At 45.8% G+C, this 245,000-nt stretch overlaps 1 long non-coding RNA gene across 1 annotated transcript; it reads left to right on the top strand.

Moving 5' to 3' along the window:
• The first annotated feature begins 34,372 nt into the window (after window positions 1-34,372).
• LOC138360476 (uncharacterized) lies at window positions 34,373-206,894 on the top strand. Its single transcript, XR_011226417.1, has 3 exons — window positions 34,373-34,468; window positions 186,372-186,495; window positions 206,784-206,894. It is a non-coding gene; the product is annotated as an uncharacterized lncRNA (long non-coding RNA).
• The last annotated feature ends 38,106 nt before the right edge of the window (window positions 206,895-245,000 follow it).

The following is a 245,000-nucleotide window of genomic DNA, read 5'->3' as shown; positions in this document are numbered from 1 at the left end:
ATATATATATGATTTCATGTCAAGCGCTATAATTTAAACGTCCTGCCTGGGATAGGGGCAGCTATAGTACAGCCACAACCGATAATTGCCAGATGCCACCTAGAAAAAAATCCAGGCCAACATTCTTAGGTGTTAGAGCGTCAGTATTGAGCAAGCCACCAAGGCTGGTGAACGCAGCACGAGCTCACAGCACCGCTGTTCAGCTTGTGACCACAGCATCGCCTACAAATGCCGTAATATATATGATACTGCTATTATTTAGCAGTGATAGTATTACTGAAGCCCCCTGACAGTGATAAAACTGAGCAGGATTCTGATTATAGCAGGATTGTGGTGATATTTAGCGCTGTGCTCCATGGAGGGAGGAGTAAGTCTGTGGAGGGAGGGCTGTGGCGTTGTCTTCTGACTGTGTGTGGCCACCATTTATTGACTGCACTCACCATACCAGCTTAGTGGTTCGCTATGGTGAACACAAATGTAGATACTTATAAATAACGTGTGTATAGAGTGTGATAACAGCGAGAGGAGTAGGTTGGGAGCCGCCATTTTGGTGAGGGAGATACCTCGTCTGCACGATTTGTTATGTTGTTTACTGGTGGCCACTATGGTCTTTGGTCACCATACCAGCTTATTTGTACAGGTATGAATAAAACAGGTTGATACTTATATATAATGTGTGTATATAGCGTAATAACACCACAAACAATATTGTTGGAGAAATATTAGTGCATCTGGCCTTGAGGGCGGCCGCCGACCCGCTGAGTGTGTGAGTAGCTACGTCTTTGTGCCTTTACTCACCATACAAGCTTAGATGTACAGTTATGGTGAACAAAACATGTAAATACGTATATATAACGTCTGTGTATAGTGAATAAATGCAAAAACAGTATTGTGAGAGGAGAATGAGGGCGAGTGAGGTGGTGTTGAGGGAGGGAGTTGCAGTGTGTAGCTGTCACTCCTCGTTGCTTTTTGACTCACAAAACCAACTTAGTAGTTCGTTATGGTAAACAAACATGCAGATACTTATACATAACCTGTGTATATAGTGTAACAACAGCAAAACTATTTGTTTATTGTTTTATGAACATAATAATTGAATCACTAATATGCACATCATAATTTTGAGTACAGCGATGGTTCACACATTTTATAATATAAATATACCACAATTCACTGTACGGAATAATATTACTGCAAAAAAACTAAGAAAAGTTTCAAAATTCAAAAAAAAAACTAATCAGAGACATTGAAATAATTAGGTAATAATATATTTGTGGCAACTGCCGCCTGACAGCTTGAGCGGAGTAGACCTCGTCTGGCGAAGGCTCTGTCAACACCCCTTTTTTTGCTACACTTCCCTACCCTATTGCGGCTAAAATATGCCACCTACGATTTTTTTGTTATTTTGTCCGTGATCAGGAAACAAAAATGAAGACTTCTATAAGACGAAAGAATTTTTTTGATTTTTTTTTTTTTTTTTGCGCCTGTGGGCATTAGATGCTATGGAAGATAAACAAAATGCTGATGTAATTTACACAGATTTCGCAAAAGCCTTTGATAAATGTGACCATGGTGTTATTGCACATAAAATGCGTTCAAAAGGAATTACCGGGAAAATAGGTAGATGGATCTACAATTTCCTGAATAACAGAACCCAATGTGTAATAGTCAACAAAATAAAATCCAGCCCATCAACCGTGAAGAGCTCAGTCCACCAGGGTACTGTGCTTGCTCCAGTACTTTTTCTCATCCTCATATCGGACATAGACCAGAACACAACCTATAGCACTGTATCATCCTTTGCAGATGACACTAGGATTTTCATGAGAGTTGGCAACATAGAGGACACGGCAAACCTCCAATCAGATGTAGATCAGGTCTTTCTATGGGCTACAGAAAATAATATGGTGTTTAACGAGGATAAGTTCCAGCTCATGCGCTACGGAAAAATTGAAGATATAAAAACAGAAACCACGTACAAAACTCAGGCAAATCATAACATAGAACGAAAAGGCAATGTAAAGGATCTGGGTGTACTCGTGTCGGAAGACCTTACCTTTAAAGAACACAATAAAGTAGCCGTCACAACTGCAAGAAAAATGACAGGTTGGATAACAAGAACTTTTCACACTAGAGATGCTATACCGATGATGATACTTTTCAAAACGCTTGTGCTCTCTAGAGTGGAGTACTGCTGCACAATGACAGCCCCTTTCAAAGCTGGAGAAATTGCTGACCTGGAGAGCGTGCAGAGATCCTTTACTGCTAGAATCCACTCAGTAAAACATCTAAATTACTGGGACCGACTAAAGAGCCTAAATCTGTACTCCCTTGAGCGCAGGCAGGGAGAGATACATAATAATTTACACGTGGAAAATAATTGAGGGGCTGGTCCCAAACCTGCACACAGAAATAACATCACATGAGACCAGGAGGCATGGCAGGATGTGCAGAATACCCCCGTTGAAAAGCAGAGGTGCAACAGGTACTCTGAGAGAGAACTCTATCAACATCAGAGGCCCGAGACTGTTCAATACGCTTCCACTACACATAAGGGGCATAACTGGCCGACCCCTCACAGTGTTCAAGAGAGAACTGGATAAGCACCTCCAAAGGATACCTGATCAACCAGGCTGTGACTCATACGTCAGGCTGCGAGCAGCCGCGTCTAACAGCCTGGTTGATCAGTCCAGCAACCAGGAGGCCTGGTCGACGACCGGGCCACGGGGACACTAAGCCCCGGAAGCACCTCAAGGTAACATCAAGGTAAAGTGGGTGTGAATTCCATTTGGGCCCCTAGCGGTTTGAGGGTTAAAGAACATAATAAAGTTGCAGTCACAACTGCAAGAAAAATGACAGGTTGGATAACAAGAACTTTTCACACTAGAGATGCTGTACCGATGATGATACTTTTCAAAACGCTTGTGCTCTCTAGAGTCGAGTACTGCTGCACAATGACAGCCCCTTTCAAAGCTGGAGAAATTGCTGACCTAGAGAGCGTGCAGAGATCCTTTACTGCTAGAATCCACTCAGTAAAACATCTAAACTACTGGGACCGACTAAAGAGCCTAAATCTGTTTTCCCTTGAGCGCAGGCGGGAGAGATAAATAATAATCTATACTTGGAAAATAATTGAGGGGCTGGTCTTAAACCTGCACACAGAAATAACATCACATGAGACCAGAAGGCATGGCAGGATGTGCAGAATACCTTCGTTGAAGAGCGGAAGTGAAACAGGTACTCTGAGAGAGAACTCTATCAACATCAGAGGCCCGAGACTGTTCAACACGCTGCCACTACACATAAGGGGGATAACTAAAAGACCCCTCACAGTGTTCAAGAGAGAACTTGACAAACACCTCCAAAGGATACCTGATCAACCAGGCTGTGACTCATATGTCACCTGATCAACCAGGCTGTGACTCATATGTCAGGCTGCGAGCAGCCACGTCTAACAGCCTGGTTGATCAGTCCAGCTACCAGGAGGCCTGATCGACGACCGAGCCGCTAAGCCCCGGAAGCACCTCAAGGTAACCTCAAGGAGGTTATCTTAACATCATTTCGGGGCTTAGCGTCCCCACGGCCCGGTCCTCGACCAGGCCTCCATTTTGTTACACACCCCGAGGAAGCAACCTGTACCAGCTGTCTACCTCCCAGGTACCTCTTTACTGCTAGGTAACAGGTGCATCAGGTGAAAGAAACTTTTTGCCCATTTTTCTATGCCTCCACCGGGAATCGAACCCGGAACCTCAGGACTACGAATCCGAAGCGCTGTCCAGTCAGCTGTCAGGCGCCAGGACCCTGCAGACTCTTCCGACCAGCTGCCAAGTTCTTTCACACTCTTCCAGAAAGATGCAATATACAGTACCATAGTGTGTGAAAAATCCCAACATTGAATGCAATGAAATGACTCCTCCTGGACGAGCCCCAGTGGCTCCCTCTCAGGGAGGGAGGGAGTCAGTCAGGAAGGGAGGGAGGGAGTCGGTGAGGGAGGGAGTCGGTCATGAAGGGAAGGAGGGAGTCGGTCAGGAAGGGAAGGAGGGAGTCGATCAGGAAGAGAGGGAGGGAGTCGGTCAGGAAGGGAGGGAGGGAGTCGGTCAGGAAGGGAGGGAGGGAGGGAGGGAGGGAGTCAGTCAGGAAGGGAGGGAGGGAGTCGGTCAGGAAGGGAGGGAGGGAGTCGGTCAGGAAGGGAGGGAGGGAGTCAGTCAGGAAGGGAGGGAGGGAGTCGGTCAGGAAGGGAGGGAGGGAGTCGGTCAGGAAGGGAGGGAGGGAGTCGGTCAGGAAGGGAAGGGAGGGAGGGACGGAGTCGGTCAGGAAGGGGAGGGAGGGAGGGAGGGAGTCGGTCAGGAAGGGAGGGAGGGAGTCGGTCAGGAAGGGAGGGAGGGAGTCGGTCAAGAAGGGAGGGAGGGAGGGAGGGAGGGAGTCGGTCAGGAAGGGGAGGGAGGGAGGGAGTCGGTCAGGAAGGGAGGGAGTCGGTCAAGAAGGGAGGGAGGGAGACTGTCAGGAAGGGAGGGAGGGAGGGAGGGAGTCGGTCAGGAAGGGAGGGAGGGAGGGAGTCGGTCAGGAAGGGAGAGAGGGAGGGAGGGAGTCGGTCAGGAAGGGAGGGAGGGAGGGTGTCGGTCAGGAAGGGAGGGAGGGAGGGAGTCGGTCAGGAAGGGAGGGAGGGAGGGAGGGAGTCGGTCAGGAAGGGAGGGAGGGAGTCGGTCAGGAAGGGAGGGAGGGAGTCGGTCAGGAAGGGAAGGAGGGAGGGAATCGATCAGGGAGGGAGGGAGGGAGTCGGTCAGGAAGGGAGGGAGGGTGTCAGTCAGGAAGGGAGGGAGTCGGTCAGGGAGGGAGGGAGGGAGGGAGTCGGTCAGGAAGGGAGGGAGGGAGGGAGTCGGTCAGGGAGGGAGGGAGGGAGGGAGTCGGTCAGGAAGGGAGGGAGGGAGGGAGTCGGTCAGGGAGGGAGGGAGGGAGGGAGGGAGTCGGTCAGGGAGGGAGGGAGGGAGGGAGTCGGTCAGGGAGGGAGAGAGGGAGGGAGGGAGTCGGTCAGGGAGGGAGAGAGGGAGGGAGGGAGTCGGTCAGGAAGGGAGGGAGGGAGGGAGTGAGGGAGGGAGTCGGTCAGGAAGGGAGGGAGGGAGGGAGTCGGTCAGGAAGGGAGGGAGGGAGTCGGTCAGGAAGGGAGGGAGGGAGGGAGTCGGTCAGGGAGGGAGAGAGGGAGGGAGTCGGTCAGGGAGGGAGAGAGGGAGGGAGGGAGTCGGTCAGGAAGGGAAAGAGGGAGGGAGTCGGTCAGGAAGGGAGGGAGGGAGGGAGTCGGTCAGGAATGGAAAGAGGGAGGGAGTCGGTCAGGAAGGGAGGGAGGGAGGGAGTCGGTCAGGAATGGAAAGAGGGAGGGAGTCGGTCAGGAAGGGAGGGAGGGAGGGAGTCGGTCAGGAAGGGAAAGAGGAAGGGAGTCGGTCAGGAAGGGAGGGAGGGAGGGAGTCAGTCAGGAAGGGAGGGAGGGAGGGAGTCGGTCAGGAAGGGAGGGAGGGAGGGAGTCGGTCAGGAAGGGAGGGAGGGAGTCGGTCAGGAAGGGAGGGAGGGAGTCGGTCAGGAAGGGGAGGGAGGGAGGGACGGAGTCGGTCAGGAAGGGGAGGGAGGGAGGGAGGGAGTCGGTCAGGAAGGGAGGGAGGGAGTCGGTCAAGAAGGGAGGGAGGGAGGGAGGGAGTTGGTCAGGAAGGGGAGGGAGGGAGGGAGTCGGTCAGGAAGGGAGGGAGGGAGTCGGTCAAGAAGGGAGGGAGGGAGACTGTCAGGAAGGGAGGGAGGGAGGGAGGGAGTCGGTCAGGAAGGGAGGGAGGGAGGGAGTCGGTCAGGAAGGGAGAGAGGGAGGGAGGGAGTCGGTCAGGAAGGGAGGGAGGGAGGGAGTCGGTCAGGAAGGGAGGGAGGGAGGGAGGGTGTCGGTCAGGAAGGGAGGGAAGGAGGGAGTCGGTCAGGAAGGGAGGGAGGGAGGGAGGGAGTCGGTCAGGAAGGGAGGGAGGGAGTCGGTCAGGAAGGGAAGGAGGGAGGGAATCGATCAGGAAGGGAGGGAGGGAGTCGGTCAGGAAGGGAGGGAGGGTGTCAGTCAAGGAGGGAGCCGGTCAGGAAGGGAGGGAGTGAGGGAGTCGGTCAGGAAGGGAAGGAGGGAGGGAGTGAGGGAGGGAGTCGGTCAGGAAGGGAGGGAGGGAGGGAGTCGGTCAGGAAGGGAGGGAGGGAGTCGGTCAGGAAGGGAGGGAGGGAGGGAGTCGGTCAGGGAGGGAGGGAGGGAGGGAGTCGGTCAGGGAGGGAGGGAGTCGGTCAGGGAGGGAGGGAGGAAGTCGGTCAGGAAGGGAGGGAGGGAGGGAGTCGGTCAGGAAGGGAAGGAGGGAGGGAGTGAGGGAGGGAGTCGGTCAGGAAGGGAGGGAGGGAGGGAGTCGGTCAGGAAGGGAGGGAGGGAGTCGGTCAGGAAGGGAGGGAGGGAGGGAGTGAGGGAGGGAGTCGGTCAGGAAGGGAGGGAGGGAGTCGGTCAGGAAGGGAGGGAGGGAGGGAGTCGGTCAGGGAGGGAGAAAGGGAGGGAGTCGGTCAGGAAGGGAAAGAGGGAGGGAGTCGGTCAGGAAGGGAGGGAGGGAGTCGGTCAGGAAGGGAGGGAGGGAGTCGGTCAGGAAGGGAGGGAGGGAGGGAGTCGGTCAGGGAGGGATAAAGGGAGGGAGTCTGTCAGGAAGGGAAAGAGGGAGGGAGTCGGTCAGGAAGGGAGGGAGGGAGGGAGTCGGTCAGGAAGGGAAAGAGGGAGGGAGTCGGTCAGGAAGGGAGGGAGGGAGTCGGTCAGGAAGGGAAAGAGGGAGGGAGTCGGTCAGGAAGGGAAAGAGGGAGGGAGTCGGTCAGGAAGGGAGGGAGGGAGGGAGTCGGTCAGGAAGGGAAAGAGGGAGGGAGTCGGTCAGGAAGGGAAAGAGGAAGGGAGTCGGTCAGGAAGGGAGGGAGGGAGGGAGGGAGTCAGTCAGGGAGGGAGGGAGGGAGGGAGGGAGGGAGGGAGGGAGGGTGTCGGTCAGGAAGGGAGGGAGGGAGTCGGTCAGGAATGGAAGGAGGGAGGGAGAGAGGGAGGGAGTCGGTCAGGGAGGGAGAGAGGGAGGGAGTCGGTCAGGAAGGAAGGGAGGGAGGGAGTCGGTCAGGGAGGGAGAGAGGGAGGGAGTCGGTCAGGAAGGAAGGGAGGGAGGGAGTCGGTCAGGAAGGGAAGGAGGGAGGGAGTCGGTCAGGAAGGGAAGGAGGGAGGGAGTCGGTCAGGGAGGAAGGGAAGGAATCAGGAAGGAAGGGAAAAAAGGGAGGGAGGGAGGGAGTCAGTCAGGGAGGGAAGGAGGGAGGGAGTCAGTCAGGGAGGGAGGGAGGGAGTCGGTCAGGAAGGGAGGGAGGGAGGGAGTCGGTCAGGAAGGAAGGGAGGGAGGGAGGGAGTCGGTCAGGAAGGGAGGGAGGGAGTCGGTCAGGAAGGGAGGGAGAGAGTCGGTTAGGAAGGGAAGGAGGGAGGGAGTCGGTCAGGAAGGGAGGGAGGGTGTCGGTCAGGAAGGGAGGGAGGGTGTCAGTCAGGAAGGGAGGGAGTCGGTCAGGAAGGGAGGGAGTCGGTCAGGGAGGGAGGGAGGGAGGGAGTCGGTCAGGGAGGGAGGGAGGGAGGGAGTCGGTCAGGGAGGGAGAGAGGGAGGGAGTCGGTCAGGGAGGGAGGGAGTCGGTCAGGGAGGGAGAGAGGGAGGGAGGGAGTCGGTCAGGAAGGGAGGGAGGGAGGGAGTCGGTCAGGAAGGGAAGGAGGGAGGGAGTCGGTCAGGGAGGGAGAGAGGGAGGGAGGGAGTCGGTCAGGAAGGGAGGGAGGGAGTCGGTCAGGAAGGGAAGGAGGGAGGGAGTGAGGGAGGGAGTCGGTCAGGGAGGGAGGGAGGGAGTCGGTCAGGGAGGGAGGGAGGGAGTCGGTCAGGAAGGGAGGGAGGGAGTCGGTCAGGAAGGGAGGGAGGGAGGGAGTCGGTCAGGAAGGGAGGGAGGGAGTCGGTCAGGAAGGGAGGGAGGGAGTCGGTCAGGAAGGGAGGGAGGGAGGGAGTCGGTCAGGGAGGGAGAGAGGGAGGGAGGGAGTCGGTCAGGAAGGGAAAGAGGGAGGGAGTCGGTCAGGAAGGGAGGGAGGGAGGGAGTCGGTCAGGAAGGGAAAGAGGGAGGGAGTCGGTCAGGAAGGGAAAGAGGGAGGGAGTCGGTCAGGAAGGGAGGGAGGGAGGGAGTCGGTCAGGAAGGGAAAGAGGGAGGGAGTCGGTCAGGAAGGGAGGGAGGGAGGGAGTCGGTCAGGAAGGGAAAGAGGAAGGGAGTCGGTCAGGAAGGGAGGGAGGGAGGGAGGGAGGGAGGGAGGGAGGGTGTCGGTCAGGAAGGGAGGGAGGGTGTCGGTCAGGAAGGGAGGGAGGGAGTCGGTCAGGAATGGAAGGAGGGAGGGAGAGAGGGAGGGAGTCGGTCAGGGAGGGAGAGAGGGAGGGAGTCGGTCAGGAAGGAAGGGAGGGAGGGAGTCGGTCAGGAAGGGAAGGAGGGAGGGAGTTGGTCAGGAAGGGAAGGAGGGAGGGAGTCGGTCAGGGAGGGAGGGAGGGAGGGAGGGAGTCGGTCAGGAAGGGAAGGAGGGAGGGAGTCGGTCAGGAAGGGAAGGAGGGAGTGAGTCAGTCAGGAAGGGAAGGAGGGAGTGAGTCGGTCAGGGAGGAAGGGAAGGAATCAGGAAGGAAGGGAAAAGAGGGAGGGAGGGAGTCGGTCAGGGAGAGAGGGAGTCGGTCAAAAAATGCTAAAGGAGCTAAGTAAGAACAAAGCAGTTAGTCCAGATGGAGATTCACCATGGATTCTGAGAGAATGTGCACCTGAGCTCAGCATTCCACTTCAACTGATTTTTCAGGCATCCCTGTGTACAGGAGTTGTAGCTGATGTGTGGAAAAAGGCTAACATAGTTCCAATCTACAAAAATGGCAGCAGGAAAGACCCCTTCAATTATAGACCGGTATCATTGACAAGTGTAATAGTCAAAATATTGGACAAAATAATTAAAATTAAATGGTTAGAACACCTGGAGAAAAACAATATAAAATCAGACAGACAGTATGGTTTTCGATCTAGAAGATCCTATGTAACGAATTTACTCAGTTTCTATGATTGAGACACAGAGATTTTACAGGAAAGAAATGGTTGGGTTGAGTGCATCAATCTGGACCTAAAAATGGCTTTTGACAGTTCCCCATAAGAGGTTGTTCTGGAAACTGGAACATATTGGACGGGTGACAGGTAAGCTTCTAACACGGATGGAGAATTTCCTAATAGAAAAATGTGGACCGTAATCAGAGGCAATGTATCGATTTGGAGGAATGTCTCAAGTGGAGTACCACAGGGTTCAGTTCTTTCACTGATAATGTTCATTGTCTACATAAACGATCTACCAGATTGAATACAGAATTATATGAACATGTTTGTTGATGATGCTAAGATAATGGGGAAGATAAGAAACCTAGATAATTGTCATGCCCTTCAAGAAGACCTAGATAAAATAAGTATATGGAGCCCCACTTGGCAAATGGAATTTAATGTGAATAAATGCCATGTTATGGAATGTGGAATTAGAGAACATAGACCCCAGCAACCTATAAATTATATGAGAAATCTTTAAAGAATTCTGACAAAGAAAGGGATCTAGGGGTTATCTTGAGGTTATCTTGAGATGATTTCGGGGCTTTTTAGTGTCCCCGCGGCCCGGTCCTCGACCAGGCCTCCACCCCCAGGAAGCAGCCCGTGACAGCTGACTAACTCCCAGGTACCTATTTACTGCTAGGTAACAGGGGCATTTAGGGTGAAAGAAACTTTGCCCATTTGTTTCTGCCTCGTGCGGGAATCGAACCCGCGCCACAGAATTACGAGTCCTGCGCGCTATCCACCAGGCTACGAGGCCCCTAGGGGTGGTTCTAGATAGAAAACTATCACCTGAGGACCACATTAAGAACATTGTGCGGGGAGCCTATGCTACCCTTTCTAACTTCTGAATTGCTTTTAACCCTTAAGCTGCTAAGGGGGTCCTGAGGAGATTTACACATGCGCGCAAGAAAAAACAAAATTCTAACAAAATAATTTCATCTTCTAAAAATGTTAATTTGTGTTCCCTGAGCACAGGAAAAAAAAAAAAAAATCGTAGGTGGCATATTTTGGGCGCAATAGGACGAGGAAGTCTGGCAAAAAGTGGGCGTTGACAGAGCGGTCGTCAGAGCCAGTCAGCCTCACCCGAGCTGACATGTGGGGGTTGCCACAAAGATATTATTACCTAATTATTTCAATGTCTCAAATATTTTCTTAGTTTTTTTTTTGCAGTAATATTATTCAAAAGTGTGTATTGTGATATATTTATATAATAAAAGGGGTGAATCATCGCTATACTCAAAAGTATGGTGTGCTTATTAGTGATTCAATTATTATGTTCATAAAACAATAAACAAATAGTTTTGCTGTTTTTACACTATATACACAGGTTATATATAAGTAGGTTATCTTGAAGTTATCTTGAGATGATTTCGGGGCTTTTTTAGTGTCCCCGCGGCCCGGTCCTCGACCAGGCCTCCACCCCCAGGAAGCAGCCCGTGACAGCTGACTAACACCCAGGTACCTATTTTACTGCTAGGTAACAGGGGCATAGGGTGAAAGAAACTCTGCCCATTGTTTCTCGCCGGCACCTGGGATCGAACCCAGGACCACAAGATCACAAGTCCAGCGTGCTGTCACCCCACCCTCCCTCACTCCCTCAACAATGCCTCACGCGCCCACTTTCTCCTCCCACCATCCTGTATTTTATTTTATTCACTATATACCGATGTTATATATAAGTACAGTGGAACCTCGATTAACGAGCGGCTCCATTAACGAGCATTTCCAGTAACGAGCGAGCCACTCGCAGCAAATTTGTCTCTATTGACGAGCTTCACCTCTATTAACGAGCAAAACCACATGGTGCTTCCTAGCGTCTCGCGGGTTCTCGCAAATTCTTGGACGCCTCCGACGCCAGTGTTGTTGTTGTATCGCACACGACAAGCATCCCTTTGGATTTATTTGCGCTTTTCTTTGTGTTTTTAGTGGTTTTGTGACTACAATTTGTAACACACGATGTCGCCAAAGAAGCTGCTTGCTAAAGATAGTGTTTTCAAGAGGAAGAAAGACACAATTACTGTGGATTTGAAGAAGGAAATTATAGCAAAGCATGAGTGTGGTGTCTGTGTGACTGATCTCACAAGGGAGTATGGCAGGTCCTCATCAACAATTTACACCATTAGTAAGGGAATAAGGAGGTAAGGGAGGATGTTGCCTCTTCCACTGAGATCAGGGAAGTGTTGGGAATGTTTGAAAAGGTGAATGCGTTCTTGGAAAAGCTGCTCTGATAAAGCAGTGACAACCCAGTGTGTGAAAATGTTTAATTAACTTATCACTTTGTGATAACACTTTGTGAAAGTGTTATCACTTTCGCAGGTATATGTCGCTTGAACGTGACACACTTTTTTCTCTTGAATGCACCCAAACACCACGCTCAAGTGTCATTTGAGCAAATACTTCTATAAAATCTAATTCTTATCCGATCGACTTGGGGATAGTATAAACATGTTTGCCATGAAATTTCCGTTTTCTCTAATAGCCACATAGCCTATTTGGGAGAAAGGCATTGTATTGTATCTTCGTGGTAAGACCATTGTGTTGTTGACACGAGTGCAATCGACGTAGTTTTTTATTTGGTGCTGGTCTAACGCATCCTTGTGTGACATTTGAAATGAAATTTGGGTGAAATTCCCAAGAAGAGAGAATCCGCCTGACTCAAAGGTGGATTCTCCTTCCACACCATAACCCCTCTCCTCCTTCCCACCTCCCCATTGTCTCCCTCAAGCCAGCAACTACTCTTCATAAGGTAAACATTAAAACAGTATAACAAAACATTTATAATTACATGTGCAGTATTATATTTACATAAAAAAATGTCATACAAGTATGGATGTTTTTGGGAGTGGAACGGATTAAATTTATTTCCTTTATTTTAAATGGGGAAATTTGTTTCTTAAGACGAGTTTTCCAGATAACGAACTCGGTGCCAGAACGGATTAAACTCGTTAATAGAGGTTCCATTCAGTGGTACCTCGCATAACGATCGCCCCAAAAGACGAACATTTTGGGTAACGAACGGCCCGATCGGCGTCAAATCGTCCCGCATGACGAACGCTGGTTTGAGTAACGTCAGCACCACGCGGTGGGGGCGCGCTGCTTCTTGCACATTCTTAGACGCCTCCGACGATGCACATAAATTATGTTGTTCTTGTTTAAAGATGCTAATGATGCTGGGATATAAAAGGGTGACTGCTGAGATGTTGCAAAGCATTGACGTTTTTGTAGGAAAAAAGAAATGAAATGTCTGATATACAACAAATGTCAAAAAGGTTCGTTCGGTGTTCGGCAGGTAGGCTGCTCCATGTTTCTTAAATAAAAAAAAAAAACGAAAAAATAAAAGAACTGTTGAAACAATTTGAAAAATGGACAAATGCCATAAAGGTTCGTTCAGTGTTTGTCGGGTAGGCTGCTCCATTATTGAGACGTAAGTAACAAATACAAAACAAATGGAACACATTTGAAACAAAGAAAGATTGTCATAATGGAGCAGCCTACCCAACAAACACTGAACGAACCTTTTCCTATAACGAATATGAAAGACAAGGGCTGCTGGCTGGGTTAGTACTGCGTGAGCAACCATTTGTGGCACACGCGCCTCTGGCTCTCAAACACCTGTCCCACACGGTGTTGAAAGACTGCGCTCAGTCGGTGCAATTCAGACCCTATTGTTTGAAGAACATAAGGGTCATAACATTGGTGAAGCTAGGCGCAATAAGGGCTTAACACAACGGTCGGATGCCAGTGATACAGCACCTATGAGGATGATACAGCGAGCGTATCCAGTTGTAGCTCTGAGCCCCACCCTTGCCATCTCAAATTTATATAGATGATACATAGATGAATCGTTTTCTGCGTTCAGTGATGATGCATCTGATACAAGTAGCATAGATGAAGTGTTAGCGGCTTCCATGGTGGTGTTGTTCATTGATATTTTCAAGAATACCTGAATCTCTTCCTGACTGATGGACACTCTTTGAGGCTAGCTGAATCTCTTCCTGTGTGGGACCTTACAAAGCGATCTTTTCAAGACTACCTTACAAATTGAGCTTTTCCTATAATCGTTTCAATACTACCTTATGCTTTACAAGCTTGGCTACATACCACCTACAAGTACTAAAGCCAAGGGTGCACACGAGTGTGTTATTTGCAAGCACGCAGAACGATGAAACAGGATCGAAAATCTATCTGTAGCTGGTGCAAGGAGAGCAAAGTCGTGCTGTGTACCATGGACTACTTCGTTGACTATTACTCACCTCCAAAGTACTGAGTGTGTAATACAGTGTGTTACTGTGTATATAGTATGTGAAACTATACATATTGTAATTTTAGTGAATTTTTACCACGTAATATTGTGACAATAAACATTTATTGTGGACACATTACTGACACATGTATCACAGTTCCATGGAAAATTATAAACATTCTACTGTATACATATTGTAAAGGTCACAAATATGCATCATATACGATAAAAGAAACAAATAAAACCGCATTGGAAATGCATAGAAAAAATATTTGAAAATATATTTGTGGCAACACGCGGTGCTTGAATGGCCTGCGCGACCGTGTCTGGGAGCTTTACACACGGGCCACCAGCCCCTGATGACGTCACAGCGCACCTTGTCCACGCCCTCACAGCCAAAGTAAGTGGAATTTGGTAATTATTTTTACATAGACATGTTCAGGGACGGTAATTTATCATTATGCAAAGAAAAATGATATTTTGGGGAACATTTGATGTCATGCACTCTGGGGGTATTTCACAATAAACACAGTGCATCACACTGGTTATATGGGGGACACTCGTTTTGTATGACGTCCGTTTCACATGACGAACATGGAACGGATTAAATTCGTTATGCGAGGTACCACTGTACTTATATATTTTGTTCAACAACTGTACAACTAAGCTGATATAGTTAGTTCAGGCACTAAGAGTCGTCGCTACACACAGTCAGCTACCACCTGCCTCCCTCACTCATTCAAGGTCACACATTAAATTTCTCCCCAACAATACAATTGCAGTGTTATTACACTATATACACACATTATATATAAAGTGTGTATATATAAATATCTACATGTTGTATGCACCTTAACTGTACACCTAAGCTTGTAGGATTCCCAAAGAGCATAGTGGCCACCCTCCACACAGCCAGACAAGTCATGCAGACGACGCCACCTCTGTCACCCTAATGGCTCCTCCCAACATAATCCTTTTGCTGTTATTACACTAATACACACATTATATATATAAGTATCTACATTTGTGTTCACCATAGAGAATCACTGACCTGGTATGGTGAATGCAAACAATAACAGGTGGCCACACAGTCAGTAAACGATGCCATCTCCCTCCGTCCCTCAGGATCACTCCTCCCACAGCGCTAATTATCACAACAATCCTGCTATTATCACAATCCTGGCCATTTTTATCACAGTCAGGAGTCATCTGTAATACTATCATCGTTAAATAATAGCAGTTATATATTTATTTTGACATTTTTCAGCAATGCTGTGGTCACAAGCTAAACAGCAATGTTGTTCGCTCATGCCTGGCAATCTATGGCGTATATATACACCATGCACACCGTGGGACATGTTACTCATGGCGTATATATACGCCATGCGCAGTTTAAGGGTTAAATACATGGATGGAGAAATACTGAAGAAATTGTTCATGACTTTTATTAGACCAAAGCTGGAATATGCAGTGGTTGTATGGTGCCCATATCTGAAGAAGCACATCAACAAACTGGAAAAGGTGCAAAGACATGCCACTAAGTGGCTCCCAGAACTGAAGGACAAGAGCTACAAGGAGAGGTTAGAAGCATTAAGTATGCAAAAACTAAAAGATAGAAGGAAAAGAGGCGATATAATCACTACGTACAAAATAGTAACAGGAATTGATAAAATTGATAGGGAAGAATTCCCAAGACCCAGAACTTCAAGACAAGAGGTCATAGATTTAAACTAACGAAACAAAGCTGCCGGAGAAATATAAGAAAATTCACTTTTGTAAACAGAGTGGTAGACGGTTGGAACATTTAGGTGAGTAGGTGGTGAAGGCCTAAACCAACAGTAATTTCAAAGCATTATATGACAAAGAGTGCTGGGGAGACAGGACACCTCAAGCATACCTCTCATCCTGTAACACAAAGAGTGCTGGGGAGACGGGACACCACAAGCATACCTCTCATCCTGTAACACAAAGAGTGCTGGGGAGACGGGACACCTCAAGCATACCTCTCATCCTGTAACACAAAGAGTGCTGGGGAGACGGGACACCACAAGCATACCTCTCATCCTGTAACACAAAGAGTGCTGGGGAGACGGGACACCACAAGCATACCTCTCATCCTGTAACACAAAGAGTGCTGGGGAGACGGGACACCACAAGCATACCTCTCATCCTGTAACACAAAGAGTGCTGGGGAGACGGGACACCACGAGCATACCTCTCATCCTGTAACACAGAGTGCTGGGGAGACGGGACACCTCAAGCATACCTCTCATCCTGTAACACAAAGAGTGCTGGGGAGACGGGACACCACAAGCATACCTCTCATCCTGTAACACAAAGAGTGCTGGGGAGACGGGACACCACAAGCATACCTCTCATCCTGTAACACAAAGAGTGCTGGGGAGACGGGACACCACAAGCATACCTCTCATCCTGTAACACAAAGAGTGCTGGGGAGACGGGACACCACGAGCATACCTCTCATCCTGTAACACAAAGAGTGCTGGGGAGACGGGACACCACGAGCATACCTCTAATCCTGTAACACAAAGAGTGCTGGGGAGACGGGACACCACGAGCATACCTCTCATCCTGTAACACAGAGTGCTGGGGAGACGGGACACCTCAAGCATACCTCTCATCCTGTAACACAAAGAGTGCTGGGGAGACAGGACACCTCAAGCATACCTCTCATCCTGTAACACAAAGAGTGCTGGGGGAGACAGGACACCACAAGCATACCTCTCATCCTGTAACACAAAGAGTGCTGGGGAGACAGGACACCTCAAGCATACCTCTCATCCTGTAACACAAAGAGTGCTGGGGAGACAGGACACCTCAAGCATACCTCTCATCCTGTAACACAAAGAGTGCTGGGGAGACAGGACACCTCAAGCATACCTCTCATCCTGTAACACAAAGAGTGCTGGGGAGACGGGACACCACAAGCATACCTCTCATCCTGTAACACAAAGAGTGCTGGGGAGACGGGACACCTCAAGCATACCTCTCATCCTGTAACACAAAGAGTGCTGGGGAGACAGGACACCTCAAGCATACCTCTCATCCTGTAACACAAAGAGTGCTGGGGAGACGGGACACCACAAGCATACCTCTCATCCTGTAACACAAAGAGTGCTGGGGAGACGGGACACCTCAAGCATACCTCTCATCCTGTAACACAAAGAGTGCTGGGGAGACAGGACACCTCAAGCATACCTCTCATCCTGTAACACAAAGAGTGCTGGGGAGACGGGACACCACAAGCATACCTCTCATCCTGTAACACAAAGAGTGCTGGGGAGACGGGACACCACAAACATACCTCTCATCCTGTAACACAAAGAGTGCTGGGGAGACGGGACACCACAAGCATACCTCTCATCCTGTAACTACACTTAGGTAATTACACTTCGGTAATTACACAACCCACCTGCCTGCTCACCCACTTACCCACCTGCCAACCCACCCACCCACCCACCTACCTGCACAGACCTGCCAACCCACCCACCTGCCTGCTCACCCACCCACCTGTCTGTTCACCCACCTACCCACCTGCATGCTTGCCCACCTGCCTGATAGCCCACCTACCTGTTCACCCACCTGCCTGCTCACCCACCCACTTGCCTGCTTGAACTTGTTCACCCCATCTATCTGTTCACCCACCAAGCCCATCTGCCTGACATCATCCCATCTAAAACCCTACCTGCCTGAACCCAACTATCCCTGCCTGCCTACCCACCCACCTGCCTGCTCACCCACCTGCCTGCTCACCCACCTGCCTGCTCACCCACCTGCCTGCTCACCCACCTGCCTACCCACCCACCTGCCAGCTCACCCACCTGCCTACCCACCCACCTGCCTGCTCACCCACCTGCCTACTCACCCACCTGCCTGCTCACCCACCTGCCTGCTCACCCACCTGCCTGCTCACCCACCTGCCTACCCACCCACCTGCCTACTCACCCACCTGCCTACTCACCCACCTGCCTGCTCACCCACCTGCCTGCTCACCCACCTGCCTGCTCACCCACCTGCCTGCTCACCCACCTGCCTGCTCACCCACCTGCCTGCTCACCCACCTGCCTGCTCACCCACCTGCCTACCCACCTACCTGCCTGCTCACCCACCTGCCAGGCAGCTAACCACCCACCCAGCCCAGACACTAATTAGTGTGTCAATTCAAATCATGAGTGTGGTATAAAAATTGTTGGAAATGTTTCCTTTTGGACTCCGAGGTGAAAAAAGTACAGGTATGTTAATTAATTCGGAAAACGTGATAATCCGGCTAACGTGATAATCTGGCTGGGGAGGGGGGGTCTTTCCCGTATAATCCGGATTAGCGAGCTGATACAGTAGCAGGATTGTGGTAATATTTAGCTCTGTGCTCCATGGTGGGAAGAGTAATGCTGAGAGAGGGAGGGAGGTGGCGTCGTCTTCTGACTGTGTGTGGCCACCTTTTATTGACTGGACTTAACACACCAGTTTAGTGGTTCGCTACAGTGAACACAAATATAGATACTTATATATAACATGTGTATAGAGTGTAATAACAGCAATAGGAGTATGTTGAGAGCAGCCATTTTGGTGAGGGAGGTGGCATCGTCTGCATGACCTGTCATGTTGTGTACTGGTGGTCACTATAGTCTTTGGGCACCATACAACGTATTTGTACAATTATGGTGAATAAAACATGTAGATACAGTACAGTGGTACCTCGGTTTACAAACGTCCCTGTTTATGAACTTTTCAGGTTACGAGCCTGATTTGTTCAGAAAATTTGAATCAGGTTATGAACTTTACCTCGGAATATGAGTTTGTTGATACGCGTACGCCCGACCTAGCGCGTGGTGGCACGGCGATCGAACCTCAGTTTATCAGTGCCTCGCGCCCAGTGACTATCCCGCCTGAATTCTTCACAGGGATTTACAGTTTTTTTGGATATTTGGCTATTTGAGCATAAAAGTTGTTATTATCTATCTTGCCATGGGTCCCAAGAAAGCCAGTGGTAAGGTTCAAGGCAAGAAATCACATGTGAATGACCATAGAGGAAAAACAAGAGATCATTCGTAAACATAAAAATGGTACACGTGTTGTTGAACTAGCTAGGCAGTACAACAAGTCTTCAGAGGAGGAGGAGGAGGCAGTAGAGGATGTCCCTTCCTCATAAATTAAGAAATTTTGTGCAGTATGGGAAGAACTGCAAAGTTTTGCTGAAAAGAATTGCCCAGATAAAGCTTTAGCAGGCCAATCTTGCACTGATCTTATTAATGACAATGTGGATGTCTCACTGCAGACTAGTGTTCCAAAGAAGGGAAAAACCATCTTCAAGAAAAACAATGAGAAAATCATGCAGTGAGCCAGAAGCAGGTCCTAGTGGCATGCAGGCATAACGTGCCAGAGAATATACCCAAGAGAAGTCATCACTGCCTGATGTTATAATGGAAGGGAACTCCCCTTCCAAACAGTAACACCCCTCCTCCTCTCCCCTCTCCTCACAGTCTTCAGTATGCCAACAGGAGTCATCAGTAAAGGTAAATACTGAGTTGGAGTAAGTACGGAGTCAAATGCAGTATTTGGAGCTTTCACAGAAACCCATGCAGGGAAATTCTTGGACAGTGAGATCTGGATTCCAGGATATAACCTATACAGGTGTGATAGAATAATCAGGTCACATGGAGGAGTGGGTCTGTATACTAGGGAAGACCTTGTACTAACATCCCACATAATAAAAGTATTTGAGAGAGTGATTAGGAGTCAGGGTTACCAATTTCATGGAGACCAATGATCTTCACAACCCAGGGCCAACATGGATTTCGAGCAGGAAGATCGTGCCTCTCACAGCTACTTGATCACTACGACAAAGTCATTGAAGCATTAGAAGAAAAACAGAATGCTGATGTGGTATATACAGACTTCGCAAAGGCTTTCAATAAATGTGTCCATGAAGTGATAGCACACAAAATGAGGTCAATAGGATTAACCGGTAAAGTAGGACACTGGATACTCAGTTTTCTGTCAAACGAGTAACAATCAAATAAAATCAAGTCCAAGTGCAGTTAAAAGCTCTGTTCATCAGGGTACAATCCTTGCACCACTGCTTTTCCTTATTCTCATATCAGATATAGACAAAAATACAAGTCACAGCTTCGTATCATCCTTTGCTGATAACACAAAAATCAGCATGAAAATTACCTCAGCTGAAGACATTGAAAAACTTCAAGCAAATATTAATAAAGTTTTCGACTGGGCAACAACAAAAATGATGTTTAACTGATAAATTCCAGGTACTCAGGTACGGTAAAAATGAGGACCTTAAACATAATACAGGGAACAAAACACAATCAAATGTGCCCATAGAAGGAAAGCAGCATGTAAAGGATATGGAAATAATGATGTCTGACGACCTAACATTTAGAGAGCATAACCAAACAAATATTGCGTCAGCCAGAAAAATGATCGGATAGATTACGAGAACTTTCAATTCCAGGAAGCCCATCACAATGGTTGTACTATACAAATCACTTGTACTGTCCCGTCTTGAGTACTGCTCAGCATTCACTTTCCCCTTCAGATTTAGAGAGATTGCTGAAATAAAGGGAATACAGAGAACATACACAGCATCATAGACACAATAAAGCACCTAAATTATTGGGATCGTCTCAAAGCTCTCCAAATGTACGCACTTGAAAGAAGATGAGAGATATATCAAATAATATACACGTGGAAGATACTGGAGGGCCAAGTACCAAATTTATACAGTAAAATAACAACATACTGGAGTGAACGACATGGAAGAAAATGCAGAATAGAACTAGTGAAGAACAGGGGTGCCATAGGCACAATCAGAGGACACTGTATAAACATCAGAGGTCCACGGTTGTTCAACACCCTCCCAGTGAGCATAAGAAATATTGCCGGGACAACAGTGGACATCTTCAAGAGGAAACTAGATTGTTTCCTCCAAGGAGTGCCGGACCAACCGGGCTGTGGTGGGTATGTGGGCCTGCGGGCCGCTCCAAGCAACAGCCTAGTGGACCAAACTCTCACAAGTCAAGCCTGGCCTCGGGCCGGGCTTGGGGAGTAGAAGAACTCCCAGAACCCCATCAACAAGGTATCAACCAGTAATAACTTGTACATACTTTGTAATGAAGATTTGGGTGAATTAGGTATAAGATTTATTTTGAAGTGAGGTTTTTGGGGAGTCAGGAACAGATTAATTCATTTCTCATTATTTCTTATGGGGAAATCCACTTCGGTTTACGAATTTTCGGGTCACGAACCATCTCCAGGAACGAATTAAATTCGTAAACCGAGGTGACCTTGTACTTATATATAATGTGTGTGTATATATAGAGTAATAACACCACAAACAGTACTGTTGGGGGAGAAATATTGGTGTGTCTGGCCTTGAACCAGTGAGGGAGGCAACCACAAGCTGTGTGTGTGGCCTTGAACCAGTGAGGGAGGCAACCACAAGCTGTGTGTGTGGCCTTGAACCAGTGAGGGAGGCAACCACAAGCTGTGTGTCTGGCCTTGAACCAGTGAGGGAGGCAACCACAAGCTGTGTGTCTGGCCTTGAACCAGTGAGGGAGGCAACCACAAGCTGTGTGTCTGGCCTTGAACCAGTGAGGGAGGCAACCACAAGCTGTGTGTCTGGCCTTGAACCAGTGAGGGAGGCAACCACAAGCTGTGTGTCTGGCCTTGAACCAGTGAGGGAGGCAACCACAAGCTGTGTGTCTGGCCTTGAACCAGTGAGGGAGGCAACCACAAGCTGTGTGTCTGGCCTTGAACCAGTGAGGGAGGCAACCACAAGCTGTGTGTCTGGCCTTGAACCAGTGAGGGAGGCAACCACAAGCTGTGTGTCTGGCCTTGAACCAGTGAGGGAGGCAACCACAAGCTGTGTGTGTGGCCTTGAACCAGTGAGGGAGGCAACCACAAGCTGTGTGTCTGGCCTTGAACCAGTGAGGGAGGCAACCACAAGCTGTGTGTCTGGCCTTGAACCAGTGAGGGAGGCAACCACAAGCTGTGTGTCTGGCCTTGAACCAGTGAGGGAGGCAACCACAAGCTGTGTGTGTGTAGTTACGTCTTATTGCCTCAACTCATCATACCAGCTTAGATGTACAGTTATGGTGAACAAAACATGTAGATACTTATATATAACGTCTGTATACAGTGAAAAGAAGCAAAAACAGTATGGTGGGGAGAAGAATGTTGGCGAGTGAGGAGGTGAGGAAGGGAATGGCGATCAGTGGCTGGCAGGCTGGTGGGGCAGCCACTCCTTGTTGCTTTTTTGACTCACCATACCAACTTAGCGGTTCATTATGGTGAGCAAAACATGCAGATATTTATATATAACCTGTGTATATAGTGTAATAACAGCAAAACAATTTGCTTATTGTTTTATGAACATAATAATTGAATCAATAATATGCACACCACAATTTTGAGTATAGTGATGGTTTACACATTATATAAATATATAATTTTCAAGGAGAATTTCAATGGAGCAGAATTTCAAGGAGCACCCAGCCTACAGCTATTTCCCATTACAACCTTCAATTCTAGCTTGGAAACAGTCGTCTCTAGATGACATCTTGGTCAGAGCAGAATTTCCAGACCCACCTACAGAGCATTCTGCCCAAACATTCTGCCCAAGTAAATGGGACAGACAATGGGACTGCTCTCTGTCTTGCTAGAGCAGAGGCACTAGAACCTACTACCTTAGACTAACCTTCCTAGCAAATGTATGTTTTCTAGTTTGTGTAAAAGACCCTTGTTAGGAATGACCAGAACTTATTAGCCTGGCCTAACCTCCCTTGCAAGGGAACAACAGTATAAACTGTAGAATACTAGAATCTGACCTTTGTGATATAAGTCCTACTAGAAGACCTGAAGCTAGAATGCAGATTCTAGAAGCTGCTGTACATACTGGAACATTAAACACCAAGTGGGAAGTCCGTATAAACAACTGGGCCTCTACCCTTCACACCGAACTATTTGTCTTGCTTCTTGCACTGAAATGTGCACACGTTTCCAAACTTGATACATTAATTGTAAGTGACTCTTTTATCATCCTTAATTGTTTTCAACTCTTTAAGACATAACTGTAACACATCCACACTACACATATCACACTACACACTATTGAATAATATTACTGCAAAAAACTAAGAAAAAATCAATTAGAGACATTGAAATAATAAGGTAATAATATCTTTGTGGCAACTCCCACCTGCCAGCTGGGGCATAGCAGACTGCCTCTGACTGTCACAAAGATAGATAGATGTGGGAAAACATCACCAAGCTAATGAATGTCATTCCTGAAATACATAGGCTACAATTCACACAAAAGCTACCAGAAATATATGCAGAGTATGAGTATATAAAGACAGCAACGAACACTGAACACAACCAAGGGACTGAGAGTTTAGAGAGCCAAATTAGTAATGTAGGACATTGTGTCAAGGTACATGAAAATGAAGGAGCAAACTGGTAATAGGAGTAAGGAGAGAAACAATGAGAAAGACGAGAACACAAATGAGAAAGACAAAAGCAACAAGGAGAAAGATAAGGGAAATACCGAAAAAGAACGCGGAAACGAGAAAGTTGGAACAAAAAAAACACAGAGGTAGCCAAGTCGTACACGGATACAAACAATAAGAATACAAGCACAGATGAAAATATTTGCAGATATTATGCAAAAGGACAGTGCAAATATGGGACCAGAGGCACAGAATGCACATTCATGCACCCACAGAAATGCCGAAACATGTTAGGGAAAGGCACCAGCACACCCTGGATCAGGGTAGAGAGAAGGAAGAACTACCAAAACCTTCCAGAAGTGACACACAATATGGACAATCATTCATATTTGCAAACATACAAGGTCTAAAGTCAAAGTCAAGAAATAAAGTTAAGTTCATAAATGGCCTCTTATTAGAGTCAAACTCAATATTTTCAAAACAGCATGCCAAGGATTTGGGAATAATGATGACCAACGACCTAACGTTTAGGGAGGTAACCTCAAGGTAAGGTAAGGCAGATGTCGTTTTGGAACGGATTGTAGATATTTCCATCCTAAGTTATGCAAACTCTCAGTGAATGAGAGGAACTGCTATGATCACCATTGCCCTGATTTCAAATGAGAGGTACACAGCGCTATATGAGAGAGGTGTATATAATATATATTATAATATATATATTATATACAATATAATAGCCCAGGAAATTTTTTAGAGGCAAGCAGACCTAGAGGGAGGAAGAGACAGGCAGAAACGTTGCAGGAGTACGCTTGGGGAGGGGAATATGCCCAAGACTGGACTACGTTTCGTCAAGCCCACACATACTACACCCCCCAACTACACAGAAACTATTACACTCCACAGTACCAACTCCAAAACTGGACAAACCATTGCCAGACCAGCACACCCTGGATCAGGGAAGAGAGACGGAAGAACTACCAAAACCTTCCAGAAGTGACACACAATATGGACAATCATTCATATTTGCAAACATACAAGGTCTAAAGTCAAAGTCAAGAAATAAAGTTAAGTTCATAAATGGCCTCTTATTAGAGTCAAACTCAATATTTTCAAAACAGCATGCCAAGGATTTGGGAATAATGATGACCAACGACCTAACGTTTAGGGAGCATAACCAAGCAAATATTGCGGCAGCCAGAAAAATGATAGGATGGATTACGAGAACTTTCAAATTCAGGGATCCCATCACAATGGTTGTACTCTTCAAGTCACTTGTGTTATCCCGTCTTGAGTACTGCTCAGTACTCACTTTCCCCTTCAGAACAGGAGAGATTGCTGAAATAGAGGGAATACAGAGAACATATACATCACACATAGACGCGATAAAGCATCTAAATTATTGGGATCATCTCAAAGCTCTCCAAATGTACTCACCAGAAAGGAGACGAGAGAGATACCAAATAATATACACATGGAAAATACTGGAGTTCCAGGTCCCAAATCTACACAGTAAAATAAAAACATACTGGAGTGAACAATATGGAAGAAAATGCAGAATAGAACCAGTGAAGAGCTGAGGTGCCATAGGCACAATCAGAGAACACTGTATAAACATCAGAGGTCCATGGTTGTTCAACATCCTCCCAGCGACTATAAGAAATATTGCCGGAACAACTGTGGACATCTTCAAGAGAAAACTAGACTGTTTTCAAAAAAACACGCCGGACCAACCAAGCTGTGGTGGGTATGTGGGCCTGCGGGCTGCTCCAAGCAACAGCCTGGTGGACCAAACTCTCACAAGTCAAGCCTGGCCTCAGGCCGGGCTTGGAGAGTAGAACAACTCCCAGAACCCCATCATGCAGGTATCAAGCAGGACTCTGGCTTTGTCAACGCCTCTTTTTTGCCTGACTTCCCCGCCCTATCGCGGCCAAAGTATATCACCTACAATTTTTTTTCCCCGTGATCAGGGAACACACACATGAACACTTTTATAAGACGAAAGAATTTTTGGGAATTTTTGTTGTTGCACCTGGCGGTGTTGCAGGCCAAAAAAACCCTTAGCAGTTTAAGGGTTAAAGGAAGGATTCCAGAGGCGCTTATCTGCTGCCCAACTGGAACTTTCGGCCTCCCCGTGGGGTGCCGCTTTGGCATGTGGGTGTTAGGTGAGCTATGACCTAGTCATATAAATTGCCATCCATCATTCCATGGCTAATATTTCATTCATCTGGACAACCAAAGCCTTGAATCTCAGACCACACAGACAGTAACCAACTGCTCTACCTACTGATCCACCATCACCCCTTAAAAGGAAGGATTCAAGAGGCACCTATCTGCTGCCCAACTGAACTTTAGGCCTTCCCGTCTCAACAGACAAGACCTTCTGTGGAACAAAAAATTTTGTACCTTCGACAAGAATGATGCTTTGTGTGAGGTACATTCCCTTGGCCTGTACAACTTACAGACAGATCAACAAGCTTAGGACATGGATGGAGCAGAATTTCAAGGAGCACCCAGCCTACAGCTATTTCCCATTACAACCTTCAATTCTAGCTTGGAAACAGTCGTCTCTAGATGACATCTTGGTCAGAGCAGAATTTCCAGACCCACCTACAGAGCATTCTGCCCAAACATTCTGCCCAAGTAAATGGGACAGACAATGGGACTGCTCTCTGTCTTGCTAGAGCAGAGGCACTAGAACCTACTACCTTAGACTAACCTTCCTAGCAAATGTATGTTTTCTAGTTTGTGTAAAAGACCCTTGTTAGGAATGACCAGAACTTATTAGCCTGGCCTAACCTCCCTTGCAAGGGAACAACAGTATAAACTGTAGAATACTAGAATCTGACCTTTGTGATATAAGTCCTACTAGAAGACCTGAAACTAGAATGCAGATTCTAGAAGCTGCTGTACATACTGGAACATTAAACACCAAGTGGGAAGTCCGTATAAACAACTGGGCCTCTACCCTTCACACCGAACTATTTGTCTTGCTTCTTGCACTGAAATGTGCACACGTTTCCAAACTTGATACATCAATTGTAAGTGACTCTTTTATCATCCTTAATTGTTTTCAACTCTTTAAGACATAACTGTAACAAGCTCGTGTCTGAAGCTAGACACAAATACAACAAAATTATTAATGATGGTAACAGAGTACATTTCATGTGGACTCCATCTCAAGTTGGCCTCCGAATGCACGATAAGAGCTGATGAGTTAGCCATAGGATCTGCCTTTAAAGGAGAAATTATGTGCCGCTGTAACACATTCCACTACTGCCCACAGGATGGGTATGGGGTGCATGATAAATGAACTGAACTAAAACTCTGCTGGGTTTTAAAATACAGCTGGAAATGATCAGAGAAATGGGGGGGACCTTTGACAAGCTGCCGGCTTCCTGTCCTCAGCGAGGCCACTAGTGTTGGTGGCCCGCAGATAAATGTTTGTAAATTAACATAAGATATAGTGCAAGAGGCGATACTAGCATTACAATTAATTATACCTTACCTTGAGGTTACCTTGAGGTGCTTCCGGGGGTTAGCGTCCCCGCGGCCCGGTCGTCGACCAGGCCTCCTGGTTGCCGGACTGATCAACCAGGCTGTTGGACGCGGCTGCTCGCAGCCTGACGTACGAGTCACAGCCTGGTTGATCAGGTATCCCTTGGAGGTGCTTATCCAGTTCTCTCTTGAACACTGTGAGGGGTCGGCCAGTTATGCCCCTTATGTGTATCTACCCCTAAGGTGTAGATAAATTATAAAAACTAATGTAATAAATCTATTAAGGTCTGATAATGACCTTTTGCCATTTGTAATCCTTTTGTCCTCCTGCTCACAGGTTTGAGTGTAATGGGGAACACAATAAATTATAGCTGCCACTGCTGGCAACAACCAAGAATGGGTCAAATTAGTCAGGGTTCAAAATCATTCAGTAAACCTCTAGTGGCCTCAAGGGTGGAAAAAAGCCTCAGCCTTGTCGTTGGTCCCCCCACTGTTACTGGTGATCTTTTCCGACTGGATTTTGAACCAGACTTGGGGTCGTTTGAACTAAAAGTCCGAGTGGACAGGGGCCCGACAGCTGAGTGTACAGCGCTCGGGGTTCATAGTGCTAATGATCCGGGTTCGATCCCAGGCAAAGGCGAAAACAAATGGACAGTTTCTTTCACCTTGATGCCCTGTTCACCTAGCAGTTAATGGGTACCTGGGAGTTATGTCTACGGGCTGCTTCCTGGGGATATATTTACCTAGTTGTACTCACCTAATTTCGCTTGAAAGGGTTGAGCTTTGGCTCTTTGGTCCCGCCTCTCAACCGTCAATCAACTGTACAGATTCTTGAGCCCACTGGGCTCTATCATATCTACATTTGAAACTGTGTATGGAGTCAGCCTCCACCACTACTTAATGTATGAGTGTGAATATTAGGATTAAGGACTTGCCCGAAACGCTATGCGTGCTAGTGGCTGTACAAGAATGTAAGAACTCTTGTATATATATAAATAAAGTCTGGACACCATCACAACGACTGCAAGAAGCTGAGGAGCGTCGCGTACCATCTTGGCGCCATCACCAGCATGTAAACAACTCTGCTTCACATCCACCAAACACATCTCACAATTTGTATTTGCATTTTCATCCTCTGTAAACCTTTCAATTAGCATTTATAACTACAAAATAAATAATATAAACGTAATACAATATATCTTACTATTTTGTACATATTCGAATTTACATTCTAAATAGATTGGTAATGAAAACAATAAGCTTTAGGCATTCTATGTCTGACTATATTAGATGAACTTATAGCTGGGTTTTAATCTACACTGTGTTGTTGTTGTTTCAGATTTAGCTACTCAGAACGAAGTGTCCATGTAGCACGGGCTATAGTATATACACTGTGTAATCTTCCAAATTGTGGGGTCCAGTCCCTGAGCCCATTATGTGCCTCTGTAACCCTTTCCACTACCGCCCACACCATGGGTATGGGGTGCATAATAAATAAACTAAACTAACTAACTAGAATAGGCTAGCAGCACATTGCTGTCTATACCTAAGCTTGTTAATAAAATAATAATAATAATAATAATAATAATAATAATAATAACTAAATTGTTTATTTATTTATTTATTTATGTTAAAAAAAACATTAGCGTACATAGGTGCTGTCGAGCATGATGACATAGACAATTCAATTTCTTTCTTGATTATGCACCCCATACCCATCCCGTGGGCGGTGGTGTAAAGGATTACAGAGGCACATAATCGGTTCAGGAGCTGAACCCTCTAGTTCGTTTAGCTAAGCAAAGAACAATGTTTGACGCTAGTTACAAAATTATCAATGTTAGACAAGGCAGCTAAAAACTGCATGTGAAAAAGCCTGAAATTGAGTGGCATGGGCATTCCAATCCCTGCTGTAAAAACACCAATATTTCAGGAAATTAGGGAAGACAGAAGAGCAGTTACTCTTCTGACACTCAAAGACCAGAAAGCACGAGTATAAAGGGCTATGACATGTTTAGAACCTATAATTATATGTACGGCCAGCACAAAACATCCACTAGACAGTGTGACATTGTAATTGTCATAATTAGGCTGGGATATCGGTATATATGGCAGGTGGTTGCAGGTAATGAATCTCCCAATGGTAAACATTCCAATTGTAAACTATGTGAACAAGAGCTGGGACATATTCTCCAACACTATACAGTATCTTGACCACAAGCTGAATTTCCAGGGACACATTCTAAACATATCAAAAAAGTTTCAAAAACTGTGGGCATTCTTTCTAAAATCAGATATTATGTACCACGCCCTGCCCTGGTGACTCTCTATTACTCCCTTATCTATCCATATCTCAACTATGGTATTTGTGCTTGGGGCTCTACTACCCAAAATCACTTACGTCCTCTAATTACTCAACACAAAGCTGCTGTTAGGACAATATCCAATTCTGGCCCCAGACATCACTCGGTACCCCTACTTAAATTTCTGAATATGTTAGACATTAAGTCACTGCACATTCTCTCATGTGTATTATACATATATAAAACGCTAAACTATAATGCCAATCCTGATCTCAAAAGCTTCATAGAAGGTTGTATCAGAACCCATGAGCATCACACCAGAAATAAATACAGTTTTGATATTCCTAGAGTACGACTTAATCAAACTAGAAATGCTCTACAAATCAAGGGACCCAGAATGTGGAATGACCTTCCCAACCATGTTAAAGACTGTACCTCTCTTAACCAGTTTAAGTTAAAAGTGAAGCTATACCTAATAAATTCCCTGTAACCTACCTTACCCTTCTATTGTCAACCAATGTCTGTTTTTTTCCTTAAAGAGCGCTGTTTGTCGACATAATTGTATTTTTGTTGCTTTTTCATCTATGTTTTCATTTCTTGTTTTCATTCTACTCATTATGCTCAATTAGTATTAAGCTTGTCATTTAAGTTTATCATGCCCGAAACGCTTTGCGTAATAGTGGCTTTAGGCATTGTATGTACTAGCTCTACCTATAAGTCAAACAATCCTTGTAAAAATTTATTGTATGTATGTACCTTACCTAAATAAAATTGTATTGTATTGTATTGTATCTGTGATTACAACCTTCTATGAAGCTTGTATCCCTGTTATAAGTGACTTCAGGCCAAATGGTATGAGATAATTTCAGCTATGTAATTATTTAAGATAAGATTAGATACTTTTTTTTAGATATATACAGGAGTTGTTACATTCTTGTACAGCCACTAGTACGCATAGATACTTCATACACTTATGAATATTGGAAGATATTCTTGTGCTGTACCCAGGCTTTGCTAGTGTCTATGTAGGACCCTTAAAAGATGAGACTAACCAAGTTATATTGGATGATAAAAGGACAGCAAACACTGAATTTACAGTGTTTGCACAAACACAAACACTTTACATCAGTGTTCACACTAGAAAGATTGAACGAGATCCGATCACCCACACAAATGCTTTAAGGAAGTGAAGAGAATTAATTCAGGGATATACCCATTACAAATATTATATTCACTGATGGTTCCCTACACCGCCCCACGGGTGCAACTGGAAGTGTAGTTGTCCTGACAATGGGTGATATTTTGAGTGGGGAGTCCGTATAAACAACCTGGCCTCTACCCTTCACACCGAACTATTTGCCTTGATCCTTACACCGAAATGTGTACAAGTCTCCATGGCGCATTTGCGCCATGTCATGACGTTTGACATGCCATCTTCAATCCGGTGCCCCCAGGAATCACATGAGACAAGCCCATGACATCACCCTAACAAGAGAAATGTTGAACAAAAATACCTGTATAATAGACAAAACCCAAGATGTAAGAAGATTACAAATTCTTGAAGCAATTCACATAAGAATAGAACAACCTACCATGAACACTCAAATCACGAAACTATTTACTCTACCCACCATGAGAGTAAGGACAAGACCAGAACATAACGATGCCAACACAGAAGACAATGTTCAACATAACAGGCCAATTACACTGGATTAATCTTTGTATGTGGATAGCAGCTGCCTCGTATGGGCCAATAGGCCTTCCGCAGTTACCTCTATTCTTATGTTCTTATGTTTCACCCCCCCCTGGAGCTGGTCGGCCGAGCGGACAGCACGTTGGACTTGTGATCCTGTGGTCCCGGGTTCGATCCCGGGCGCCGGCGAGAAACAATGGGCAGAGTTTCTTTCACCCTATGCCCCTGTTACCTAGCAGTAAAATAGGTACCTGGGTGTTAGTCAGCTGTCACGGGCTGCTTCCTGGGGGTGGAGGCCTGGTCGAGGACCGGGCCGCGGGGACACTAAAAAGCCCCGAAATCATCTCAAGATAACCTCAAGATAACCCCCCCCCTTTATCCCTTATGTATCCCCCCATGTTTTCACCTTTATTGTCTTATCACCTGACCCAGTGCGGGTATAAAATCAACCAAACCTGAAAATTCTTTTCAATTGAGAATGAACCATGGAGGTTCGAAACGTTGTGCAAATTGTATAAATAAGTGTAATACATTCTATAGTAATTCACTTCTTTTCTTCACCCTGTAATTACGAAAATGAGTTTTGGAGAACTATTTCAGCTAAGCCCTCATGCTAAGAAAATAGTTAGAGGAATAGAAGCCCTAAATCAGAAGATAGTAAATACAGAATATGCGGTCATATTTAATGATATATATATATATATATATATATATATATATATATATATATATATATATATATATATATATATATATATATATATATATATATATATATATATATATATATATGTTACAAAATGACTTGTGTTGTTTTCTATATTAGCCTGCTTCCTGTTAGTATTGTCTACCTCATCAAACCTTTATACAATCAAAATTTTATTTGAAGTTATGCCCGAAATGTTCAGTTCATATTTGTAGTTATATTCAATGTTTACTTGTTTTACCTATGTATCTCTCTCTTTTATATCTCATATCTATATACATTTGTACAAATATTATTATTATTATTATTATTATTATTATTATTATTATTATTATTATTATTATTATTATTATTATTATTATTATTATTATTATTATTAAAGTAATACTACTAATAATAATAACTATAATAATAATAACAATAATAGTGCCCATCAGGTTTTTTTCTTAACAAAATAAATAAATAAATAAATAAATAAATATATAATAAATAAATGTTTATTTAGGTAAGGTACATACATATAAGAGATTTTGCAAAGAATGATGGATTTATAGATAGAGCTAGTACATACAATGCCTAAAGCCACTATTACGCATAGCGTTTCGGGCAGGAAAAACATTAATTACTAAAGCTTAATACTAATTGAGTATAAAGAATAAAATGTGTTGAGAACAAATAAAAATAGAGATAAATAAGGGGGGGGGGGGTAACATGGCTGAAAAAGCAGCACAAATACGATTAGGTCGACAAACAGCGTTGTTTAAAAAAAAAAAAGCAGACATGGGTTGACAATAGAGGGGTAAGGTAGGTTACATGGAGTTAATTAGGTAGTACTTCGTTTTTATCTTAAGCTGGTTGAGAGAGGTACAGTCTTTAACATGGTTGGGAAGGTCATTCCACATTCTGGGTCCCTTGATTTGTAGAGCATTTCTTGTTTGATTAAGTCGTACTCTAGGAATATCAAAACTGTATTTATTTCTGGTGTGGTGCTCATGGGTTCTGTTACAACCTTCTATGAAGCTTTTGAGGTCAGGATTGGCATTACAGTTCAGCGTTTTATATATGTATAATACACATGAGAGAATGTGCAGTGACTTAATATCTAACATATTCAGAGATTTGAGTAAGGGTACCGAGTGATGCCTGGGGCCAGAGTTGGATATTGTTCTAATAGCAGCTTTGTGTTGGGTAATTAGAGGACGTAAATGATTTTGGGTAGAAGAACCCCAAACACAAATACCATAGTTGAGATATGGATAGATAAGGGAGTAATAGAGAGTCACCAGGGCAGGGTGAGGAACATAATATCTGATCTTAGAAAGAATGCCGACAGTTTTTGAAACTTTTTTTGATATATTTAGAATGTATCCCTGGAAATTCAGCTTATGGCCAATGAGAACGTCAAGGAATTTGCTATCTAATTTGTTACAAATTTGGGTATTGTTTATTTTGAGATTTATTTGATTCGAGGATTTATTGCCAAACAGAATATAGAAAGTTTTGTCAGTGTTAAGGGTGAGTTTGTTGGCAGTTAGCCAAAGATGGACTTTATTTAGCTCAGTATTTACTGTGGCATTTAGAGCAAGGGGGTCAGGACTGGAGTAAATGAAGGTTGTGTCGTCAGCAAATAGAATTGGTTTGAGGTGTTGGGAGGCATTTGGAAGGTCATTAATGTAGATGAGAAAGAGGAGAGGGCCAAGTATGCTGCCCTGAGGAACACCAGTGTTGATGGGTAGGGTGGGAGAAATTGAATTATTCACAACATACTGGAGCCTGTCAGTAAAATAAGATTTGAGGTATTGCAGGGAGTGTCCTCTGACTCCATAATGATGTAATTTAAGAAGAAGGTTTTGGTGGTTGACAGTGTCAAAAGCCTTACGCAGGTATATTAAGCCAATTAATAAGCCAATTAAGTATATTAGGTATAGACAGCAATGTGCTGCTTCCTTATTCTATATGAGATATTACACAGTGTAGATCAAAACCTAGCTACAGGTTCATCCAATATTCCCATCACACAGGATGGTTAGTCATACATGGAATCAGGGAGGAAAACACCAGCCTCAATAAAAAAAATCAACTCTGACTAAAAATTAGGAGAAAACATAAAATGTAAGGCTGATCTATGAGCCTCCACTAGCAAAATCTGGGTACAGCATAAGAATATCTTCCAATGTCTGAAGTCACTTATAACAGGGAAATTACATATATAGTGTTGGAGAGCGTGTTCCAGCTCTTGTTCACATAGTTTACAATTGGAATGTTTACCATTGAGGGATTCATTACCTGCAACCACCTGCAATATATACCGATATCCCAGCCTAATTATGACAATTACAATGTCACACTGTCTAGTGGATGTTTTGTGCTGCCCGTACATATAATTATAGGCTCTAAACATGTCATAGCCCTTTATACTCGTGCTTTCTGGCCTTGGTGTGTCAGTGACGGCTCTTCTGTTTTCGCTAATTTCCTGAAATATTGTGGCTTTTACAACAGAGATTGAAATGCCCATATCCAACTCAATTTCAGGCCTATCACATGCAGTTTTAGCTGCCTTGTCTGTGTCATCATGCTGGGGCAACACCTACGTGAGATGGTATCCATACAAATGAGACTCAGAAACTCTTGCTCTTTGCATTAACAATGTTGTTTATAATGGATGTTACAACACTCCTGGTGTCAATTTTGCATGTTGGGTTTTTAAGGGCCTAAAAAGCTGACTTTGAATCACAGAAAATTACTCCTACACTGTTCTTCAGTGCGTTAGTGGCAAGTAGTAGTGCAGCTAATTGCCCATCAGGTAAATTTATGTTCTCCTCTGATTCCGTATATGACTAGCCATCCTGTGAGATGGGGATATTGGATGAACTTATAGCTAGTCTTTGATCTACACTGTGTAATCTTTCATATGTATCTTCCCAAGGGTCCTTTAGTACATTAGTTTTGGGTTTTGCCCGAAACTCTATGCTTGTCAGTGGCTTTGCAAGAATGTAAAAATATTACTCTAATGTAATCTCACCAACCCATTGTACCTTCTTGCGTTTGAAATATTATCATTATTATAAAATAAACAAAATAAAATAAATAAATATTTTACAAGAGGTTTGTTCTCGTTACTACTCACTAAAGTGTTTCATTAAAATAGTGGCGACAATTAACAATTAAAACAAGGAAACAGGAGGTAATATTTATTAAAGTTATTTATACAATAGGTTTTAGAATTGTAAATGATTATTGTATGCTTTAGTAAAGGTTAAAATATCATTTAGGAGTAGATGAGATCAGCGGTGCTGTATAGGATGTGAAGCAAAGTTGTTTACCATCACTACGCGGAGCACATTAACCCGCCAACTTCATTTAACGTTTGTACAGAACTGTTCTCCCACGAAGGATTGCGTGAGTCTTTACTTAATTTCTTGAGTTATGAATTATTTAGTACAGAACGAACAGTATAAAGAGTCCATTAGACAAGGTGACATTGCAGGTGTCAGTAATAGATTGGATGCAGGATGGGAGTAACGGTTCTCAATAACGGGATAACAGGAGATATTTTTTCACCTATAAGGTTATAAGCTCTTTGAACCACCTACTCGCTGAAGCGGTAAATGACAAAAACACTGGTACAATTATGACAAATGGGGGGGGGGAGACCTTTTGTAAGCTGCCAGCGCATCGAGCCCACTAGAGAGTTAGTGACTCAGCCCTCAGGTAAGTTCATATAATGAATCTTCTAACAGTGACAAGATATCATCCGAAGCAAGGCCTGTAACATATAAGAGTTTGGGTGACAACATTCAAAGAGTACAGTATTACAAACTTCTGATTCATCAGAGTTAGTTATGCTTTTCTCCATACATTGACCCTTGCACTGTGACACTGTCACTTGCAGGTGTTACACACCTGCAGTTATGATGGGCAGACATATGTTTAGAGCCTGTCTAAAAAGAATTATAAGTGGGAAATCGGCTACTTCCTTTAATTTGTGAAGTAATTTAATTTGGTTAGCATATGCTGTTCCATGCAAAGTAAAAATAAATATACATATCTAACATTTTCTTTATTTTGACTGTATGCATGTACGTAATATATACAGTGCATTTTAAAAAATTCACATTATGTTTATTGAGAAAATCCTTAGGAGCCGTGATGAGGATTCGAACCTATGCGGTGGGTGTTCCCACGTACATGCCCTAGTCAGCTAGGCCACAAGACGACTAGGGTATGTGTGTGTGGGACTACCCACCGCATAGGTTCGGACCCTCATTACGACTCCTACGGATTTTCTCATTGACACATCACATAAGTGTGATTACTCTGAATGTTCTACCTTGAAAGAGGTAGAACATTCCTGAAATAACAGAGCCAGAGTGCATGGGGAAATTGTGTAAAAATCCTGGTCTGCCTTTAGTGGAAACATCAGGAAATCATTGTGAGCTCAGTAGAATTCCAGGTTGCAATCCTTTTGACTATGTAGTGGCCTAGTTGACTAGGGAGTGTGTGTGTGGGAACACCCACCACATGTTTGAATCCTCATCACGGCCCCTATGGATTTTCTCATTGACACATGACGTTAGTGTGATTACTGTGTGCATTTGTACTTAATTTTGTACTTAATAGCCAGAACACATTACTTGGACTACTATACAAGGCCTGAGTTGCCCAACAACAATTTGAGTTTCCTGAAATTATATGTTTTTCTAAATATTTTTTCTTGTGGAATGATAAAGCTTTCCATTATATATGATTTTACAGTATTTTTATTTTGAGTTAAAAATAATGAAGAAGTATTTATTTATTTATATACAAGAAAGTACATTTGGTTTATGAGAGTACATAGCATTGATGTTTTTACATTCTTGCAAAGCAACTGACACACACAGCGTTCGAGCAGAATGTGACCAAACCTAATCTATCCTTGGCTAACTGTCTTAACCTATCTCAACCTAACATTCATGTTCTTAATGTAATTTAATTTAACACTTTCCGGCTCCAGGCGAATGTAAAAAAAACAACCGTAAGTGCTCCCGGCGTTTTGCCGCGTAAGCGTAAAAACAAAAATGTGTATACTCTTTTTACTCTCATGACCTTAGTTCTCGAGCTACGTATTTCATTTTGGTACCAACGTGTTCGCAATAAAGTTCTCTAGAAGAACATCAGTAAAAAAAGTCACGAAACGTATAGGGATACCAGCACCAAATAAATAACTACGAAGATGACTCCCCGTGAGCGCCCAACAGCAACAAAATGTTTTTACTCTTGGGATTGTTATCACCTCCACACTTGTTCTACAGCGTTAATTTTGGTATCAATGGACTCGCAATGAAATTCCCAACACGGTGATATGAATATAAGCGTAGAATAATGATTGCGGCCCGCCCGCAAGAGTGTGGGAAGTGGTGAAATTGTTACCCGGTGTCGGTGACGGGACGACGCACGGCGCTTTGAAAGTTTATACTTATTTCATTCTCATGACATTATTATTCTATGTACGTCATTCATTTTTGTGTCAATGTTCGCAATAGAATGTTCTATAAGCCCGAAGGTAAAATAGATCAACAAAGCGTAAGATAGAATAGCGCCAAATATAAAACAACGCTGGAACATATCAGTGAGAGTCAAACACACACAAAATGTTTTTACTTTTGTTATGTTTGTGAACCTTTCATGAACTTATTGTACCATGCAGCCTATTGGTGAGAAAGAGAGCCTCATGGCGCGCAGTTTGAAACAAACCCAAAGTAAATTGGATAAAAATTGAATTTTATACAAATATTTTAAAAGAGGACATAAGTTTATGTCCACATAGCGGAAGCGGGTAGGCGAAACAGGACGCCGGGAGGCGTCCTCATCCGCAGAAAGTGTTAACCCCTGCACTGCACACGTGTTTGTGGCAAAAACTTCATAGTGCAATTGTTAAGGACATATTTTTGTTGTTTTTACAAATGTTCATGTAAAGTTAATGTCAAAATGTTTCCAAACTCAACTATTTTAATTTCAAAACACAAAGACTGGTGAAAACATTAAAAAACATTAAAATAGTGTATAGCCTAAATAAAAAAAAAAACACCTCTCAAAACGGCATTTGTTGTTTGGCGCAGTGCAGTGGTTAATAATCTTAATTCTAATTAACCAATGTGAAATTTTGGTTGGAAAAAACACTGCCTATTAGGCAGGTAATGAAATTTTTTATCATTACTTGCCGATGTAGCCCTGACTGAATATAAATCATGTCAACAAAATTACTCGCACGCCCTCCGTCACTATGTGATGGCGTGCAAAAAGATACGTGAATTCAGGGACAATTCTATGACAATTTTTCAAGAGATGTGTATATATTTTATTCAAAAGGATCTACTACCAGGAATTTAAGCCAAATATCTCCAGTTTGCTAACTATAGGTAATAACTGATTGATTGTAACCTGAATTTACCAGATTTTTTGGGGAGGTCACTAAAACTAAAGGCCTCGACAAGGACAGGAAGCTGACGGCTTGTCAAAAGTCCCTCCCCCCATTTACCAGCCTACTCACCACTGCCCACTGAATAGGGGCGGTGTGCAGGATAAACATATCAATTATGACATTAGCTCTCCACATATGTCAGTTGCCTAATTTACAAACTGTACAGTGCATCCTCACTTCAAGTGGTGTCAGTAGTTGGGGTTTAATGTCAAGGGGCAGGTGATGAAAGTTATTCTCATTGGAGGCAGCTGGAGTTAGTGTTGTCAGAAAAGACTGGTGGTGTCAGTGGTGGAATCTGTTGTCAGGGAGGCAAGTGGTGGAAGTTGTTGTCAGGGGAGGCAAGTGGTGTCAGTGGTGGAAGTTGTCAGGGGAGGCAAGTGGTGGAAGTTGTTGTCAGGGAGGCAAGTGGTGGAAGTTGTTGTCAGGGGAGGCAAGTGGTGGAAGTTGTTGTCAGGGGAGGCAAGTGGTGGAAGTTGTTGTCAGGAGAGGCAAGTGGTGGAAGTTGTTGTCAGGGAAGGCAAGTGGTGGAAGTTGTTGTCAGGGAGGCAAGTGGTGGAAGTTGTTGTCAGGGGAGGCAAGTGGTGGAAGTTGTTGTCAGGAGAGGCAAGTGGTGGAAGTTGTTGTCAGGGGAGGCAAGTGGTGGAAGTTGTTGTCAGGGGAGGCAAGTGGTGTCAGTGGTGGAGGTTATTGTCAGGGGAGGCAAGTGGTGGAAGCTATTGTCAGGGGAGGCAAGTGGTGTCAGTGGTTGAAGTTATTGTCAGGGGAGGCAAGTGGTGGAAGCTATTGTCAGGGGAGGCAAGTGGTGTCAGTGGTTGAAGTTATTGTCAGGGGAGGCAAGTGGTGTCAGTGGTGGAGGTTATTGTCAGGGGAGGCAAGTGGTGCCAGTGGTTGAAGTTGTTGTCAGGGGAGGCAAGTGGTGTCAGTGGTGGAGGTTATTGTCAGGGGAGGCAAGTGGTGCCAGTGGTGGAAGTTGTTGTCAGGGGAGGCAAGTGGTGTCAGTGGTGGAAGTTGTTGTCAGGGGAGGCAAGTGGTGCCAGTGGTGGAAGTTGTTGTCAGGGGAGGCAAGTGGTGTCAGTGGTGGAAGTTGTTGTCAGGGGAGGCAAGTGGTGTCAGTGGTGGAAGTTGTTGTCAGGGGAGGGAAGTGGTAGAAGTTGTTGTCAGGGGAGGCAAGTGGTGGAAGTTATTGTCAGGGGAGGCAAGTGGTGCCAGTGGTAGAAGTTGTTGTCAGGGGAGGCAAGTGGTGGAAGTTATTGTCAGGGGAGGCAAGTGGTGCCAGTGGTGGAAGTTGTTGTCAGGGGAGGCAAGTGGTGGAAGCTATTGTCAGGGGAGGCAAGTGGTGTCAGTGGTGGAAGTTGTCAGGGGAGGCAAGTGGTGGAAGATGTTGTCAGGAGAGGCAAGTGGTGGAAGTTGTTGTCAGGGGAGGCAAGTGGTGTCAGTGGTTGAAGTTATTGTCAGGGGAGGCAAGTGGTGTCAGTGGTTGAAGTTATTGTCAGGGAAGGCAAGTGGTGCCAGTGGTGGAAGTTGTTGTCAGGGGAGGCAAGTGGTGGAAGTTGTCAAGGGAGGCAAGTGGTGGAAGCTATTGTTAGGGGAGGCAAGTGGTGGAAGCTATTGTCAGGGGAGGCAAGTGGTGACAGTGGTGGAAGTTCTCAGGAGAGGCAAGTGGTGGAAGCTGTTGTCAGGCGAGGCAAGTGGTGGAATTTGTTGTGGGGGGAGGCAAGTGGTGGAAGTTGTTGTCAGGGGAGGCAAGTGGTGGAAGCTATTGTCAGGGGAGGCAAGTGGTGTCAGTGGTTGAAGTTATTGTCAGGGGAGGCAAGTGGTGTCAGTGGTTGAAGTTATTGTCAGGGAAGGCAAGTGGTGCCAGTGGTGGAAGTTGTTGTCAGGGGAGGCAAGTGGTGGAAGTTGTCAAGGGAGGCAAGTGGTGGAAGCTATTGTTAGGGGAGGCAAGTTGTGTCAGTGGTGGAAGTTATTGTCAGGGAAGGCAAGTGGTGCCAGTGGTTGAAGTTATTGTCAGGGGAGGTAAGTATAATAATAATAATTTATTTAGGAACAGTACATACATAGTTGCAGCATTACAGTACAAACATTCTGTTAGATTTAAAGATAGAGGAAGTACATACAATACCTAAAGCCACTAGTACGCATGGCGTTTCGGGCAAGGAGAGGTGGGGAAAAACACTTGGACTAAAACTTAATAGTAATTGAGCTTAAAGTATAAATTGTGTTGAATGAAAAAAAAATAATAAAAGATAAAAAAGAGGGGGAAACATGGTAGAAAATAGCCAATATACAAGTTGGTCAACAAACAGCATTTTTGTTTTAATAGTAAGACATGGGTTGACATTTAGAAGTAAGGTAGGTTACATGGAGTTAATTAGGTAGTACTTAGTTTTCCTCTTAAACTGGTTGAGAGAGGTACAATCTTTGACATAATTGGGAAGGTCATTCCACATTCTGGGTCCCTTGATTTGTAGAGCATTTCTAGTTTGATTAAGTCTAACTCTTGGAATATCAAATGGGTATTTGTTTCTGGTGTGGTGCACATGTGTTCTGTTACAACCTTCTAGGAAGCGTTAAAGGTCAGGATTGACATTACAATTCAGAGTTTTAAATATATATAGTACACAAGAGAGAATGTGCAGTGACTTAATATCTAACATATTTAGAGATTTGAGTAAGGGTACCAAGTGCTGTCTGGGGCCAGAGTTAGATATTGTTCTAATAGCAGCTTTGTGTTGGTAATTAGAGGACGTAAATGATTTTGGGTAGTAGAACCCCAAACACAAATACCATAGTTGAGATAAGGATAGATGAGAGAGTAATAGAACGTCATCAGGGCAGGGTGAGGAACATAATATCTGATCTTAGAAAGAACGCCAACAGTTTTAGAAACTTTTTTGCTATATTTAGAATGTGTCCCTGGAAATTCAGCTTGTTATCGATGAGGACACCAAGGAATTTACCATCAACTTTACTACTGATTTGTATATTGTTTATTCTTAAATTAATTTCATTTGAGGATTTATTACCAAACAAAATATAGAAAGTCTTGTTAATGTTAAGGGTGAGTTTGTTAGCAGTTAGCCAAAGATGGACTTTATTTAGTTCAGTATTCACAGTGACATTTAGAGCAAGAGGGTCAGTACTGGAGAAGATGAAAGTTATGTCATCAGCAAATAAGATTGGTTTGAGGTGTTGAGAGGCATTTGGAAGGTCATTAATGTAGATGAGAAAGAGGAGAGGGCCAAGTATGCTGTCCTGTAGAACACCGATGTTTATAGGTAGTGTCGGAGAAATGGAATTATTCACAGAAACATACTGGAGCCTGTCAGTAAGGTAGGACTGAAGGTATTGCAGGGAGTGACCTCTGACTCCATAATGATGTAATTTAAGAAGAAGGATTTGGTGGTTGACAGTGTCAAAAGCCTTACGTAGGTCCACAAATATCCCAACAGGGAACTCATTTTTATGAAGAGCTGCATGTATCAAGTTAATCATACTAATAAGTACATCGTTAGTGCTTTTTTTGGGTCTGAAGCCATATTGACAAGAGCTTAGTATATAGTGTTTGGCTAGATAAGAGTAAAGCTGCTTGTAGATTAGTTTTTCAAATATTTTTGACAAGTTTGGCAGAATTGATATCGGTCTGAAGTTGTTGACATCAGTGAGATCACCACATTTATGGACTGGGGTTACTCTCTCTCCTTTTTAGAATATCTGGAAAAGTTTGGAGTTCAAGTGACTTGTTGTAGAGCAATGCAATGGCAAGGGCTAAAGATCTGGAGGCTTTTTTGTAGATTAGAGTTGGTATCTCCGTAAGGGCACTAGACTTGGTATTAAGGGAAAGGATTACCTCATTTACATCAGTGGAATTAGCGGGCGTTAGGTACAGAGACTGGGTAGTTACCTGTAAGATAGTCCTGAACATTAGTACTGGAAGATGGAATATCATTAGCAAGGGATGACCCAATGGATGAGAAGAACCTATGGAATTCAATAGCAGTAACAATGGCTGAAAGCAGACCATCGTTATTGGACAGGATTATTGGTTTGTTATTTAAAATCTTTTTTGATTCCAATATTTGTGAAATTGTGCTCCATGTTTTCTTGATGTTGCCCTTTGTTTGAGTAAATTTATCTTCTTAGTATTTAATTTTTATCTCTTCTAATTATTTTAGATAGTAATGATGAGTAATTCTTTGAAAGTTCTTTGGAGACGATACCTAACCTATACTTCTTCTCAAGTTCATGTTTTTTATTAATAGATTTAAGTATCCCCTTTGTAAGCCAAGGATTGTTTAGCCTTTTAGTTGTGACTTGTTTCGTTAGCATAGGTCAGTGGGTGTTATAGAGGCTGAGAGTTTTTTGAAGAAATGATTGCACTGCTAGGTTGATGTCTCCTGTGGAACCTAATTCGGACTCCCAGTTGATATTAGCGGCAGCAGCTATAAAATTGCCTATAGAAGTTTCATTGTGCAGCCTAAAGCTTATCTTCCTTGTATCTAGAGGTGGTTTGTGAATGTTGGTTAGAAAAAATGTGGGGTAATCGTCTGTAGTGCTATCAGTGGTGAAAGTGGTGAAAGCTGTTGTCAGGGGAGGCAAGTGGTGTCAGTGGTGGAAGTTGTTGTCAAGGGAGGCAAGTGGTGTCAGTGGTGGAAGCTGTTGTCAAGGGAGGCAGGTGGTGGCAGTGATGGAAGCTGGTGTCAAGGGAGGCAAGTGGTGTCAGTGGTGGAAGCTGTTGTCAAGGGAGGCAGGTGGTGGCAGTGATGGAAGCTGGTGTCAAGGGAGGCAAGTGGTGTCAGTGGTGGAAGCTGTTGTCAGGGGAAGCAAGTGGTGTCAGTGGTGGAAGTTGTTGTGAAGAGAGGCAAGTGGTGTCAGTGGTGGAAGCTGTTGTCAAGGGATTCAAGTGGTGTCAGTGGTGGAAGTTGTTGTTAAGGGAGGCAAGTGGTGGAAGTTGTTGTCAAGGAAGGCAAGTGGTGTCAGTGGTGGAAGCTGTTGTTAAGGGAAACAAGTGGTGTCAGTGATGGAAGCTGTTGTCAATAGAGGCAAGTAGTATCAGTGGTGGAAGTTGTTGTCCAGGTAGGCAAGTGGTGTCAGTGGTGGAAGCTGTTGTCAAGAGAGGCAAGTGGTGTCAGTGGTGGAAGCTGTTGTCAAGAGAGGCAAGTGGTGTCAGTGGTGGAAGCTGTTGTCAAAGGAGGCAAGTGTGTCAGTGTTGGAAGTTGTTGTCAAGGGAGGCAAGTGGTGTCACTGGTGGAAGCTGTTGTCAAGAGAGGCAAGTGTGTCAGTGGTGGAAGTTGTTGTCAAGGGAGGCAAGTGGTGTCAGTAGCGGAAGCTGTTGTCAAGAGAGGCAAGTGGTGGATGCTGTTGTCAAGGAAAGCAAGTGGTGTCAGTGGTGGAAGCTGTTGTCAAGGAAAGCAAGTGGTGTCAGTGGTGGAAATTGTGATGGGAGGCAAGTGGTGTCAGTGGTGGAAGCTGTTGTCAAGGTAGGCAAGTGTGTCAGTGGTGGAAGCTGTTGTCAAGGTAGGCACGTGGTGTCAGTGGTGGAAGCTGTTGTCAAGGTAGGCAAGTGTGTCAGTGGTGGAAGCTGTTGTCAAGGTAGGCACGTGGTGTCAGTGGTGGAAGCTGTTGTGAAGAGAGGCAAGTGGTGTCAGTGGAGGATGCTGTTGTCAAGAGAGGCAAGTGGTGTCAGTGGAGGATGCTGTTGTCAAGGAAAGCAAGTGGTGTCAGTGGTGGAAGTTGTGATGGGAGGCAAGTGGTGTCAGTGGTGGAAGTTGTGATGGGAGGCAAGTGGTGTCAGTGGTGGAAGCTGTTGTCAAGGTAGGCAAGTGTGTCAGTGGTGGAAGCTGTTGTCAAGGTAGGCACGTGGTGTCAGTGGTGGAAGTTGTTGTCAAGGGAGGCAAGTGGTAGAAGTTATCAATTGAGGCAAGTGGTGTCAGTGGTGGAAGCTGTTGTCAAGGGAGGCATTGGAGGAAGCTGTTGTCAAGGGAGGCAAGTGGTGTCAGTGGTGGAAGCTGTTGTCAAGGGAGGCATTGGAGGAAGCTGTTGTGAAGGGAGGCAAGTGGTGTCAGTGGTGGAAGCTGTTGTGAAGGGAGGCAAGTGGTGTCAGTAGTGGAAGTTGTTGTCAAGGGAGGCAAGTGGTAGAAGTTATCAATTGAGGCAAGTGGTGTCAGTGGTGGAAGCTGTTGTGAAGGGAGGCAAGTGGTGTCAGTAGTGGAAGTTGTTGTCAAGGGAGGCAAGTGGTAGAAGTTATCAATTGAGGCAAGTGGTGTCAGTGGTGGAAGCTGTTGTCAAGGGAGGCATTGGAGGAAGTTGTTGCCAAAGGAGGCAAGTGTGTCAGTGGAGGAAGCTGTTGTCATGAGAGGCAAGTGGTGTCAGTGGAGGAAGTTGTTGTGAAGGGAGGCAAGTGGTGTCAGTGGAGGAAGCTGTTGTCATGAGAGGCAAGTGGTGTCAGTGGAGGAAGTTGTTGTGAAGGGAGGCAAGTGGTGTCAGTGGAGAAAGCTGTTGTCATGAGAGGCAAGTGGTGTCAGTGGAGGAAGTTGTTGTCAAGGGAGGCAAGTGGTGTCAGTGGTGGAAGCTGTTGCCAAAGGAGGCAAGTGTGTCAGTGGTGGAAGTTGTTGTCACGGGCGGCAAGTGTGTCAGTGGTGGAAGTTGTTGTCAAGGGAGGCAAGTGGTGTCAGTGGTGGAAGTTGTTGTGAAGGGAGGCAAGTGGTGTCAGTGGAGGAAGCTGTTATCAAGGAAGGGAAGTGTTGTCAGTGGTGGAAGCTGTTATCAGGGGAAGGGATGTGTTGTCAGTGGTGGACGCCGTTGTTGTAACAACGTAAAGGTGTTTTGTTTAGTTGTATTTAATATATACATATAATTCACGAGTCACAGACAAGGATTTGAGAGGCGCCAGTTTGTCGGCCTGAAACTTGCACCTCTAAGCGTTAATGACCTCAAGTTGACCTGAGGTCAAGTCATGGGAATTTCACCTTGCTTCTGTTAATCTTATAATTGTAGCCTGATAGCCTTCAAACATGCCGACATTTAAGGAGTGGCTTGGTAGAGTGCCTGAGGCTATCTACTTGTGGGTGGAGTTAGCTACTAGGTTTCCCAATATATACTGAGGGAGCTGTAGAGCATAGAGAGAGAAGCAATAGGAGACCAGCCAGCAGAGCAGAGCTGAGGCCAGCCGTCGAGATAGGCTGTCGCCGGACGGGGGGTTGACGCTGCCTGACAACTGCAGACTCCCCCCCCCCTCTCTATTCAACTTAGACTCAGTCCTCGGTGAGTGAACTTTTAGGTGACGTGATCGTGTTTACAAGTGTTGTGTGAAAATCAGGGGCAGTCAAGTTGTAGGGTTCTCGAATTCTTGGATGATGACTCACTGTGCATATTAATCTTGAACATTAAGTTGAATTGCTTAAATTATGATACTTCTCACGTGAAATATAATTGAATTTATTATTTAAATTGTCTTTAACTTTGTTCCCTAGAGTTTTTGAGTTGAGGTGAGAAAGCCTCTGCAGTTACTGGTTTCATGATTTTAATGGGTACATGATACAGATGGAACACACTAATAATGACCTCTTGATAACATCTTTGAGGATATTGTGATACAGACAAGTTCCATTCCTTGTCTTGTAGGTACGGACAAATGAATGGATGGTGGCAGCATTTCTTCTTCTACTATCTACTCTTCTACTATCTACTTTTCTACTTCTACCTATCTACTCCTCCCCCTCCACCCCTCTCCGAACTCTCCCTTTCAACTGACGACCCTCCTCGCTCCTCCCACCTCTCTACCTCTCTCACCCCAAACCCTCACTAATTACTTCATTTTTCATATCTTTCCTTTCGTTTCTCTTATACGTTTGTGGCAGTGAAATGTATTCTAGAGTTCTCTAGGGTTTTGGGTAGCTGATCAAGTTACGGCGCCTCTTAGTCCCAGCACCTAGGTAGTCGAATACCTAGGTTACAAGGTGTTGAACGAGAGAGGTTGCCGTAGGAACTCTGGGGGTGCTCTAGAATAGTTAGCTAACTGAGGACAAGATAACGGACTAAAGAGAGCTGTTTCCCCTGGCCTCGTTAGTTAACTGGGGGGTGGAATAATGGACAAGAGAGAGCTATTTCCCCCCCCCCCCCCGTTACATTGTCAAGGGAGGCAAGTGGTGTCAGTGTTGGAAGTTGTGAAGGGAGGCAAGTGGTGTCAGTGATGGAAGCTGTTGTGAAGGGAGGCAAGTGGTGTAAATGGTGGAAGCTGTGAAGGGAGGCAAGTGTTGTCAGTGGTGGAAGCTGTTGTCAAGTGAGGCAAGTGGTGTCAGTGGTGGAAACTGTTGTCAAGGGAAGCAAGTGGTGTCAGTGGTGGAAGCTGTTATCCGGGGAGGGAAGTGTTGTTAGTGGTGGAAGCTGTTGTCAAGGGAGGCAAGTGGTGTCAGTGGTGGAAGCTGTTGTCAAGTGAGGCAAGTGGTGTCAGTGGTGGAAACTGTTGTCAAGGGAAGCAAGTGGTGTCAGTGGTGGAAGCTGTTATCAGGGGAGGGAAGTGTTGTTAGTGGTGGAAGCTGTTGTCAAGGGAGGCAAGTGGTGTCAGTGGTGGAAGCTGTTGTCAAGTGAGGCAAGTGGTGTCAGTGGTGGAAACTGTTGTCAAGGGAAGCAAGTGGTGTCAGTGGTGGAAGCTGTTATCAGGGGAGGGAAGTGTTGTTAGTGGTGGAAGCTGTTGTCAAGGGAGGCAAGTGGTGTCAGTGGTGGAAGCTGTTGTCAAGTGAGGCAAGTGGTGTCAGTGGTGGAAACTGTTGTCAAGGGAAGCAAGTGGTGTCAGTGGTGGAAGCTGTTATCAGGGGAGGGAAGTGTTGTTAGTGGTGGAAGCTGTTGTCAAGGGAGGCAAGTGGTGTCAGTGGTGGAAGCTGTTGTCAAGGGAGGCAGTGGTGGAAGCTGTTGTCGAGGGAGGCAAGTGGTGTCGGTGGTGGAAGTTGTGAAGGGAGGCAAGTGGTGTCATTGGTGGAAGCTGTTGTCAAGGGAGGCAGGTGGTGTCAGTGGTGGAAGCTGTTGTCAAGGAAGGAAAGTGGTGTCAGTGGTGGAAGATGTTGTCAAGGAAGGAAAGTGGTGTCAGTGGTGGAAGTTGTGAAGGAAGGCAAGTGGTGTCATTGGTGGAAGCTGTCGTCAAGGGAGGCAAGTGGTGTCAGTGGTGGAAGTTGTTGTCAAGGGAAGCAAGTGGTGTCAGTGGTGGAAGATGTTGTCAAGAGGCTCACTGCTTGCTTGTCTTACTAAGAATCTGTCTAAAGACACTTGTTTTTCCCTACATTTTAACACTTGTCTGTAGTAAGACATCACATTGTCATTTAAAAGGTCAATGCAACGGCCTGCTACAGCTTTATCTGGGTGAGTTTTTTCAACAAAACTTTGCAGTTCTTCCCATACTTCACACATTTTCTTAATGAGGAAGGGACATCCTCTACTGCCACTTACAACTATTTTCTTAGGTTGAACCTTACCACTGGCTTTCTTGGGACCCATGGCAAGATACTGTATATAATAACATCTTTTATTCTTAAATGGCCAAAAATCTGACAAAAAAACTGTAAATCCTTGTGAAGAATTCAGGTGGGATAGTCACTGGGCATGAGGCACTGGTAAACTGAGGCGCGATCACCGTGCCACCACGTGCTAGGTCGGCCCGTACGTGTATCAACAAACTCATAACCCGATGCAATGCTCATGTCTCGATACAAATTTTCCAAACAAATCGGGCTCATAACCCGAAAAACTCGTAAACAGGGATGCTCATAACCCGAGGTTCCACTGTACAGTTGACCTCGGCTTACAAATGCCCCTCTTTACAAATTTTTCGGGTTACAAAACGGGTTTTGGGTTAAGGTTCATATATACAGTAGTGAATAAAAGCAAAAACATCATGGTGGGAGGAGGATGTTGGCGAGTGAGTTGTTGTTGTGGGGAGGAAGTGGGGGCGAGTGGCGGGCTGGCTGGTGTTGTGACCACTTCTCGTTGCTTTTTGACTCGCCATACCAAATTAGTTGTTTGTTATGGTGAACAAAACTCGAAGAAACTTAGATATAACGTGTGTATACGGTACAACCGCGATTCAACGTACCCCAATTCGCAGCATCTCCGGCTAGGTCGCACACTTTTCAGGCGTGATTTACTCACCCGGTTCGGCGTACTCTGGCTCACCAAAGAAGGGAATATGCAGATTTGCTTACAATGTTGGGACACAGTTCACAGACTGGTGGAAAACTTTCCCATTCTATCACGGGTTACAATTAATATTTCCTTCATATGGCAAGTTGGAGCACACAAGTGGAGCACACAAGTGAACCACACAAGTGGTCCACAAGTGCTCCACTTGGTTACGATGTTGGGACAAAGTTCACAGACTGGTGGAAAACTTTCCCGTTCTGTCACAGGTTACAATTAATAATTCCTTCATATGACAAGTTGGATCACAGAAGTGAACCATATGAACCAAACACCAGCCAGAGTGATCCACACAAGTGAACGACTGTATTTCCATGATTTTCGTTCATTGATTTATGGCACGTATCTTTGTAGATTAATTTAAATGCTAAAGCGTAAATAGCTAGCTAATGTGTTGAAATCTTCTTATATACATTTTCTGTGATGAAACAAGATGAGTGAGGGTGGACAGATAAGGGAATACTGTACTGTAAACCTCCCTTTACAGTGAGGTTTCACTCACTTTAATCTTTGTCGTCATAGTTCAGCGACCCATGACTTTGAAAGTTTCAGATAAATAAATCATTTTTAAAACCGGTGTTCTAATAGTTTTTAATTATCCTAATTAAGCTGAACTAAATAAAATAAAAAATATACTGTAATATGATAGGAATCAGCTATTTGAGAAATTATTCATGTTATTGGCACAACAACCCCTGTGCAAGTGGACGGGTCTAATCCGTAATTACCTAAGTGTAGTTACAGGATGAGAGCTACGCTCGTGGTGTCCCGTCTTCCCAGCACTCTTTGTCATATAACGCTTTGAAACTACTGACGGTCTTGGCCTCCACCACCACCTCACCTAACTTGTTCCAACCGTCTACCACTCTGTTTGCGAAAATGAATTTTCTTATATTTCTTCGGCATCTGTGTTTAGCTAGTTTAAATCTATAACCTCTTGTTCTTAAAGTTCCAGGTCTCAGGAAATCTTCCCAATTGATTTTATCAATTCCTGTTATTATTTTGTATGTAGTGATCATATCACCTCTTTTTCTTCTGTCTTCTAGTTTTGGCATATTTAATGCCTCTAACCTCTCCTCATAGCTCTTGCCTTTCAGTTCTGGGAGCCACTTAGTAGCATGTCTTTGCACCTTTTCCAGTTTGTTGATGTGCTTCTTAAGATATGGACACCACACCACTGCTGCATATTCTAATTTTGGCCTAACAAAAGTCGTGAACAATTTCTTTAGTATATCGCCATCCATGTATTTAAAAGCAATTCTGAAGTTAGAAAGTGTGGCATAGGCCCCTTTGCACAATATTCTTTATGTGGTCCTCAGGTGATAGTTTTCTATCTAGAACCACCCCTAGATCTCTTTCTTTATCAGAATTCTTTAAAGATTTCTCACATAATATATAGGTTGTGTGGGGTCTATGTTCTCCTATTCCACATTCCATAACATGGCATTTATTAACATTAAATTCCATTTGCCAAGTGGTGCTCCATATACTTATTTTGTCCAGGTCATCTTGAAGGGCATGACAATCATCTAAGTTTCTTATCCTTCCTATTATCTTAGCATCATCAGCAAACATGTTCATATAATTCTGTATACCAACTGGTAGATCATTTATGTAGACATTAAACATCACTGGTGCAAGAACTGAACCCTGTGGTACTCCACTTGTGACATTTCTCCAGTCCGATACATTGCCTCTGATTACTGCCCTCATTTTTCTATCAGTCAGAAAATTTTTCATCCATGTTAGAAGCTTACCTGTCACCCCTCCAATATTTTCCAGTTTCCAGAACAACCTCTTATGTGGAACTCTGTCGAAAGCCTTTTTTAGGTCCAGATAGATGCAGTCAACCCAACCAACTCTTTCCTGTAATATCTCTTTGGCTCGATCATAGAAACTGAGTAAATTCGATACACAGGATCTTCCAGATCGAAAACCATACGGTCTGTCTGATATTATATAATTTCTCTCCAGATGTTCTACCCATTTAGTTTTGATTAGTTTTTCCAATACTTTCACTATTACACTTGTCAATGATACAGGTCTCTAATTGAGGGGGTCTTCCCTGCTGCCACTTTTGTAGATTGAAACTATGTTAGCCTGTTTCCACACGTCTGCTACGATTCCTGTACACAGGGATGCCTGAAAGATCAGGTGAAGTGGAATGCTGAGCTCAGATGCACACCACCATGCGTGTTTCGTTCGATTTCGTTGTTTACTGGTTACCACGATGGTCTTTGTGCACCATACCAGTTTATTTGTATAAGTATGATGAATAAAATAGGTAGATATTTATATATAATGTGTGTATATAGCGTAATAACAGCACACAGTATTGTTGGAGGAGAAATTTATTGTGTCTGGCCTTGAGGGCGGCAGCCATCAGCTGACTGTGTGAGGTCCTACGTCTTTGTGCCTTTACTCACCTCACCATACAAGCTTAGATGTACAGTTATGGTGAACAAAACATGTAGGTACTTATATATAACGTCTGTATATAGTGAATTATAGCAAAAACAGTATTGTGGGAGGAGAATGTGGGTGAGTCAGATGACTTGAGGGAGGGCGGGAGTGGCTGGCTGGTACACGGTGGTCACTCCTTGTTACTTTTTGACTCATAACAGCTACTTAGTGGTTCGTTATAGTGAACAAAACATGCAGATACTTATATATAACCTGTGCTTATAGTGTAATAACCTACAAAGTATTTGTTCACTGATTGATGAACATAATTGAATCAACAATATGCACACCATATTTTTGAGTACAGCAATGATTCACTCATTTTATTATATAAATATATCAAACTATATAGTGAATTATAGCAAAAACAGTATTGTGGGAGGAGAATGTGGGTGAGTCAGATGACTTGAGGGAGGGCGTGAGTGGCTGGCTGGTACACGGCGGTCACGCCTCGTTACTTTTTCGTTACTTTATTATACCCCTAGCATGTTAAGGGTTAACCCTTCTCAAGTCGATTGTGATCGACTTGAGAATGGTCCAGGACGGACCGAAACGTCGTCGTCCCTTCAATTTCTAGTGTGTGGTCTGGTCAACATACGAACGAACGAACCACTAAGTAGCTATTATGAGTCAAAAAGTAATGAGGAGTGACCAAATGATCAAATATTATCACTTCATAAGGAAAACTCACAAATGGACGAAGAAAATGACCATCTATTTTGTGCAAATGGCTATCTGCAATGCTTATGTGATGTACAACTACTACACAAAAAATACTAAACAATAATACTACATATACTAAAATACTAAATACTAAACATTTGTGGGCAGGAATTGGGAGTGTAGCTGGAAGGCGTCTGGGCGCTCACTCGCGGTTAACGCGTGGCCCGTCTTCAAGTCGTCGGCGGGTGGAGCGTGACCAGGTTTTTAATTTAATATGCTAATGTTCCTCTAGAGAATTCTATTGCGAACCCATTGATACCAAAATGAAAGACCTAAGACGAAAATTGAGGTGACCAGAGGGAAAAGAGTGAACATATTTTATCGCTTTTGCGGGCTCCTGGGTAACTCGTTCGCACTTTCTCTGTTTGCTGCGGGTAATTAGCCGGGCTTTTGGCGTTTATATGCATATAGTGCTGTAGAGAATTATATTGCGAACACAATGATACCAAATTTAATCTCGTAGGACGAGAATTAAGGTGACAAAGTTGAAGAGAGTATACACTTTTCAGAATTAACGCGCGCTCCCGTGAAAGGCTGGGACCCAAAACGCACAGTTGAGGGGTGGCGGGCGGGGCACGCCAAAGTGTTAAATACATGGATGGCGATATACTAAAGAAACTGTTCACGACTTTTGTTAAGCCAAAGCTAGAATATGCAGCTGTTGTGTGGTGCCCATATCTTAAGAAGCACATCAACAAACTGGAAAAGGTCCAAAGACACGCTACTAAGTGGCTCCCTGAACTGAAGGGCAAGAGCTACGAGGAGAGGTTAGAGGCATTAAATATGCCAAAACTAGAAGACAGAAGAAAAAGAGGCGATATGATCACTACATACAAAATAGTAACAGGAATTGATAAAATTGATAGGGAAGATTTCCTGAGACCTGGAACTTTAAGACCAAGAGGTCATAGATTTAAACTAGCTAAACACAGATGCCGAAGAAATATAAGAAAATTCACTTTCGCAAACAGAGTGGTAGACGGTTGGAACAAGTTAGGTGAGAAGGTGGTGGAGGCCAAGACCGTCAGTAGTTTCAAAGCGTTATATGAGCTGGGACGCTGGGAAGACGGGACACCACGAGCGTAGCTCTTATCCTGTAACTACACTTAGGTAATTATGGGTGGTACGCCGCTCTCGTTTATCTTCTCTCTCTAATCATAGCCCCCTTGTTACCGGGGGAGTTCTGGATTTTATATATGAGGACACTCGCCTAGTTCTTTTCTCTGAAAAAAAACTAGGGTATAGGGTGGCTCGGAGTGGTGCCGCCTCCACCTCTACACTATACCTATTCTTCTCCTCCTGCACACGCATCTCTGGACATGCTCCACTTGCAATGCTCCCGGAATGTTACATTGGTAAGCTGTGTCGTGACATGATAGTGCCTACGCTCTACAGGCGAGATTATACGATCTGGTTACACTGTCAGCCAGGCACTGGTTCTCGCTGTTGGAATTAGTGTTGGGTATGGTTTGTACTGTTTGCTTGGCCTCTTTGCATGAGTCTTAATGTGACCTTAACCTGTACGTATATGTTGTTCTTCGTTACACTGGGGCACAGCCCTGGATTTTGGTAACTTTTTGGTTTCGTCTTTCAGCGACTGGATCTTTTCTGGACTCTGGACATTAAATTCTTGACTGTCATTCAGTGCCTGGCTGCACCCTTATATATACATTGCATATAAATATACATGTATACACCTTCTATACACCTCACCATCCTCCAATAGGTTGGAAGGGATGTTACCTGTCATTAGAGGGATGAACTTTGGTGTTAATGTGAGGGTTGGCTTCTCTCATTAGCACATGAGATTGTTGGGGGTGAGTGTATTGCTTATCCTCGCTACAAGTCTCTCTGTGTATATGGTTGTTCATGTACATTCTGTTGCCAATTGCTTCTTGGGTCTTCTTAGTTCTTCATATTGCTTATGCTCTTGTCCCTAGTTTCTAGTGCTGGGACAATATTTAACCCTTAAAGTGCGCAAATCATATATATATGATTTCAGTGACAAAACCGAAACCGCGCACATCATATATATATGATTTCGTGTCTAGCACTATAATTTAAACACCCCGCCTGGGATAGGGGCAGCTATAGTGCAGCCACGATCGATAGTTGCCAGATGCCACCTAGAAAAAAAAATCCAGGCCAACATTCTTGGGTGTAAGAGCATCAGTATTAAGCATGCCACCAAGGCTGGCACACGCAGCACGAGCTCACAGCACCGCTGATCAGCTTGTGACCACAGCATCGCCTAAAAATGCCATAATATATATGATACTGCTATTATTTAGCGATGATATTATTACAGAAGACCCCTGACTGTGATAAAACTGACCAGGATTCTGATAATTTTTTTTTTTTTTTTTTTTTTTTTTTTTTTGATATATATACAAGAGTTGTTACATTCATGTACAGCCACTAGTACGCGTAGCGTTTCGGGCAGGTCCCTGGAATACGATCCCCTGCCGCGAAGAATCGTTTTTTCATCCAAGTACACATTTTACTGTTGCGTTAAACAGAGGCTACAGTTAAGGAATTGCGCCCAGTAAATCCTCCCCGGCCAGGATACGAACCCATGACATAGCGCTCGCGGAACGCCAGGCGAGTGTCTTACCACTACACCACGGAGACTGTATAATAGCAGGATTGTGGTGATATTTAGCGCTGTGCTCCATGGAGGGAGGAGTAATGCAGTGGGAGGGAGGGTGGTGGTGGCATCGTCTTTTGACTGTGTGTGGCCACCTTTTATTGACTGCACTCACCTTACCAGCTTAGTGGTTCGCTATGGTGAACACAAATGTAGATACTTATATATAACGTGTGCATTGAGTGTAATAACAGCAAGAGGAGTAGGTTGGGAGCCGCCGTTTTGGTGATGTAGGTGTGTCGTCTGCACGACTTGTCATGTTGTTTACTGGTGGCCACTATGGTCTTTGGGCACCATACCAGCTTATTTGTACAGGTATGGTGAATAAAACAGGTAGATACTTATATATAATGTGTGTATATATCGTAATAACACCACAAACAATATTGTTGAAGGAGAAATATTAGTGCGTCTGGCCTTGAGGGCGGCCGCCACCAGCTGACTGTGTGAGTAGCTACGTCTTTGTGCCTTTACTCACCATACAAACTTAGATATACAGTTCTGGTGAACAAAACATGTAAATATGTATATATAACGTCTGTATAGTGAATAAATGCAAAAGCAGTATTGTGGGAGGAGAATGAGGGCAAGTGAGGTGTTGAGGGAGGGAGTGGCAGTGAGTGGCTGGCTGGTGTGTGGCAGTCACACCTTGTTGCATTTTGACTCACAAGACCAACTTAGTGGTTTGTTATGGTGAACAAAACATGCAGATACTTATATATAACCTGTGTGTATATAGTGTAATAACAGCAAAACTATTTGTTTATTGTTTTATGAACATAATAATTGAATCACTAATATGCACACCATAATTTTGAGTACAGCGATGGTTCACACATTTTATTATATAAATGTATCACAATTCACTCTATTGAATAATATTACTGCAAAAAAACTAAGAAAAAATCAATCAGAGACATTGAAATAATTAGGTAATACAGTGCTTCCTCAGTCTAATGAACCCCGCTCTATCGAATTCCCGGAAGAGCCGAACAAATTGAATTCAGTACCAAATGTTCAGTGGAACATACAAATGTTCGATTAAGTGAGGAATGTTCGTCCAAGCGGTCACCGAGGCCGAGCGTCGGAGCTGGCTGTCATCAACTATGATTCGCCAGAGTGTAAACAGTTATACATGTACAGTATAGTGTTTTATTATCCTTACCCATTGTTTCTAGGGAGAAATGGTGATAAAATGGAGTCAGGGGGGTAATGGTGAGAGAGTTGTTGTCAGGAGGCAAGTGGTGTCATTAGTTAGGGTTTTTTGTTAGGGGGCAGGTAGTGTAAGTTACGTATTCTCATGGGAGGCAGGTTGTCAGCCAGGCAGCTGACAACCAGCTGAAATGGTGATAAAATGGTGTCAGGAGGGCATTGGTGAGAGAGTTGTTGTCAGGAGGCAAATGGTGTCAGTAGTTAGGGGTTTTTGTTAGGGGGCAGGTGTTGTCAGTGGTAGAAGTTGTCAAGGGAGGCTGGAGTAATACTGTACAGGTACAGTAGTGGTGTCAGTAAAGGCTGTAGAGGCAGGCACCACATGTGACTGGCGGCTCCTTGCTCCTCTCCAGCCCCCCCCCCCCCCACCTGCACCTGACCACCAGAGACCAGCCACTACTCCTCTCCTCTCTCGTCGTCAGATGCCAAGAGTCAATTTAATAATAATTATCGCATTATCTACACTGAGAATAGCCTTTTTATTAGAAAAATGTCATATTGGCACAATAATAATGGTGAAAATTGTGATATATACAGTACATATTTTAAACAGTTTCAACACATTTCCTTTTCACTTAATTTTTAATAAAATTGGGGTGTAGATAACAGTTGGCTTTGTGTGGCCGGCAGGTCGCTCCTTGAGCCATTGGGGTTTTTGTTTCCTGGATCTCTCCCTCCCTCCCTCTAACAGCCTACGTACTGTATTGTAATACATTAGGTTTTATGTAATACAGTACTGTACTGTATAAAATTAATAAAACTTCAAAACAGACAATATTTTATTAATTATAACAACAAACAATATTATTTGAAAACAATTTGTAAGCCTATTTAGATTAAATTTTGAGTAGGCCAATAAAACAAGCACAGGTCGTGTAAACATTAGGCCTTGGTGAGGTGGCTGGCACCATTTGTCTCCCCTCCTCCCAGTGTGAAAACGTGTTGCTCGCGCGTGAAGGATAATTTTGAACAATTTTTATCTTTTGAACTCTTATACTCTGTCAAGATGTCTCAGAGCAGCATTCGTGGTGTTCAAGATTTAAAACGAAAGAGAAAATATTTGTCAATTGATCAGAAAATTGATTTAATAGAGAAAGCAGAGCGTGGATACTCAGTCACCCGTCTCGCCCAAGAATTCAACATCGGTAAAGCTACAGTTTGTGATATAAAAAAGCAGAAGGATAATATTAGGAAATTCGTTGCTCAAAGTCAAACTCATGCAATAGGCAACAGGAAAACATTGAAGCCTGCTAAATACACGGATTTGGACTCTGCTGTATTCAAATGGTTTACACAGCATCGTGCAAAAGGAATTGCTGTTTCAGTTGATTCTATTAGAAATGCAGCTGAAAGACTTGCTGAAAAGTTAAACATTGACAATTTCAAGGCTAGCACTGGATGGGTATGTCGATTTAAAGAGAGGCATGGCATCATTAACAAGAAAATTTGTGGCGAAGCCTTAAGTGCAGATGTAGGAAGTGTTAATGCATTTAAATATAAACTTTCTCAGCACATGGTATCTAATAATCTAAGCTGGTTTCAAGTGTACAATGCAGATGAAACAGGCTTTAACTGGAAATACCTTCAAAGAAACACTTTGGCCTCTAGGCTTGAGGAGAGTATTCCTGGTCGCAAGGTAAGCAAGGAAAGAATTTCAGCATTATTGTGCGGTAATGCAGATGGCAGTCACCGAACAAAGTGCGCAATTGTTGGGAAATCTGCCAACCCCAGAGCATTGAAAAACTGCATGAACAGATTACCTGTCGTTTACTACAACACCAAAAATGCCTGGTTCACACAGATTATTTTTGAAGACTGGTTCCAGAATCACTTTTGTAAAGAAGTAAGAAAGCATCAGATCAATGAGCGTGGCATTCGTCCTGCTGATGTAAAGGCAATGCTGTTGGTTGATAATGCCCCAGCTCACCCCATTGCTAAATTAACATCGCCTGATGGTAAAATAACATGTATGGCTTTACCACCAAATACTACATCTTTAATACAGCCCATGGATCAGGGGGTTATCTATGCTCTCAAACGGCTTTATAAAAGAGCTATGAATGTAGAAATAATGGAAGTTCTGCTCTCTCAGGAAGACGAGAGGCTTAATAAGGATACAAAAGCTAGTAGAACACTAGAAAACTTCAAGAAATATTCAATTAAAGACGCTATTTACATCTGGGCCAAACAATGGAACGAGTTGAAGGTCACCACATTAAAGAACGCATGGAATAAAATTCTGAGTCCGGTACCTGGTGAGAATAAAGACGAAGATGACTATGATTTTGAGGGCTTTGATAATGCGATTTTTGAGACATTGGGAGATGCTGGCGAGGAAGATTTGCAACTTTCTGATGTGACTGAGTGGTTAGATAATGATGCTGCTGATCCAGGTTATGGTGAATTAACTGATGATGAGATTATCCAGTGTGTTACTGGTAATGCTGATGAGGATGCGGAAGAGGAGGAAGATACCTGTAGCATGTTACCTATTCCATATGCTGCATCATTACAAAACCTTAATCAGCTGCTTGATATGGTTGCTGTAACTGATGATGAAGACGTGGCAGATTATTATCTACACCTAAGGGGATTGAAAGATATTATAATGAAGAAGCTCATAATGAAGAAACAAACTAAGATTCAAAAGTTTTTGGTACAGATTAACAGTAGGCCTACAGGACCAGCACCCAGCACTAGCAAGGACTCACCTGAGGATGCCCAGGCAACTGGACCAGCACATAGCACTAGCAAGGACTCACCTGAGGATGCCCAGGATACTGTACCAGCACCTAGCACTAGCATGGACTCACCTGAGGATGCCCAGGATACTGTACCAGCACCTAGCACTAGCATGGACTCACCTGAGGATGCCCAGGATACTGTACCAGCACCTAGCACTAGCATGGACTCACCTGAGGATGCCCAGGATACTGTACCAGCACCTAGCACTAGCATGGACTCACCTGAGGATGCCCAGGATACTGGACCAGCACCTAGCACTAGCATGGACTCACCTGAGGATGCCCAGGATACTGTACCAGCACCTAGCACTAGCATGGACTCACCTGAGGATGCCCAGGATACTGTACCAGCACCTAGCACTAGCATGGACTCACCTGAGGATGCCCAGGATACTGGACCAGCACCTAGCACTAGCATGGACTCACCTGAGGATGCCCAGGATACTGGACCAGCACCTAGCACCAGCAAGGACTTACCTGAGGATGCCCAGGCAACTGGACCAGCACCCAGCACTAGCCATAACTTACCTGGAAGTGCCAATTGAGCTGTACAACACAGTTCTAATGACATAAATGTACAAAGTGTAAAAAGTGTAGTTTAAGTGATACAGTACAGTATACGTTTACTTAAGTACTGTAGTGTGATTCTAGTGGTTTGTACTTTATGTACAGACTGTAGTGTATAATGTACATTTGTTAGAAAAGTTACTGTTCCTTAATGAATTTATATTCATGTCATATCTGGCACTCTCAGGGTATTGAGGCTAAAAATCTGCACTACACAACTCAACTGTTAAGGTAAATACAGTAAAACACAGAAACAATTTATTGCTAGATTTATAAACTAGATTTTAGATTTAGAAAGATTACATAAATTAGGGTTAATTTTTTTTTTTTTTTTGGGGGGGGGGTCAGAGGGTTTTTTTGGGGCCGGACGGATGGAACGAATTCCGCACTGGAACGAATCTGCCTCGCCCCATATAGTTCGTTCAAGTGAGGACACACTGTAAAATATTTGTGGCAACTGCCGCCTGACAGCTCGAGCGGAGTAGACCTCGTCTGGCGAAGGCTCTGTCAACGCCCCTTTTTTGCCACACTTCCCTACCCTATTGCGGCTAAAATATGCCACCTACGATTTTTTTGTTATTTTTTCCGTGATCAGGGAACAAAAATTAACACTTCTATAAGTTGAAAGAATTTTTGGGATTTTTTTGTTGTTGCGCCTGTGGGTGTTAATTCCATTTGGACCCCTAGCGGTTTGAGGGTTAAGGTCTTTTCTTTGCATTTTTATGTATTACTACAGTACCCCTATACTACACATTGTTGTGTATCTTGGAAGGTGCATGTTGGCTTTTCTCATGCTCGTGCTAAGTTGGGCTGTGTTCATGTTCACTTCCCTGTTGTCGAACGGGCCCAGTGTTCCATTATAGGTCTGAGTTCTTCCTCTTATCCTTGTCTGTCACTACCAGCTTCTGCGTTGCAGTGTTTGCAGGTAGATATAGTTTTCCGATCATCCACTCCTGCCCTACAGTTAATTTTCGTTGGGCCTTTTCTTTGTGTTCCCTTTCAGGACAGTACATTTATGTTTTAGTGCAGTACATGTTCTACATAGTTCTCCTCATTTCTTCCTCTGCGACATGTGCATCGTTCTGCCCTGCTGGGGCTGGTGGTGCCGCTCCTGTGGGTTGCGGTGTCACAGTTTTTCGCTTCGCGTTTTGGTGCGTGGTGCTCGTTTCCTTGTTGGCCTCTACCTGGGCCCTGGTTCTTAGGTTTTTATTGCCATTTTGTCCTTGCTATTTGAAAAGTCTGCGCTTCAGCAGTTTCTGCAAGCGGCTTTTTCTCATCTTTAAATGTTGGCCTTATCGTTCTTTCGGGGGTCGGGGAGGGGGGGAAATCCCTCCCTCAGCATTACTCTTCCCACCATACTATGCACAGCGCTAATTATCACAACATTCCTGCTATTATCAGAATCCTGGACATTTTTATCACGGGGGGGGTCTTTTGTAATACTATCATCGCTAAATAATAGCAGGCACATGTATATTTTGACATTTTTAGGAGATGCAGTGGTCACAAGCTGAACAGCAGTGTTGATAGCTTATGCTATGTGCACCAGCCTTGGTTGCTCAGTCAGTACTGAGGCTCTCACACCTGGGAATGTTGACCATGATTTTTTTTTTAATGGCATCTGTTCACAAGAGCCCTGAGGAAGCTGATGTGAACCCCATATAGCCGTGGGACTTTTAAATCTTGCGTGGTACTCCAACACACGAATAGCTGTGGTGCACAGTTCCATGACAGTTACTCACCACAGCTATTGATGTGTTGCGCAGCTTATGGGTTAACCTCAGGGCTGCTCTTGCAGTTATAGCCTGCAACATGCCCAGGCACAAGAAATACAAAAATACATATCTTTTTTTCATCTTATAAAAGTATTCATTTGTGTTCCCTGATCACGGGAAAAATAATAAAAAAAATTATAGGTGGCATATTTTGGCTTCAAGAGGGTGTGGAAGTCTGACAAAAATGAGGCGTTGACAGAGCAAGTGTCGGAGGAGGTCTGCTCCGCCCAAGCTGTCAGGCAGGAGTTGCCACAAAGATATTATTACCTATTTATTTCAATGTCTCTGATTTGTTCTCAGTTTTTGGCAATAATATTACTCAATAATGTGTAGTGTGATATATTTATATAATAAAATGTGTGATTCAACTGTACAACTAAGCTAGTATGATGAGTCAAGACAATAATTGAGGTCGCCACACAATCAGCTGATGCTCCCTCCCTCACTCTCCAGCATTCCTACTCCCACTATAACATTTGTGCTGTTTTCACATTATAAACACACATTATATATAAGTATCTACATATTTTGTTCACCATAACTGTACAATTAAGCTGGTATGGTGCCCAAACAACAGTGGCCACAACAAAATTGCTTGTCAAGAGACACCTGTCACCAAAATGGCTCCTCCCAACATACTCCTTTTGCTGTTATTTCGCTACAGAGCACCACTTGGTTTCCGAACTTTAGTTATCCGAAACTTCCAGTTTCCCGATTGGGGTTGGGGAGTCATGCTACCCGAACAAAGTTCGGGTAGGAAGGGGTCCGCCAAGCGTCACACCGGCTTGTGGTGGTGGGTGGGCGATGGTCCAGTTTGCCCGCTGTGACTTCACAGATTCACGGCCTATTATTCCTATTATTTTGAATTGCCATAAGGCTGGAATGTTCATTCTGTGCTTTTGTTTTACATATCTGCACAATCAAGAAACATCTGTGCACCATGTTGGCTCCAAATGCACGCATTGCGTCAGTGGTGGGTGGATGGACGATGGAGCTTAGGTGGGAGGCAGTATGAATGAGGGGGGGGGGAGAATCAGTGAGAGAGGGGGGGAGGTAGGGAGAGATGTTAGGAGGTAGGGAGAGATGCTAAGAGGGAAGGGGAGGTAGGGAGAGATGCTAGGAGGTAGGCAGGAAGGGATGGAAGTAGTGAGAATTAGGGAGGGAAAGGCAGGCTGGCAGGCACAGGCAGGCAGGCACAGGCAGGCAGACAGGCAGGCAGGCAGGCAGGCAGGCAGGCAGGCAGGCTAGCTTGCAGGCAGGGAGTGAGTGGTAGTCACGCGGTTGAACCGCGTGACCTTGAGATGGGATGTAGGGGGCGGGTGGTTTGTTGGTGGTGGGGGTGAGACCGGCTCATTCCCGAAGATAAGCCTAACACACACTACCCGTTAGCATGATGGCAGGGAGGGAGGCAGGCTGGCTGGAAAGGAAGCAGGCTGGCAGGCTGGGAAGGAGGCAGGCAGGCAGGCTGGAAAGGAGGCAGGCAGGCAGGCTGGGAAGGAGGCAGACTGGCAGGCAGGGAAGGAGGCAGGCTGGCAGGCTGGGAAGGAGGCAGGCTGGGAAGGAAGCAGGCTGGCAGGCTGGGAAGGAGGCAGGCTGGGAAGGAGGCAGGCTGGGAAGGAGGCAGGCTGGGAAGGAGGCAGGCTGGGAAGGAGGCAGGCTGGGAAGGAGGCAGGCTGGGAAGGAGGCAGGCTGGGAAGGAGGCAGGCTGGGAAGGAGGCAGGCTGGCAGGCTGGGAAGGAGGCAGGCTGGCAGGCAGGGAAGGAGGCAGGCTGGCAGGCTGGGAAGGAGGCAGGCTGGGAAGGAAGCAGGCTGGCAGGCTGGGAAGGAGGCAGGCAGGCAGGCTGGGAAGGAAGCAGGCTGGCAGGCTGGGAAGGAGGCAGGCTGGGAAGGAGGCAGGCAACCCAAAGGAGAATTTTTCCCTATCCTGTTCTGCCACCGGAATCGCCCAATACGCCGATTTTGCGTCAAGAGTTGAGAAATACTTAGCAGCACCAAATTGATCTATTATCTCCTGTATTCGGGGCAACGGATACACATCACCCTTAGTTAATTCGTTCACCTTCCGGTAGTCAACACAGAAACGATAACTACCGTCCGGTTTCCGAACTAGCACAACAGGAGAGAGCCATGGTGACGTACTAGGCTCTATCACGCCCTGTCTCAACATTTTCTGGCACTCCTCCCTGATAATGTTCTTTGCCTGTTCCGGCAACCTCCACTGTCTTGTGTACACAGGCAAATGGTCACCAGTTGGAATGGTGTGCTCGATCTTATCAAGGAGACCAATCTGGTCATCCTCTGTCGCAAACAATTTCGGGAATTTTCGTAAAACTCCTCTCAGTGCCTTCCTATCTGCCTGTGCAACATGTTGCAAATCAAGTGCTGAAATTAATTTTTCCACTTCCTCTACATTCTGTGCAACATTTCTCGTCTCGTATTGTACTTTGGATGGTGTTTTAGTGTTCAACATATTCAGTGCACTACATTGTGCAGTGACGGCTGGCGTCTCAGCTGACTCATGGTGAAAGATTTCTGTGTCCTCCACCATGGTTCCCTGAGATACCCTATCACCTGCCCTGAAGCGAAAAGTCTTATGTGAAAGATTGACAACTGGAATGAGTGCACCTTTATCGAGCACTACAACTAAGTGATGAGGAATTAATAAACTATCACATCTCCCAGCCACCTGAAGGGTGGTACCTGGTTGGATGTGACGTCCCACGGCTACTTTAATAAATTTAACAGAATGTGGTGGGCAACTCTGTTTGGTCAATGCATGCAACGCGCATGACCTCTTAACTGTGTCTGGAAGAGACTTAAAAATCAATTTTGGATAGTGCGCATTATATTTCAGCTTCCTCTTAATTGAAGCTACAACTGGGGGATGGTCGATCATCTCCACTGGGTAGGAAGTCTGTCCCAACTGCAACCTGCAGTTCCTAGCCCCTTTTTGAGCAGACAAGGAATAATCAAATCGCGACAGAAAATCAGTTCCCATTAAGATGTGACCAGGAAAATCAAGGTTCTCTACGATCGTACATGTGTGAGGCTGCAATTCCCCATCAATCTCAAAATTAACTGTACCTTGACCTACGATCTCAATCTTTTCCCCATTGACTGCTGTTAATGTCTTTGCGCAACGTTTAAGACGTGCATTCTTAAAATTGCTGAAGGCTGACTTTTTAATTACTGTTGCCTGGCTTCCTGTATCAACAAAAGCTGTCAATCTCACACCTTCCACTTTCACCTCAAAAGTAGGCCTACCATCACTAGGAGACTGCTTTCATGCTCTCGTAATAGTGACTTTACAGTCCCTCTGTATGTGCCCACGCATCCCGCAGGAGTAACACCTACGCGGATCCCTGTTGTTACCCCGCGCAGGGTGGCTCGAACTTGCCGCTGAGGGCTGCCTCCTGCCTGATGAACCCGCGCCACAGTGACTCGGCTTGGCTCCCTCGCCTTTACTTACCGCCTCTACGTATGGCGACAACTGAGTGCCCGATGTCTCCGTGCGCATCTGCCTGTCTAAGGCTGTGGCGGCCTGGGGTTGGGGTGTGGATGGAGGTTGGGGTTGAGGTATGGTGTGGGTGGCCTCGGGTTGGGGTGTGGATTGAGGTTGGGGTTGAGGTATGGTGTGGGTGACCTCAGGCTGGGGTGTGGATTGAGGTTGGGGTGGGTATGGGGTGGCCTGGGGCTGGAATGGGTATGGGTATGTTGATGGGGTGGCCTGGGGTTGGAATGGGTATGGGTATGGGGTGGCCTGGGGTTGGAATGGGTATGGGTATGGGGTGGCCTGGGGTTGGAATGGGTATGGAGTGGCCTGGGGTTGGGGGAAGGGTTGGTATGGGAACTGAGGATGGGGTTGGTATGGGAATTGAGGATGGGGTTGGTATGGGAATTGAGGATGGGGTTGGGGTTGTTGTAGTGACGGATGAGGTGTACCTAGGTGGTCCCCAGTGGTGTCTGAAGAGGTGCTGTCCTCTACACTTCCACTTCCACTCCCACTGGTCCCCACTGACTGGTCATTATCTGGGTTAAACATTTTCTGTGATTCCTGGTGTGCCACGTCTCTTCTAAACTACCCTTTAGTACACCCTCGACCCGGACTCACTACAACCGTGATCTTACACAAAATAAAAAAAATCACAACTCTTTTCCAAGAGAAAACTACTAAATTCCAAAATAGGCAATACAACGATTTATCGAGAGAATCGCTGAAGTGAATCCAATGAATGAGTGTCTGCCCCGCACTCGTGTCTGACCGTGAAATATCCCGCAGTTCTATTGCTGAAACCTAAGTCCTTTACGTTAAAAAAAAAATTAAAGAATCTAATTTATATAAAACAAATTAAATGATAACGCAACTAACGCGCAGCACTCGTGATGGAGTAATAAAGAATATTTACTGTACTTGAATACTAAACGCGCTTGAAGTGAGCAGCGTGGCCCCTGATGACTGATGGAGCGGGACCAGCTGCGCTGAAAAAACTAAGTCCCGCGCTTTTTCGCTTAAACGCTGAAAAATCAAAATTTTTGTTCTGAAGGAAAACTAGTTTTACGTTAATAAACCGCTCTAGCGATTAATATAGACACCCAGGACCTATAAATGCTTACTAAAAATTGAATTTTTATCAAAAACTGCGTTTTTACTCAATTGCTGGACTCTGCCAATTTTTCTGACTCCGAGGGAAAAAAATTTCTATCACCCCAAATATCACAAAACTCCTTTAATTCACAAAAATTTGGGTTTCTCGTTTCCAGATATAAATACGTTATTATTTACTACTGACGTTGTATGCAGAACAATACTGACACTTCGGGCGGTTTCAACACTCACTAATTCGAATTTTCGTCAAAATCCGAGATTTTCACCTCAAATGGACTCTGACAAAATTACAGTACAACACGATTTTCTCGAAAAATAACTAAATTCGGCAAAAATGTAATTATCACTGTTTAATGCTTTACGAACAGAATTACGTCCCTTGCGCGCACTAGAGAGTAATACTGACCCTAGGATATACACGAAACCTGAAAATTAGAATTTCCGCCAAAAAGTCAGATTCTAGCCCAAGCTGGACTTAGAAAATTTTCCACCTACGTTTCTACTGAAAACAGAATTCTAAGTCTAAAAACACAATTCTACCGTCTTACTGGTAAAAAACTAGAAACTATCACTCGCATCGACTGGGGAATCCTAATGACGCCCAGAACATACACGTGACCCACGAATACAAATTAATTACAGTTAACGACTTTCCGACATCGACTTAGCCGAAAACTTATCCCAAAATACTTAGAAATATTCCACGGACTCTATTAAGCATTTACACGCAACTTACTATCCCTTAAACTCCTTCACTTATCTATCGTGACCCACATATAGCCCTAAGTCCAGAGGATTAACTACACTCTAGCAACAACGCCTCTGACTTAGACTAATACAACAGGGAATAGCAAAACTTAATGTACGCACTTAGCCTAATATGCAAGAAAATGCTAAACACTTTGATAAAAAAAATTTTTAACCGGGGATTGAATGTAAGGGAAAAAAAAATTAATCTCTAGAACAACGAAAATAATTGGAAATTACTTTATAAATTGAAGTATACTTAATTCAAAAATGCACTCGACTTAATCTTATAATTGCTCCTACCGGCTCGCCGTACCACACCTAGCCTAGAGGCCACACCATCTAGGTTCCAACAGAGCGACATGCAGCTTTCAGCAACAATTATGACTAGGGACGACTCAACCTCCACTAAGTGTGCGATCACTTAGTTGTTGAATCGCTGCTAGGTAGGTTACTAGTCCGTCCCTCGGAGGCCGCAACGCCCTTCACGGATTACGTTTTTCCTAGCGTTTTGGGTCGTCTAATAACGCCCTCGGACTATCTACTGGCGTCCCACAGATATATCCGCCCCCGACAGCCCTCAAGGAACTGCTGTTGAGAGTATGGCGGCTCCCAACACCTCTGAATTAATTGCAATGGGTCGAGTATGGTACCCAGTCCAATCAACTCGGAGCGGTTTCCTTTTCAATAAATCTATTTTAACAGCCTAATCTTACTAACTAAACCTTAATCATATCAGCCCGCATGACCCAAGATTCGCCAATCCCCACTCAAACGCACTGTTGTGGGGCGCACTGCTAATCCTGGCCCGCGGCTGTCTCCTTAGCATCCGCGCACGTGTTCGAACGGCTAGACGCGTGAGCCTTTCAACAATTTCAAACAAAATTGTTGAAACCACCGCTGTGCACCATTGTAACCCGGGTTAGGGTTCCTCTCTCTACTTATCTACCTTCTACTCCCTCTACCCGTATTCTTACTTTTTATTCTCTACCAAGGGACTCCAAAACTTTTACCAAAGCCAACTCCACGCCACGTGGTCCTAAGACGATTGACCGACTTAGGATTCTACACCCAGTATGACGTGACCTAGGCTCCGAGCAAAACCCTAGAGTCGCCTCTACGCTGCCACCACCAGACCAGCAACACAGAGCAATGATCGAGGTCTGGATCGATCACGCTAATTAATCAACCTTGGGGCTTGATCCCCACTAAAAACGATGACTTTGAGTGTGGAATAAATTACACGGTAATGATAATTCCGATTCGATGTTAGAATCGGCGCCCAATACAACTCTGCCTCGTGTGGACCACGTGACCAGGTCAAGTTTACACATAAAACACATGGAAATAATGAAATGCAAAATATTAACAAATTTAATTTATTAAAAGAAAACTAAAACAAAATCTAAATATGTTCACTCCCTGTCACTTTAACACTCCCTACTTGACCTGAGTGGCAAATGAGAAGACTATCCCTATAATTAACAATAGCAACTATACCTTGGGCGACCAGCTCTAGATGTTGGGCTGGTCTTGGGGAGAGGTAAGATGTTTGACCTCTTATCCCAGCTGCTCCCGTTTCCACACTGATCTCTCCCTTGTCTGGTCTACCCCAGACAGAACATTGTATCCTTCCGCCTAGTCAAAGTTCTACCAAGTTACTAGCAAGGTTTAAGTTATAACAATTAACCTCTGTTGTACTTAATTGATCCAGACTGGTTGAATTATTTTACTGAAATTAAATTACACAAACATCTAACGGCAAAGCTGTTCCCGATCCCCCAAAAATGGATAATTGAACTTTGAGAAATAGTAGACCTGTCAACCCTGCTGACCTATGACCGCCGGTCACTCCGCCTTACAAGTTAGATCTGATTCGTGACGTCACTGATGGTGACTTAAACTCAATAATTAGAATACTCTTGATATTGTATCCAGTACTATTATACAATACAATTTTAATACAAAATGAATAAAGGCTAATTTCTCTAAATTACTGAATACTATAGGATGATTCATTATACGCAGCTATGAACAAAGCGTCTGTTATTTCCACAGCGAATTCCCCTGGGGTCAGGTCACCATGCGGGCTCAGCTTCCCATTCTCTTTTGTCGATAAACCACTCTGGATAATTCTTACAACAGCCTAGTTTGTTACACTTAAATGTACAGTACATCATCGTATATTTTAGGCAGGATGTTCCTGCAGGCTGGCAGGAAACATCCAGAGGATGTTTGCCAGACGTCTTAATAATCAGTTAGGAACAATTAAGGACTTTTATAAAGCAGATCAGGACTTCACTTATTGATGAGTACAAACAAAACACGGTCGCATTTACGCCATGAACCTGACGATTTTTTTCCCTAGAGTTTTTTTCATAAATTTTTCGGAAAAAATTCTTTTTACATTTCTAGTTTATTTTTTCCCCTCTATTTCTCGTATACGAACTTACATGTTAACCGACGGGTCTCGTCCCCAAGGGGTTCGGAAACCAAGTGGTGCTCTGTATATACATTTGTTATACAGTATATAAGTATCTACATTTGTGTTCCCCATAGTGAACCACTAAGCTGGTATGGTGAGTGCAGACAATAACAGGTGGCCACAGGTCCGCTTGGAGCGTGCTGTCGGACATGTGATCCTGTGGTCCCGGGTTCGATCCCGGGCGCCGGTGAGAAACGATGGGCAGAGTTTCTTTTACCCTATGCTCCTGTTACCTAGCAGTAAATAGTTAGTCAGCTGTCACGGGCTGCTTCCTGGGGTGTGTGTGTGTGTGTGGTGTGAAAAATAAAAAATTAAAATTGTAGTAGTAGTAACAGTTGATTGACAGTTGAGATGCGGGCCAAAAGAGCAGAGTTCAACCCCCGCAAGCACAACTAGGTGAATACAACTAGGTGAATACAAAGTCAGCAGATGCGACCTCCCTCAGCATTACTGCTCCCACCATACTGTACACAGTGCTAATTATCACAACAGTCCTGCTATTATCAGAATCCTGGTCAATTTTATCACAGTCAGGGGTCTTCTGTAATACTATCATTGCTAAATAATACCAGTTACATATATAGTTTGACATTTTTAGGCGATGCTGTAGTCACACGCTGAACAGCAATGCTGTTAGCTCATGCTGCATGCACCAGCAGTGCTGTTAGCTCGTGCTGCGTGCACCAGCAGTGCTGTTAGCTCGTGCTGCGTGCACCAGCAGTGCTGTTAGCTCGTGCTGCGTGCACCATCAGTGCTGTTAGCTCGTGCTGCGTGCACCAGCAGTGCTGTTAGCTCGTGCTGCGTGCACCAGCAGTGCTGTTAGCTCGTGCTGCGTGCACCAGCAGTGCTGTTAGTTCGTGCTGCGTGCACCAGCAGTGCTGTTAGCTCGTGCTGCGCGCACCAGCAGTGCTGTTAGTTCGTGCTGCGTGCACGAGCAACATGTACCAGCCATGGTGGCTCGGTACTGAGGCTCTTACACCCGGGAATGTTGCCCACTATATTTTTTTTATAAATGGCATCTGTTTACAAGAGTCCTGAGGAAGCTGAGAATACAGAGAAATAGGGGGAATACAGAGAACATATACGGCACGCATAGACATGATAAAGCACCTAAATTATTGGGATAGTCTCAAAGTTCTCCAAATGACTAGAAAGGAGACGAGAGAGATACCAAATAATATACACATGGAAAATACTGGAGGGCCAGGTCCCAAATCTACACAGTAAAATAACAACATACTGGAGTGAACAATATGGAAGAAAATGCAGAATAGAACCAGTGAAAAGCAGATGTGCCATAGGCACAATCAGAGAACACTATAAACATCAGAGGTCCACGGGTCCACGGTTGTTCAACGTCCTCCCAGCGACTATAAGAAATATTGCCGGAACAACCGTGGACATCCTCAATTGTTTTCTAAAAAACATGCCGGACCAACTGGGCTGTGGTGGGTATGTGGGCCTGCGGGCTGCTCCAAGCAACAGCCTTGTGGACCAAACTCTGACAAGTCGCCAGGCTTGGGGAGTAGAACTCCTAGAACCCCATCAAGCAGGTATCAAGCAAGCTGATGACATTGAAGTAATTAGGTAATAATATTTATGTGGCAACTCCCGCTTGACAGCTCGGGCAGAGAAGACCTCCTCTGGTGCCAGCTATGTCAGCGCCTCTTTTTTGCCAGACTTCCCCACGCTATTTCGGCTAAAATATGCCACTTAGGATTTTTTACAGTATCCACTCAATTTAACGGCCTCTTTTATACCGATCTGCCGGTATTAACGACCGGTTTGGGAGCCCAGTATCTGGAGCCTGCTATACCGGTCTGCGGTCGATATTACCGACAGTCGGTATTGGGTTTGTTGTGGCATCAGCGTCCCCTCACATGGCGACCAGGCCGCCACCGACCTGGATCGTCCAGAGTCATATATTACATCTTAATTTTCTTTTAAAATGATTCACTTTAATGAAGAAAATTGTAAATTATTATTAATAAAATATTTTGAAACAGTTTTTATTAAGCAAAAGTCTTTGTTTTCTTATTAAATACCTTTTATAGTATGTATAGGCACTAGGTATTTTTTTCCCACGGACCTAGTATGTACTCCGCCGGGCCATGTGTTCCCATTGTTTACCGTGAACTTGCGCGGCTAGCTTCAATTGTGAAGGATATTACTGTACTGTAATTGTGATCTTTTTAATTTACAAAATGCCAAAAGTTCCCCAAAGGAAGCGCCTGACGGTTGCACAGAAGCTGGAGTTAATTAAGAAACTTGATAAAGGATATTCTCATGCACGAGCAGCAGCAGAGTTTAACATTCAACATAATTGTCAATAGTGAAGTAGAATTAGAACTCATGTGAATTAGTAGTAAGGCTAGCTGTTGTGTGAAGTGAGTGCCTGAAAATAAGTGTACTGTACATACAGTATGTACCCTGTATACAATATAAACAATATAAAACAAGCGCTGCAGAGGATGACGTAATCTTCACAGCTTCGTAATCTTCAGCTTCATTAAAAGTAAGTCAATTTACCAATTTTATTATAGTATTACAAGATATTAATTGTTTTTTTTCAACAAAAGCTACATATTAGTCTGCAAATGTATATTCTATCGTCAGCAGAGAAAAGGTGAGCTCAAAATATTTCGTCTTGGCTAGCTCTCAGTGACAAGGCTCGATCGCCATTGTTATGGCATGGCCGCCACAGCCTGTGTCGTAACATTAAAAATACATTACCTGCACTGTTCAGGGTAAATCAAAACACATCTCTAAAATTTTATCAAGACAATATTAACTCACTGATTGATACATGAAATATTTTTCAATACAAAGGAATGAATCAATTTTTTCCCACCCATCTGGACTTGATCAGAGCGTGTTCACACATCATCCATGCAGCAGCCAGCAACTGGCTTAATCGTCGGCCGTGCACTAAATTGGAATGCAATTACACAATGAACTTTATTTAATTTTAGTTATACAGTGTAAAATATATCCTACCTGAATGTTACTTGAAAAATTAACCGACCCGACTTAACGTCGGAAATAACGGAGCTCCGTAAATAACGACTTGGGCTCAGCCCCATATAGGCTGTTAAATTGAGTGGATACTGTATTATTTTTCCCATGATTGGAGAACACAAATAAACACTTTTGTAAGACTTTTTTTTTTTTTTTGCGCCTGTGGGTTTTGAAGGCCAAATAGCCCAGAGCAGGTTAGAGGTTAAAAGTCTCGTGGCTACACGGGGTTCGTGTAGTCACTAGACTTTTAACCTCTAAGCTGCTCTAGACTATTTGGCCTTCAACACCCACAGGCACAAAAAAAAAAAAAAATACTTTGTCTTACAAATGTGTTTATTTGTGTTCCCTGATCATGGGAAAAAAAATAAAATCACAAGGGGCATATTTTGGCCAAAATAGCGCGGGGAAGTCTGGCAAAAAAAAAAAAAAGAGGCATTGACATAGCAGGCACCAGAGGAGGTCTGCTCTGCCTGAGTTGTCAAGTGGGAGTTGCCACAAAGATATTATTACCTAATTACTTCAATGTCTCTGATTTTTTCAAAATTTTTTGCAGTAATATTATTCAATAGTGTGTAGTGTGATATATTTATATATACAGAGCACCACTTGGTTTCCGAACCCCTTGGGGACGAGACCCGTTGGTTATTATGTAAGTTCGTAAACGAGAAATGGAGGGAAAAAATAAATTAGAAATGTAAAAAAAAAAATTACAGATTTTTAAAATAAACTCTAGGGGGAAAATCGACAGGTTCATAGCATAAATGCGACCATATTTTGTTTGTACTCGCCAATAAGTGAAGTCCTGATCTGCTTATGTTGATTGATGTTGATGTAGCATAGTTATTTACATGGAAGAGGTAGTGGTGGATGTTGGTGGTAATTACCTAAGTGTAATTACCTAAGTGTAGTTACAGGATGAGAGCTACGCTCGTGGTGTCCCGTCTTCCCAGCACTCTATGTCATATAACGCTTTGAAACTACTGACGGTCTTGGCCTCCACCACCTTCTCACTTAACTTGTTCCAACCGTCTACCACTCTATTTGCGAAGGTGAATTTTCTTATATTTCTTCGGCATCTGTGTTTAGCTAGTTTAAATCTATGACCTCTTGTTCTTGAAGTGCCAGGTCTCAGGAAATCTTCCCTGTCGATTTTATCAATTCCTGTTACTATTTTGTATGTAGTGATCATATCACCTCTTTTTCGTCTGTCTTCTAGTTTTGGCATGTTTAATGCTTCTAACCTCTCCTCGTAGCTCTTACCCTTCAGTTCTGGGAGCCACTTAGTAGCATGTCTTTGCACCTTTTCCAGTTTGTTGATGTGCTTCTTAACACTTTTGCCTGGGCATGACGCAGCATTGCGTCATCCGTTTACTGGCGGTAATTCCGGGGATGACGCAGCATTGCGCCATCCACTTTAAATAATCACCAAAAATCAGGTTTTTATCCAATTTTTTTGGGACTGGTTTTAAAATGCGCGCCAATGTCTTCCCATTTTCTTTGTTGAGCCTCGTGGCCCTCAGGCAGCTTGGCACATGCCGTGGGCCCATTGTTTTCGCTCCACTGTTGTGACCAATGTCGCCTCCCCTCGCATCTCTAACGTGTGAACATTTCGGCTATTTTCTGTGGCTATATTTCTTACTGCGGCTTTAGAAACTATCTACGCTTACTCCACGATGGATAGTGATCATGAACAACGCCCTTCCAGGAAGAAAATTGCGAAAGAAAGGCTTGAAAAGGGCGGGAATTGGGAGTGTAGCTGGAAGGCGGCTGAGCACTCACTCGCGGCTAACTTGTGGCCCGTCTTCAACTCGTCGGCGGTTGGAGCGTGACCAGGTTTTTTATTTTATATGCTAATGTTCCTCTAGAGAATTCTATTGCGAACACATTGAGACCAAAATGAAAGACTTAGGATAAAAATTGAGGTGACCAGAGTGAAAATAGTGAAAACATTTTATCGCGTTTGCGCGCTCCTGGGTAACTCGTTCGCACTTTCTCTGTTTGCTGCGGGTAATTAGCCAGGCTTTTGGAGTTTATATGCATTTAGTGCTGTAGAGAATTCTATTGCGAACACAATGATACCAAATTTAATCTCGTAGGACGAGAATTAAGGTGACAAAGTTGAAGAGAGTATACACTTTTCAGAATTTACGCGCACTCCTGTGACACCCTGGGTCCCATATCGCACAGTTGAGGGGTGGCGAGCGGGGTGCACCAAAGTGTTAAGATATGGGCACCACACAACAGCTGCATATTCTAGCTTTGGCCTAACAAAAGTCATGAACAATTTCTTTAGTATATTGCCATCCATGTATTTAAATGCAATTCTGAAGTTAGAAAGCATAGCATAGGCTCCTTGCACAATATTCTTTATGTGGTCCTCAGGTGATAGTTTTCTATCTAGAACCACCCCTAGATCTCTTTCTTTATCAGAATTCTTTAAAGATTTCTCACATAATATATAGGTTGTGTGGGGTCTATGTTCTCCTATTCCACATTCCATAACATGACATTTATTAACATTAAATTCCATTTGCCAAGTGGTGCTCCATCTACTTATTTTGTCCAGGTCTTCTTGAAGGGCATGACAATCATCTAAATTTCTTATCCTTCCTATTATCTTAGCATCATCAGCAAACATGTTCATATAATTCTGTATACCAACTGGTAGATCATTTATGTACACAATAAACATCACTGGAGCAAGAACTGAACCCTGTGGTACTCCACTTGTGACATTTCTCCATTCCGATACATTGCCTCTGATTACTGCCCTCATTTTTCTATCAGTCAAAAAATTTTTCATCCATGATAGAAGCTTTCCTGTCACCCCTCCAATATTTTTAAGTTCCAGAACAACCTCTTATGTGGAACTCTGTCGAAAGCCTTTTTTAGGTCCAGATAGATGCAGTCAACCCAACCATCTCTTTCCTGTAATATCTCTGTGGCTCGATCATAGAAACTGAGTAAATTCGATACACAGGATCTTCCAGATCGAAAACCATACTGTCTGTCTGATATTATATCATTTCTCTCTAGGTGTTCTACCCATTTAGTTTTGATTAGTTTTTCCAATACTTTCACTATTACACTTGTCAATGATACAGGTCTATAATTGAGGGGGTCTTCCCTGCTGCCACTTTTGTAGATTGGAACTATGTTAGCCTGTTTCCACACGTCTGCTACGATTCCTGTACTCAGGGATGCCTGAAAGATCAGGTGAAGTGGAATGCTGAGCTCAGATGCACATTCTCTCAGAACCCATGGTGAAACGCCATCTGGGCCAGCTGCTTTGTTCTTACCGAGCTCCTTGAGCATTTTTTCCACTTTGTCTCTAGACACCACTATGTGCTCTATGTTGTTCTCTGGAATTCTTATTGTATCTGGTTCCCTAAAGATTTCATTTTGTACAAACACACTTTGGAACTTTTCGTTTAGTGTTTCACACATTTCCTTTTCATCTTCTGTGAATCTATTTCCCATTTTCAACCTCTGAATATTATCCTTTACCTGCAATTTGTTGTTTATGAATTTATAGAATAGACCTGGTTCTGTTTTACATTTGTCTGCAATCCCTTTTTCAAAATTTCTTTCTGCCTCTCTCCTCACTGGGTTGACTTTGACTGGTGTTGGGTTGACTGGGTCAACATGTGATGAGTCAGGTGCAGGTGATGCAATGCGAGCTTTCTTGGAAGCCATTGCAAAAGACTCTTTAATTGACATTTGTTTGTGACATCATCTGCCACTGGCTTCTTTGTCACCTCACACCTCTGTACCACTCCCACACTGCATTATCAACACTCTCCACCTTTGCTTTACTTACTACCTTTCTATTTCGTATTGCCTTACAACTTTCACTTTTAGAGAAAGTAAAAAATTATAGGTTTAGCCTGAAGAAGATAAAAAACAGTACTTTTGCTAATGCCATATTCAACGCACACGACACTTCTCGGGACACCGTTCCCCACCTTCTTAATTATTTTAACTTTCTTCTCAAATGTCATCACTGACCTCTTTCTTTTATGTATCCCACTTGTTGATGCTTTCACTGACACAATGCGTGCATTTGGAGCCGACATGGTGCACGGAAGTTCCTTGATTGTGCAGATACAGTGGTACCTCGCATAACGAATTTAATCTGTTCCAACGCCGCCGTCGTCATGTGAAACCGGCGTCATGCAAAACATTTTCCCCACCCAAAACAATGTAAATACAAATAATCCGTTCCACCCCCTAAAACAACAATATGACATTATACACTGGTAATATTATACTGTACATGTTAAATAAATGTTTGTTTGACTGTTTCCATGTGTATATTCACTTTACCTTATGAAGAGTCGTCGCTGGCTTGAGGGAGCTGATCGGGAGGGAGGGAGGAGAGGGCTTATGGGGAGGAGGGTGACACCACCTCTGGGTCAGGCGGGCTCGCTCTCTTTGGGAATTTAACCCCACTAGGACCGGGTTGTGGTTCAATATCACTAGCACGTCTCTTCCCACCCTGTCCACTGAGCATATCGCGTGTCACTTGCACTTGTCACTTGTCTCCGTTTGAGGATGTCCCTAAATCGAGACAGCACATTGTCATTAAACAGGTTCACGCACCGTGTTGTCACCGCCTTATCAGGGTGATGCTTTTCCGCAAATGCTGTCACCTTTTCGAACATGCCCAGCACGTCCCTGATCTCACTAGATGGGATAGCATCCTCGCAGACCTCCTCCTTCCCCGATGAGAGCTCCTGTACCTCCTGTTGCACCAGCTCTTTCTGCAGTTCCAGGAGTTCCTCGGTGGTCAGTTCATCACTGTGCTCCTCCACCAACTCCTACACATCAGCGGCATCCACCTCCAGACCCAGTGTGTGTCCCAGAGCGACAATATCATCCACTAAAAGAGCCTCCGGGTCATCCACAGGTGCGGATGCAGATGCAGGTGCAGGACCGAAACCTTCGAAGTCTCGCTCAGGGACACCCTCAGGCCACAGGTTTCGCCATGCAGAGTGTAGGGTTCTCCGTGACACCCCTTCCCAGGCCTTATCTATCAAACGCAAGGCCCCCATGATATTGAACTGCTCCTTCCAGAATTGTCTGAGGGTCAGCTCTGTGGTGTCAATCACATGAACACATCTCTCCAACAAGGCCTTCATATAGAGCTTCTTAAAATTAGCAATGACCTGCTGATCCATGGGTTGGAGGAGTGGCGTGGTGTTTGGAGGAAGAAACTTGATGGTGATAAACTGATTTTCAGGGAACAGATCATCTTGCAGTTGGCGAGGATGCGCAGGTGCATTATCGAGCACAAGCAAGGCCTTGAGTGGTAACTGCTTGTCGACGAGATAATTTCTCACTGTGGTGCCGAAAACGTCATTTACCCACTCACTAAAGAAGATCTGCGTGACCCAGGACCTCTTGTTCGACCTCCACATCACATTCAGCCGTGTCTTGTGAACCTTAAACGCTTTGAACACACGTGGATTTTCTGAGTGATAGACGAGCAGCGGCTTGACCTTGCAATCGCCACTTGCATTGGCGCAGAGCACGAGAGTAAGGCGATCCTTCATCGGTTTGTGGCCAGGCAATGATTGTTCCTCTTGCGTGATGTAGGTCCTCTTCGTCAGTTTTTTCCAAAAAAGGCCGGTCTCGTCACAATTGAAAACTTGTTGTGGCAGAAACTGCTCCTGATCAACAAATTTCTGGAACTCTGGCACAAAAGCCTCAGCAGCACCTTTATCAGAGCTGGCAGCCTCCCCATGTCGCACAACACTGTGTATACCACTCCTTTTCTTAAAGTTCTCAAACCAGCCACGGCTTGCCCTAAATACCTCATCTTGAGACGACGCACCTGGTATCTTCCTGACAAGGTCCACATACAGCATCCTAGCCTTAGCGCAAACGATAGCTTCAGAGACACAATCGCCATGCAATTGTCGTTCATTCATCCACACCAGCAGTAGCCGTTCCACATCTTCCAGGAGTTTTGGACGTTTGCTGGTGAGCTTGCTAACTCCTTTGGCCCCGTCAAGCGTCTTATATTTATCCTTGCCCTTCAGTATGGTGGATATTGTTGAGGGAGCCCTGCCATACTCCCTGGCAAGATCAACCACACGAATACCACGCTCGTGCTTTGCTATGATCTCTTTCTTCACTTCCACAGTGATTGCCTCTTTCTTCCCCTTGCAAACTCCTGCTTTCGCAGGCTGCTTCTTGGACGACATCGTGCGTTCAGAATTGTAGTCACAAAACCACAAACAAAAACAACACGAATATCAGAATTGTGTGTGGAGCGATACAGATGGATACTGGTCATGTGTGACACCAATACAACACTGTCGACAGTGGCGGCGTGACCCCACCATGTGGTGTTGACGTTTGTGGGACATTTGGGGCTTGACTCTATTTATTTAAATATTAATGTAATGAAAATCAATTATGAAGGACCACCCGCTTTTATAGTAAAGAGGGAAACTAAGAAAATATGATCATTAGAAAATTCCTAGATGAACCAGTAACTATGGATAAAATACTAGAGAATATGATCACTGAAATAATTAATGGGCTGTATAATTAAAAGAATCAAAGCCTCAAACACCTATATTGGGGGGTTATTACTGGAACTCAATACGTCCAGGAACTAGTGTGGTTCGTTCACCAGTCCAATGTATAATAATCTAATCCTATGAACATTTATAGAATCATTATCTTTATCATCAATGAGAACATAAATCACGAACATAAGCATTAATAGTTATAATAAACACATGTCAATCCAATGAACAGAGTTCTGCATGTAAAGGAATACAGATAATAGAAATCAAGGAATACGAAAGGAGTCTTAGCTTGAAGATGATTTCCAAGAAGTTAGTTACGACTCATCCTCTGATTCTCCTGGACTCGTCATGGAACACTGGGAGTTGATTAACATGGGAAATGACAGCTCGGAGAATTCTTCACACACGCTGTAAATCAAATTGTATTCAGTAGCAACAGATTAAGCTACTAGATATCTATGTTCAAGAAAGTGAGATTAATAATAAGATTAAATAATGACCTGTAGTTTTTGTTGTCGCACGGCGTCACGACAAGCTACCCAGCTATAAACCCACCCCCTATATGATGCATCAAATAAGGATAAAGGTACTTAGCTAATAAGGGCACTGTGTAAGTTAAGGCTTGCCGAAGTTCGCGTCCTAGGTTCCGGTCCAGCCTATCCTAGATACTGACGCGCTTCACTGGCCGGTCACGTGGTATTACATAGAACCAAATTTAACAGGTTCTAGCTGAATGTCAAATTAAATCTCTTGACAATTCAACTTGTTATGTAAAGTGACACTGACACCAGCAAAGTTAATGTCTGCAAAGGTTCTTCACACCTCACAGTGGCGACTTTCTTCTGGAGTTCTTGATGGCGTCTACCCTGGTGGCTGGGTAATGGCGTCTCGTCGTGAGTGCGTTGCCTCGTGTACTGGCGTCTCCTCCGCCCCGCTCCGCGTCCCGCATTTGTTACTCAAATTATTTATTACGGATATTATCATTTCTCGCAGTTGTGATTGAAATGCTCGGGTTTGGACGGGTTTATTATTTAGAGGAGTTAAATATTATTATTTGCCCGTTTTATGATAGTAAACGAACAATGGAGATGAATTAAAGTCTCTCCAGGGCATTCACGCGTGACGTTAAATTTATTACTAGATAACAGTTATAACTATAAACGTTCTATTTGGCTTTAGTTGGGGATCAGTTTATCTGTAATTAATTATCACACAGAACACCGTTGTTTATAGAGACTCAAATTCAATTCTCAGACACACTGGATATAAATGTGTTTATTACAATGGAATCTGACACAATACTGGCGTCGGGTGACGTAAGAATTCTAGCCTTATTGTACAGATGTAATTATTAGTACATGTGAACTCTACGTTGGGTTAATTTTATCACTACAATGATTAGTAGAATTAGTAATAATTAATGAGAATACACCCGTGTTGTATTCAGTGTTGGAAATTTCCAACAACGTTACACAAACGAGCGTTCGTCATATGGGACGATTTCTCGCCGATCGGGCCAGTCGTTACCCAAAATATTCGCCTTGTGGGGCGATCGTTATGCAAGGTACCACTGTATATCCAACAAAGTCACGGAATGAACACTCCAGCCTTGTGACAAATCAATGGGAACAATAGGCTGAGAATCTGTGACATCACAGGGTAGCAGGCACCATAGAGGTGGCACCAAAAACGGTCAGTGGGCAAACTAAACCATCTCCCACCCACCACCACAGGCCGGTGCGACGCTTGTCTGGCTGCTTCCTCACCCGAACTTGGTTCGTGTAGGGTAACTCCCACCCCGGTCGGTGTGAGGCTTGGCGGACTGCTTCCTACCTGAACTTGGTTCGTGTAGTGTGACTCTCCAACCCCAATCGGAAAACCAAGTGGTGCTCTATAATAAAATGTGTGAATCATCGCTACACTGAAAATTATGGTGTGCATATTAGTGATTCATTTATGTTCATAAAAAATAAACAAATAGTTTTGCAGATATTACACTACACAAGTTACATATAAGTATCTGCATGTTTTGTTCACCATAACGAACCACTAAGATGTTATACAGAGTAAAAAATCAACGAGTAGTGGCCAACACACAGCAGCCAGCCAACCACTCACCACCACTTACTCCCTCAACACCACCTCACTCCCCAACATCCTCCTCCCACCATACTGATTTTTGCTTTTATTCACTTTATATAAGTATCTACATGTTTTGTTCACCATAACTGTTCAACTAAGTAAATATTGTGCCCAAAGAGCATAGTGGCCACCCTTACACAGCATGACATGTCATACAGATTAGGCCATCCTCACCAAAATGCCTTCTCCCAACACTTCTTTTGCTGTTATTACACTATATATACACATTATATATAAGTATCTACATTTGTGTTCATCATAACGAACCAATAAAGTTGGTATGCTGAGTCAAAAAGCAGCAAGGAGTCACACCAACCAGCCCGCCACTGGCTGCAACTCCCTCCCTCAACACCTCACTCGCCAACATCTTCCTCCCACCATACTGTTTTTGCTTCTATTCACTATATATAGATGTTATATATAAGTATCTGTACGTTTTGTTCACCATAGCGAATCACTAAGCCGGAATAGTAAGTACAGACAGCAACAGGTGGCCACATAGATTCGGCAGACGATGCTACAGCCCCCCCCCCCCCCACCCTCAATATTACTCCCACAGCACAGCACAAATTGTCACAACAATCCTGCTATTATCAGAATCCTGGTCATTTTTACCACAGTCAGGGGTCTTCTGTAATACAATCATTGCTAAATAATACCGGTTACATATATGTTTTTACATTTTTTAGGCGAAGCTGTAATCACAAGCTGAACAGCAATGCTGTGAGCTCATGCTGTGTGTGCCAGCCTTGGTGGCTCACTCAGTACTGAGGCCCTCACATCCAGGAATGTTGCCCATGATTTTTTTTTTAAATGGCTTCTGTTTATAAGAGCCTTGAAGAAGGTGCTGTGAACCCCGTGTGTCTGTGGGCAGTTTAAATTTTGTGTAGTACTCTAAAACTTCATATGCAGTGATGCGCACTTTTGTGTCAGTTATTCAAAACTTCATATGCAGTGTTGCGTTGTTTAAGGGTTAAATCTTGCATGGTACTCCAACACTTTAATAGGTTTGGTGTGCAATTCTGCGATAGTTACACACCCCAGCTAGTAATGTGTTTGTTTTGCAGCTTAAGGGTTAAGCCCTGAACAGCAGAAGGGTTAAGGGTGAGTTTGTTAGCAGTTAACCAAAGATGAACTTTATTTAGTTCAGTATTCACTGTATCATTCAGAGTAAGACTGTCAGGATTGGAGGAAATAAAGGTTGTGTCATCAGCAAATAAAATTGGGTTGAGGTGTTTAGAGGCATTTGGAAGGTCATTAACCCTTGGGAGGCAGCAGCTATGGGGCTAAGGCCTTTAACACTGCCAGGGACAGCAGCAAAATTAAAAAAAAAAATTGTCTTATAAAAGTGTTCATTTGTGTTCCCTGAGCATGTGGAATAAAAAAAAATTCATTGTACAGAGGTACCTCGAATAACGATCACCTGAAATGGAGAACATTTTGGGTAACGACCGGCCCGATCGCCGACAATTCGTCTTGTATGGCGACCGCTCGTTTGAATAACGATGACACCACATGGTGGGGTCGCGCTGCTTCTTGCACATTCTCGGATGCCTCCGACGATGCAAATAAATTATGCTGTTTTTGTTTAACCCTTAACATGCTCGGGGTCTAATATCCTGCCATCCGCACAGGCGCATGTCATTTTGAAAATTTTTTTTTTTATTTTTTTTGCTAATCTGTTAAGTTCTGTTTACTGATCACGGGAAAAATAAAAAAAAAATCTATTGTACTTACTTTTGTTGCAATAGAGCCGGAAAGCTCAGTGATGACGTCACAATCTGCATGTTCGCTCATGCAGTACGCGCCCCAGAGGCGTTGCGCGCGGTCCTCAAACAGCCAGATTTGCCACAAATATATTTTCGCGCTATTTATTTACAACGTCTAGGCGCATTTTATCCAATTTTTTTCACTAATTGTGTTTCAAATACTGTTTGAACATATTTTGTATCAATAATTGTTGCATATTTGAGTATACACAGGCGCACACAAATGTTTTCAATTACGGCAATATAATATGTCATTACAGTCTATTATATTGTATGTTCTGCTTATATTTGTATATATTTACACACACGCACACGCTATCTGCTTATATGTTTACATATTTACATACTCGCACACGCTATACACACTTTGAAGCACACTTAGAAGTTTTTCTAGACTGTGGTAGTTATTGAAGCAGTCGACAGCTTATACTGGGGTACCACACGTTTCACACCATGTTTGCACAAGCTTCCGTTTCTTGTCTCTACGTGTCGTTGTTTTACACACCAAACAATCACGTTGGGCTATTGCACGCTTCCCAGCTGGTGGGAAATACTTGAGTCTGTGTGCTAGGAAGCCTTCAGTGTGAGCGAGGCGTGGAGTACCAGCATGCTGCAACAGTGGGTTTATGATGGGCCGCTGAATACCTGGGACATCTTTTGCAAACTTTCCTAATAACTGTATTGCAGCATCAAATACAAAGTCACGGAAAGTGGGCTTACGTCCAGTTCTCACAAGGTATATGTTGAAACAGTTCAGCATGCTCATGTCCACAAGATGGAAGAACACTTTTTTCGTCCACCTACATGTCTTCTGCACACACTCTGCAGTGCCAATCATCATGTCTGATTTATCAATCAACCGCATGTTGATATTATAGTCTAAAACACAGTCTGGCTTATATAGTGGTGCGTTTGTTTTATGGCTCACTTTCCCACTGTTCACCATTGTTCCATCATGAATTGTTGTCAGCAAGTTCACCTTTCTTTTGTCTTTACACCAAACTGACAGAATGTTATCACTTTTCCTTCTCTGACACTCACCAACTGCAATGTCGTTGTCAAACAGGCATTTCCCTTCGTTGTGGCTTTACTCTACCAACCAATCCGGTTCTATTTTCTAGCAAGAACCGAGCTAGCAAGGGACTTGTACAGTATAGTAATTATCCGTGTATAAAATGTGTCCCTTGTTCATCCACGGAGCCATGATGGTCTTCACTACACTCCCCGAGAATCCATGTTCGTCGTTACCGGGAATGTCTACATCACTAGCCGAGTACAGAATCATGTGTAACATGTATCCTGTCTCACAATCACAAAGAACAAAAAATTTCAGGCCAAATCGGTTTCGTTTTGAGGGAATGTACTGTTTGAATGGAACACGTCCCTTGAAAAGTACGAGAGATTCATCAACCACCAGCTTCTGTGCTGGTACGTAAAAATCTCTGAATTTTCCAATAACATCGTTCATGTAGTGCCTCACTCGCCACAGTCTATCATCAGGTGTTCGGTCCTGAGCACTTCCAAAATGTAGACACCTGAGGAGTATCTGAAACCTGTCTCGTGACATATATTTCCCAAATAAAGGTGTTGGTATTGTCTTGTCCTTGCTCCAATAGTCACTTATTGCATGTTTGTGACAGTGCTTCATCAACAAACAGAGTGCCAAAAACACATACATTTCCGCAACTGTGGTATTTTTCCAACGCTGCAGTCGTGAAGATTCTGTGATTTCCCTCTCAATCAGGTAAGCAGCATGCAGGTTCGTTTGGTGTACAATGTATTCCATGAGTGGTTCATCATAGAATGCTGTAAAATATTCCATCTCAGCCATGTCCTCACCTTGATTAGGGAAAAGGTTTGTAATCCCTACATCTTTATTGTCAAAGTGAGGAATATTAGGAATAAAATCGTCACCATCACTCCACTCAAGTACACCAGGCGTCCTGCGAGATGCAGAGGAAAGACGGCGAGGAAGCGATGCATACCGGCGACCAGGAGCTGAATACCGTCTGCGAGAAGCACGGCGGCTACGTGCACGTGAGGTGGATGCACGTGAGGTGGATGCACGTGAAGTGGATGCACGCGAGGTGGATGCACGTGAACACGAGGGTCTTGGTCCCTCATGTGGTGCCATGCGGTGGCGCTTGGCCGGGCGAGATGCTGCTGACGCGACAATTTCTCGCCCAGTTACACCACTGGTACCAGCCACAGGCTCAATAAAACTATGATCTGAGTCACTAAACCCAGAAAAGGAGTCACCTCCCTCTGACTCGTCACCCTCAAACAGAAAATATCCACAGGAACTGTGAGGTCGTGGTAGAATTGGGGTAGAAACTGGCTGAGGAGGCATGGGTGAGCGTAGAGGCCTCACCATGGCATGGCGGTCATTCTCACTCTCACTGCTGCTGCTACTATCACCCGACAATTGTGTATAATCCTCATCGTTGTCTGAATCATCAAACACACTTTCTTCACCTTCAGAGAATAATTCGTGGGCTATTTGCTCTGGGGTGAGGGACTGAGTGGTGCGTGCCCGTGAGGCGTTTGACCGTGTGCTCGCCATGGTGACTCTCGCTAAACTGAGGCCTCCCATGCCTTCGGTTCGTGAGCGGGAATTTTTTTCAAAATGGCCGCTGTTTACTAGAGCCCCTGGGCAGCGTATGGGACCCCCAGCTACACCGCGGGCCATTCAAATCGTGCGCGGTACCCATAATCGTCATATGACGTGAAGCGCAGTTGACTGGTAAAACGATTTACACTTCATATGACGTGATGCGCACTTTAAGGGTTAAAGATGCTAATGATGCTGGGATATAAAGGGGTGACTGCTGAGATGTTGCAAAGCATTGACTTTTTTGTAGAAAAAAAAATGAAAAATTGAAAAAAAAAAAAATAGAACAAATGTCAAAAAGGTTTGTTTGGTGTTTGGCAGGTAGGCTGCTCCATGTTTCTTAAATAAAAAAAAAAAAATGAAAATTTTTGAAAAACAACAAATTTCAAAAAGGTTCGTGCGGTGTTCGGCAGGTAAACTGCTCCATGTTTCTTAAATAAAAAAATAAAAAATTAAAAAAAATGAAAAATTTTGAAAAACAGAACAAATGCCATAAAGATGCGTTCAGTCTTTGTTGGGTAGGCTGCTCCATTATTGAGACGTAAATGAAAAATGCAAAACAAATGGAACACATTTGAAACAGAAAAATTGCTATAATGGGGCAGCCTACCTGATAAACATTGAATGAACCTTTATGGCATTTGTCCATTTTCCAAATTGTTTCAACCTTTTTTTATTTATTTTTTTTTTATTTAAGAAACATGGAGCAGCCTACCTGCCGAACACCAAACGAACCTTTTGCTATAAGACAAATAAAAAAAAATATTGAACAAATTTGAAGAAAGAAAAATGTCCTAAAGGTTTGTTCAGTGTATGTAAGGTAGGCTGCTCCATTATTTAAAACATCGAATATCATAATGATGTTTTTCAGTGGTAGAATGGATTAATTTGATTTCCATTATTGTCAATGGGGACATTCGTTTTGTATGACGTCCGTTTCACATGATGATCACAGAGCCGGAACGGATTAAATTCTTTATTCAAGGTTCCACTGTACTTACCTACCCTCTCTGCCCACCCTGACACCCACCACCTTAGTCTACCATCAGCCACCCACCACCTTAGTCTACCATGTCACTCACCTCCTTAGTCTACCATCAGCCACCCACCACCTTAGTTTACCATCAGCCACCCACCACCTTAGTCTACCATCAGTCACCCACCACCATAGTCTACCATCAGTCACCCACCACCATAGTCTACCATCAGCCACCCACCACCATAGTCTACCATCAGCCACCCACCACCTTAGTCTACCATCAGCCACCCACCACCATAGTCTACCATCAGTCACCCACCACCATAGTTTACAATCTGCCACCTGCTCGGTCTTCTGCCGACACATCCACCCACTCTGCCCTCTCTGCCAACCATCTCAGTACTGCCCGCCTGCACACACTGACACCTGCCCGACCACTGCTGCCTGCCTATCCACCCATATTGCCACCCGCCCTGCTACTCATCCATCCACTCACTCTCACCTGCCCACCCACTCGTCCTCCATGTGTTCTTTCCTTACATGGTTCTAGGGATGGTGTTTCTGAAAGATTTTCTTTCCTGTCCCCCAGCCTCCTCGTCCCACTCACCTGCCATCCACTTAGTCCCCCCACCATCCATCCCTCCATACAGTTCCCCCCACCATCCATCCCTCCATACAGTTCCCCCCACCATCCCTCCCTCCATACAGTTTCCCCCACCATCCATCCCTCCATACAGTTCCCCCCACCATCCATCCCTCCATACAGTTCCCCCCACCATCCATTCCTCCATCCAGTTCCCCCCACCATCCATCCCTCCATACAGTTCCCCCCACCATCCATCCCTCCATACAGTTCCCCCCACCATCCATCCCTCCATACAGTTCCCCCCACCATCCATTCCTCCATCCAGTTCCCCCCACCATCCATCCCTCCATACAGTTCCCCCCACCATCCATTCCTCCATCCAGTTCCCTCCACCATCCATCCCTCCATCCAGTTCCCCCCACCATCCATCCCTCCATACAGTTCCCCCCACCATCCATCCCTCCATACAGTTCCCCCCACCATCCATCCCTCCATACAGTTCCCCCCACCATCCATCCCTCCATCCAGTTCCCCCCACCATCCATCCCTCCATACAGTTCCCCCCCCCACCATCCATCCCTCCATACAGTTCCCCCCCACCATCCATCCCTCCATACAGTTCCCCCCACCATCCATCCATCCATACAGTTCCCCCCACCATCCATCCCTCCATACAGTTCCCCCCCCACCATCCATCCATCCATAGAGTTCCCCCCACCATCCATCCCTCCATACAGTTCCCCCCCACCATCCATCCATCCATACAGTTCCCCCCCACCATCCATCCATCCATCCAGTTCCATCCATCCATCCATACAGTTCCCCCCACCATCCCTCCATACAGTTCCCCCCACCATCCATCCATCCATCCAGTTCCCCCCACCATCCATCCATCCATCCATCCATACAGTTCCCCCCACCATCCATCCCTCCATACAGTTCCCCCCACCATCCATCCATACAGTTCCCCCCCACCATCCATCAATCCATCCAGTTCCCCTCACCATCCATCCCTCCATCCAGTTCCCCCCACCATCCATCCATCTGGTTCCCCCCACCATCCATCCATCCAGTTCCCCCCCACCATCCATCCAGTTCCCCCCCCATCCATCCATCCATCCAATTCCCCTCACCATCCATCCCTCCATCCAGTTCCCCCCACCATCCATCCATCCAGTTCCACCCACCATCTATCCCAACAGTTCCCCACCACCATCCATCCATCCAGTTCCCGCCACCACCATCCCTCCATCCAGTTCCCCCCACCACCATCCCTCCATCCAGTTCCCCCCACCATCCATCCATACAGTTCCCCCCGACCATCCATCCATCCATCCAGTTCCCCCCCACCATCCATCCCTCCATCCAGTTCCCCCCACCATACATCCATCCAGTTCCCCCCCACCATCCATCCATCCAGTTCCCCCCCACCATCCATCCAGTTCCCCTCACCATCCATCCCTCCATCCAGTTCCCCTCACCATCCATCCCTCCATCCAGTTCCCCCCACCATCCATCCATCCAGTTCCCCCCACCATCCCTCCATACAGTTCCCCCCACCATCCATCCCTCCATCCAGTCCCCCCACCATCCATCCCTCCATCCAGTTCCCCCCACCATCCATCCATCCATACAGTTCCCCCCCACCATCCATCCATCCATCCAGTTCCCCCCCACCATCCATCCATCCATCCAGTTCCCCCCACCATCCATCACTCCATACAGTTCCCCCCACATCCATCACTCCATACAGTTCCCCCCACCATCCATCCATCCATCCATACAGTCCCCCCCACCATCCATCCATCCATACAGTTCCCCCCACCATCCATCCCTCCATACAGTTCCCCCCACCATCCATTCCTCCATCCAGTTCCCTCCACCATCCATCCCTCCATCCAGTTCCCCCCACCATCCATCCCTCCATACAGTTCCCCCCACCATCCATCCCTCCATACAGTTCCCCCCACCATCCATCCCTCCATACAGTTCCCCCCACCATCCATCCCTCCATCCAGTTCCCCCCACCATCCATCCCTCCATACAGTTCCCCCCCCCACCATCCATCCCTCCATACAGTTCCCCCCCACCATCCATCCCTCCATACAGTTCCCCCCACCATCCATCCATCCATACAGTTCCCCCCACCATCCATCCCTCCATACAGTTCCCCCCCCACCATCCATCCATCCATAGAGTTCCCCCCACCATCCATCCCTCCATACAGTTCCCCCCCACCATCCATCCATCCATACAGTTCCCCCCCACCATCCATCCATCCATCCAGTTCCATCCATCCATCCATACAGTTCCCCCCACCATCCCTCCATACAGTTCCCCCCACCATCCATCCATCCATCCAGTTCCCCCCACCATCCATCCATCCATCCATCCATACAGTTCCCCCCACCATCCATCCCTCCATACAGTTCCCCCCACCATCCATCCATACAGTTCCCCCCCACCATCCATCAATCCATCCAGTTCCCCTCACCATCCATCCCTCCATCCAGTTCCCCCCACCATCCATCCATCTGGTTCCCCCCACCATCCATCCATCCAGTTCCCCCCCACCATCCATCCAGTTCCCCCCCCATCCATCCATCCATCCAATTCCCCTCACCATCCATCCCTCCATCCAGTTCCCCCCACCATCCATCCATCCAGTTCCACCCACCATCTATCCCAACAGTTCCCCACCACCATCCATCCATCCAGTTCCCGCCACCACCATCCCTCCATCCAGTTCCCCCCACCACCATCCCTCCATCCAGTTCCCCCCACCATCCATCCATACAGTTCCCCCCGACCATCCATCCATCCATCCAGTTCCCCCCCACCATCCATCCCTCCATCCAGTTCCCCCCACCATACATCCATCCAGTTCCCCCCCACCATCCATCCATCCAGTTCCCCCCCACCATCCATCCAGTTCCCCTCACCATCCATCCCTCCATCCAGTTCCCCTCACCATCCATCCCTCCATCCAGTTCCCCCCACCATCCATCCATCCAGTTCCCCCCACCATCCCTCCATACAGTTCCCCCCACCATCCATCCCTCCATCCAGTCCCCCCACCATCCATCCCTCCATCCAGTTCCCCCCACCATCCATCCATCCATCCATACAGTTCCCCCCCACCATCCATCCATCCATCCAGTTCCCCCCCACCATCCATCCATCCATCCAGTTCCCCCCACCATCCATCACTCCATACAGTTCCCCCCACATCCATCACTCCATACAGTTCCCCCCACCATCCATCCATCCATCCATACAGTCCCCCCCACCATCCATCCATCCATACAGTTCCCCCCACCATCCATCCCTCCATACAGTTCCCCCCACCATCCCTCCCTCCATACAGTTCCCCCCACCATCCATCCATCCATACAGTTCCCCCCACCATCCATCCCTCCATACAGTTCCCCCCCACCATCCATCCCTCCATACAGTTCCCCCCACCATCCATCCCTCCATACAGTTCCCCCCATCATCCCTCCCTCCATACAGTTCCCCCCACCATCCATCCATCCATACAGTTTCCCCCCAACCATCCCTCCATCCAGTTCCCCCCACCATCCATCCATCCATACAGTTCCCCCCACCATCCATCCATCCATACAGTTCCCCCCACCATCCCTCCCTCCATACAGTTCCCCCCACCATCCATCCATCCATACAGTTCCCCCCACCATCCATCCATCCATCCAGTTCCATCCATCCATCCAAACAGTTCCCCCCACCATCCCTCCATCCATACAGTTCCCCCCACCATCCATCCCTCCATACAGTTCCCCCCCCACCATCCATCCCTCCATACAGTTCCCCCCACCATCCATCCATCCATCCAGTTCCCCCCACCATCCATCCATCCATCCAGTTCCCCCCACCATCCATCCATCCATACAGTTCCCCCCACCATCCATCACTCCATACAGTTCCCCCCACCATCCATCCCTCCATACAGTTCCCCCCCACCATCCATCCATCCATCCATACAGTTCCCCCCCACCATCCATCCATCCATCCAGTTCCCCTCACCATCCATCCCTCCATACAGTTCCCCCCACCATCCATCCATCCAGTTCCCCCCCACCATCCATCCATCCAGTTCCCCCCCACCATCCATCCATCCAGTTCCCCCCCACCATCCATCCATCCATCCAGTTCCCCTCACCATCCATCCCTCCATCCAGTTCCCCCCACCATCCATCCATCCATCCAGTTCCCCTCACCATCCATCCCTCCATACAGTTCCCCCCACCATCCATCCAGTCCCCCCACCATCCATCCCTCCATCCAGTTCCCCCACCATCCATCCATACAGTTCCCCCCCACCATCCATCCATCCATCCATCCAGTTCCCCTCACCATCCATCCCTCCATCCAGTTCCCCCCACCATCCATCCATCCATCCAGTTCCCCCCCACCATCCATCCATCCAGTTCCCCCCCACCATCCATCCATCCATCCAGTCCCCCCACCATCCATCCCTCCATCCAGTTCCCCCCACCATCCATCCATACAGTTCCTCCCACCATCCATCCATCCATCCAGTTCCCCTCACCATCCATCCCTCCATCCAGTTCCCCTCACTATCCATCCATCCAGTTCCCCCCCACCATCCATCCATTCATCCAGTCCCCCCACCATCCATCCCTCCATCCAGTTCCCCACCACCATCCATCCATCCAGTTCCCCCCCACCATCCATCCCTCCATACAGTTCCCCCCACCATCCCTCCATACAGTTCCCCCCACCATCCATCCCTCCATACAGTTCCCCCCACCATCCATCCATCCATCCAGTCCCCCCACCATCCGTCCCTCCATCCAGTTCCCCCCACCATCCATCCATCCAGTTCCCCCCCACCATCCATCCCTCCATACAGTTCCCCCCACCATCCATCCCTCCATACAGTTTCCCCCCCCACCATCTATCCGTCCCTCCATGCAGTTCCCCCCACCATCCATCCGTCCATCCAGTTCCCCCCCCACCATCTATCCATCCCTCCATACAGTTCCCCCACCATCCATCCCTCCATACAGTTCCCCCACCATCCATCCCTCCATACAGTTCCCCCCACCATCCATCCCTCCATACAGTTCCCCCCACCATCCATCCCTCCATACAGTTCCCCCCACCATCCATCCCTCCATACAGTTCCCCCATCATCCATCCCTCCATACAGTCCCCCCCACCATCCATCCATCCAGTTCCATCTACCATCTATCCCAACAGTTCCCCCCACCATCCATCCCTCCATACTTTCCCCCCAACCATCCATCCATCCATCCAGTTCCTCCCCCGCCATCCATCCAGTTCCCCCCACCATCCATCCCTCCATACAGTTCCCCCCACCATCCATCCCTCCATACAGTTCCCCCCACCATCCATCCCTCCATACAGTTCCCCCCACCATCCATCCATCCAGTTCCCCCCACCATCCATCCAGTTCCCCCCACCATCCATCCAGTTCCCCCCACCATCCATCCCCCCATACAGTTCCCCCCACCATCCATCCATCCAGTTCCCCCCACCATCCATCCAGTTCCCCCCACCATCCATCCCTCCATACAGTTCCCCCCACCATCCATCCCTCCATACAGTTCCCCCAACCATCCATCCCTCCATACAGTTCCCCCCACCATCCCTCCATACAGTTCCCCCCCCACCATCCATCCCTCCATACAGTTCCCCCCACCGTCCATCCCTTCGTACAGTTCCCCCACCATCCATCCATACAGTTCCACCCACCATCTATCCCAACAGTTCCCCCCACCATCCATCCCTCCATACTTTCCCCCCAACCATCCATCCATCCATCCAGTTCCTCCCCCGCCATCCATCCAGTTCCCCCCACCATCCATCCCTCCATACAGTTCCCCCCACCATCCATCCCTCCATACAGTTCCCCCCACCATCCATCCCTCCATACAGTTCCCCCCCACCATCCCTCCATACAGTTCCCCCCCACCATCCATCCCTCCATACAGTTCCCCCCACCGTCCATCCCTTCGTACAGTTCCCCCCCACCATCCCTCCATACAGTTCCCCCCCACCATCCATCCCTCCATACAGTTCCCCCCCACCATCCATCCCTCCATACAGTTCCCCCACCATCCATCCCTCCATACAGTTCCCCCCACCATCCCTCCCTCCCATCCAGTTCCCCCCACCATCCATCCCTCCATACAGTTCCCCCCCACCATCCCTCTATACAGTTCCCCCCACCATCCATCCCTCCATCCAGTTCCCCCCACCATCAATCCCTCCATACAGTTCCCCCCACCATCCATCCATACAGTTCCCCCCCCACCATCCCTCCATCCAGTTCCCCCCACCATCCATCCCTCCATCCAGTTCCCCCCACCATCCATCCATACAGTTCCCCCCACCATCCCTCCATACAGTTCCCCCTACCATCCATCCCTCCATACAGTTCCCCCCACCATCCATCTCTCCATACAGTTCCCCCCCACCATCCATCCCTCCATACAGTTCCCCCCACCATCCATCCCTCCATACAGTTCCCCCCCACCATCCATCCCTCCATCCAGTTCCCCCCACCATCCATCCCTCCATACAGTTCCCCCCCCACCATCCATCCAGTTCCCCCCACCATCCATCCATCCAGTTCCCCCCCACCATCCATCCATCCAGTTCCTCCCCCACCATCCATCCAGATCCCCCCACCATCCATCCATCCATCCAGTTCCCCCCAACCATCCATCCCTCCATACAGTCCCCCCCACCATCCATCCCTCCATCCAGTTCCCCCCACCATCCATCCCTCCATACAGTTCCCCCCCCCACCATCCATCCAGTTCCCCCCACCATCCATCCCTCCATACAGTTCCCCCCACCATCCATCCCTCCATACAGTTCCCCCCCACCATCCATCCCTCCATACAGTTCCCCCCCCACCATCCATCCCTCCATACAGTTCCCCCCACCATCCATCCATCCATACAGTTCCCCCCACCATCCCTCCATACAGTTCCCCCCACCATCCATCCAGTTCCTCCCACACCATCCATCCAGTTCCTCCCCCACCATCCATCCAGTTCCTCCCCCACCATCCATCCAGTTCCCCCCACCATCCATCCCTCCATCCTGTTCCCCCCCCACCATCCATCCCTCCATACAGTTCCCCCCCCCCACCATCCATCCAGTTCCCCCCACCATCCATCCATCCAGTTCCCCCCCACCATCCATCCATCCAGTTCCTCCCCCACCATCCATCCAGTTCCTCCCCCACTATCCATCCAGTTCCTCCCCCACCATCCATCCAGTTCCCCCCACCATCCATCCATCCATCCATCCAGTTCCCCCCACCATCCATCCCTCCATACAGTTCCCCCCCCCACCATCCATCCAGTTCCCCCCACCATCCATCCATCCAGTTCCCCCCCACCATCCATCCATCCAGTTCCTCCCCCACCATCCATCCAGATCCCCCCACCATCCATCCATCCATCCAGTTCCCCCCAACCATCCATCCCTCCATACAGTCCCCCCCACCATCCATCCCTCCATCCAGTTCCCCCCACCATCCATCCCTCCATACAGTTCCCCCCCCCCATCATCCATCCAGTTCCCCCCACCATCCATCCATCCAGTTCCCCCCACCATCCATCCATCCAGTTGCCCCCCACCATCCATCCATCCAATTCCTCCCCCACCATCCATCCAGTTCCTCCCCCACCATCCATCCAGTTCCTCCCCCACCATCCATCCCTCCATACAGTTCCCCCCACCATCCATCCCTCCATACAGTTCCCCCCCACCATCCATCCCTCCATACAGTTCCCCCCACCATCCATCCCTCCATACAGTTCCCCCCACCATCCCTCCATACAGTTCCCCCCACCATCCATCCCTCCATACAGTTCCCCCCCACCATCCATCCCTCCATACAGTTCCCCCCACCATCCATCCATCCATACAGTTCCCCCCACCATCCCTCCATACAGTTCCCCCACCATCCATCCAGTTCCTCCCCCACCATCCATCCAGTTCCTCCCCCACCATCCATCCAGTTCCTCCCCCACCATCCATCCAGTTCCTCCCCCACCATCCATCCAGTTCCTCCCCCACCATCCATCCAGTTCCCCCCACCATCCATCCCTCCATCCTGTTCCCCCCCACCATCCATCCCTCCATACAGTTCCCCCCCCCCACCATCCATCCAGTTCCCCCCACCATCCATCCATCCAGTTCCCCCCCACCATCCATCCATCCAGTTCCTCCCCCACCATCCATCCAGTTCCTCCCCCACCATCCATCCAGTTCCCCCCACCATCCATCCATCCATCCATCCAGTTCCTCCCCCACCATCTTCTTGAGGTTATCTTGAGATGATTTCGGGGCTTTTAGTGTCCCCGCGGCCCGGTCCTCGACCAGGCCTACACTCCCCAGGAAGCAGCCCGTGACAGCTGACTAACACCCAGGTACCTATTTTACTGCTAGGTAACAGGGGCATAGGGTGAAAGAAACTCTGCCCATTGTTTCTCGCCGGCGCCCGGGATCGAACCCGGGACCACAGGATCACAAGTCCAGTGTGCTGTCCGCTCGGCCGACCGGCTCCCTTCAGTTCCCCCCCACCATCTATCCCTCCATACAGTTCCCCCCACCATCCATCCAGTTCCTCCCCCACCATCCATCCAGTTCCTCCCCCACCATCCATCCAGTTCCCCCCACCATCCATCCCTCCATACAGTTCCCCCTACCATCCATCCATCCAGTTCCTCCCCCACCATCCATCCAGTCCCCCCCACCATCCATCCCTCCATACAGTTCCCCCCACCATCCATCCCTTCATCCAGTTCCCCCCACCATCCATCCCTCCATACAGTTCCCCCCCCCCCCACCGTCCATCCCCCCATACAGTTCCCCCCACTATCCATCCCTCCATACAGTCCCCCCCCCACCATCCATCCCTCCATACAGTTCCCCCCCACCGTCCATCCCTCCATACAGTTCCCCCCACCATCCCTCCATACAGTCCCCCCCCCACCATCCATCCCTCCATACAGTTCCCCCCCACCATCCATCCCTCCATACAGTTCCCCCCACCATCCCTCCATACAGTTCCCCCCACCGTCCATCCCTCCATACAGTTCCCTCCACGATCCATTCATCCAGTTCCCCCACCATCCATCCATCCAGTTCCCCCCTCATCCATCCATCTAGGTTCCCCCCCACCATCCATCCATCTATCCAGTTCCCCCCCACCATCCATCCATCCATCCAGTTCCCCCCCACCATCCATCCAGTTCCCCCCCACCATCCATCCATCCAGTTCCCTCCACCATCCATCCATCTATCCAGTTCCCCCCACCATCCATCCATCCAGTTCCCCCCCCCACAATCCATCCAGTTCCCCCCACCATCCATCCATCCAGTTCCCCCTCCCACCATCCATCCAGTTCCCCCCCCACCATCCATCCATCCATCCAGTTTCCCCCACTATCCATCCAACCATTTCCCCCCACCATCCATTCATCCATCCAGTTCCCTCCCCAACCATCCATCCATCCATCCAGTTCCCCCCCCCACCATCCATATATCCATCCAGTTCCCCTCACCATCCATCCATCCAATTCCCCCCCACCATCCATCCAGTTCCCCCCACCATCTATCCATCCGGTTACCCCCACCATCCATCCATCCGGTTACCCCCACCATCCATCCATCCGGTTACCCCCACCATCCATCCCTCCATCCAGTTCCCCCCACCATCCATCCATCCTGTTACCCCCACCATCCATCCCTCCATCCAGTTCCCCCCCACCATCCATCCAGTTCCCCCCACCATCCATCCAGTTCCCCCCACCATCCATCCAGTTCCCCCCACCATCCATCCAGTTCCCCCCACCATCCATCCATCCAGTTCCCCCCCCCCCCCACCATTTAGGATTTGCTTGTGTTCTAGTACTGGATCCAGGGGAAAGTCGATTGGGTATCCCAAAAGCACGACTTGTGTGCGTCTTTCTGAAGGGTCCCGCTTTTCCAAGCATACAGGTTTCCCTTGCAGGACTCTTACTTTTTCTAAGTAATTTGCAGTCTGTTGGTCTCGTGGGGTTATTATTATTTCTCCTTTCAGGTTGACTGTAATGGAAAGTTTGAGCTCTGGTTGTTCTTTTTCCATTGCCGTTACTACTCCATGTGCTGTAGGAAAGTGGTCTGTCTGCATTATCTTGAATTTTGGAAGATGTGCAGAGTCTGGCGATGTCTGGTATGAGACTGGTGGTGTTCTCTCCTGTCTCATACTGTGTCATACTGGTTTCAGGGAGCAATGGCCCTGGAAAACTCCCTTGTGGTTGGGTTTTTCTTATCTACCATCGACTGGGGTTAGGCACCCAGAAAGGTAGGCATAACAAAACAAACCCCACATGGTAAAAACTAAAACAAAAAACCAAACAGAGAGGTAGAAACTCCCTCTAGAGAGGTACATTGTCTGACACTGGCTGGTGTCTGACTGGTGCTGTCCTCTCCTGTCTCATACTGTCATCTTGTGGCTGGGTTGTGGACAGAGAAACATTGTCTGACACTGGCTGGTGTGTGACAGGTGGTGTCCTCTTCTGGCTCATACTGTCGTCTTGTGGCTGGGTTGTGGACAGAGAAACATTGTCTGACACTGGCTGGTGTGTGACAGGTGGTGTCCTCTTCTGTCTCATACTGTCATCTTGTGATTGGGTTGTTTCTACCTCTCTGTTCTACCAGAGGGAGTTTCTACCTCTCTGTTCGGTTTTTTGTTTTAGTTTTTACCATGTGGGGTTTGTTTTGTTATGCCTACCTTTCTGGGTGCCTAACCCCAGTCGATGGTAGATAAGGAAAACCCCAACCACAAGGGGGTTTTCCAGGGCCATTGCTCCCTGAAACCTCTCTGAAGGGGCCAGGTTCTGGCACTGGTCCCTGGTAGGTCTGAACTCCTTAGCTAATGTCCCGGTCTAATATAACATACATTAGCCTGATAAGCTCCAGGGAGCCTCCGGGGCTCACCCAGAAAATGGCGTTTCATTACATTCAACGCTGGTTTTATGGGGTACTGTGTCAAAGGCTTTCTGGCAGTCCAGGAAAATACAGTCAGCCCACCCTTCCCTTTCCTGCCTAATTTTTGTTGCCTGGTCATAGAATTCTAGTAAACCTTTGAGGCACGATTTAACATCTCTGAACCCATGTTGGTGATGATATTCATTCCCAAACCCAAGAAAGACCCCCACCAACCTGGCAACTACCGTCCAATCTCTCTCTTAGACACGATAGGCAAGTGCTTTGAAAAAATCATGTCAAACCGTCTTAACTACTACATGGAGTACAACAATCTCTTCACAGAAAAGCAGTTTGGCTTTCGAGCACATAGATCAACCCAGCACGCAATAAACATCATCTACGACGCCATAAGCTCAATTCGCAAGTAAAAACAGGTAGCTTTGATTGCGACGAGGGACGTACACAAGGCCTTCGACAGCCTGTGGCACGATGGTCTTGTGTACAAATTAGCAGACTTACCAGCGCAAAACTGGACCCTCCTCAGGTTGATCAGAAATTTCCTTAAGAATAGGCAAGTTACCCCCAGCTTCAAGGCAAAAGAGGCCGCGGCCTTCACCCCAACAGCTGGAGTCCCCCAAGGATCATGCTTGAGCCCGGTTCTCTTCAACATCTTTGTAAACGACCTGCCCCAACCAGAGTATAGGGACACCATTATCGTGCAATTTGCGGACGACGTAACACACGTAATAACATCTAACCCTAGCAGCCAAGCGGCCAAACATGCAACTGTAACCCGTAAGGCAAACGTAGAACTAGCCAGGACAGCTAACTGGGAAAGGAAATGGAGGATCACCACTAACCCAGAAAAGATCCAATTAACCACTGTCGGCTGTATGGCCTTCTCAATCGAAAATGAGGGGGGAATAAGAATCAGGGGTGAACCCATAGCCATCTCAAACTCCAACACAGTGCTCGGTTACAACTTCAACAGGCTACTAAACTCCTCCCAGTACGTATCCCAGAAGACAGCGATGGCCCGGGGCTCACTGGCGAGGCTCTTCCGTTTCAAGCAAGCCCCATCCCACATCAAGCTCCACCTGAACAGAATGATCATAAGGCCTAGCTTGGAATACCCTTACGTTCCCCTGAACCTCACCAACAAATCCAACATGCTTAAGATCCAACGAGTACAAAACAAAGCACTTCGCTTTGCGGAGGGTCTGACTCTGAGGGACAGGGTAAGAACTGACCAAATCCATGAGACGCTAAACATGAAGCCAATGAACATCAGGCTCAGCTACCTGGCCAGAAGACAGCTGTACCGCATGAAGAACATGTATGTCCCAGACCCCGAAGATCCCTACGTAGCAGAAAACACCACCAGCGACTACGAGATCCACGAACCACCACACAGAACCAGAAGAATCACTCTCCAACAAAAAGTGATCAGACACATCCATGATGAGGTCTTCTCAAGACCTCAAATACTAAGCGGCCTGCCAGACGACCCAGATGAGTGGCCCATCCCGGACCCGATCTACACCAAATGAAGAATAAAGAAAAAGTAAATAAACAAATATATATATAAAAAAAAATAAATAAATAAAACTCCTACAAAAAAATATAAAACCAAAAAACCATTTGTCGTGGCATCAGAAGTGTAACTACCCTGATGTTGCTAAGATTAGCCTCCTTCAGCCAACTCCATTGGCTCTAGTGCTTTAGGACACCAACAAGGTCACAAACACTAGTCCCCCCAGCCAATGTACTGACAAACCAACATAACACATACACATACAAAAATGTCAACCCATGGTGGACAGGCCACCGAACTTTCAAACCTCCTCTCTCTCTACACCCGCATCCTCTTCCTGAATTTCATCTCCCCATCCCTCTACCTCCCCCATCCTTTCCATTCCCTATGGACATCAAAGCTAAAGCATGTTGGTGGTGCATAAGTTATTTCCCTCCAGATGCTCTATGAGCTTTTTCCTCACAATCTTCTCCATCACCTTGCATGGTATACAAGTTAGGGAAACAGGCCTGTAGTTCAGTGCCTCTTTCCTGTCACCCTTCTTGTATATTGGGACTATGTTAGCTGTCTTCCAACTTTCTGGTAGGTCTCCTGTTTCCAGTGACCTGTTATACACCATAGAGAGTGGCACACTTAGTGCTTCTGCACCTTCCTTTAGTATCCATGGTGAGATTCTGTCAGGCCCAACAGCCTTTGTCACATCCAGCTCCAACAGACACCTTTTGACCTCATCACTGGAGAGGTCAAATTCCTCCAAGGTTGCTTGCTTTGCCTCCGCCTCATTTAGTGCAGGGGCTTCTCCTTGTTTTATTGTGAAGACCGCCTGGAATCTCTTGTTGAGTTCACACACCTCAAGGTCTGTGGTCAAGGAGAGCCTTTTGGGCAAATTTAATTTTTAGTTCCTCACTTGTCACTGTACCGAGAGCAATTTGTGCATCAATCAACCAGTCCTCAATATCTCTGTTTCGGGCTAGTGGGTTCCTGGGTAGTTCTCCTGTGTGTAACCTAGGAACATCTGGGTGGGTTATGAACTGTAGCCCATAAGGGTTACCACACGGTACCATGGAAGGGTTTGTATTACAAGGGACTTTTGCTGGTATATTACTTGCCTTGCAGTGATGGCAGGGTACTCTATCCTCCTTAGTGGGTAAGGTCCCCGATGTCTGGACACTTGTCTGGGCTTGATTTATGTTGACATCTTCGTGGTGGCCCCCTGGTGTGCAGGTCCTGCACTGCTTTGCCCTACATGGCTAACCTTCCTAGGGGTAGATAACCTATGTCTTTCACCCCCATCACTCAGGCTAAGGGTTATCACTGACAAATCGCTCTTATCACTAGTATACTCCAGGGGAGTACCCGACGTGTCTCCACTCATGTCAATTGAGACAAAACCTGAAAAGTCTGCTCTGGGGTTCAGGGTAGCAGGGGTAGCCATGGTAAACAAAAAGAGGATGGTGGGGGAGGGGGGGGGGAAGGGCACTCAGACCTTTGAAACCAAACACAAGTGGGAATTACACACTGACTTAACTTGCCCTGGCTGGATGAACAAAAGAGCATGACACCAAAACTTTACCTTGCAGGTGGCTGTCAACAATAAACCTGTAGATATCCTAGCATTCAATACAACTTTACATTCCCCCTGGCTACACATAAACTTTAAGAATGTCACACATTCAAATATAAGCACATGGTTATCACAAGGCACCTGAAATAAGTAAATTTGGCCACCACTTCACAGTGGTCACACATTGTATATAAATAAATTAAATTTAGTCTCCGTGGTGTAGTGGTAAGACACTCGTCTGGTGTTCCGCGAGCGCTATGTCATGGGTTCGTATCCTGGCCGGGGAGGATTTACTGGGAGCAATTCCTTAACTGTAGCCTCTGTTTATCACAACAGTAAAATGTGTACTTGGATGAAAAAACGATTCTTCGCGGCAGGGGATCGTATTCCAGGGACCTGCCCGAAACGCTACGCGTACTAGTGGCTGTACTAGAATGTAACAACTCTTGTATATATCTCAAAAAAAAAAAAAATCTAAAAACAACATAAGAGCCCAAGAATTAGTGACGTCTACTAGCAAAATAACCTCAAAATAGACAGTGCAATTGGCCACAGTTGTAGCCTAAGTAAAATACTCCCTAGACTGAATATATATATATATATATATATATATATATATATATATATATATATATATATATATATATATATATATATATATATATATATATATATATATATATATATATATATATATAATGTGGTAAAGCTAGACACTACATGAGCTGCCACTAGCATAGGAATAGGTGCCTATACACACAAATAATCTTGTCTAACTCCCAACCGACAAATGGTAGAATACCTGAACTACAGTTAGTCAAAGAAAATTTCCTCAAACTTAAGGTTGTTTACTGACAGAATTGTTCACTGATACAAAAAAGGGCCTGGGAGTTAGGCAAAGAAATGTCATAAAACAATGTCTTATAAACTATTGTGGCAAGTCTTAAACGGTAAACAATTTTGTGGTAGCATGACCCAACCGGCCAAAGCACGCATGGGTTTACCCAGATGAGGTCCTGTAAACTGCCGTGTAAGATACGTACATGTGCTCAGCTGTGTGTCACAGGGGGTTATCCACATTTACTTTGTAATCCATTTGTGTATTGTGGTTAGAGTAGTGTATTGTTAAAACCCATGGCCCTTGTAGTGACCCAAGAGGAGTGGAATGGAGTAATGACCTTAAGGCCTCTACAAAGAGGCCTAAACCGTTGTGTGTGTTCCCTTGTGCCAGTGGTTCCCCTGAGGTGTGTGTTGGTTAAAGGAACCTCCTCCCCCCTTTTTGTCTGTATCAATCATGTGGTGGATCCTAGTACCCCCCCTCCTCCCTCTGTTCTAATCAGTGTGAGGACATTGGTATTTTTTAAATATAAACTCTATTGTAAAATTGTACCCCAAGGTGTATTTCTTGTCCCATGTAGTTAGAACTGGTGATTATTGCTATATAGATCTCTGCACTTCCATTATTTATAAGAAAGTAAGAGCGGGTGTTGTTAGCGATACTCTAGGATACGACTTGCAATCCCGTACCTTACATCATGGATGCATCGTTTCTTGGCTGGGACTTTGTGACCAGTGCTCACCAGGCGGGCCTGGGTCGGTGGGGTCTGTCCTTCTGTTGGGCTCACAGCACGGTGCGGGAGTTTGAGGCTGTGTGGGTGTTGCTCCGGAGGAATGGGGTCGCTTGCGGATTGACAATCGGGCTCCATTCGGACTGTTCCCTGGTGGTTCATTGCCTGAACCGAGGGGGTTTCCTTGCGATCCTTGGCGCTTTGGGGCTGGTCGCTTCGAGTGACTCATCTGCTGAGTTCTCGGGGTTTGGCTCTCTTGGCAGTTCACTTTCAGGGGGTGTTCAACATCCTGGCAGATGGCCTGTCCTGGTTCATTCCCCTGTCCATGGAATGGACAGTTGACGCCAACTCATTCAGTTGGCTCTGCCAGACATTCAGGCCTCTGGAAGTGGAGTTCTTTGCATCGGCGTGGTCGAGGCATCTCCCGTATACGTGGCTCCCTTCCCTGACTACGAGGCAGTCGGGGTCGATGCCTTTTGGCAGACTGGTCGAGGTGGGGTTACCTTTACCTCTTCCCCACTGTTCCGCTGTTGCTCCAGGCCCTGGCTCACTAGGAGACTTACCAGTGGAGAGTAGTCCTCTTGGGCCCCTTGGTGGCTGGCCCAGCCTTGGTTTCGAGTGCTGCTTGCTCTGTGTCCAAACCTGGGGGTCTTCCTGCCGCTTCGCCTATTTCAGGAGATCGCGCCAGTCCGCTACATGGCTGGTTCGATCTTCCCCTCGAGTCTTTGCGTCTGGTATTTTTTACTCGAGTCTATCACCATTTGTATGGAGAGCAGGTGGCTTCTTTGATGGTGTCCCACGTGTGTGCTTTGTCTCGGCGTCAGTATGAAGTTTCCTGGCGGTCCTTTCAGTTTTTCTTATCCCTTCGTAGGTTTACTTTGATTTCTGATGCTGTGGTGTTGTCCTTTTTTTCGTGGTTGTTTCAGGACCATCATCTTAGACCTAATACTGTCGTCTCTTATCGTTTGGCACTGGCAGAGCCACTACAGCTTGCATTCAGGGTTGATTTAACTTCTCCACAGTTTGGCAAGCTGTCTCGTGCATTTTTTCACCTCTGGCCTGTTCACTCGCTACCTGAGTTATCCTGGTCTTTGGATCGGGTGCTCTCCTTTCTCTCTCCTCCTCGGTTTGTTGTGGCCTCTTGGGTTAAGGATTGTTTCTCTAAGGCTCTTTTTTCCTGTTGGAATTGGCCTCTGTGGGTCGGGTCAGTTAGCTTCATGCTCTCCTCCGGCGCAGGGGTTTCTGCCTGTATGGTCCTGGTAGTAGGTTTGATCAGTTGCAGCCATCTCCTTTTATGGCAAAGAATAGGACTGCTGCTTTCTGGAGCAGTCCTTGGGTTGTTGATGCTTGGTTGGTTAGGCTGGGGGGGGTGCGTCATGTTTTGTGTCCAGTTGCGGCTCTCTGCCATTATCTGTGCCCCACGGCTTCTGTGTCCGGGGATGCCCTATTGGGTTGATTTGGTTTCCCCTTCTTCCTTGTTCCAGGGTTCAGGTCTCCCAGGTTGTCCGCAGGGTTATTTGGTCCAGCCAGCATGCAGTCTATCCCCGTGCCCACGATATACATAAGTTTGCTGTGCTTGCTGCCGTCTTCGGTACCATGTCTTAGGCTGATATTCGGGCGCGGGATTCTTGGTGGTCGAACAGGGTCCTGGCTGTGCGCTACCTGGTCAATGTTCCTGGGCCTAGTCGGGCCTGTGTCGCTTTGTATCAGCGGTTGCAGCGTGTTGTCTTGACTTCGGGTTGAGGAGTGAGTGCCGACCACCTCCCGGGTAAGTCCATTTTTATATTTGTCTTTGGGTAAGTATCTCCGAGGAGCCGAAGGGCATTCCCCTAGAAAACCAGCATTGAATGTAATGAAACACCATTATCTGGGTGTGATCTGGAGGCTCCTCGGCAACTCTCCCTTCCTCCGGTCGGCAATTTTTTTTGCATGTTTTTGACATCCAGCCTCAGAACTGAGGTGTGAGTATCTGGGGCTCCCCTTCCCCCTTCCAGGGAGGGGAAGCTGTGCAGACAAGCTACGCGGCGATGTGGTGACGTCATGCTCATTTTTGGTTGAGGAGTTCTGTCCACTATTTCGGCTTTCTGTAGCAATTTCTTAACCAGAATAAGGGTTTGTTTTGGGGCGCTTACCTTTCTGGGTGCCTAACCCAGTCGATGGAAGACATAATTCTTCCAACCTCACAAGGGGTTTCTGTAGGCTATTGCTCCTCGTGCCTCTCTGTGGGGGTCAGATTCTGGCTCGTGGTACCTGGTAGGCATAGAACTCCATTCACACCGACTCATGCCAAAGTCTAATACAGCGGTACCTCAGCTTACGAATTTAATCCATTCCCAGAGACGATTCATAAGCTGAAAATTCGTAAACCAAAGCAAATTTTCCCATAAGAAATAATGTAAATTTAATTAATCTGTTCCACACTCCCCAAAAAATTTACTTCAAAGTAAATTTTATAGCTAATTCACCAAAATCTTCAGTACTAACGTATGTATAAGTTTTTCCTTATCTTTATTGATGACTCTTGTTTGCGTATGGAAGACGGTGAGGAGGGGGCGGGGGAGAGGAGGGAGAGGTGTTAGTGTTTGGAAGGGAAGTCTTCTTCCATTATAACATCGGGCAGTAATGACTTCTTTGCGGTACACTCTCTGGCGTGTTTTGCCTGCATACCACTAGGACCTGCCTGTGGCTCACTGCTTGATTTTCTCACTAAAAACCTATCCATAGAGGATTGTTTTTCTCTTTGTCGTAACACTTTGTTCTACGTTCATCTACGTCCACTAATTACTCAACACAAAACTGCTATTAGAACAATATCAAACTCTGGCCCCAGACAGCACTTGGTACTCTTACTAAAGTCTTTAAATATGTTAGATATTAAGTCACTGCACATCCTCTCATGTGTACTCTATATATTTAAAACTCTGAACAGTAATGCCAATCCTGACCTTAAGGATTAACCCTTAACCCTTAAAGTGCGCATCACTTCATATGAAGTGTAAATCGTTTTACCAGTCAACTGCGCTTCACTTCATATGAAGTGTATGGGTACCGCGCACGATTTGAATGGCCCGCGGTGTAGCTGGGGGTCCCATACGCTGCCCAGGGGCTCTAGTAAACAGCGGCCATTTTGAAAAAAAATCCAGCTCACGATTCGATGGCATGGGAGGCCTCAGTTTAGCGAGAGTCACCATGGCGAGCGCACGGTCAAACGCCTCACGGGCACGCACCACTCAGTCCCTCACCCCAGAGCAAATAGCCCACGAATTATTCTCTGAAGGTGAAGAAAGTGTGTTTGACGATTCAGACAACGATGAGGATTATACACAGTTGTCGGGTGATAGTAGCAGCAGCAGTGAAAGTGAGAATGACCGCCATGCCATGGCGAGGCCTATACGCTCTCCCATGCCTCCTCGCCCATTTTCTACCCCAATTCTACCACGACCTCACAGTTCCTGTGGATATTTTCTGTTTGAGGGTGACGAGTCAGAGGGAGGTGACTCCTTTTCTGGGTTTAGTGACTCAGATCAAAGTTTTATTAAGCCTGTGGCTGGTACCAGTGGTGTAACTGGGCGAGAAATTGTCGCGTCAGCAGCATCTCGCCCGGCCAAGCGCCACCGCATGGCACCACATGAGGGACCAAGACCCTCGTGTTCACGTGCACCCACCTCACGTGCACGTAGCCGCCGTGCTTCTCGCAGACGGTATTCAGCTTCTGGTCGCCGGTATGCATCGCTTCCTCGCCGTCTTTCCTCTGCATCTCGCAGGACGCCTGGTGTACTTGAGTGGAGTGATGGTGACGATTTTATTCCTAATATTCCTCACTTTGACGATAAAGATGTAGGGATTACAAACCTTTTCCCTAATCAAGGTGAGGACATGGCTGAGATGGAATATTTTACAGCATTCTATGATGAACCACTCATGGAATACATTGTACACCAAACGAACCTGCATGCTGCTTACCTGATTGAGAGGGAAATCACAGAATTTTCACGACTGCAGCGTTGGAAAAATACCACAGTTGCGGAAATGTATGTGTTTTTGGCACTGTTTGTTGATGAAGCACTGTCATAAACATGCAATAAATGACTATTGGAGCAAGGACAAGACAATACCAACACCTTTATTCGGGAAATATATGTCACGAGACAGGTTTCAGATACTCCTCAGGTGTCTACATTTTGGAAGTGTTCAGGACCGAACACCTGATGATAGACTGTGGCGAGTGAGGCACTACATGAACGATGTTATTGGAAAATTCAGAGATTTTTACGTACCAGCACAGAAGCTGGTGGTTGATGAATCTCTCATACTTTTCAAGGGACGTGTTCCATTCAAACAGTACATTCCCTCAAAACGAAACCGATTTGGCCTGAAATTTTTTGTTCTTTGTGATTGTGAGACAGGATACGTGTTACACATGATTCTGTACTCGGCTAGTGATGTAGACATTCCCGGTAACGACGAACATGGATTCTCAGGGAGTGTAGTGAAGACCATCATGGCTCCGTGGATGAACAAGGGACACATTTTATACACAGATAATTACTATACAAGTCCCTTGCTAGCTCGGTTCTTGCTAGAAAATAGAACCGGATTGGTTGGTACAGTAAAGCCACAACGAAGGGAAATGCCTGTGTTTGACAACGGCATTGCAGTTGGTGAGTGTCAGAGAAGGAAAAGTGATAACATTCTGTCAGTTTGGTGGAAAGACAAAAGAGAGGTGAACTTGTTGACAACATTTCATGATGGAACAATGGTGAACAGTGGGAAAGTGAGCCATAAAACAAACGCACCACTATATAAGCCAGACTGTGTTTTAGACTATAATATCAACATGCGGTTGATTGATAAATCAGACATGATGATTGGCACTGCAGAGTGTGTGCGGAAGACATGTAGGTGGACGAAAAAAGTGTTCTTCCATCTTGTGGACATGAGCATGCTGAACTGTTTCAACATGTACCTTGTGAGAACTGGACGTAAGCCCACTTTCCGTGACTTTGTATTTGATGCTGCAATACAGCTATTAGGAAAGTTTGCAAAAGATGTCCCAGGTATTCAGCGGCCCATCATAAACCCACTGTTGCAGCATGCTGGTACTCCACGCCTCGCTCACACTGAAGGCTTCCTAGCACACAAACTTAAGTATTTGCCACCTGGTGTGAAGCGTGCAATAGCCCAACGTGATTGCTTGGTGTGTAAAACAACGACACGTAGAGACAAGAAACGGAAGCTTGTGCAAACATGGTGTGAAACGTGTGGTATCCCATTATGTGCTGTCGACTGCTTCAATGACTACCACAGTCTAGAAATCTTCTAAGTGTGCTTCAAAGTGTGTATAGCGTGTGCGAGTGTGTAAATATGTATACATATAAGCAGATAGCGTGTGCGTGAGTGTAAATATATACAAATATAAGCAGAACATACAATATAATAGACTGTAATGACATATTATATTGCCGTAATTGAAAACATTTGTGTGCGCCTGTGTATACTCAAATATGCAACAATTATTGATACAAAATATGTTCAAACAGTATTTGAAACACAATTAGTGAAAAAAAATTAGATAAAATGCGCTTAGACATTGTAAATAAATAGCGCGAAAATATATTTGTGGCAACTCTGGCTGTTTGAGGACCGCGCGCAACATCTCCCGGGCGTGTAGTGCATGAGCGAACATGCAGATTGTGACGTCATCACCGAGCTTCTCGGCTCTATTGCAACAAAAGTAAGTACAATAGAATTTTTTTTTATTTTTCCCGTGATCAGTGAACAGAACTTAACAGATTAGCAAAAAAAAAAATTTTTTTTTTTTTCAAAATGACATGCGCCTGTGTGGATAGCAGGATATTAGACCCCGAGCATGTTAAGGGTTAACATGCTCGGGGTTTAATATCCTGTCATCCCCACAGGCGCATGTCATTTTGAAAAAAAAATAATAATTTTTTCTTCCTAACCTGTTAATTTGTGTTCACTGATCACGGGAAAAATAATAAAAAAATCGTAAGTGATATATATTGCCCTCTATAGGGCGGGGAAGTCTGGCAAATTATAGGCGCTGACTCAGCATGTGTCCCAGGTGGTCTGTTGCTCGCCAGCTGTCAGGCCGGAGTTGCCACAGAGATAATTACCTAATTATTTCAATGTCTCTGATTGATTTTTCATAGTTTTTTTGCTGTAATATTATTCAATAGTGTGTAGTTTGATATATTTATATAATAAAATTAGTGAATCATCGCTGTACTCAAAAATATGGTGTGCATATTGTTGATTCAATTATGTTCATCAGTCAGTGAACAAATACTTTGTCGGTTATTGCACTCTAAGCACAGGTTATATATAAGTATCTGCATGTTTTGTTCACTGTAACGAACCACTAAGTAGCTATTACGAGTCAAAAGTAACGAGGAGTGACCGCCGTGTACCAGCCAGCCACTCCCGCCCTCCCTCCAGTCATCTGACTCACCCACATTCTCCTCCCACAATAATGTTTTTGCTATAATTCACTATATACAGACGTTATATATAAGTATCTACATGTTTTGTTCACCATAACTGTACATCTAAGCTTGTATGGTGAGTAAAGGCACAAAGACGTAGGACCTGGTTGATACCTGGTTGATACCTGGTTGATGGGGTTCTGGGAGTTCTTCTACTCCCCAAGCCCGGCCCGAGGCCAGGCTCGACTTGTGAGAGTTTGGACCACCAGGCTGTTGCTTGGAGCGGCCCGCAGGGCCACGTACCCACCACAGCCCGGCTGATCCGGAACTTCTCTTAGAAAACCGTCCAGTTTTCTCTTGAAGATGTCCACGGTTGTTCCGGCAATATTTCTTATGCTCGCTGGGAGGACGTTGAACAACCGCGGACCCCTGATGTTTATACAGTGCTCTCTGATTGTGCCTATGGCACCTCTGCTCTTCACTGGTTCAATCTTGCATTTTCTTCCATATCGTTCACTCCAGTACGTTGTTATTTTACTGTGTAGATTTGGGACCTGACCCTCCAGTATTTTCCATGTGTATATTATTTGGTATCTCTCTCGTCTCCTTTCTAGAGAGTACATTTGGAGAGCTTTGAGACGATCCCAATAGTTTAGGTGTTTTATCTCGTCTATGCGTGCCGTATATGTTCTCTGTATTCCCTCTATTTCAGCAATCTCTCCTGCTCTGAAGGGGGAAGTGAGTACTGAGCAGTACTCGAGACGGGACAGCACAAGTGACTTGAAGAGTACAACCATTGTGATGGGATCCCTGGATTTGAAAGTTCTCGTAATCCATCCGATCATTTTTCTGGCTGACGCGATATTTGCTTGGTTATGCTCCCTAAACGTTAGATCGTCGGACATCATTATTCCCAAATCCTTGACATGCTGTTTTTCTACTATGGGAAGATTCGATTGTGTTTTGTACCCTGTATTATGTTTCAGATCCTCATTTTTGCCGTACCTGAGTACCTGAAATTTATCACTGTTAAACATCATGTTATTTTCTGCTGCTCAATCAAAAACTTTGTTGACATCTGCTTGTAGTTTTTCAATGTCTTCAGCAGAAGTAATTTTCATGCTGATTTTTGTGTCATCTGCAAAGGACGACACGAAGCTGTGGCGTGTATTTTTGTCTATATCAGATATGAGAATAAGGAACAGTAGCGGTGCAAGGACTGTACCTTGAGGTACAGAGCTTTTAACATCGCTTGGACTCGATTTTATCTGATTGACTGTTACTCTTTGTGTTCTGTTCGACAGGAAATTGAGTATCCAGCGTCCTACTTTTCCAGTTATTCCCATTGACCTCATTTTGTGAGCTATCACCCCATGGTCACATTTGTCGAACACCTTTGCAAAGTCTGTGTATACAACATCTGCATTTTGCTTTTCTTCTAGGGCTTCTGTGATTTTGTCATAGTGGTTGAGTAACTGTGACAGACAGGATCTTCCCGCTCTAAATCCATGTTGTCCTGGATTGTGCAATTCATTGTTTTCCATAAAACTAGAAATTTGATTCCTAATCACTCTTTCAAACACTTTTATTATGTGTGATGTTAGTGCAACTGGCCTATAATTTTTTGCCAAGGCTTTACTCCCCCCCTTGTGCAACGGAGCTATATCTGCAGATTTAAGTGCTGCTGGTATCTCCCCTGTATCCAGGCTCTTTCTCCATATTACGCTGAGTGCTCTCGCTACTGGTACTTTACATTTCTTTATGAATATTGAATTCCATGAGTCAGGCCCAGGAGCTGAGTGCATAGGCATATTATCAATTTCTCTTTCAAAGTCTTCCGAGTTTGTGGTAATATCCGTTATATTATCTGCAGCTTGAATGTCATTCATAAAGAAGCTGTCTGGGTCATCAACTTTCATGTTGTTTATTGGTGTGCTAAACATAGCCTCATACTGGCTTCTTAGAATTTCACTAATGTCTTTGTTGTCCTCTGTGTACGTACCTTCATTTGTAATTAACGGTCCAATACTGGTCGAGGTTTTGGATTTTGATTTTGCATATGTGAAAAAATATTTCGGATTTTTCCTTATCTCTTGTATAGCTTTCTGTTCCAATTCCATTTCCTCAGACTCATATGATCGCTTCAACGTTTGTTCTATTTCCTCAATCTCCCTGCTTAGGCTTGTTTTCCTTGCTTGTGATAGTTGTGTCTGCCGAAGCATTTCCGTTATTTTTTTCCTTCTCCTGTACAGTCGTCTCCGTTCTCTTTCTAGAGTGGTCCTCTTTCTGCCCCTCCTCACAGGCACGTGCTTCAAGCAGACCTTGTAAGCTTCAGCTGTCAGTTGAGCTATTCCCTGTGTGGGAGTTTTGTCGCTTAAGACCATCTCCCATTGAATGGTTGCAAGGTCTACATTTATTTTTTCCCAGTCAATCCTCTTATTGTTGAAATTGAATTGATTGAATATTCCTTCTCGCTTGTTTGGTCTCTTAGACCTACTACCGTTATTTATGCTAGTTCGCACTTCAATGAGCTTATGGTCTGAGTATGAAGTATCTGAGATTGTGATATCCCTGATTAGTTCATCATTGTTTGTGAATAACAAGTCTAGTGTGTTTTCGTTCCTAGTTGGTTCTGTAATCTGTTGATTGAGCGAGAATTTGTCACAGAATCTCAAAAGTTCTCTAACCTGTGGTTGGTTATTTCCCGGATCATTCCCTGCTATGATATTTGTGTTTGCCGTTCTCCATCTTAGACTCGGTAAATTGAAATCTCCAAGAAAGATAATATCTGGAGCTGGGTTTGCTAGGTTGTCAAGTATGTTCTCTATTTTGTGCATCTGCTCTGTGAATTCCTCAATCGTTGTATCTGGCGGTTTATATATTAGAATAATAATTAAGTTTAGTTTCTCTACCTTCATTCCAAGTACCTCTACCACCTCATTAGTTGAATTTAGTAGTTCTGTGCATACCAGGTCTTCTTTAATATACAGACCTACTCCTCCATTTGACCTAGTTTTTCTATCACATCTATATAGATTATAATTTGGAATCCAGATTTCACCATCCATGTAATCTTTTGTATGAGTTTCCGTGAATGCCCCAAATATTAAGTTTGACTCTAATAAAAGGCCATTTATGAACTTAACTTTATTTCTTGACTTTGGCTTTAAACCTTGAATGTTTGCAAATATGAATGATTGTCCATGTTGTGTGTAACTTCTGGAAGGTTTTGGTAGTTCTCCCTCCTCTCTACCCTGACCCAGGGTGTGTTGTTGTGGCAATGGTTTGTCCAGTTTTGGAAGTGATACTGGGGAGTGTGGTAGTCTCTGTGTAGTTGGGGGGTGTAGTATGTGTGGGCTTGATGCCGAACTGTAGTCCAGTCTTGGGCATTTCCCCCTCTCCATCCGTACTCCTGCCATGTTTCTGCCTGTCTGTTTCTCCCTCTGTTTGTACCTGCCTCTAAAAAATTTTCAGGGCTATTATGTTGGACTTCTTCTCTTATATGGCGCTGTGTACCTCTGACGTGGAAATCGGGGCAGTGAAGATCGTAGCATTTCCTCTCATTGACTGAGAGTGTGCATAGCTTAGGGTGAAAATATCTACACTCTGTATCAAAACGACATCTGCCTTTCCCTAACCAGTTTCGGCATTTCCGTGGGTGCATGAATGAGCATTCCGTGCCTCTGGGCCCATATCTACACTGTCCTTTTGCATAATACCAGCAAATATTTTCATTTGTGATTGTATTATTCTTGTTTGTACCCGTGCACGACTTGGCTACCTCTGTGTTTTTTGTTCCAACTTTCTCGTTTCTGCATTCATTCTCGGTATTGCCCTTATCTTTCTCCTTGTTGCTTTCGTCTTTCTCATTTGTGTTCTCATTCGTCTCATTTTTTCTCTCCTTATTCATATCACCAGTGTGCTCTACACTATTGCCTTCATTTTTGTGTACCTCGACACTATACCCGTCTACATTGCTACTTTGACTCTCTAAATTCTCAGTCCCTGGGTTGTGTTCAGAGTTCGTTGCTGTCTTTATATACTCTGCATATATCAGCTGACCTCACACAGTCAGCTGATGGCTGCCGCCCTCAAGGCCAGACGCACTAATATTTCTCCTCCAACAATACTGTGTGGTGTTATTACGCTATATACACACACATTATATTTAAATATCTACCTGTTTTATTCACCATACTTGTACAAATAAACTGGTATGGTGCCCAAAGACCATCGTGGTAACCAGTAAACAACACCGTCGTCTGCACGGTGGCGTCGTGCAGACGACGCCACCGCCCTCACCAAAATGGCGGCTCCAAACCTTCTCTTGCTGTTTATACCCTCTATACACACGTTATATATAAGTATCTACATTTGTGTTCACCATAGCGAACCACTAAGCTAGTATGGTGAGTGCAGTCAATAAAAGGTGGCCACACACAGTCAGAAGACATCGCCACCATCCACCCTCCCGCAGCATTACTCCTCCCTCCATGGAGCACAACGCTAAATATCACCACAATCCTGCTATTATCAGAACCCTGGTCAGTTTTATCACAGTCAGGGGTCTTCTGTAATAATATCATCGCTACATAATAGCATGAACAAGTATATTTTGGCATTTTTAGGCGATGCTGTGGTCACAAGCTGAACAGCAGTGCTGTTATCTCATGTTGCGTGCGTCAGGCTTGGTTGCTCACTCAATACTGAGGCCAATAACACCCGGGAGTTTGGCCCATGATTTTTTTTTTAAAATGGCGTCTGTTTACAAGAGCCCTGATGAAGGTGTGGTGAACCCCGTGTATCCGCGGGCCGTTTAAATCTTGCGTAGTACTCCAACACATCATATGACGTGATGCGCAGTTGACTGGAACAACGTCCAACACGTCATATGACGTGATGCGCACTTTAACCCCTTAACTGCGTTGCCTCCAAATGTGACACCCCCGCAGTGCGCAGGAAATAAATTCTCTGGAAAAAATTCTTTTTTCTTTTTAAAGTGTCAAAAACCCTTCCCTCAGTATGGGTATGTAAAAAAAAAGTCGAAATTGTACTTACTTTGGCTGCTATGGGGTCCGGAAGTTGGGGCGTGACGTCATCATTCCCCGTGCGCCCGTGCCGTAAGCTCTCGGGGGCGGTGGGGCGCTCGGGGCGGGGTGCGCGAGTTGCCGCGAATATATTTTCGTTCATTTTTTGCGCACCTTTCCAAATACATTTTCATTGTTTTTATGTGCCAATCCAATGTATAATGAACACGTACACTATAATATCGCAGTACAACATCCGTACTGTCCGTAGACACTGTGTTACGTGCATGAAACTTGTGCGCACATATGCAGCACATATTTACTATGTATCATGCTAATTTGTGTATATATACAATCTATTTACACACTATACACTGTCACACACTATATACATTCACCATCAACACATTCAGAACACCGCGTAGCAGCTGTTTCATATGGGCCAATAGCAGCTGCCTCGTATGGGCCAATATCAGCTGCCTCGTATGGGCCAACAGCAGCTGCCCCGTATGGGCCAACAGCAGCTGCCTCGTATGGGCCAATAGCAGCTGCCTCGTATTGGCCAATAGCAGTTGCCTCGTATGGGCCAATAGCAGCTGCCTCGTATGGGCCAATAGCAGTTGCCTCGTATTGGCCAACAGCAGCTGCCCCGTATGGGCCAATAGCAGCTGCCTCGTATGGGCCAATAGCAGCTGCCTCGTATTGGCCAATAGCAGCTGCCTCGTATTGGCCAATAGCAGTTGCCTCGTATGGGCCAATAGCAGCTGCCTCGTATGGGCCAATAGCAGCTGCCTCATATGGGCCAAATAGCAGCTGCCGCGTATGGGCCAAATAGCAGCTGCCTTGTATGGGCCAATAGCAGCTGCCTTGTATGGGCCAATAGCAGCTGCCTCGTATGGGCCAATAGCAGCTCCCTCGTATGGGCCAATAGCAGCTGCCTCGTATGGGCCAATAGCAGCTGCCTCGTATGGGCCAATAGGAGCATTTGACCATGAACACATTCAGAACACCTCGAGTGAGAGCAGCCACACCCAGCCAGTCTCCCTCACTCCAACATCTTACTCGCCAACATTGTTCCTCCCACCATATTATTATAGTTCTTATTACACATGTTCTATATACCTATCTACATGTTTTATTTACCAGAACTATGCAAGTAAGCCGGTATTGTGTCCAAACAGTACAGTGGCCACCATACACTGCATGAAAAATCACACAGCAGACGACGCTACGATTACGTCACCTCCCTCACCGAAATAGCTCCTCTCAACATTCTCCTGTTGCTGTTCTTACACTATATACACACACTATATATACCCATGTACATATGTGTTGCCCATAGCGAACCACTAAGCTAGTATGGTGAGCAAAACAAGAGTGGCAGCCACACACACACAATGAGGCTCTCAATTCTCGCCCTCCCTCATCAAAATTCCTCCTTCCACAATACTACGCACAACGCTAATTATAACCACAATCCTGCTATTATCACAATCCTGGTCACTAATTCCTGTAAATGAATAATTGACCACACGTTTATTTTGAAAAGGAACCTTAGAAATCATTTGAAGATTCCTAGATGAACGAAATAATGCTGTGGTGCTGTGGCTAGCGCTGTGAACATCGTGAACAGCATTGAATCACTGATATTTGAACATTGTACCCAGTCATTATCACACTCAGGCTCTAATATAACACTATCATAGCTAAATAATACAAGTTATATATATATTTTGGCATTATTAGGCGATGCTGTGGTCACATGCTGAACAGCAGTGCTGTGCGCTCATGCTGCGAGCGCCAGCCTTGGTTGCTCACACACTACTGAGGCTCCCACACCCGGGAATGTGGACCACGATTTTTTTTAAAGATGGCGTCTGTTTACAAGAGCCCTGAGGAAGCTGATGTGAACCCCATGTAGCCGCGGGAGTTTTGAATGGAACGTGAAAAATACAAATACCCGGAGGCGCGTTGCGCAAACCAGACGTGAGCCTGCAGGCGCGTTGCGCAGTTTAAGGGTTAAGGGTTAAGCTTTAGTCTAAGTGTTTTTTTTTTCCACACCTTGCCCAAAATGCTCTGTGTATTAGTGGCTTTAGGTACCAGTATTGTATGTACTAGCTCTATCTATAAATCAAACATTGTTTGTTTGTAACTCATCTTGTTTGTATGTACTTTTTCCATGAATAAACATTTTGATTTTGATTTGATTTTTGACTTGTCTGTAGTGAGGTATCACAGTGTCATTAAAAAGGTTGATGCAACGGCCTACTACAGCTTGCTCTGGGTGAGTCGTTTCGACAAAAGTTTGCATTTCTTCCCACAGTCTACACCACATCCTAATTGTTGGGGAAGGGGCATTCCATACTGCCTTCTCCTCCCCTGTAAACATTTCCTCAGCTGCCTTTTGTTGCTGCTTCTTGCGAAGGGCTAGGAGTTCTTCGGTGGTCAGTTCTTCACTGTGTTATTCCACTAACTCCTCCATATCAGCACCATCCAACTCCAAGCCCAATTTCCGGCCCAGAGTAACAATTTCCTCGACAATACACACTTCAGATCCAGGCTCAAACCCCTCAAAGTCTAGTTCTGAAACACAGTCAGACCACATTTTAAGGATTGAACCTTTCCACTGGCTATCTTGGGACCTATGGCAAGATATATAATAATAACGTTTATGTTCAAATACCTAAAAATCCAAAAAAAAATGAAATTGTTTTCAGAGAATTCAGGCGCGATTGCCACTAGGCAGGAGGCACTGGTAAACTAAGGCACGGTTGCCGTACCACCACGTGCTAGGTCGGCCAAACGCGTATCAACAGACTTCGTTTCCCGAGGCAAAGTTCGTAACCGGATTCGGATTTTACGAAGAAATTAGGCACGTAACCCTAAAAGTTCGTAAAGAGGGATATTCGTAAACCGAGGTGTCACTGTATATCCATATCAGCCTGAATAGCACAGGGAAGCCTTCTTGTCTCGCCCAGAAAATGGCGTTTCATTACAACCAACTCATTACTTGGGACCAGCTGGAGTTTCGTGGCCCTTGTTTGGCCTTGGGTAGAGAGTGGTATTGTGCTGGTTGGGGACGTCAAAATGTTGTGCTGCCTACCTACCTATGTGGCGGCCGGTTTCTGTTTCCTCTGGGGACATTGTACTTTTAGTGCGGTTTTTCTTTTGTTTTTGTTTTCCTTGCCTGGTGTGGCTATAGTTCCACTTATACAGTACAACCTCGATTCAACGTACTATATGGGACCAACCCCAGTTCGTTGGAGCGTTGGATTCGCTGCAAGAGGTGACCTTCAGGAGGCGTTTGCATCAGTGTCTTTTTTTTTTCTTGTTAACGATAAAAATGCGTTATCATATTATATACTGTACCTATATATTATTACTCTACTAACAAATACTGTGTTACATTTGTTATTTACCTTATTGTTGGAGTTATATCTATCTTGAAATCTCATGGAGTTGTGAATGCTGTACAGTAAATACATACTGTAGTGTATTATGTCGTTAACACTGTGTTGAGTAGTTCTGCTGTATGTTGAGTACTACAATACAGTTTATGAAAACTATTGTACACTACAATTACTGCAACTTTACTTTTAACACTATGTTTTGATTTGTCGAGAGGCTGGAGTGTTCATTCTGTGACTTTATTGGACATATCTGCACAATCAAGGAACATCCGTGCACCATGTCGGCTCCAAATGCACTCATTGTGTCAGTGATGGCTGACTGGTGGGTGGATGGGCAGGTAGGCAGGGATGAAGAGGCTGAAATGTAGGCAGGCAGGCAGGAAGAGGCTGGGAGGTAGGCAGGGATGGAGAGGCTGAAATGTAGGCAGGCAGGCAGGAAGAGGCAGGGAGGCAGGCAGGCAGGCAGGCAGGCAGGCAGGCAGGCAGGCAGGCAGGCAGGCAGAGCTAGGGAGGGAGGCAGGGAGGGAGGCAAGCAGGCAGGGAGAGGCTGATATGTAGGCAGGGAGGGAGGCAGGCAGGCAGAGCTTGGGAGGGAGGCAGAGCTTGGGAGGGAGGCAGAGCTTGGGAGGGAGGCAGGCAGGCAGGGAGGCAGGCAGGCAGGCAGGCAGGCAGGCAGGCAGGCAGAGCTTGGGAGGGAGGGAGGCAGGAAGAGGCTGGGAGGGAGGCAAGCATGGAAGGAGACAGGCACAGAGGGAGGCAGGCAGGCAGAGCTTGGGAGGGAGGCAGGGAAGGAGAGGATGGAGATGGATTGATGGGTGGATTGATGGAAGGATGGAGGGAGGGATAGAAGGATGGATTGAGGGATTAATGGATGGATGATTTGAGGGAGAGATGGAGGGATTAATGGATGGAGGGAGCGATGGAGGTATGGGTGTTGAGTTGAGCAGTGTGTGTGTGTGTATGGGCTGTAGGGGTGGGGGGGTGAGGGAGGTGTGTCCGTGGTGATGAAGGGACCGGCTCATCGATAAGCCTAACTCACTTGACCCAGTTAACTTTACTGTTTCTTATATTCTGGATGGGTGGAGAGAGGGAGGGAGGGAGAGAAGGAAGGATGGAGAGAGAGAGAGGGAGGGAGGGATGGAGAGAGGGAGGGATGGAGAGAGGGAGGGATGGAGAGAGGGAGGGATGGAGAGAGGGAGGGTGAGAGGAATGGAGAGAGCGAGGGAGGGATGGAGAGAGGGAGGGAGGGATAGAGAGGGAGGGAGGGATGGAGAGAGTGAGGGATGGAGAGAGGGAGGGGGGGAGGGATGGAGAGAGGGAGGGCTGGAGAGGGACGGAGGGAGAGAGGGAGGGAGGAAGGGAGGGAGGGATGGAGAGAGGGAGGGAGGGATGGAGGGAGGGAGGGAGGGATGGAGGGAGGGAGAGAGGGAGGGAGGGAGTGATGGAGAGAGGGAGGGATAATAAGCGAGGGAGGATAATAAGAGATATAAAAAATTTATTTTAGAACTGATTTATTAATGTTATTATTTCGGGCCGTAGTCACTGAACTGTGGCGACGAAATCGAAGGAAACGCGCATGGTGCTGTGTGTACAAGGATTAGACCCGTCCACTCACTCACGCTGGAGTTGTTCTAATAACTGTACAGTAATTTCTCAAATAACAGATGTCTATCATATTACAGTATATTCTTGGTTTTATTTAGTTTAGTTTAATTAGGATAATAAAAAGCTATTAAAACACTGGTTTTAGAAATTATTTATTAATATGAAACTTTCAGTCATGGGTTACTAAACTATGAAGACACAGACAAAAGTGAGTGAAACCTCACTGTAAAGTGAGGTTTACAGTACAGTATTCTCTTATCTGTCCACCCTCACTCATCTTGTTTCATCACAGAAAATGTCTATAAGGAGATTTTACCACATGTAGCTAGGCAATTACGCTTCAGCCTTTAAATTAATGTACAAAGATACGTGTGCCACAAATCAGTGAACGAAAATCATGGAAACTCAGTCATTCACTTGTGTGGACCACTCTGGCTGGTGTTTGGTTAATATACTTTACTCGTTGTGTGGACCATTCTGGCTGGTGTTTGGTTAATATGGTTCTCTAATTGTAATCTGTGATAGAATGAGAAAGTTTTCCACCACTCTGTGAACTCTGTCCCAAAATCGTTAGCTTGTGGACCACTTATGGTCCACATGTATGGTCCACTTGTGTAGTCCACTTGTGTGATCCAACATGTCATATGAGAGAATTATTAATCCTTTAACTGCGCAACGCGCCTGCAGGCCCAGGCTTCGGGTGCGCGTCGCGCCTCCGGGTGTTTTTATTTTTCACTTTCCATTCAAAACTCTCGCGGCTACGTGGGGTTCACATCAGCTTCCTCAGGGCTCTTGTAAATAGATGCCATCTTTAAAAAAAGTCATGGTCAACATTGCCTGGTGTCAGAGCCTCAGTAGTGAGTGAGCAACCAAGGCTGGCGCTCGCAGCATGAGCGCACAGCACTGCTGTTCAGCATGTGACAACAGCATTGCCTAATATTGTCAAAATATATATATAATCTGTTTTATTTAGCCATGATAGTATTATAGAAGAGCCCGAGTGTGATAATGACTGGGTACAATGTTCAAATATCAGTGATTCAATGCTGTTCACGATGTTCACAGTGCTAACCACAGCATTATTTCGTCCGTCTAGGAATCTTCAAACAACTTTTTAGGTTCCTTTTCAAAATAAACTTGTGATCAATTATTCATTTACAGGTATTAGTGACCAGGATTGTGGTTATAATTAGCATTGTGAGTAGGAAGGAGGAATTTTGGTGAAGGAGGGAGGAGGGAGAGAATTGAGGTAGCCTCACTGTGTGGCAATAACTCTTATTTTGCTCACCATACTAGCTTAGTGGTTCGCTATGGGCAACACATATGTACATGTGTATATACAGTGTGTGTATATACAGTGGAACCTCTATTAACGAGTTTAATCCGTTCTGGCACCGAGCTCGTTACCTGGAAAACTCTTCTTAAGAAACAAATTTCCCCATTTAAAATAAAGGAAATAAATTTAATCCGTTCCACTCCCAAAAACATCCATACTTGTATGACTTTTTTTTATGTAAATATAATATTGCACATGTAAATATAAATATTTTGTTGTAGTGTTTTAATATTTACTTTACCTTATGAAGAGTAGTTGCTGGCTGGAGGGAGACGATGGGGAGGTGGGAAGGAGGAGAGGGGTTATGGTGTGGAAGGAGAATCCACCTCTGAGTCAGGCGGACTCTCTCTTCTTGGGAATTTCACCCAAATTTCATTTCAAATGTCACACAAGGATGCGTTAGACCAGCACCAAATAAAAAACTACGTCGATTACACTCGTTGTGTCAACAATATAATAGTCTTACCACGAAGCTAAAATACAATGCCGTTTTCTCAAATAGGCAATGTGGTTATTAACCCTTAAAGTGCGCATCATGTCATATGAAGTGTAAATCGTTTTACCAGTCAACTGCGCTTCACATCATATGACGATTATGGGTACCGCGCACGATTTGAATGGCCCGCGGTGTATCTGGGGGTCCCATACGCTGCCCAGGGGCTATAGTAAACAGCGGCCATTTTGAAAAAAATTCCCGCTCACGAACCGAAGGCATGGGAGGCCTCAGTTTAGCGAGAGTCACCATGGCGAGCGCACGGTCAAACGCCTCATGGGCACGCACCACTCAATCCCTCACCCCAGAGCAAATAGCCCACGAATTATTCTCTGAAGGTGAAGAAAGTGTGTTTGATGATTCAGACAACGATGAGGATTATACACAGTTGTCGGGTGATAGTAGCAGCAGCAGTGAGAGTGACAATGTTCGCCATGCCATGGCGAGGCCTCTACGCTCACCCATACCTCCTTGGCCAGTTTCTACCCCAATTCTACCACGACCTCACAGTTCCTGTGGATATTTTCTGTTTGAGGGTGACGAGTCAGAGGGAGGTGACTCCTTTTCTAGGTTTAGTGACTCAGATCATAGTTTTATTGAGCCTGTGGCTGGTACCAGTGGTGTAACTGGGCGAGAAATTGTCGCGTCAGCAGCATCTCGCCCAGCCAAGCGCCACCGCATGGCACCACATGAGGGACCAAGACCCTCGTGTTCACGTGCATCCACCTCACGCGCATCCACCTCACTTGCATCCACCTCACGTGCACCCACCTCACGTGCACCCACCTCACGTGCACGTAACCGCCGTGCTTCTCGCAGACAGTATTCAGCTCCTGGTCGCCGGTATGCATCGCTTCCTCGCCGTCTTTCCTCTGCATCTTGCAGGACGCCTGGTGTACTTGAGTGGAGTGATGGTGACGATTTTATTCCTAATATTCCTCACTTTGACGATAAAGATGTAGGGATTACAAACCTTTTCCCTAATCAAGGTGAGGACATGGCTGAGATGGAATATTTTACAGCATTCTATGATGAACCACTCATGGAATACATTGTACACCAAACGAACCTGCATGCTGCTTACCTGATTGAGAGGGAAATCACAGAATCTTCACGACTGCAGCGTTAGAAAAATACCACAGTTGCGGAAATGTATGTGTTTTTGGCACTGTTTGTTGATGAAGCACTGTCACAAACATGCAATAAGTGACTATTGGAGCAAGGACCATACAATACCAACACCTTTATTCGGGAAATATATGTCACGAGACAGGTTTCAGATACTCCTCAGGTGTCTACATTTTGGAAGTGTTCAGGACCGAACACCTGATGATAGACTGGCGAGTGAGGCACTACATGAACGATGTTATTGGAAAATTCAGAGATTTTTACGTACCAGCACAGAAGCTGGTGGTTGATGAATCTCTCGTACTTTTCAAGGGACGTGTTCCATTCAAACAGTACATTCCCTCAAAACGAAACTGATTTGGCCTGAAATTTTTTGTTCTTTGTGATTGTGAGACAGGATACATGTTACACATGATTCTGTACTCGGCTAGTGATGTAGACATTCCCGGTAACGACGAACATGGATTCTCGGGGAGTGTAGTGAAGACCATCATGGCTCCGTGGATGAACAAGGGACACATTTTATACACGGATAATTACTATACAAGTCCCTTGCTAGCTCGGTTCTTGCTAGAAAATAGAACCGGATTGGTTGGTACAGTAAAGCCACAACGAAGGGAAATGCCTGTGTTTGACAACGACATTGCAGTTGGTGAGTGTCAGAGAAGGAAAAGTGATAACATTCTGTCAGTTCGGTGGAAAGACAAAAGAGAGGTGAACTTGTTGACAACAATTCATGATGGAACAATGGTGAACAGTGGGAAAGTGAACCATAAAACAAATGCACCACTATATAAGCCAGACTGTGTTTTAGACTATAATATCAACATGCGGTTGATTGATAAATCAGACATGATGATTGGCACTGCAGAGTGTGTGCAGAAGACATGTAGGTGGACGAAAAAAGTGTTCTTCCATCTTGTGGACATGAGCATGCTGAACTGTTTCAACATATACCTTGTGAGAACTGGACGTAAGCCCACTTTCCGTGACTTTGTATTTGATGCTGCAATACAGTTATTAGGAAAGTTTGCAAAAGATGTCCCAGGTATTCAGCGGCCCATCATAAACCCACTGTTGCAGCATGCTGGTACTCCACGCCTCGCTCACACTGAAGGCTTCCTAGCACACAGACTCAAGTATTTGCCACCAGCTGGGAAGCGTGTAATAGCCCAACGCGATTGCTTGGTGTGTAAAACAACGACACGTAGAGACAAGAAACGGAAGCTTGTGCAAACATGGTGTGAAACGTGTGGTATCCCATTATGTGCTGTCGACTGCTTCAATAACTACCACAGTCTAGAAAAACTTCTAAGTGTGCTTCAAAGTGTGTATAGCGTGTGCGAGTGTGTAAATATGTAAACATATAAGCAGATAGCGTGTGCGTGTGTGTAAATATATACAAATATAAGCAGAACATACAATATAATAGACTGTAATGACATATTATATTGCCGTAATTGAAAACATTTGTGTGCGCCTGTGTATACTCAAATATGCAACAATTATTGATACAAAATATGTTCAAACAGTATTTGAAACACAATTAGTGAAAAAAATTGGATAAAATGCGCCTAGACGTTGTAAATAAATAGCGCGAAAATATATTTGTGGCAACTCTGGCTGTTTGAGGACTGCGCGCAACGCCTCTGGGGCGTGTAGTGCATGAGCGAACATGCAGATTGTGACGTCATCACTGAGCTTTCCGGCTCTATTGCAACAAAAGTAAGTACAATAGAATTTTTTTTTTATTTTTCCCGTGATCAGTGAACAGAACTTAACAGATTAGCAAAAAAAAAAATTTTTTTTTTTTTTTTCAAAATGACATGCGCCTGTGGGGATGGCAGGATATTAAACCCCGAACATGTTAATGGTTAAAGAAAACGGAAATTTCATGGCAAACATGTATACAATCCCCAAGACGATCGGATAAGAATTGGATTTTATAGAAATATTTGCTCAAATGACGCTTGAGCGCAGTGTTTGGGTGCATTCAAGAGAAAAAAGTGTGTCACGTTCAAGCGACATATACCTGCGAAAGTGATAACACTTTCATAAAGTGTTATCACAAAGTGATAAATTAATTAACCATTTTCACACACCGGGTTGTCACTGCTTCATCAGGGCAGCTTTTCCAAGAATGCATTCACCTTTTCAAACATTCCAAACACTTCCCTGATCTCAGTGGAAGAGGCAGCATCCTCCCTTACCTCCTCATTCCCTTACTAATGGTGTAAATTGTTGATGAGACCTGCCATACTCCCTTGTGAGATCAGTCACACAGACACAACACTCATGCTTTGCTATAATTTCCTTCTTCAAATCCACAGTAATTGTGTCTTTCTTCCTCTTGACAACACTATCTTTAGCAAGCAGCTTCTTTGGAGACATCGTGTGTTACAAATTGTAGTCGCAAAACCACTAAAAACCCAAAGAAAAGCTTAAATAAATCCAGAGGGATGCTTATCATGTGCGATACAACAACAACACTGGCGTCGGAGGTGTCCGAGAATTTGCGAGAACCTGCGAGATGCTAGGAAACACCATGTGGTTTTGCTCGTTAATAGAGGCGAGCTCGTCAATAGAGACAAATTTGCTGTGAGTGGCTTGCTCGTTACTGGAAAAACTCGTTAATAGAGCCACTCAATAATCGAGGTTCCACTGTAGTGTAATAACAGCACCAGGAGTATGTTGTGAGGAGCTATTTTGGTGAGGGAGGTGACGTCGTAATCGTGGCATCGTCTGCTGTGTGATTTGTCATGCAGTGTATGGTGGCCACTGTACTGTTTAGACACAATACCGGCTTACTTGCATAGTTCTGGTAAATAAAACATGTAGATAGGTATATATAACATGTGTAATAAGAACAATAACAGAATGGTGGGAGGAGCAATGTTGGCGAGTAAGATGTTGGAGTGAGGGAGGGCTGGCTGGGTGTGGCTGCTCACACTCGCGGTGTTCTGAGTGTGTTTATGGTGAATGTATATAGTGTGTGACAGTGTATAGTCTGTAAATAGATTGTATATATACATAAATTAGCATGATACATGGTAAGTATGTGCAACATATGTGTACACAAGTGTCATGCACGTAACACAGTGTCTTCAGACAGTATGGATGTTTTACTGCCATAATGTAGTGTACGTGTTCATTATACATAGGATTAGCACGTAAAAGCAAATAAAATGTATTTGGAACTGTGCGCAAAAAATTAACAAAATTATGTTCACGGCAACTCGCGCGCCAAGCCCCGGGCGCGCTTACCGGCCCCGGGAGCATACTGCTCTGGCGCACGGGGAATGATGACGTCACGCCCCACCTTTCGGACCCCATAGCAGTCAAAGTAAGTACAATTTCGAACTTCCATTGCTATACCCATATACAGGGAGGGGTTTTTGACACTTTCAAAAGAAAAAAGAATTTTTTCCCGAGGTTCATTTCTTGCGCACTGGGGGGGTGTCATATTTATAGGCCGCGCAGTTAAAGGGTTAATTGTAATCTGTAATTACCTAAGTGTAATTACCTAAGTGTAGTTACAGGATGAGAGCTACGCTCGTGGTGTCCCGTCTTCCCAGCACTCTTTGTCATATAACGCTTTGAAACTACTGACGGTCTTGGCCTCCACCACCTTCTCACTTAACTTGTTCCAACCGTCTACCACTCTATTTGCGAAGGTGCAATTTTCTTATATTTCTTCGGCATCTGTGTTTAGCTAGTTTAAATCTATGACCTTTTGTTCTTGAAGTGCCAGGTCTCAGGAAATCTTCCCTGTCGATTTTATCAATTCCTGTTACTATTTTGTATGCAGTGATCATATAACCTCTTTTCCTTCTGTCTTCTAGTTTTGGCATGTTTAATGCTTCTAACCTCTCCTCGTAGCTCTTACCCTTCAGTTCTGGGAGCCACTTAGTAGCATGTCTTTGCACCTTTTCCAGTTTGTTGATGTGCTTCTTAAGATATGGGCACCACACAACAGCTGCATATTCTAGCTTTGGCCTAACAAAAGTCATGAACAATTTCTTTAGTATATCGCCATCCATGTATTTAAATGCAATTCTGAAGTTAGAAAGCATAGCATAGGCTCCTTGCACAATATTCTTTATGTGGTCCTCAGGTGATAGTTTTCTATCTAGAACCACCCCTAGATATCTTTCTTTATCAGAATTCTTTAAAGATTTCTCACATAATATATACGTTGTGTGGGGTCTATGTTCTCCTATTCCACATTCCATAACATGACATTTATTAACATTAAATTCCATTTTCCAAGTGGTGCTCCATCTACTTATTTTGTCCAGGTCTTCTTGAAGGGCATGACAATCATCTAAATTTCTTATCCTTCCTATTATCTTAGCATCATCAGCAAACATGTTCATAGTAATTCTGTATACCAACTGGTAGATCATTTATGTACACAATAAACATCACTGGTGCAAGAACTGAACCCTATGGTACTCCACTTGTGACATTTCTCCTTTCCGATACATTGCCTCTGATTACTGCCCTCATTTTTCTATCAGTCAGAAATTTTTTTATCCATGATAGAAGCTTACCTGTCACCCCTCCAATATTTTCCAGTTTCCAGAACAACCTCTTATGTGGAACTCTGTCGAAAGCCTTTTTTAGGTCCAGATAGATGCAGTCAACCCAACCATCTCTTTCCTGTAATATCTCTGTGGCTCGATCATAGAAACTGAGTAAATTCGATACACAGTATCTTCCAGATCGAAAACCATACTGTCTGTCTGATATTATATCATATCTCTCTAGGTGTTCTACCCATTTAGTTTTGATTAGTTTTTCTAATACTTTCACTATTACACTTGTCAATGATACAGGTCTATAATTGAGGGGGTCTTCCCTGCTGCCACTTTTGTAGATTGGAACTATGTTAGCCTGTTTCCACACGTCTGCTACGATTCCTGTACACAGGGATGCCTGAAAGATCAGGTGAAGTGGAATGCTGAGCTCAGATGCACATTCTCTCAGAACCCATGGTGAAACGCCTTCTGGGCCAGCTGCTTTGTTCTTACCGAGCTCCTTGAGCATTTTTTCCACTTCGTCTCTAGACACCTCTATGTGCTCTATGTTGTTCTCTGGAATTCTTATTGTATCTGGTTCCCTAAAGATTTCATTTTGTACAAACACACTTTGGAACTTTTCGTTTAGTGTTTCACACATTTCCTTTTCATCTTCCGTGAATCTATTTCCCATTTTCAACCTCTGAATATTATCCTTTACCTGCAATTTGTTGTTTATGAATTTATAGAATAGACCTGGTTCTGTTTTACATTTGTCTGCAATCCCTTTTTCAAAATTTCTTTCGGCTTCTCTCCTCACTGCCGTGTAGTTGTTTCTCGCATCTTTGTATCGCTGGTATGTTTGGGGGTTCGGCCTCTTCCTGTATTGATTCCATTTTTGTGTCTTTTGGTGTCTAGCCCTCTCGCAATTTCTATTGAACCAATCCTGTTTCCTAGTTCTGCATCTCTGTTTTGGTATAAATTTTTTTGTGCCTTTATCATATATTTCACAAAACTTGACATACATCTCATTCACTTCCTTGCCTAGCATCAAGTCTGTCCAATTATACTCACTAAAAAAATTTCTAAGGTCACCATAATGTCCTCTCCTAAAGTCAGGTTTTTCAACTGCATCAACCTTCATATTTTCTCCCAGATTATAACGCATTGCATACTTTGTTCCCAAAAAGACATGGTCACTTTTACCCAAGGGAGGAAGGTACTGAATGTTAAATATTTCTTCCTCCTTCCTGGTAAATATCAAATCTAGCATGGAGGGAACATCCCCTTCCCTCATCCTCGTAGCTTGTTTAACATGTTGATACAAGAATGTTTCCAGGATGAGGTCTACAAATTTACAGGTCCAGAAATCTTCTGTTTTAGCTTCATATGCTTCCCAGTCTATGGCTTTCAAGTTGAAGTCGCCGACTATCAACAGTCGTGAACTATCGTTATCCGCTCTCGCTATGATCTCATTATTGTTATAAGACTTTCTCTTTTACTATCTAGCTCCTCCTTTGACCATGTGCTGCTTAGCGGTGGACTGTATGCATTTATGATCATTAGTTTATCATCCTCATGGCAGATCTCTAGTGCTATTATGTCAACTAATTGTGGATTGGTAGTCATTATTTCGTTCACCTTTAGGTGTTCTTTCACCAGCACAGCAATGCCACCGCCTTTCCTAATTTTTCTGTCTCGTCTCCAAATTGAGTAGCCCCTTGGGAATATGACCTCATTTAAAATTACATCTTCAAGTTTTGTCTCCGTGAGTGCAACAATGTCTGGTGTCTGCAGCTGTATTACATCACTTAACTCCAGTATCTTCGATCTCACTCCATCTATGTTGGTGTATGCAATCTTCAGGAACTTGTTCCCCCTCTCCTTATTCTTCACTCCCCCTCTCTCTATTGATTTTGTTGGTTTGCCTTTATGTACCACTTTACTGGTTTGCCTACCCCTATCACTTTGTAGAAAAAAAGAATTTATTTCTTCTTCATTCCTGCTCTCATTTAAATGTTTTGCCTCGGCGAGGTTCAGTTTCAGCTCTCTCTATCTTGTTTTGAAAGATCTCGTCTTAACGACCACCCTTTCCCATCCTCATCACTTTGCAATTTTCTAGCATTCCTTAGTACTTCTTCCATCTGTTTGGCACCGTTTAGGGTGATCCTCAAAGGTCGATCTTTCCCTTTTACGTACCTGCCTATTCTCCTGTAGTCGCACACATTCTCTATGGTTGTAAGACCTTCCACGAGGCCAACAATTTTATCTACTACTTTAGCTTCTTCTACAGCTCTTTCTGACCTAGATGTTATCGCCTTTTCTTTGCAGCCAAAAATGATCAGGGACTTACTCTGATCAACTGTGTTTTGCACCAACTTCGGGTTAGATGCCAATTCTTTTCTCACTTCCAGCCTAATCTGTGATAGAATGGGAAAGTTTTCCACCAGTCTGTGAACTCTGTCTGGACATCGTAAGCAAATCCGAACATCCCCCACTTCAGCGAACCGGGTGAGTAAATCCGGCCTAAAAGTGTGCGAACTAGCGGGTTTGAAGGTTGCTGTGTGCCCTAGTCTCAGGGTGACAGTCACCACTTTTGCCTCCATCATGCTGCCTCTTGGGTCAACGACACCTTTGACCTGGAGTCTTGCAAGTCGTGTTCTCTGCTTGTTCTCCAATATTATTCTGATGACATTACTGTTAGGGTACAGGCAGCATCCACATTGTATGCTAGGTTTAGGTTGTCTGCAACGTGCTAGATTGGTTTCCCACCGGAATGTCCCATGGCTGTCCCGCTTTGGTTACAGGGACCTGGACCTGGGGACATTAGTCGCTTCAACTTTGGTCCAGTCCGCACTCCCTGGTTCTTCTCCTGTTGTTCATCCTGCACCTTTTCCCCCCCTGCTTTCGGCTCCCAAATGTCTGAGGGTTTTGGGGTCGGGGCAGGGTTTAGTTGGTAATAAAACTCGAGCAGCTTCTAGAGCCGCCCCGTTCGGGGTTGAGGACAGAGGCATTCGAGCCGGCTCCTCGTTCCGAGGCTTTTGGTTCCCCCCAGCAAGGCCCTCTTCTTCTCAGCCTTACTCCTGGATTCTGCCTTTTTTTCAGGGGTAGAGGGTGTGGAGGATGGCTCTGCCCTGGGGTCCTGAATTGGGAGATCCCGGGGCTGGGGATACGTTAACCTGGGAGGCCTTTGGCCTCCTTTGACACTGCTTGGGTATTGGTGCCCTCTTCATGAGGCTTGTTGTTACAAGGGGAGGGGTTTTCTTACCTCCCTTCCCTGTATGAGTATGATTTGAGGTCGGCTTCTCCCTGGGTTCGGTTCCGGGCTCCCTTGGCTTCCTGGGCTCTGTCTTTACAGAGGTTTTCTGCCTGTCGAATCTCACCTAAGTAGGTTCAGGAGGCTCTTGCTACGTATCCCCCGCGAGACCAGGATTCTGTCTTTGTGATGGATCCATCCTTATTTGAGCTCATTTCTTCTTCTCCGGTTCAGTATTGAGTGCAACTCCAATAAAGAGGTAGACAAGACAGACACAGATATAAATACCTTGAAAAACGCAAAACCGGAACACATTTGCAAATTCTACGCTAAAGGAATATGCAAATATGGAAAATTAGGAGCAAAATGCCATTTTCTGCATCCTCAAAAATGCAGGAACATGTTGGCGAGGGGTACATGCCGTTTTGGAACAGGGTGTAGATACTTCCACCCGAAATTATGTCAATTTTCAATTAGGGACAACAAATGCTACTATCTTCAGTGTCTGGAATTCCACGTGAGAGGTACACAGCATTATAGACGGGAAGATCAATATGACACTACTGGAAATTTTTTAGAGGAAGGCAGAAACAGAGTAATAAATATAAGAGAGAGGAACAGTCAGATGGAACCACTACAGGATTACAGAGGGGAAGGGAGATACCCACAAGACTGGAATGCAAACTATTAACAAGCACACAGGTGCTACACCACACAACACCCGTCCTACTACCAAAACTAGGGCGAATCACTTCCAAAACAACACACCCTGGACGCAAACACAGTGGCCTCCTTACCAGAGCCTCGGATATTAACACCAAGTAAGGCATCCAGCACTTCCACTAACACGATAACATCATTTATATTTGCCAACATCCAGGGTATAAAAACACGCAAATCCAACAAAGTTCACTTTATTGATGGTCTCCTTCATGAGGCAAATGCAGTGTTTGCAGCCCTAACAGAAACCCACACAAAAGACTACCATGATGGTGAAATATGGATCTCAGAGTACAATCTTTTCAGATGTGATAGGAAACACCGGCTTCAGGGTGGGGTCAGCCTCTACATCAAAGACACACTCATCTGTACTGAGTTGCTAAACACCTCAAATGATATGGTGGAAGTGCTGATAATCAAAATAGAGATTCTAAATGTAGTTATTGTCCTTGTATGTAAGTCACCGGAGGCAAACCCTCAGCAGTTTAAAGACCAACTAATGAAAATAGAGCACTGCTTGGAAAACCTCACAAATCCAGCTCCGAACATCATCCTGCTTGGGGACTTCAACCTACGGCACCTGAAATGGAAGCACCTGGCTAATACAGTAATATCAGAAAGAATACCAGGAAGTAGCCTAAATGAACAGGCACATGCAAATGACCTGCTACGGATATGCGATAGGTTTGCCTTAAACCAGCAAATAGTAGAACCAACTAGGAAGGAGAACACGCTGGACCTCATTTTCACTAATAATGATGAGTTGATCGGGAACATAATGATTACAAATACCTGTTACTCAGATCACAACTTAATTGAAGTTCTGACAACCATGGGGAATGGACCTTCAAAACCAGTCCAGATTCCCGGTGGAGGAGATTTCAGCAAATTCAACTTCAATAATAAACGGATAAACTGGGAGCAAATAAACCAGGACTTCACAGAAATAAACTGGGAAGAACAGCTAGGAAATGCAAACCTGAACCAGTGCCTGGAAAAAATAAGCTCAGTAGCACTAGAAATATGTTCAAACCGCATACCCCTAAGAGAAAAAGAGGAAGAGATGCAGATTGGAACGGGAACGTCATTCCCTATATAGGCGAAGAAAACGAATTGCGGAACAACTTGAGAGTCGCACCCTATCTCAAGAACGGTGAAGAAGGTTAGGTAAAGAAATAGAAACAATTGAACGCAAGCTACAAGAATCATACAAAACCCAGGAGAGGCAAAGAGAGGAAAAGGCCATCAGTGAAATAGAGAGAAATCCGAAATATTTTTTCTCCTGTGTAAAATCAAGATAAAAAACCACATCTAGTATCGGGCCCCTGCGAAAGGGAGATGGAACTTTCACCGATGACAACAAAGAAATGAGCGAGCTACTGAGGAAGCAGTACGACTCTGTTTTCAGTGAGCCATTAAATGCACTAAAGATTGATAACCCAAATGAATTTTTCATGGATATGATACCAATATCAAGTCATATATCAGACTGTCACCCTATCCCCACTGGATTTTGAAGAAGCCATAAACAGTATGCCTATGCACTCTGCACCAGGCCCGGATTCTTGGAACTTCATATTCATCAAGAACTAAAAAACCATTATTGCAGGCCCTCCACATTCTGTGGAGACAAAGCCTAGATACTGGCGTTATTCCTGATATACTAAAAACAGCAGAGATAGCACCACTTCATAAAGGAGGAAATAAGGCAGAGGCAAAAAATTACAGACCGATAGCACTAACATTGCACATTATAAAAATTTTTGAGAGAGTGCTAAGAAGTAAGATCACAAAATACATGGAATCACAGCATCTCCATAACCCCGGACAACATGGTTTCAGAACAGGGCGCTCTTGCCTGTTGCAGTTGCTGGACCACTATGATATGGCATTAGATGCTATGGAAGACAAACAAAACGCTGATGTAATTTACACAGATTTCGCTAAAGCTTTTGATAAATGTGACCATGGCGTTATTGCACATAAAATGCGTTCAAAAGGAATTACCGGAAAAATAGGCAGATGGATCTACAATTTCCTGACCAACAGAACCCAATGTGTAATAGTCAACAAAATAAAATCCAGCCCATCAACCATGAAGAGCTCAGTCCCCCAGGGTACTGTGCTTGCTCCAGTACTTTTTCTCATCCTCATATTGGACATAGACAAGAACACAACCTATAGCACTGTATCATCCTTTGCAGATGACACTAGGATCTTCATGAAAGTAGGCAACATAGAGGACACGGCAAACCTCCAGTCAGATGTAGATCAGGTCTTTCTATGGGCTACAGAAAATAATATGGTGTTTAACGAAGATAAGTTCCAGCTTATGCGCTATGGAAAAAATGAAAATATAAAAACGGAAGCCACGTACAAAACTCGGTACAATGGTTGTACTCTTCAAGTCACTTGTGCTGTCCCGTCTCGAGTACTGCTCAGTACTCACTTCCCCCTTCAGAGCAGGAGAGATTGCTGAAATAGAGGGAATACAGAGAACATATACGGCACGCATAGACGAGATAAAACACCTAAATTATTGGGATCGTCTCAAAGCTCTCCAAATGTACTCTCTAGAAAGGAGACGAGAGAGATACCAAATAATATACACATGGAAAATACTGGAGGGTCAGGTCCCAAATCTACACAGTAAAATAACAGCGTACTGGAGTGAACGATATGGAAGAAAATGCAAGATTGAACCAGTGAAGAGCAGAGGTGCCATAGGCACAATCAGAGAGCACTGTATAAACATCAGAGGTCCGCGGTTGTTCAACGTCCTCCCAGCGAGCATAAGAAATATTGCCGGAACAACCGTGGACATCTTCAAGAGAAAACTGGACGGTTTTCTAAGAGAAGTTCCGGATCAGCTGGGCTGTGGTGGGTAGTCAAATTATAACATAGAACGTAAAGGCAATGTAAAGGATCTGGGTGTACTCATGTCAGAAGATCTTACCTTTAAAAAACACAATAAAGTATCCATCACAACTGCAAGAAAAATGACAGGTTGGATAACAAGAACTTTTCACACTAGAGATGCTATACCGATGATGACACTTTTCAAAACGCTTGTGCTCTCTAGAGTGGAGTACTGCTGCACAATGACAGCCCCTTTCAAAGCTGGAGAAATTGCTGACCTGGAGAGTGTGCAGAGATCCTTTACTGCTAGAATCCACTCAGTAAAACACCTAAACTATTGGGCCCGACTAAAGAGCCTAAATCTGTACTCCCTTGAGCGCAGGCGGGAGAGATACAGAATAATTTACACGTGGAAAATATTAGAGGGGCTGGTCCCAAACCTGCACACAGAAATAACATCACATGAGACCAGAAGACATGGCAGGATGTGCAGAATACCCCCGTTGAAAAGCGGAGGTGCAACAGGTACTCTGAGAGAGAACTCTATCAACATCAGAGGCCCGAGACTGTTCAACACGCTTCCGCTACACATAAGGGGCATAACTGGCAATCCCCTCACAGTGTTCAAGAGAGAACTGGATAAGCACCTCCAAAGGATACCTGATCAACCAGGCTGTGACTCATACGTCAGGCTGCGAGCAGCCGTGTCCAACAGCCTGGTTGATCAGTCCAGCAACCAGGAGGCCTGGTCGACGACTGGGCCGCGGGGACGCTAAGCCCCGGAAGCACCTCAAGATAGCCTCAAGGTAAGGAGGTTCCGGAGTCTTCCTGGCTGGCAGACTGGCCATTCTTTTCGTTGGGGGCATGGCATGGGTTCTGTTGGACCCGCATTCTTGAGTGGCAAGAAACTTCTACCGTTCTGCAGGTTTACCTGTGGGACAGGTTTGAGCAATTACTGTACAATTTAATTTTTATCTGGGGGGACAAGTTTGAGCACCTTAACCCATAACCACTGTGCTACACCAACCGAGAAAACTTGGTCGGTGAAAACCTTCGCCAATCAAAAAAACAACTTTTGAATATTTCGTACCCATTCAAAATGCGTGCGCGGTAGGTTCAGTACGAAATGGACCTCGAGTGAGAGGCAGCTATCTTAGAAAAAATTCCCAGAATGCCCTAGGGCTGCTGGCTAGGTTAGTACTGAGTGAGCAACAATGGGTGGCACACATGCCTCTGGCTCCCAAACACCTGTCCGACACGGTGTTGAAGATAGATGAACAGTGTTAGTGGTTTCCATAGTGGTGTTTTCCATAGATATTTTCAAGAATAGCTGATTCTTTTCCAAAATGGTTGAATCTCTTCCTGGTTGTCCGAATCTCTTCCAGAATGACTGAATCTCTTCCAGTGAGGGTCCTTTCAAAGAGATCTTTTCAATTGTAACCCCTCCTGTTACCTGTTAAAAAAATTCACTAAAATTACAATATGTACAGTTTCACGCACTATTTACACAATAACACACTGTATTACATACTCAGTACTTCGGAAGTGAGTAATAATCAACGAAGTAGTCCATGGTACACAGCGCGACTTCACTCTCAGTGCACCAGGTACAGATAAATTTTCGCTTCCTGTTTCTTCATTCTGTGTGCTTGCAAATAACGCACTCACATACACCCTTGGCTTTAGTACTTGTAGGTTGTATGTAGCCAAGCTTGTAAAGCATAAGGTATTATTGAAAAGATTATAGGAAAATATCAATTTGTAAGATAGTCTTGAAAAGATCGCTTTGTGTGGTCCTACACAGGAAGAAATTCAGCTTACCTCAAAGAGTGTCCATCAGTCAGAAAAAAATCAGCTAGCCTCAAAGAGTATCTGTCAGTCAGGAAGAGATTCAGGTATTCTTGAAAATATCTATGGAAAACACCACCATGGAAGCTGCTAACACTGTTCATTTATACTACTTGTATCAGAAGCATCATCACTGAATGCAGAAAACAATTCATCTATGAATCATCTAAATAAATTGTAGATAGCATAGGATTGCAAGGGTGACGCTCAGAGCTACAACTGGATACACTCGCTGTATCGTCCTCATAGGTGCTGTATCACTTGCATCCGACCTTTGTGTTAGGTCCTTATTGCGCCTAGCTTCACCAATATTATGACCCTTATGTTCTTAAAATAATAAGGTTTGAATTTCACCGACAGCGTTACCTTTCAATACCGCGTCGGACAGGTGTTTGGGAGCCAGAGGTGTGTGCGCCACCCATGGTTGCTCATTCAGTACTAACCCAGTCAGCAGCCCTAGGGCATTCTGGGAATTTTTTCCAAGATGGCTGCCTCTCACTGGAGATCCTAAGAGTCCATTTCGTACACATCTAGAATTGGTACCGAAAAATCAAAAAGAGTTTTCTCGGTTGGCGCAGTTTCCCGCTGACTGAGAATACTCGGTTGGCGCAGTTAAGTGGTTAAACCCACTTGATGGTAAGCACTTCTCAAGTCTAGCATGCTGTATACTTTAAATCTAGCAACATTATTCACAATCTCAAATATATGCGGTAAGGGGTAGGCATCAAGCCCCATGATTGTTGTGAATAATGTTTGTGAAGTCAAAATTGATTGATTGTGAATAATCTGCAACCATTCTTTTCTTGTGATGTTCTCCTTTAGTTACTAATACCTGGGCTCTCCATGGAGAATGACTGGGTCTAATTATCTCTTCACATAGTATCCGAGCGGTCTTGGATTCAATAAGCAACTTGTCAGCCTCAGAATAGCGTCTGGATTTTACAGCAATCGGCTTGCAGTCTGGTGCTAAATTACTGAAGAGAGATGGAGCCGGAACTTTGACGGCAGCTAATCCACATATTCTAAGGGGAGGTCTATCTCCTCCAAAAGCCATCTCGAGCACAGAATGATTTTGTAAGAAGTTATGGCCCAAAATCACATCAGCACACAAATCGGGTAACATTTTGAGATTCACACCATGGTACGTTTCTCCTTGCAATTCTAAGTCTACAGAACACTGACCGAGGAATTTTGAAGAGAACAATACAGTAGCCATAGAAACTGCCCCATTGTCAGGATAGACGAGTAACCCACTCTGCTCGGCAATATTCTTATGAATAAAGTTCTCAGAGCTACCACTGTCAATCAGTACACTGACTGGAATACCATTGATCTTAGAGCTAAGCACTGATTTATTGAGACAAGAGGGCGAAGTCCCAGCTAAAGTAGTGAGCATAGCAGCGGATTGTTGGGTGTTTGAAGCACTCTTAGACTGTTTCAGAGATCGGCAAACCTAAGCATAATGACCCTTTTTCTTGCAATACATACACAGAGCCTCTCTAGCTGGACATCGACTGCGAGGATGTCGAGTATGACCACAAAAGAAGCACTTTAAGCCAATAGTTGTAGATGCAGAAACTGTTTCAACTTTTTCTTCTGCACTTTCTTGTCCTCCTGAGTCCTCCAGGTCTAATGAGAGTGCCATGGCAGCGTTTGTAGCCCCTGGCTGAGCATAAGAGGCAGAAAGTTTCAGTGCCGTTTCTAGAGTATGAGCCTGGTCAAAGGCTAACTGTAAGTCTAAAAGTTTTATTTTCAAGTAAGCGCTGCCTTATTGTGGCAGAACCTAGCCCATTAACCCTCAAACCGCGCATATCATATATAAATGATATCAGTGACAAAACCGGAACCGCGCACATCATTTATATATGATTTCGTGTCTAGCGCTATAATTTAAACGCCCCGCCTGGGATAGGGGTAGTCATCGGCGAGCCTCGACCAAACATAAACAAACCCCGCCTGGGAAAAAAATCCAGCGTGGGTCCCCTTTGTGTACAGAGCTCAGTTACCCGGTGGACACCATGGCGAGCACATCACGTTCCGACGACCGACCCCGCTCAGCGAGACGTTCCTCGAGACCTCTGACCGAGGACGAAATTACTCGTAATTTGTTCCCAGATGGTGATGAGTCTGATATAGACGACTCAGACTTTGATCATGACTATACACAGCCCTCAGAGGTGGATACGACCCGACGACGAGTGTGAACATGCTGGCTCCACCAGGGCTAGGCCTAGCATCTCGCCCATGCCTCCTCGCCCTCACTCCACCCCAATTTCAGCAAGACCACACAGTTCATGTGCTCCCTTGCAAGATATTGATGTTTTGCTCGACGATTCTGAAGAAGGTGAATCATTTTCCGGTTTTAGTGACTTAGAATCGGAAACTAGTTTTGCTAGTGCCAGTGGAGGAGTGTGTGGTGTTGCCAAGCGACAATTTGTCGCGTCAGCAGCATCTGGCCGAGCCATGCTGGCACCGCATGGCACCACAGGAACAAAGACCCTCAACATCGAGGAATTTTCCATCACCATCCCTGCCCGCCCCTACTGTTCCTAGACCTGCTTCAGCTCCTGGTACACGGTTTCCTCGCCGTGGTGCCGCTATTGGCTCTAGAAAGACACCCAGGTGTTTTTGTGTGGAGTGATGGGACAGATTTTGTTCCACAAATTCCTGTTTTTGATAATTCGGATGTTGGAATTACAGACATTTTCCCTGATAAAGGTGCAGATATGTGTGAAATGGACTATTTTACTGCATATTTTGATGAGCCGCTAATGGAACATCTTGTTCAGGAGACGAACAAATATGCGAGTGATCTCATTGATGAGGAGGAGTTATCCGATTTTTCACGTTTGCAGCGATGGAAAGATACGACTGTAGGGCGAAATGTATGTGTTTTTGGCACTGTGTATGTTGATGAAACATTGTGTCAAACACGTAATCAATCATTATTGGAGCAAAGACCATACTGTTCCAACACCAATGTTTGGCAAATATATGTCTCGAGACCGATTTGCAATAATCCTCAGGTGTCTTCACTTTGCAAATGATGAAGATAGGCTTTGGAAGGTAAGGCACGTACTGAATGAACTTATCGGAAAGTACTTGGATTTCTACGTACCAGCTCAGAAGCTTGTGATTGACGAATCCCTTGTGCTTTTCAAAGGACGTCTTGCCTTCAAGCAGTATATTCCCTCCAAACGCCACCGATTTGGATTGAAATTCTTTGTACTCTGTGACTGTGAAACAGGAATTGTGTTACATATGATAATGTATACGGGTACAAATGTAGACATTCCTGCTAATGACCAACATGGCTTCTCAGGTAGTGTTGGGATCGTCTCAAAGCTCTCCAAATGTACTCACTAGAAAGGACACGAGAGATATACCAAATAATATACACATGGAAAATACTGGAGGGACAAGTCCCAAATATGCACAGTAAAATAACAACGTACTGGAGTGAACGACATGGAAGAAAATGCAGAATAGAACCAGTGAAGAGCAGAGGTGCCAGGGGCACAATCAGAGAACACTGTATGAACATCAGGGGTCCACGGTTGTTCAACGTCCTACCAGCGAGCATCAGAAATATTGCAGGAACAACCGTGGACATCTTCAAGAGGAAACTAGAATGTTTTCTTCAAGAAGTGCCGGACCAACTGGGCTGTGATGTATGTGGGCCTGAGGGCCACTCCAAGCAACAGCCAGGTGGACCAAACTCACAAGTCAAGTCTGGCCTCGGGCCAGGCTTGGGGAGTAGAAGAACTCCCAGAACCCCATCAACCTGGTAACCAGGTATCACTCAATATGTACATGTTTTTGCACCAGTATTGAACATTTAGAAGGCCTTGAGACTGTGATACTCCTCAAAACATTTGACATAGCACAAAGGGACCTCACACGTTGTGCACCAAGTTAAGACCACTTTACATTTCTGTTCCCTCTTTTGTGTGGTCTTACATACAATACACTCACACTGGTCTACTGCACGCTTTCCAGTTGGTGGTAAATTCGTTACATTGTGTGTCAGAAAGGCATTCTTGAAAGCAAGTCTGGGTTTGGGAGCATGGTGCATTCACAATCACAATGACTCTTTATATGCCAGAAATTGGTTTGGCAAATGTTTCTAGTAAATGTGTCACTACAGTAAAACTGAACACACGGAAATTTTGTTTACCACCTGTTTGGTGGTAAACGGATCACAGTGAACATTTATATGCCAGAAATTGGTTTGGCAAACGTTTCTAGTAATTGTGTCACTACAGTAAAACTGGACGCATGGAAATTTCGTTTACCATCTGTTTTCACAAGATACATATTGTAACTGTTCAGCATTGTTACGTCAACAAGGTGGAAAAACAACTTGGTCGCCTTCACTGTTTTCTGTACACACTCGACTGACCTCACCGTCATATCACATTTATCCACCAAACGCATGCTGATGTTATAGTCCTTCACACAGTCTGGCTTATAGATTACAGAGCACCACTTGGTTTACGAACTTTAGTTATCCGAAACTTCCAGTTTCCCGATTGGGGTTGGGGAGTCATGTTACACGAACTAAGTTCGGGTAGGAAGTAGTCCGCCAAGCTTCACGCCGGCCGGGTTTGGGGTTATCCTACACGAACCAAGTTCGGGTAAGGAAGCGGTCAGACAAGCGTCATGCCGGCCCGTGGTGGTGGGTGGGTGGGTGGGAGATGGTTCAGTTTGCTCACTGACCGTGTCGGGCACCGCCTGCTACCCTGTGACGTCACAGACTCACGGTCTATTGTTCCCATTGTTTGAATTTTTCACGAGACTGGAGTGTTCATTCCGTGACTTTGTTTTACATATCAGCACAATCAAGGAACATCCGTGCACCATATCGACTCCAAATGCACGCATTGTGTCAGTGAAAGCATCTACAAGCGGGTTACGTAAAAGAAAGAGGTCAGTGATGACATTTGAGAAGAAAGTTGAAATAATTAAGAAGGTGGAGAGTGGTGTCCCGAGAAGTGTCGTGTGCGCTGAATATGGCATTAGTAAAAGTACTGTTTTTGATCTTCTTAAGGCTAAACCTATCATTTTTGACTATTTCTCTAGAAGTGAATGTGATAAAGCAATACGAAATAGGAAGGTAGTAAGTAAAGCAAAGGTGGAGAGTGTTGATAACGCAGTGTGGGAGTAGTACAAACAGAGACGTGAAGTTTGATGACGAAGAAGCCAGTGGCAGGCTGGCTGCTCATGGAAAAGGCGCGTAAATTTCACCAAGCAATGAAAATTACTCAAGAGTGTGTATACAGTGATGGATGGCTCAGAAGTTTTAAAACCCGTCATGGCATTAGGTTCATTAAAGTGCATGGTGAAAGACAATCTGCTGATATTGTTGGTGCTGATGAGTATGTAAGTAAATTTGCGGAGATGGTGCAGGAACAAAATTTATCTTCAGAGCAAATTTATAATGCTGATGAAACAGGTTTGCACTGGCATATGCTTCCCACAGAAACGATGGCTCATAGTGGTGAGGACGATTAAGGTGGTTATAAACAGAACAAACAGAGAATTTCTTTGTTGTGCTGTGCAAATGCAGCTGGCATGCACAAATTAAAATTACTTGTGATTGGAATTAGTAAAAACCCCAGGGCTTTAAAGTCAGCCAGGTACCTCCCTGTGATTTATAAGAACCAGCCAAGTGCGTGGATGTCTCGAGTAATATTTGTCGAGTGGTTTAATAAGAACTTTGTACCCGAGGTGAAGGAGCACCTGAAAAGTGTTGGTCTCCCGCAAAATAGCAAAGTTGTGCTGCTGTTAGATAACAGTTCAACGCATCCACGAGGTGATGAGCTAGTATATGGCAATATTATTGGAACGTTCTTGCCACCCAATACAACTTCAGTGATCCAACCCATGGATCAAGGAATAATTAAGAACCTTAAACACCACTACAAGAGGATGTTTGCCAGACGTCTTAATAATCAGCTTGGAACACTTAAGGACTTTTATAAAGTCTTCACAATAAAGTCAGCTATCTGGACTATTGCTAGTGCGTGGGATGAGGTAAAGCAGACAACACTAAGAAATGGTTGGAAAAACTTTGGCCCACGTCAAGTCTGTTTCCTGACGAAGATGACGAGGCAGATTTTGAAGGATTTGCGGTGAAGAAAGTTAGCGAGAAGAAAAAATTAAGAGAGGAACTCCTAGCCTATGTCAAGGGGATTAAGTCCCCTGAGCTGAGAGCAGAACTGGTAACTGAAACAATAGAAGATGACATCGATAGATGGATAGATTTTGATGAAGAAGCCCCAAACAATCAAAACATGACTAATGATGAAATTATAGAATTAGTATGTACAGCAAAAAAGCCAGACGAGTGCAATGAAGAAGATGGAGAGGAAGAGGAAGAGGATGAAGAAACGTTAAAGGAAAATTGTAATGTGGAAAAAATTCAGAATTTTTTTTAAGAAATTCTGGCATTTATGGACACGAGTAACAGCGAGTTTGAAATTAAGGACATGATGACTCAGTACAATTTGTATATGAAGTTTTTAAAAACAAGAGCCAAGGGAATGAAACAAATGTCAATTAAAGAGTCTTTTGCAATGGCTTCCAAGAAAGCTCGCATTGCATCACCTGCACCTGACTCATCACATGTTGGCCCAGTCAACCCAACAACTTCAGTCAACCCAAAAACTTCAGTCAAACCAACACCATCAACATCCACCACCACCTCATGTAAATAACTATGCTTCATCAACATCAGTCATCAACATAAGCAGATCAGGACTTCAATTATTGGTGAGTACAAACAAAATATGGTCGCATTTATGCTATGAACCTGTCGATTTTACCCCTAGATTTTTTCACACATTTTTTATATATTTTTCCTCCATTTCTCGTATACGAACTTACATGTTAACCGACGGGTCTCGTCCCCAAGGGGTTCGGAAACCAAGTGGTGCTCTTTATTTGTTTTGTTCTTTTCACCCTGCCACCGTCCACTATTGTGCCATTGTGAACGGTGGTCAACATGTTCACTTCTCTCTTGTCTTTCCACTGCACTAAGAGTTTTTGATCACTTTTTCTTAGCTGACAGTCACCAACTTCAAGAATATTGTTAAATACTGGCATTTCCCTTCTTCTTGCCTTTACTGTGCCACACACACTAGTTCTATTTTCAAGCAAGAACCTAGTTAGCGAGGGACTTGTATAATAGTTATCTGTGTATAAAATGTGGACTTTGTTCAGCCATGGTGCCATCAGTGTCTTCACTATAGAAACCATGTTGGTCCTTACTGCTTGATACCTGCTTGATGGGGTTCTGAGAGGAGTTCTACGACCCAAGCCCGGCCCGAGGCCAGACTTGACTTGTGAGAGTTTGGTCCACCAGGCTGTTGCTTGAAGCGGCCCTCAGGCCCACATACCACCACAGCCCGGCTGGTCCGGCACTCCTTGAAGAAAACAATCTAGTTTCCTCTTGAAGATGTCCACGGTTGTTCCGGCAATATTTATGATGTTCACTGGGAGGGTGTTGAACAACCGCGGACCCCTGATGTTCATACAGTGTTCTCTGATTGTGCTTATGGCACCTCTGCTCTTCATTGGTTCTATTCTGCATTTTCTTCCATGTCGTTCACTCCAGTACGTTGTTATTACGTTGTACGTTAGTACGTTGTTAAGACGGCTAATGTAGTCCCAATTTACAAAAAGGGTGACAGGCAAGAGTCACTGAACTACAGGCCAGTTTCCCTAACTTGTGTACCATGCAAGGTGATGGAGAAGATTGTGAGGAAAAGGCTCATAAAGCATCTGGAGGGAAACAGCTTTGTAACACACCACCAGCATGGGTTCAGAGATGGTAAATCGTGCCTCACAGGCCTAATAGAATTCTATGACCAAGCAACACAAATTAGGCAGGAAAGAGAAGGGTGGGCAGACTGCATTTTCTTGGACTGTCAGAAAGCCTTTGACACAGTACCTCACAAAAAGCTGTTACAAAAGTTAGAGCAGCAGGCAGGAGTAAAAGGTAAGGTGCTCCAGTGGATAAGGGAGTATCTAAGCAATAGGAAACAGTGAGTAACAGTGAAGGGGGGCATTAGAGTGGCGAGATGTCACCAGCGGGGTTCCACAGGGCTCTGTTCTCGGATACATCCTGTTTCTAGTGTATGTAAACGACCTTCCAGAGGTTATAGACTCATTCCTCTCAATGTTTGCTGATGACGCAAAAATTATGAGAAGAATCAAAACGGATGAAGATAGACAGAGACTACAGGACGACCTGGACAAACTGGAGGAATGGTCTAGAAAATGGCTGCTAAAGTTCAACTCAGGAAAGTGTAAAGTAATAAAATTAGGCGAAGGGAGCAGAAGGCTGAACACAAGGTACCATCTGGGAGGTGAAATCCTACAAGAGTCAAATAGAGAGAAAGATCTGGGGGTCGATATCACACTGAACCTGTCCCCAGAGGCCCACATCAAAAGGATATCATCAGCGGCATATGCTAGACTGGCCAATATAAGAACTGCCTTTAGAAACTTGTGTAAGGAATCGTTCAGGACCCTGTATACCACTTATGTAAGATCAATCATGGAGTATGCAGCTCCAGCCTGGAGTCCATACCTAGTTAAACACAAGACAAAGTTAGAAAAGATTCAGAGGTATGCCACCAGACTGGTCCCGGAACTGAGAGGAATGAGTTACAAGGAAAGGCTAAGGGAGCTGAACCTCATGTCCCTGGAAAACAGAAGAGTAAGGGGAGACATGATAACCACCTACAAAATTCTCAGGGGAATTGACAGGGTGGATAAAGACAAACTCTTTAGCGCGGGTGGAATACGAACAAAGGGACATATACGTGGCTCCTTTCCCTGACTACGAGGCAGTCGGGGTCGATGCCTTTTGGCAGGACTGGTCGAGGTGGGGTTACCTTTACCTCTTCCCTGCTGTTCCGCTGTTGCTCCAAGCCCCTGGCTCGCTAGGAGACTTACCAGGGAGACTCTATCTACAGCACAACGCAACAAGCACCTTGGTAGCTCCGATCATCTTCAACATAAACGCGTCCAACAACATCAGTACTGGTGCAGTCATCGGGAGGACAAACCCTTCATGCAAACTGCACCTACTATCAACAAGAAGAAGAAGAAGAAGAAGACTTACCAGGGGGAGAGTAGTCCTCTTGGGCCCCTTGGTGGCCGACCCAGCCTTGGTTTCAGGGGCTGCTTGCTCTGTGTCTGAACCTGGGGGTCTTCCTGCCCTCTGCCTTTTTCAGGAGATCTCCCCAGTCTGCTACATGGCTGGTTCGATCTTCCCCTCGAGTCTTCGTGTCTGGTATTTTTTTACTCGAGTCTATCACCATTTGTATGGTGAGCAGGTGGCTTCTTTGATGGTGTCCCACGTGTGTGCTTTGTCTCGGCGTCAGTATAAAGTTTCCTGGCGGTCCTTTCAGTTTTTCTTATCCCTTCGTAGGTTTACTTAGGTTTCTGATGCTGTGGTGTTGTCTTTTCTTTCGTGGTTGTTACAGGACCGTCATCTTAGACCTAATACTGTCGCTTCTTATCGTGCGGTGCTGGCAGAGCCACTACAGTTTGTGTTTGGGGTCGATTTAACTTCTCTACCGTTCCGCAAGCTGTCTCGTGCATTATTTCACCTCTGGCCTGTTCACTCGCTACCTGAGTCATCCTGGTCTTTGGATCGGGTGCTTTCCTTTCTCTCTCCTCCTCCGTTTGTAGTGGTCCCTTGGGTTAAGGATTGTTTCTCTAAGGCTCTTTTTCCTGTTGGAATTGGCCTCTGGGGGTCGGGTCTGTTAGCTTCATGCTCTCCTCTGGCACAGAGGTTTCTGCCTGTTTGGTCCTGGTAGTAGGTTTGTTCAATTGCAGCCGTCTCCTTTTATGGCAAAGAATGGGACTCCTGCTTTCTGGAGTAGTCCTTGGGTTGTTGATGGTTGGTTAGGCTGGGGGGTGCATCATGTTTGTGTCCAGTTGCGGCTCTCTGCCATTATCTGTGTAATTACCTAAGTGTAGTTACAGGATGAGAGCTATGCTCGTGGTGTCCCGTCTTCCCAGCACTCTTTGTCATATAACGCTTTGAAACTACTGACGGTCTTGGCCTCCACCACCTTCTCCCCTAACTTGTTCCAACCGTCTACCACTCTGTTTGCGAAAGTGAATTTTCTTATATTTCTTCGGCATCTGTGTTTAGCTAGTTTATATCTATGACCTCTTGTTCTAAAAGTTCCAGGTCTCAGGAAATCTTCCCTATCGATTTTGTCAATTCCTGTTACTATTTTGTATGTAGTGATCATATCACCTCTTTTTCTTCTGTCTTCTAGTTTTGACATATATAATGTCTCTAACCTCTCCTCGTAGCTCTTGCCCTTCAGTTCTGGGAGCTACTTAGTAGCATGTCTTTGCACCTTTTCCAGTTTGTTGATGTGCTTCTTAACCCTTAAAGTGCGCATCACGTCATATGAAGTGTAAATCGTTTTACCAGTCAACTGCGCTTCACGTCATATGACGATTATGGGTACCGCGTACGATTTGAATGGCCCGCAGTGTAGCTGGGGGTCCCATACGCTGCCCAGGGGCTATAGTAAACAGCGGCCATTTTGAAAAAAATTCCCGCTCACGAACTGAAGGCATGGGAGGCCTCAGTTTAGCGAGAGTCACCATGGCGAGCGCACGGTCAAACGCCTCACGGGCACGCACCACTCAATCCCTCACCCCAGAGCAAATAGCCCACGAATTATTCTCTGAAGGTGAAGAAAGTGTGTTTGATGATTCAGACAACGATGAGGATTATACACAGTTGTCGGGTGATAGTAGCAGCAGCAGTGAGAGTGACAATGTTCGCCATGCCATGGCGAGGCCTCTACGCTCACCCATGCCTCCTTGGCCAGTTTCTACCCCAATTCTACCACGACCTCACAGTTCCTGTGGATATTTTCTGTTTGAGGGTGACGAGTCAGAGGGAGGTGACTCCTTTTCTGGGTTTAGTGACTCAGATCATAGTTTTATTGAGCCTGTGGCTGGTACCAGTGGTGTAACTGGGCGAGAAATTGTCGCGTCAGCAGCATCTCGCCCAGCCAAGCGCCACCGCATGGCACCACATGAGGGACCAAGACCCTCGTGTTCACGTGCATCCACCTCATGTGCATCCACCTCACGTGCATCCACCTCACGTGCACCCACCTCACGTGCACCCACCTCATGTGCACGTAGCCGCCGTGCTTCTCGCAGACGGTATTCAGCTCCTGGTCGCCGGTATGCATCGCTTCCTCGCTGTCTTTCCTCTGCATCTCGCAAGACGCCTGGTGTACTTGAGTGGAGTGATGGTGACGATTTTATTCCTAATATTCCTCACTTTGATGATAAAGATGTAGGGATTACAAACCTTTTCCCTAATCAAGGTGAGGACATGGCTGAGATGGAATATTTTACAGCATTCTATGATGAACCACTCATGGAATACATTGTACACCAAACGAACCTGCATGCTGCTTACCTGATTGAGAGGGAAATCACAGAATCTTCACGACTGCAGCGTTGGAAAAATACCACAGTTGCGGAAATGTATGTGTTTTTGGCACTCTGTTTGTTGATGAAGCACTGTCCAAACATGCAATAAGTGACTATTGGAGCAAGGACCATACAATACCAACACCTTTATTCGGGAAATATATGTCACGAGACAGGTTTCAGATACTCCTCAGGTGTCTACATTTTGAAAGTGTTCAGGATCGAACACCTGATGATAGACTGTGGCGAGTGAGGCACTACATGAACGATGTTATTGGAAAATTCAGAGATTTTTACGTACCAGCACAGAAGCTGGTGGTTGATGAATCTCTCGTACTTTTCAAGGGACGTGTTCCATTCAAACAGTACATTCCCTCAAAACGAAACCGATTTGGCCTGAAATTTTTTGTTCTTTGTGATTGTGAGACAGGATACATGTTACACATGATTCAATACTCGGCTAGTGATGTAGACATTCCCGGTAACGACGAACATGGATTCTCGGGGAGTGTAGTGAAGACCATCATGGCTCCGTGGATGAACAAGAGACACATTTTATACACGGATAATTACTATACAAGTCCCTTGCTAGCTCGGTTCTTGCTAGAAAATAGAACCGGATTGGTTGGTACAGTAAAGCCACAACGAAGGGAAATGCCTGTGTTTGACAACGACATTGCAGTTGGTGAGTGTCAGAGAAGGAAAAGTGATAACATTCTGTCAGTTCGGTGGAAAGACAAAAGAGAGGTGAACTTGTTGACAACAATTCATGATGGATCAATGGTGAACAGTGGGAAAGTGAACCATAAAACAAATGCACCACTATATAAGCCAGACTGTGTTTTAGACTATAATATCAACATGCGGTTGATTGATAAATCAGACATGATGATTGGCACTGCAGAGTGTGTGCGGAAGACATGTAGGTGGACGAAAAAAGTGTTCTTCCGTCTTGTGGACATGAGCATGCTGAACTGTTTCAACATATACCTTGTGAGAACTGGACGTAAGCCCACTTTCCGTGACTTTGTATTTGATGCTGCAATACAGTTATTAGGAAAGTTTGCAAAAGATGTCCCAGGTATTCAGCGGCCCATCATAAACCCACTGTTGCAGCATGCTGGTACTCCATGCCTCGCTCACACTGAAGGCTTCCTAGCACACAGACTCAAGTATTTGCCACCAGCTGGGAAGCGTGCAATAGCCCAACGTGATTGCTTGGTGTGTAAAACAATGTAACGGTTCTATTGTTACGTAAAGTATGGTGACAAATAAACACAGACACTAAGATACTATACATATATTTGGTCGAATATACAGAAGTACACAGGTGATACGTTGGTGTGAGTTGAGCGCACTGAGCGTCGGTACAGTATCTCGCAAGTGTCTGCTCTAGACCACACTTGAAAGTAGACTCTGGTTAATGTTTGCTATTGCTGCTTATATGCCCGGGCAACGCCTCACCTCATTCATCTCCAAAGGTTGACAGGAATATTAACAAAGCATTTGGAGCGAGTATATTATTGGGATAATCTACTCGCTACAGAACTCCCCCTCCCAGGGGATGAAAGGAAAAATACTTGATCAAGGAACTTAGCTGGTCGGTGAATTGTACGCCCTGCTCGCGTTACATAACCATCAAAGTTAACTTCCTCCTCTTCGCTGATGTCATCTAACTGGGGTCGTAGGGTGGGAGGTCGCACAGGATCGTCCGTCGTCGTAGGTGGCGGTGCTGCTGGTAACTGTGGTCGAAAAGTGAACTGCGTAGTCGGCGGATGTGTCTCTGGATTTAGCAGTGTCGCAGACGTTGAGACGAAGCCTGGAGCAGAGCAGAGAGCTGAGTGAGGCCGGAGTCGTGGAGCTCTATGTGGGAGAGCGTGGCGGCTCGATTGAGAATTGTGAGTGTCTAAACTCGGGGAGCGAGAGCGTGGCGGCTCGATTGAGAATTGTGAGTGTCTAAACTCGGGGAGCGAGAGCGTGGCGGCTCGATGTGGTCGTAGTCTGCTGTCTGCTCTGTGTCGAAGCTGTAGCGTCTTGGGTTGATTAGGACTGTACACGCCGAGTACTACATTGTTGACTGTGGAAATTGTAGTCTGGTACCAAAAGATGTAGGCAGTGTGTGGACAAGCTCGGTGTAGCAGGAGAGAAGAATGTGCATAATTGTTGCGTCCTTGGGTCGCTGGTGGAGCATTTAGATCCGGGGCGGATGGGCTCGGGCACCAGGACATTAGGAGGTAATGTAGGCACGTAGTTAGGACAACGAGGGAATCACTGCTAGAGCTGAATTGTCCTGGAGGCGACGAAGAGTCGGAAACGCAAGCTGTAAGTCCTGTACTGCGCAAAGGGCTTGAGTCGGCAGAGTACCAAAATGCAGTGAACGTGTAGATGAATCTGACGAAAGAGCAGCTTTCGTGGGCGCCCCTGTAGAACAAGCAGTGCCCTGGCAGCGATGGAGAGTCGGCAGGGCAGGCTGTAGATCCCACATTATGTAGTTACTGATGAAGCTGCCAGATGAGTGAGTAGTGATCGTGGAGCAGAAAGCCGTAGTAGATGAAAATGCAGAGATGGACACGATGAAAATCATAGCTGTGGCGCGGGTGTTGGCAGCGTTCCATCACAGCAAACAGTAGAGGTCCAGTGAGAGTCCATGTTGTAGTCCATCGTGGCTGGGTATCGTCGAAACTTCGTGAAGGTCGAAAATAGCCTCCATTTGCATAAACCAAAATTCTGGCTCATCTGCATTGTATGCTGGAAACCTGGTAGATAAATCCATGACGAAGATCTAGTTTGTGACTAGGTGTTCTTTTTCACTCACTGGGTCACCAATGTAACGGTTCTATTGTTACGTAAAGTATGGTGACAAATAAACACAGACACTAAGATACTATACATATATTTGGTCGAATATACAGAAGTACACAGGTGATACGTTGGTGTGAGTTGAGCGCACTGAGCGTCGGTACAGTATCTCGCAAGTGTCTGCTCTAGACCACACTTGAAAGTAGACTCTGGTTAATGTTTGCTATTGCTGCTTATATGCCCGGGCAACGCCTCACCTCATTCATCTCCAAAGGTTGACAGGAATATTAACAAAGCATTTGGAGCGAGTATATTATTGGGATAATCTACTCGCTTCAACAACGACATGTAGAGACAAGAAACGGAAGCTTGTGCAAACATGGTGTGAAACGTGTGGTATCCCATTATGTGCTGTCGACTGCTTCAATGACTACCACAGTCTAGAAAACTTCTAAGTGTGCTTCAAAGTGTGTATAGCGTGTGCGAGTGTGTAAATATGTAAACATATAAGCAGATAGCGTGTGCGTGTGTGTAAATATATACAAATATAAGCAGAACATACAATATAATAGACTGTAATGACATATTATATTGCCGTAATTGAAAACATTTGTGTGCGCCTGTGTATACTCAAATATGCAACAATTATTGATACAAAATATGTTCAAACAGTATTTGAAACACAATTAGTGAAAAAAATTGGATAAAATGCGCCTAGACGTTGTAAATAAATAGCGCGAAAATATATTTGTGGCAACTCTGGCTGTTTGAGGACCGCGCGCAACGCCTCTGGGGCGTGTACTGCATGAGCGAACATGCAGATTGTGACGTCATCACCGAGCTTTCCGGCTCTATTGCAACAAAAGTAAGTACAATAGAATTTTTTTATTTATTTTTCCCGTGATCAGTGAACAGAACTTAGATTAGCAAAAAAAAAAAAAAAAAAATTTTTTTTTCAAAATGACATGCGCCTGTGGGGGATGGCAGGATATTAGACCCCGAGCATGTTAAGGGTTAAGATATGGGCACCACACAACTGCTGCATATTCTAGCTTTGGCCTAACAAAAGTCATGAACAATTTCTTTAGTATATTGCCATCCATGTATTTAAAAGCAATTCTGAAGTTAGAAAGCGTGGCATAGGCTCCTCGCACAGTATTCTTTATGTGGTCCTCAGGTGATAGTTTTCTATCTAGAACCACCCTTAGATCTCTTTCTTTATCAGAATTCTTTAAAGATTTCTCACATAATATATAGGTTACCTACCTACCCTGAGCTACCTTGAGGTGCTTCCCGGGCTTAGTGTCCCCGCGGCCCGGTCGTTGACCAGGCCTCCTGGTTGCTGGACTGATCAACCAGGCTGTTAGACGCGGCTGCTCGCAGCCTGACGTATGAGTCACAGCCTGGTTGATCAGGTATCCTTTGGAGGTGCTTATCCAGTTCTCTCTTGAACACTGTGAGGGGTTTGCCAGTTATGCCCCTTATGTGTAGTGGAAGCGTGTTGAACAGTCTCGGGCCTCTGATGTTGATAGAGTTCTCTCTCAGAGTACCTGTTGCACCTCTGCTTTTCAACGGGGGTATTCTGCACATCCTGCCATGTCTTCTGGTCTCATGTGGTGTTATTTCTGTGTGCAGGTTTGGGACCAGCCCCTCAATTATTTTCTACGTGTAAATTATTATGTATCTCTCCCGCCTGCGCTCAAGGGAGTACAGATTTAGGCTCTTTAGTCGGTCCCAGTAATTTAGATGTTTTACTGAGTGGATTCTAGCAGTAAAGGATCTCTGCACGCTCTCTAGGTCAGCAATTTCTTCAGCTTTGAAAGGGGCTGTCATTGTGCAGCAGTACTCCACTCTAGAGAGCACAAGCGTTTTGAAAAGTATCATCATCGGTATAGCATCTCTAGTGTGAAAAGTTCTTGTTATCCAACCTGTCATTTTTCTTGCAGTTGTGACGGCTACTTTATTGTGTTCTTTAAAGGTAAGGTCTTCCGACATGAGTACACCCAGATCCTTTACATTGCCTTTTCGTTCTATGTTATGATTTGCTTGAGTTTTGTACGTGGTTTCTGTTTTTATATTTTCAATTTTTCCGTAGCGCATGAGCTGGAACTTATCCTCGTTAAACACCATATTATTTTCTGTAGCCCATAGAAAGACCTGATCTACATCTGGAGGTTTGCCGTGTTCTCTATGTTGCCAACTCTCATGAAAATCCTAGTGTCATCTGCAAAGGATGATACAGTGCTATAGGTTGTGTTCTGGTCTATGTCCGATATGAGGATGAGAAAAAGTACTGGAGCAAGCACAGTACCCTGGGGGACTGAGCTCTTCACGGTTGATGGGCTGGATTTTATTTTGTTGACTATTACACATTGGGTTCTGTTAGTCAGGAAATTGTAGATCCATCTGCCTATTTTCCCGGTAATTCCTTTTGAACGCATTTTATGTGCAATAACACCATGGTCACATTTATCAAAAGCTTTTGCGAAATCTGTGTAAATTACATCAGCGTTTTGTTTGTCTTCCATAGCATCTAATGCCATATCATAGTGGTCCAGCAACTGCGACAGGCAAGAGCGCCCTGTTCTGAAACCATGTTGTCCGGGGTTATGGAGATGCTGTGATTCCATGTATTTTGTGATCTTACTTCTTAGCACTCTCTCAAAAATTTTTATGATGTGCGATGTTAGTGCTATCGGTCTGTAATTTTTTGCCTCTGCCTTATTTCCTCCTTTATGGAGTGGTACTATCTCTGCTGTTTTTAGTATGTCAGGGATAACGCCAGTATCTAGGCTTTGTCTCCACAGAATGTGAAGGGCCTGCGATAGTGGTTTTTTACAGTTCTTGATGAATATGGAGTTCCAAGAATCCGGGCCTGGTGCAGAGTGCATAGGCATACTGTTTATGGCTTCTTCAAAATCTAGTGGGGATAGGGCGACGTCTGATATGTGATTTGATGTTGGTATCATATCCATGAAAAATTCATTTGGGTTATCAATCTTTAGTGCATTTAATGGCTCGCTGAAAACAGAGTCGTACTGCTTCCTCAGTAACTCACTCATTTCTTTGTTGTCATCGGTGAAAGTTCCATCTCCCTTTCGGAGGGGCCCGATACTAGATGTGGTTTTTGATCTTGATTTTGCATAGGAGAAAAAATATTTTTCGGATTTCTCTCTATTTCACTGATGGCCTTTTGCTCTCTTTGCCTCTCCTGGGTTTTGTATGATTCTTGTAGCTTGAGTTCAATTGTTTCTATTTCTCTACCTAACCTTCTTCGCCGTTCTTGAGATAGGGTGCGACTCTCAAGTTGTTCCGCGATTCGTTTTCTTCACCTATATAGGGAACGACGTTCCCGTTCCAATCTGCATCTCTTTCTCTTTTTTCTTAGGGGTATGCGGTTTGAACATATTTCTAGTGCTACTGAGCTTATTTTTTCCAGGCACTGGTTCAGGTTTGCATTTTCTAGCTGTTCTTCCCAGTTTATTTCTGTGAAGTCCTGGTTTATTTGCTCCCAGTTTATCCGTTTATTATTGAAGTTGAATTTGCTGAAATCTCCTCCACCGGGAATCTGGACTGGTTTTGAAGGTCCATTCCCCATGGTTGTCAGAACTTCAATTAAGTTGTGATCTGAGTAACAGGTATTTGTAATCATTATGTTCCCGATCAACTCATCATTATTAGTGAAAATGAGGTCCAGCGTGTTCTCCTTCCTAGTTGGTTCTACTATTTGCTGGTTTAAGGCAAACCTATCGCATATCCGTAGCAGGTCATTTGCATGTGCCTGTTCATTTAGGCTACTTCCTGGTATTCTTTCTGATATTACTGTATTAGCCAGGTGCTTCCATTTCAGGTGCCGTAGGTTGAAGTCCCCAAGCAGGATGATGTTCGGAGCTGGATTTGTGGGGTTTTCCAAGCAGTGCTCTATTTTCATTAGTTGGTCTTTAAACTGCTGAGGGTTTGCCTCCGGTGACTTATATACAAGGACAACAACTACATTTAGGATCTCTATTTTGACTATCAGCACTTCCACCATATCATTTGAGGTGTTTAGCAGCTCAGTACAGATGAGTGTGTCTTTGATGTAGAGGCTGACCCCACCCTGAAGCCGGTGTTTCCTATCACATCTGAAGAGATTGTGTTCTGAGATCCATATTTCACCATCAAGGTAGTCCTTTGTGTGAGTTTCCGTTAGGGCTGCAAACACTGCATTTGCCTCATGAAGGAGACCATCTATAAAGTGAACTTTGTTGGATTTGCGTGTTTTTATACCCTGAATGTTGGCAAATATAAATGATGTTATCGTGTTAGTGGAAGTGCTGGATGCTTTAATTGGTGTTAATATCTGAGGCTCTGATAAGGAGGCCACTGTGTTTGCGTCCTCTCTAGCATTTGACCGAGTTGGTGGTAGAGTCTGGTCATTTTTAGCCATTCTTCTCCTCCTCCTCTTGCTAAAAAATTATCCCGGTCGATGGAGTAGTGGCTGTTTTCAGAGTGGTAGTCTGTCGGTTTTATTCGCCTGGTACCTCTTATATGAAAAGCTGGACATTCAGCATTGAAGCACTCTTTCCTGTCCAAAGAGTTCTTGCAAATTTCTGGATGAAAGAATTCACAGCTTTTGGTACATTTACCTGTATTGAGGAGGTTTCTGCACTTTCTAGGGTGATCGTGTGTACATGTTCCATTTGTTCTTCCCGATTCCCCATGCTTACAGGTAGCCCATTTGTAATACCAGCAGATTTTGGGGCCTTGTTTTGTTTGTGTCCCTCTGCCAGGGACCGCACTCTGCTGCGGCGCCCCCGACACTGTGCCCTGCTCCGGTGCCTGTGACACTGTGCCCTGCTCCGGTGCCTGTGACACTGTGCCCTGCTCCGGGGCCTGTGACACCGTGCTCTGCTCCGGTGCCTGTGACACCGCGCTCTGCTCCGGTGCCTGTGACACCACGCTCTGCTCCGGTGCCTGTGACACCACGCTCTGCTCCGGGGCCTGTGACACCACACTCTGCTCCGGGGCCTGTGACACCGCGCTCTGCTCCGGTGCCTGTGACACCGCGCTCTGCTCCGGTGCCTGTGACACCGCGCTCTGCTCCGGTGCCTGTGACACTGTGCCCTGCTCCGGTGCCTGTGACACCGCGCTCTGCTCCGGTGCCTGTGACACCACGCTCTGCTCCGGTGCCTGTGACACTGTGCCCTGCTCCGGTGCCTGTGACACTGTGCCCTGCTCCGGTGCCTGTGACACCACGCTCTGCTCCGGTGCCTGTGACACTGTGCCCTGCTCCGGTGTCTGTGACACCACGCTCTGCTCCGGTGCCTGTGACACCACGCTCTGCTCCGGTGCCTGTGACACCGCGCTCTGCTCCGGTGCCTGTGACACCGCGCTCTGCTCCGGGGCCTGTGACACCACGCTCTGCTCCGGGGCCAGTGACACCGCGCTCTGCTCCGGTGCCTGTGACACCGCGCTCTGCTCCGGGGCCTGTGACACCGCGCTCTGCTCCGGTGCCTGTGACACCGCGCTCTGCTCCGGGGCCTGTGACACCGCGCTCTGCTCCGGGGCCTGTGACACCGCGCTCTGCTCCGGTGCCTGTGACACTGTGCCCTGCTCCGGGGCCTGTGACACCGCGCTCTGCTCCGGGGCCTGTGACACCGCGCTCTGCTCCGGTGCCTGTGACACCGCGCTCTGCTCCGGGGCCTGTGACACCGCGCTCTGCTCCGGTGCCTGTGACACCACGCTCTGCTCCGGGGCCTGTGACACCACGCTCTGCTCCGGGGCCTGTGACACCACGCTCTGCTCCGGGGCCTGTGACACTGTGCCCTGCTCCGGGGCCTGTGACACCACGCTCTGCTCCGGTGCCTGTGACACCACGCTCTGCTCCGGTGCCTGTGACACCACGCTCTGCTCCGGGGCCTGTGACACCACGCTCTGCTCCGGGGCCTGTGACACCACGCTCTGCTCCGGGGCCTGTGACACTGTGCCCTGCTCCGGGGCCTGTGACACTGTGCCCTGCTCCGGGGCCTGTGACACTGTGCCCTGCTCCGGGGCCTGTGACACTGTGCCCTGCTCCGGTGCCTGTGACACCGCGCTCTGCTCCGGGGCCTGTGACACTGTGCCCTGCTCCGGTGCCTGTGACACCACGCTCTGCTCCGGGGCCTGTGACACTGTGCCCTGCTCCGGTGCCTGTGACACCGCGCTCTGCTCCGGGGCCTGTGACACCACGCTCTGCTCCGGGGCCTGTGACACTGTGCCCTGCTCCGGTGCCTGTGACACCGCGCTCTGCTCCGGTGCCTGTGACACCACGCTCTGCTCCGGTGCCTGTGACACCACGCTCTGCTCCGGTGCCTGTGACACCGCGCTCTGCTCCGGTGCCTGTGACACCACGCTCTGCTCCGGTGCCTGTGACACCGCGCTCTGCTCCGGGGCCTGTGATACCGCGCTCTGCTCCGGTGCCTGTGACACCGCGCTCTGCTCCGGGGCCTGTGACACCGCGCTCTGCTCCGGTGCCTGTGACACCGCGCTCTGCTCCGGGGCCTGTGACACCGCGCTCTGCTCCGGTGCCTGTGACACCGCGCTCTGCTCCGGGGCCTGTGACACCGCGCTCTGCTCCGGTGCCTGTGACACCGCGCTCTGCTCCGGGGCCTGTGACACCGCGCTCTGCTCCGGGGCCTGTGACACTGTGCCCTGCTCCGGTGCCTGTGACACCGCGCTCTGCTCCGGTGCCTGTGACACCACGCTCTGCTCCGGTGCCTGTGACACTGTGCCCTGCTCCGGTGCCTGTGACACTTTGCCCTGCTCCGGTGCCTGTGACACCACGCTCTGCTCCGGTGCCTGTGACACTGTGCCCTGCTCCGGTGTCTGTGACACCACGCTCTGCTCCGGTGCCTGTGACACCACGCTCTGCTCCGGTGCCTGTGACACCGCGCTCTGCTCCGGTGCCTGTGACACCGCGCTCTGCTCCGGGGCCTGTGACACCGCGCTCTGCTCCGGGGCCTGTGACACCGCGCTCTGCTCCGGTGCCTGTGACACCGCGCTCTGCTCCGGGGCCTGTGACACCGCGCTCTGCTCCGGTGCCTGTGACACCGCGCTCTGCTCCGGGGCCTGTGACACCGCGCTCTGCTCCGGGGCCTGTGACACCGCGCTCTGCTCCGGTGCCTGTGACACTGTGCCCTGCTCCGGGGCCTGTGACACCGCGCTCTGCTCCGGGGCCTGTGACACCGCGGTCTGCTCCGGTGCCTGTGACACCGCGCTCTGCTCCGGGGCCTGTGACACCGCGCTCTGCTCCGGTGCCTGTGACACCACGCTCTGCTCCGGGGCCTGTGACACCACGCTCTGCTCCGGGGCCTGTGACACCACGCTCTGCTCCGGGGCCTGTGACACTGTGCCCTGCTCCGGGGCCTGTGACACCACGCTCTGCTCCGGTGCCTGTGACACCACGCTCTGCTCCGGTGCCTGTGACACCACGCTCTGCTCCGGGGCCTGTGACACCACGCTCTGCTCCGGGGCCTGTGACACCACGCTCTGCTCCGGGGCCTGTGACACTGTGCCCTGCTCCGGGGCCTGTGACACTGTGCCCTGCTCCGGGGCCTGTGACACTGTGCCCTGCTCCGGGGCCTGTGACACTGTGCCCTGCTCCGGTGCCTGTGACACCGCGCTCTGCTCCGGGGCCTGTGACACTGTGCCCTGCTCCGGTGCCTGTGACACCACGCTCTGCTCCGGGGCCTGTGACACTGTGCCCTGCTCCGGTGCCTGTGACACCGCGCTCTGCTCCGGGGCCTGTGACACCACGCTCTGCTCCGGGGCCTGTGACACTGTGCCCTGCTCCGGTGCCTGTGACACCGCGCTCTGCTCCGGTGCCTGTGACACCACGCTCTGCTCCGGTGCCTGTGACACCACGCTCTGCTCCGGTGCCTGTGACACCGCGCTCTGCTCCGGTGCCTGTGACACCGCGCTCTGCTCCGGTGCCTGTGACACCGCGCTCTGCTCCGGGGCCTGTGATACCGCGCTCTGCTCCGGTGCCTGTGACACCGCGCTCTGCTCCGGGGCCTGTGACACCGCGCTCTGCTCCGGGGCCTGTGACACCGCGCTCTGCTCCGGTGCCTGTGACACCGCGCTCTGCTCCGGGGCCTGTGACACCGCGCTCTGCTCCGGGGCCTGTGACACTGTGCCCTGCTCCGGTGCCTGTGACACCGCGCTCTGCTCCGGTGCCTGTGACACCACGCTCTGCTCCGGGGCCTGTGACACCACGCTCTGCTCCGGGGCCTGTGACACCACGCTCTGCTCCGGGGCCTGTGACACTGTGCCCTGCTCCGGGGCCTGTGACACTGTGCCCTGCTCCGGTGCCTGTGACACCGCGCTCTGCTCCGGGGCCTGTGACACTGTGCCCTGCTCCGGTGCCTGTGACACCACGCTCTGCTCCGGGGCCTGTGACACTGTGCCCTGCTCCGGTGCCTGTGACACCGCGCTCTGCTCCGGGGCCTGTGACACCACGCTCTGCTCTGGGGCCTGTGACACTGTGCCCTGCTCCGGTGCCTGTGACACCGCGATCTGCTCCGGTGCCTGTGACACCACGCTCTGCTCCGGTGCCTGTGACACTGTGCCCTGCTCCGGTGCCTGTGACACTGTGCCCTGCTCCGGTGCCTGTGACACTGTGCCCTGCTCCGGGGCCTGTGACACCGCGCTCTGCTCCGGTGCCTGTGACACCGCGCTCTGCTCCGGTGCCTGTGACACTGTGCCCTGCTCCGGGGCCTGTGACACTGTGCCCTGCTCCGGTGCCTGTGACACCACGCTCTGCTCCGGTGCCTGTGACACCGCGCTCTGCTCCGGTGCCTGTGACACTGTGCTCTGCTCCGGGGCCTGTGACACCGCGCTCTGCTCCGGTGCCTGTGACACCGCGCTCTGCTCCGGTGCCTGTGACACCGCGCTCTGCTCCGGTGCCTGTGACACCGCGCTCTGCTCCGGTGCCTGTGACACCACGCTCTGCTCCGGTGCATGTGACACCGCGCTCTGCTCCGGTGCCTGTGACACCGCGCTCTGCTCTGTTGCCTGTGACACCGCGCACTGCTCAGGGGTCCCCGGGGTTGTGTGGGGTCTATGTTCTCCTATTCCACATTCCATAACATGGCATTTATTAACATTAAATTCCATTTGCCAAGTGGCGCTCCATGTACTTATTTTGTCCAGGTCTTCTTGAAGGGCATGACAATCATCTAAGTTTCTTATCCTTCCTATTATCTTAGCATCATCAGCAAACATGTTCATATAATTCTGTATACCAACTGGAAGATCATTTATGTAGACAATAAACATCACTGATGCAAGAACTGAACCCTGTGGTACTCCACTTGTGACATTTCTCCAGTCCGATACATTGCCTCTGATCACAGCCCTCATTTTTCTGTCAGTCAGAAAATTTTTCATCCATGTTAGAAGCGTACCTGTCACTCCTCCAGTATTTTCCAGTTTCCAGAACAACCTCTTATGTGGAACTCTGTCGAAAGCCTTTTTTAGGTCCAAATAGATGCAGTCAACCCAACCATCTCTTTCCTGTAATATCTCTGTTGCTCGATCATAGAAACTGAGTAAATTCGATACACAGGATCTTCCAGATCGTGTCCCAAGGCTTCTGTGTCCGGAGATGTGCTATTGGGTTGACCTAGTTTCCCCTTCTTCCTTGTTCCAGGGTTCAGATCTCCCAGGTCGTCCGCAGGGTTATTCGGTCCAGCCAGCCTGCGGTCTATCCCCGTGCCCACAATATTCATAAGTTTGCTGCGCTTGCTGCCGTCTTCAGTACCATGTCTTAGGCTGACATTTGGGCGCGGGGTTTTTGGTGGTCGAACAGGGTCCTGGCTACGCGCTACCTGGTCAGTGTTCCTGGGCCTAGTCGGGCCTGTGTCGCTTTGTATCAGCGGTTGCAGCCAGTTGTCTTGACTTCGGGTTGAGGAGCGAGTGCCGACCACCTCCCGGGTAAGTCCATTTTTATTTTTGTCTTTGGGTAAGTAGCTCTGAGGAGCCGAAGGGCCTTCTCCTAGAAAACCAGCATTGAATGTAATGAAACACCATTATCTGGGTGCAACCTTGAGGCTCCTCGGCATCCCTCCCTCCCTCCGGTCGGCAATTTTTGTTGCATGTTTTTGACATCCAGCCTCAGAACTGAGGTGTGGGTATCTGGCATGAGGGTCTGGGGCTTCCCCTTCCCCCTTCCAGGGAGGGGGGAGCTGTGCAGACAAGCTACGCGGTGATGTGGTAATGTTGTGCTCATTTTTGGTTGAGGAGTTCTGTCCACTATTTTGGCTTTCTGCAACAATTTCTTCACCAGAATAAGGGTTTGTTTTGGGGTGCTTACCTTACTGGATGCATAACCCAGTCAATGGAAGACATAATTCCTCCAACCTTACAGGGGTTTCTGTAGGCTATTGCTCCTTGTGCCTCTCTGTGGGGGTCAGATTCTGGCTCGTGGTACCCGGTAGGCATAGAACTTCATTCACACTGACTGATGCCAAAGTCTAATACAGGAGTACCTCAGCTTACGAATTTAATCCATTCCCAGAGGCGGTTCGTAAGCTGAAAGTAAATTTTATACCTAATTCACCCAAATCTTCAGTACTAACATATGTATAAGTTTTCCCTTATCTTTATTGATGACTCTTGTTAGCGTATGGCAGACGGTGAGGAGGGGGGCAGGGGAGAGGAGGGAGAGGTGTTAGTGTTTGGAAGGGGAGTCTTCTTCCATTATAACATCAGCCAGTAATGACTTCTTTGCGGTACACTCTCTGGCATGTTTTGCCTGCATACCACTAGGACCTGCCTGTGGCTCACTGCTTGATTTTCTCACAAAAAATCTATCCATAGAAGATTGTTTTTCCCTTTGTCGTAACATTTTGTTCTATGTTCATCTACGTCCTCTAATTACTCAACACAAAACTGCTATTAGAACAATATCAAACTCTGGCCCCAGACAGCACTTGGTACTCTTATTAAAGTCTTAAATATGTTAGATATTAAGTCACTGCACATCCTCTCATGTGTACTCTATATATTTAAAACTCTGAACAGTAATGCCAATCCTGACCTTAAGGATTAAGCTTTAGTCTAAGTGTTTTTTTCCCCCTCATCTTGCCGGAAACGCTCTGTGTATTAGTGGCTTTAGGTATTGTATGTACTAGCTCTATCTATAAATCAAACATTATGTTTGTAACTTATCTTCTTTGTATGTACTTTTTCCATGAATAAACATTTTGAATTTTATTTCATTTTTGACTTGTCTGTAGTTGAGGTATCACAGTGTCATTAAATAAAGTTGATGCAATGGCCTACTAGAGCTTGCTCTGGATGAGTCGTTTCGACAAACGTTTGCATTTCTTTCCACAGTCTACACCATTTCCTAATTGTTGTGGAAGGGGCATTCCATACTGCCTTTTCCTCCCCTGAAAACATTTCCTCATCTGCCTTTTGTTGCTGCTCCTTGTTAGGGGCTAGGAGTTCGGTGGTCAGTTCTCCGCTGTGTTTTTACACCAACTCCTCATCAGCACCATCCAACTTCAAGCCCAATTTCCAGCCCAGAGTAACAATTTCCTCAACAATAGACACTTCAGATCCAGGCTCAAACCCCTCAAAGTCTAGTTCTGAAACACATTCAGACCACATTTTAACCTCATAACTGCGCCAACCGAGTATTCTCGGTTGGCGCAGCTTTCTGCCGAAGCTCTTTTCAAAAAAGCAAAACTATTTTTTATTTTTTCGTACCCACTCTAAATGTGCGCGAGGTTGGTTGTGTACGAAATGGACTCTTAGGACCTCCAGTGAGAGGCAGCCATCTTGGAAAAAATTCCCAGAATGCCCAGTCGGGAGCATTAACCACTTAACTGTGCCAACCGAGTTTTCTTGGTCGGCGGGAAACTGCGCCAACCGAGAAAACTCGCTTTGATTTTTCGTAACCAATTCTAAATGTGTATGAAGTTGGTTGTGTACGAAATGGACTCTTAGAACCTCCAGTGAGAGGCAGCCATCTTGGGAAAAAATCCCAGAATGCCCTAGGGCTGCTTGCTGGGTTAGCACTGAATGAGCAACCATGGGTGGCGCACGCGCCTCTGCCTCCCAAACACCTGTCCGACGCGGTGTTGAAAGATAATGCTCTGTCGGTGAAATTCAAACCTTATTGTTTGAAGAACTTAAGGGTCATAATATTGGGGAAGCCAGGCGCAATAAGGACCTAACACAAAGGTCGGATGCAAGTGATACAGCACCTATGAGGACGATATAGCGAGCGTATCCAGTTGTAGCTCTGAGCGTCACCCTTGCAATCCTATGATATTTATTTACATGATACTTACATGAATCGTTTTCTGCGTTCAGTGATGATGCATCTGATACAAATAGCATAGATGAACAGTGTTAGCGGCTTCCATGGTGGTGTTTTCCATAGATATTTTCAAGAATACCTGAATCTCTTCCTGACTGATGGACACTCTTGAGGTATGCTGAATCTCTTCCTGTGTGGGACCATACAAAGCGATCTTTTCAAGACTACCTTACAAATTGATCTTTTCCTATAATCTTTTGAATACTACCTTATGCTTTACATGCTTGGTTACATACAACCTACGAGTTCTAAAGCCAAGGGTGTACGTGAGTGCGTTATTTGCAAGCACACAGAATGAAGAAACAGGAAGCGAAAATTTATCTGTACCTGGTGCAACGAGAGTGAAGTTGAGCTGTGTACCATGGACTACTTCGTTGATTATTACTCACTTCTGACGTACTGAGTGTGTAATACAGTGTGTTACTGTGTAAATAGTGTGTGAAACTGTACATATCGTAATTTTAGTGTTTTTTTTAACAGGTAATATTGCGACTAAACATTTATTGTGGACACATTACTGACACATGTATCACAGTTCCATGGAACATTATGAACGTTCTACTGTATACATATTGTAAAGGACACAAATATGCATCATATACGATAAAAAAAACAAATAAAACCGCATTGGAAATACATAAAACAAATAATTGAAAATATATTTGTGGCCACACCCGGTGCTTGAATGGCCCGCGCGACCGTGTCGAGTCACGCACGGGCGACCAGGCCCTGATGACGTCACAGCGCATCTTGTCCATGTCCCTACAGCCAAAGTAAGTGGAATTTGGTACTTATTTTGACATGGACATGTTCAGGGAAGGGAATTTATCATTTTACGAAGAAAAAATAATTTTTTGGGAACACTTCATTTCATGCACACCGGGGGGAATTTCTCAATAAACTCCGAGCAGCACGGTGGTTAAGGGAGCCGGTCGGCCGAGCGGACAGCACACTGGACTTGTGATCATGTGGTCCCGGGTTCGATCCCGGGCGCCGGCGAGAAACAATGGGCAGAGTTTCTTTCACCCTATGCCCCTGTTATCTAGCAGTAAAATAGGTACCTGGGTGTTAGTCAGCTGTCACGGGCTGCTTCCTGGAGGTGGAGGCCTGGTCGAGGACTGGGCCGCGGGGATACTAAAGCCCCGAAATCATCTCAAGGTAACCTCAAGATAGCCCAAGGGCTGCTGACTGGGTTATTTCTTAGTGAGCAACCATGGGTGGTGCACATGCCTCTGGCTCCCAAACACCTGACAGACGCGGTGTTGAAAGATAGCGCTTTATTGGTGAAATTCATACCTTATTGTTTGAAGAACATGAGGGTCATAATATTGGTAAAGCTAGGCGCAATAAGTACCTAACACAAAGGTCGGATGCAAGTGATACAGCACCTATGAGGACGATACAGCGAGCGTATCCAGTTGTAGCTCTGAGCGTCACCCTTGCAATCCTATGCTACCTCTAATTTATTTAGATGATACATATATGAATCGTTTTCTGTGTTCAGTAATGATGCATCTGATACAAGTAGCATAGATGAACAGTGTTAACGGCTTCCATGTTGGTGTTTTCCATAGATACTTGGTTGATGGGGTTCTGGGAGTTCTTCTACTCCCCAAACCTGGCCCGAGGCCAGGTTCGACTTGTGAGAGTCTGGTCCACCAGGCTGTTGCTTGGCCGCTCCAAACCACATACCCACAGGCCACATACGCACCGCTGGGCCACATACCCACCACAGCCCGGCTGATCCGGAACTTCTCTAAGAAAACCGTTCAGTTCTCTCTTGAAGATGTCCACGGTTGTTCCGGCAATATTTCTTATAGTCGCTGGGAGGACGTTGATCAACCGCGGACCTCTGATGTTTATACAGTGCTCTCTGATTGTGCCTATGGCACCCCTGCTCTTCACTGGTTCTATTCTGCATTTTCTTCCATATCGTTCACTCCAGAACGTTGTTATTTTATTGTGTAGATTTGGGACCTGACCCTCCAGTATTTTCCATGTGTATATTATTTGGTATCTCTCTTGTCTCCTTTCTAGAGAATACATTTGGAGAGCTTTGAGACGATCCCAATAATTTAGGTGTTTTATCTCGTCTATGCGTGCCGTATATGTTCTCTGTATTCCCTCTATTTCAGCAATCTCTCCTGCTCTGAAGGGGGAAGTGAGTACTGAGCAGTACTCGAGACGGGACAACACAAGTGACTTGAAGAGTACAACCAATGTGATGGGATCCCTGGATTTGAAAGTTCTCATAATCCATCCGATCATTTTTCTGGCTGATGCGATATTTGCTTGGTTATGCTCCCTAAACGCTAGATCGTCAGACATCATTATTCCCAAATCCTTGACATGCTGTTTTTCTACTATGGGAAGATTCGATTGTGTCTTGTACCCTGTATTATGTTTCAGATCCTCATTTTTGCCATTCCTAAGTACCTGAAATTTATCACTGTTAAACATCATGTTATTTTCTGCTGCCCAATCAAAAACTTTGTTGACATCTGCTAGTAGTTTTTCAATGTCTTCAGCAGAGGTAATTTTCATGCTGATTTTTGTGTCATCTGCAAAGGACGACACGAAGCTGTGATGTGTATTTTTGTCTATATCAGATATGAGAATAAGGAACAGCAGCGGTGCAAGGACTGTACCTTGAGGTACAGAGCTTTTAACATCGCTTGGACTCGATTTTATCTGATTGACTGTTACTCTTTGTGTTCTGTTCGACAGGAAATTGAGTATCCAGCGTCCTACTTTTCCAGTTACAGTATTCCCATTGACCTCATTTTGTGAGCTATCACCCCATGTCACATTTGTCGAATGCCTTTGCAAAGTCTGTGTATACAACATCTGCATTTTGCTTTTCTTCTAGGGCTTCTGTGATTTTGTCATAGTACTCACCTAGTTGTACTCACCTAGTTGTGTTTGCGGGGGTTGAGCTCTGGCTCTTTGGTCCCGCCTCTCAACCGTCAATCAACAGGTGTACAGATTCCTGAGCCTATCGGGCTCTGTCATATCTACACTTGAAACTGTGTATGGAGTCAGCCTCCACCACATCACCCCCTAATGCATTCCATTTGTCAACCACTCTGACACTAAAAAAGTTCTTTCTAATATCTCTGTGGCTCATTTGGGCACTCAGTTTCCACCTGTGTCCCCTTGTGCATGTTCCCCTTGTGTTAAATAGACTGTCTTTATCTACCCTATCAATTCCCTTCAGAATCTTGAATGTGGTGATCATGTCCCCCCTAACTCTTCTGTCTTCCAGCGAAGTGAGGTTTAATTCCCGTAGTCTCTCCTCGTAGCTCATACCTCTCAGCTCGGGTACTAGTCTGGTGGCAAACCTTTGAACCTTTTCCAGTTTAGTCTTATGCTTGACTAGATATGGACTCCATGCTGGGGCTGCATACTCCAGGATTGGCCTGACATATGTGGTATACAAAGTTCTGAATGATTCTTTACACAAGTTTCTGAATGCCGTTCGTATGTTGGCCAGCCTGGCATATGCCGCTGATGTTATCCGCTTGATATGTGCTGCAGGAGACAGGTCTGGCGTGATATCAACCCCCAAGTCTTTTTCCTTCTCTAACTCCTGAAGAATTTCCTCTCCCAGATGATACCTTGTATCTGGCCTCCTGCTCCCTACACCTATCTTCATTACATTACATTTGGTTGGGTTAAACTCTAACAACCATTTGTTCGACCATTCCTTCAGCTTGTCTAGGTCTTCTTGAAGCCTCAAACAGTCCTCTTCTGTTTTAATCCTTCTCATAATTTTAGCATCGTCCGCAAACATTGAGAGAAATGAATCGATACCCTCCGGGAGATCATTTACATATATCAGAAACAAGATAGGACTGAGTACAGAGCCCTGTGGGACTCCACTGGTGACTTCACACCAATCGGAGGTCTCACCCCTCACCGTAACTCTCTGCTTCCTATTGCTTAGATACTCCCTTATCCACTGGAGCACCTTACCAGCTACACCTGCCTGTCTCTCCAGCTTATGTACCAGCCTCTTATGCGGTACTGTGTCAAAGGCTTTACGACAATCCAAGAAAATGCAGTCCGCCCAGCCCTCTCTTTCTTGCTTAATCTGTGTCACCTGATCGTAGAATTCTATCAAGCCTGTAAGGCAAGATTTACCCTCCCTGAACCCATGTTGGCGATTTGTCACGAAGTCCCTTCTCTCCAGATGTGTTACCAGGTTTTTTCTCACGATCTTCTCCATCACCTTGCATGGTATACAAGTCAAGGACACTGGCCTGTAGTTCAGTGCCTCTTGTCTGTCGCCCTTTTTGTATATTGGGACCACATTCGCCGTCTTCCATATTTCTGGTAGGTCTCCCGTCTCTAGTGACTTACTATACACTATGGAGAGTGGCAAGCAAAGTGCCTCTGCACACACTTTCAGTACCCATGGTGAGATCCCATCTGGACCAACAGCCTTTCTAACATCCAGATCCAGCAGGTGTCTCTTGACCTCCTCTCTCGTAATTTCGAACTTCTCCAAGGCCGCCTGGTTTATCTCCCTTTCTCCTAGCACAGTGACCTCTCCCTGTTCTATTGTGAAGACCTCCTGGAACCTCTTGTTGAGTTCCTCACACACCTCTCTGTCATTCTATGTATACCTGTCCTCGCCTGTTCTAAGTTTCAATACCTGTTCTTTCACTGTTGTTTTCCTTCTGATGTGACTGTGGAGTAGCTTTGGTTCGGTCTTGGCTTTGTTTGCTATATCATTTTCAAAATTTTTCTCTGCTTCTCTTCTCACCCTGACGTACTCATTCCTGGTTCTCTGGTATCTCTCTCTGCTTTCTGGTGTTCTGTTATTCCGGAAGTTCCTCCACGCCTTTTTGTTCAGTTTCTTCGCTTCCATACATGCCCTATTATACCATGGATTCTTCTGTTGCTTCTCGGATTTTTCCCTTTGGGCCGGGATGAACCTGTTTACTGCCTCCTGACACTTTTGGGTAACATGAGTGGTTGAGTAACTGTGACAGACAGGATCTTCCCGCTCTAAATCCATGTTGTCCTGGATTGTGCAATTCATTGTTTTCCATAAAACTAGAAATTTGATTCCTAATCACTCTTTCAAACACTTTTATTATGTGTGATGTTAGTGCAACTGGCCTATAATTTTTTGCCAAGGCTTTACTCCCCCCCCCGCCTTGTGCAACTGAGCTATATCTGCAGATTTAAGTGCTGCTGGTATCTCCCCTGTATCCAGGCTCTTTCTCCATATTACGCTGAGTGCTCTCGCTACTGGTACTTTACATTTCTTTATGAATATTGAATTCCATGAGTCAGGCCCAGGAGCTGAGTGCATAGGCATATTGTCAATTTCTCTTTCAAAGTCTTCAGAGTTTGTGGTAATATCCGTTATATTATCTGCAGCTTGAATGTCATTCATAAAGAAGCTGTCTGGGTCATCAACTTTCATGTTGTTTATTGGTGTGCTAAACCTCATACATGAGGCCTCATACTGGCCTCTTAGAATTTCACTAATCTCTTTGTTGTCCTCTGTGTACGTACCTTCATTTGTAATTAACGGTCCAATACTGGTCAAGGTTTTGGATTTTGATTTTGCGTATGTGAAAAAATATTTCGGATTTTTCCTTATCTCTTGTATAGCTTTCTGTTCCAATTCCATTTCCTCAGACTCATATGATCGCTTCAACGTTTGTTCTATTTCTTCCATCTCCCTGCTTAGGCTTGTTTTCCTTGCTTGTGATAGTTGTGTCTGTCGAAGCATTTCCGTTATTTTTTTCCTTCTCCTGTACAGTCGTCTGCGTTCTGTTTCTAGAGTGGTCCTCTTTCTCCCCCTCCTCACAGGTAAGTGCTTCAAGCAGACCTTGTAAGCTTCAGCTGTCAGTTGAGCTATTCCCTGTGTGGGAGTTTTGTCGCTTAAGACCGTCTCCCATTGAATGGTTGCAAGGTCTACATTTATTTTTTCCCAGTCAATCCTCCTATTGTTGAAATTGAATTGATTGAATATTCCTTCTCGATTGTTGGGTCTTAGACCTACTACCGTTGTTTATGCTAGGTCGCTCTTCAATGAGCTTATGGTCTGAGTATGAAGTATCTGAGATTGTGATGTCTCTGATTAGTTCATCATTGTTTGTGAATAAGTCTTGTGTGTTTTCGTTCCTAGTTGGTTCTGTAATCTGTTGATTGAGCGAGAATTTGTCACAGAATCTCAAAAGTTCTCTGACCTGTGGTTGGTTATTTCCCGGGTCATTCCCTGCTATGATATTTGTGTTTGCCATTCTCCATCTTAGACTCGGTAAATTGAAATCTCCAAGGAAGATAATATCTGGAGCTGGGTTTGCTAGGTTATCAAGTATGTTCTCTATTTTGTGCATCTGCTCTGTGAATTCCTCAACTGTTGTATCTGGTGGTTTATATATTAGAATTAGGTTTAGTTTCTCTAACTTAATTCCAAGTACCTCTACCACCTCATTAGTTGAGTTTAGTAGTTCTGTGCATACCAGGTCTTCTTTAATATACAGACTTACTCCTCCATTTGCCCTAGTTTTTCTATCACATCTATATAAATTATAATTTGGAATCCAGATTTCACCATCCATGTAATCTTTTGTATGAGTTTCGTGAATGTCCCAAATATTGAGTTTGACTCTAATAGGAGGCCATTTATGAACTTAACTTTATTTCTTGACTTTGGCTTTAAACCTTGAATGTTTGCAAATATGAATGATTGTCCATGTGTCACTTCTGGAAGGTTTTGGTAGTTCTCCCTCCTCTCTATCCTGACCCAGGGTGTGTTGTTGTGGCAATGGTTTGCCCAGTTTTGGAAGTGATACTGGGGAGTGTGGTAGTCTCTGTGTAGTTGGGGGTTGTAGTATGTGTGGGCTTGATGACGAACTGTAGTCCAGTCTTGGGCATTTCCCCTTCTCCATCCGTACTCCTGCCATGTTTCTGCCTGTCTGTTTTCCCTCTGTTTGTGCCTGCCTCTAAAAAAATTTCAGGGCTATTATATTGGACTTCCTTTCTTATATAGCGCTGTGTACCTCTGACGTGGAAATCTGGGCAATGAAGATCGTAGCATTTCCTCTCATTAACTGAGAGTTTGCATAGCTTAGGGTGAAAATATCTACACTCTGTATCAAAACGACATCTGCCTTTCCCTAACCAGTTTTGGCATTTCCGTGGGGTGCATGAATGAGCATTCCGTGCCTCTGGGCCCATATCTGCACTGTCCTTTTGCATAATACCTGCAAATATTTTCATCTGTGATTGTATTATTCTTGTTTGTACCCTTCTTCTTGAGATATCTTGAGATGATTTCGGGACTTTAGTGTCCCCGCGGCCCGGTCCTCGACCAGACCTCCACCCCCAGGAAGCAGCCCGTGACAGCTGACTAACACCCAGGTACCTATTTTACTGCTAGGTAACAGGGGCATAGGGTGAAAGAAACTCTGCCCATTGTAACGGGGGGGTCGGGGAAATAGCTCTCTCTTGTCCATTATTCCACCCCCCAGTTAACTAACGAGGCCGGGGGAAACAGCTCTCTTTAGTCCGTTATCCCGTCCCCAGTTAGCTAACTATTCTAGAGCACCTCCAGAGTTCCTAAGGCAGCCTCTCTCGTTCAACACCTTGTAACCTAGGTATTTGACTACCTAGGTGCTAAGACTACAAGGCGCCGTAACTTGCTCCGCTACCAGAAACTCTAGAGAGAACATTAGAATACATTTCACTGCCACAAACGTATAAGAGACACGAAAGGAAAGAAATGAATAGTGAAGTAATTAGTGAGGGTTTGGGGTGAGAGGTGGGAGGAGCGAGGAGGGTCATTAGTTGAAAGTGAGAGTTTAGAGAGGCAACCCGTTCTCGCAAATTTAATAAGTCAATATTGACTTATTAAATATGTGCATAGGTGACATACTTAACATAATAGATACCCTTAAAAAGATTCATAGAAAACACCGACCTTACCTAACCTTATTAGTATCTTAAGAAAAGCATCTTATTGCTTCGTAATTACAATTACTTAACCTATACCTATAATAGGTATAGGTTAAGTAATAATTGTAATTACGAAGCAATAAGATGCTTATCTTAAGATACTAACAAGGTTAGGTAAGGTCGGTGTTTTCTGTGAATCTTTTTAAGGGTATCTATTATGTTTAGTATATCACCTATGCACGTAGTTAATAAGTCAATATTGACTTTACGAATTTGCGAGAACGGGTTGAGAGAGGGGTGGAGGGAGAGGTATAGATAGGTAGAAGTAGAAGAGTAGATAGTAGAAGTAGAAGAGTAGATAGTAGAAGACGAAATGCTGCCACCATCCATTCAAGACCATTATATACCAGACAAGGAATGGAACTTGTCTGTATCACAATATTCACAAAAGATGTTATCAAGAGGTCATTATTAGTATGTCCCATCTTTATCATGTACTCATTAAATCATGAAACCAGTAATCACATGCAATTTGAGGCTACCAGGCTCCAATTATAAGATTTGCAGAAGCAAGGTGAAATTCTCATGATCTGACCTCAGGTCACTTGAGGTCATTAATGGTTAGAGGTGTGAAACTCGGGCCGACCAAGCTGGCGCCTTCTCAAATTCCTGTCTGTGACTCATGTACAGTACTCTATGTATGTATTAAATACAACTAAACCAAACACTTTTACAGTGTTACATCTCCCCTTCTCCCCGAAAATAAAGTTTTTGCAACACTGCTAAAGCAAGCTAGCTGTGTGCGACAACTTTATTAACAAAAAAAAAATACATCCTAGCTAAACAAATATACATCACCCTACTCTAAAAATGAAATATGTAGACAGACGTCCATTGTCTCTGGCTGGGCGACGTCACTGCTTGGTCTTGTAGATAATCCTGTACCACATTTCTTCAGCACAACTGCCTCCGTCGCTTCTCTGTCGTTAACGCACAACAACCCTTGGTCAACCAGAAAGCCGTTACTACTTGAACTGCGCACAGGACCGTGGAATTTGGTTGTCCCAGCTGATCTGTAATTGGCCCTACGTCAGTCACCATGAGAGACGTATATTGGGGGTTTTCACAGCTATGGGGACTACAAGTTTCGAGACCTTCATATAATAGTTGCCAACAGTAGAAATCCCATCCTACTCTTCTCCTCCCTGTTGCTCCAGCACACCTCCTTCGGAGAGCCACTTCTGACAGCCACATCAAGTCCGCACGACACAGGAAGAATCACTCAACAGAGCACAATGCTTGCAGGAGGGGCGGCCAGTTAAGGCAAACGATCCTGTCTTGCAATTATGCTCCATGCAATGATGCTGACACCAGCAAGGGACACTAGGCATCGTGTCTCACTCAGCTTGTCTTATCTTCTTCTTTCTTCTCTTTCTTCTCTCTTCCTTCTCTCTTCCTCCTCCCATGGGTCTTTGACAAGCGACCTGGGGTCCATTGGGGTCCGTCTGTCCTGGGGTCCATCCTGGGTAGACCAATGTTGGTGGGACAGACTGGAGTCGTTATTGTTCCTCTTCCATCTTTACTGGGTCATCTGGGGTCGTCTGCAGAACGACCTGGGGTCCACTGGGTAGACCCATGTTGACCGACCGAAAGGGCTGCATCTTGGGGTCCCCCGGGGTGGTGGTGGTGGTGGAGCCATGACCTCCAGGTAGTGGGCTGGTCGTGGTGGTGGTGATAACCGCCCGTGAGTATGGTACACAGCAGCCGTCTCCCTCTTTTGTATGTGCGCCTCGCCTCTCTTCTGGCTCCAACCTGTGAATGAACAGAAAGGCGACAATACCGTGCTCCCAAAATGTTGTGTGACCCTGTAGTTTGTATGGGGTTTACACAGTCAAATCATAACGTTCTCCTCCTGGCAACGACTACACTCAAATTTTAATAATCCAATTAACTCTGAATGATACTGACTTGGTGGAACATAAAACAGTAACAGAGTAAAGTTTAGAGATGAGAGAATAAGCTCGTCACTACTTTTAATTTGTCACTAAATGAATCTCCACAACAAAAAATTATCAATACTAATAGACAAAACACTAGCCTAACTTAACTGTACCGTTCTTAATCTTAAGTACTTAATTAACCGTTACTCCCACCCTTAACCTACAGCCACCTACGTGACCCAGAGTGTTTCCCTAGCTTCTCCGCCGGTCAACAACTCAAAACTTTTGCCACCCCTGTGACCAGACTATCTAACGTCGAGCGTCCCCAACGTGAAGTCTACTGACATACTAAGCCTCCCCCTAGTATGCTGTACAATACCAGTACACCTCGGGTTATTGCGTTCAAATGGAGTAAAACAGTCGATCGCAATAATCTGAGCAGAACCACCACTTAAAACTACTTAAGAACTACACCTGCCACTCCCCAACTGACCTAGGGACCAGCGGTGGCTGGGTGTCCCCCTGGGACATGCGAGGTCACCTGTCACACTCAGCTGAGCTGCACTACCAACACCGCTAAGTTCCCAAATCACCAAATCTTATCACTAACATAAATCACTACACACGCAAGTTCTGGTGAACATTATCTGAACTCCACACAACTCACAAAATCACTAAAACACAACGCCAGAGAATCACTATCTCCTAACCTGAAAAAACTCGCTAACGCGCAAATATTAAACACCTGTCAAGATCTCCCTGATAGCGCCTGAGCGGCAAAAGACACATGGGACTGAACAATGTTAAATGAACACTACCATAAACATTGTTCAACACCGCTGCCAACATTGTAACGAGGGGTCGGGGAAATAGCTCTATCTTGTCCATTATTCCACCCCCCAGTTAACTAACGAGGCCGGGGGAAACAGCTCTCTCTAGTCCGTTATCCCGTCCCCAGTTAGCTAACTATTCTAGAGCACCTCCAGAGTTCCTAAGGCAGCCTCTCTCGTTCAACACCTTGTAACCTAGGTATTTGACTACCTAGGTGCTAAGACTACAAGGCGCCGTAACTTGATCCGCTACCAGAAACTCTAGAGAGAACTCTAGAATACATTTCACTGCCACAAACGTATAAGAGACACGAAAGGAAAGAAATGAATAGTGAAGTAATTAGTGAGGGTTTGGGGTGGGAGGAGCGAGGAGGGTCATTAGTTGAAAGTGAGAGTTTAGAGTGGAGGGAGAGGTATAGATAGGTAGAAGTAGAAGAGTAGATAGAAGTAGAAGAGTAGATAGTAGAAGACGAAATGCTGCCACCATCCATTCAAGACCATTATATACCAGACAAGGAATGGAACTTGTCTGTATCACAATATTCACAAAAGATGTTATCAAGAGGTCATTATTAGTATGTCCCATCTTTATCATGTACTCATTAAATCATGAAACCAGTAATCACAGAGGCTTTCTCACCTCAACTCAAACTCTAGGGGACACAAAGGCAATTTAAATAATAAATTCAATTATATTTCACATGATAACTATTATAATTTAAGCAATGTTCAAGATCTATATATGTAAAGTGAGTCATCCTCCAAGAATCTGAGAACACTACAACTGACTGCCCCTGATCATCACACAACACTTGTAAAACACGACCAAGTCACCTTAATGTTCAACTCACCAAGTGTCTGCCTATAGCTGGATAGAGGGGGGGGGGGTCTATAGTTGACAGAGACTGTCTCGCCCTGCCAGCCGACAGCCTCCCTGCTAGGGCCGTCTTCTCTGCTCTGCTGACTGCCGTTCTTCTCTGTCTCGTTAATGCTCTCGAATCGATAGTTCTCCAAGTATATATTGGGGAACCTAGTAGCTAACTCCGCCCACAAGTAGATAGCCTCCGGCTCTCTACCAAGCCACTCCTTAAACGTCGGCATGTTTGAAGGCTACCAGGCTCCAATTATAAGATTAGCAGAAGCAAGGTGAAATTCTCATGATCTGACCTCAGGCCACTTGAGGTCATTAACGGTTAGAGGTGTGAAACTCAGGCCGACCAAGCTGGCGCCTTCTCAAATTCCTGTCTGTGACTCATGTACTCTATGTATGTAATTAATACAACTAAACCAAACACTTTTACAGTGTTACACCATTGTTTCTCGCCGGCGCCTGGATCCGCAGGATCGCAAGTCCAGCGTGCTGTCCGCTCGGCAAGCATGACTTGGCTACCTCTGTGTTTTTTGTTCCAACTTTCTCGTTTCTGCATTCATTCTCGGTATTGGCCTTACCTTTCTCCTTGTTGCTTTCGTCTTTCTCATTTGTGTTCTCATTCATCTCATTTTTTTCTCTCCTTATTCATATCACCAGTTTGCTCTACAATATTGATTTCTTCATTTTTGCCTTCATTTTTGTGTACCTCGACACTATGTCCTTCTACATTGCTACTTTGACTCTCTAAATTCTCAGTCCCTGGGTTGTGCTCAGAGTTCGTTGCTGTCTTTATATACTCTGCATATATTTCTGGTAGTTTCTGTGTGAATTGTAGCCTGTGTACCTCAGGAATGTTATTCATTAGTATGGTAATGTTTTCCCACATCTGTCTGTCTCTTTGACAGATCCAGTAGTTACCTTCCTGGTTTGCATATTGTGTAGGTAATCCTGTACAACTCAGGTGAAATCTTGTTACAAATGTTACATACAATGCCTACAACAGTCTTCCAAAGTGACTTAAGGCAGCCTCCACACACCTCCATGTTGGGTTTGTGATGTTATGATATTATATGCATATATTTATAATATTATATGTATGTATTGTCGGGTACGCGAGGCAAGTAACAGTATACAAGATATCCTAAGTACTTTATCCTGTCAACGGTCGCCAACGTTGGGGTGTCTCTCTCTCTACATGGACACCACCCAGTAGTATTAGCGATAACTGTTACTCACCGTAGCCCTGCGGGTCTTCACTCAATCCTCGCGGCGCCACTGTTTGCCAGGAGAGTATCCCAGTCGATCCCCAGCCAGCCTTAAAGCCAAAGAATGAGTGGGAACACAGTTTGCTCTCTCCTAACCATGTGCCCGCCCCAACAAGGGCTCTACTACTAACTGCAAGGTTGCCAACTGGTGTTTCCCGTGTCCAGTAACACGTCAGTGGTATTGTGGAATTGTGGTACTAATGGCAGAGCTCACTTATTAAATCTGGTCTCAGGCAGGTATATGTCTCTAATACTCTCACTCTTTGGAACTGTTCTATAGCAACAAGATATATGGAGGGATAATACAAACGCAAAGGTATTTTGTATTTTACTTAAAACTTTAAGGTATTATATCCGTATCAACAACGAAACATCAAGTACAATGCAGAAAGTTACTCTCTCTTCATAAAACTGGGGCTCATCTAGAGGGCAATACTCCCCCCTCCTGTCAATGTCATAATCAGCTGAGCGGCCCCCCTCATCATGCGAATGCTTATTACTTGTTTCTTTGGCGTGAAGCGCCTGACACTTTAAATTCGCATTTAAATTAAAAAATTTAAATTCTATGTTTGTAATCAACACAATATTTCTATAATGGCAATAGAACGCAATGAATCACCACACTGATCTCAAGTTCAATAACTCATTTCTACAGCAATTAACATAATATTTCACTATAATAGTGTAATGCACTGTACTTCATAATAATTACAATGAATGCAATTAACCACGGTACTGTTCTTAGATTCAGTAATTCCTCTCGAAGGCGATAACACAACTAATCACTGCACACATGGAAATGTTATTCATCACACCAACATATACATATACAGAGATAAATTCATCAATATCGATAATAATAAGATAAATACTGGGCACACAGCCTAACACCAATAACTGGTACACTTATATATATATTCTCTGGCATAAGTTATCATATTAATATCACATGAAAGAAATCATCAACAACACAGTCAACTCTTCAATAATTCCAGGTGCCTGCACACACCACAAATATATATTCCGTGAGAGCTTTCTACAGCCTCACTTCTCACAACTGTGTCCTACAAAACGCTTGTGCTCTCTAGAGTGGAGTACTGCTGCACAATGACAGCACCTTTCAAAGCTGGAGAAATTGCTGACCTGGAGAGCGTGCAGAGATCCTTTACTGCTAGAATCCACTCAGTAAAACATCTAAATTACTGGGACCGACTAAAGAGCCTAAATCTGTACTCCCTTGAGTGCAGGCGGGAGAGATACATAATAATTTACACATGGAAAATAATTGAGGGGCTGGTCCCAAACCTGCACACAGAAATAACACCACATGAGACCAGGAGGCATGGCAGGATGTGCAGAATACCCCCGTTGAAAAGCAGAGGTGCAACAGGTACTCTGAGAGAGAACTCTATCAACATCAGAGGCCCGAGACTGTTCAATACGCTTCCACTACACATAAGGGGCATAACTGGCCGACCCCTCACAGTGTTCAAGAGAGAACTGGATAAGCACCTCCAAAGGATACCTGATCAACCAAGCTGTGACTCATACGTCAGGCTGCAAGCAGCCACGTCTAACAGCCTGGTTGATCAGTCCAGCAACCAGGACACTGAGCCCCGGAAGCACCTCAAGGTAACCTCAAGGTAACCAAGGTACCGTGACATAGACATTAGTGAGCCTTGCGCACGACATGAAAGATACTCTGGCTAAATATATAGCTGATTAAAGGGGAATTGGGAGGGAAACTAGAATCACCTACTTCCACCTCACTGATGTGGACTCGCCCTCCGGTGAGAGTTGAATTGCTGCTCCTGGTCCCGGCTCTCGCCTCGTTGTAGGGAACGCCCCCCCCCACACACACACTGATGCGTTCTCCAGGAACCCAATCAACGTCCCAAAATAAACGAGTCGTCTCCGTGCTCTGTCCTCCGCAGGTCCGTGTTTCTCCACAACGTTTTGTGGGGTTGGAGTCGGTCTCCCAGCCGTCGACTTCTCCTCACAACTACGGCTGCCAACCTACTTCTCGGCTGCAGTCGTCCTGATTCCCAATTAGTTTTCTTTTTCACTGCTTCCCGGTGGATTGGCCCAGCCGCTACGTTGTCACTGTGAAGCTATCATACGCCCCAGATATCACTGTCTAGACTTCACTTCTTGCACAGCACCTGTCCCTGGAGCACTTGTTGCTCAATATTCCGTCGATTCCCTCTTCAATCCAACACATGAACAAGGGAAGACCTCACGGCGTACTTGCAGACTACGGGTGACGCGTAAAATCCACGGGAGCGGGGTACAACTGTCAAATCTAACAGGACCAACCTTCGCACATCCGTCCCCCTTGATGTGTCGTGTCAGACTAGTTCCCTCACGGAGGATTGGCCCAGCCACTACGTCATCACTGGTGAAGCTATCAGACGCCCCAGTCGTCACTGCCTAGACTCCACTCTTGCACAACACCTGTCCCTGGAGCACTTGTTGCTCAATATTCCGTCAATTCCCTCTCTGGTCCAACACATGAACGAAGGAAGACCCCACAGGTGCTGGCAGACCGCCGGTGATGCGTAAATCCTCTGGAGATGGGGTAAACTGTCAAACTGACAGGATCCCCCAGCGCACGTCCGACCTCCTTCGCGTGCTGTCTCAGACTGGTCGCGCCAAAGAGGCACGATCTCCGGACCCCCCCCTGCCTTCGTGATGTCATACTTGCCAGGGGTGGTTTTCATTGGCTCCCTGTGCCACGTCACTGTCAGTGACCAATCTGGTGCCACTGACGTCACACAGTTTTGGCAGCAAAATGGAGGGGCCAGCGCCATATTGGCGTCCTAAAGGGCCTAAACCGCAGGCCAAAATACTCCTCTTTTACGAATTTCTCGCCAACGCGAGAACACTACACGCTCCCACATATATCAAATTGTTGCCCGCAACGTAGAGAACGCTCGGGAAAAGTGGAAATGACTCTTACAGCAGGCGTGGGAGAAATATAATGGGGGGGGGAACACCGTCACAGTATATATATAATATGTATTCAGTATATTTATAATATTACATATGTTTATATGTTCAAGTTTGTGTGGGGGTACTTATTGCCTTGTGGAGAAAATATGGTCCTCTTGGGACCGTCTAGTTGACCGTTGTTTGTCCCAGGTCGGGGGCAGGATGCCACCGGTTGCCAGTTACTTGATTTATACACTGATTATTTGCCTGTAATGTCCTAAGGGAATTTCTACTTTCTTCCAGCTTGCAATGCTATTCACTTACTCTATTACTAGTTCCTAGATCCACTTTCCTGTATTACAGTATATATTGCCAGTATATTATCACTGAGGGAGTATACTGTTACTGAGGGACGTCCCCTATACTGTGTAGGCCTCGTGGCTGTGGTGTAAACAGTCAAGTGTGATGCCTCCTCCACAACTTTACATTTATACTTTTTCAAGTACAATTCTCTAACACTATCCACTAATTTATATGTTGTGTTACACGTTCCACTTCACTGTTCAACGTATCACTGCTCGCTATATTTGATATATATCGCTTATGCCTGTACACATGAGCCTGGTGGCCCTGGCTCACCACGTGGTCCCACGTTTAATCCGTATTTAACTCAAAGTTCCATTGTTAATTTCTGTATTCAACTTTCCTACAGGTCACTATGCACTCGGTGATCACTGTGGGCCGTAATCCATGGTTGTAATCCTAAAAACGCCCGGTTTATTCCAGTGTTTTAACGGAGCGCGACGACACACGCCCGTCCCCTCCCCCAAGAACTCGCGCGAAAATAGATATTTTCAATAATACATAAATCTCTTCCTGACTGACGGACACTCTTTGAGGCTAGCTGAATCTCTCTCTGACTGACGGACACTCTTTGAGGCAAGTTGAATCTCTTCCTATGTAGGACCATACAAAGTGATCTTTTCAAGACTACCTTACAAATTGATCTTTTCCTATAATCTTTTCAATACTACCTTATGCTTTGCAAGCTTGGCTACATACAACCTACAAGTACTAAAGCCAAGGGTGTACGTGAGTGCGTTCTTTGCAAGCACACAGAATGAAGAAACAGGAAGCGAAAATTTATCTGTTCCTGGTGTAACGAGAGTGAAGTCGGGCTGTGCACCATGGACTACTTCGTTGATTACTACTCACTTCCGAAGTACTGAATGCGTAATACAGTGTGTTACTGTGTAAATAGTGTGTGAAACTGTACATATTGTAATTTTAATGAATTTTTAACAAGTAATATTTTGACAATAAACATTTATTGTGGACACATTACTGACACATGTATCACAGTTCCCTGGAACATTATGAATGTTCTACTGTATACATATTGTAGAGGACACATATATGCATCATATATGATAAAAAACAAATAAAACCACATTGGAAATACATAGAACAAATAATTGAAAATATATTTGTGGCAACACCCGGTGCTTGAATGGCCCACGCGACTGTGTCTGGGCGATTCACGCACGGACGACCCGGCCCTGATGACGTCACAGTGCACCTTGTCCACGTCCCCAGAGCCAAAGTAAGTGGAATTTGGTACTGTATTTATTTTTACATAGACATGTTCTGGGAAGGGAATTTATCATTTTACGAAGAAAAAATAATTTTTTGGGAACACATTATTTCATGCGCATGGGGAATTTCCCAATAGACTCGGCGCAGCGCGGTGGTTAACCCTTAAATTGCGCATCGCATCATATCATATGATGCTTTGGTCTACTGCGCACGATTTGAAATTCCCGCAGGGTATAGGGGGTCACCATATGCTACTCAGGGGCTATAGTAAACAGCCGCCATTTTGAAAAAAACTCCAGTTCACGCTACTATCGCTTGGGAGGCCTCAGTTACCCAGCAGCCACCATGTCGAGTGCACGGCCGAACGCTTCCCGGGCACGCCCCACGCAATCACTCACCCAAGAGCAAATAACCAGTGAATTATTTTCCGATGGTGAGGAAAGTGACTTTGATGACTCTGATATAGATAAAGACTACACACAATTGACTGATGAAGATAACACGGACAGTGAAAATGAGATACAGCCGCCTCCCATGGCGAGGCCTATACGCTCACCCATGCCACCTCGCCCAGCGTCTACCCCAATTCACCCACGACCATACAGTTCCTGTGCTTATTTAGAGTCTGAGGATATTTTCGGTGACAAGTCAGAGGAAGCTGACTCTTTTTCTGGTTTTAGTGAAGTGGAATCAGAACATAGTGTTACCGAGCCTGGTGCCAGTACCAGTGGTGTTACTGGGCGAGATTTTGTCGCGTCAGCAGCGTCTTGCCCAGCCAAGTGCCACCGCATGGAACAATTTGAGGCACCAAGAGCCTCATGTTCACGTTCTTCTACCTCACGTGCACGTAGCAGCCATACTGTGCGTAGACGGGCTTCAGCTCCTGGTCCACGGGGTGCATCGCTTCCTCACCGTAGTGCCCCTGTTGCGCCCCCTGCGTCTCGCAGGACACCAGGTGTACTAGTGTGGAGTGATGATGCTGGTTTTATTCCCTGAATTCCTGCCTTTGACAATAAGGACATTGGGATTACAGAGCTTTTCCCTGATAATGGAGAGTATATGAGTGAATGTGATTATTTTACAGCATTCTATGATAAGCCGCTCATGGAATATATTGTACACCAAACGAACCTTCATGCGGCTCATCTCATTAGAAGAGAGATAACAGAATTTTCACGATTGCAACGTTGGAAAAACACCAAGAGCTACGCTTGTGGTGTCCCGTCTTCCCAGCACTCTTTGTCATATAACGCTTTGAAACTACTGACAGTCTTGGCCTCCACCACCTTCTCACCTAACTTGTTCCAACCGTCTACCACTCTGTTTGCGAAAGTGAATTTTCTTATATTTCTTCGGCATCTGTGTTTAGCTAGTTTAAATCTATGACCTCTTGTTCTTGAAGTTCCAGGTCTCGGGAAATCTTCCCAATCGATTTTTATCAATTCCTGTTACTATTTTGTGATCATATCACCTCTTTTTCTTCTGTCTTCAAGTTTTGGCATATTTAATGCCTCTAACCTGAACCACTTAGTAGCATGTCTTTGCACCTTTTCCAGTTTGTGTGCACGTGTGTATGTGCATACGCACGTGTGTGTGTATTTATATGTGTGTATAAGCCTGAATGGTCGGTGGCGTCTAAGAATGTGCAAGAAGCAGCGCGTCCCCACAGTGTGGTGTTGACGTTACTCAAACCAGCGTTCGTCATACGGGACAATTTGACGCCGATCGGGCCATTCGTTACCCAAAATGTTCGTCTTTTGTGGCGATCGTTATGCGAGGTACCACTGTACTTATATATAACGTGTGTATAAACAGCAAGAGAAGGTTGAGAGCCGCCATTTTGGTGATGGCGGTGGCGTCGTCTGCATGACGCCACCGTGCAGACGACGGTGTTGTTTACTGGTTACCACGATGGTCTTTGGGCACCATACAAGTTAAGCGTGTCCAGACCACGGTTGTGTGCGGTCGCAAGGTTGGCGCTCTTGGCGTCCGCTGATTGGTGGGAGGTGGAGTATTGCCCCACACTCTTCGTTTTTGCACGTGGTGATACAGGATATTGTGAATTTGTTCTCGATTATTGACAGTGTCGAAGAAATGGCTGAGGCGGTATGTCTAAGTGGTAGTGAGGAGGAGAGACAAGATGATAACAGACCGTTTGAAGTATTAGTGAACAGAAAGAAACGGAGAAATAATAACAGACAGCGAGACAGTGAGAGTGACGATGAAATTACAAAGAGACCAAAGAATGAGACCCTACTCAGCAAGACTCAAGACAAGCAAGACAAGACAAGAAGGAAGAGGCTGTTGTTCCCTACAACATGCCAATTGAATTTTCACCAAAAGCTAGAGTGGACGGTACGTCTAGCTAAACAATGTTTGGAATACAAACCACTCTTCAAGGAGGGTCTTCACCGGCCCTACATAACAGTTGGGACTGAACAGGCCGTGGAACGCCTCACAACGGTTGGTTTTGAAAATGTAGTGATGGTTCCTCCAGAAGAAGGTATGTTGCACACAAAGATCATAGTTTTCAAGTTTCCAACTTATTTGGATCCTGACTGTCTTCTTCTTAACAATGATAATGTTGTCTGGGCAAAGAGGAACAGTGTTCGTGGTGACAAACAAAGCCAGGTTGTTGCCTTGGTAAAGGGTGAGGCGCTGGAGAAAATTTTTGTGCAAGGACTAGGCTATAGGAACGTTGCAAAATACGTTGAGGAGCCCATACTGTGCATGAAGTGTTCACGTTGGGGACATATGGCATGGAAATGCCAGTTTGACTCCATGTGTCGGTATTGTGGGAAAAAACACGACTCGCAAGAGTGTAGAGTCAAGATTGAAAGAAGTGAAAAAATCGTCCCATTTTGTTGCAACTGTCGAGGCAGCCACAATGCTGGTTCCTCTCTATGCCCCATGAAGCCTCATCTGAAAGAGACTAGGACGGGTCCTACAAGCAGGATAGATGTATCCTCGCAGCAAGGAAAGATTGTGCAAGAGGAACATGGAGGAAACAGTTGGAAGCCAACGACAGCCCCTATGATCAATGTGTGGGAAAAAGGGACGGAGAAAGTAAAGGCGAGCTTAGGGAAAGTACATCATGCAGTGGAAAAACTGAAACCTTGTGACGACAAGGTTCAGGACAATATGGTCACCTCTGAGGTTGGTAATCAAATTTTGGAGTATCTAAAAAAACTAGATAAGAGGATTGAGGCATTGGAAAAATTGGCTATGGAAGGTGGACGGGGTGAAGATGGTGGTGAAACAGGACGTGTAATTAAAAGTAAAACGGGACGTGAAATGGAAAGTGAAACGTGCGTAGAAGAAAGTAATGATGTGCATGAGGTAACGATGAAAGAGGATAGTCAGGAGAATACACTTTCTAGTAGTGTTCGCAGTGTTCAACCTCCTGTTGTGACAAATGGTGAAAGAAAGGTTAAAGTAAAACGGGTTACAGAAATAACAAAGAAAATAGATATGAATAATATTACCTTCGATGTTAGTAGTAGTTGTGAAAGTGAGGAGAAAGAAAAAATGTTACGGTGTTGGAAGGAAGTTTCTAAGGTACTCTCGTATCTCATGGAATGTGACGGACAGGGCAAAGGTAGTTTTATTATTAATTATGGATGAAAGTAAATTGAGAATATTATCTTGGAACATTAATGGATTAAAAACTAGAGCGTGGATGTACACTATTATACTCCTAGAGAGAATATTGACATAGTAGCACTCCAGGAAACTGGGGATAGGGATGGTAGCATTCTGAGGCTAAATGCCTATAGAGGCTTTCACTTATATGCTGATGGAGGAACTAGGGGGGTCTCATGTTATGTCAAAAGTACCATACCTGCCGAGATAACTGGAATCCCTCAGAGATATAGAAGTATTGAAAGTATTAGCTTGCGGATACAATTAAAGGACCGAGAGTTAAATTTCATTAATCTATACATCTCTGATAGCTCCCTTGATTTAAGATACTTTCCAGATTCCTTCTTTTCTGAAGATACACTTGTGGTAGGGGATTTTAATGCCAGACATCCAGCTTTAGGATCAAGGGGTAAAGCAAATAGGAATGGTTGCAGATGGTACAAGTTTTTGCAGGAACATAAAGATGTTCAACTGCTGGACGAGCCCTCTCCTACTCATTTGAGGGGAGGGAGATTAGATTATGCTTGTTTAATAAATGTTGAGGGCATAGAGGGGAATTGTCTTACTGTGGATGAAATGCTAAGTGATCATTTTGCATTACAAATACAGCTTAAACTAGATAAAAAGCATGCCTGCCTTCAGAGGAAAAGGTTAAAGTTTAATGAGGGAGAATTAAGGGGTCTTGTTGGCCATATTAAGTCTTGGTATGACACTTATAAGCCAGTTTTGGCAGAAGCATTTTATGAAGATTTAATTAAGGAGGTAGATGTATTTAATGCAACATTGAACTGGAAACCATCTAGTATAAAAAGGCATCCCCCCAGAAAAGAAAATTATACACATGACAAGATGCTTAAGGGCTGGACATTAACAATGAGGAGAGCTCACAGGGATTGGAATAGGAATGGTAGGACTGAGGAAGGGAAGAATGCTTTACTGGCAGTTGCTAGGCTGTGTGGGGAGAAGAGAAAGGAAATTAGGAGCAAGTATTGGCAGGAATTTGCAGAGAAAGTTGGGAGTAACAGAAACTTGAAGGAAATCTGGCAAGACGTAAATAAAATAAGGGGTAAAAAGCATAATTTTGTTGCACATTCAGACCCGCAAGGAATTGCAAATGGGCTCGTAAATAAATGGGCGGAAGCTGCCAAACTTAGTTCATTACCTGCTGTAACGAGAGAGTCATTAGATTCTTGGAAAGATCTAAGAAAGGATTTTATACTTATAGCAGGTAACAGTGGTGATGTCACTTGCACAGGTATTACCAGAGAAGAACTAATAACGGCGATTAAAGTTGGGAAATCTAGCCCCCCTGGGGAGGATGGAGTAACTTATGAAATACTTAATGAACTTGCCATTATGACGAAAAGCCCACTTTTAGACCTCTTTAATATTGGTTATAAAAAGGGCAGTATTCCCAGTAAATGGAAAAAAGCTATGATCATCCCTATCCCTAAAGCCAATGGAGAGTATAGACCTGTGTCTTTAACCTCGTGTTTTTGGAAAATGATGGAGAGGATCATTTTAAATAGACTTTTATATATAATAGGTGATCAGCTGTCTAGTAATTTGTTCGGGTTCCTCAAAGGAAAAAGTACCTCTGATTGTATTATTAAATGTCTAGCTAATGAAAATGATTATTATAGAGTTTTCATTGATTTACAAGGAGCTTTTGATAAAGCCAACAAAGAGGTTATTTTATATGAATTAGCTGGTCTTGGTGTTAAAGGGAGATTATTGCGCTGGATAGGGGATTATCTTTACGAAAGGAAGGCTCAGGTGTGGTATCAAGGTTGTATGTCAGGTGTGAGGTCTTTTGAACTCGGCACACCTCAGGGAGGAGTGTTGAGTCCCAACCTGTTTAATGTACTAATGAATAAGATAGCATCTGAGAGATACTCAAATGGGGTAACTCCAATCATATATGCCGATAATATTTTGTTTCAGGGCAAGGATATTTCAAAGGTTCAAACATTGTTAGACAATTTCGGAAACCTGTGTCACCATATGGGACTGGTGGTTAATGAAAACAAAACTAAGTTTGAATGTAGAAGTCGGAGGCCCATTATATTGAAAATAAACGGTAAAAATATAGAGAGAGTTAATATATATAAATATTTAGGCATGTACATTGGATATACCCATGAGAGTTTGGAAGCTGAGATGAACAGACTGTTGGGTCAATGTCGGAAGAGATTACAACCTCTGAAGGCCTTGGCATGCTGTGGAAGGGGAGTGGGAGTCCCTGTGCTACGAATGATATACTTGAGTACTGTAAGATCTCTTATTGATTATGCTGCACCTGTCATTTCTTGTTTTGGTAAAGGTAGGATGGGCAAGTTGGAGAAGGTACAAAATGAAGCCATGAGAATTATCTTAGGATGCCCAAGAAATGCTATGATTGAGATAATGAGGATGGAATTGAATCTGCAGAGTATTGGGGATAGAGTTGAAGAGATAAATGTAGCCTCTGCCATTAGATTAATGAGAGGTGGGGGAGCTAATGAATTAATCCTCTCGGTTCAAAAGGTGGGAAGTAGTGAACAGTGTATGATGAAGAAGAGAGTATATATGAATAAATTATGTTATAATGTTATAAAGTATGATGTTATTACAGAGTGTATTGCTGTGCCCAAGAGAAAATTTACACCACCATGGGAGGATTGTAATGTAGATGTAGTAATTACTTCCTTGCATAAGAAAAAAAGTATGTATGAAATAGGAGAGCTGAGGGCAACATATGATTGTATAATTAGAAAACTGCCTACAGAAAACACTCTACATGTATATTGTAATGGGTCAGTAGCTAGGGATGGGAAGGCAGGATGTGGAGTCTCGATCAGGAAGTACACTGACATCGGCACTGTAGATACTGTTATTGGACGCCGCTTAACTGACAATGTCTCTTCAATGCAGGCTGAACTCCAAGGAGTATTAGCAGGATTACAGGAAGTAGTCAAATGTGGTAAAAATGCTTGCTTCTTTATTGACAGCAGAGGAGCGTTAGAGTCTTTAAATAGCAGACGCCCAGTGGATCAGAATATTGTGATAGAGTGTAGAGAGAATGTTAAGAGACTAGAAAAAACTGGGTATAAAGTAAGATTCATGTGGATCCCTTCACATGTGGGAATACTGTTGAATGAGGTAGTTGATGACATAGCGAAGAGAGCCACTGAAAAAACTCTTGTTGATGTTGTATGTCAGTTAACCTTGAAACAAATAAAAACAAGAATCAAGATGATCCTGGAGGGTGAAGAAATGATAAAGAGAATGGCAATGGTGGACAGTAGTAACACACTTAAGAATTATTCAATAATAAATACAAATTCATCCTTCACTTATGGTAAAGGAAAGTCTACTTGGAAGGATTCAATTTACATGAGATTAAGATTAGGATACAAATATATCTGGCAATACGGTGTTGATGTCAGTGAAAAAGATAAGGAGTGTAAATTATGTAGTATGCCACACGCCCACACCTTAGAACATTATGTATTAAGAGTGTCAACATATTGAAAACTATAGAAATAAGGAAATAAATAGTGTACCACATCAAATTGTTTGGATGTGTGATAATGGTATGATAGACAGTATACTTAGGAGCTACAAGAATTTTGCAGCGAGAGTGTAACAATTATATGCTGTACTTATTATATAAACCTGCAATGTTAAATGGTATTCTTGTAATGTTATTCATCTATTTGTACTCACTGAATTTGTGCGCCCCTTGAGGGACTTGAAGTAGAGGGGGGGTAGAAATAGCCTAAGCTACTCTATCCCTTTGAGATGTATTTCTTGCTTATCTCAATAAACATACTTGAATTTGAACCATACCAGTTTACTTGTAGAAGTATGGTGAATAAAACAGGTAGATATTTATATATAATGTGTGTATATAGCGTAATAACACCACACAGTATTGTTGGAGGAGAAATATTAGTGCGTCTGGCCTTGAGGGCGGCAGCCATCAGCTGACTGTGTGAGGTCCTACGTCTTTGTGCCTTTACTCAATATACAAGCTTAGATGTACAGTTATTGTGAACAAAACATGTAAATACTTATATATAACGTCTGTATATAAAAGCAAAAACAGTATGGTGGGTGGAGAATGGTGGCAAGTCAGGTGAGGTGAGGGAGGGAGGGGGTGGCACCCAGTGGCGGGCTGCCACTGCAACTCAGCATACCAACTTAGTGGCTCGTTATGGTGAACACGAATGTAGATACTTATATATAGCGTCTGTATATAGTGAATAAAAGCAAAAACAGTATTGTGGGAGGAGAATGTGGGTGAGTCAGGTGACTTGAGGGAGGGAGGAAGTAGCAACCAGTGGCGGGCTGCCACTGGCACTGCCACTCAGCATGCCAACATAGTGGTTCGTTATGGTGAACACGAATGTAGATACTTATATATAACATCTGTATATAGTGAATTATAGCAAAAACAGTATTGTGGGAGGAGAATGTGGGTGAGTCAGATGACTTGAGGGAGGGCGTGAGTGGCTGGCTGGTACACGGCGGTCACTCCTCGTTACTTTTTGATTCATAATACCTACTTAGTGGTTCGTTAGAGTGAACAAAACATGCAGATACTTATATATAACCTGTGCTTATAGTGTAATAACCAACAAAGTATTTGTTCACTGATTGATGAACATAATTGAATCAACAATATGCACACCATATTTTTGAGTACAGCGATGATTCACTCATTTTATTATATAAATATATCAAACTACACACTATTGAATAATATTACAGCAAAAAAACTATGAAAAATCAATCACATTGAAATAATTAGGTAATTATCTCTTTGTGGCAACTCCGGCCTGACAGCTGGCGAGCAACAGACCGCCTGGGACGCATGCTGAGTCAGTGCCTATTTTTTGCCAGACTTCCCCGCCCTATAGCGGGCAATATATGCCACTTATGATTTTTTTATTATTTTTCCCGTGATCAGTGAACACAAATTAACAGGTTAGGAAGAAAATTTTTTTTTTAAATTACATGCGCCTGTGGGGAAGAAAGGATATTATACCCCTAGCATGTTAAAGGTTAAAGTACCCAAGAATAAAATTAAACTCCTATCTTCTCAGGTATCTGATTGAAGCTGGTGCTAATGTCAATGCCGAGACATGAGCAGGAGAGACTTCACTAACTTAAGCTTGTGAGAATGGGCACATTGATGTTGCTGACCTGTTACAGGCCGGGGCTAATACGGTGAGTGGTAAACTATTACTGTATATTAATACATCAATGTGTTGAACAAACTGTTATGGAGAGCCACTATAGAAATTTAAAAATATTGGAAAGCATTTCTTGATACAACTTGGCCATCATTGTACCAGCAACAAAATCATAGCCTACTCACCTCATTAGAATCATAGTTAATTGTACTCTACAGTATTTGAATCATGTAGTCTTTGCTTTTCAGGAATATTTTCATGAGCTGTATCCTTTCTGTGGGGAGCCCCTTTGGCTCCCTGGACCTATCGGGCTAATGTGTGCTATAATAGACCGGGGCATTAGCTATGGAGTTCGACCTACCTGGGACCACGAGCCAGAACCTGGCCCCTTCAGAGCGGGTTGCAGGGTGCAATGGCCCTGGAAAACCCCCTTGTGGTTGGGGGTTTTTCCTTGTCTGTTATTGACTGGGGTTAGGCACCCAGAAATGTATGCATAACAAAACAAACCTCCACATGGCAAGAAACTAATAACTAAAAACTGAAAACAGGTAGAACTCCCTCCGATCCCAACGAAACAAGCAAACATCACATTCTACTGCTGCGCTGCTTGTTCGTGCAGCCCTTCCTTCCCAGAGAGCCCGAGAGGGGGAGGGTGGAGCCCTGGACCTTCCTGCACCGGCTACTCAGTCATCCAGTTCATTCGCTAATGTGATCCGGGGCGGACTCTTCTCTGGCCTCAAATGCCTTGGCGGTGTTTTGCCTTCGTGGCGACTTCTGTTGTGTCGTTGTGTGTGGTGGCCACGTGTTCCTCATCAGTGCCGGGAGCTGTATGTGCTTAGGGGCTTCCTGCCCTAAGCTCCCTGCGAGTACTGCCCTAGCGTGTTAGGGTTATCTTCCCTGGGGCGTTTGGGAACTCATTTCCATGGAAGTTCTTGCGCTCGGCATTTACCTCGCCCTTGGGGCCAGCTGGGGCTTTGTGGCCATTGTTTGGCCTTGGGTAGGAAATGGTGTCATGCTGGTTGGGGCATCAAGGTGCTGTGTAGCCTGCCCACCTAGCAGTGGCCAATACCTGTTTCCTCTGGGGACGCTATACTTTTGCGGGGTTTTTCGTTTTTTTTGTATGTTTTTGATTTCTTGCCTGGTGGGGGTCTGCCTGGAGTGGCTATATTTCCACTAATAATATTTTAGTGGTCCTCTGCTAGGCCCCCATAATTGTACATGTCGCATGAGTTTCAGTTCACTCCCCCCTTGTTAGCTTTCGGTTTTAACCACTTAGCAAAACCTTGGGTGCTTCCCATATCAGTCTACCTATGGGCCCTGAAAAACCCTATCAAGGCTTAGTAGACCATTGGATATGTCTTCCGGGTCCCATCCCGCCTTGTGCAGGTTTGAAGGTTGTTGTGTGTCCTTGTCTCAGGGTGACAGTCACCTCTTTTGCCTCCGTCATGCTGCCTCTTGAGTCAACGACACCTTTGACCCGGAGTCTCGCGAGTCGTGTTCTCTGCTTGTTCTCCAATATTATTCTGATATTACTGTTAGGGTAAAGGCAGCATTCGCGTTGCATGCTAGCTTTAGGTTGCTGCAACGCGCTGGATTGGTTTCCCACCTGGATGCCCTGCGGCTGCCTCACTTTGGTTACAGGGACCCAGACCTGGGTGCGTTAGTCGCTTCGACTTTGGTTCAGACTGCGCTCCCTGGTCCTTGCCCTGATTTTAATCCTCCCCTTGCTTCTGACTCCAAAACATCTGAGGGTTTTGGAGTTGGAACAGTTGGTAATGAGACTTGGGCAGCTTCGTGGGCTGCCCCATTCAGGTGGGGGATGGAGGCACTTGAGCCAGTTCCTCCTACCTAGGCTTCTGGGTTCCACCAGCAGGCCCCATTCTTGTCAACCTTTCCCCTGGACTCTGCATTTTCTTCAGGGGTAGAGAGTATGGAAGACTGCTCTTCATCTTGTCCCGAATTGGGGGATCCCGGGGATGGGGAGGAGTTGATCTGGGGACTTTGGGCCCCTTTGACTTTGCTTGGGTGCTAGTGCACTCTTTGTGCGGCTTGTAGTTGCAGGGGGAGGGGGGTTTTCTATCCCCCCCCTTCCCTGTATGAGTATGATTTGGGTTCGGCTCCTCCCCGGGTTCAGTTCTGGGCCCCTTTGGGTACCTTGGCCCCCATCTTTCCAGAGGTTTTCTGCCTCGTATCTCCACGCGGGAGGTTCAGGAGGCTTTTACTGCATACCTCCTGCGAGACCCGAATTCCACCTCTATTATGGGTCCGCCCTCTTTTGAGATTGGTACTTCTTCCCTGTATTGGGTGCGTGCGTTTGGAGGTTCCGGAGTCTTCCTGGCTGGTAAACTGCCCTTTGTTTTGTTGTGGGTGTGGCATGGGTTCTGTTGGTTCCACAATAAATCACAATAATCAGAAATCACAATAATCAGAAATCACAATAGCAGGAACGTAGGTTCGAACCTTTATCACGGCCCTTGTGGATCAAGGGAGTCGCAGTAGTCCAGTTGTGGGAGCGTCCTCCGCGGCCTCACAGTCCGCAGGTCCAGCTCTTTTTTTTTATCTAAGAGATGAAAATCATAGAAAAAATAGTAGGATTAGGAGAAGGAATAAATTCAAAGGAGCATGTATGTGATTTTAGGAGGAAAGGAATATATGAGAAAGACAAGAACCGCCCCTTAAAGGTGATGTTTAATGGAGTGAAGTATATGACAGAAGGGCTTCGGAATACCAGAAAATGGCAATGTGATGAGGATGGCAAACTTTGGTCAATAAGACAAGACCTCTGAAAAGAGGACAGAGAAAAGTTGAAAATGAACCTCATTGAAGAGAGATGTCAAAATGGGGATAGAAATATGTTCATAAAACAATAAACAAATAGCTTTGCTGTTATTACACTATATACAGTACAAACTTTGATTCAACGTACTATATGGGACCGACCCCAGTTCGTTGGAGCGTTGGATTCGTTGCAAGAGGTGACCTTCAGGAGGCGTTTGCATCAGTCTTTTTTTTCTTGTAGACAAAAAAATGCATTATCATATTATATACTCTACCTATATATTATTACTCTACTAACAAATACTGTGTTACATTTGTTATTTACCTTATTGTTGGAGTTAAGTCCATCTTGAAGTCTCATGGAGTTGTGAATGCTGTACAGTAAATACATACTGTAGTGTATTATGCCATTAACACTTGTGTTGAGTAGTTCTGCTGTATGTTGAGTACTACAATACAGTTTATGAAAACTATTGTACACTAAAATTAATGCAACTTTAATTTTAGCACTATATTTCGATTTGTCAAGAAGCTGGAGTGTTCATTCCGCGACTTTGTTGGACATATCAGCACAATCAAGGAACATCCGTGCACCATGTCGGCTCCAAATGCACGCATTGTGTCAGTGATGGCTGACTGGTGGGTGGATGGGCAGGTAGGCAGGGATGAAGAGGCTGCAATGTAGGCAGGCAGGCAGGCAGGCAGGCAGGCAGGCAGGCAGGCAGAGCTAGGGAGGGAGGCAGGGAGGGAGGCAAGCAGGCAGGGAGAGGCTGAGATGTAGGCAGGGAGGGAGGCAGGCAGGCAGAGCTTGGGAGGAAGGCAGGGAGGCAGGCAATGCTTGGGAGGGAGGCAGGCAGGCAGGCAGGCAGAGCTTGGGAGGGAGGCAGGCAGGCAGGCAGGCAGGCAGAGCTTGGGAGGGAGGCAGGCAGGCAGAGCTTGGGAGGGAGGCAGGCAGGCAGAGCTTGGGAGGGAGGCAGAGCTTGGGAGGGAGGCAGGCAGGGAGGCAGAGCTTGGGAGGGAGGCAGGCAGGCAGAGCTTGGGAGGGAGGCAGGCAGGCAGAGCTTGGGAGGGAGACGGGCAGGCAGAGCTTGGGAGGGAGAGGCAGGGAGGGAGGCAGGCACGGAGGGAGGCAGGCACAGAGGGAGGAAGGCACGGAGGGAGGCAGGCAGGGCTTGGGAGGGAGGCAGAGCTTGCGAGGAAGGCAGGGAGGGAGGCAGGCAGGCAGGCAGGCAGAGGCTGAGATGGAGGCTGATAGCATGATAGCCTCCCTCCCAGGGAGGGAGGGAGGCAGGCAGGCAGAGGCTGGGAGGGAGGCTGATAGCATGATAGCCTCCCTCCCCGGAAGGGAGGCAGGCAGGCAGGCAGATGCTGGGAGGGAGGCTGATAGCATGATAGCCTCCCTCCCAGGGAGGGAGGCAGGCAGGCAGGCAGAGGCTGGGAGGGAGCCAGGGAGGGAGGCTGGGAGGGAGGCAGGCAGGCAGGCAGAGGCTGGGAGGGAGCCAGGGAGGGAGGCTGGGAGGGAGGGAGGGAGGCAGGCAGGTAGGCAGGCAGAGGCTAGGAGGAAGGCTGGGAGGGAGGCAGGCAGGCAGGCAGGCAGAGGCTGGGAGGGAGCCAGGGAAGGAGAGGATGGAGATGGATTGATGGAAGGATGGATGATTTGAAGGAGAGAGGGAGCGATGGAGGTATGGAGATTGAGTTGAGCAGTGTGTGTGTGTGTGTGTATGGGCTGTAGGGGTGGGGGGGGGGGTGTGTCCGTGGTGATGAAGGGACCGGCTCATCAATAAGCCTAACTCACTTGACCCAGTTAACTTTTTTTTAACTTGATTTGTTTCTTAAATTCTGGATGGATGGAGGGAGAAAGGGGATGGATGGAGAGAGGGAGGGAGGGAGAGAGAGAGAGAGAGAGGGAGGGAGGGAGGGAGGGAGGGAGGGAGGGAGGGAGGGAGGGAGGGAGGGAGGGAGGGAGGGAGGGAGGGAGAGAGGGAGGGAGGGAGAGGGATGGAGGGAGGGAGGGAGAGGGATGGAGAGAGGGAGGGAGGGAGGGAGGGAGGGAGGGAAGGAGTGAGAGAGGGAGGGATAATAAGAGAGGGAGGGATAATCAGAGAGGGAGGGATAATAAGAGAGGGAGGGATAATAAGAGAGGGAGGATAATAAGAGATATAAAAAAACTTATTTTAGAACTGATTTATTTATTTTATTATTTCGAGGCTGTAGTCGCTGAACTGTGGCGACGAAATCGAAGGAAACACGCATGGTGCTGTGTGTACAAGGATTAGACCCGTCCACTCACTCACGCTGGAGTTGTTCCAATAACTGTACAGTAATTTCTCAAATAACAGGTCTATCATATTACAGTATATTTTCAATTGTATTTAGTTTAGTTTAATTAGGATAATAAAAAGCTATAAAACATTGGTTTTAGAAATTATTTATTAATATGAAACTTTCAGAAGTCATGGGTCACTGAACTATGACGACACAGACGAAAGTGAGTGAAACCTCACTGTAAAGTGAGGTTTACAGTACAGTATTCTCTTATCTGTCCACCCTCACTCATCTTGTTTCATCACAGAAAATGTCTATAAGGAGATTTTACCACATGTAGCTAGGTAATCACGCTTCAGCCTTTAAATTAATGTACAAAGATACGTGTGCCCCAAATCAGTGAACGAAAATCATGGAAACTCGGTTGTTCACTTGTGTGGATCACTCTGGCTGGTGTTTGTGTGGACCACTCTGGCTGGTGTTTGTGTGGATCACTCTGGCTGGTGTTTGTGTGGATCACTCTGGCTGGTGTTTGTGTGGACCACTCTGGCTGGTGTTTGTGTGGACCACTCTGGCTGGTGTTTGTGTGGATCACTCTGGCTGGTGTTTGTGTGGATCACTCTGGCTGGTGTTTGTGTGGATCACTCTGGCTGGTGTTTGTGTGGATCACTCTGGCTGGTGTTTGTGTGGACCACTCTGGCTGGTGTTTGTGTGGACCACTCTGGCTGGTGTTTGTGTGGATCACTCTGGCTGGTGTTTGTGTGGATCACTCTGGCTGGTGTTTGTGTGGACCACTCTGGCTGGTGTTTGTGTGGACCACTCTGGCTGGTGTTTGTGTGGATCACTCTGGCTGGTGTTTGTGTGGATCACTCTGGCTGGTGTTTGTGTGGATCACTCTGGCTGGTGTTTGTGTGGACCACTCTGGCTGGTGTTTGTGTGGACCACTGGCTGGTGTTTGTGTGGATCACTCTGGCTGGTGTTTGTGTGGATCACTCTGGCTGGTGTTTGTGTGGATCACTCTGGCTGGTGTTTGTGTGGACCACTCTGGCTGGTGTTTGTGTGGACCACTCTGGCTGGTGTTTGTGTGGACCACTCTGGCTGGTGTTTGTGTGGACCATTTTGGCTGGTGTTTGTGTGGATCACTCTGGCTGGTGTTTGTGTGGACCACTCTGGCTGGTGTTTGTGTGGACCACTCTGGCTGGTGTTTGTGTGGACCACTCTGGCTGGTGTTTGGTTGGACCACTCTGGCTGGTGTTTGGTTGGACCACTCTGGCTGGTGTTTGTGTAGACCATTTTGGCTGGTGTTTGTGTGGACCACTGGCTGGTGTTTGTGTGGACCACTGGCTGGTGTTTGTGTGGACCACTCTGGCTGGTGTTTGTGTGGACCACTCTGGCTGGTGTTTGTGTGGATCACTCTGGCTGGTGTTTGTGTGGACCACTGGCTGGTGTTTGTGTGGACCACTCTGGCTGGTGTTTGTGTGGACCACTCTGGCTGGTGTTTGTGTGGATCACTCTGGCTGGTGTTTGTGTGGATCACTCTGGCTGGTGTTTGTGTGGATCACTCTGGCTGGTGTTTGTGTGGATCACTCTGGCTGGTGTTTGTGTGGACCACTCTGGCTGGTGTTTGTGTGGACCACTCTGGCTGGTGCTTGTGTGGACCACTGGCTGGTGTTTGTGTGGACCACTCTGGCTGGTGTTTGTGTGGATCACTCTGGCTGGTGTTTGTGTGGACCACTGGCTGGTGTTTGTGTGGACCACTCTGGCTGGTGTTTGGTTGGACCACTCTGGCTGGTGTTTGTGTGGACCACTCTGGCTGGTGTTTGGTTGGACCACTCTGGCTGGTGTTTGTGTAGACCATTTTGGCTGGTGTTTGTGTGGACCACTGGCTGGTGTTTGTGTGGACCACTCTGGCTGGTGTTTGTGTGGATCACTCTGGCTGGTGTTTGTGTGGACCACTCTGGCTGGTGTTTGTGTGGACCACTCTGGCTGGTGTTTGGTTGGACCACTCTGGCTGGTGTTTGTGTGGACCACTCTGGCTGGTGTTTGGTTGGACCACTCTGGCTGGTGTTTGTGTGGACCACTCTGGCTGGTGTTTGTGTGGACCATTTTGGCTGGTGTTTGGTTCATACGGTTCACTTGTGTGATCCAACTTGTCTTATGAAGGAATTATTAATTGTAGTCTGTGATAGAATGGGAAAGTTTTCCACCACTCTGTGAACTCTGTCCCAGAATCGTAAGCTTGTGGACCACTTGTGGTCCACATGAGTGGTCCACTTGGGTGGTCCACTTGTGTGATCTAACTTGTCATATGAGAGAATTATTAATTGTAATCTGTGATAGAATGGGAAAGTTTTCCACCAGTCTGTGAACTCTGTCTGGACATCGTAAGCAAATCCGAACATCCCACGCTTCGGCGAACCGGGTAAGTAAATTCGGCCTGAAAAGTGTGCGAACTAGAGATTCATTGAATCGGGGTAAGTTGAATCGAGGTTGTACTGTACACAGGTTATATATACGTATCTGCATGTTTTGTTCACGATAACGACCCACTAAGTTGGTATAGTGAGTCAAAAAGCAACGAAGAGTGGCCTTCACTCACCAGCCAGTCAGTCAGTCAGTTAGCCACTCGCCACCACTCACTCACCTCCTCAATCGCCAATATACTCCTCCAACCATACTGTTTCTGGGGGAAGCCCCGTTGGCTCCCCGGAGCTATCCAGGCTGGATGGATATTGTATATCTGTCTGGCATCAGTCAATGCATGGAGTTCTTGCCTACCGGGGACCACGAGCCAGAACCTGGCCACCTCTAGAGAGGCACGAGGAGCAATGGCCTTTAGAGAACCCCCTGTGGTTGGGAGCATTCTATACCTGCCATCGACGTGTGTTGTCTGTACGTACTCCAGTTCACCCAAGCCACTGATAATGAGATGCGGGAGCAGGCAGCTACGGCGTTGCATGCTAGATTTAGGTTGCTGCAACACGCTCAGTTGGTTGCGGCCCCGGATGCCCCGAGACTGCCTCGTTTTGGTTATAGGGACCCGGACTTGTCGGTGGGAGTCGCTTCGGCTATGATTCCATCCGCCCCTCCTAGTCCTTTCCATTCTGTAGTGCATTCGGCCCCTCCCACCCCTTGCTTCCGGCTCCGAAGCGTCTGAGGGTTTTGGAGTCGTGACAGGGTCTAGTCGGTGTAGAGACTCGGGCAGTCTCGGGGGGGGGGGGGGGGAATGCGGCAGAGGCATTCGAGTCTGGTCCTGCTGCCGGAGTTTCTGTGTCTGGCCAGTGGGCCCCCTTCGTTCCTGCTTTTTCAGCAGCTCCCGCCTTTGGAGGTGAAGGGTTTGGAAGCCGGGCCAACCCCGGGTCCTCAGGGTGAGCTTCCCGAGGTTGGGGAGGGGTTGGCTTTACGGCCTTGGGCCCTGTTGGACCCTGCCTGGGTTTTTCTGCCCTCCAAGTGGGGCTTGGTGTTACAAGGAGAGGGGTTCTCTTTCGCTCCCTCCGCGTACGAGTTGGATTTGGTGTCCACCCCTCCCCAGGTTCGGTTCTGTGATCCTGCGGGTTCTTCGGTTCCATCTTTACGGAGGTTTCCGGCTTCCCGCGTCTCATCTTCTGAGGTGCGGGAGGCCCTGGCGGCGTTCCTCCTGCACGACGCGGATTATGCCTTCGTGATGAATCCGCGTTCCTTCGTGTACTGTTCTTCTTGTTCGTACTGGGTTCGTTATGAAGTTCCGGAGTCGGCCTGGTCGGCAGATTGTCCTCTTTTCTTGTTGGAGGGTTGGCACATGTTCTGTCGGTCCCGCGCGCTTGAGTCGGCGAGGGACCGCGCCGACTCAAGAGAGACTTGAGAGACTCAGTCGGCGTTTCAGGTTTTCCTGGGGGGCGACTTTGAGCATCTCAATGCTTGTTTGTTCGCCCCTGCCCTTCCGCGGGATGTTGGTGTCATGCAGCTTCACGTGCAGGTTCCTTTCCTTTCAACTGCCTTGATTGTGGAGGATTTGCATACTCGTGGCCTGCATGCTTCGGCCCTGCGTTTCTTTTCCCTCCTTTAGCTGTCCTCGTACTGGCTTGAGTTGGATGTGGGGGTACTTGGGGCCGTGGCCAGGTCCGGTGCGTTGCCTTCCGTTGTGCAGGTGTCGTCTGCTTTGGTGAAGCTCTTCGCGCCACTCCTGCGTGATGTGGTTTTGCAGTTCTATGCTTCTCGCTTCGCATGTTGGCATTCGGTGCTGGCTTCTTCCTTAGATTCCATTTGGGTCCTGGCTCTTCGGTTGTCTTTGCGTTTTTGTCCGTTGCTGTTTGCTGAATCGGCTGTCGTGCAGTACCTGCAGGCGCCCTCGGTTAGTTGTCGGTCTATGTCTGCGTTGTTATTGCCGCGGGGGGGGGGGGGGGCGGGCTCGTGGGGGGCCTTCCGGGAAGGGTCGTGCCAGGGCTCGGGGATCTTTTCATCGTGGTAGGCCATTGATGCCAGATTCGGGGCAGGCGCAGCCTATGGTTCCAACAGTTTCTGGTCAGCGCGGGGATCACCCTCATTATCGCTTGGATTCTCGCAAGACGCATCGGTTCTTTCACGGTATGTCCCATTGACAGGGCGATGGAGGGGTGGTTGCTCGGCCTGGTTGCACGCGCTTGGTCCTGTGATTCGCAGGCTTTTCGGGTCATTTTGTGCCACCTGTGGTGGCGTTGGGTGGCTCCTCCTCCCTTGGAGGGGGGGGGATCGGGGCTGGGAAGGCAGGCCTCTTTTCCTGCGCTCTGTCAGATCATCTCGGAGTCGGTTTGCTTTGGCGTAGTCGAAACGACTATGTCCCTGAGGTGGGTTTTTCGCCTGTCTCCGGTCCCGAAACAGGACTGCGCGGAACTCCGGTTCATTCTAGACTTCTCCCGTCTGAACCCGTGGATTTATTGCCCCTCCGTCATGGTGCCTATTCTATCCCAGGTCCGTCTTCTGTTGGAGCTGGGCGCTTGGATGGTGTCCCTGGACCTCAAGGGCGCGTATTTACATGTCTTGGTTCACCCCAGGTTCAGGGTCTGGCTCGGTTTTGTTGTGAGGCGTCAAGGTTACCGCTTTCGTTGTCTTCCCTTCGGGTTCAATCTGCTGCCTCGTGTTTTCACACACCTTACTTGGGTCATGGTGTCCCAACTGCGTCTGTTAGGTGTTGTTAGGTGTTAGGTGTTAGCATCATGCATATCCTTTGCTTGACGTTCAATGCCAGGAAACCACACCTTTTCTCGTAGCAGCTGTTTGGTCCTAACAAGACCTTGGTGTCCTTGATGTGCAAGCTTCAGAGCACGTTGCTGGAGAACAGCTAGAATGACGATACGAGTACCTCGCAGCACGGTGTCGCATTGTTGCATAACACTTAATTCTGTCTGGATGCGTTCAAGTGCTTTGAATGCATCTTGGTCAACTCCTGAGGGTGGGATGCGTGGAAACTTTTTCTTAGTCAATGCATCCACTGTTGCTTGCAGAGTTGGGTCCTCTAGGGTTGCAGTATGTATTTCATCAAGAGTGAGAGCCTTAGGGACTGCATCACAGGTTACAGAGTGTACATATTCCTCGGCAACTTGCTGATGCTTGGTGATGGTGAAACTGTTGGCAGGATGTCGACTGATGTAATCAGCGGGATTGCCTGCACCCGGCTTGTATTTCACCGTAAAGTTGTATGGTTGCAGACGAAGAGCCCATCTCTCAATGCGAGCTGGCGGTTTGGACTTTGGATTATTGAAGATGGTCTCCAACGGTTTGTGGTCAGTGACTATCGTGGTGAAGGGCGCACCAAGCAGATACACATTGAAGTGTTCACAGCCCCATACAAGAGCAGGAGCTTCCTTCTCTGTCTGACTGTATCGTTGCTCAACATCTGTGAGAGAACGGCTGGCGTAGGCAATTACTACTCTGGAATCTGGTTGACCAGGTTTGTGTTGGGCTAACACAGCACCTAAACCAACAGGACTAGCATCCACCATTAACTCAGTGTCCATTGATGGATCAAAATACGCAGCAGTCGCATTCTCTACTACAGTAGTGCATCTTTCACAGCATCAAATGCATTTTGCTCGATATCGCTCAAGTACCATGATGCATTTTTCTTCAGGAGCTCACGTAGAGGCTTCGTAATGGTAGCAAAATCTGGAATGAAGCGAGAACAGTAGTTTGCCATTCCCAGAAAACTATGTACTTCAGTGGAGGTTGAAGGAGGTGCAGCATTCTTGATATCTGCAACTTTCTTAGGATCTGGAGACAGACCTTTGTCACTAAGTACATGTCCAAAGAATTCAATTTTACGTTGATTGAACTTACACTGCTCGGCTTAACGTCAGATTCTTTTCTCGTAAGCGTTGCAATGTTGCACGAAGAGCTTTGTTGTGTTCAGCTTGGGTACGGCCATAAACAATGATGTCATCAGACATGTTGTCAGCATTAGGTATATCTTGCAATACCTGGCTGATGATGTGCTGGAATACCTCGGCAGCACTGTTGATACCAAAACTCAGGCGCTTGTACCTATACAGACCTCGATGTGTCGTAAACGTTGTGATGAAGCGACTCTCATCATCAAGTTCAAGCTGATGATAGCCCTTGTTTAAATCTAACTTGCTGAATACAGTTGCACCATTCAAGCGGTAGATCATATCATCTACAGTGGGTGTAGGATGGCGTTCACGCATTATTGCCTTGTTGGGAACACGCATGTCCACACAAATGCGTATCTCATCTGGATTCTTCGGCTTTGGTGGAGTGACAATTGGGCTTACCCATGGTGTTGGGCCTGTTACTGGTTCAATGATATCTAGTTCCATCAGCCTATCCAGTTCGGCATCGACTTTCTTGCGAGTATGGAATAGTTGTCGGCGATGTGGTTGGGCAACTGGAATTACATCTGGGTTGATATGCAGATGTACTTTGCTATCAGTATAACAACCTATGGATTTAAATCGATCAGAAAATTCAGCAACAATACCGTCAACATTGTTTGCAGATTCCACTGCTACAGCATTAGAAAGCTGAAGTAGCCCCAATTTAGTTGAAGTCTTGTAACTGAGTAGACTCCTTTACATTCCTAACAACATGGATTGTAGTAGTGAGCATTGCACTCTTTGACTTAATCTCTGCAGTGAAAGTTCCAATCACTGGCAAGGCTACCTTTGAAGCATAGGCAGTGACTTTGCCATTATAGTTCTCAAGCTTTGGGAACTGTTTTTTAAGTTTCTCATAGTGGCACTCAGCAATGGTGTCAATGTTTGATTGATCCAATGTCAATGAGAACTTTGAGACAAATACCAGCAATGTATACTATAGTCTCTGGGTTGTTTGGAAGATCATTCCATTCTGTGATTGCTTGTACTCCATAAGCATAATCACATTCACTGTCATCTAAGACTGGTTGTAATGAAATGTTGTCTTGTACATTATTAACATTCTGGATATGAGGTGCAATATTGTGTTTACCACCTCGACCCCTATGGCCTGATCCTCGTACAGTGCTTTTATTCATTGACTGTGGTTTCTTTAGTGCAGACCGACACATAGCACCAAAATGACCTAGTTTTCCACACCCATAGCACTTCTTACCTTGAGCAGGACAAACATTATCTTGGTGTGGGTAGTCTCCTCCACAATTGCAACATTTATTGTTGACACCCTCTGATGTGAGTCGTTGTGACTGCTTGAGTCTTGTTCCATGACTCCAGTTGTGATGTGGTTCTCGGCTCAATTTACTGTTAGGTTTGCCATGATATCTTCTTTGATCACGGTGTCCTCCCTGAACCTTACGTACCTCATCACTGTTAGTAACAGTGGCAGAACCGTTGTTGGCACTGCACACCATGACACGAGCATCACGTGCAGCATCTTCCATTCGACGAGCAATATCCAGTACTGTATCTTGCACCTTCACTTTCACACGTTGAAATGAATTGCATAAGTTTCTCTTTTTGTTTCCTTATATCAGAAACAGTACTAGTGCCTATATTATATTCCTTGGCAACACTTGAGGTCGACCGGCCATGTTCACAAAGTTGTATAACACGTAGCTTGTCCTTAAGTGTTAGGACAACCTTCTTCCTCTTTCCACCTCCAGAACGATTCATGCTGCTACCAGACATAGTCTTGGCCAAAAATGTTCAAAGTTACTATGAAAATAAAAAAAGTTATTTAAAAAAATATTTCACTAATGGCGCGGCACTGTGGTGTAACACGAGGCTAGAGAGCACATGGCTTGACCAGGCCTGGACGGGTCCACTCGGGCCAGGAAGGAGGCACGTTACGTAGGCCGCCAGGAGGAAAAAAAAAAATATTTTTGAAGGAAACTTCAGCCTGTGCACATTGTTTTTAGGAAACTTGTATGGAATTTTTTATTACATAATTACTAGTATTTCTTTTGATTTTGGCTATGATGAATTGTTCTAAAATTGATAGTAATTACTGTACTGTAGTGTATAGGCCACTCCCCATCCCCCCCAGGTGGTCCCTCCCAACGCTCCCCTCTCTCCCGACACCACCCACCCACCCCACCCCCACCCCACCCCCACCTACACCATGCGCCTCGAGTCTCGGGCAGACGGGATTAATACCGTATAGCCAGCCTCATGTTTTTATATACGGACAAAGGCACGATTATCCGGGGGACTGACCGGATAGTGTAATTTCTGCAGAAAACATGCTTTAATCTGGTCCCTGTGGCTATTTTGGCCGGATATTGTGATAACTTTATCCGTTCACGATTTTGGCCGTATAAGGGCGTTTTTCGGATGTTCGAATCCCGGATAATCGCGGGGTTACAGTATCTTGGTAAGAGAACTTTCATCATCAACAAGTTCTAGAGCTCTTCGACGGAGACGTGTAGATGTGCATGTTTCAGTTATTTGCTGTTTGATTTCTTTGTCAACATCAGCAAACTCACAATGGGCTGCTAAACCCTGCAGACGTGTATGGTATTGATCTACAGTTTCATTAGAGAGTTGTCTGGCTCTCCTGAAATGCATAATTTCCATTGCAGTATTTTGCCTTGGTTTGAAATGCTCTGTTAGTTTGGCTTTGGCAATGTCATAATCTTTGGCACCACCAGTGTCTTTCAGTGTGTCAAAGATGTCACAAACTCTATCACCTGCATAATGAAGTAGAAAGGCACGCTTTCTTTCAGCACTTTTGATGTCAGAAACTATCAACAAATTTTCAAACCTTTTAAGCCATTTGACCCACCTCTGTGACAGGTTTGTCTGGTCACAGTCAGGATCAAATGCAGGAACCTGAGGTATATTTACCATTTTTACTGAATAAAAGTAAACTTATCACTTAAAATGTTCCTCAGAATATTAAACACTTACTGCACTGTATATGTTAGTTAAGAATTCACTGTAATTACTTTAATTTTGCAAAGCACACAAGCATTTTAATGCAAAAGTTCACAGCAGAGCACAATACAGCAGCAACTGACTTCTTACCTAGCCCTTGTGTACATATGTTGTTCCTACTCACAACAGCACAGCAGTTGTCAGCAGTTGGTACAGCAGTTAGTTCACAGCGTCAAGAATTTTGTAGCACGGAGCGTCGTTTCGTAACCAAAACATCAGGTTTTGTACACATCAAAGCGTCGTTTCGTACACAGCATCGGCTCGCAGATTACTCAGTACACAGCTTGAGTCAGCACATAGCTTGGGGTAGCACATAGCATTGGTTAGCACACAGCATTGGTTAGCACACAGCATCGGTTTGCATACAGCATCGGGTATGGTGCTCACAGTTTCTCTTCCTCCTCCAGGCAGCATGCTTCTCCCTTGTGTTTTAAACTGAACAAATACCTGCGTTCACAGTTCATCCTCGTCACCAATGTGGTGTTTGTGTGTTACTGAGGAAGTCTTGATTGTAGGGTTGATGTAAAGCCATGACTTGGTTACTGACTTTAATACGTATATAAACAATTACATGACTAGTAGCTTCCAAGCTGGTAGCGTCCTGTGTGCTCTTGTTTACCTTCTCTGGCGTCCCAGCCGCCGCACATAGAAAACGGATGGTACCGTTTTCTGTGAACATGACATCCACCAGTAAACAACATGATAAGTCGTGCAGACGACACACCTCCCTCACCAAAATGGCGACTCTATTGCTGTTATTACACTATTCACACATTGTATATAAGTATCTACATTTGTGTTCACTATAGCGAACCCCTAAGCTGGTATGGTAAGTCCAGTCAATAAAAGGTAGCCACACACAGTCAGAAGACGATGCCACCATCCTCCCTCTCTCAGCATTACTCCTCTCACCATGGAGCACAGCGCTAAATATCAATGCAATCCTGCTATTATCAGAATCCTGGTCAGTTTTATCACAGTCAGGGGTATTCTGTAATACTGCCATTGATAAATAATAGCATGTACATATATCTTTTGACATTTTTAGGCGATACTGTGGTTACAAGCTGAACAGCGGTGCTGTGAGCTCATGCTGCATGCGTCAGCCTTGGTGGCTCTCACACCCAGGAATGTTGGCAACGATTTTTTTCTAGGTGGCGTTTGTCAGCTATCAGTCGTGGCTGCACTATAGCTGCCCCTATCCCACGTGTTGTGTTTAAATTAAAGTGCTAGACACTAAAACAGCTATTAATGTATTGCGCAGTTTCGGTAATGTTACTCACATCATCTATATATGTATAGTACTGTCTAAGGGTTAATGTGTGCTTGTTCGCCCCTGTGCTTTCTCGGGATGTTGGCCTTGTGCAGCTGCAGGTGCAGGTTACTTCCCCTTTCAGCATCCTTGGTTGCGGAGGATTTGCGCACTCGTGGGCATTTGGCTTCAGTCTTGTGCTTCTTTTCCCTTCTCGAGCTGTCTTCTGCCTGGCTTAAGGAGGATGTGTGGAGCTGTTGAGTGCCGGGCCTTTGTCTAATGTGCTGTTCTTGGTGGCACGGGCATCGGCCACACTATTGAAGTTCTTTGCGCCAATCCTGAAGGAGGCTGTGTCTCTGTTCTTTGCTTCTCACCTCGCGTGCCATCAGCCTGTGCTCGCTCTCTCTTTGGAATCCGCTTGTGCCCTGGCTCTTAGGTTTTCATTTCCATTTTGTCCATTGCTGTTTGCAGAGGCTACTGTCATTCAGTTTCTGCAGGTGGCTTCATCTACCTGTCTTCCTCTGTCAGTCTTGTTGATTCTCCAGGGTGGCCGTTCTTGGCCTTCTCAAAAGGGTTGTGTCAAGGCTTGGGAGTTCTGCTGGTTGTGGTGGGCCATTGGTACCAGCTTCTGAGCTGACATTGCCTTTGGAGCTGGCGTCGTCTGGTCAGCGAGATAATCACTCTGTTCGATGGTCGGCTTCTTGCAAGGGGCGTCGGCCCTTTTGCAGTTCGCCCTGTTGACTGGGCGATGGTGAGGGAGGCTCTTTTGGTTTGCTTGTACTTGGTCCCATAATTCGTTGGCGTTTTTGGTCGTGTCATCCAGCCCGTGGTGGCATTGGGCGGCTCCTTCCCCTGCAGGGGGTTTGGGGCTGGCATAGCAGGCTTCTTTCCCTGTGCTTCGTCGGGTCATCTTGGAGTTGGTACTCTTGGGCATGGACAAAATGACACCTTCCCTCAGGTGGGTTTCCCGCCTGTTTCCAGTGCCGAAACGGGATTGTGCAGATCTGCAGTTCATTCTGTACTTGTCCCGTCTGAAACCCTGGATTCCTTGCCCTCTCTTTTCAGATGACCACCCTGTCTCAGGTCCGGCTTCTTTTGGAGTCGGGTGCCTGTATGGTGTCCCTAGACCTCAAGGATGCGTATTGGCACATTCCTATTCATCCAGGGTTCATGGACTGGTTGGGTTTTGTGGTGGTGTGTCAGGCTTACCGCTTTCATTGCCTTCCTTTTGGCTTGAATCTGGCACCTCGCGTATTCACGGGGTTTACTCGGGTCGCGGTGACCCGCTAGCAGATGCAGACAAACCGTCTGCATCTGCTAGCGGTTTGGGTCCTGGCCTACCTCGACGACTGGCTGGTGTGGGCTCGCAATCGGTCCATTTGTCTGCTCGCCATGGGTGTGGTTCTTTCCCAGCTCGCCAGGTTCGGGTTCCTGGTGAATTGGAGGAAGTCCCATCTGACTCCGTCCCAGGTTCGGACCTGGCTGGGTCTTGTTGGGACTCTCGGACTGCTTCCACGTCTCTCCCTCCAGAGACATTGCTGCAGCTGTGGTCCTGCCTTCAACTGTTTCTGGGGGAGTCCTGGGTCACTCGGTGGTTGCTCAAACAGTTGTGCAGGAGTCTGCACTTCACCATGCTGGTCTGTCCGATGGCTTGGGTTTGACTTTGTTGTCTGTTCTGGTTCCTTTGGTGATGCCCCTTCCGGTTCTCTAGCGATCGTTAGGTTCGTCCTTCATGGCCCTTGTGTCTGTTGCTGCATTAGGGTTCCTTTTTGGGGTTTTTGGGGTTAAGTGCCATGGTGCTTTCTCGATCCCTCGCGCGATGTGTTCATGGACGCGTCGTCTCTCGGCTAGGGTTTTATGACCGGTGCTCACCAGGCCGGCCAGGGGCGATGGTGTCCGTTCCATTTTGCTCACAACATGGTAGTTTGCGGTAGTTTGGCTTTTGCTGCGGAGGGTTCAGGGTGCTTGGGGATCAACCATATGGCTCTCTGGTGGTTCATTGCCTGAACCGCGGGGGTTCTCTTCGGTCCTAGCCTGTTTGGGGCTGGTCGCTTTGAGTGGCTCGTCTGCTGGCTTCTCAGGGTTTGGCTCTCAGTGTGGTCCATATCCGTGAAGTGTACAACGTCCTGGCGGACGGACTGTCTCGGTTCATTCCTCTGTCCACGGAATAGACAGTCAATGCCGATTCCTTCCGTTGGCTCTGCCGGACGTACGGACTCATTGACATGAACCTTTTTGTGTCAGCATGGTCTCGGCGTCTCCTGATTTATGTGGCGCCCTTGCCCGACTGCGAGGCTGTTTAGGTGGATGCTTTTCGGCAGGAGTGGTAGTGGTCGGGCTGTGTCCCCCTTGTCCAGCTGTTGCTTCAGATTCTGGCGAGGTTAGAGTCCTCCCAAGGGAGAGTAGACCTCGTGGCCCCTTGGAGGCTGGCCCAGCCTTGGTTCCAGGCGTTGCTTGCTCAATGTGCAAACCCGGGGTGCTTCCTATGACTCCGCCTTTTCCAGCAGGTCAGGCCAGTCAGGTATGTGACTGGTTCGGTGTTTTCTGCTCATTGCGTCTGGTCGTTTTGATACGAGTTTATCACTATTTGTATGGTGATCAGGTGGCTACGTTGATAGTGAACCATCTTCGAGCTTCGTCTTGGCTACATTATGACATTTCCTGGCGTTCATTCTGCCATTTTCATTCTTTTTCATAGATTTTCTTCTATTTCAGATCGAGTTGTCTTGTCTTTTCTTGGCTTTTTCAGGACTGTCATTTGATACCTAATACTTTTGCCTCGTATTGTGCGGTGCTGGTGGAGGTGCTCCAACTTGTGTTCAGGGTAATGTCTCTTCGGCCCCATTCTGTAAGCTTTCTCATACTTTGTTTCACTTCCGGCCTGCTCATGCGTCACCTGAGCCGTCCTGGTCCTTGGGACAGGATGCTCGTCTATCTTTCCTCTCTTCGGTTTATGGTGGCCTCTTTGATTCAAGATTGTTTTTCCAAGGCTCTGTTTTTGTTGGCATTGGCCTCTGGGAGTCGGGCTGGGGAGCTTCATGACCTCCTCCTGCACAGGGTGTTTCTGCTCTTTCAGTCCTGGTGGCAGGTTTGTTCGGTTACAGTCTTCTTCTTTTCTGGCGAAGAACAAGATGGCTGCTTTCCGGAGGGGTCCTTGGATCATTGATGCTTGGTTGGTCAGGCCGAGGGTGCATCATGTGTTGTGTCTGGTTATGACTCTTCGTCGTTATCTGTGCTTCAGCTTCGATTTTGGGGATGTGCTTTGGGTTGATCCGGTTTCCCTCGTTCCCTGTTCCAGGGCGCGAGTCTCCCAGGTCATCCGCAGGGTTATTAAGTCTAGTCAGCCTGTGGTCTATCCTCGTGCCCATGACGTTAGGAAGTTTGCTGAATTGGCTGCCGTGTTTGGTAACATGTCTTAGGCTGATATTTGGGCGCGGGGATTTTGGAGGTCGAACAGGGTCCTAATTGCTCGTTAATTGGTTAACATTCTTGCTCCTGGGCATTCCTGTGTTGCTTTGGGACGCAGGTTGCAGTCTTGACTTCGCGTTGAGGAGTTTGTGGCAGCCACCTCCCAGGTAAGTCCCTCTTTTGACATATCTTTGGTTATGTAGCTCCAGGGAGCTGAAGAGGCTCCCCACAGAAAACCAGCATTGAATGTAATGAAATGCCATTTTCTGGGCGTGCCTTAGAGGCTCCCTGGCAACCCTCCCTCCCTCCAGTCAGTGGTTTTTGCATGGTTGATGCTTAGCTTTCGAACTGGATGACTGAGTAGCAGGCGCAGGGAGGAGAGCGCTGCGCGGACGTGTGGTGCGGCAGTAGAGTGTGACATTTGCTTGTTTCCTTGGTATTGGAGGGAGTTCTTCCTCTCTGTTCGGTTTTTAGTTGTTAGTTTCTTACCATGTGGAGTTTTTGTTATGCCTACCTTTCTGGGTGCCTAACCCTAGTTGTTGGCAGATAAGGAAAACCCCCAACCACAAAGGGGTTTTCCAGGGCCATAAACCACCAACCACAAAGGGGTTTTCCAGCGCCATAAACCCCCAACCACAAAGGGGTTTCCCAGGGCCATAAACCACCAACCACAAAGGGGTTTTCCAGGGCCATAAACCCCCAACCACAAAGGGGTTTTCCAGGGCCATAAACCACCAACCACAAAGGGGTTTTCCAGGGCCATAAACCCCCAACCACAAAGGGGTTTTCCAGGGCCATAAACCACCAACCACAAAGGGGTTTTCCAGGGCCATAAACCCCCAACCACAAAGGGGTTTTCCAGGGCCATAAACCACCAACCACAAAGTGGTTTTCCAGGGCCATAAACCCCCAACCACAAAGTGGTTTTCCAGGGCTATTGCTCCCTGCAACCTCTTTGAAGAGGCCAGGTTCTGGCTCGTGGTCCTTGGTAGGCCAAATTCCATAGCTAATGGCCCGGTCATATTTAGCACACATTAGCCTGATAGCGCTAGTGTGCCAAAAGGGCCCACCCAGAAAATAGCGCTTCATTACATTCAATGATGTTTTTTTTGCATAAGAATTACAACCTTAATTTATTGAATTATAATAATAATGTCTGAATGCCTTGACCCAAGGATTTAGCATGGAATATATTGGAGAGAATACCAAGGCAGTTAATCAGTTAAACAAAACAAAATTGGCTTTCCAATAAATAAAAATTGATCACAATCACAGATCACAAGCTGCACTCGACGATCGTTGGAAGCAGACGTGTCCGTTCTGCTAGACATCAGGATCATGAGTGCTTTACTCTAGAAGGTCAGCCCCACTCCCAGCCTGCTTTCTTATACTGGGAGGAGATGGACAGCTTTTTTCAGTAATTTGAAGAGTTAACCAGCCGACCGTAATGTGAAGAGTTAACCAGCCGACCGTAATGTGAAGAGTTAACCCGCCGACCGTAATGTGAAGAGTTAACCAGCCGACCGTAATGTGAAGAGTTAATCAGCCGACCGTAATGTGAAGAGTTAACCAGCCGACCGCAATGTGAAGAGTTAACCAGCCGACCGCAATGTGAAGAGTTAACCAGCCGACCGCAATGTGAAGAGTTAACCAGCCGACCGTACTGTCAGTGAGAGGGCATCTTCCCTCAACACTCCCTGTGTTAGCTGTTTGTCCTTGTCGAGCTGCCTGCTCATCACCATGCATTACAGATGCTACAAGGTTAGTCGTATGCCCCTCGATGAGCATCCGTTTTCCAAGACAGACCTCCTGAAGCTCTTTAACCCTTAAACCATGCAATACATACATATACGATGGAGGTAACTATCATGAAATCGCACAAATCGTACATATACGATTGAGGGTCTAGTGCACGATTTTAAATGCCCCACAAGGGACATTTAGACCAGTCAGCTATAGACCAGTCACAGTCGATAGTAAACAGACGCCATCTTGAAAAAAAATTGTGGGTAACATATCCGGGTGTGAGAGCCTCAGTACTGAGTGAACAACCAAGGCTGGGGCATGCAGTATGAGCTAACAGCACTGCTGTTCAGCTTGTGAACACAGCATCGCCTAAAAATGTCTAAATATATATGTACATGCTATTATTTAGCGATGATAGTATTACAGAAGACCCCTGTGACTGTTAAAAATGACCTGGATTCTGATAATAGCAGCATTGTGGTGATAATTAGCGGTGTAGTGGGAGGAGTAATCTTGGTGGGGAGGGAGGGAGGTAGCATCATCTGCTGACTGTGTGACCACCTTTTACTGTCTGGACTCACTATACCAGCTTAATGGTTTACTATGGTGAACAAAACATGCAGATACAGGGGTAACTCGCTTTAAGAGTTTAATCCGTTCCTGGAGACGGCTCGTATTCCGAAGCTAATTTCCCCATAAAAAATAATGGGAAATGAATTAATCCGTTCCTGACTACTTCAAAAACCCCACATCAAACTAAATTTTTATACCTAATTCATCTAAATAAACTTACAAAACTATGTTCAAGTTATTACTTACCTTGCTGTTGAATGCTGTAGGCGTATGGAAGATGGTGAGGAGGGGGAGGAGGAGAGGAGTTACTGTTTGGAAGGGGAGTCACCTTCCATTATTACATCAGGCAGTGAGGTCCTTTCTGGTGTGCACTCCCTGGCACGTTTTATCTGAGTACCACTAGGTCCTGGTTGTGGCTCACTGCTCGATTTTCTCACCACAAATCTGTCCATGGAAGCTTGCTTTTCCCTTCTTCGCAAGCTGTCTCTGTAGTAAGGCATCACATTGTCATTGAAAAGATTAAGGCAACGGCCTACTACAGCTTTCTCTGGGTGAGTCTTTTCAATAATTGTTTGAATCTCTTCCCACATCTGACACACCTTCCTAATTTCTGCAGAAGGGACATTCGCTACTGCCTCATCCTCCTCCACTGTAGAATCATCAGCTGTGTTGTCTTGCTGTTCCTATTGAAGGGCTTGGAGTTCTTCGGTGGTCAGTTCTTCGTTGTGTTCTTCCACCAACTCCTCCACATCATCATCATTCAGTTCCAAGCCCATTTGCCGGCCCAGAGTAACAATTTCCTCAACAATAGGTGCATCATTTACAGGCTCAAACCCCTCAAAGTCTAGTTCTTTCACACATTCAGGCCACAATTTTCTCCAGCCAGAAATCAGGGTTCTTTGAGTCACTTCTTGCCAGGCTTTGTAAACGAGTTTTAAAGCACTACAAATGTTAAAATGGTGTTTCCAGAACTCTTTGAGGGTGAGGTTTGTGGCTTCAGTCACTTCAAAACATTTCCGGAAAAGTGCCCTTTCATAAAGTTTCTTAAATTTCGCTATGATTTTCTGGTCCATAGGCTGAATTAGAGGAGTGGTGTTAGGAGGAAGGAATTTAACTGTGAGGAATTTATTGTATCTGGGCAACAAATCATCTTCCAAGCCTGGAGGATGAGCAGGAGCATTGTCGAGAAGCACGGCTTTGAGTGGCAAATGTTTCTCCTGCAGATATTTTTCTATGGCAGGGCACACCACTTCATTCACCCACTCCGAAAAAATAAGCCTAGTCACCCATGCTTTTTTATTAGCCTTCCACATCACACACAAATGGATTTCTGCACTTTATACTGTTTGAAAACCCTTGGATTTTCAGAATGATACACTAGCAAGGGTTTAATTTTCAAATCGCCACTCGCATTTGAACACAGCACAAGCGTAAACCTATCTTTCATAGGCTTGTGTCGGGGCAAGGATTTTTCCTCCTTGGTAATGTATGTCCTCTTAGGCATTCTTTTCCAAAACAGTCCTGTTTTGTCACAATTAAACACTTGTTGCGGTAGGTATCCCTCAGCCTCTGCAAACTCTTTTAAATTCCTCAATAAATCGTCCAGCGGCTGGTTTGTCTGAGCTGGCTGCCTCCCCATGCCTTGTAACACTATTGATACCACTTCTTTTTCTAAATTTTTCAAACCAGCCCCTGCTTGCCTTAAAGTCTTCGTATCTGCTTCACTTGTTGCAGGGGTTTTCTTTAGAAGGTCTTCGTGCAACACCCTGGCTTTCTCACAGATGATGGCCTCCGGAACACTATCACCCCTTAATTCCTTGTCATGTATCCAAATTAATAACAACTTTTCCACTTCTTCAAGTATTTGTGGTCTTTGTTTCATCATTGTTCTTACTCCTTTTGCCACTTAGGCACCCATAATCTCATTTTTCTTCTTAAGTATAGTGCATATTGTTGATGTGGCTTTGTTGTACTGCCTACAAAGTTCAACAACACGTGTACCATTCTCAAGCTTCCGAATGATCTCTTGTTTCTCCTCTATTGTCATCCTCACATGGGCTTTCTTGTCTTGATCCTTACCACAGGCTTTCTTGGGACCCATGGTGAGTGTCATCTACATATCTCCTAGACGAAAAGACGACACTTTTTTGTTATTTAAGGACCAATGTCATATTGAGAAATTTAGAGAGTATCTTAATGCACAACATAGTAATATACGTTTTACTGCAGAGTGTGAAGTTGATAATTCATTGTCGTTTCTTGATGTAAAAGTGAATAACCTTAATGGGTTCAACACTAATGTTTTTAGGAAACCAACCTTTACTGGTTTAGGTTTAAATTTTAATTCTTTTGTTCCTGATATTTTTAAGAAAAATGCAATTAACACTCTACTGAATAGGGCCTTTGTTTTATGTTCTAATTGGAATAACTTTGATCAAGAAATTAATTTTCTTGTGAAATTTTTTTCAAATAATGGTTATCCTTTGCATATGGTTTATACCTTTATAAGGAATTTCTTAAATAAGAAGTTTCACCCATCGTGTAGGATTACTACAGTGGAAAGGGATCTTAAATATATTAAATTACCATTTTATGGCACTATTAGCTTTTCTGTAAGGAGTCGTTTGAGGAGACTGTTGCAGCATTGTTATCCTCAAGTAGACTTTAGATTTATTTTTGTCAACACAAATACCATAGGCTCTTATTTTAAATTTAAAGATAAAGTGCCTACCCCTTTGTGCTCAAATGTCGTATATATGTATAATTGTTCCAGCTGTAATGCTGGATATATCGGGAGTTCCATTCGGAACTTTAAGATTAGGATACTTGAGCACCGGGGATTATCTTTCAGGACTGGATTACCATTGTCTAAACCAGCATTTTCGGAGATTAGAAACCATTGTTATGAGTTTGATCATTCTCTGCTGGAATCTGATTTTAAAATTCTGGACACTTGTATGAATGGCCAGTCAGATTTGAGAGTAATGGAATCCTTATATATAAAGGAGCTGCGGCCTCTGTTAAATAGCAACCTTTCAGCTGTTCAATTGTACACTGTATAGTGCACAGTAGGCCCTGTAATTTGATTTATAGTTCATTTTGGTAGTTTAATTTTATTATAATTTTGTTTAGTTTACCATGTCTTTGCCCTTTCTTACTTATTTCAAGTCTTGACATTGTACATTAATATAATCTTTTATTTAGGATATATAATACATTTTTTGGTATTTAATTTTATTTAATATTTGAGTTTTTTATAAGATTTTGGTTAGTACTTTATAATTGTCGTTTATTCTGTTTGTATTTTACATACATTTTTATAGATTTGTAGTCATTATATAAATATTTGTTATAGTGTTTAGTATACAATACAATACAATACAATTTTATTTAGGTAAGGTACATACATACAATAAATATTTACAAGGATTGTTTAACTTATAGGTATAGCTAGTACATACAATGCCTAAAGCCACTATTACGCAAAGCGTTTCGGGCATGATAAACTTAAATGACAAGCTTAATACTAATTGAGCATAATGAATAGAATGAAAACAAGAAATGAAAACATAGATGAAAAAGCAGCACAAATACAATTATGTCGACAAACAGCGTTCTTTAAAGAAAATCTATGTGTTAGGTATCAAGTTTCACTTCTGATCACTTCACGTAAGTTTAATAGAATGGTTTGTTTTAGTAGTTATAAAATTTATCTTGTAGTTTAATGGATTTTTAAATTAGCTTTAATATATGTGACAGTTAATAAGTTTTATTTGTATTAATCACTTTAAATGCGCTTAAGTGTTTTGTTTTTTAGGCATTTTCCTTTCTTTGATAGGCAATTATATTCAGTAAGAGTTCTTTGTTTACCAGTTATTTGATTGTGATTTCTGTTTTTTCTTTTAGATCTGATGATGAATACGAGAAGTATTCGAAACGTTATGCATTTTAAAGTAAAGAATCTGAAACAAGATGTTCAGTATATCCCTGGTTTTCCTATTCATCTTAAAATTAAGATTCCCGAAGGGAACATCGATCATATATATATATATATATATATATATATATATATATATATATATATATATATATATACAGTATATATATATATATATATATATATATATATATATATATATATATATATATATATATATATATATATATATATATATATATATATAATGCAGAATAACCACATGTGAAAAATAGAGAATGCTTAATGCGTTTTTGGCAAATTCGCCTTCATCAGAGCTAAGTAGAATGAAGATAAGAAAATATTGCTGATCAGACCTTTATATCCACCAGGGCAGAGCACCTGACCACCAAGAATAAGTGAAGGAAAGGAATTATAAGAAGGTAACTGCAGAAGGCCTATTGGCCCATACGAGGCAGCTCCTATTAATATCTCCAAGTGCCAAACGTGTTAAATAGATGCTATATTGTTTTGACGTGCTATATTGAGGTTTAAATAGGGATCCAACTTGTACATACCGGGGCTCACATTAAGGCTGTTGTTACAATGTTTGATCAGAGCAGACTCAATCACGTTTCGTTCAACAAAATCCTTACTTTTAACAATACATTTTGCCCCTGTGAAGTCGATAGAATGATTACATAAACTGGAATGTAAATACAATGCACTGGAGTGCTGGGCTGTACGAATAGCATATGAATGCTGTTTTAAACGCGAGGAAAGAGATTTACCTGTCTGGCCGATGTAAACACATTCACACTCATTACAAGGGATGGAATACACACAACCAGCTACAGACGAGGGCGAGTTCTTAATTAACACGGACTTAACTGTATTATCATTTTTGAACACTAGATTAATATTAAGGTTCTTCAGGGCTGGGGCCAGATTTACTAGACCATCAGAATATGGTAATACCAACGAATTTTTCAGTTCTGATTTAGAATTATTAGTCTGTTTGTAGAACGTTCTTTTTGCTTGACCAAACGCAAGATCCAAGATCGATTTTGGGTATTTTAACTTCTTCCCAATTTAAAAAATATTTGCTATTTCTTCATAAAAAAATTTCGGACTGCAAACTCTCAGGGCTCTGAGCAACATACCAGAAAAAATGGCCCGCTTGACCTGAACATGATGATAATATATATGTTATCAGGATAATATAACTGCCAGAGGCAGACTAATATAACTGCCAGTCAGAATTATGTTACTGCCAGAGGCAGACTAATATAACTGCCAGAGGCAGACTAATATAACTGCCAGAGGCAGACTAATATAACTGCCAGAGGCAGACTAATATAGCTCTCAGAGTCAGACTAATATAACTGCCAGAGGCAGACTAATATAACTGCCAGAGGCAGACTAATATAACAGCCAGAGGCAGACTAATATAACTGCCAGAGGCAGACTAATATAACTGCCAGAGGCAGACTAATATAACTGCCAGAGGCAGACTAATATAACTGCCAGAGGCAGACTAATATAACTGCCAGAGGCAGACTAATATAACTGCCAGAGGCAGACTAATATAACTGCCAGAGGCAGACTAATATAGCTCTCAGAGTCAGATTAATATAACTGCCAGAGTCAGACTAATATAACTGCCAGTCAGGATAATATAACTGCCAGAGGCAGACTAATATAACTGCCAGTCAGGATAATATAACTGCCAGAGGCAGACTAATATAACTGCCAGAGGCAGACTAATATAACTGCCAGTCAGGATAATATAACTGCCAGAGGCAGATTAATATAACTGCCAGAGGCAGACTAATATAACTGCCAGAGGCAGACTAATATAACTGCCAAAGTCAGACTAATATAACTGCCAGTCAGGATAATATAACTGCCAGAGGCAGACTAATATAACTGCCAAAGTCAGACTAATATAACTGCCAGAGGCAGACTAATATAACTGCCAAAGTCAGACTAATATAACTGCCAGAGGCAGACTAATATAACTGCCAAAGTCAGACTAATATAACTGCCAGTCAGGATAATATAACTGCCAGAGGCAGACTATTATAACTACCAAAGTCAGGCTAATATAACTGCCAATCAGTATTAATATAACTGCCAGAGTCAGACTAATATAACTACCAGTCAGTTTAATATAACTGCTGGAGTCAGTCTAATGTAATTGCCAGTTAGCCTAACATAACTGCTAGAGTCTGACTAATATAACTGCTGAGTCAGACTAATGTAACTGCCAGAATCAGACTAATATAACTGCCAGAGTCAGGTTTATATAACTACCAGAGTCAGACTAATATAACTGCAAGAGTCAGACTAGTATAACCGCCAGAGTCTGAGTAATAACTGCCGGAGACAAACTAATATAACCGCTAGAGTCAGACTAATATATCTGCCAGGGAAGGCTATGTAGCACCATCAAAGTGCGAAATAATCAGAGGGCACTAAATATCACCAAGAATGCCAATACGAGAACAAAAACGCGTAAGGCGAACGATATCAAAAGTATCCGATTCACATAGAATTCTATCAAGGGACAAGTGACCGCGAAGGACGGTCGAAAAGCAAGACACACGCTTGTCCTGGAAGGCAGGACATTCAACAAGGATATGCACAACTGTAAGAGGGACAACGCAATTTGGACAATAAGGAACAGGGCGGCGCTCCATGAAGTGACCGTGGGTTAAGCGAGTATGGCCAACCTGCAGCCGTGCCAAAGCAGTTTCCCACCGCCGGTTACGGTGGTTGGAGGAAGGCCACGGGGACACAATACGTTTCAGAGTACACAGTTTGTTACTAACTACAGAGGACCAACAACCCTGCCAATGGGCAAGGATGGAGGAATGAATAACAGGATAAAAGTTGGAATAAGGAATACCTTTACGGGAGATGGGACAAGAACGGATAGCGTCCTTAGCGGCAGCATCCGCACGCTCATTGAAAGAAACACCAATATGGCTGGGAACCCAGCAAAACTCTACTGATTTAAATTTACTAGAAATAAGAAACAGTCAATGTTGAATCTCGATGACCACCGGATGGACAGGATTAAAGGACCCTAGAGCAGCAGCATGAGGGCACTACGACAGTCAACTACAACTACAAAGGAGGAATGATAATGAGAAAGCAAGAGACGGAGAGCATAGAGAATAGCATAAAGTTCTGCTGTAAAGACACTAGCCTCCGAAGGGAGGCGACACATAAAAGTACGGTCAAGAAAAACAACAGAGTAGCCCACACCGTCCGCAGACTTAGACCTATCGGTGAAGATGGAAATAGAGTAGGCGTGCGAAGAAAAGTGTTCAAGGAAGAGGCTTTTTAGAATTGTATAAGGGGGTATAGGCTTTAGTAATACAAGTTAAGGACGTACAAAACTTGGGAAGGGGGACTCTTCACGGAGGCAAGGAAGGAGCAATGAGGAGAAACATTAGAAATATGAACAGAAAGAGAATCGTGTAAGCGAGATAACTGGACAGAAAGAGGGAGACGATGAAGAGGAACAGGAGCTAGAGGAGGAGGAAAAGTCAAAGCACGACAGAGGCAAGAGGAAGGATGTTGTAAGGACCGCGTAAGATTGCGAAGACAGTAGCGATCACGGCGGTCCTGAAGAGAGAGAAATCCAGTTTCAACATACAAACTGAGAGCGGGAGTCGAACGAAAGGCACCAGAACTGAGACGCAACCCAGTATGGTGCAAAGCATCAAGACAGCGAAGAGTAGAAGGAGCAGCAAAAGAGTATGCAGGGCAACCATAATTGAGTTTAGACAGGACGAGAGAGGAATGCAAATAGAGGAGCGTGCGCCTATCTGCTCCCCAAGAAGTATGGGACAAAACCTTTAGTAGATTAAGGGTCTTAGAGCATTCAACAGGTAAGAGATATGGGCTGACCAAGACAAACTAGTGTCAAAGACTAACCCCAAAAGTTTTGCGGAATCCCTGTACACAATGGGATGACCATAAAGCTACAAAGAGGGACGAAGAACGACATGCTTCTGAGTAAAAGTCATAGCATAAGTCTTAGACGCAGAGAACTTGAAGCCATGATCGGTAGCCCAAGACGACATGGCATCAATCACAAGTTGAAGCCGCCGATGAAGGAGAGGCGAATCATCACCCCAACAGCAAAGGGTAAGATCATCAATATAGAGAGCGGAGAAAACGCCAGAAGGAAGAGAGGAAAGAAGACCGTTGAGGGCAACTAGAAAAAGAGTAGTGCTCAGAACACTACCCTGGGGTACACCCTCATACTGCCGAAAAGGGGCAGAGAGAGTGGTACCAAGCCGCACATGAAAGGAATGACGAGAGAGGAAGCTCCAGAGGAAGAGAGGGAGGTTCCCACGAAGACCAAAAGAATGAAGTTGAGACAGAATATGATACCGCCAGATAGGGTCGTAAGCCTTTTCCAGGTAAAAAAGGACGGCAACAACGGAGGTCTTCGCAGCAAAAGCAGTACGAATATAGACCTCCAAGTTCACCAGGACATCCATTGTGCTGCGGCACTTGCGAAAACCAAATTGAGAAGGGGAGAGGTGGTGATAGTGTTATAAGAACCATATCAAACGAACGTTAACTATACTTTCAGAGAGCTTGCAGACACAACTCGTGAGGGCAATAGGGTGAAAGTCCTTGGGGGATGACCTGAGAGACCCTGGTTTCCGAATAGGGAGGACAACAGCATCGAGCTAGTCTTCAGGGACTGACGACGATTCCAAGACCCGATTGTACAGACTCAGTAAATACTGAGACGTGCACGGAGGGAGATGGCGAAGCATTTCATAATGAATGCCATCGGAGCCCGCTGCCGTAGAACTGCAAAGGGCTAGGGCAGACTGAAGCTCAGAGAGAGAGAAGGGATCATTATAGGGAAAGTGAAGATAAGTACAGAAACTTGAAGGATGAGATTCAAAAATAGGCTTACGAAGAAGGAAGGATTGGGGAAGATGAGAACCAGAACTAACAGAGGAAAAATGGGAACCCAGTTTGGTCGCGACCTGCAACGGGTCCGCCACAAGAGCACCATGGAGGCTAAGGACCGGTGAGACATCAGGAAAGAACTTACCCGCAATCTTGCGGATACGCTTCCAGACCAGTGGGAGAGGAGTTTCGGACGTAACGGTAGAGACATAAGACGTCCAGCAAGCATGTTTAGTTGCACGGATGGTCCTACAGGCCACCGCACTCGCCTTCCAAAACAAAAGAAAAGACTCGATCGTCTGCCGGCGGCGATGTCTGTTCCAGGCTGCACGCTTACAGCAGACAGCCCGAGCACAGTTAACATTCCACCAGGGAACGCATTTCCGCGTTCCCCGAGAGGAAGAGCAAGGAATAAAGCGGAGGGCAGCATCAAAGACAGTGTCATGAAAAAGAAGGAGGGCGCATGGGAGAGGCAGAACGGAGAGGTCGGAAATACTGTAGTAGCATGGATAGTAAAGAGGCGCCAGTCAGCCTCGGCAAACCGCCACCTAGGGAAGGAGAGGGGAGGGCGAAAAGAGAAAAAAGTAATAAGGATAGGAAAATGGTCACTGCCATGGAGGACTGGAAGTTATATGAGACTGACTCAGACAGATATATTAGTCTGACTCTGGCAGTTATATTAGTGTGACTCTGGTAGTTATATTAGTCTGACCGGCAGTTATATTATTCTTACTGGCAGTTATATTAGTCTGACTAGCAATTATATTAGACTGACTCTGGAAGTTTTATTAGACTGACTTTGGCAGGTATATTAGTCAGACTCTGGCAGATATATTAGTCTGACTCAGGCAATTATATTAGCCAGACTCTAGCAGATATATTAGCCTGATTCGGGTAGTTATATTAGTCTGACTCAGATAATTATAACAGTCTGTCTCATGCAGTTATTTTAAACTGACTGTGGCAGTTATATTAGTCTCACTAATAGCAGGTATATTAGTCTGCCTTTGGCAGTTATATTCTCCTGACAGGCAGTTATATTAATTCTGACTATGGCAGTTATATTAGTTTGACTCTGGGAGTTATATTAGTCTGGCTCTGGGAGTTATATTAGGCTGACTCATGCAGTTATATTAATCTGACTGAGGCAGTCATATTAGCCTGACTGGTAGCTATATTAATCTGACTCTGGTAGATATATTAGCCTGACTCTGACAGTTATATTGACCTGACTCTGGTAGTTATATTAAGGTGACGCTGGCAGTTATATTAGTCTGATTCTGGCAGTTATATTAGTCTGACTCTGGCAGTTATATTAACCTGACTCTGGTAGTTATATTAAGGTGACGCTGGCAGTTATATTAGTCTGACTCTGGCAGTTATATTAGTCTGACTCTGGCAGTTATATTAGTCTGACTCTGGCAGTTATATTTGTCTGACTCTGCGGGATGTGTGGAGATGATAGTCATTCTAAGTCCGAGTGCACTTCTCCCCGGGCTCGCTGCCTTAATTGCGGTGAGGCCCACCCTACCTTCTCACGCACGTCTGTACACTACAAACTCGAGGAAGCCGTCCTCAACTTGAAGCACCGTGATCGTCTGTCTTTCTGAAGCGAGGCACCAAGTTCATTGTCTCACCCTTTTCGCGGGCGTATCCTACGCTCGCGTGTTGCGTTCTACCTCTCCTCGTCCTTCCCACCTTCCTCAGTCTCACAACCGTTTCCAGGCCTTAAACCCGACCACACCCACCACCTCCTCCCCTATTCCTTTGCCTCCTGTCCCAGATGGTCTCCCTCCCGGTTCTCCATCTGGGGTTTCTCCCCTTCCTACCCAGTCCACCATATCTCTTTTGTCTTCTTCCCCACATCCCTCCACACTTTCTTCCCGACCCTCCCCCCAGTCTCTTGACCCCCCACGCCACCTGTCTGTCCAAGCTGATATCCATCATTCTCCCAGCAATCTTCCTGTTATTCGCTCCCGCTCCTCTTCTCCTGCTGAGACCATTGAGTCTGTCACCCGGTACGTTGTTACTGGAACGCCTGTCACTTCGAGTCAGAAACGTAAGACTGGCTCCTCTCCTTCTTCCTCTCCAGCGGGTAAGAAGGCTTCGCTCTCTTCCTCGCCCCCTCCCTCTGACTCTGTCACTATGTCCCCTCCCATTTTAGTGGTCGGACCCCCTGTCCCAGATATGGAGGTTTCTTCCGCCCCGATTCCTTCTCTGTTGCTGCCCTTGCTGAGGTGTACTTCCTGATTTCTGCCCCCCTTCCTCCAACTGTCCTTGCCTGCCCTTCTCAGTTGTCTCCTCCTCCTCCAGACCTCGTCAGTCCGCCTCTGGTCTGTTCTCTCGCTCCCTTCCCTCTCTCCTTGCTAAGTTTACCCGTGCCCCCTAACCCTGATTTTGCCGACCCTGCTCCTGATCTTGACCCAAATCCTGAGATTCTTTAATAAACTGTGTTCCTCTTTACCTTTATTTCTTTCTTGTTCTCTGTTACTGTCCTTTCTCTTTGATAATGTCTATTCTTCAGTGGAATATTCGTGGATTTTATGCCAACTTCCATGAACTCCAACTTCTAATTAGACAGTTTACTCCACTTTGTGTTTGTCTCCAGGAACCAATGCTTGGTGCTCGTTCTGGTCACTTTCGTGGTTATTCCTTTCTTTCTCCCCCCCCCCAGGTCTTGCTGGGGCCCATAACTCTACTGCTCTCTTAATTCGTTCTGATATTCCCTTCGTCCGCCTACTTCTTCCATCACCTATCCATTGTTCTGCTGCCCGTGTTTTTGTGGGTAAATGGTATACAGTCTGTTCCATTTATCTCCCCCCAAATGTCCCGCTTTCCCTTCCTGATCTTAAGCACCTCCTGGACTCCTTGCCAGAGCCGGTGCTCCTTCTGGGTGATTTCAACTGTCGACATTCCCTCAGGGTTGATGTTCTGACAAACACCCGAGGCCGTCTTCTCGAACCGTTCGTCCTCGCTTCTTCTCTATCTCTTCTGAATTCTGATGAGCCCACTCATGTGGACTCTCGAACTCTAACCCTTTCCTGTCTTGATCTTTCTCTCTGCTCATCGTCTCCGATTTCACGTGGCAGGTTCTTGATGACCTCCATAACAGTGATCGTTTCCCTATCCTCATTTCCTTTTTCTCTTTCCACCCTCCCCTCTCCTTCCCTATGTGACAGTTTGCCAAGGCTGACTGGTGCCTATTCACCCTCCGTGCTACTCTTTCTGACCTCTCTGCTTCTTCCTTGCGCCCTCCTTCTTTTTTTATGACACTGTCTTCAACGCTGCCCTCCGTTCTATTCCTTGCTCTTCCTCCCGGGGCACACTGAAGTGCGTTCCCTGGTGGAATGCGGACTGTGCTCGGGCTGTCCACTGTAAGCGTGCAGCCTGGAAGAAGCACCGCCGCCGGCAGGCGGCTGATTCTTTTATTCTGTTTCTGAAGGTAAGTGCGGTGACCCGTAGGACCATCCGTACAGCTAAACGTGAGAGTTGGAAATCTTATGTTTCCACCATTACGTCCGATACTCCTCTGCTGCAGATCTGGAAGAAGATCCGCAAGATTGTGGACAAGTTCGTTCCGGATGTCTCGCCGGTTCTCCACCTCCGTGGTACTCCTGTGGCGGATCCAGTGCAGGTTGCAACTGAACTGGGTTCCCACTTTTCTTCTGTTAGCTCTGGTTCTCATCTTCCTCAATCCTTCCTTCTTCGTAAGCCTGTTTTTGAATCTTATCCTTTAGATTTCCGCACTCATCTCCGTCTTCCCTATAACGATCCTTTCTCTCTTTCTGAACTTCAGTCTGCCCTGGCCCTCTGCGGATCTACGGCGGCGGGCTCGGATGACGTTCATTATGAGATGCTTCGCCATCTCCCTCCGTGCACGTCTCAGTATTTACTGAGTCTGTATAACCAGGTCTGGGAGTCGTCGTCCGTCCCTGAGGACTAGCTCGATGCCATTGTACTCCCTATTCGGAAACCAGGGTCTCTCGGTACGTCCCCTAAGGACTTCCGCCCTATTGCTCGCACGAGTTGTGTTTGCAAGCTCTTTGAGCGTATGGTAAATGTCCGTCTGATGTGGTTCTTGGAACACCATCGCCACCTCTCTCCTTCTCAATTTGGTTTTCGCAAGTGCCGCAGCACGACTGATGTCCTGGTGAACTTAGAGGTCTATATTCGTACTGCTTTTGCTGCGAAGACCTCCGTTGTTGCTGTCCTTTTTGACTTGGAAAAGGCTTATGACACGACTTGGAGATTCCATATTCTGTCCCAACTTTGTTTTTTTGGCCTTCGTGGTAATCTTCCTCTCTTCCTTCAAAGCTTTCTCTCTCGTCGTACCTTTCGGATCAGGCTTGGTGCCACTCTCTCTGCCTCTTTTCAGCAGTATGAAGGTGTGCCCCAAGGTAGTGTTCTGAGTACTACTCTTTTTCTGGTTGCTCGCAATGGTCTTCTTTCCTCCCTTCCTTCTGGCATCTTCTCCGCTCTTTATGTTGACGATGTTACTCTTTGCTGTCGGGGTGATGATTCGCCTCTCCTTCAACAGCGGCTTCAACTTGCGATTGGTGCCGTGTCATCTTGGGCCACCAATCATGGCTTCAAGTTCTCTAGTACTAAGACTTGTGCCATGACTTTTACTCGGAAGCGGGTCGTTCTTCGTCCCTCTTTGTCACTTTATGGTCATCCCCTTGTGTACAAAGATTCCGCGAAAATTCTGGGGTTATTCTTTGGCACTCGTTTGTCTTGGTCGCTCCATGTCTCATACCTCCGTGTTGAATGCTCTAAGGCCCTTAACCTACTTAAGGTTTTGTCCCATACTTCTTGGGGAGCAGATAGGCACACGCTCCTTTATTTGCATTCCTCTCTCGTCATGTCTAAACTCGATTATGGTTGCCCTGCATACTCTTCTGCTTCTTCTTCTACTCTTCACCGTCTTGATCCTTTGCACCATACTGGGTTGCGCCTCAGCTCTGGTGCTTTTCGTTCAACTCCTGCCCTCAGCTTGTACGCTGACACTGGCTTTCTGTCTCTCCAGGATCACCGTGATGGCTACAGTCTTCGCTATCTTGCGCAATCCTTATAGCATCCTCACTCTCGCCTCTATTGTGCTTTGACTTTTACCCCTCCTATAGTTCCTGTTCCTCTTCACCTCCCTCTTTCTGTCCATTTGTCTCGCTTACAGGATTCTCTTTCAGTTCATATTATCAATGTTTCTTCTCGTATTGTGCCATCCTTACCCCCGTGGAGGGTCCCCTTCCCAAATTTTGTATTTCTCTGACCCGCATCACTAAAGCTTTTACCCCTCCTACAGTTCTGAAACGCCTCTTCCTTGAGCACTTTTCTTCTCGCTCCCACTCCGTTCCCATCTTCACCAATGGGTCGAAGTCTGCAGACGGTGTAGGCTACTCTGTTGTTTTTCCTGACCACACTTATATGTGTCGTCTTCCTCCGGAGACTAGCATCTTTACAGCAGAACTTTATGCTATTCTCTATGCTCTTCGTCTCTTGCTTTCCCGGTGGCAATCCTCCTTTGTGGTGGTAGTTGACTCGTAGTGCCCTCATGGCTTTAGGGTCCTATAATCCGGTCCACCCGGTGGTTGTCGAAAATCAACATTGGCTGTTTCTTATCTCCAGTATATTTCAGTCAGTTGCATTTTGCTGGGTTCCCAGCCATGTTGGTGTCTCTTTAAATGAGTGTGCGGATGCTGCCGCTAAGGAAGCTATCCGCGCTTGTCCCATCTCCCGTAAAAGTATTCCTTATTCCGACTTTTTCCCAGTTATTCATGCCTCCATCCTTGGAGGCATGAGGTTGTCTGCCAGCGGGCAGAGTTGTCTGCCTGCTGGCAGAGTTGTTGGTGTTCTGTTATTGGTAACAAACTGCGTACTCTTAAGAGTCGTGTGTCCCAGTGGCCTTGCTCCTGCCACCGTAACCAGCAGTGAGAAATGGCTCTAGCTAGGTTACGTATTATCCATACCCGTTTAACTTACGGTCACTTAATAGAGCGCCGCCCTGCTCCTTATTGTCCCTCTTACGGTCGTGCATATCCTTGTTGAATGTCCTGACTTCCAGGACGAGCGTGTGTCTTGTTTTCCGACTGTCCCCCACGGTCGCTTGTACCTTGATAGAATTCTTGGCGACTCAGATACTTTTGATATCTTTCACCTTATGCATTTCTGTTCTCGTATTGGCATCCTTGGTGATATTTAGCGCCCTCTGATTATCCCGCACATTTGATGGTGCTACATAGCCTTCCCGGTTTGGTGCCTTCTTTTGATAATTACTTACTTACCATCAACTGCCAGAGTCAGACTAATATAACTAAAAGAGTCGGAATAATATAACTGCCAAAGTGAGACTAATATAACTGCCAGAGTCAGACTAATATAACTGCCAGAGTCAGACTAATATAACTGCCAGTCAGACTAATATAACTGCCAGAGTCAGACTAATATAACTGCCAGAGTCAGACTAATATAACTGCCAGAGTCAGACTAATATAACTTCCAGAGTCAGACTAATATAACTGCCAGAGTCAGACTAATATAAATGCCAGAGTCAGACTAATATAACTGCCAGAGTCAGACTAATATAACTGCTAGAGTCAGACTAATATAACTTCCAGAGTCAGACTAATATAACTGCCAGAGTCAGACTAATATAACTGCCAGAGTCAGACTAATATAACTACTAGAGTCAGCCTAATATAGTTGCTTGAGTCTGACTAATATAACTGCTAGAGCAAAACTAATATAACTGCTAGAGCAAAACTAATATAACTGCCAGAGTCAGATTAATATAACTGCCAGAGTCAGTCTAATATAACTGCCAGAGTCAGTCTAATATAACTGCCAGAGTCAGTCTAATATAACTGCCTGAGTCAGACTATTATAACTACTTCAGTCAGACTAACATAACAACCACAGTCAGACTAATATAGCTCCCAGAGTCAGTCTAATATAACTGCCAGAGTCAGACTAATTAACTAACAGAGTCTGACTACTATAACTGCCAGAGTCAGTGTAATATAAATGCCAGTCAGCATAATATAACTGCCAGCATCTGACTAATATAACTGCCAGAGTCAGACAAATATAACTGCCGGAGTCAGACAAATATAACTGCCAGAGTCAGACTAATATAACTGCCAGAGTCAGACTTAATATAACTACCTGAGGCAGCCCCCCTCACTGTCTGCCTCGTTGTCGCCGTGAGGGGGCTTGGTGGGCAGCTGCCGGAGTGTGATGCTCCGTGGGTCAGTCCTCTGTCCTTTTGCAGCTTTATGCTCCTGCTGCTGCCTTTACCAATTTTGCCAAACCCCTTTTCCTTTTCCTCGTATTTCATTTTTCTCCCCCCCCCCCTCTTCTCCTATCAAATTGTCATTTCCTGCTGACCTTTTGCCTGTTTTGATTATTCTTTCGACCTTCTTTTGTTTTGACGCCTGGGTGTTTGAGGAGGCATACTCCTGCACCCGTAGAACTGTAGTACCCAACGTCTCGAGTGAGGGGACCCTTTTATTGTCAATCCTCCTTTCGTCACTGAACCTGGACTCACGTTTCTTAAGGTGGCGTTTGTGGGGCGTATACTCACGACGCACCCCTGGGGGGCCCCGGCAAGATCGGCGATAGCTTCTTGTTGGGTGTCCTGCCTCTAATTGTGGCTCCATGGTGGGTGTGGGGGCACATTCGTGAATGAAAGATTTCCCTCGTTTTCATGGCTGATAATGTTTCCCTTGTACTTTCTCAGGCTCGTGGGGTGGGTGACCAAGCCCCCGGAGTCGGACTGTGTTGGAAGACCAGGCCCTGCAGCCCCTGCTGCATTGGGCCCCGACGACCTGACTACTTCCCTCAGCTCCCCTCTCTCCTCTGTGGTAGGGTAGAGTCCCCAGCCCCCAGTGGTGACCACCTCGTCCCCTTGGCACGGCTTCGCCTCTCACTGTGACTACTGCGCCTTTTACCCCCTCTCTCTCTGGGGGTTCTCAACGCCGTTCCCACCACGGCCGCACTCGCACGATCCCATCCTGTAATACTACTTACAACGCCTTGTTTGGTCCTGCTACGTGGGCTAAATACTTTAATATCCACCATCTGGATTCTACTCCTCCTGACGATTTCTCCCTCCATAAACACCTTGTTGATTCAGTAGATGCCTCTGTTACTTTTAACTCCAACAGTTACGGTACGCGTGTCGTCGCTGCTCCTTCTCAGGATGCAGCTACTCGCTTAGCCGCTTTGTCCTGCATTGGAGAGACCCCTGTTCGGGTCTCCGAAAACGCTCGGTTAAATGCCAGTGTTGGTACTGTTCTCCTCCCACACCATGTTGCAACTGGTGTTCGGGACCTCAAAGATTGCCATGAGGATATTAAACATATCCTTGTAGCCCAAGGCCATTCTATCCTCCAGGTGGACACGTTCACTCGACCCCCTCGTGGTCGTCGCCATCAGCCCCTTCGAGTTGTAAAAATCACCTTTGATAGTAGGTCCCTTGCGCCCTCTATTATTCTTGCTGGTGCCAGATGCTCCATTCAGGAGTACATTCCCTCTCCTAGACTTTGCAATAAGTATTGGAAGTTCGGGCACGGTGTCCTCAAATGCACCAGTACTGTGTATCTATGCCCTATGTGTGGAGATGATAGTCATTCTAAGTCCGAGTGCACTTCTCCCCAGGCTCGCTGCCTCAATTGCTGTGAGGCCCACCCTACCTTCTCAAGCTCGTGTGTACACTACAAACTCGAAGAACCCGTCCTCAACTTGAAGCACCGTGATCGTCTGTCTTTTCTTGAAGCAAGACGCCAAGTTCGTTGTCTGATCCTTTTCACAGGCGTATCCTACGCTCGCGTGTTGCGTTCTACCTCTCCTCGTCCTTCCCATCTTCCTCAGTCTCACAACCGTTTCCAGGCCTTAAACCCGGCCACACCCACCACCTCCTTCCCTATTCCTTTGCCTCCTGTCCCAGATGGTCTCCCTCCTGGTTCTCCATCTGGGGTTTCCCCCTTCCTATCCAGTCCACCATATCTCATTTGTCTTCTTCTCCATCTCCCCCCACTCTTTCTTCCCGACCCTCCACGCCACCTGTCTGTCCAGGCTGATATCCATCATCCTCCCAGCAATCTTCGTGTTCTTCGCTCTCGTTCCTCTTCTCCTGCTGAGACCATTGAGTCTGTTGCCCGGTACGTTGTTACTGGAACGCCTGTCTCTTCGAGTCAGAAACGTAAGCCTGGCTCCTCTCCTCCTTCCTCTCCAGCGGGTAAGAAGGCTTTGCTGTCTTCCCCACCCCCTCTATCTGACTCTGTCACTACATCCCTTCCCATTTCAGTGGTCGAACCCCATGTCCCAGATACAGATGTTTCTTTCGCCCCCGATTCCCTCTCGGTTGCTGCCCTTGCTGAGGCGCACTCCCTGCCTTCTGCCTCCCCCCCCCTCCTCCAGCTGTCCTTGCCTTCCCCTCTCAGTTGCCTCCTCCCCCTCCGGACCCCGTCAGTCCGCCTCTGGTCTGTCCTCTTGCTCCCTTCCAAAAGGCTTAACAATCTTTGGCTTACAAAGGAAATACTTAAATCCATTAATAAAAACATGACCTTGAGAAGAAGTATACGTTAGGAACCGTCTCCAGAGAATTCTCAAAGAATTACTCGTTATTGCTATCTAAAATAATTAGACGAGCCAAAACTAAGTACAGTACTACGAAGATAAATTTACCCAAATAAAGAGCAACATTAAAAAAACTTGTAGCACAATTTCACAAATATTGGGATCAAAGAAGATGTTAAATAACAAACCAACACTCCTGTCCAATAACGATGGTCAGCTTTCAGCCTCTGATTCTGCTATTGAGTTCAGTAGGTTCTTCTCTTCCATTGGGACATCCCTTGCAAATGATATTCCATCTTCCAGTACTGATCCTTTCCCTTAAAACCAAGTCTAGTGCCCTTGAAGAGATACCAACCTTAATTTACAAAAAAACCTCCAGATCTTTAGCCCCTGCTATTGCATTGCTCTTCAACAAGTCACTTGAACTTCAAACCTTTCCAGATATGCTAAAAAAAAAGCGAGAGTAACCCCTGTCCACAAATGTGGTGATCTCACAGATGTTAACAACTACAGACCTATATCAATCCTGCCTAACTTGTCAAAAATATTTGAAAAACTAATCTACAAGCAGCTTTACTCTTATCTAGCCAAACACAATATACTTAGCTCTTGTCAATATGGCTTCAGACCCAAAAAAAGCACTAACGATGCACTTATTAGTATGATTAACTTGATTCATGCAGCTCTTGATAAAAATGAGTTCCCTGTTGGGTTATTTGTGGACCTGCGTAAGGCTTTTGACTGTCAACCACCAAAACCTTCTTCTTAAATTACATCATTATGGAGTCAGAGGACACTCCCTGCAATACCTCAAATCTTACCTTACTGACAGGCTCCAGTATGCTTCTGTGAATAATTCAATTTCTCCCACCCTACCCATCAACATTGGTGTTCCTCAGGGCAGCAAACTTGGCCCTCTCCTCTTTCTCATCTACATTAATGACCTTCCAAATGCCTCCCAACACCTCAGACCAATTCTATTTGCTGACGACACAACCTTCATTTACTCCAGTCCTGACCCCCTTGCTCTAAATGCCACAGTAAATACTGAGTTAAATAAAGTCCATCTTTGGCTACCTGCCAACAAACTCACCCTTAACATTGACAAAACTTTCTATATTCTGTTTGGCAATAAATCCTCTAATCAAATAAATCTCAGAATTAACACTACCCATATTTGTAACAAATTAGATGGCAAATTCCTTGGCGTTCTCATTGACCACAAGCTGAATTTCCAGGGACACATTCTAAACATATCAAAAAAAGTTTCAAAAACTGTTGGCATTCTTTCTAAGATCAGATATTATGTACCCCGCCATGCCCTGATGACGCTCTATTACTCCCTCATCTATCTATATCTCAACTATGGTATTTGTGCTTGGGGTTCTACTACCCAAAATCATTTACGTCCTCTAATTACTCAACACAAAGCTGCCATTAGGACAATATCCAACTCTGGCCCCAGACATCACTCGGTACCCCTACTCAAATCTCTGAATATGTTAGATATTAAGTCACTGCACATTCTCTCATGTGTATTATACATATATAATACGCTGAACTGTAATGCCAATCCTGAACTCAAAAGCTTCATTGAAGGTTGTTACAGAGCCCATGAGCACCACACCAGAAATAAATTCAGTTTTGATATTCCAAGAGAATGACTTAATCAAACTAGAAATGCTCTACAAATCAAGGGACCCAGAATGTGGAATGACCTTCCGAAGCATGTTAAAGACTGTACCTCTCTCAACCAGTTTAAGATAAAAACGGAGCACTACCTAATAAATTCCCTATAACCTACCTTACCCCTCTATTGTCAACCCATGTCTGTTTTCTTAAACAACGCTGTTTGTCGACCTATTTGTATTTGTGCTGCTTTTTCAGCCATGTTCCCCCTTTTTATCTTTATTTTTATTTGTTCTCAACACATTTTATTCTTTATACTCATTTAGTATTAAGTATTAGTCATTAAAGTTTTTCCTGCCCGAAAGGCTTTGCATAATAGTGGCTTTAGGCATTGTATGTACTAGCTCTATCTATAAATCTATCAATTTATGGAAAATCTCTTGTATGTATGTACCTTACCTGAATAAACATTTGATTTATTTTATTTTATTCCCTCTATCCTTACTAAGTTTACCCATGCCCCCTAACCCTGATTTTGCCGACTCTGCTCTTGATCCTGACCCCTGACCCTGATCCTGAGATTTTTTAGTAAACTGTGTTCTTCTATACCTTTATTTCTTTTTTGTTCTCTGTTACTGCCTTTACTGTTACTTTCTCTTTGGTAATGTCTATTCTTCAGTGGAATATTCGTGGATGTTATACCAACTTCCATGAACTCCAACTTCTAATTCCACAGTTTTCACCGATTTGTGTTTGTCTCCAGGAACCCATGCTTGGTGCTCGTCCTGGTCACTTTCGTGGGTATTCCTTTCTTCCTCCATCCCCTAGCTCTTGCTGGGGCCCGTAACTCTACTGCTCTCTTAATTCGATGTGATATTCCCTTCGTCCCCCTACTTCTTCCGTCACCTATCCATTGTTCTTCTGCCCGTGTTTTTTGTGGGTAAATGGTATACAGTCTATTTCATTTATCTCCCCCCAAATGTCCCGCTTTCCCTTCCTGATCTTAAGCACCTCTTGGACTCCTTGCCAGAGCCGGTGCTCCTTCTGGGTGATTTCAACTGTCGACATTCCCTCTGGGTTGATGTTCTGACAAACACCCGAGGCCGTCTTCTCGAACCGTTCATCCTCGCTTCTTCTCTATCTCTTCTGAATTCTGGTGAGCCCACTCATGTGGACTCTCGAACTCGCACCCTTTCCCGTCTTGATCTTTCTCTCTGCTCCCCTCCCCGCTCAGCTCGTTGTTGCCGTGGCGGGGCTTCGTGGGCGGCTGCCGGACTGTGATGCTCCTTGGGACAGTCCTCTGCCCTTTTCTAGCCTTGTGCTCCTGCTGCCGTCTTCTCCAATTATGCTGAGCACCTTTTCCTTTTCCTTCTGTTTCGTTTTTCTCCCCCCCTCTTCTCCTATCTGCTTGCCGTTTCCTGCCGACTTTTTGCTTGTATTGGTATTTCCTTTGGACTTCTTCTGTTTTGACATCCGGGTGCTTGAGGAGGCATACTCTTGCATCCGTAGAACTGTAGTACCCAACGTCGAGAGCGAGGGAAACCTTTTATTGTCAATCCCCCTAAAGTCACTGAACCTGATCTCGACGGACTGTCGGTTCTTAAGGTGGCATTTGTGGAGCGTATACTCACGACGCACCCCTAGGAGGCCCCGGCATGATCGGCAATAGCTTCTTGTTGGGTGTCCTGCCTCTATTTGTGGCTCCATGGTGGGTGTGGGGGCACATTCGTGAATGAATATTTTTTCTCGTAGCGATGATGTTTACTGGTTCTACTGTTTCTCCTTTACCTTCTCAGGCTCGTGGGGTGGGCGACCAAGCCCCCGAGTCAGTCCGTGTTGGAAGACCGGGCTCTGTAGCCTCCGCTGCATTGGGCCCCGACCTTGCTCCTCCTTTGGCCTCTCTGACTTCTCCCCTTGGCTCCCCTCCCTCCTCTGTAGTTGGGTCGAGCCCCAAGCCCTCAGTGGTGACTACCTCGTCCCCTGGCGCGGCTACATCTCTAGTTGTAACTACTGCGCCTCTCTCTCTGGGGGCCCTCATCGCCATCCTCGTCACGGCCGCCCTCGTTCGATTCCTTCCCGTTCTGATACCTATCAAGCATTGTTTGGTCCCGCTTCGTGGGCCAAATATTTTGATCTCCTCCCTCTTGATTTTGCACCTCCTGACGGTTGCTCCCTCCATCGACATCTCGTTGATTATGTGGATGCCTCTGTTACTTTCAACCCCACTCATCGCGGTACATGTGTCGTTGCTGCTCCTTCTCAGGATGCTGCTTCCCGCTTGGCTGCCTTATCCTGCCTTGGCGAGACCCCTGTTCGGGTCTCAAAGAACGCTCAGTTGAATGCCAGTGTTGGCACTATTTTGCTCCCGCCCCATATTGCGACCGGTGTTCGGGATCTGCGAGACTGCCACGACGATATTCGACATATCCTTGCTGCCCAGGGCCATTCTATTCTCCAGGTGGACACGTTCACTCGTCCCCCTCGTGGTTGTCGCCGCCAACCCCCTCCGGGTTGTGAAGATTACCTTTGATGGAGGGACCCTTCCACCCTCTGTCATTCTTGCTGGTGCCAGGTGCTCTGTCCAGGAGTACATTCCTTCTCCTCGGCTCTGTAACAAGTGCTGGAGGTTTGGACATGGTGCCCTCCGCTGCTCCAGGACTGTCTCTCTCTCTGTCCTTTGTGTGGTGGCGAAGGTCCCTCAAAGTCGGAGTGCACTTCTCACCAGGCACGTTGCCTCAACTGCGGTGAGGCCCATCTTAACTTCTCCCGTGCGTGTGTCCATTACAAGCTTGAGGCAGCCGTCCTCAACTTGAAGCACCGGGAGCGTTTATCTTTTCCTGAGGCGAGACGCCAGGTTCGCTGGCTCCCGCCTTATGCTCATGTCTCTTATGCTCGCGTGTTGCGCTCTTCCTCTCCTCGTCCTTCCCACCTTCCTCAGACTCACAACCGTTTCCGGGTCTTGGACCCTGATACGCCCACTGCCTCCTCCTCTGTTCCTTTGGGTTCTCTCCCGAAGGATCCACCTCCTGGTCCTCTGTCTGGGGTTTCCCTTCTTTCTACCCGGTCTGTCTTGTCTCCTGTGTCTTCTTCCTCGTCTCCCTCCGTTCCTCCTTCCCATGCTTCCCCTCCGTCTCTTGACTCTCGGTGCAGGCTGATGTCCATCGCTCTCCAAACGGCCGTCATGTGTGCTCTCGTTCAGCTTCTCCTGTTGAGACGCTAGAATCTGTTGCCCAGTACGTAGTTGCTGGGACACCTGTCTCTTTTAAGTCAGAAGCATAAGCCTGGCTCCTCTCCTGTCTCCTCCCAGGCGGGTAAGAAGGTTTCACTTTCTTCCTCGGCCCCTACTTCTGCCTCTCTCGCTCCTCCCCCTCCCATTTCGGTGGTTGCGCCCCCTGTTCCTGCTATGGAGGTTTCTTTAGCCCCCGCTTCCCTCTCAGTTGCTGCCCTTGCTGAGGTGCGCTCCCGTCTTTCTACTCCCCCTCTTCCTGCTGCTGTCCTTGACTGCTCCCCTCCATTGTCTCCTCTTCCTCCTCCGGACCCCGCCCGCCCACCTCTGGTCTGTTCTCCCATTTCCTTCCCTCCATCTTTGCTCAGTTTACCCATGCCCCCTAACCCTGACTTTGCTGACCCTGATCCCGACCCTGATATTCTTTAACGTGCTATGTTGCTCTTTCACCTTTGTTTCTTCCTTGTTTTCTGTTGTTGTCCTTTCTCTTCTCGTCGATGTCTATTCTTCAATGGAACCTTCGAGGTTATTACGCCAATTTCCTCAAACTCCAACTTCTGATTTCGCTGTTTTCGCCCCTTTGTGTCTGTCTCCAGGAGCCGATGCTTGGTGCTCGTCCTGGTCGTTTTCGTGGCTATTCCTTCTCTCTCCCCCCTCCCTCTTGATTCGCGTTGATGTTCCCTGTGTTCCTTTACTTTTTCCTTCGCCTCTCCATTGTTCTGCTGCTCATATCTTTGTGGGGAAATGGTACACAGTTTGTTCCATTTATCTCCCCCCGAGTGTCCCGCTTTCTCTTCCTGATTTGAAACACCTCCTAGGCTACTTGCCGGAGGCTGTGCTCCTGCTGGGTTATTTCAATTGTCGTCATTCTCTTTGGGGTGATGTTCTGACGAATACCCGAGGTCGCCTTCTTGAGCCGTTTCTCCTCTCTTCTTCCCTGTCTCTACTGAATTCTGGTGAGCCCACTCACTTGGACTCTCGGACTCGCACCCTTTCCTGTCTTGATCTTTCTCTCTGCTCTTCTTCTTTTTACTTAGATTTCACATGGCAGGTTCTTGATGACCTCCATGGCAGTCACCATTTCCCCATCCTTGTTTCCTTTTTCTCTTTTCGCCCTTCCCTCTCCTTCCCTAGGTGGCAGTTTGCTAAGGCGAACTGGAACCTATTTACCCTCAGTGCTGCTCTCTCTGACCTCTCCCTCATGCTCTCCTCCTTTTTCATGACACTGTCTTCAACGCTGCCCTCCACTCTATTCTTCGCTCTTCCTCTCGGGGTCCGCGGAAGTGCGTTCCCTGGTGGAATGCGGATTGTGCTCGGGCTGTCCGCTGTAAGCGTGCAGCCTGGAAGAGGCACCGCCGTCAGCAGACGGCCGATTCTTTTTTTTTCTTTCGGAAAGCGAGTGCGGTGGCCCATAGGGCCATCCGTACGGCTAAACGTGAATGATGGGCATCTTATGTCTCAACAATTACGTCTGAAACTCCTCTGCCCCTGATCTGGAAGCGTATCCAAAAGATAGCGGGTAAGTTCGTTCCCGATGTTTCACCGGTCCTTCACCTCCATGGTACTCTTGTGGCGGACCCGTTGCAGGTCGCTTCCGAACTGGGTTCCCACTTTTCTTCTGTTAGCTCTGGTCTCCATCTTCCCCAATCTTTCCGTCTTCGTAAACCTGTCCTTGAGTCTCGTCCTTTAGATTTCTGCACTCGTCTTCAGCTTCCCTATAATGATCCCTTCTCTCTCTCTGAACTTCGTTCTGCCCTGGCCCTCTGCGGTTCTACGGCGGCGGGCTCCGATGGTATTCATTATGAGATGCTTCACCACCTCCCTCCGTGCACGTCTCAGTATTTACTGAGTCTGTATAAGCGGATCTGGGAGTCGTCGTCAGTCCCTGAGGACTGGCTCGATGCCGTTGTCCTCCCTGTTCGCAAACCGGGGTCTCTGGGTACTTCCCCTAAGGACTTTCGCCCTATTGCCCTCACAAGTTGTGTCTGCAAACTCTTTGAATGTATGGTTAACGTTTGTCTGATGTGGTTCCTGGAACACCATCACCTCCTCTCCCCTTCTCAATTTGGTTTCCGCAAGTGCCGCAGCACGACAGATGTCCTGGTGAACTTGGAGGTCTATATTCATACTGCTTTTGCTGCGAAGACCTCCAGTGTTGCCGTCCTTTTTGACCTGGAAAAGGCTTACGACACCACTTGGCGATATCATATTCTATCTCAACTTCATTCTTTTGGCCTTCGTGGTCATTTCCCTCTCTTTCTCCACAGCTTCCTCTCTTGTCGTTCCTTTCAGGTGCGCCTTGGTACCGCTCTCTCTGCCTCTTTTCAGTAATACGGTGTGCCCCAGGGTAGTGTTCTGAGCACTACTCTTTTTCTGATTGCCCTCAATGGTCTTCTTTCCTCTCTTCCTTCAGGGGTCTTCTCCGCTCTCTATGTCGATGATCTTACCCTTTGCTGTCAGGGTGATGATTCGCCTCTCCTTCAGCGCCGGCTTCAATTTGCAATTGATGCCGTGTCGTCTTGGGCCACCGATCATGGCTTCAAGTTCTCTACTTCTAAGACTTTTGCCATGACTTTTACGCGGAAACGGGTCGTTCTTCGTCCCTCTTTGTCACTTTATGGTCATCCCCTTGAGTACAAAGATTCTGCGAAGCTTTTGGGGTTATTCCTTAACACTCTTTTGTCTTGGTCTCCCCATATCTCTTACCTCCATGTTGAGTGCTCTAAGGCCCTTACCCTCCTTCGGGTCTTGTCCCATACTTCTTGGGTGGCAGATAGGCGCACTCTCCTTGCTTTACATTCCTCTCTCGTCCTGTCTAAGCTTGATTATGGTTGCCCTGCTTAATCGTCTGCTTCTCCTTCTACTCTTCGCCGTCTTGATGCTTTGCACCATACTTGGTTGCGCCTCGGTTCTGGTGCCTTTCGTTCGACTCCCGTCCTTAGCTTGTATGTTGACACTGGCTTCCTGTCTCTCCAGGACCGCTGTGATCGCTACTGTCTTCGCTATCTTGCGCGGTCCTTACAACATCCTTCCTCTCGCCTCTGTCGTGCTTTAACTTTAACCCCTCCTGCGGTTCCTGTTCCTCTTTACCACCTCCCTCTTTCTGTCCGGTTATCTCGCCTACAGGATTCTCTTTCCGTTCGTATTTCTAATGTTTCTCCTCGTGTTGTTCCTTCTTTGCCCCCGTGGAGAGTCCCTCTTTCTCGGTTTTGTACATCCTTGACCCGTATCACTAAAGCTTTTACCCCTCCTACGGTTCTAAAACGCCTTTTCCTTGAGCACTTTTCTTCTCACTACCACTCCGTTTCTGTCTTCACCGATGGGTCTAAGTCTGCGGACGGTGTTGGCTACTCTGTTGTTTTTCCTGATCGCACTTATATGTGTCGCTTACCTTCGGAGACTATCATCTTTACAGCGGAGCTTTATGCTATTCTCTATGCTCTTCGTCTCCTGCTTTCTCGTTGTCAGTCTTCCTTTGTAGTTGTTGTTGACTCACGTAGTGCCCTCATGGCTCTCGGGTCCTTTAATCCGGTTCATCCAGTAGTTGTCGAGATCCAGCATTGGCTGTTTCTTGTTCACAGTAAATTTAAGTCGGTTGAGTTTTGTTGGGTTCCCAGCCATATTGGTGTGTCTTTAAATGAGCGTGCGGATGCTGCCGCCAAGGAAGCTGTCTGCTCTTGTCCCATCTCTCGTAAAGGTATTCCATATTCCGACTTTTACCCGGTTATCCATTCCTCCGTCCTTACCCGTTGGCAGGCTTCTTGGTTGTCTGTTACTGGTAACAAACTACGTACTCTTAAATGTTGTGTTTCCTCGTGGCCGTCCTCCTACCACCGTAACCGGCGATGAGAAACAGCTCAGGCGAGGTTGCGTATTGGTCATACTCGCTTAATCCATGGTTACTTGATGGAGCGCCGCCATGCTCCTTATTGTCCTAGTTGCATTGTCCCTCTTACGGTCATGCATGTCCTTCTTGAATGTCCTGACTTCCAGGACGAGTGTGTGTCTTGCTTTCCGACCGCCCCTTGCGGTCACCTGTCCCTCAATAGAATTCTTGGTGACTCGGATACTTTTGATATCGTTCACTTTATGCGTTTTTGTTCTCGTATTGGCATCCATGGTGATATTTAGCGCCCTCTGATTATTCTGCGCATTTGATGGTGCTACATAGCCTTCCCGGTTTGTTGCCTTCTTTTGATAATTACTTGCTTACTTTTTTCTCTGCTCGTCGCCCCTTTACTTAGATTTCACGTGGCAGGTTCTTGATGACCTCCATAACAATGATCATTTCCCTATCCTCATTTCCTTTTTCTCTTTCCACCCTCCCCTCTCCTTCCCTATGTGGCAGTTTGCCAAGGCTGACTGGTGCCTATTCACCCTCCGTGCTACTATTTCTGACCTCTCCTCTCTGCTTCTTCCTCGCGCCCTCCTTCTTTTTTTATGACACTGTCTTCAACGCTGTCCTCCACTCTATTCCTCGCTCTTCCTCCCGGGGCACACGGAAGTGCGTTCCCTGGTGGAATGCGGACTGTGCTCGGGCTGTCTGCTGTAAGCGGGCAGCCTGGAAGAAACACCGCCGCCGGCAGACGGCTGATTCTTTTATTCTGTTTCTGAAGGCAAGTGCGGTGGCCCATAGGACCATCAGTACAGCTAAACGTGAGAGTTGAAATCTTATGTTTCCACCATTATGTCCGATACTTCTCTGCCGCAGATCTGAAAGAAGATCCGCAAGATTGTGGGCAAGTTCTTTCCGGATGTCTCGCCGGTTCTCCACCTCCGTGGTACTCTTGTGGCGGATCCAGTGCAGGTCGCGACTGAACTGGGTTCCCACTTTTCTTCTGTTAGCTCTGGTTCTCATCTTCCTCAATCCTTCCTTCTTCGTAAGCCTGTTCTTGAATCTTATCCTTTAGATTTCCGCACTCATCTCCGTCTTCCCTATAACGATCCTTTCTCTCTTTCTGAACTTCAGTCTGCCCTGGCCATCTGCGGATCTACGGCAGCGGGCTCGGATGACGTTCATTATGAGATGCTTCACCATCTCCCTCCGTGCACGTCTCAATATTTATTGAGTCTGTATAACCAGGTCTGGGAGTCGTCGTCCATCCCTGAGGACTAGCTCGATGCCATTGTACTCCCTATTCGGAAACCAGGGTCTCTCGGTACGTCCCCTAAGGACTTCTGCCCTATTGCTCTCACGAGTTGTGTTTTCAAGCTCTTTGAGCGTATTGTAAATGTCCGTCTGATATGGTTCTTGGATCACCATCGCCACCTCTCTCCTTCTCAATTTAGTTTTCGCAAGTGCCGCAGCACGACTGATGTCCTGGTGAACTTGGAGGTCTATATTCGTACTGCTTTTGCTGCGAAGACCTCCGTTGTTGCTGTCCTTTTTTACTTGGAAAAGGCTTATGACACGACTTGGAGATTCCATATTCTGTCCCAACTTTGTTCTTTCGGCCTTCGTGGTAATCTTCCTCTCTTCCTTCAAAGCTTTCTCTCTCGTCGTACCTTTCGGGTCAGGCTTGGTGCCACTCTCTCTGCCTCTTTTCAGCAGTATGAAGGTGTGCCCCAAGGTAGTATTCTGAGTACTACTCTTTTTCTGGTTGCTCTCAATGGTCTTCTTTCCTCCCTTCCTTCTGGCATCTTCTCTGCTCTTTATGTTGACGATCTTACTCTTTGCTGTCGGGGTGATGATTCGCCTCTCCTTAAACGGCGGCTTCAACTTGCGATTGGTGCCGTGTCATCTTGGGGCACCAATCATGGCTTCAAGTTCTCTAGTACTAAGACTTGTGCCATGACTTTTACTCGGAAGCGAGTCGTTCTTAGTCCCTCTTTGTCACTTTATGGTCATCCCCTTGAGTACAAAGATTCTGCGAAGCTTTTGGGGTTATTCTTTAACACTCTTTTGTCTTGGTCTCCCCATATCTCTTACCTCCATGTTGAGTGCTCTAAGGCCCTTACCCTCCTTCGGGTCTTGTCTCATACTTCTTGGGTGGCAGATAGGCGCACTCTCCTTGCTTTACATTCCTCTCTCGTCCTGTCTAAGCTCGATTATGGTTGCCCTGCATACTCTTCTGCTTCTCCTTCTATTCTTCGCCGTCTTGATCCTTTGCACCATACTGGGTTGCGCCTCGGCTCTGGTGCTTTTCGTTCAACTCCTACCCTCAGCTTGTACAGTGACACTGGCTTTCTGTCTCTCTAGGATCGCCGTGATCGCTACAGTCTTCACTATCTTGCGCAAATCCTTACAGCATCCTCACTCTCGCCTCTATCGTGTTTTGACTTTTACCCCTCCTGTAGTTCCTGTTCGTCTTTACCACCTTCCTCTTTCTGTCCATTTGTCTCGCTTACAAGATTCTCTTTCGGTTCGTCTTACTAATGTTTCTCCTCATATTGTTCCCTCCTTACCCCCGTGGAGGGTCCCCCTTCCCAAATTTTGTACTTCTCTGACCCGCATCACTAAAGCTTTTACCTCTCCTACAGTTCTGAAACGCCTCTTCCTTGAGCACTTTTCTTCTCACTCCTACTCTGTTCCCATCTTCACCGACGGGTCAAAGTCTGCTGACGGTGTGGGATACTCTGTTGTTTTTCCTGACCACACTTATATGTGTCGCCTTCCTCTGGAGGCTAGCATCTTCACAGCAGAACTCTATGCTCTTCGTCTCCTGCTTTCCCGGTGTCAATCCTCCTTCGTGGTAGTAGTACTCTCGTAGTGCCCTCATGGCTTTAGGGTCCTTTAATCCAGTCAACCCTGTGGTCATCGAGATTCAACATTGGCTGTTTCTTATCTCCAGTAAATTTAAGTCGGTTGCGTTTTGCTGGGTTCCCAGCCATGTTGGTGTCTCTTTAAACGAGCGTGCGGATGCTGCCGCTAAGAACGCTATCCGCACTTGTCCCATTTCCCATAAAGGTGTTCCTTATTCTGATTTTTACCCAGTTATTCATGCCTCCATCTTTGCCCGATGGCAGAGATGTGATCTTCTGTTCTTGGTAACAAACTGCGTACTCTTAAGAGTTGTGTGTCCCAGTGGCCATCCTCCTGCCACTGTAACCGGCGGTGGGAAATGGCTCGGGCTAGGTTACATATTGGCCATACCCGTTTAACTCACAGTCACTTAATGGAGCGCCGCCTGCTCCTTATTGTCCAAATTGCATTGTCCCTCTTACAGACATACATATCCTTGTTGAATGTCCTGACTTCCAGGACGAGCATGTGTCTTGTTTTCCGACTGTCCCCCACGGTCGCTTGTCCCTCGATAGAATTCTTGGTGACTCGGATACTTTTGATATCGTTCGCCTTATGCATTTTTGTTCTCGTATTGGCATCCTTGGTGATATTTAGCGCCCTCTGATTATCCCGCACATTTGATGGTGCTACATAGCCTTCCCGGTTTGGTGCCTTCTATTGATAATTACTTACTTACCTGAGGCAGACTAATATAACTGCCAGAGTCAGTCTAATGAAACTGCCACAGTCAGATTAATATAACTGCATGAGTCAGCTTAATATAACTGCCAGAGTCCGTCTATTATAAATGCCAGAATCAGACAAACATAACTACTACAGTCAGACTAATATAACTGCCAGTCAAAATTATATAACTGCCAGAGTCAGACAAATATAACTGCCAGTCAGAAAATATAACTGCCAGAGTCAGACTATTATAACTGCCAGAGTCAGTCTAATATAATTGCTAGAGTCAAGCTAATATAACTGATAGAGCCAGACTCATATAACTACCAGTCAGAATTATATAACTGATTCAGCCTAATATAACTGCCAGAGTCAAACTAATATAACTGCCAGAGTCAGTCTAATATAACTGCCAGACTCAGCCTAATATAACTGCCAGAGTCAAACTAATATAACTGCCAGAGTCAGTCTAATATAACTGCCAGAGTCACACTAATATAACTGCCAGAGTCAGACTAATATAACTTCCAGAGTCAGACTAATATGACTACTAGAGCCAGTCTTATATAACTGCCAGAGTCAGTCTAGTATAACTTCCAGAGTCAGACTAATATGACTACTAGAGCCAGACTTATATAACTGCCAGAGTCAGTCTAATATAACTGCCAGAGTCATTCTAATGTTACTGCCAGAGTCAAACTAATATAACTGCCTGTCAGAATAATATAACTTCCAGAGTCAGACTAATATAACCGCCAGAGTCAAACTAATACCAAATACAAATACAAATATTTATTCAGGTAAAGTACATACATACAAGGTACAAAAAGTTGATGGATTATAGATAGAGCTAGTACAGACAATTCCTAAAGCCACTGTAACGCAAAGTGTTTCGGGCAGGAAAAACATTAATGACTAAAGCTTAATACTAACTTAGATTAAAGTATAAATTGTGTTGTGAAAAAAATATGAAAAAAATGAAAAAAGGGGGGGGGGAACATGGCAAAAAAAAAAAAAAATACAATTTGGTCAACAAACTGCATTGTTAAAAATCGTAGACAAGGGTTGACATTTAGGGGTGAGGTAGGTTACATTGAGTTAATTAGGTGGTACTTAGATTTTATCTTAAACTGGTTGGGTGAGGTACAGTCTTCAACATAATTGGGAAGGTCATTCCACATTCGAGGTCCCTTGATTTGTAAAGCATTTCTAGTTTGACTAAGTCGTACTCTTGGAATATCAAATAGGTATTTGTTTCTGGTGTGGTGCTCATGGGATCTGTTACAACCTTCTAGGAAGCTTTTAAGGTCAGGATTGACATTACAGTTCAGCATTTTATATATAAAAAATACACATGAGATGATGTGCAGTGACTTAATATGTAACATATTCAGAGATTTGAGTAAGGGTACCGAGTGATGTCTGGGGCCAGAGTTTGAGATTGTCCTAATAGCAGCTTTGTGTTGGGTAATTAAAGGACGTAAATGATTTTGGGTAGTAGAACCCCAAGCACAAATACCATAGTTGAGATAAAGATAGATGAGAGAGTAATAGAGTGTCACCAGGGCTGGGCGAGGTACATAGTATCTGATCTTAGAAAGAATGCCAACAGTTTTGAAACTTTCTTTGATATATGTAGAATGTGTCCCTGGAAATTCAGCTTCGGGTCAATGAGAACGCCAAGGAATTTGCCATCTAATTTGTTACAAATTTGGGTATTGTTAATCCTGAGATTTTTTTGATTTGAGGATTTATTGCCAAACAGAATATAGAAAGTTTTGTCAATATTGAGGGTGAGTTTGTTGGCAGTGAGCCAGTGATGGACATTATTTAGCTCAGTATTCACTGTGACATTTAGAGCAGGGGGTCAGGACTGGAGTAAATGAAGGTTGTGTCGTCAGCAAATAGAATTGGTTTGAGATGTTTGGTGGCATTTGGAAGGTCATTAATGTAGATGAGAAAGAGGAGAGGGCCAAGTATGCTGCCCTGGGGAACACCAATGTTGATGGGTAGGGTGGGAGAAATTGAATTATTCACAGAAAGATACTGGAGCCTGTCAGTAAGGTAAGACTTAAGGTACTGCAGGGAGTGACCTCTGACTCCATAATGTTGTAATTTAAGAAGAAGGTTTTGGTGGTTGACAGTGTCAAAAGCCTTACGCAGGTCCACAAATAACCAAATAGGGAACTCATTTTTATCAAGAGCTGCATGTAGCAAGTTAATCGTACAAATAAGTGCATCGTTAGTGCTTTTTTGGGGTCTGAATCCATATTGACAAAAGCTAATTAAGTATATTGTGTTTGGCTAGATTAGAGTAAAGCTGCTTGTAGATAAGTTTTTCCAATATTTTTGACAAGTTTGGCAGAATTGATATAGGTCTGAAGTTGTTAACTTCAGTGGGATCACCACATTTGTGGACAGGGGTTACTCTTGCTTTTTTTAGAATATCTGGAATGGTTTGGAGTTCAAGTGATTTGTTGAAGAGCAATGCAATGGCAGGAGCTAATAATCTGGAGGCTTTTTTGTAAATAAGAGTTGGTATCTCCTCAAGGGCACTAGACTTGGTTTTAGGGGAAAGGATTATGTCAGTAACATCAGTGGAATTAGTAGGCATTAGGTACAGAGACTGTGGATAGTTACCTGTAAGATAGTCCTGAATATTAGTACTGGAAGATGGAATATCATTTGCAAGGGATGACCCAATGGAAGAGAAGAACCTATTGAACTCAAAAGCAGTGTCAGAGGCTGAAAGCAGAACATCATTATTTGACAGGAGTATTGGTTTGTTATTTATAATCTTCTTTGATCCCAATATTTGAGAAATTGTGCTCCATGTTTTCTTAATATTGCCCTTTGTGTGGGTAAATTTATCTTCGTAGTATTTAATTTTGGCTCTCCTAATTATTTTAGATAGCAATGATGAGTAATTCTTTGAGAATTATTTGGAGACGATTCTTAACCTATACTTCTTCTCAAGGTCATGTTTTTTATTAATGGATTTAAGTATTCCCTTTGTAAGCCAAGGATTGTTGAGCCTTTAAGTTGTGACTTGTTTCATTAGCATAGGACAGTGGGTGATATAAAGGCTGAGAGTTTTTTGAAGAAAAGATTGCACTGCTAGGTTGATGTTCCCTATGTTACCTAATTCGGATTCCCAGTTGACATTTGCAGCAGCAGCTATAAAATTGCCTATGGCAGTTTCATTGTGCAGCCTAAAGCTTATCTCCCTTGTCTCTAGAGGTGGATTGTTAATGTTAGTTAGGAGAAATGTGGGGTAATGGTCTGTAGTGCTATCGATGATTATCCCTGAAGTAAGCAGAGAGGTTATATTGGTCCAGATGTGATCAAGAGCTGAGGCAGTACTATCAGTGATTCTAGTAGGTTTCGTGATTAAGGGTATGAGGAAGCATGAATTCATACAGTTGAGGATGCTGGCAGCAGTAGGGTTTTCAGGCTCGCAGAGGCCAGTATTAAAGTCCCCTGCGATAATTAGATGGTTTTTGCTCAGTCTGTTATCTAGTATTAAATTTCTAAGATTAGAGTTGAATTCGGACACATCAGTGTTAGGAATTCTATAGATTGCACCCACAGACAGGACAGACTCGGCACCCTTGACTCTGAAACTGGCGAAGATATACTCCCCACAGTAGTCTCTAGTTCTAATTACTTTTAAGCATGTTAGTTCTTGGTGGTAGTAAAGAGCAGTACCACCACCTCTCTGAATTGGTAGACAGTTGTGAATTGGTCGAGTAGTTTGGCATGTTAAAGAGTTGAGTAATATCCTCTTTTAGCCATGTCTCAGTAAGTATAATAAAAAAGAATTTGTTGTCAATAGTTTCAATCAAGGCACTAACATCATCGAAGTGTTTGCTAAGTGATCTTACATTCAAGTTAAGTACAGAGATATTGTGATTATGTGTTAATACATTGTTTACATCATGAGTTGCAAAATGTCTGCAATTTTGATCATTAAAGTGTTGATTGTCATAGATAGTGGATAAGAGGTTTAGTTCTGGGTCTATATTTGTTTGCATAAGAAGGCTGGTTGTAGGAAAACAAGGCAAGAATGGCAATTACAAAACAAAATTTTGATATAAAAGGGGAAAATAAAATATAAACAAGACTATACAAGACAAACACAAAATGAACAAAAAAAAGAAAAAGAAAATGAGGTAGATTGCTTACAAGTACTCTCAAGAACACTGTAAGTAATAATTTGCATTTTGAGACACAGGCAAAGCCAGGGGTACAATGGAGTAAGGGAGTATGGCGAGGCTAGGCAACCTAGGTAATAAATGAAAGCAAAGGAAAGTTGAATAATAAACATAGGCAAATTTAATGTAATGATTATTAACCATAAATAGTTTAGTTATGATCCTATAATTAATAAGAACTAGAGAAAATATTAATGCACTCAATTAATTAAGTCCAATAACTGAATAATATAAATTAAGTTAAAATTTACTTTAAAAAAAGGTGTAACAAAGAGACTTTGGATACCTAGCCCGCACTATGTTTAAGGGGGGTTAATTATGTTGACTCAATGAGAGGGATACTAAGGTGGGACAAACCACATTGGGAGAGGAAAGTGTTGAGGTTATCCTCATTAGCAATTGTAAACATTTTACCTTCTGAGGTCTTTCTCACTTTAATCACGCCATCTCTAACGAAGCACTGATGTATCGCAGCTGGGTTTTGTTTACGGATTTGACGCAGGCGGTGGAGATGCTGTCTTTTCCTACTCAAGCACTCGTTGATGTAGATTCCCTTTCGTTGGGATGCAGCTGTCTGGACAAGATGCGATTTTGTGGACTGGGAAGCGAGTTTGAGGCAAATTTTTCGCTGGCTTGGATCTGATGAATTCTTTTTGCCTACTCTGTAGGCAGCAATAATGTCTGTTTTCTTTAGAGTGACACTCAACTCGTCTTTTATGAGAGCATGAGCTATTTCAATACACTTTTCACCTTCACGTTCCACAGGAATAACTTGGGACAACACAATAAGAGAGTCGAGCAGCTTTTGCTGGTCCTGTTCATCCTGGGAGATGGAATGTTGGGCGGATAATGTACAGATACATGCAGTCATTTTGTTGAGAGCTTCCCCCCTCCCCACTCAGCTCGTTGTTGCCGTGAGGGGGGCTTAGTGGGCGGCTGCCGGAGTGTGATGCTCCTTGGGACAGTCCTCTGTCCTTTTCTAGCCTTGTGCTCCTGCTGCCGTCCTCTCCAATTATGCTGAGCACCTTTTCCTTTTCCTTCTGTTTCGTTATTCTCCCCCCTCTTCTCCTATCTGCTTGCCGTTTCCTGCCGACCTTTTGCTTGTTCTGGTTCTTCCCTTGGACTTCTTCTATTTTGACGCCCGGGTGCTTGAGGAGGCATCCTCTTGCACCCGTAGAACTGTAGTACCCGACGTCGAGAGCGAGGGGAACCTTTTATTGTCAATCCCTCTTTCGTCACTGAACCTGATCTCGACGGACTGTCGGTTCTTAACACTTTCGCACTCTCGGCGCTCAAAAAAATCAATACCCCCAATACCGGGGAGCCGGTCGGCCGAGCGGACCGCACGCTGGACTTGTGATCCTGTGGTCCTGGGTTCGATCCCAGGCGCCGGCGAGAAACAATGGGCAGAGTTTCTTTCACCCTATGCCCCTGTTACCTAGCAGTAAAATAGGTACCTGGGTGTTAGTCAGCTGTCACGGGCTGCTTCCTGGGGGTGGAGGGCTGGTCGAGGACCGGGCCGCGAGGACACTAAAAAGCCCCGAAATCATCTCAAGATAACCTCAAGATAACCCCAGATGCTTTCGGCACTTCGCGCGCCTACGCGGTAAGACCGAAAAAGTGTACACTCTTTTGACTGTCCTGACAATAATTGAAGGCGCACGTATTTAAATTTGGTATCACTGTGTTCGCAATGAAATTGTCTATAAGAGCATACCTATAAAATGCCGCCCAAGCATAAGGAGTATCAACACCAAAAAAAAAACTATGCAGATCACTCGCCGAGAGCGCCAAACAGCAACAAAATGTTTCCACTCTCTTAATGGTTGCGAAGCCTACAGTTGTCCTACATCGCTAATTTTGGTATCATTGGAATCGCAATAAAATTCTCTACACGGACATATGCATATGAATGTTTAATATAGGTAATTGCCCACCCGCAAGAGTGTGTGAAGTGGAGAGTAGTTAGCCGCGAGCGCACTGGCGAAAACACAGGGGGGAAATCATGCTTGGAAAGTTTATACATTTTTACGTTTCCTGACCCTACTTTTCTATGTATATATTTCTTTTTTATACCAATGTGTTCGCAATAAAATTTTCTATAAGATGAAATGTATAACATTTGTACAAAGCATGTGTAAGAGAAGCGCCAAATATAGAACCACGTCGCTCAGTATGCGTTCGCGGCAGAAACGAACGCATTGTTTTCGTTCGTTTGATGTTTGTCATGTTTATACTTGTTGAAACATTTATA

Source organism: Procambarus clarkii, unplaced genomic scaffold, assembly GCF_040958095.1.
Source record: "Procambarus clarkii isolate CNS0578487 unplaced genomic scaffold, FALCON_Pclarkii_2.0 HiC_scaffold_112, whole genome shotgun sequence".
NCBI lineage: Eukaryota > Metazoa > Arthropoda > Malacostraca > Decapoda > Cambaridae > Procambarus > Procambarus clarkii.
Note: the sequence above shows the minus strand (reverse complement) of the source record. Positions and strands in the feature narration are given on the sequence as shown.